At 40.0% G+C, this 288358-nt stretch overlaps 2 protein-coding genes and 4 pseudogenes across 6 annotated transcripts; 3 read left to right on the top strand and 3 right to left on the bottom strand.

The window, feature by feature from the left end:
• The first annotated feature begins 15584 nt into the window (after positions 1–15584).
• Positions 15585–21849, top strand: LOC130682915 (neuroepithelial cell-transforming gene 1 protein-like; annotated as a pseudogene).
• Positions 21850–32316: 10467 nt separating this feature from the next.
• On the bottom strand, positions 32317–39296 carry LOC118915908 (tubulin alpha chain-like 3; annotated as a pseudogene).
• A 9069-nt stretch (positions 39297–48365) lies between these two features.
• On the top strand, positions 48366–109053 carry LOC118915909 (neuroepithelial cell-transforming gene 1 protein-like; annotated as a pseudogene).
• Positions 109054–116318: 7265 nt separating this feature from the next.
• LOC118915910 (protein TASOR 2-like) lies at positions 116319–193339 on the bottom strand. Its single transcript, XM_057499349.1, is given in 30 exon segments — positions 116319–117142; positions 119594–120717; positions 120720–121239; positions 121242–121322; positions 121324–122252; positions 122255–122729; positions 122731–123152; positions 123155–123449; positions 126618–127038; positions 128829–129140; positions 129142–129415; positions 129418–129699; positions 149885–149904; positions 149906–150041; positions 150044–150362; positions 150364–150590; positions 162878–162940; positions 163038–163084; positions 163506–163531; positions 166577–166680; positions 167339–167439; positions 168657–168753; positions 168844–168863; positions 168944–169068; positions 171679–171770; positions 175194–175266; positions 176094–176189; positions 176481–176508; positions 176510–176624; positions 193327–193339. Coding segments are annotated over 30 exon segments (6987 nt in total). The 3' UTR covers positions 116319–116992.
• Positions 193340–233307: 39968 nt separating this feature from the next.
• LOC118915907 (interleukin-2 receptor subunit alpha-like) lies at positions 233308–253945 on the top strand. Of its 5 annotated transcripts, none has more exons than XR_008996369.1 (7): positions 233308–235406; positions 239754–241789; positions 243973–244185; positions 245387–245485; positions 245839–245910; positions 247120–247455; positions 251755–251834. XR_008996369.1 is itself a non-coding variant. In XM_057498245.1 (7 exons), exons 2-7 carry the CDS (start codon positions 241747–241749, stop codon positions 251777–251779), a joined length of 519 nt encoding a protein of 172 aa, XP_057354228.1. In that variant the 5' UTR covers positions 233308–235406; positions 239754–241746; the 3' UTR covers positions 251780–253945. The 5 variants fall into 5 exon arrangements, 4 of the variants coding, with proteins under 4 accessions (XP_057354228.1, XP_057354226.1, XP_057354229.1 ...); XM_057498245.1 differs by having other exon boundaries at positions 247389–247455; positions 251755–253945; XM_057498243.1 differs by lacking the exon at positions 251755–251834 and having other exon boundaries at positions 241685–241789; positions 247120–247454.
• Positions 253946–274524: 20579 nt separating this feature from the next.
• LOC118915914 (tubulin alpha chain-like 3) lies at positions 274525–281422 on the bottom strand (annotated as a pseudogene).
• Positions 281423–288358: the final 6936 nt, after the last annotated feature.

Below are 288358 nucleotides of genomic sequence, written 5' to 3'. Positions count from 1 at the left end.
CATTGAGCATTGACTCCCCTATACAGAATTTTATTGTTGTTAACAACCATTTGATCAATAAATATGAGAGATGCCCTCACAAAAAAAAAACAAAAAAAAAACGTACTCGCTTCCAGTTGTAAAATAAGTAAGTAACCGGGATGTAATGTATAGCATTAGGAATATAGTCAAAATAATGTAACAACTTGGTATGGTGATAGCTGGTACCTAGAATTATCATGTATATAAATGATGAATCACTGTGTTGTACACCTGAAACTAATGTAATACTGTGTGTCAATTACCCTTCAATAAAAAATAATTATCTAAAAAAAAAAGAAAAATGCCATTAGAATTTTGATAGGGATTAGATTGAATATGTAAATTGCTTTGGGTGTTAAGGACATTTTAAGAATATTAAATCTTTCAGTCCATGAGCACAGAATATCTTTGCATTTATTTGTATCTTTAGATATTTTGTTCTTCTATGATACAAATGTAAATGTTTTCTTAACTTCTCTTTCTGATAGTTTGTTAGTAGTACATAGAATGTAGCAGATTTCTATATATTAATTTTGTATTCTGTAAGTTTACTGAGTTCATTCTTACAGTTTTTTTGTGGAGTCTTTAGGGTTGTCTGTATATAATATTATGTCATCTGCAAACAGTGACAGTTTTAATTTTTCCTTTTCAATTTGGATACCATTTATTTCTTTTTCTTGCTTAACTGCTCTGGCTAAGACTTCTAATACTTGTTGAATAAAAGTGGTGAGAATAGGCATCCTTGTCTTGTTCCTGATCTTAGATAAAAAGCTTTCATCTTTTTGCCATTGAGTATGATGTTAGCTATGGGTTTGTTGTATGTGGCTTTTGTTATGTTGAGGTATGTTCCCTCTATACCTACTTTATTGAAAGTGTTTATCATGAATGGATGTTGAATTTTTTCAAGTGCTTTTTCAGCATCTATTGAGATGGCCATATGGTTTTTATCCTTCCTTTTGTTAATGGAATTATCGTATTGCTTGATTTGTAGATACTGAACCATTCTTGCATCCCTGGAATAAATCCCACTTGGTCACATTGATCATTTTAATGTTTTTTTAAATTCAGTTTGCTAATATTTTGTTGAGGATTTTTGCATCTATGTTCATTAGGGATATTGATCTGTAATTATTTGTTGTTGTTAGAGTGTCTGGTTTTGGCATCAGACACATAATGCTAGCCTCATAAAATGGATTTGGAAGCATTCCTTCCTTTTCTATATTTTGAAAGTTTGAGAAGGATAGATATTATTTCTTCTTTAACTGTTTGGTAGAATTCACCTATGAATACATCTGGTCCTGAACTTTCATTTGTTGGGAGGTTTTTGATTACTGGCTCAATTTCATTACTATAAGTGGTCTGTTCAGATTTTCCATGTCTTCCTGGTTAGTTAGACTTGGGAAGAATCAAACTTCAAAACAACTCATTCCTTCAAGAAGGTGCTGCTGTGCCCTTCTGCCACTTCCTATCCCTCATTCCCAACTAATATGGCTGCCAAGTCAGGAAGATGATTCAAAATTGTGTAGATTTCAGAAGTGAAGGCAGGTACAAAACTCAGTTAGGCAGAAATTCCATATGCATATCATCTAATAACATCCTTTCTCATTTTACTTGAAGAAACTCTGAGGGTCCACCAATTTAGAAACATGTTTAGGAAAAACAGAGGTATTTCTGGGATGTTGAAGGGCTGTTACTGCAAAGTTAGTTCATTGAATACATTTGCATGACTCCTACCGCCTTCTGCAAACCAAACACACTAAGGCAACGAACACTTTGATAAGGGCAGGTGTAGAAAATAATTTTGGAGTCTGAGTCCCTTCGGAAGAAAAGGTAGGAGCTACAATAAGCTGCTCAAGACACATGGCGAAGGGTTCAGAAAAGGAGATGGGAAAAATCAATGCCAAATGCCAATTATTTTTTTTATTTAGGCTGGTCCTGTATTCAAGAAAATATTAAACTCTCCTCTCTCTCTCTCTCTCTCTCTCTCTCTCTCCCTCTCTTTCTCATTCTCTCTCGTTTCATTTCAGCCTTTGTTCTCCAACATCCACTCAACCAATGCTGCTACAGATGAAATAAATGGTTGTTTCCTCACTTGGGACTATAAATAACAATACTTTTGTGGGGAAAAAAGTACTTGAATGCCAAGAAATCAATGCCTATGTGAATGTGGACACATATTTCATAGGCAAGCTGAGGGTTAGTTTGCCTGAAGATATCTGTCACAGGGAACTCCTTTAATTGTTTTTCCTGCTTTTATGTTGATTTCCTCTTAGTAAGTAATAGTGCCAACATAGATCAGCTTCTGTGCTTCAGAAGCCAAGTGAAGAAATTGATTCAAGAAAGAGAGAGAGCATTATGCCAAATGGGCCTGAAATGCCAGGGAAGCTCAGGGCGGGCAACTAAAGTTTGGCTGTGAAACTCTGCATATAGATAAGAGCAACTTCATGGCAAGATGAGGGTGAAAATGATTGGCATGTGTTCAAGAGAGCAGGGGAAGGGATGAAGTATTAAGAGCAGGCAAAGGCAAATCTTTTAGGGGATTTCTCTACACAAAGAGACAAGGAAATGTAACAGTAGCTTGAAGGGGAGGTGAAGAAGAAGGCAGCCTTTAAAAAATTTCTTTGTAGGGGCCTTATCCTTGAGGAGGCAAAAGGAGATGGGACTCAGAGCACAAGTGGAAGGGCTGGCCTCAGAAGGAAGGTGGCAGTTTACCCACAGTCATAGGTGGGAAGCCAGGATTATGGGCAGAGATGCAGATGGATTAATAAATTTCAAAATAGGAAGAAGTGAAAGTTCTTTTCTGATCGTTTCCATCATCTCAGGCAAAATCATAATCAGGAATCAGCTGAGAGTGAGAAAGATGAGTTTGGAAGAGAGAAGGGGTGATTGTTCTCTGGGAGTGCAGGAGAGTGAAGTGGCCAGGATCAGTGGGGTGGACGACGCTGTGGTCTGCTCAATTTGGACTCATAAATTCACAACTACACAGTCAGTGTGGTTGCATTTTTCTCTAACTGTATTCATCTCCTTGGATACAAGAGTGGAATAGGCAGAGGAATGGGTTGAATCCATGGAGATGTTTTGCCAGGTGAATTATGGTGAGGAGAAAGAGGGGCCAGAAATTGTGTAATACATGCTGCAGGGTTTTGATGATGGACGTGGAATCTAATCTGAGGAAGCACAGAAATGGGCACTGAAGGGAAAGAAGAAAACAGTGGAAGGGCAAAATGAACAGAAAATCTCCTAGTGGATTTCACAGATTACACAGAGAATTCTAAAGGCACTAGGGAGTGAACTTGCATTTCCTTTGGGATGAGTATAATGTCAGAGAACTTTCTTCAGGAATTTTATATAAGCTAAAAAATGCTCTTTGAGCAGACTTCTCACTGATGAAAAAGCATGAATCCTATGAATTGAGCATCTCTAATAAGGAGACATAAACATCTATTCTCTCAGCTAGAAGGTAATAAACTGTTAAGTGAGTTATTTTCAAAATAAAAAATGATTTTAAAAGGGGAAGTATAAATTGAGGCAAATCACACTGGCATGATATTGGGCCTATTGATTTCTGCAATTTTCAGCAAAAGGGAACTTTCAGGCAGAAAGAGCCCCATGAAGTTAAGAGCAGATGACCAAATGACTAGAATTCATTTCCATTTCCCCAGGCAGGTGAGCCGGACTCATAGCTTGCTGCTAAGTTCGGTACTTAGCAAAGCAAATTAACTATTTCAAGTCAGCAGGGATATTGAACAAATAGCAAGAGTAATTTTAAAGTGCTTAAATTGTATGGCACTGACAATATTCTTTCCAAAGGAGGGACCTTGCCACAATACAGAATGAGGCCCAGTGACATGTGACACCATGTCCATAGCATTTTAGTAAATATTGGAGCAGAGCAGGACAAAATATTGTTTCCCAAGATAGGACCTAATTTTGCATGTGGAAATGAATGGTTGAAAAGTGCTCATAAATATTAGCTATAAATGTGATCTAGAAAGATGCTAGTGGTTTTTCTTTTTATCTTTTATGGTTATCTGTGTTTTTATGGATACATTTGCAGGTGTGTAGGGGTTAGATCAGGAACCTTTATGGAAGGAAAATAACACATTCTAGGTTATTGTTTGAGAGTATACACTGCTTAACTTATACAATTAGGGCATCCTCAGTAGCCTGGACGGGTTATTAATTTCTCCTTACAGAGATTGCATGTTCTGAAATCACATCTTTGTCTGGCCTTGAAGCATTGGGTCCATGAGGAGGAAGGGAACTGACATGTGGGCTGCCTCACGAGGGCCAGACACTGTTCATACATGCCTGATACATAGTATCAATTGGTTGTTATTCTGTCCTTACTGGGCAGAAGAGGAAACTGGTTTAAAAAGTTTTCCCAAATCATAGATTAAGTGATTGAGCTGGGATTCAAATCTCGGCTCACAGGTCTGACTGATTAACCCCCTCGCGTCCTTGAGTGAACCCGACAGTCCCGCAGCCGCCGCGGCTTCACTGTGAGATTTGGTGCCTCCCAGACTCCTCACTTCACTTTTGCAAAGCTTACAATATTTCCTGTCCTTTTCTTTTTAAACTGAAGTATAGTTGATACACAATATATTAGTTTCAGGGGTACAATATAGTGGTTCAAATTATATACATTTCAAAATGCTCACCATGATTAAGTGTAGTTACCAACTGTCACCGCACGAAGGTATTACACTGACGATATTCCCTGTGATGTACATTTCATCCCTGTGGCTTATTTTACACTTGGAAGCTTGTACCTCTTTATGTCCTTCACTTATTTGGCCCATCCCCCTGCCCACCTTCCCAAGCTTTCTGAGTTTCCTGTGAGCCTAAAGAGCCACCGCGATCCCCACTGGAAAACCCTGTGGGGCCGCCTCTCCGTGCGGGAAGGCTCCCTTCCTGGTGTCCCGTGGCCCTAAGGCACCTCAGGTCTTTCCGTCAGCGACCGGAGAGGGTCCCAGCTCGGCCACATCACAGCTGGGTGACCTTGCTCTCTGCCAACAGCATCCGTTTTATTGAGGGAAAAAATGAAAAGATACACATTACCTTCTTCCCAGGGTTACTATACAGACTGAGTGAGATAACAAGTGTGGATTCAGCATAGTGCCTAAAAAAATCGTTTACTTTTAAAAATCAGGCTCACAGATTAGACTGTTCTGCTGTATTTGAACAATTCATCTAGTACATTCTGGTGACATCTATTAGTCATTTTTATGTAACATTCAACCCACTCTTGTCTAACTTGTTTAAAACCTTTTTCAGGCTTGAATCATGTTCTGCTCCTTTGTGCCCTCTACACATAGCAGAGGACTTTGCATAGAGAAGGCTCTCCAAAGATATTTGTTGAGCTGATTTCATTTCATAAGACATTCTTTTTAAATAGCAACAGGAAGAACAATTCAAGATGTACATACTGCGCATTTTGATAACGCCTTCCTTTTCTGATGTTGTGTGGCCCTTTGTTGTAGCTTTTTTCCTTCTGAGCCATGTTTCTGAAATGACACTTGGGGGCAGCATTGAGTCAACTTGCACTTGACTGTTATGAACTAGAATGAAATAAATCCAAAGCTATAGGGGATGAAAGGTAGGAAATGAACAATTCTCAAACTACGTCACTGGCTTTAAAATGACTGTGTGCTTTGCTACAGAAGTCTATTTAGAAGCAGTACACCCTTCTTCATGCCTCCTGGGAGCTTTTGAGAATAAATTGTTTTCTTCCTAATCCTGGGTGGCAAAGCAAACTTCAAGACATTTAACCATTTACTGACACAGCAAAATGGAGCAAATGTGCAAGCTACATCATAAAGGAAGATAAATTTAGCGTACAATTAGGATGTGAAAAGGCACATCTACTGCTCTGGTCAAACACCACCTTAGTAACTGGCATCAATTAAATCAGTTCAATGAAACAGTGAAATAAAATGCTCCATTAGCCAGATTTTTCCCCTGAAACATTAGAAGAGAAAAAAAAGTTGAGAGTAGGGCCACCACAAGTTAATAGCAGAGGTTTATTTCACCAAAAAAACTTTCTAGAATGCTCTATGCCCAGGACATATTCTATCCATTCTCCTACAGTGATATTTACATCACTGCAAATATATGCTTAGATGTTCTATTAATGCCCAGACTTTTTGCCTCTGGGTATTGCAGGATCCTTTCCTGTCCAAAGCAATGTACTAACTGAGAAAACAAAATAGACTCAGGTTTTTCACACATTTTTTTTTTTTAGATTTGAAAAAAGGTACAAAGAAAGCTCACAGAAAAACCTCTTTGCCTAGCAAGTTGGGTCTGTCTCTACTCCTCACCAGAATCTGAGGAAATCACACGTTTTTATGGGTTCCTATGGATACACAAGTCTCCATAGGTCCACAACCTAATTTCTGTGATACCTGTTCCCTGATTTATTATACAGGCATTTATTTTATTTATTCATTCAGCAAACATTCACAGACCATCCAATATGTATCCAGCCTTGGGATTACAAGGATGAAAAACACATAATCTATGTTTTAAAGTTCACAGTCTAGAGAGAAATGAACACACACACACACACACACACAAACACACACACACACACACACACAGAAACACACCTGTAAATAATTGCTGTCACACTGATTTCTTTTAATCTTGGAATCTATGATTTTTCCCACAGCTAAGCGAAATTACACTCCAGAGTGAAATCTCAGAAAGTACAGATAAAAATGTGTAGTATGTTGAAAGCTGATTCCCAGTGTGATGGTTTTAGGAGGTGGGGCCTTTGATTTGTGATTGATCATGAGGGTGAAACCCTCACAAATGGAATTAATGCCATTATAAGAAGATACAGAGAGCATATTTTCTCTCTCTGCCATCTGAGGATACAGCATTTGCAAACCAGGAAGTGGGTTCTTACCAGAACCAATTCTGCCAGCATTTGATCTTGGACTTCCAGCCTCCAAAACAGTAAGAAATAAATATATGTTTGTTGTTCAAACCACCTCATCTGTAGTAATTTGTTATTGCAGCCCAAACTGATTAAGACAAAGGGTGTTTATTGAGAATCCTTTTCTGTTTGTATGGATTTAGATATTCAGAAAAGAATCTCATAATGTAGAAAAGGGAAAGAATTTACTCCAAAACATTCATTCTGTAGAAAATTATGCAAATATTGACACCCCATTCCACTCCCCAGCTACAACTCTAAGGCTGTGTGGGAAGAGCACAGGAGAGATCAAAGCCTCAATCTGATTCTGTGGCTCCAGTCCAGAGCTGGGTTACTTGGAGGGCAGGAGAGGGAGCGGCCCTGCTGCCTTTTTCTAGGCCGACCCGCTTTATTCCAGTCACTAGCCTAATCAGAGTCAGTGGGGATCCCACAGTCCCCAGAAGTTCTTAAACATGAAGCTTGGATTTAGACATTTATTCAAGATAGAGAAAATCACCTTCATTTATTTCCTCTGAGGTTCCCACCTCCTTTGGGATAGCTTTTTTTTTTTTACAGTGCCATCTAACTGGGACCACATCAGGCCCATTTTCAAGTATTTTTTCCTGTAGTGTTGCTTCAAAATGGGGAGGTTTTCAGTGTCCCGGTATCATGTGGTAATAATCCTAAACAGGCTGGCTTTCTTCCAAGTATGAGCGAACCATAAATTCATGTGTTCAAAGCTATGTTAACAACTCATATGCTGAGTTTCCATTACAATTTTATAAAAATCTACCTTAAAGTTACATCTCCCAATAGATCTGCCTGGGTGTTTTCATTGTCCTTGTATTTCTTACTCTGCGTTTTGAATTTAGACTAAAAAGTCTGTGTATTGTCCAGAATGCATGTTAATGTTTTTTATTATAATGTGGGGCCTCATGCTTTTAATCCTGAATAGCACCTATCCTGAGCTACACATCCTGAGGTAGCATGAGAAGGTACATTTTTCCTGCCTGCCATGTGTGAACATTCCCCCCGATGGCAGCTAAACCAAAGAACACCCAGGATGCAGAGACTGCTCTGTACTCTCTAGTTTTGTAGAGACACTTTGGGCATGAGACTAGAAAACCAGAAACAAGGAAAGGAGATTTTATGGAGGATTTTTTTCTTCCACCCCATCCCTTCCTTGTTGTGGGGACAGGAGGCAGAAGGGAAAATTTGAGGGAATGAATGAGAGAACTTGTGTCTGCTCAGAACCTTCTCTGGTAGTGGGCATCTCACAGAGATGTTGGCAATGGGCTTATGGGGCAATGTTATGCCCTCTGATTAGCTTGGGTTTCCCACAGGTTCCCAAAAGAGGTCAGGACAGAGTCTCAGCCAAAATAATCACCATCCATCATGGAAGACCTGTGCCTACGGACTGTGTCTGCAGCGACACATAAATTTCCCCTGAACCCTGATGCTCCCTCTCTCTACACTCCAGGAAAAAGGGGAGAAATGGCAGAACTTTCATAAACTGTGTTTGAGAAATTGCATATTAGACCTTGGATTGGAATGTAGAACAGAGAACAAAACAAGATGTAGAGATGGGCAGACAGAAATTGCTGGATTGGATAGAAGGAACATCTCAAAAATGACTAGATTATATTTTCTGCCAAGAACAGAATTGGATTCTGTGAATCAAAAATCAGGTTGAGTCAGAGAGAAAAAAATAAGGCAGTATTTCTAGACACCCGAGTCTTGTCCATTATTATGACCATGAAAATGGACGTCTATCATGAAAATAATCCATTATAAATGTAAATTAGTTATCGAGTACCTTGTCACCCAAAATACTTATCCTGCCCCCACCAATCCTACTGTGGTAATATGAACCTGGCTGATTGAATCTTGAATTTGTTTTTATCACTTAAAAGTCCAGAGGTGTTGGCGCTAGACACAGACTTAATTGTTCCGTTTGTATCACCTCTGATTCTTTCGAGTAGATGAGGTTAGTCCTGAGTGTAAAATCAGAAAAGAAATGCTTATGGAAATATATTTATCTTCTAACCATTAGCTGTGAAAGAGGTCAAGGAGTCATTTTATATGATTATTAGCAAATAGGCATTCAAACAGGGACACTAGGGGTTCTGAGTGTCCATAGGGACTGACGGTTACCACAGCATGGGTTCAGAAAGGTCCATGTACCTGCCTATTGTAGACTTGATATGCACCAAGTGCTAAAGTGAAGGGAGGAGAGAGTGGGAGGGGAAAAGAGACAGAGAAGAAATGGAAGGAAAGGGGGAAATTCCATTTAATATGTCAAAAACAGATTTTAAAACGCTTCAACATGATACATCAAAGTGTAAGAACTGGCCTCTTCAATGTCAGTCCTTCTTTGGGCAAGGGTGGGTGGTACAGTCAGATGAGGCTACATTACCCCTGTATGGAGTCTGAGGGAACAAAATAATGAGACAAGAAAGGCACAGTATTCTTGCTTTGTAAGGCTTCAGTGTCCCCAAATATTGCCACATGGACCATTTACCTAAATCTGAAGTATTGCTAATTATAAATAATTTAAGAATCTTAAACATCTTTCTGATTTGAAAATCTTTGTCCTGCCTGTCCATAGCCTACAGAATATCTGTTCTACAGTTAGAGATTTAAATGCTGCCTATCAGGCCTTTCCGTTTAAGGTAGGTTCGCTTGTGCTCCGGTGTCCTTCATGGAACACTCTGCTGCTATTTCATGTTCCAGGAAGAATCCAAGGGTTCCACCAAACCTTTCCAGAGGCTCTGACGCCAGGCCAACTATTTATATACATCACAACTAAATTACAATTATTGTAAGTACCCCCTTTGCTGATCTTTCTTTTAGAAAGTGTGACGCCAAAGGATAGTGAGGAATTACAAAATCTCCGCCTAGGATTGTCACACACAATTCCCATCTCCCTGTCTAATCCTTGTTTTTCCAAAAGGAAAAATACCGAGGGACTTTGGAGGAGCCATCTTCACGGTGGGAACACCGCTCCCTCCCAAAGCCTCCCCGCTGCGCCCCTAAACATGCTGTTGGTAAATTGTTCCTGCTGAATAACAATGTGAGCTGCGGGGCTTTTTCCGCCTGCCTGCAAGTAAATTAGGCTGCTGGCTTTCCTGGGTGCGAGGACAGCCTCCGGAACCCCAGGAGGCCTTTATCAGCCGCCAACAGATGGAGCCTATCAGCGCGCTGTCAGCCATGCGCACCTGTGGATCGCGCCAAAAAATTAATTGCTTAGAAATATAAAACGGGTAGGCTCCGATCGGAGAGGATTAGGAACAAGAAGGTTAGGCACGGTAAGAGGAAGCTGCGCTCTGCTAGGGAACCTTATCAACGTCAGCGTATCTAAGTGTGCGTGGTGGTCAGCGTTTGATTTGATTTCCAAATAGAAAAGACACAGCAGGATTAGAATCGAAATGTTTGGGAAGGAAGCAAAGCAACTTGAAACAACGCATAATGCCCGTTGCTTCATTTGCATCGTTCACAGGCATTCTGAAGTAAACCGACAATTTTTTTCTTCTTGTATTGGGCTAGTGAAATTTCGTATGTAATCTCTTGGTTTATTCATTCTCCCCATTTTTCATTTGCTATAGTTTTCAGCTCTTCGTATTTTACTGCTTCTTATATCTCAGTACGGGCGGGAGAGGTTTTGGGTTTGGTTTGATTTTCCATAATGGTTCCAAGGGCCTATTTTTATAATTCATATTTTCTTGTTTCTCTTAAGGAGTTTTAATATAAAAAAAAAAGTTTTGAGTCCATTGCCAAAAACGATTCCTCATTGCGACCTTCAGTCTTTTATCTTTTTCGCTTTCAGTTACCTGCAAAATGAAGCAAGATTGCTAAGATTCCTGGTAGCTCTTAAATTGCATGACTCTGTAAAATCAGTTTCCTACATTATTTAGAACTGGCTTATGCAGAATATCTGGAAAATGAAAATAAATGGTATAGAGGGGAAAATCCCTGAGAGGAGTGCATGTTACATTGTCCAACACAGTACTCTTCCTTTGGGAATTTCTCCAATGAAACAGCAGATCATTATTACCAACGTCGTAGCGAGGAAGTATAAAAAATCTCAGCAATTATAATGCAGTATTTGGAGCTATCTTTACTTAATTGGAAAATTAAATACAATTTTTATTTGTCGATGGTTTGCTTTATTTTAGTTTTAAGGCAAATGTATCTTTTTTATCTTTAAAACAAATGATCCTGGCACAAAGCAGTGTATATTCTACATCTGAATGGAAATAATCAATTTTTTCTCTGCAAATAGAATTGTAGAAGAAGTTGAATTCAATTGAGAATAAATTAACCCAACAGACATTTTTTTATGTATCCCTTGTCAACTTCCAGAATATCCTGGAAATAAAATATAGTGCCTTTCCTCAAGGAACTGAAAATCTGGCGGTTTGAATACAAACAATTGCACACATAAAAAGTAATGATAAAAATAATACTAACCACCACTTATTGTGTACTTTAAAGTCTGTGGCCCACCTTTTAATCAGGTTTTTTTTTTCCCTTGATATATGTCTGATATGTCAAATCCTCAAAACAATGCTGCAACGTATCATTATCCTATTTTTTTTAACAACTTATTTTTTTAGGGCAATTTTGGATCCACAGTTTAAGAAAAGGTACAGAGGTTTCTCATTCACCTCCTTGTTTCCACATATCCACAGCCTCCCCGGCAAAAACATGCTCCACCAGACTGGGACATTTGTCACAGGTGATGGACCCGCAGTGACCCTTCACCGTCGCCCGAGGTCCACAGGGTACATCAGGGCTCAGCCGGTGGTGGTGCCATACATTCAGAGGTTTGGGCGAATGTATCATGACTCGTCCATTCTCACAGTATCACACAGACTAGTTTCACTACAGGAACTCTGTAGCCTCTTCATTCCACCTCCAACCCCATCTCTGCAACCACTGATCTTTTTTAACATCTTCATAGTCTTGCCTTTTCTAGAACGCCATGTAATCGGAATCATACAGTGTGTAGCCTTTTCAGATAGCTTCTTTCACTCGGTAATGTGTACTTAAGTTTCCTCCCTTCTCTTCATATCTTGATAGCACTTTTTTTAGCATCGAATAACATTTCATTGTCTGGATTCCATTGTTCACAGTTTTTTAATGGATTCACCTACTGGAGGACCTCTGGGTTATTTCCAAGTCTTAGCAGTAATGAATAAGGCTGCTATAAACATCCATGTGCAGGTTTTTGTGTGGATGTAAGTTTTAAACTGAGTAATACCAAGGAAAGCAATTGCTGAATCATATGGGAAGAGTATGTTCAGTTTTGTAAGAAATTGCCAAACTGTCTTCCAAAGTAGCTGAACCATTTTTGCAACCCCACCAACAATGAATGAGAGTTCCTGTGGCTCCCCTTCCTCACCAGCATGTGGTGGTGTCAGTGTTCTGGGTTTTGGTCACTCTACGCTTTGTGTAATGATATTTCCTTGTTTTAATTTGCATTTCCCTGAAGACATATAATATGGAGAGAATTTTCATATGTTTATTTGCCATTTGTTTATCTTCTTCACTGAGGTATCCATTAAAGTCTGTGGCCCACCTTTTAATCAGGTTGTTTTTTTTCTCATTGTCGAGTTTTAAGAGTTCTTTTTATTTATTGGCCAAAGTCCTCTGCCTCATTTTGCAAGTAGAATTTTGGTTCTTGAATCCAGAGTCTTGCGGCCTTATGCAAGTCCCAGATATAGCACAGTCATAACTTACAAAATAAAACAGTGTTCCCAAAGGAGAGCCCTGAGGATGGAGCAAGACTCTATCTGTATCCCCAAACATATTAAGCAGGATTATATACAGTGACCAAGTAAGGTTTATTGCTGGCATGCAAAGATGGCTCAACAAATGAAGACCAGTCAATGTAATAACACCACATTAACAGAATTAAGGAAGGGAGGGGGAAAATGGTTATTTCAATTGATGCAGAAAAAGCAATAAACAAAAATCAAAACATCCTTTCATGATTAAAAAAATCTAACAAACTAGGAATAGAGAGAAAATTCCTCATGGATAAACAAGAGGTGGTATATACATACATTAAAATATTATTCAGCCTTAAAAAAGAATAAGATTCTGATACAAGCAACAACATGATTGAACCTTGAAAACATTACACTAAGTGCAGTAAGCCAGACACAGAAGGAAAAACATAGGAGTCCTCTTATATGAAGTTCTTAGAATAGTCAAATCCATAGAGACAGAAAGTAGAATGGTGGTTACCAGGGATTGAGGGGTAGGGAAGATGGGGAGTAATGGGTACAGAGTTTCGGTTTTGAGAAGATGTCAGATATTTTGGAGAAGAGTAGTGGATATACTTGTATGACAATGTGCACATACTTAATACCTCTGATCCCTACAGTACTGTACCCTTTAAAATGGTCACTTATATCTTACATGTGTTTCCTCACAATTTTTATTTTATTTTTATTTTTATTTTTGTATCATTAATCTACAATTACATGAAGAACACTGTTTTCTAGGCTCCCCCCTTCACCAAGTCCCCAAAACATACCCCTTCACAGTCACTGTCCATCTGCATAGCAAGATGCTGTTAAATCACTACTTGTCTTCTCTGTGTTGTAGAGGCCGCCCCGTACCCACCCCACATTACACATGCTAATTGTAAGGCCCCCTTTCTTTTTCTCCACCCTTATCCCTCCCTTCCCACCCATCCTCCCCAGTCCCTTTCCCTTTTCTAACTGTTAGTCCATTCATGGGTTCTATGATTCTGCTGCTATTTAGTTCCTTCAGTTTTTCTTTGTTCTTATACTCCACATATGAGTGAAATCATTTGGTACTTGTCTTTCTCTGCCTGGCTTATTTCACTGAGCATAATACCCTCTACCTCCATCCATGCTGTTACGAATGGTAGGATTTGTTTTTTTCTTATGGCTGAGTAATATTCCATTGTGTATATGTACCACCTCTTCTTTATCCATTCATCTGATGGACATTTAAGTTGCTTCCATATCTTGGCTATTGTAAATAGTGCAGCGATAAACATAGGGGTGCATCTGTCTTTTTCAAACTGGACTGCTGCATTCTTAGGGTAAATTCCTAGAAGTGGAATTCCTGGGTCAAATGGTATTTCTATTTTGAGCATTTTGAGGAACCTCCATACTGCTTTCCACAATGGTTGAACTAATTTACCTTCCCACCAGCAGTGTAGGAGGGTTCCCCTTTCTCCACAACCTCGCTGACATGTGTTGTTTTTTATCTTTTGGATGGTGGTGATCCTTACTGGTGTGAGGTGATATCTTATTGTGGTTTTAATTTGCATTTCTCTGATGACTAGCTATGTGGAGCATCTTCTTATATCTGTTGGCCATCTGAATTTCTTCTTTGGAGAAGTGTCTGTTCTGCTCCTCTACCAATTTTTTTATTGGATTACTTGCTTTATGTTTGTTGAGGTGCATGAGCTCTTTGTATATTTTGGATGTCAACCCTTTATCGGATCTGTCATTTATGAATATATTCCCATAGTGTAGGGTACCTTTTTGTTCTATTGATGGTGTTCTTTGCTGTACAGAAGCTTTTCAGCTTGATATAATCCCACTTGTTCATTTTTGCTTTTGTTTCCCTTGCTTGGGGAGATATGTTCATGAAGAAGTCACTCATGTCCATGTGTAAGAGATTTTTGCCTATGTTTTTTTCTAATAGTATTATGGTTTCTTGACTTACATTCAGGTCTTTGATCCATATTGAATTGACTTTTGTGTATGGGGTTAGACAGTGATCCAGTTTCATTCTCTTACATGTAGCTGTCCAGTTTTGCCAGCACCATCTGTTGAAGAGACTGTTATTACCCCCATTGCATGTCCATGGCTCCTTTATTGTATATTAATTGACCATATATGTTTGGGTTAATGTCTGGAGTCTCTATTCTGTTCCACTGGTCTGTGGCTCTGCTCTTGTGCCAGTACCAAACTATCTTGATTACTGTGGCTTTGTAGTAGAGCTTGAAGTTGGGGAACGAAATCTCCCCCACTTTATTCTTCCTTCTCAGGATTGCTTTGGCTAGTCAGGGTCTTTGGAGTTCCCATATGAATTTTTGAACTATTTGTTCCAGTTCGTTAAAGAACGTTGTTGGTAATTTGATAGGGATTGCATCAAATCTATATGTTGCTTTGGGCAGGATGGCCATTTTGACGATACTAATTCTTCCTAGCCAAGAGTATGGGATGAATTTCCATTTGCTAGTGTCCTCTTTAATTTCTCTTAAGAATGTCTTATAGTTTTCAGGGTATAGGTCTTTCACTTCCTTGGTTAGGTTTATTCCTGTGTGTTAATTTTGTATCGTGCAACTTTGCTGTATTCCGATATCAGTTCTAGTAGTTTTGGAGTGGAGTCTTCAGGGTATTTTATGAACAATATAATGTCATCTGCAAATAGTTTAACTTCTTCTTTACCAATTTGGATTGGTTGTATTTCTTTGTTTTGTCTAATTGCCATGGCTAGGACCTCCAGTACTATGTTGAATAACTGTGGGGAGAGTGAGCATCCCTGTCTAGTTTCCGATCTCAGAGGAAAAGCTTTCAGCTTCTCACTCTTCAGTATGAATTTTGTTTTCTAATTTGTCTATTTTTTTAAGAAGAAAAAAGAATAATTACTGTGTCCTCCAAAGCTTTTCTCTTTTGTTCACCTCTTTTATTCTTCTGTTAAGCCATTTACTCATCATGGTGACAGCAGATCCCCAGCTTCTGCCCAAAAGTCATCATGCAGATCGACAGTCCCAACACCTGCCAAAAGGAGAAGTAGCGTCCTGTGGTCAGAGACGTTAGGTGTCAACATTAGAGAGTCTTTAACTGCCAAAGAAATCAAACGTCAGGAGGTAAGCTGCCATTCAGTAGCAAGACCATATATATTGGCTTATACAAAAAAAAGTACCTGTTTTTTAAATAGGTGTTTTGCCAGAAGATTAGCAAACTAATGTCTAAGGCAAAATCAACTTGCAATTTTGTATTTGACAGTAATTCTTAATACACGCTAAGCAACACTTTGTGATTGGTGGGGGTCATCGGATTGAACTCTTGATGGGGTAAAGTTATAATACATAGGGCACTATATAAAACATTGAGACTCCTGCTGAATTTTACTTTTCATACAGAGACACTTTAAAAAGAACTGTTTGAAACATCAGTTAAATAATGGTGAATATCAATTGTACATAATTTTCCTTTCTCAGAGGAAGGGATGGTGACTTATGATGTTTGCTTCATTTTTTTTTAGGCAATATATGAAATGTCCCGAGGTGAACAGGACTTAATTGAAGATCTCAAACTTGCAAGAAAGGTCAGTGTATAACTTTTTATCATACACTCTGGTTTTTAGAAATTATATTTAACAAATTCTAACGTAGTTTTCTTTTTAGAAGCAGAAAATATCTACTAGTGAATACTTTTTTTTTACATGAGCTTTATTAGACATCTTCAAATATGAATGTCAGTGAGAGAGTCTTTTAGGGGGATTAGCAAACATATACTTTATTTTCTTCTGTTTTACAGTAGATTCCACAGTAGCTTTTGTACAGTTACTCAAACTTGCGTTCAAGTACAGATCTCTCATAATGTCTTCTTTGCTTGATCTCTCTGTGTGATGCATTTCTCCCCCTCTGGTAGGCCTACCACGACCCCATGTTAAAGTTGTCTATCATGTCAGAAGAGGAACTCACACATATATTTGGTGACTTGGATGCTTATATACCTCTGCATGAAGGTGAGATATGCTACTTAATTTTCTTTAGAATCTTGAACAGCAGGAATACAAGGAAGTTTAAATCTAAACTTCTAATTTAGTGCTGCATTATATTTAAAATAAACCAATTCTTGGTATTTCTGCTTTTTTATCCTTCAGATTTGCTGGCAAGAATAGGAGAAGCAACCAAGCCTGATGGGACAGTGGAGCAGATCGGTCACATTCTTGTGAACTGGGTATGTCGTATTTTACTGCAGATAGTTTTTCACAAGTATATGCCACACTTGTCATTGTAATGAATATCAGAAGCACTTGATCCAGGAACTGGATTATAAAAACAGATCAATAATGCATTAAAATTGAACAAATTTTTGTAGCTATAAGAACATACAGTCTCTGTTTAAAAACCTATTTGATGAATGATAGTGTTTTGTTTTAAAAATATGTTCCTCCTTGCACAGAGTTCTCACATTATATACCATTAATTTTCTGTTTCATTCTTTCAGTTAATATTTGAGTGCCTGCCAGATGCTTGGCACTGTTGTGGGAGGGATCACTGGGAATTGAGAGATAAAAGGCAGTCTCTCCATGACTAATCTAGTAAGGGATAGTCAAGTAAAGAAACAGTCTGAAGGTTGGTGATGAAGGTGATAGAGGAAGCCTATGGTGTCCTGGGACTAGAGAAGACTAGCATCTAACTAGTTGGGGAAAGTAAAAGTCATGAGTGTTTGGTTGAATTTAGCTACATTAGGGAAATTAGAAAAGGCTGTTTGGTGTTGGCCCAGAAGACTCTACTCCCCCTAATATCACCTGCAGGACAATGCTCACAGCTTGTCAGAGCTTTCCAGAACAGCTGTGAGCTCTATGTTTCATGTTCAAAAGCTTACGAATGGACTGACCATAGCAGGAACTTACCGTACTTTGTTTTCTCGTGTCACTCTTCAGTTGCCAGGCTTGAATGCCTACAAAGGCTACTGTAGTAACCAGCTGGCAGCCAAAGCTCTTCTTGACCAAAAGAAACAGGATCCAGGAGTCCAGGACTTTCTCCAGCGATGTCTTGAGTCTCCCTTCAGCCGAAAACTAGATCTGTGGAGCTTCCTCGATAATCCCCGAAGTCGCCTAGTCAAATACCCTTTACTGGTAAAAGAAATTCTTAGACATACTCCAGAAGACCACCCTGGTGTTCAGCTTTTGCAGGAAGCTGTAAGTAGTCCAACTAATGATTCTTGTGTTTTCCAAATTTGTGCATTAGCTTGTCTTAGAAAGTTATGCAATGCTACTCCCCATTATGCATAGTGACTCAACATCGGGAGGTGTTTGGTGGATGTTTTAAGCACGCCATATGCTCATGCACCATACACTGAGTAATAAAGAGGCAGGACACAATCTGTATTTATATTCTAATCAAAAGACTGGATTCTGGTCTTGCCACTTCCACTACCTAGCTGGAGAACTTTGGGCAAATTACCTAATTAGGGTGAAACTGTTTCTTTATCTGTAAAATGAAGGGACTGACTGAATTAACTAATTTCAAGAGTCCCTTCAAGCTTTAAAATTCTATCATTTTGATGTGGTGTTTTAGCCATGTAGGGACACTGACTACATTACTCTGAAAAGACTACATCAGTTTTTTGATAATTTTTAGATATTGATAATACAAGTTCTCTCCGAAATCAACTTGAAGAAAGGAGAGTCAGAATGTCAGTATTACATCGACAAACTGGAGTATCTGAATGAAAGGCAGAAGGATCCTCGAATTGAAGCAAGCAAAGTATTGCTTTGCCACGGGGAGCTGAAGAATAAAAATGGACATGTAAGTGTATCTTAGAACTAATAGGAAATGAGCCATTGCTTCCCTTTCCCACCCAGTTTGTTTCCAAATAGATTATGAAGCAGGTTGTAAAATGGACTCATCAAATAGTGAAAGGTCACTGGTTTTTGTTCTTTGTTACCAGCTTTCATAACGGAAACATTTGATTTCTGTCTTTACAGAATAACTTAAATGTCTCTGGAGAATCAATAATATTTTATTTTTTAGTTTTGGAGCATAAATCAATTAGGCTAACAGTTTTTCTGAATAAATTATTAGTTCCATGTTTCATAAAAAAATAACATATCCGTCAGAAGATTTTTCTGAAGAGTTGATAGTGATGGAAGTAGTTTTAGCATTACTAACCAGGCTTCTGCAGCAGACTAACTGGAAGGAAACTTACTTTTAGAATTTTAATTCAAAAAGTACCTGCCAGAGCTGAGTATAAGCATGAGTGGTATTTTTTGTTTCATTATTTGCTTTTCAGAAGCAAAGAAGACTTGAGGTTCTTTTTGTAAAAAGATGAAATCTGACATCTCTGATTTATATTGTTGAGTCCCAGCTGTTCTGTAAAGACTTAAATTTGTGTGGGACAAAGTAGAACCATTAACATTTTTACCAGCTTGCATTATTTAAATCCTTTGTTAGAAAGCTTTGGTGTACAATCCTGGTCCTTCCAGGCATGTTCCTACTGATAGGTCTTTGTGGGGTGCAGTGATTACTCAGCTGCTACCTCATCTAATGTTATATGCCAATAAAAGGTTTTTATAGTCTGAGATTAGACAGGCTCTCCAAGCAGAACATGCATCGCCTTCGAATCCTCCTCTTTCTGAGGTCATCTATAAGGGGAATCTCAAAGAAATGTGATGAAATTAATCATGTCTAAATTCCAATCACTTAAAATCACAGGGTTCCATATGTAGGAAGTATTTATTTCTCATTTCTGCAGAAATTTTACGTTTTCCTGTTTCAGGACATCTTGGTTTTGACTCGTCCTGTTACTCTTATGAAGTTTACCGACGACCAATCCCCGTCCAAGAGCTCGTCTTGGAAGACCTGCAGGATGGAGATGTGAGAGTGGGAGGGTCCTTTCAAAGGGCTTTTGGCAGCTCACATAAAGGTAAAAATAAAAATTGTAAAATTGTTTCAATTAACAAACTCAGAACCTAAGTGAATTTAGTTTTAATCTTTAAGAATTCTGTCTCACATTAATATATGATACATTTAAATATTCACACAATTCAACCCCCCAAAAAAATATGATTTAAAAAATGAGAACCTGAATGGAAATTTTCTGAAGATGTACAGATGGCCAACAGACACACAAAAAAGATGTTCAGCATCACTAATCATCAGGGATGTGCAAATCAAAACCACAATGAGATATCACTTTACACTAGTCAGAATGGCTAGTATTAAAAAAACAAACAAATAACAAGTATGGGCAAGATTGTGGTGCACTGCTGGTGAGAATGTAAATTGGTGCAGCCTCTGTGGAAACAGCGTGGAGGCTCCTCAAACAGTTACAGAGAGGAGTACCATATTACCAGTAACTCCACCTCTGGATACTTACCTGAAGAAAACAGAAACACTAATTCAAATAGATATGTGTACCTCTATGTTAACTGCAGCACTATTTACAATAGCCAAGATATGTGTCCATCAATAGATGAATGAATGAGGAAGATGTGGATACCTGTGCAATAACTCAGCCATAGAAAATAATTAAATCTTGCCATTTGTGACAATATGGATGGACCCAGAGGATATTGTACTAAGTGAAAAAAGAGAAAAACAAATACCATATGATTTCACTTCCATCATACAGCGTCTGAAAAACAGACAAAACAGAAATAGGCTCATTCAGACAAAGAATAGGTGGTTGCCATGGTGGGGTGGGGTATTAGGCAAAATAGGTGAAGGGGATAAAGAGGTACAAACTTCCAGTTACAAATTAGTCACAAACTGAAGGTACAGCATAGGGAAAATAAAAAAGAATTCTGTCTCCATACAAAAAATTACAAATGAAAGGATTCCATTGTCCTATAGCTGCTGCTGTCATCAAGTTGTGCTCTGATACCAGTAGGTGCATCTAATAATGTCCCAAGGCTTTATTTAATGCATCCACCTAACAAGTGTACATGTACAGAAATTCCAGCACCCACACCAAGATTATATGACCACTTCATCTATACAAACTGTTTTTAAGTCTGATTTCCTTTCTTTTCTCCCATCTTTCTTTTCCTAGCTAAAAATATCTTTAGAGTTGGCTTTCAAGACCCCTCTCCAGGCCAGTCTCACACTCTGCAAGCCAATGATGTGTTCCACAAGCAGCAGTGGATCAACTGTATTCGAGCCGCCATAGCCCCTTTCCAGCAGGCCACCAGTCCAGCCGAGCTGCAGGGTTTGCCTGAGCTCCATGAGGAGTGCGTCGAGAAAAACCCCTCCGCTGGGAATGTTGAAACCCAGAGAAGGGCATCTACAGCATCCAGTGTGACTCAGGTCGAAGTTGATGGGGACACTTCAGCGTGTGTCTCCCCTGCGTGCACCACAGACGACATGAAGAGTGTCAAAGCGCACCGAGCACAGCCTGGCTTCCCAAAGCCAAGGGGCAAAACTGCATTGGGTGGTGAATGGAAAGAGACTTCAGTATAAAGGAAGTTCTGTGTATTACTGGTGCAGAGCCTGTTTATTTATAAATGTATACAGTTTTGGTTTTCTAGTAATGCAAGCATGAGAGCATTGCAGGGTTACTTAATATTAGTCTTAACATTTTCTGTTTTGGGTTCTTTTTGTTTTTTTTTTTAATGGCAGCTAAAGATATATATACAGATTACTGTTAAAACTGCAACCGTCTTTTTTAAGATATATTCTCATAATTTGGAACATGCAAGCCTGGTATTTTTAATCACATGAAATATTTATAGAATGGGTTACTTCTTCATTCTAAATTCATTAGGACTTTCCAATACCTACCTATTGTGATATTTACAATATCTACTAAGCCTTAAAATTTTGCAAATACTGGGATTTTACCAGTGTTTCTTTGATAAACTGTGTGTGCAGAATTTGAAATTTTAACATTCACTCCTAAAATCTTCACAGAATATAGGTGTGTAATACATTAGAATTTATACTGAAACATAAGTTCCTTTTGAAACAAAGTATAAAACTTTATACAGATTTTCCATTTTATGAACTGGAATGTTTTATATTAGTTTTTTTCACTACACCGTCCTCATTTTCATTCACTTAACCTACCAATTATTTAATTTTTTTCCTTATAAAGTAGTTTTTAGTATTTGCTTTATTTATTTATTTTTTACTTTGCCACCTTTACAGATTGGTAGCATTTATTTTTCCACCTTGATAAAAATGTGTACATTTGTGCATATATAGACATATATGTTTTTTAAAACATATTTCCTTTATCAATGAAAAGCAAGCCATACTATTTTTGAGCCAATTAAGAAAACTGCGATTTTTCACGTGAAGCATTGCAAGGTGGTGAACACATATGAACTGACCCAGTGTATTCTGGACTACTGAAAGAAAACCACCTTAAGGGTTTTGTTGAGAGCTTTAGTGCTGTCTGAAAAGCAAGAGGGGAGGCAGTTGGCTGCTAATTCATAAAACGGGGGAAAAAGAGAGTAGTTTGGTCTTAAGGTAAAAATATCTGGTTGTGCTAGATCATGCAAGAAGATAGTAAAAGCTAAACTTGAGAGTGTAGAGTAAGTTATAGAAAGCTTGGGGAAAGTGAATTTTATTTGTTGGTTTATAATACCTGCAAATAATGAGTTTGAAAAGAAGCAGGTGTGTTGAAAATCTGACCATATTTTATCAATTTTTGTGGATTTATTCATAAGAGGTAAAAAGTAATGAATCTTTTACTCTAAAACATTTCTGTTCAAATGAGATCATAGTCTTTAAGTGGAGGACTAAATGCTCTGTGTCACAGTAGACTTATAATGTTGATCATTCAAGGAAAAGTTCACTATTCTGTGAATTGAATTTGGCCAGTGCAAGTGAAAATGGAGAAAGATTGTAAAAAGATCAATCCAAATGACTTCTTTATTTTATTTATTTATTTATTTATATTTTTGCTATCATTAATCTACAGTTACATGAAGAACACTATGGTTACCAGGCTACCCCCCTCAGCAAGTCCCCCCGCCACACCCCACTACAGTCACTGTCCACCGGCGTAGCAAGATGCTGTATAAACAGCACCTGTCTTCTCTGTGTTGTACAGCCTTCCCTGTACCCCCCACAACACTATACATGCTAATCGTAATGCCCCCTTTCTTTTTCCCTGCCCTTATCCCTCCCTTACCACCAATCCTCCCCAGTCCCTTTCCTTTGGTAACTGTTAGTCCATTCTTGGGTTCTGTGAGTCTGCTGCTGTTTTGTTCCTTCAGTTTTTCTTTGTTCTTATACACCACATATGAGTGAAATCATTTGGTACTTGTCTTTCTCAGCCTGGCTTATTTCACTGAGCATAATACCCTCTAGCTCCATCCATGTTGTTGTACATGGTAGGATCTGTTTTCTTCTTATGGCTGAATAATACTTCATCGTGTAGATGTACCACCTCTTCTTTATACATTCACCTACTGATGGACACTTAGGTTGCTTCCATTCCTTGGTTATTGTAAATAGTGTTGTGATAAATATAGGGGTGCATCTATCTTTTTCAAACTGGGCTACTGCATTCTTAGGGTAAATTCCTAGAAGTCGAAAAATTCCCTTCTCTTTTTTAAGGCTGAGTAATAGTTTCTTTCTCTGTCTCTATGTCTGTGTGTGTGTGTGTTTGTATATAAAAAATTTCCTTCATCCATTTGTCTATCAGTGGACACACACAGAAGTTGCTTCCATGTCTTGGCTATTGTGAATAATGTTGCAATGCACATGGGATGCAAAGACCTCTTCGCATAACGATTTTACTTACTTTGGATATATATCCAGAGCAGAAATTGCTGGATCATATAGTAGTTCTATTTACAATTTTTAAGGAACTAATACACTTTTTCTTTTACTTTTTCTTTTTTTTTGCCATACTTTTTTTCTAATAGCTATACCATGCCAGTTAACTTTTTGTATCTTACTTTCTTTCCCTCCTTAGAATGTCTCGAACTTGTTCCACTTCATAGAATTCCACATTTTCCCTCTTAGTATCATGCACATAATAAACATCAGTTCCTATTTGTGGGAAGAATGGTATTTTACTCTATTAGACCTAGAGATTAACATCTACTGGTGAGCACTGGGTGGAAAAGTAGAAACCCTAAACTTCTCCACCAGAACTCTAGATGTATCTCCTGGTCCTTATGAGTGACTGCTGCTGATTCTTTTCTCCTATTGTCTGTGTGTTTGGTATGTAAGAAGTTTCTTTGTTAAATGCATACAAAAAGTGATAAAGACCAAGGTTCTGAAATTTTGCCTTTAAGCCAATTTCCACATATTTATCTTATATTAATCTAGCCCAATATTTGTACACACAGCCAGTACCATAGTTCTTTAGTGTGTGCAGTTACCATCTCCTAAATCTGGCCTTTGGGGTTCCCTGGCAGCTACATTTCCATCAATAACTATGAAAAAAAATTTGTGTGTGTGGATAAAGTGAAGATTCCTATGGCCAGGATTCTCACCTGGCTCTGGTTGGCTAACTCCCTACACATGTGTGGGAAATACATGGTTATTGAGTCTATATAAAAAGCCCTGCCCCGTGCTCTGCGCAACATGGTATGGCTGCAAGGCTGCAGGTGAGCAGAGATGAGGCTGGGGTGGGTGGTACCGCTGAGGACAGAGACTGAGACGGCCGCCTGGGTAGAGAGGCCCAGAGGCAGAGATTTGCTTGCTGCATGCAGACTCACTCTGAGTGGAAGGGATTCTAGTGATTGACCTGCCACTGTGAAAATAAAATTGGGTATAACCCTTTCACCCCAAGAACATTCTACTGTAATTTCTTTGGTCACATGGAATCCATAGTGACCTTGCCCAGCCAGAGCTGAAACTCATTGGCAAGACACTACTTTGAGACAGTTTTCAGGTCAGGGACAGGCAGGCAGCATCCAGGTAAGGCCAGCAGATTTCCTGAGATGGAGATGGAGCTGAGTGTCCAGGGAGACTGACAGTCAGAGTTGGCCCAGAAGACATAGAGTAAAGGCAACACTGAGAGAAACCCCAGAGGTCTGAAGGTTGTGGAAAGACCACTTAAGGGTCCCTCATTTCAGCAGAGTATTAATCATCAAATGGGTGTGAAGAAATAGCTGAAGGCTAAAAAAGAGTCACCTTAAAGGATGAGAGAGAATAACACTCAGCTCACAGGGACCAAGATTAATGCCTGTTCCCACCAGCCAGCCAGAAGCACCTTTAAGTCCGTGATTCATGGGGCATCAGGTAGGGTGCCCTGAAGAGCCATGCCTCACTGGTGGGAAATAATCATCCCTAGACTAAAAGCTGCTTGAATCCTGCCTAAGGCACCTTAAAAGCAAGACTCAAAAGCATCGAAGTATACTCCAGTGATTAACTGCATCCCAGAACAAAGCCCCAGAACGTTTACAGGAATAGGAAACTATTCAGCAACCAACCAGGTAAAATTACAATCTGTCAAGGTCATCAGTCATGCAAATAAGCAAGAAAATATGACTCAGAATGTGTACGAGTCAATCCATCAAAACTGAAGCAGAACTGACACAGATGTTAGAATTAGCAGGCAAGTACAGTAAAAGGGTAATGATGACTTTATTCCATTTGTTTAAAAAGCTAGAGGAAAGACTGTACATGTTAAGTAGAGATCCAAACCACACTTCTATACATGAAACTATGATATCTCAGATTAAAAATATACTAGATCGCATTAATTACAGCTTAGATTTTACAGAACAAAAGATTAAACTTGAAGGCATAGCAATAGAAACCACCCAAAATAAACAGAGAAAAACACTTAAAAAAACTAAGATTGGTGAGCTATAAGAGAACTTCAAAAGAAACCTTTCAAAATTAAATACAGAGGGAAAAGGACTGAAAAAAAAAGCACAGCACAAGGTAATGGGCTCAATAACACTAATCCTTAGGGAAATGTAATGCAATCAGCACTACAATAATGCATTACCATCAGCAAAAAAAAAAAAAAAAAAGAGAGAGAGAGAGAGAAAAGAAAATAACAAGTGTTGGCAAAGATGTGGAGAAACTGGAACCCTTGTGCCCTATCGGAGGGAATGTGAAATGCTGCAGCTGTTATGGAAAACAGTATGGCGGTTCCTAAAATATCTAAAATAGAATTACCCAATTATTCAGCAATTCTACTTCTGGGTATGTACCCAAAAGAGCTGAAAGCAGGGTCTTGAAGAGATGTTTCTAAAGCAGCATTATCCACAATAACTTAAACCTGGAAAAAAACCTAAGTGTCCACCAACAAATAAACAGATAAGCAAAGTGTGGTCCATATATACAATGGGATATTATTTATCCTTAAAAAGGAAGAAAATTCTGTAATATGTTACAACATAGATGAACCTTGACATTATGCTAATGAAATAAGCCAGTCACAGAAAAAGACAAATACCATGCGATTCCCTTACATGAGGTCCCTAAAGGATTAGCCTACATTGGAAATCCATTAGAAGAGAGAAACCTGCCCATCTGTAACTCATAAAACCCTTGCCATCAGAAACATGTACAAATCCTGAATCTCAAAACGAGTTGGGTCTCCTTCCCCAAATCATTGATATGATTTGAAAAAAGCCAGGGAACTTTCCTCCTTGTCAGGCTGTGGTGCAACGTTAGGAGAGGTGACCACAGCTACTACAGGGCACCTCCGGAAAACTATCAGGCAGAGACCTTCACTGGACAAGGGAAACTTCAGTGGAATATCCAAAAACTGGTAAAACAGCTCCTCTGATGTGGATCTCTGCAAAAGTTATAAAGTGTTTTTAAAAATTTTTTTTGGTAAATTGGGAAATACCAGCAGATTGACCACTTGCAGAACTCGTCTGGCAAACTGGCTTCCAGAGAAGTGGGTTTCCCCAGAGTGACCTCAAGCCGAGTTGGCTCCTGACGCTGCTCACACACTGTCCAGTTCTTAGAGTCCTAGGTTGAGGCCAGGCCACTTTGGGACCTGGGGGGAATGTAACCTCAGAGATCTGCAAAGGGTTGTGAGTCAACACGGAAGCCATCTCTCTATCTCCTGCAGAGAGTCAGGGGCAAGGAGGACTTCATGACAACTCAGGGCTGCTGGCTTCCAGAAGACATTCCACCCTGTGGGTCCCAACCAGCAGGCCACCCAGGAGAGGTGGCCCAGCAACCTCCACCTGAAACCAGCCCCACACATGACAGGAGGCACCACTGGAGGGGCAGCATTCTGAGGCCTCAAAGTCCATCCCAGGCCCTCTCTCCTCCCAGAGCCGAAGTGAGTCACTTTCTCTCCCAGACCCTCAGACTCACCTTTTGTCATCCTGGGCCAATAAGTAGAGAAGTTTCTGTGGCTTTCTTCTTGCCCTGTGGCCTTGAGAAGGACTCTTCAGTGATAGCCTCAAACGGCCCACCTCTAATTGCAGGCAGACCACCTGCCTCCCTGGGCTGTCCATGCCTACATTTCTCTCACCATCCGTGAGCTCTAATGGTCCATGCATTGCATGCATTATTTTTATTCTAACATATTTTAAACACACGAAGACATGGAGAATCAAATAGCTAGATCTGTGCAGCTCTTGACCAGCTTAAGAAACCCATTATGAAGGCGTCAGTTGAGAGCCTCTTGTCCCTCCCCAATCCCTTTATATTAGACATCAGTCCTGAAGTTGGTTTTTACTCTTCCCATTTACGAGCCATACATTTATACAAAGTCTCCCAAAAAAATAAAGTATTTTTTAAAGAAAAGAAAATTGATTTTACGCTCCACAGACAGGAGCAGTGGCTCTCAGACATTTGGGCCTAATGGGACAGTTAGCTGTCAAAATCAATTTGTGGTGCTGGTAGGACTGTCCATTTTTCAGAGTAAGAACATGAAAAAAGGAAACCCAGAAAACTATCATCTACCATCACATTAGCTTTATGAAAGAGAGGCCATTTGTCACAGAAAATATAGAAAGAACATATTCTCAGAATTTAAAAAAAGGAATACATTAAGACAAAATGCCTTAGTTTTTCTCATTTCCACACAAAGCTTAGAAAAACGTCATGTGGGATCAGCTTGGCATTTGGCAAGATTCATCAGATAAAGACCTTAAAAATAAAGAAAACATACTAAATTTGTCAATGCAGTCCAAGATATTTAAGAGCATTTATCTAAGATTGCTTTTAGGAACCAAAAATTCCCTAATTTTTGCCATTGCAAAGGGGAATACAGAGGGTCCCAAAAACTCATGTATATTCCCTTTAAAAGTGATTAAGTTTGGTAAACTTAGAAATAACATAAGTCACAAGCTGAATTTTAACAATTTAATCCATAATTAGGTTTTTATCTTAGTTTTAGTAGATTCTTAAAAACAAAACCTCTAAATGGTCTTTTCTGAGTGTATGAATATTCACACTCATAAATGCCCTCCAGAACGCCAAGACATATGAACTGAGCAGTGATTTAAGCATTTCACTAGTGCCCTCCAGTGTCTGAAGAGAGAAATAACACATGTACATAAAAGTGAAATAGTTCAAAGCGCTATGTGGGAATGCACATAAAACTAGCATATTTTTTCAGTGAGTATTTATTACAATATTTTCCATGGACAGAGACATTCAGAGTGTACCTTGAGTATCCCTAAATCCTGGGGTAAAAGTAAATGGATTCTAAGGGGCTCCATGGAAAAGGCAATGTTTGAACTGGGTTTGAAGTGGGCATTATGTCACATGGTCACAGAGGGAAAGCAGAGAGGAAAGCAGAGGAATGGGAGAGAGGAAACTGTGACTTAGGGAATGGTGAGCAGTGTGGATGCATGGAATGCAGGATCACACAGTAATGGATGGGATTGGAAATTATGCAGGAACTGGTTGGTACAGGCTCTGCATGCCATGGGCAGGAGTTCAGAATTTACGCTTAAAACAATGGGGACTTTTTAAAGCTTTGACTAAGTTAACAGAATGATCCAAGTTCTGCTTCCAAATGTTCAGTCACAGGTGGATCAGGAAGACAAAGTGAAAGGCAGAAAAGCATCTAGAGACTGGTGCGCTACTTACAGAGAGGATTTGATGACCTGAGCTAGGATGACTGCACTGGGAAGAAAGGGAAGGCAATGGATGCCTGAAACATAACAGAAGTAGAGTTGACAGCACCTATTCTATGTTGAGAGCAAGAAAGAGACAGCAGTGAAAAATGACATCACTTAGAATGTGCTTATGAGAGATGATGACACAAATAGGCAAGTAGAGAATGCTAAAGGAAGAGCAGATTTCTTCTGAGGAAATTGGTAAATTCTTAGAGGTTTAAGTGTAGGCAATACATCTGGGAGGAAAGGTGTAGCAAGTAAGTGGGAATTCTAGTATAAAACTCAAGAGAGAAGGAAAACAGAGTTCACAATGTCCCCCACACAGAGGTTGTGAATAAGATACATAAGGGCCAGAGAAGAGGGCCAAGGAGTCTCCACTAGGAAAAGACAGTGCCGAAGAGAAGTCCATGGAGATGTCAGATGGAGGAGAACCAGGTAGGGCCACAAGAGTCAAAGGACAAGTTTCAAGAAAAAAGAATAACCAAATGTTTACGGTCAAGAAATCTGAAGGTGAGAGTCATTGTTTTAATAAATAAAGTACAATCAGTGGTCTCTGAGATAACAGTTTCTATAGAATGGCGGGGAAGACACCAAGTTACAAAGGTTGAGGAGTAACCAGAGGATGAGGCAGCGGTATGGAATGCATATCCTTTTGAAATGTTTGGCAGAGTGGACAGATGTGACAGCACATTATGGGAGTAGTGAAATCCAGCAAAAAGGGTTGATTGTTTTGAATGAGGGGACCTTGACATACTGGTATGGAGAAGAAAACAAATCAGTGAAGAAAGGAGAGAGAATATACAATGGAGACTGAAGGAGCAATCTTCTAGAAGGTAAGTCAAAGGGCGAAGTTTCAAAAGCAACAAATGGCCCTAGAAAGGGGAGCATTTTTCCTCTGCGGTGGTAGAGGGTATGTGAAGATCCAACCCAATTTTAGGGAGAGACTGAAGAGGAACATAAAATGGTAAAGTCACATGGGTGGTATTCAATTAAGTAGCGCATAAGATCATCTCCTGGCACTTTTCAATTTAAAAGACATTTGAGTACCTACCCATGCCTGATCCTATAGGTACCCAGTGAATAAGAGGGTCCCTGCCCCAAGGTCGCATTTAACTAGCACATAAATCCTCATCTCAGGCAATCACACTCTTTGGATAGTCAAATGTCACGTCTTCTCAACCCCAGGTCCACAGTATGAATAGAAAAGGGAGTTATTTTGACAGAAAAAATGACCCCAGATGGCAGTATGGTAATACAGGAAGGAATGAAGAGTACCTTTGACATAGCAGGCGGGCAAATCTAAGCAAACGGTGCTGGTTAAAGCAATAGTAATCAACGTCTGTGGGGTTTAAAATACACAGAGCATCAAACCGTAAAGTAACAATACACAAAAGGCAGGGGTGTAGTAAACAAAGGTGTGGTGTTCAGTGGTCTTTTCATCATCCACAAAGTGGTAAAAATACGTGTGGCAGATGCTCATAAGTTCAATTTCTAGGATATACACTAAAAGAATTTTTTAATGAATGTTTAATAAGCTAATAGGAAATATGAATAAAGAAAAATATTTGGTAAATCTAATATTTATGTATGGCATGTAGAGGCAAGCAGCATCACAAGTTAATCAATAGTTAGCCTGACAAAATCTTGGAACTGGAAAGAACCTTAGAAATATCCTTATCTGAGATGAGGACTTTAAGGTATGGAGAGGTATATATTTTAAGATTACATCACTGTAACAGTGCCATGACTTGGATCCATCTTTCCTAATATCTAGTTACATATTCTTTCCATGTTAGTCATTACCATTTGACAGTGATAAACTTTATTAAAAGAAAGAGTCTAAAGAAAAGTATTTGAGTCTTGATGACTACTCTTTAAGAGACCTAATCCTAAAACTCACAAGTGTGTGAAATGTCCATATGTAGGGAAAATGGAAGTCCATGGCCAGGATCCTCACCTGGTCCTGATCTACTCACTGTGTACATGTAATGATGTAATACTTAGCCTACTGCATAGGTGAATGCTTGCACACCCATTGGCAATAGGCCTTTATTGCATGAGTTGCTATAAAAAGAGCTCCACCCAGTGCTAAGAGCAGAGGGAAGCAGCCAAGGAGAACAGAGGATGGAGGCGAGGGCAGAGCCTGGAGTGGAGGCAGCACTTGGGGCAGAGGCTAAGACAGAGGCAGGATTCTAGCACTTGATCTGCCAACAGGAGAATAAAGCTTGGAATAAGTCCCCTTTTACCCCCAAAGTTTCCATTGTCATTTGTCAGTCTCACCCAATCCAGAATGAACTTGCCTGGGGCTGAAACCCTCAGGTAAGACACCATAGTATTCAGGTCATCATATAGCTTTTCTTACTACTGAATAAGAGACATGATTTTATAATGCAAACATGAGAGACACGGGTGAATTGACAAATAGAGCCCCCATGAATTTGGATACTAGCAGAGGCTCCTTCAAGCACTGAAGCAGGTTTTCTTCTATCCTTATGTAGAGCCCAATAGTCCACTTTCAGATTTGGTGAAAGTGACAGTGGGGTTCACCAAGTCACTCCTTTTATTTGAAGAAAAAGTATTTTTTATTTTCCTCCAAATGTTTGATCACAGCAAGTCAGAGACATGAGAGTGAGAATCGTATTTCTTTCCCCACTGCTATACTGGAAGTCCAGGCAGACCTTAAGGTTAACAGGCCTCAGGTTCCAAAGCAAGCTCTGGCATGAAGCTGTTTTCGTGTCAGCAAAGATTGAGCCCTTGGCAGAGGGCCATGGAAGTAGAGTCCAAAGGGGATGCAGCCAAATGCTGAAAGTCTCAGGATCCAGCAAATATCCACTGACGGTTGGGTAGGCTGGACAGCCATACCTTTATGGGCATTGGAGAGTACCTGAATATTATTTCCACCAAACTGTGCTCATTGGGTTCCATGGTGACAATGGATGGGTCTAAAAATAGGCAGAATGGTACATCATGTGACCGGTGCTCTGGAGGCCACATGTCAGGGTGGTGGTTTTCATACAGAAGAGCAGCTAGCGGGAAACTGTTAAGGACAGAGCAGCAGTCCTGGGGTCCAGGTGACACCTCCAGCAGGCAGTAGTGTTGCAGCTTGGTACACTTCACACAAAGACACCCAACTGCATGCCCCCAGCCAAGATGGGAGAGGCTTTCCTCTGAGGGTCCACTGGGACCGAAGCACTGGCCGTGCTGAGGCTAGTGGTTTTAAGGCATTAATTGCTCTTTGTTTTATTTTAAATTCTCACTTGTTTAAAAAAATGGAAGAGTTTAATACCCAAAATTAATTCCATTAAGTGTTTTCTAAACTTGAAATTCTTGGGTTACGCATGCCCCCTCCAATCCCCAGGGCTTGATGTTTAGCAAGTCTGTGGTGAGGCTCAAGAATCTGCAGTTTATCTAAACCTCTTCCTCTGATGAGGGGTTCTGCTGGCCACACTTTGAGAACACCTCAAGGGCAGGGGAGCCAAAAGAGGTCATTTTCACCTTCTGAGCTGCAAGACACAGGTTCACATTTTTAAAAGACCCAAGAATATTCCTGTTGTTTCTTTGTTTGTATGAAAAGCAAACTGAGATGGTAAAAGCAAACTGAGATGGTAAGGCCACATTTGGAAGAAGGAGAAGAATCACACTGAAAATCTTCATTATTTGATCAGTGTACAAAACACAGATATGGGGGAAAAAACATTAATAATCAATATGTGCTGTGTTCCACCTCAGGTGCAGGAAAGGGAAATCATTAACTTTAGGGTTTCATAGTCCCATGGTTAACAAAGTGAAGAATAGTTAGGTTTCTGTCATGACAAAAAAAACAAAAACAAACACAGACATGATCCAGAGGTTCAAAGGACTCCAAACCTTGCAGGCTCCCAAGTAGCAGTGCTGGATCCCAGGGACAGAGAAGGAAAAATGTGCTCTTTGTTAACAATGCCCCTTTAATTTTTGGTGGAGTTGGGGATCCTGCTTGATTTGATTTCCTTTTTCTTGCAATCAAGGCAACTCTAGCCACTAATGTATAATGTCTTGGAAAGAAAGCATGACCCTTCAGCTTAATGTTCATTTCCATCAGTCACATTTGTCTCAGAGACTTTGCCCTGCTTCCTCATAGTCCATCTCCAGGGCTGCCAAATCTTCTCTGGCCTCTAAGAACTCACCTTCCTCCATGCCTCCTCTGATGTACCAATGTAGAAATGCCCTCTTGGCATACATGAGGTCAAACTTGTACTCTAGGTGGGCCCAGGCATCCACAATGGCTGTGGTGTTGCTCAGCAGGCAGACAGCCCACTGGACCTTGGCCAGTTCTCCCCCTGGCATCACCATGGGGGGCTGTGTCGATGCCTACCTTGAAACCAGTGGGGCACCAATCTACAAACTGCACAGAGTTCCTTGACTTGATGGCTGCAACTGCTGCATTCACATCCTTAGGGACCACATCTTCTCTGTAGAGTAAGCAGGAGGCCATATACTTCCCCAAGCGAGGATCACACTTGACCAACTGGTTGGAAGACTCAAAGCAAGCAGCAGTGATGTCTGACACAGAGAACTCCTCATGGTAGGCACTGTCAGCAGAGATGATGGGAGCAGAGGTTGTCATGGGGAAATGTATTCTTGGATAAGGTACTAGGTTAGTCTGGAATTCAATTAGGTCCACATTCAAGGTCCCTTCAAATCATAGGGAAGTCATGATGGAAGATACCACCTGACCTATAAGGCTATTAATGCTGGCATAAGAGGGGCGTTCAGCACCAAGTTTATGATGGCAAATGTCATAGATGGCCTCGTTGTCCACCATGAAGATGCAGTCCGAGTGCTCTGTGGTGAACGGGGTGGTGAGGATAGAGCTGTAAGGCTCTATGACAGCAGTGGAGATCCTGGGGGTGGGTAGACAGAGAACTCCAATTTCGTCTTCCTGCCATATTCTGCCCAGAGCTGCTCCAGTAAGAGGGATGTAAATACTGATCCACTGCCTCCTCCAAAGCTTCGGAAAATAAAAAATCCCTGCAGCCACTGCACTGTTCTGCCTAGGGAAAGTGGATGAGATTTGAAAACTCAGCCAAGTTAACCAGAAGCCAGGGTGGTGGCAATACAAGTTCCTAAAAAAACCAAAAACCTTCAGAAAGGACTGGTTTTACCATGCTCAAGACCAGACAAACATCCATGAGGGAACACATTCGAGGGCCTAGTTCTGTAGTGGGGGAAGCACTTTAGAGTGTTACTCCAAGTTAAGCAAAAACATTCAACTGTCGTTCACTGCCATTCATGGATTTATCTGTATGTGATCTATAGCAAGGTCTTTATCAATAACAAAGAAGAGAAAACGACTAGCAAATGTTGAACTATCACTTTCCCTCCCAGTAGATACATAACACTTCTACACCTAGCCTACTGGGCTTGTGTGAAGGCATGGCACTGCCTAAGTACTATGCCAAATGCCAAAATGTTTACTGGATAAGGAATTCTCCAGAGAGAGGACCTTGGAGAAGAATTAACTGTTAGTAAACAGAGTCGTCTTGTGGGGTGTTCCCCGAGCTAACTTTACAAACAGTGGTCACTATTGGAAATGACAAGTTTTAACATGCTTTGGAAGTCTTGGATAACAAGATAAACTATGAACAGCAGAAGAGTAGATGGGGCACTGTCCATATGAAGGAGGAAATCCTGCCGTTTGCAACAACTCGGATGGACCTTGTGGGCCTTGTGCTAAGTGAAATGGAGTAAGTCAGAGGAAGACAAATATTGCATCATTTCATTTATATGTGGAATCAAAAGCCAAACTTGTAGAAAGAGAGAGGAGAAAGTAGTTGCCAGGGGCACAGGGGTCAGGGAGACAGGGGATGTTGGTATAAGGGCACAAATTTTCAGTGAGAAGATGAATTGGGATTCTTGGTATCTGATGTACAGCATGGTGACCATAGTTGAAAACATTGTATTATATACTTGAAAGTTGCTAGATGGGCAGATCTTAAATATCGTCACTACAAATAAAAAAAAGAGAGAAAGGTAATCATGTGAGCAGATGGGTGGTTAAGTGTAGTGTGGTAACCATTTCACTGTGTGTGTGTGTGCATAAATATATGTATATATATATATATATATATTTATACACACGCACACACATACACGTGTCAAATCATCACTCTATACACCTTAAATTTACAGAGTGTTACACGTCACTTATATCTCAATAAAGCTGTGAGGGAGCGAGGAAATAACACGTTTCCTCATAAGTCTAATGAGAGAGAAAAAAGAAGATGGGGCTTGACACTAAATAAAGAGGGTACTTTTGCCCTTCGTAAGTAGCAAAGCGCACTCAAAGCCAACACCAGGACGCCTCCCCGCTGTGACAGCCTCAGGAGGCTCCAGGGTACAGGCTGGGTGATGTGACGTCGAGGCCAGAAACACAGGGGCTGCTGGGGAGGTCCCTGCAGAACCCCAGGCTCTTGGGTGTGGTCCTGCCTAAGGAGAAGGGAGCCACTGGCCAGCTTCTGGATCCTCTCCAGCACGAGGTCAGTGATCCCTGACCCCACAGAACCGCGACCTCGGGCATAGTTGTTTGCAGCGTCTTCCTTTCCGTTCGGGAGGTGCTCGGGGTGGAAGAGGGAGCGGTACTTGCCAGCAGGGATGCCATCTGCAGAGGGAGGGGAGGGTCAGTGTGCTTCACACCCTTCAGCTGCCAGCCCCCTGTTGATCCATGCACAGCCCTGTACCCTGATCCCAGGTCTTCCCCCACATGGTGGGAAAGGGATGGATTTAAACTGCTGACCCAGACTTCCTCAGGCTAGTGAAAGGAACCAGCATTTCCCTATAAACTGACGGTATGTTTTCCCATCATGCCCCTTTGTTACTCTCTTAGGGCTGCTGTAACAAATTACAACCCACTCAGTGGCCTCAAACGACAGACATTTTTTCTTCCACAGTTCAGGAGGCCAGAAGTCCAAAATCAAGGCATGGGCAGGGCTGGTTCTTTCTGGAGGTTCTGATGGAGAGACTATTCCATCCTCTGTCCAGCTTCTGGTTACTCTGACAATCCTTTGGGTTCCTTGACTTACAGCCACCTGCCCAGTCTCTGCCTGCACAGGTACCCCCTCTTTCCTATCTTCTTCTCATAAGGACACAGATCACTGGATTTAGGACTACCCCAATCCAGTATGACCCCATCTTAGCTAAGTACATCTACAGAGACCTGATTTCCAAATAAAGTCATATTCTGGGGTGCTAGGTGGACGTAGATTTTTGGGAGACACTATTTCACCCACTACACACCTGATGGTACCTTGGCATTCTAAGACAACTATTTATATCTACAAACAGCCAACTGTACAGTGGAAAGGCATGACAATCTGTATTATTCATATACTTTAATAGAAGCTTTAACAAAGAAGGCCCATATGGCAACTCAAACACCCAAGAGACTCAAATGCAGTTCACATAAATGTGTGATACAGGGAAATTGGTGTTAAGATGTTGGCAGTATTGAATGTAACCAGTGCAACTTGTGCTTAGTTCACTGACTTCAAACCCTGGGTAGCACGAGAAGACAGCAGAACACAGTGTGTCTGAGGCCTGGGTCCCAATCCCCCACTGTAGAATGCCCAAGAGCACAATACCTCAGGAGTCACACAGCAGTGTTAGAGGGCTAAGTAGGCTACAGCGGGAGTTCATGAATTAGTTTCCTGGGTTCACATCTTGCCTTCCTCATTTGACTACAGAGCAGTTACTTCGCAAATCTATGCCTCAATTATTTCATCTCACTAAGCAGGATATTAACAAGACCTGCCCTACTGAGTTATGAGGATTAAACAAGTTCACAGGGCATGGTACACGGCCCACATAGCAACAGTTACACAAAGCAATAATAACACAGGCCTCATGGCATGTATTTATGCAGATCTGCCTCCCAGGTCTTGGCACCAGATATCTATAGTTAGTAGGAGAAGCTCACTGCTTAAGAGCAAATGCTCTAATTTTCTAAGAGCAAGACAGTTTTCTCAATTCATCGTGCTCTCCTGCATATGACTGTGAATTCCTAAACCCAACTGTATACTCCGAAAGAAGCCTGCTTCATATGCACACCAAACTGCCACTCTAACTTCCCGCCATTTAGCACTTTATTTGGGGACTTCAGTGCCTGGCCCAGCATCCTCAACCAGCATCTGCAGGGGCTTTGATGGTTTTTAAACACAATTATTTGATGGCTTTTTGGCTGCCTCACCTCCAATGCCATTTAGGTCCTCTCCACTTTAGTCTCCATCCTTTACATCTGTGCCCTGCAAAGTCCTTTCTCTGTCCAAATTCCTGACCGCTACCAGGCCCATGGCCCAGACTCCTTTCTCATCACCCTCCTGCATACACCCTCCATTCCAGCCACACTGAACTATTAGGCTGCATGTTCCTCTACACCTCAGAATTTGAAAATGCTGTTTCCTCAGGAGTAGACACCTGATGACTCCCAAGTCAGTTTTCAAGCACCCTATTTGGCTTTTATAGGTCTGCACCTGACTCTGTGGGTTCCATGAACACTGAGACTATACGTGCCTACAATGTCAAGAACAGTGCCTGACACGTGTGCTGGACAGAACAAGGAAAACCAGGGCCTCCTTCCTAAACCCTGGACCTTAGGCCTTTTCGTTTGGACAGCTCAGGACCCTCAAAATCACCCTCCTACCAGGCTATATTCTAAAGGATTAGGGAATTTCTTCTGGGTCTTTGCCTGTCTCTTCTCTTACTTGCTTAGCTTCTGATCTTGGTCCTTAAGCCTCCCATATGCCTAGTGTCTGTTAATTGGCACAAATTAAAATGTCTGCTACAATATTCCTAATACTGGGATGTGGCCTCTCACATGGCTCCTTCAGCTACATTTACTGAAGTCCTCTGGGGACATATTCCACCCTGCTCAGGTTCCTGGGATAGCAGACTCCAGCTAACTCCCATGTGTCTGAAACAAAAACTCAGATATTCTCTGAGGATACTTATAACTCAAATCAGAACATACTGTAATTGCTCCTCCTCACCTCTGTACTAGTCTCCTCTGTTCTTGAAGATATCAATGTCTCCTTATTTTTAATTCTTTCACAGCATCTACCAGAGTAAACACTAAATCTTTATTGAAGCATCTTGGCCTCGACAATTTGTAACTTCCCCCTTTCAATAAAACCTTCTATCTTTTCCTTCATATTGACATCAATCCACTGTTCTGATGGATTAACTTTGTTCTGACAATGAAATGGACTCCAATCAGTCCAGTATGTACAGATTGCATTTTCCAAAGAAGGCCACAACAAGATTTTTCATCTCACATGTGCTTCTAGAACCTATTTCCACATTGAGAGGTGAGGCTTATACCCCTTCCAGGGTAGATCTTTGTAACTGCCTTCGCCAGGTAAAAATATCTGAAGTGACATCATGTGACTTCCAATGCTAGGTTACTACAGTACAATGAACCTCTGCCTTGTTCTCATGGGAATGCTTGCTCTTGGCATCCAGCGCCATGCTGTGAGGAAGGCCCAAGCAGCCCACAGAGAGGCCCATGTCCCCCACAGCCCTGGCTTGGCTCTCAGCCAACAGCCTGGAACAGCTGGCCACCAAGTAGATGAGCCCTTTTCAAAGCAGATCCTCCAGGTCCCACTTGAGCCTTCCTAGCTGATACCACATGGAGCAGAAAGAAGCTGTCCCCTCTGAGCCCTGTCCAAATTGCAGATTCATGGACAAAATAATGATCATTATTGTTTTAAACCACTCAGCTTGGAGCTAGTTTATTACACAGCGATAACTAATTAATACATAGTCCCAAATCCAAATCCACCCTCCTTTCGATACTGTGGCCACTTCTCAACCCAGGATTATTGCTCTAGCTCCACTTCAAGTGTTTTTTGCACAAGATACTACAAAGGCAGCCATTAATCATCATAGAATTGTATTGATTTTCCCCACAATTAGATTTATTTGGCTTCTTGCCTCTGTGGGATCATTTTCAAGTATTCTAACCTTTATAAGCAGCTGATGTCAAATTTCAGGTTCTTTGTCAGAAGCCTCTAGCAATTGGCTTTGAAATCCAGGAGAAAATTAAAAGTTTTGTTATGATAGATGTGTGTGGAGAAATTAAGAATTAATTTGCTTCGCCACACAAAAAGGCTCCACCAGTCTTCCCTCTGGGTGTGTTTGCCTGCTGCGCATAATAAGTGCCATCGAGTGATCCTCTAAATTTGGAAAAGGTCCACATGTCGCCATTTAGATAGATTTGTATGATCTGATAATTCCACAATTGGATACTTGGTGTGTTTGTTTTGATTGTGGGCCTGAAAACTGCAGTAGAATGTAAACTTAAATTACCTACAACAGTTGGCTCCAGGTCCACAAAAAGTGCTCTGAGCACATGCTTCCCAGTTCTTGTCTCACAAAAGAAGGTATTAAAAGATGCATCCATATTATCCATTCTAGCACTTTCCAACTGATCCTTTTTACTGTTGAGAACAATGCCATCCGGCTGAATTCCATGTTCCAGACAATAGAGTTCCCAGCAAGCATCCCCAATCTGGATGCCAGCTTGGCCAATATGAATGGAAAGGCACTCCCTCTGAAATAAGCCACAGTAAGTTAGCATTGAGTGGGCCTTCTCAGATAACATTAGCTTCATCATTCAGCATTCAGACACCAAGCTAGCCTTTGTGAAATGTATTATAAGGCTAATTAAAAGTGTCTCATGGAAACCAAAAGCCAGGGTAGAAGAACAGTTGAATTAAGGATAACAATTCCATTCAAAGTTTCAACAACATAAACTAAGCACCTATTGTGTAATGGGCTAAGAACAAGTTAAGACTATATATATATTATATACCATATATGTTTAAAATCAAGCTGTCTTGCCCCCTCAAAAATTAGCTAGTTATTGGAAAGGTATAAAACCAAAATCAATGTATAGCCTTGACACAGTTTAAAACCCACTACAGATAAATTAAAGATGTTATCTTTTCGTATCTTACGATTTTTATGTTTACTGTTCATATGTGCTCTAGATAAGGAAGGATGGCTTAAGCTTAAAAGTAGTGAAAAATTAATGGGGGGAATCTAGTAACCACAATGTTGCTCATGTGATTGTATATTAATGGTATCAAAATTTTTAAAAAAAGATTTTTAAAAGCTGTGAAAAATTTACCAAAGAAACATGCAATAGATTTGACAACTCCAAAATGTAAAAATTCTATACCATAATATATACTGATGTATACAAAAATTGATATATACAGCCCTTCATATATAAGGGCTATATATAAAGCAGTTTTATATTCATCAGTTACAAAAGAAACACTTGCGACATCTACTAGATAAACAGGCAAACGACATAAACAAATGAATTACAAAAGAAAGAAATAATCTAAAACACAAAGATTAGGCAGAATGGCATTCACAGTTTTATTAACTAAATGAGGGAAAACATCTTCTTAACCATTCACCTACTGCTGGGCATTTAAAGGAAGATCATCAATACAGTAGTATATTTTGCATTATTACCCTTAATATTATCTTAATTAATATTATCTTAAATATTTACCCCCAAAAAGGTATGAAGTGGGAAATGCTCATAACATATTAAGTACAGAGTATATAAGCTTTTTGTTGATTGCATATAAAGTATGTCAAATACATTTAAAACTAAGCATAGAAAATAGTCTTGAAAAATGCGAAGTATTGGCGGGTGGGGGGGGACTTGATAATAAGGGTGAATGTAGTAACCATCATGTTGCTCATGTGAAACCTTTATGAGATTGTGTATCAATGACACCTTAATGAAAAAATTGCAAAGTATTAACTCTAGTTATATCTGGGTAGAAAGTGGTCTTTTGGGTTTAAGCTTCACTGTTTTCCTTCACCCATATCAGCCCCCACATCTCCTATCCCACTTTTAAATCACTATCCACATTTTAAAAAATAGCAAAGAACTCTTTTTGTAATTTAAACAGACACAGTTTTAGTGGACATTTAAGAGAGGGAAAGGAAAAGTTAAATCCTAAAAATCTAAAGGGATTACAATCACTGACTTCAATATCATTGAGCTTTGATTGCCAGGGTCATGGAACAAGTCTACACAGGAGGTCTTAGAGAGTGAGAAGGCCATTTTCTGCATCACCAGGGCCCTTCAGGAGGTTTGCCTGTTGATGTGCTAGGTAACCCTACCCTCTTTTCCCAAGGTCTGAGCTTCAGCTACAAAAAGCCTACCAGTCGCAGGTGGGAGGGGGCTCTGGTTGGTCACACCCCTGCAATCTGACTTGGACTCTCTTTGTGCTCAGCCCCATCAAACCTTGTACTTCCTTGATTCCCAAGGCACAACACAGTTCTCTCTCCTCTTTGAAGAATTCATGTTCATTACCTGAGCAGAGCTTCCCTCTTGTGTTACTTCTCTGCAATTATCAGTCTCTCATGACAGTGGTTGTGAACTCAATTTGCAATGCACTTAGTACCAATCAATACTCCCACCTTTATCTGGCACATAAAAATCAAAACAGTACATTCCATCATAAACAGCTTTCTACCACCCCTATCTGCAAAGAAAAGTTTCATTCCTTTCAGCTGTGGGACTTAAAATGATGCCAGTACATTGTAAGCTACTGTAAACAGTTCAGACTCACCTAAATCCCTAGATGTAGGTAAAAATTTAAAGGTTAGGGGGCATTTTGTGTCTCTACATCATTGAAACCATGTACATGTAGATTTCTCTCACAGCAGTCTTCCTCAGCTGTTTACCACCCAGTCATGTGGGATGCACGCATGCCATGTGCTCACAGTGCCAACATAAAAAAACAACTGCTGCTTTGCATGTGATCTGCTACCCATGTAGTTCAGACAGAGGAGTGATACTGTCCTTTTTTAATTTGGCAGGAATACTTGGCCCAAGAAGAATCAACTTTGCCCTTCCTGGTTTGAGAAGCAACTGAGCTTACAACATCAATCTGTTCCAAGTTACCAAAGGCCATCTCACCTTACTCTTCCCTCCTTTCCAAACTATGTGTTAAAATAATAGTCACACTCTAAGACCGTAAAATGCCCACTGAATATCAACATTGGTAACTCACAGCACATTAATAAATGCTACTACAAAGCTTCTTTGAATTACTAGGAAGGCATAATCTTCTAGTTAACTTTTTTTTAGATAAATAGTAACTGCAAATTCATACACAGTTGTAAGAAATAATACAGAAAGATCTCATGTGCCCCTTAGCCATTTTCCCCAATGGAAATATCTTGCAAGACTATAATACAATATCACACCCATAATACTGACATTGATACACTTAAGACAGGATATTTCCGTCCCTCATGTGGGAAAGCATAATTTTAAGAGCAAAACAATTTAAACATCCTTAAATTGTCATAGAGAGGGTCCAATGGGGTGAGAAGATCAAAGATGAAAAAGAAGTTTGAAAGGTTTCCATTTAAGAATTAAAAATTCTAAGATGTTAAACATTTCTGTGACTGACACATAAGTGATTAAAGAGATGGTGGATCTTAAAAGGTGCCCCGAACAGAATCACTGTAAGTAACTATCGTCATTATTGTCCCCAAAGAACTCCAGAGAGGACAGAGAAGATGTTGCACTTTACCCTGCCAGGCATTTATGAGCTTAGAAATGGAAACCTGGGTCTGAAGTCCCCAGAAACTCTAAAAGCATAGTTAAAAGTGAAATGATTGATTCCTACAGGAATATCAGCACACCAGGTCTCAAGCACAGAAACTGAAGGAAGCAGAGGTGCTCGCTACAGCACTTCAATTAAGTGAACAACTTCAAATCAACTACTTTACCAAAAGCAGCAAAAGTGGAGATGAATAGAGGAGAGCCTATCCAGATCTGCACCCAACATTGATATTGCAAGAACCAAATGTCTTCTCACGTATTAAGTAAAGGTTTGGTGGGAAGAGGGCCAAATCCGGAGTCAAACCTGCTTCAACAGGAAAGCAACACCGCCGGCACCCTAGGAGTACAGTAGCCACTTACCATGCCCTCGGGAAGGCGCTCCACTGCCCGCAGGAGTGATGGAGAAGTGCACCCAGGTCAGCTTTATCACAGGGCAGGAAATGACCCCACCTGCGGACTGAGACACCTGCTCCACTTAAAGCAGTACAGACTCTTCGCCATTTTGTCAGTTCAGTCTCAGAGTAGTGGAGGTGGGCCTGAACACAGCCTGAACTAAGTTTGTTCACGACTGCAGATGAATTACTTTCAGCTTATCCCTGGATTGAAAATAACAAACGCATTTTTAAAAAATCCATCCTTATGGGGAAAGGAAAGTGAGCAGAATCCGCTGTGCCAGCAAGGAGCTCTTTCTATTGCTTAAGTACTGTATGAATATCTATTCCTTAAATAAGATTCAAACAATCCCTAATACATAAAGCAAACCAAAAAAGTGGTCTTTTTACCTCTACCTTTCACCCTTTCACCTGGAGCACCACCACTTCCAAGTATTTGCGGATAGTCTAGGTTTTTATTATTTATTTTATTTTTAATTCTATCATGTATTTTTATTGGTTCATTAATTTCAGAGAACATACTCTGAATAATTTCTCTCTTTACATACTTAAGACATCCTTTATATTCTGCTATATGGTCAATTTTTTTAAGTGTTCTGTGAATGCTTGAAAAGAATGTGTATTCTGGAGTTGTTGGATGCAATATAGATATATGCATCTCCATTACATCAAACTCATTTATTGTGTAGTCTGAATTTTGAGTACTGATTATTAAAATTTCCTGTTATGATTGTTGATTTATCTATTATTTCTTTATCTGACAATTTTTGCTTTATTTTCAGAATATGTTATCAAGAGCATGTGAATTTTAAGTTGTTACAGTTCCTACAGAATTGAACCTTTTTTTACCATTTTAAAATAACTATCTTAACTGGATTTTTGCCTTAAAGTTTGTATTATTGAATATTAACACTATTGAACTACAATTAAAATTATTGAATATTAATAATTACTGCTTTAATGTAGTTTTCTAGGTTAGTGTTTGAATATCTTTTTCCACTTTTGACATTCTTACATTCTTTACATTCTTCATTGTTCTCACATTTTTTATGTGTCCTTTGTAAACACACTAGGATTTTTTTTCTATTTTTGTCTTTAACTTGAAGAATTTAGTCCATTACATTCAATGCAATAACTCATATAGTTGGGTTTAAATATAGGGTTTCCTTCTGTGCTGTTTGACCTCATATCCTAGATTATCTTTTGCAAGAAAAGGGTAGAGATATTGATTAAATTTAGATATGTAGTAATACCTTGGATAATTGCTAAAAACAGAAATGGAGTGTTTAGCTTTCAAACAGAATAAGGGAAAAAGCAACAATAAAAATGCTTCATTACTCCAAAGAAATGAGAACATATGTCCACACAAAATTTGTAGACAAACATTCATAGCAGCATTATTTGTGAGGGCAAAAGTGGAAATAACTCAAATGTCCATCATCTGGTTAATAGATAAATAAAAGTGGTACATCCATACAAGGGAATACTATTTGGCAGTAAAAAGGAATGATAATGATATGTGGTACACCATGGATGAATTTTGAAAACATGCTAAGTGAAAAAAGCCAGACACAATGCCCACATATCATGTAATTCCAATTTTAGCAATTATCCAAGATATTACAACATATCTAAATTAAATCAATATCTTTACCCTCTTCTTGTACAATACCCTTTTCTGAGACCTTAGAATAATTGAATTCCATTTATGATTCTTCTGTTTTTTTTGTTGTTGTTGTTGTTATTGTTGTCATGTATTTGTCTGCTAGGTAATATGTTGGTTTAAATGATGTTTTAGATTTGCCCACATATTTACCACTTTCATTGCTTTGCATTTCTTGTCCCATTTCAGATTTTACTTTTCTTACTTGGGCCTGAGGTAAATCCTTTAGACTTTCTTTGAGAGCATCTTTCAGTTACAAACTTTTTTTTTTTGCTTTTGCCTGAAAATATCTTTATTTCACCCATATTCTTGAAAGGTATTTCACTGGGTAGATTTCAATGCTGATATTTATTCCTCAGTCTACTGTTGCATATGAGAAGCTGTCAGTATAAATCTTGTTCCTTTTAAGGTCTTTTCTCTCTGGCTAGTCTGGAATTTTTGTCTTTGTCCTTGGTTTCTTTGGTTTTACATAATGTGTCTTTATGTGGCTTTCTTTTTATTTGTTCTGCTTTGGATTCGCTGGGTTACATGATCTGTTGGGCTTAATGATCCATTAAAGTCTGGAAAGTCCTCAGTTGCTATTTTTTAAATATTGCTTCCTTTCCATATTCCCTTTCCTCTCTTTTTTGTTAGACCTTTTTGCTGTACCTTGTAGAGTCCTTCACATCTTATATTTCCAATCTGAATGTCTATGCTACATTCTGGTTAATTTCTCCAACTATCATCCTGTTCACTCACTGTCTTTCTTTGGCTTTATCTAATCTTTTAAAGTCATGCAGTGAGTTTTCTATTGGAATTACTGTATTTTTTTCATTTCTACAAATTCTTCTAAGTTCTTTTTCAAATCTGCTCCGTTATGCTTATTTTTTTGTAATTATATACTTCCTGAAGATATTTTCCATCTTGTCTTTTATTTCTTTTGACATAGTAATTGCAAATGTCTCTGTCTCATTATTCAGACAAAATCTTTGCAGGTCTGTTTTTTTCTGTCAATTATGTCTTCTGATTCTTACCAGCAGTGGCTTCTTTCCTTATCTGCTTGGTTTTTTTGTGTGTGAGCTAGTGATTTTCCTTGAAAAATTATTTGAGGGAAGTCTCTGTAGTCTGAGATAAAAGTGTAGTTCTGCAGAGAACATTTGTGTTTTCAACAAGACACCTAAGGGATGTTTATCTGTTTAAATATATTTGTTTAATTTTCAGACCATCCAAGTGATGTGATTCTGGATTGCCCACTAGTCTTAGTGACAGCTTGTGGTCATAGCTTCTGAGAGACAGTCCCTCCTAATGCCCAGCCCTGCTCAATACCAAGGAAAATGCCCTTGTTGTCTCATCGGTGTTGAGGAGGTGTGTGGGTTTACCCTTATTCTGAAAGTATTTTGGTGGTTGAACTGTATGGTGAAAAGTCTCCTATGAAATTACCTTGGATCGGGCTCTGGGCATTAATTCCTCTCCCTTGCACCAATTAAGTCCATGAACACTGAAATTTCCCTGTTTGGAAAGTACCTTTAACATAAAAGGGGTTTCTGGCCTCCACTTATCTTCTCATCTCCTCAAGATTTGGCCCAATAATTCTTTACTATCTTACTCATCAAAGCCTCAAGATGTTCTTTTGCACTTCACTCAGCACTTTTTATTTGGTAATCAAAATGGTCCCGATAACTTATTGCATCATATTACTGGAGCTGGAACTCCATTTGTTTATTTTTCAACTTGTTTTGGATGTGTCTCTTCTAAAAATAGTGAGAGTCTCTGTCTTTCAAAGGGGAAATGCAATGTAATCACTTTTATTGTGATTACCTACCTACATTTGGCTGGGTTTTCTATAATAAAAGTTTTCTATTTCTTAACGCTTTCTTTTAACTATGCTTTTTTCTTTTTTCCATATTTTCCTCCTATTGATAGATTGATTGACTTTTCGTTGTACCACAATTTTTCCTCTAGTGGTTTGAAAAGTTGTAAGACATTTTTTAGTACTTCTAGCTTTTACTGTTAAAGTTTTAATGTGTATACTTAATTATGTATGTTTATATACATATATTATCTCCATCATATGTATTTTAGTCCTTTAGAAATATTTTCCCGAAAACACACATATGCGTGCACACACACACACACACACACACACGTTTTCAATACTCCTTTTTTAATTCCTACCCTTGCCCCCATTGCTTCCACCGATAGTATTTTGAAACTTCAGTGTCAAAATGTTATTAAATTTTTTACCAACTCCCTAGAGGACATTTCTGTATTGTTTTACTTTAACTGCTACAAAGCAATATTTCCTTCTTAATTTGGTGGTAAGGGTATGATAAGGCAGAACAGAGGTAGTTCTTAACTATGTGTATCTTACTCCCTAACTTCTTTCCCTTTTTAAAACTAAACATTTTTTACCTTGTGCCATAAATGCAGTATAAGCTCAATACTTCACAATTAAGAAATTATAAAATATAAGTAAAAAAATTAATACCTAAAGTCTGACCATATGGAGACATTTTAATTCATTGATCTCATCTTTTTCCTATTAAATCTCTTATAATTCATAACTCTGAATATACTAGATATACCTCTACATTCCATGTTTTTATTTAAAAATTACAACATATTATAGTATTCCACACTTCATAGTTAATTTTTATTGGCTGAAAATATTCTTTCCAGTGAATCAACCATAATTAACCATTTCCCTATCATTGTTTTTTTAGATTGCCTTTATTTACTCTTTCTGATATCATAAACAACAACCATGCCATTAATATCTTCATGTTGTAGGGGAAACAAAACTTCACTTCTACCCTGTTTGGGTGTCCAGCTGGGCATGACAGTTAAAATGACAGAAGACAGATTAATAGAAGGAAAGTAAAGGGATTTTCACACAAACAAGGGAGCTCCATAGGAAAATGAAGACCCAAAGGAGTGGAAAATCTTAGTGCTTATTTATATACTAGAGTAGATGAAGAGAGGCAATTGTGGGAAAGTAACTAAAATATATACACATTTTCAATACTCCTTTTTTAATCCCTACCCTTATTTACATACTAGAGTAGATGAAGAAAATATATAAGGAGACCAAAGGAAGATGTTATTTTAATAAGGTCTATTTGTACATTATTCTCTCTCCCTTGACTTTCCCCCATCTCTGGGAATTAGAATGTTTCTTTCCTCCTGGTATAGAAAGGGCAGGTTTCACAACAGAACTTCATCTCCTGCTTTCAGTAAAAAAAGGGAGGTCAGAATGCCCTTCCTGCACCTGGTGTTCTTCAACTGCCTGTAGCGCAAAATAATCCTAATGCCACAGTACCATGTTTTAGGATGGCATATTCTGCCACCCTTCAGTGCCTATGTAATTTTATTTCTTAGGATAGATTCCTAAGTGTCAAAGGAAAAGTTATTTTTGAAAGACTTTGATACAAAAAAAGCAATATTTAAATTCAAGGAACGTGCTATTTAACAACTTCATTATTTGAGAAGGTCCATTATTTGACGTTGTGCCTTTTGCTGCCTTCTTATAATTAGGGATGAAGGCACTTTCACTCCTCCCCATTGGGAACCAGGGGGGTTCAAAATTAGGTTTTACTGGTTTCCTAGACAGCCCTGAGAACACATTTCCATTTCCTTTGATAACTGGGATTTCTCTCACATGAATAATTTAGTGTGTATGTGACCAATAACACCACCTCATATTCGGTCATTACTTTCTACCTCTCTTCTCCCCAAATGCTGAAAAGGAATTAAAACGCTTGCAATTTGTCTTGGCCTGTGATGAAAGTCCTAATAAACAGTGTAGTAGGTATTGGGCTTTGGGGATTTAGGAACGGAGTCATTATTAAATGAAGGCCATCCACTAATCTGCAGGACTGCCCAGGGCACCACCTCACTCTTTCAGCTTCGGTCAGGCGCCAGAGGGCCTGGGAGGGTAGAGGGCGGGACTCCACGCATCCTAGCAACAACCTGCTGTCCTCTGATCGACTGGCCCCTTCGTGGCCGCCACTTTCAAACCCCGGAAAATGGCAGAGGCGGGGCGCTCCTGACCGGAGCTGCTGCGGGGGTAGAAGCAGCCGCGCGCGGTGCCCGTCCCTGTGGGTCTCCTCGGCACGCGGCCACTGCCTCCCACCACCCACCTCCGCGCCATGGGGCCAGAGCCGGCGACCCAGAAACAGCCGCCGCCGCATAGGCGAAGCCGCCGGGCCTCCGGTCTCGGCGCTGGCGGCGCCGCGGGGTCTTCGGCCGACACCCCCGACCCCAGGCCGGAAGGCAGGTGAGAGCAGGGGCGGCAGCGACCGGGAACCCGGGCGTATGATCCGAGGCTCGGGGTGCGGGGAAGCGGGGACGGGGAGCCGCGGGCTGCTCACTCCCTGTCGCCTCCCGCTCCTCCTCGACCCCAGTCCTTCCCCCGCCGGGGGCTCCTGCTCCTTGGGCTGGGCGGGGACGGTGGAAGGGGTCAGCCCTGCCCACCCCGCGCCTCTGTGCTGGGATGTGGGCGGTCCCTGCATGCAAACCCAGGGCCCGAAACTGTCAGGGAGCCTGCTGGCGCGCAGAGAATTGTCACGGGAGTCGGAGGACTCCTAACATGCACCAAACTTTTAGCCTAAAAGCGAGCGTTAAATGTTTTGCCGAGGCCAGAATCCCATCTTTCCGAGAACCGGCCAAGTTGGAACGGAGCACACCGCACAGTTCCATCCTCCCGGGCAAAGAGATGGCTTTTTCGCTGTTTGTCACATTTCATATTCTGCCTTGCGTGTCTGGAAAAGGTCGACACTAGCGGAGGATTTCAGAAGGCTGTATCTGGAAGCGGAACGGTGTAAAAATAAAAGTACTGAGGACATTGCTTCCCATCAGTGTTGGAGGTGGTAGGTCCCAATAACTGGTTTTGGGACCTTTTGTCTTTAAAGCTATGTCCTCATCTGTAAAATGGGGTTATAATAGTATCCACTTCCTATGCGTAAGTCGTTGTGAAATTCATTGAGATAGTGCCTGTAAGGTGTATGCATATACCAAGTGCTGTGCACAAAGAGCTCTCAATAAATGTTAACTGTTGTCAATTTCTATCTGTTAGAATATTTCCGTGTCTGCCCCATCTTTTTAAAAGTCCCTTTGGCCCTTTTCACATTATTACTTTAGATAAACTACAGTCCCTTAGGTAATTTGCATTCCAGTCATGCCTGGATGTGTGATCCCTCTTTGAGAGAGAGGAAAACCGTCGTACTTTCATCAACAATAAGCCCATTGTTAGTTACTCTGCAGAGAGCTAGACTTTTCATCATATACTGAGTCTTATTTTGAAGTTTAGAGTTATCCTTGCCTGACTATACCTTTGTGAAACCTTTGTACTGATTATAGCCTATACTTTAGTAGTCAAAGAGCAGAGAAGAAGTTATCATCCCTGAGAATGAGGAATGGGAGAACCAGAAAAGGCTAGTGAAGAGAGAAGGAAAACATGTCAAAAACAATGAAGAGAGGCACTGTTAAATTCTACACTAATTCAGTAAGTAATATTCTTCAGCTCTTGCCTAATGTCAGATATTATAGATACTGGGAGTTCTGGTGAGCAGAACAGATCCTGCTCTGATGAAGCTTAAATTCTGGTTGGGGAGAAAGACAGTAATCAAATATCTGCTGTGAAAAAAGTTAAGGCATTGTAAGGGGGACAGAGATAAGGAGAGGATGGTGTTGCTGTTTTTAAAAGCTCACAAGGAAAAGCCTCTTTGATGATGATGACATTGGAGCAGAGATCCAAAGAAATTAAAACTAAACCACGGGACTGGAGAGAGGCACAGCAAGTGCAAAGGCTTTTCGGTAGAATCATCTTTGGTGCATTTAAGGAACTGCAAAGAGGCCATGGTGATTGGAGTGGAATGAAACAGAGGACGGTAGATGAGGTCATAGAGATGGCTGGACCAAGACCATCCAGAGGACTATAAATCTGAATTAGTGAGCTGGAAAGCAAAAGGAAATGATGTGATCTATATTTTAAAAGGGTCACTGACTGCTATGTGGCAAGGATAGAACAGGGACACCAATTATGTTATTTTAGTTGAGACATCATATGAGATGTGGAAAATATTCATTTTGGGGATATATTTTGAAAGAGCTAACAAGATTTGTAGATGGATTAAATGTAGGATTAAGAGAAAAGGAGGAAAGAAGGTTGAGTCTGAGGGTTTTGGCCTGAGCACTACTAGAAGAGTCAGTTTCCATGGTGTCAGAAATGAAAGACTACAGAAAAGGTTTGCTTTGGGATATATTAGAAGACTTCTGTTAAGAGCTCATCACAATAGTTGTTTTTCTTTTCTCTTTTTTTGACCATCGATTGAAGTATTACACTCAAATGAAAGAGTGTAAGGATCATAACTGTTTAGCTCAGTGAAATTTCATAAAGTGAATGCACCACATATAAATTTGGGAGTTATCAGCAAACACATTTGAAATCATGGTACTGGGAAGTCATCTAGCTAGTGAATATCAATAAAGAGTTTAAGGAATAAACCCAGAGGCACTCCCAACATTTAAAAGGTCAGGGTAATGAGAGTGTTCTGGAGAATCAAGTGAGAACAGTATCCAGGAGGCTAAATGAGGAAAGGATTTCAAGAAAGAGGACATGATAACTGTGTCAAATGTTACTTATAAGGAAGGACTGGAAAGTTTAAATTTGATACGGAATGAAGAGATCATTAAATCTGGTAATGGGAGGAGCATATTCATCTTAACTAGTTTCCATAGAGTAGTAAAAATATTGTATTTACAGTGTTTGCAGTGGGTTGACAAGGGAATAAGGTATGATTTATCTGGGAAATACATGAATGCCATATACTAGTAACATGGAGATGGAAAATACTGTCCTTAACTCTATAAGAACTTGTCATCTTACAGGGAAGAAAGGTAAGTTAATAATTATAATACTGTGTGATAAAAGTTACTATATAAGTATACACAGGATGCCATAAATGCAAATAAAAAGGATACTTAATCCTGATGGAGAACAGGAAATTATTCCCTTTATGTTGCCAGGCAGCTGTGTCTGGGGAGGCCTTTCCCTGTGCACTAGGTGAAACCTCACCCAGACTAGGGAAGTCTCCTGAGGATGAGTGTAGGTAAGGAAGGAGTTCAAAAAGCAAGAGGATTAGTGGGTGTTAGCAGCTGTGCAGACAGTAGAGCACAGGAAAGAGCAGAGGGAGAAAAGGGAAGTTCACTGAACTGCTAAAAACTCCCTTGGCAATTCCTAAAGCCAAGGTCACCTGGCATCGAGTGTCCACTTGATCTGCACAGTGTGGGAACTAAGTAAGCCCCTACCACTCCAGAATTTCAGGGAGCCACAGAGCACTGGATGGAGTGAGATTTTGTTCTGAGAACTTCCCAAATCAAAGAATGATTTTTCAGGCAGACTACAAAGAGCATGATCATGCTGCCACAGTTCTGTCAGGGTCACCCAGGTGACAGAAACTTGCAAGCCCAAATCAGAGATTTCAGTAGCCCTTTCCTACTTGTTTGCAGCAGAATAGAGAGAAGACTTGGGTTTAAGACTAGAAAATTGAATGAAAAAGCAAAGTGACAAATACATTTACCTCCAGAGGAGGTCAGCAAGTTCTTGTCTTTAAAATGAAAAGAGTTCAGAGAAGGGCAACAGGCTTCTGCACCAAGAAAGTTTGTTAAGACAGTGCACACTCAGGCGGCTGTGCAGGTAATCTCAGAGAGGAGGTGCACTTAAGTTTTAGGGTTTGGGTCTTTAAGGATTTCAAGAATAGGACCAGGGGAGCATAGGCTGATGTGTGGTGTCATGATGGTTGCCTCCAATGAGACATTACATCACAGTCCATCGTCATCCCTCTGAATATTCTGTAAGATAAACTTAACACAAGGGATTTATTAATCCTGTTCTTCTCCAAGATAATGGTTACCCTCAAGCAGTGAAAACACATCACTGAGAACTGCTTGCCTTGCCTTAGGATAGGGTCTCTTGTTGGCGAATCATGATAAAATATGTTAGGAATCTTACCTCCTAACTCCCTGGTTTTTAAAATAGAATTTTAGCCTTAAGATGGAGTCCCTCCTGTTCTTACTATACTAACCCTTATATCTTGGCATTTCTCATCATAGGCAGGAAAAATTAATCATGATGCATGTCCCATGTCCCTGCTCTACCGCACTTTTGTAATCCCAGTTTAGAGAATAGGTTGGAATGGGTGATTTCATGTAGAGGAGGAGAATCATGCTAAAAGGCCCTAAAGCAAATGAGAGTTATGAATTCTAGGTATCCTAATAATTCACTGTAACTAGATGCTGGTAGTGTAGGGGAGAGGACTGAAATAGGGATGTAGAGGAGGTAGGTAGTGATGAAGTACTGTGCTAAAGAGGTAAGATCCACATCATGGAGGGGTCTGGGTTTTATTTTCAAGGTGATGGAGATATACTGAAAGATAAGCCAATGACATGATCATTTTTGCATTCTTAAAGTCGCTCTGTTTTCCGTAAGAAAAATAGGTAACATTTTGGCATCCTAGCACTATTTAAATTTTATGAAAACGACTCCTGAAAAAAGTGCTCATATATGTAAACTTTCAGATTTGTGAACCCTTGCAGCCCATCTGTGCATACCAAATTAAAAATCTCAGGTGTAGATGATAAGTTCGTGGCAAGTCAATCTGCAGTAGCCTAGATAAAAAATGATGCGTGTTTAATCTGATAGCTCGTAGTGACATTGGAGAACAAGAAACTTTGGGGATTACACATTCTAGAGGTTTCACTGCAACAGGAAAGCAAGAAAGAATAGTACAGGGAGACCACACAGGTTTGTGGGCAGACTTTTCATAAGGGACAAAGTTGATATGCTGGGAGAAATAAGTAAGTAGAGGAGAGGTTGAAGAGAGAGGAAAGGGCAAGTGATTAAACAAGCAACCGAGAAGGTAGAGAAGGACCAAGATTCTCTCCAAATTACGGGTAGAGAACTTAACCGGGGTAAGAGCTATGGATGGTATAGTTTTAGGTAAGTTTGGGGAGTCGGGTAAGTTGTGAGCACTAATTGGAGGGTTTTCCCACCAGGTTTCTACTTTTTGTGTGAGGTTGGAAATTATGTCTGTCGGAAAAAGGGTGTTGACATAAGCAGCATGAGAGTAATGACTTGAATTACCAAGTCTTCTGTCTTTTTATCTTGGTCAGTGTGCCTAAGGATTTATCAATCATGTTGATCTTTACAAAGAACCAGCTTTGGGCTTTATTGATTTTTTTCCTACTGTTTATTCTATTCTCTATTTCACTTATTTCTATTTTAACCTTGATACTATCTGTTCTGCTTGAGGTTTAGCTTGCCCCCTTTTTCCCAGTGTCTTAAGGTGGAAGGTTATTACTTATTTTAAATGTTTTTCTTTCATAATGTAGACATTTATAGCTATTAATTTCCCCATAAGCACTGCTTTAGCTGCTATCTAGAAATGTTTATATTTTATATCTTCACTATCATTCATCTTAAATTATTTTCGATTTCCCTTTTATTTCTTTTTTGACCCATTGATTATTTAGGTGTATTGTTTAATGTCCACGTATTTGTGAGTTTCCCAATTTTTTTCCTTGTGTTGATTTACAATTTCTTTCCATTGTAGTTGGAGAAAATAGTTTGTATTATTTCTGTCCCTTTAAATATATTAAGGTTAATGCTCTAGAATGTGGTTTATCAAGGAGAATGTTCCATGCATTTGAAAAGAGCGTATCTTCTGTTGGATGTCATACTCTATAGATGTCTATTAGATCTAGTTGGTTTATAAGATTGTTAAAGTCTTGTTTGTATTACCTTGTTGATCTTCTGTCTAGTTATTCTACCATTATTGAAAGCAGATATTGAAGCTATTACTGTTGAAATGTCTATTTTTACCTTCCTTTATATCAGTTTTTGCCTCATGTATTTTATTATTAGGTACATACGTATTTGTAATTATTAAACTTTACTGATGAATCAATCCTTTTATCATTATGTCCCCCTTTATCTTTGATAAGTTTTATTGTTGTTGTTTTAAACTCTATTTTGTGTGATGTTAATGTAGCCAATCTAGCTTCATGTGTTTTGCTGTTTATGTGATACCTTTTCTCTATCCTTTTTTCAAGCTGTTCTTCTCTCTGAAACTAATGTCTCTATAGACAATATATAGTTAGATCATCTTTCTCCCTCCCATTCCTGTCCTCTCCTCTCCTCCTCACTCCTACCCTACCCTCTCCTCCCTTCCCCTCCCCTCTGCTCCCCTCCTCTTCTCTCCTGTCCTGTCCTGTCTTTCTTTCTTTTGATTGGGTTGCTTACACCATTTACATTTTGTTATTATTGATGTAGTTTGATTCATGCTTGCTATTTAACTTTTGTTTTATGTCTTTTGTTTCTCTAATTCTCCTTTATTGCTTTCTTTTGCCTTAAGTGAATGTTTTCTTATTTATAACATTTTATTTTCTTTGCTGACCTTTTCATTTAAATTGATTTTATTGGTGCTCTTTTTTGTGTGGATTCAGTTACATCTGGGCTGACTTGCTTTTAGCGTAAATACTGCCTTTCGTAATTCTCTTAAGACAGGCTTACTGGCAACAGATTTTCTCAATTTCTGTGTATCTGGAAATGTATTTATTACACCTTCATATTTGAAAGATAGTTTTCCTGGATATAGGGTTATTGGTTGATAGTTTTTCTCTCTGAACACTTTGGGTTATTCCACTGCTTTCTGGCTTCCATTGTTTCTTTTCTTTTTTTTTTTTGTTTTATATATATATTTTTTATTGAAGGGTAGTTGACAACAGCATTGCATTACATTAGTTTCAGGTGTACAACACAGCGACTCAACATTTATATACATGATATTTCTAGGTACCAGGTATCACCATACCAAGTTGTTACAATATTTTGACTATATTCCTTATGCTATACATTACATCCCGGTTACTTATTTATTTTACAATTGGAAGTGTGTTTATATATATATCTATATAGCTATATATATATATATATAGATATATATATAGTGAGGGCATCTCTCATATTTATTGATCAAATAGTTGTTAACCACAACAAATCTCTGTATAGGGGGGTCAATACTCAATGCACAATCATTAATCCACCCCAAGCCCAATTTTCGTCAGTCTCCAATCTTCTGATGCATAACGAACAAATTCTTACATGGAGTACAAATTCTTACATAGTGAATAAGTTACATGGTGAACAGTACAAGGGCAGTCATCACAGAAGCTTTTGGTTTTGTTAATGCATTATGAACTATACACAGTCAGTTCAAATATGAATATTCATTTGATTTTTAAACCTGATTTATATGTGGATACCACATTTCTCTATTATTATTATTTTTAATAAAATGCTGAAGTGGTAGGTAGATACGAGATAAAGGTAGAAAACAGAGTTTAGTGTTGTAAGAGAGCCAATGTAGATGATCAGGTGTGTGCCTGTAGACTATGTGTTAATCCGCGCTAGACGAGGGCAATAAACATCCATGTATGCAGAAGATTTCTCTCAGAACATGAGGGGGGAGGTTCTAAGCCTCACCTCTGCTGCTCCCCATTTTCTCACCACATGGCCCCCCTGCGACTGTGCCTGTCTTAGGTTGTTCCTCCCTTGAGGAATCTTACCCGTCTCTGGCTAACCAGTCATCTTCCGGGGCCATACAGGGAAATGTTAAGTTGGTAAGTGAGAGAGAAGCCTTATCGTTTGAAAAGGTTAGCTTTTTACTTCTTTGCATATTTATGCCCTGTGACTTCTATGCCCAGCATTTGTCTTGAGGTGTCTTTACCACTTGGAAGAATTATGATACTCGGTAAATTCGACATGTGGCACGAGTTCTATTTAAAGGTTGTGATTAGGTAGGAAGAAGAAAAGCTACAGAAGTAGCAGGCAGAAGAAAACCTGGGAAGATTGATTATTTCTTTGACATATCTTCTTGTAGAGTAACTTCAGCATGGATAGGTTTTAAACGACTAATTAAATTGTGCCCAAACATTAACATAATAGTAATATAGTTACCTAACCAAAGCATACCTGTAATTACCAGCCATCTCCAGTGAAACCAAGAAAACCAGTTAGGCACCTTAGGCATTTGTGAAAACTTATCTATGATATGGTGGATATTGTCCGACTGAACTTAAACAGTCTGAGAGAATTCAGATAAACTAGAACACCCCATTCCTGGGGACTGTTCATATCCCATATGTTCTTTTAACGATAAATAGTCTGTGGTTGTAAGATTTTGGAGTGCTACAATTTGCACTTCTCCTAATTCTTGGTTGAGCTCCAACAGTATAGATCCAGTCCAATTTTTGTTTTACTGTATGCACAGGCCAGCTTAGATATCTCCTTCATATTTCCCATGGCAAGTCCAGGAACTGGTGGGGTGAGTGCATCTACACCTGTGACAGTGCGTGGATCTTTGTTGAAGTTTTTCTTTTTTTTTTTCTGATCATCTTCTGTCATGAGTCTTCCCGAGAGTGCTGATGTTGGAAGTTCTATTTTTTTTTTTTTTTCCATATCGTATCTTAGTTCATTTTCAGGGTAGCCAAATTAGGCTTTGATCCTCTGTATAAACACAAACAGACCCTTTGCCTACACTTTTATATGTCCTTTATATCATTGTGTAGAACTCATTAGAGGTCACCATATAGGAACTGCATTTTTTTTTTTTTTAATCATTAATCTAAACTTACATGACGAATACTTTGTTTACTAGGCTCTCCCCTATACCAGGTCCCCCCTATATACTCCTTTAGAGTCACTGTCCATCAGCGTAGCAACCTGTTGTAGAATCCCTACTTGTCTTCTCTGTGTTGTACAGCCCTCCCCTTTCTCCCACCCCGCTATGGATGCTAATCTTAATACCCCCCTACTTCTCCCCCCCTTATCCCTCCCTACCCACCCATCCTCCCCAGTCCCTTTCCCTTTGGTACCTGTTAGTCCATTCTTGAGTTCTGTGGTTCTGCTGCTGTTTTGTTCCTTCAGTTTTTCCTTTGTTCTTATATTCCACAGATGAGTGAAATCATTTGGTATTTCTCTTTCTCTGCTTGGCTTGTTTCACTGAGCAAAATACCCTCCAGCTCCATCCATGTTGCTGCAAATGGTTGGATTTGCCCTTTTCTTATGGCTGAGTAGTATTCCATTGTGTATATGTACCACATCTTCTTTATCCATTCATCTATTGATGGACATTTAGGTTGCTTCCAATTCTTGGCTATTGTAAATACTGCTGCGATAAACATAGGGGTACATTGGTCTTTCTCAAACTTGATTGCTGCATTCTTAGGGTAAATTCCTAGGAGTGCAATTCCTGGGTCAAATGGTATGTCTGTTTTGAGCATTTTGATGTACCTCCATACTGCTTTCCACAATGGTTGAACAAGTTTACATTCCCACCAGCAGTGTAGGAGGGTTCCCCTTTCTCCACAGCCTCGCCAACATTTGTTGTTGTTTGTCTTTTGGATGGCAGCCATCCTTACTGGTGTGAGGTGATACCTCATTGTAGTTTTAATTTGCATTTCTCTGATAATTAGCGATGTGGAGCATCTTTTCATGTGTCTGTTGGCCATCTGTATTTCTTTTTTGGAGAACTGTCTGCTCAGTTCCTCTGCCCATTTTTTAATTGGGTTATTTGTTTTTTGTTTGTTGAGGCGTGTGAGCTCTTTATATATTCTGGACGTCAAGCCTTTATCGGATGTGTCATTTTCAAAGATATTCTCCCATACTGTAGGGTTCCTTTTTGTTCTATTGATGGTGTCTTTTGCTGCACAGAAGCTTTTCAGCTTAATATAGTCCCACTTGTTCATTTTTGCTGTTGTTTTCCTTGCCCGGGGAGATATGTTCAAGAAGAAGTTGCTCACGTTTTTGTCCAAGAGGTTTTTGCCTATGTTTTCTTCCAAGAGTTTAATGGTTTCATGACTTACATTCAGGTCTTTGATCCATTTTGAGTTTACTTTTGTATATGGGGTTAGACGATGGTCCAGTTTCATTCTCCTACATGTAGCTGTCCAGTTTTGCCAGCACCATCTGTTGAAGAGACTGTCATTTCGCCATTGTATGTCCATGGCTCCTTTATCAAATATTAATTGACCATATATGTCTGGGTTAATGTCTGGATCCTCTAGTCTGTTCCATTGGTCTGTGGCTCTGTTCTTGTGCCAGTACCAAATTGTCTTGATTACTATGGCTTTATAGTAGAGCTTGAAGTTGGGGAGTGAGATCCCCCCTACTTTATTCTTCTTTCTCAGGATTGCTTTGGCTATTCGGGGTCTTTGGTGCTTCCATATGAATTTTTGAATTATTTGTTCCAGTTCATTGAAGAATGTTGCTGGTAGTTTCATAGGGATTGCATCAAATCTGTATATTGCTTTGGGCAGGATGGCCATTTTGACAATATTAATTCTTCCTAGCCATGAGCATGGGATGCGTTTCCATCTGTTAGTGTCCCCTTTAATTTCTTTTAAGAGTGACTTGTAGTTTTCAGAATATAAGTCTTTCACTTCCTTTGGTTAGGTTTATTCCTAGGTATTTTATTTTTTTTGATGCAATTGTGAATGGAGTTGTTTTCCTGATTTCTCTTTCTGTTGGTTCATTGTTGGTATATAGGAAAGCCACAGATTTCTGTGTGTTGATTTTGTATCCTGCAACTTTGCTGTATTCCGATATCAGTTATAGTAGTTTTGGGGTGGAGTCTTTAGGGTTTTTTATGTACAGTATCATGTCATCTGCAAATAGTGACAGTTTGACTTCTTCTTTGCCAATCAGGATTCCTTGTATTTTTTTGTTTTGTCTGATTGCCGTGGCTAGGACCTCTAGTACAATGTTAAATAACAGTGGGGAGAGTGGGCCTCCCTGTCTAGTTCCCGATCTCAGCGGAAATGCTTTCAGCTTCTCGCTATTCAATATAATGTTGGCTGTGGGTTTTTCATAGATGGCCTTTATTATGTTGAGGTACTTGCCCTCTATTCCCATTTTGCTGAGAGTTTTTATCATGAATGGATGTTGAACTTTGTCAAATGCTTTTTCAGCATCTATGGAGATGATCATGTGGTTTTTGTCTTTCTTTTTGTTGATGTGGTGGATGATATTGATGGACTTTCGAATGTTGTACCATCCTTGCATCCCTGGGATGAATCCCACTTGGTCATGGTGTACGATGGTTTTGATGTATTTTTGAATTCGGTTTGCTAAAATTTTGTTGAGTATTTTTGCGTCTACGTTCATCAGGGATATTGGTCTGTAGTTTTCTTTTTTGGTGGGGTCTTTGCCTGGTTTTGGTATTAGGGTAATGTTAGCTTCATAGAATGAGTTTGGGAGTATCCCCTCCTCTTCTATTTCTTGGAAAACTTTAAGGAGAATGGGTATTATGTCTTCCCTGTATGTCTGATAAAATTCCGAGGTAAATCCATCTGGCCCGGGGGTTTTGTTCTTTGGTAGTTTTTTGATTACCGCTTCAATTTCGTTGCTGGTAATTGGTCTGTTTAGATTTTCTGTTTCTTTTTGGGTCAGTCTTGGAAGGTTGTATTTTTCTAGGAAGTTGTCCATTTCTCCTAGGTTTCCCAGCTTGTTAGCATATAGGTTTTCATAGTAGTCTCTAATAATTCTTTGTATTTCTGCGGGATCTGTTGTGATTTTTCCTTTCTCATTTCTGATACTGTTGATTTGTGTTGACTCTCTTTTCCTCTTAATAAGTCTGGCTAGAGGCTTATCTATTTTGTTTATTTTCTCGAAGAACCAGCTCTTGGTTTCATTGATTTTTGCTATTGTTTTATTCTTCTCAATTTTATTTATTTCTTCTCTGATCTTTATTATGTCCCTCCTTCTGCTGACCTTAGGCCTCATTTGTTCTTCTTTTTCCAATTTTGATAGTTGTGACATTAGACCGTTCATTTGGGATTGCTCTTCCTTTTTTAAATATGCTTGGAGTGCTATATACTTTCCTCTTAAGACTGCTTTTGCTGCGTCCGACAGAAGTTGGGGCTTAGTGTTGTTGTTGTCATTTGTTTCCATATATTGCTGGATCTCCATTTTGATTTGGTCATTGATCCATTGATTATTTAGGAGCGTGTTGTTTAGCGTCCATGTGTTTGTGAGCCTTTTTGCTTTCTTTGAACAGTTTATTTCTAGTTTAATGCCTTTGTGGTCTGAAAAGTTGGTTGGTAGGATTTCAATCTTTTGGAATTTACTGAGGCTCTTTTTGTGTCCTAGTATGTGGTCTATTCTGGAGAATGTTCCATGTGCACTTGAGAAGAACGTGTATCCTGTTGCTTTTGGATGTAGAGTTCTGTAGATGTCTATTAGGTCCATCTGTTCTAGTGTGTTGTTCAGTGCCTCTGTGTCCTTACTTATTTTCTGTCTGGTGGATCTGTCCTTTGGAGTGAGTGGTGTGTTGAAGTCTCCTAGAATGAATGCATTGCATTCTATTTCCTCCTTTAGTTCTGTTAATACTTGTTTCAGGTATGTTGGTGCTCCTGTATTGGGTGCATATATATTTATAATGGTTATGTCCTCTTGATGGACTGAGCCCTTTATCTTTATGTAATGTCCTTCTTTGTCTTTTGTTACTTTCTTTATTTTGAAGTCTGTTTTGTCTGATACCAGAATTGCAACACCTGCTTTCTTCTCTCTGTTGTTTGCTTGAAATATCTTTTTCCATCCCTTGACTTTTAAGTCTGTGCGCGTCTTTGGGTTTGAGGTGAGTCTCTTGTAAGCAGCATATGGATGGATCTTGCTTTTTTATCCATTCTATTACTCTGTGTCTTTTGATTGGTGCATTCAGTCCATTTACATTTAGGGTGATTATTGAAAGGTATGAATTTATTGCCATTGCAGGCTTTAAGTTTGTGGTTACCAAAGGTTTAGGGTTAGCTTCTTTACTGTCTTACTGTCTAACTTAACTCGCTTGTTGAGCTATTATAAACACAATCTGATGATTCTTTATTTCTCTCCCTTCTTATTCCTCCTCCTCCCTTCTTCATATGTTGGGTGTTTTGTTGTGTGCTCTTTTTAGGAGTGCTCCCATCTAGAGCAGTCCCTGTAGGATGCCCTGTAGAGGTGGTTTGTGGGAGGCAAATTCCCTCAACTTTTGCTTGTCTGGGAATTGTTTAATCCCTCCTTCATATTTAAATGATATTCGTGCTGGATACAGTAGTCTTGGTTCGAGGCCCTTCTGTTTCATTGCATTAAGTATATCATGCCATTCTCTTCTGGCCTGTAGGGTTTCTGTTGAGAAGTCTGATGATAGCCTGATGGGTTTTCCTTTGTAGGTAACCTTTTTTTTCTCTCTGGCTGCTTGTAATACTTTGTCCTTGTCTTTGATCTTTGCCATTTTAATTATTATGTGTCTTGGTGTTGCCCTCCTTGGATCCCTTGTCATGGGAGTTCTGTGTACCTCTGTGGTCTGAGAGGCCATTTCTTCCCCTAGTTTGGGGAAATTTTCAGCAATTATTTCTTCAAAGACATTTTCTATCCCCTTTTCTCTCTCTACTTCTTCTGGAATACCTATGATTCTTATATTATTCCTTTTAGATTGATCACTCAGCTCTCTTAAAATTCTTTCATTCCTGGAGATCCTTTTATCTCTCTCTGCATCAGCTTCTCTGCGTTCCTGTTCTCTGTTTTCTAGTCCATTAATGGTCTCTTGCATCTCGTCCATTCTGTTTTGAAGTCCTTCCAGAGCTTGTTTTATTTCTGAATTCTCCTTCCTTAGTTCTTGCATATTTCTCTGCAAGTCCATCAGCATGGTTATGACTTTTGTTTTGAATTCTTTTTCAGGTAGACTGGCTAAATCTATCTCCCCAGATTCCTTCTCAGGGGAAGATGTAGCAGATGCCGAAGCTGTCTGGGTTAGTCTTGTCTGGATCATATTTTTTTGCCTTTTCATGTTGACAGGTGCTATTGACTGTCAGGTGGGAGGGCCAAAATTTTCACTTGCTACTGGCCTTTCTTTACTGGGACAACTGCGACCCCTAGTGGCGTGTGTTGGGTAATTGCATGTAGAGTGGGTCTTTGTGTCTTGCCTGGCCGGAAGGGAGAAATTTCCCTTTCTGTGGGCGGAATTTGTCTCAGGCTGCTTCTCTGCTTTCGCAGCGCCCGGTGGGGTGATGGATGGGGGGGCTGCTTGACTGTTTGCCTCCGTGAGGGGTCTCAGAGCTGTTGCCCAGGGGGTTAGTGCACCCGGTTTTCCCTGTAATTTCCAGCTGCTGTACTGTGACCTGGGTTTTTTCCGTCAAGCTGTTAAGTCCCTGTCCCTTTAAGACTTTCAAAAAGCCCCCGCTTTTCTTTGTCACAGGGTCATCAGCTTCAGCACCCGCTCAGAGGTCTTACTCACTGTTCCCCCAGTATCCAGGGCCCCCTGGGCATGTACTGTGTCTGCGCTCTGGCCCGGATGGCTGGGGCTGGGTGTTCAGCAGTCCTGGGTTCCGTCTCCCTCCCGCTCTGCCTATTGTTCTCCCGCTGGGAGCTGGGGGGAGGGGCGCTCAGGTCCCGCCGGGCCGGGGCTTGTATCTTACCGCTTTCACCAGTCGGTGGGTTCTCGCTGGTGTAGCTGCAGTCTGGCCACTGTCCTGCATCTTCTGGTCTCTCTTTTAGGGCTAGTTGTGTTTGTTGTATTTTCAAAAGTATATATGTTTTTGGGAGGAGATTCCCACTGTCCTACTCACGCCGCCATGTTGGCTCCGCCCCCCCATTGTTTCTTGATGAGTCAGCTATTGATCTTTTTGGAATTCCATTTTAAGCAGCAGGCATTAAACGTTTTTCTCCTATTATTGACCATTTTTACTGTTTAAGTCTGTGCATCTCTTTTTTATGGTACTTGGAGTTCGTTGAGCTTTCTGTACTTGTAGGTTATTGTTTTTCCATAAATTTGAGAAGTTTCCAGGCATTATTTCTTCACATTATTTTTTCTGTTCCTTTCTCTCCTCTTCTTCTAGTACTTCTGTTACATACATGTTGCAGGGTAATCTGGTAAATAAAACACATTTTAAATTATGTACTTAAAACCAAGCAATTTCTCTTAAGGTAATTGCACCAGCATATATGGGTGTATGTACATGAAAGCTATCATGTTCTTTATTAAGGTATAATTGATCTATACTCTTATGAAGGTTTCACATGAAAATATTGTGCTTACTATATTCACCCGTATTAACAAGTCCCCCCCACAGCCCAAATGCAATCACTGTCCATCAGCCAAGTAAGATGCCACAGAGTCACTACTTGTCTTCTCTGTGCTGCAATGATTTCCCCATGACGCCACACACACCATATATGCCAATGATAATACTCCTCAATCCTCTTTCCCCTCGCTCCCCACCCAACCTCCCCTTTGGTAACCACTGGTCCCTTTTTTGGAGTCTGTGAGTCTGCTGCTGTTTTGTTCCTTCAGTTTTGCTTCATTGTTATACTCCACAAATGAGGGAAATCATTTAGTACTTGTCTTTCTCTGCCTGGCTTATTTCACTGAGCATAATACATAATACTCTCTAGCTCCATCCATGTTGTTGCAAATGGTAGGATTTCTTTCTTTCTTATGGCCGAATAGTAGTTCATTGTGTATATTTACCACATCTTTATCCATTCATCTACTGATGGACACTTAGGTTGGTTGCTTCCATGTCTTGGGTATTGCAAATAGTGCTTCAATAAACATAGAGGTGCATATGTCTTTTTGAATCTGAGATTTTCTTTCCTTTGGGTAAATTCCTATGAGTGGAATTCCTAGGTCCAATGGTATATCTATTTTTAGTTTTTGAGGCACCTCCATATTGCTTTCCGCAATGGTTAAACTAATTTACATTCCTACCAATTGTGTAGGACGGTTCCCCTTTCTCCACATCCTCACTGGCATTTCTTGTTCCTTGTCTTTTTGATGTTGGCCATCCCAACTGGTGTGAGGAGATATCTCATTGTGGTTTTAATTTGAATTTCCATGATGATTAGTGATGTGGAGCATCTTTTCATGTGCCTGTTGGCCATCTGAATTTCTTCTTTGGAGAACTGTCTCCTCATATCCTCTGCCCATTTTTTCATCAGGTTGTTTGCTTTTTGGGTGTTGAAGCGTGTGAGCTCTTTACATATTTTGGATGTCAACCCCTTATCGGATATGTCATTTATGAATATATTCTCCCTTACTGCAGGATGCCTTTTTGTTCTGCTGATGGTGTCTTTTGCTGTACAGAAGCTTTTTAGTTTGATGTACTCTCATTTGTTCATTTTTGCTTCTGTTTCCTTTGCCCAAAGAAATGTGTTCAGGAAAAAGTTGCTCATGTTTATATGCAAGAGATTTTTGCCTGTTTTCTTCTAAGAGTTTTATGGTTTCATGACTTACATTCATGTCTTTGATCCATTTTGAGTTTACTTTTGTGTATGGAGTTAGACAGTAATCCAGTTTCATTCCCTTACATGTAGCTGTCCAGTTTTGCCAACAGCAGTTCTTGAAGAGGCTGTCATTTCCCCATTGTATATTCATGCCTCCTCTATCATATATTAATTGACCGTATATGCTTGGGTTTATATGTGTCCTCTCTAATTCTGTTCCATTGATCTATGGATCTGTTGTAGTGCCAATACCAAATTGTCTGGATTACCGTGGGTTTGTCGTGGAGCTTGAAGTTTGGGAGCATAAACCCCCCAGATTAATTCTTTCTTCTCAGGATTGTTTTGGCTATTTGGGGTCTTTTGTGGTTACATATGAATTTTGGAACAGTTTGTTCTAGTTCATTGAAGAATGCTGTCAGTATTTTGATAGGGATTGCATTGAATCTGTAGATTGCTTTAGGCTGGATGGCCGTTTTGACAATATTCTTCCTATTCAGGAGCATGGGATGCATTTCCATTTATTAATGTCTTCTTTAATTTCTCTCATGAGTGGCTTGTAGTTTTCACGGTATAGATCTTTCACCTCCTTGGTTAGGTGTATTCCTAGGTGTTTTATTCTTTTTGATGCAATTGTGAATGGAATTGATTTCCTGATTTTTCTTTCTGCTAGTTCATTGTTAGTTATATAGGAATGCCACCAATTTCAGTGTATTAATTTTGTATCCTGCAATGTTGCTGAGTTCAGTTATTCCAGTAGTTTGTTGGTGCATTCTTTAGTGTTTCTTATGTTCAATACCATGCCGTCTGCAAACAGTGACAGTTTAACTTCTTCCTTACCAACCTGGATGGCTTTTATTTCTTTGTATTGTCTGATTGCTGTGACTAGGACATCCAGAACTATGTTGAATAAAAGTATGTAGAGTGTCTTGTTCCCGATCTTAGAGGAAAAGCTTTTAGCTTCTTGCTGTTAAGTATAATATTGGATGTGGGTTTGTCATATATGACCTTTGTTATGTTGAGGTACTTGCCCTCTGTACTCCGTTTGTTGAGAGTTATTATTGTGAATGAATATTGATTTAGTCGAATGCTTTTTCAGCATCTATGGAGATGATCATGTGACTTTTTCCCTTCTGTTTCTTGATTTGGTCTGATGTTGACGGGATTTTCAAATATTAAACATCCTGGCATCCCTGAAATACATGCCACTTGATCATGATGGATGATGTTTTTGATGTATTTTTTAATTTAGTTTGCTAATATTTTGTTGAGGATATTTGCATCTTTGTTCATCAGGGACATTGGTCTGTAATTTTCTTTTTTTATGGTGTCTTTGCCTGGTTTTGGCATTAGAGTGTTGCTGGCCTCATAGAATGAATTAGCAAGTATTCCCTACTTTCTACTTTTTGGAAAACTTTAAGGAAGATGGGTGTTACGTCTTCTCTAAATGATAAAATTCAGTGGTGAAGCCATCTGGACCAGGGCTTTTGTTTTTAGGTGGTTTTTTGATTATCAGTTCAATTTCATTGCTGGTAATTGGTCTCTTCAGATTTTCTGTTTCTTCCTGGGTCAGTCTTGGAAGGTTGTATTTTTCTAGAAAGTTGTCCATTTCTTCTAGGTCATCCAATTTGTTAGCATATAATTTTTCATAGTATTCTCTAATAATTCTTTATATTTCTGTGGTGTCTGTAGTGATTTTTCCTTTCACATTTCTGATTCTGTTTATGTGTATAGACTTTCTTTATTTTCTTGATAAGTCTGGCTAGGGGTTTATCTATTTTGTTTATTTTCTCAGAGAACCAGCTCCTGGTTTCATTAATTCTTTCTCTTGTTTTATTCTTCTCAATTTTATGTATTTCTGCTCTGATCTTTATTATGTCCCTCCTTCTACTCACTTTGGGCCTCATATGTTCTTCTTTTCCTAGTTTCATTAATTGTGAGTTTAGACTGATCATATGGGATTCTTCTTCTTTCTTGAAAGCCTGTATTGCAATATACTTCCCTCTTCGCATGGCCTTTGGTACAACCCGTAGATTTTGCAGTGTTGAGTTACTGTTGTTATTTGTCTCTATATTTTGCTTGACCTCTGTTTTTATTTTGTCATTGATCCATTAATTATTTAGGAGCATGTTGTTAAGCCTCTGTGTTTGTGGGCTTTTTTGTTTTCTTACGTAATTTATTTCTAGTTTTATATCTTGTTAAGGTGGTTGGTACAATTTCAATCTTTCTGAATTTACTGAGGCTCTTCTTGTGGCCTAATATATGATCTGTTCTTGAAAATGTTCCCTATGCACTTAAGAAGAATGTGTATCTGCTGCATTTGGGTGGAGTGTTCTGTAGATGTCTGTTAGGTCCATCTGCTCTAATTTTGTTCAGTGCCTCTGTCTCCTTACTTATTTTCTGTATAGTTGATTTCTCCTTTGGGATGAGTAGTGTGTTGAAGTCTCCTAAAATGAATGAATTGCATTCTATTTCCCCCTTTAATTCTGTTAGTATTTGTTTCACATATATAGGTGCTCCTGTGTTGGGTGCATAGGTATTTATAATGGTTACATCCTCTTGTTGGACTGACCCCTTTATCATTATGTAATGTCCTTCTTTGTCCCTTGTTCTTTTCTTTGCTTTTAAGTCTATTTTGTGTGATACAAGTACTGGAACTACTGCTTTTTTCTCCCTATTATTTGCATGAAGTATCTTTTTCCATCCCTTTATTTTTAGTCTGTGTATGTCTTTGGCTTTGAAGTGAGTCTCTTGTAGGCAGCATATAGATAGGTCTTGCTTTTTTATCCATTCTGTAACTTTGTGTCTTTTGATTGGTACATTCATCCCATTTACATTCGGAGTGATTATCGATAGATACTTATATTGCTATTGCAGGCTTTGGATTCGTGGTTACCAAAGGTTCAAGGGCAGCTTCTATACTCACTAACATTCTGACTTAACTCGCTTATTATGCTATTTCAAACACAATCTAAAGAGTTTTTTTTTTTCTCCCTTGTTTTTCTTCTTCTGCCACTCTTTATATATTAGGTGTCTTATTATGTACTCTTTGTATATCCCTTGACTGACTTTGGGAGTAGTTGATTTAATTTTGCATTTCCTTAGTTATTTATTGGTCTAGTTCCTTTACTGTGGTTTTATTTTCTCTGGTGAGAGCTATTTAGGCTTGGGAGCACTTCCATCTAGAGCAGTCCCTTTAAAATATACTATAGAACGGTTTGTGGGAGGTAAATTTCCTCAACTGTTGCTTATCTGGAAATTGTTTAATCCCTACTTCAAACGTAACTGATAATCTTGCTGGATAAAGTATTCTTGGTTCGAGGCCCTGCTGTTTCATTGCTTTAAATATATCATGCCACTCCCTTCTGGCCTGTGAGGTTTCTGTTGAGAAGTCTGATGATAGCCTGATGGATTTTCCTTTGTATGTGATCATTTTTCTCTGTCTGGCTGCTTTAAATATTCTGTCCTTGTCTTTGATCTTTGCCATTTTAATTATTGTATGTCTTGGTGTTATCTTCCTTGGATCCTTTGTGTACACAAGATCTGTGCACTTCCATGGCCTGAGAGACTACTTCGTTCCCCAGATTGGCGAAGTTTTTGTCAATTATTTCCTCAAAGAGACTTTCTACCCTTTTTTTTTCTTCTTCTTCTGATACCTCTATAATATGAATATTATTTCATTTGTATTTTCATTCTTAGAGATCCTTTTTTCTTTCTGTGCCTCACCTTCTTTGTATTCCTGTTCTCTAATTTCTACTTCATTTACCATCTCCTTCACCTCATCTAATCTTTTAAATCCCTCCATTGTATGTTTTATTTCAGATACTGCATTTTTCAAAGTTTCTATGTCTTTCTTGAAATCCTCCCTGAGAACTTGAATATTTTTCTCCAGTTCCATTAGCATGTTTATGATTTTTATTTTGAAATCTTTATCAAGAAGATTGGTGACTTCAGTTGCACTTAGCTCTCTTTCTAGTGTTTGAGGGATTTTGGTTTGTACAATATTCTTTTGCCATTTCATATTTCTAGTGATTACTATGGAATAATAACTTTGCGTAGGTCGCAGTGCCCTCTTTTACCCAGAAACTCTACTCTCTGGACCTGCCCAGCACCTGGAGCAATGGCAGGTGTGCAGGTGAGCATTGCTGGTGCCTGCTGGGAGGAAAGAGCTCTTTCCTGCTCACCAGCTGCATTGTGTGCCTTCATTGCCAGGGCCAGTGGGCTGAGCAAACATGGAGGACCCTCTGCGTTATGCCACTGTAGCTGCTGTAGGCGGGACTGCCCTCTGGCTGGCCTGGTGCGATGGTGGGGGCATCAGTTTTGCAAACTGGTACCAGCCGGGAGGAAGGAGCATCATGCTGCATGTCACATTAGGGGGACTCAGCACTTCGCCTACCAGGGGGAGAGAGCACCTGAAGCTCCTGAGAGTTCCCAGTCTGCTGGGCTGAGTGTGCCAGGACAATTTAGTCCACCTGTCCTTTCTCCTGAGCAGTAAGCTCTGGGTAATCCTTGCCCCTTTAGCTGTCCACTCACTACTGGGGTGTCTTTCAAAGTGCCCACCTTTCTTTTGCCCCAGAGCATCTAGTTGTGGGTACTGTTCTCCACAAGCGGCTGGAATCTCAGTCTCTCCATGTATTTTGCCTGTCTTTGCTTTCCAACCCCACTAATCTTCAGAACACTATGTAATGTGGGTTTGTGCTCCCAGAGCATATCTCCAGGGGTGATTGTTTAGCAGTCCTAGCCTTCTGTTCCCTGCCCGCTCTGTTTCTCTACCTTCTGCCGGTGAGTTTGCAAATGAGGAGGGCTTGCCTACCACCGGATTGCAGCTTTGCTACCTACCCTTTCCTGTAAGATCTTGTCTTTTCCCCAAATGTAGGCTGTCTGATGCAGTCTTCTTTCTAGTCGCTCTTTCAGGATTATTTGTATTTGCTGTATTTTCATGTTATTTGTGGTTTTGGGAGGAGGTTTCTGCCTCACGTCTTATGCTGCCATCTGCCCTGATAGATTTTTAAGTCAAAAAAGCATGAAATCTTTAATAGTCTTTTCAAGACAATTGTGGATAGTTTTCTTCGGTAATACACTAGAACTGACAAGTGGTAGTCTCTTAATAGTTGGCGGCAGTTTGGAATCTGAAACTGTATTAATGAAGTTTTCATTCTCTGTTACAGTAAAATCCATTGGTCTTTTAAATTTTAAATAGATTTTTTACCAATGCATATTTTTGTGACATTATGCATTGATCATTTGGAAAATATTGGTGCACTGAGTTATGCAGGTCTTCCAAAGGTAAATACATAGTGTTATGTGCCAGCAAAAAAATCACAATTATTGATATCACCACCAATCTCATGTGAAAAACTTTTTAGTGTTGAGAAAATGTCATGCTCACACAGATGGGTACAATTTTCAAAAATTCTGATTTTCATTTAAAAGCTCAAATTTTATCACTGGCAGCAATGTGCCATTGTACCATTATAGAGTAAATGTCTGCAAAATACAAGTCCAAATAATGATGACAGTTTATCTGTTGACCACCCTCTCACGTAAAAATATTTTACTATGGAAATGAACACCTAATATAGCTCACAATTCAATCACACAACTGCTTTTCCTCAAGATGACCTGATTACACTAACTTATTCAGAAAGGATTTCCCCCTTCCTGGCAATTTGTATCTTTAAATTGATACATATGATCCATTTACATTTAATGTTCAATTCTTGTTCCTTTGAAGTTAATGTGTTTTGTCTTTGGCTGCTTTTAAGAGTAGGGAAGAGAAGTTATGACCAACTGTAAAATAGAGTTTTTGGCTTTAGATAATACATTATTAAAGAGAAAAGGAAGTTTATGGTATGTTGGCAGATTGGACAGTACAAGCATGTGGGATATGATTCAGTAAGATTCATAAGCTGCAAATGAGGTGGAGATGAGGAAGGAATATTGAAAGAGTAAAGAGAGAAAGATTTGAAATAGTTACTTCAGAGGGTAGGTGAGGAAATGACAAGGGAAATATAATAGCTTTCTGGGCAGAACTCAAGACCCATCTGAAATTTGTGGTCAGGAGTATAAAGTGAAACATGTCAGCTTTTGGTGGGGTTGTGTATATGTACATGTGCATGCATAACTACTTTTTACAGAGCCGGCCCTTTAATCAACCTGGCCCAAGTGGTTGGAGCTCATTGCTAGCTACACCCATTGCTAATTGTCAATCCTCCCATCCTAGCAAGAAATTGGCTAGACTAGAGAAGGAGCTAGGGAATAGAAATGGCTAGGATGTGTAGCACCTAAAAGAAATGACTTAGTTTTAAATCTGTACCAAGTTAAATAAAGAATTGTGAAGCTGATTTGCCTCTGCTAAATGTTCATACTTGAACTACTTCATACTGAGGTAAAGAAAAAATTTTTGGACATAATGTGTGTGTGCTGACTGCTATAGAATAATAGCAAGGGAAAGATAATTAGGGGGAGAAAAGAGCAGAAACAACCAGAATCCAATGAGGTGTAAGTTTTCTATGTTAGGCTTTTTATGTCAGGCTTCTGAACTGCATTCCCCTCTTAACTTCCTCCTCTGTCTGTTCTGGGTAGTAGGAAATAGTTGTGTCCACTGACAGCCCTGAGCCACACCATGTGGTTCAGAGCTCAGGAGAAGGCCTGCTTTTCTGGCCTAGTTTTCCTGACAGTTTGTTATGGCCCCAGGTTTGAGTCAACTCTTTTCTCTGGGAATGTACATTCTTTTAGAGTGAGACCCACAGCCAAATAAAACATCAGTGTTTAAATAGTTTAGGCTTTACAATCACATTTCCTGGGTTCAAACTCTGCCTTTCAAGGACTTAATCTCTTTACATCTCACTTCATAGTTTCTGTCTCATAAGGTTGTGAAAATTATGTGAGATAATTGATGTAAAGCACTAGAATAGTACCTAAGCATGCAAATAAATACTAGATATCATTTTCATTTTCTACAGGAAAACACTTGAGGTATCACCTATGTACCCTTTATCAAAGAATATTTAGTAATTAGCTCTACAATAAACTTTTTGTAGAGTTGGTATATATAATAAGTAACAACACAATGCTAGAGCGAAATGAACTGGATATGAATCCTGATTCTCTACTTTGAGGCCTTGACCAGGTTAATTAATGCATGTCCCCCCAGCTTCTTCATTTATAAAGTGGAAATAGTAATAGTTCCTGCTTTATAGAGTTGCTATGAGGATTGTAAGTTAATGCATGTAACTATCAGCACCTAAAATGCTTAGAATAGTACGTGGTACATAATAAACATTCAGTACATTTTTTGCAGCTATTACACATAAAAAAACACTGGTTCATTCATTTAGTACTGAAAGAGAGGGCCTTACAAAATAGTACAACTTCTTTTATATATGAGGCATTTGAAGCTTAGTGAAATTCAGTGAGACGCTGGAAAAATTTTGTCCTGTGTTTTCTAACTCTTAATTTAATGTTCTGTTTGCCATGCTTCCTCCGCTGAATGTCTGTAAAGAGATGCATCAGTAAAATTAGTGGAACAATTACTATCACTCAACCACATTTAAGGAGCTCTTCACAAGTATTAAAATACTGCATATAAATAGCATTTAAATAATTCTGTTCCTGCCCTTTGGGATCTTAGGAGAATCCATTGACTATTAGGCATCACCTGTACGGCAGGAATCTAAAAACTGACCTTTATAAGGATTTTATATTTTCCTTTTTAATCGATTAGAAGTAATGCTATATATTGGTAGAAAAATAATATGTCTGTGTCCAATCACCAGTAGTGATTGGACTTACTCTTTCAATTTTGTTTTTCCAGTAAAATTGGTGAATTTGTAGAGTGGATATCCAGGGTTATGGCAGTCTTAAGCCAGGATAGCTGCTGTAGAAACTCAGATCGAGGATTCTCTTCCCTTTTGGGGAGTTTAACTTTTGGGATGGGCTATTTTTCACAGTATACTTCAACCTAAATCAGTGCATATAGGCACAAATAGTCAAGTCAGTTCTTGATAACCCAGGACTGTCATTATTATTACTATTTATACTAATACTTGCTAAAAGTAAAAGGATGCCCACATTAGTTCCTGCTGCTGTTTGTTCCCACATCAAATGACTGTACTTTTGATCAGTTTTATTAACATATAACTTGAATATCATAGCACCCATTATAAGTGTGCAATTCAATGATTATTAGTAAATGTTTTGAGATGTGCTTCCATCACCACAGTCCACTATTAAAAGATTTTATCACCCCCAATACTCCCTCACTAGTTGTCGTTCCTTATTCTCACTCCCATGCCTAGGCAGTCACTGATCTACTTTTTGTTTTTATAATTTTCTGTTTCTTGATATCTCATATAAATGGAATCATACAGCATACAGTCTTTTGCATCTGTTTTTGCAGTTCATCCATATTATGGCATGTGGGAATATTTCATTCCTTTTTTATTGCTAAATAGTATTCTGTTATATGAAATGAATATATCACATTTTGTTACTCTTTTAACCAGTTGTTAGAGATTTAAATTGTTTCCAGTTTTGGCTACTATGGATAATGTTGCTATGAACATTTACATTCAAGTCTTTGTGTGAATGGTATGTTTTCATTTCTCTCCAGTAGTTTCCTAGGAGTGGAATTGCTAGGTCTTAAGTTTAACTTTTTAAGGAGTGGCCAAAGTGTTTTCAAAGGCTACTAGACTTTTAATGATGTATGCTTTTAGATAATTTTCTCTTGCCTCACAGTTAACTTGCTGTATCCCCTCTCCTGAATTTGATGCTATGGCAAGGCATCCTGATGAATGTATTAAGTTTGCATAATACAAAGGCAGTGATAGTGTGGGTATGAGTATAAAGGACATTGTGATGTCTGGAATGTGTGTGAGTGTGTGTGTGGTTTCTAGATAGTCAGCTGTGTTCTAGACTAGAGATGTTCCAAGATGTATCTATTATTTGGTAATTTCCGATACAGAAAGCCCCCAGTGTGGCAGGGGATATAGTCTACATGATTATCCACTCCTCTAGAATTTTTATGAGGCAGGAGAAGAGACTTAATAGCAAAGATGAGGGGCAATCAAAACAGATGCTATCAGATATTTGACCCAAAGAAATGAGTTGTGTCTGCAATAATTGTCATCATTTGTTGCCTGAATTGCAAAGAAATCAAGAACCTGAGCAACCCAAATATCAACAAATGTTAACTATGTTATTTTATACCGTTTTCTCTATACTCATGGTGCCCTTGGCATTTATAGATTAACGTTTTTAATTTTAGCTATTTGTGAGTTATGCACAGTAGTTTGTAATTGGGCTGAGGCATTTATTTGTGTTGCACTGCTAATGTGTGGGGACAATTTACTTAGCCCAGCAGCTACATTTCTGTACTACTGTATTCTTTTCTTGTTTTCACATAGGAAGTAATTCTTAACAAACCTGGAGGCATCTGACACAATTTTCAATTACATTTTGTCATATTTTGAGTGTCCCTATGCTTCAAGTCATCTTTCTTGCCACGATCAGTGACCTACTCTGCTATATTCCTCTAGTCCTTCTATTTTGCTTGCTTTCTAAAAATATTACTTTGGTAGGTCATTTTGGTTCTCATTGTAAACCCCTAACTAACCTACCTAGTAATAAGCCAATATCTTTGTATTTTTGTGGATTGTTTTCCTTTTTCATTAGAAGACTTATCTCACATTGTCTGCTATATTTTATGAAAATGTTCATTGACCTACCTTTCTGCCATTTATATTCCAGTTCAGGTCTTAATTATCTGCCATGATAGAGAAGGGCAGAGACACAAATATAATCTCTGAAAATATAATTTGGTTTAAAAATGAATCAAATTCTTTTTGAACATCAGCTTTACCATTGTAATTATGCTCTGTTTAGACTAAAACTAGTTTAGTGTAAAAATAATTTACATTATTCAAAAACACATGAAATGATACAAAAGGAAGTATGTTAGAGCCCATGGAAAAGTTACAGTGGGGATAATAAGAAACACAGTTTAACACACCAAGCTGGTTACTTCATTTATTTTATGCCTTAAATGTTAAAATTATTTAGATATATGAAAAAAGGGAATTGGACAAAAGTTCTTGAATTCTTAAACCTCTGTTTAAATGGACTATACTGGGTATCTTCTAGAAAGGCTACTTAAAATCTTAATATTTTGGGAAATCAGTTTTTTTCCCACAAGGATTTAAAATAGCTATTATATTTTGAGTCAGACCTCTGAAAAATGACTGTATGTCTTTCCAAGATTTTTGAAAATTGGCACTGTCTTGCATGCTTTCTGGGCACAGTTTGTTTTTTGGGTTCGTTTTTTTCATGGGTGTTCAAAATAAATAGATACTTGTTATTGAAAGGGAAAAAACAGCATTACTGTGAAGCTGACTACAGCTAGTGCTGGAAAGAATCTTGCCCTCCGATTGGAAATATTTTTCCAGTTTGTTGACCTGCTTAAAATTCTTAAGAGCTATTTTTCTTTCCAACTTTCAGACATAACGCATTCTGAGGTCAGTATGGTCGATTCTAGAGAATAAAGAAATGAATAACTTTGGTTTTGTGTTCTCCTTAACATTTTTCTTATACCTGAAAGGAAGTATCTACTGAATATTTTAAGCACCACCATGATTACCATCTTGAAATGAATATTTGTAGTAGATTAAAAATAATCTTCTGAGAAATCATAATTGCTGCTTCACAACCCATTCCCCCACTGATGGCTCTTTCTAACCATGTAGGATATGATAGCACTTCACTTACCTCGAGCAGTGTTTTTTAAAAATGCTGTGAGAACTCATGTGATATGAAGGTCCTGTTGTCCCTATAATCTTTTAGCATTTGTTTATGATATATATATGTGTATTGTTTAGTCATATGAATTATGATTTATTTCAGATGCCTTCTTTGTTTAACTTAAATACCTTACTCCATGTTTTATCAAAAATCATGCTCTTTTCTTCATTTTTGCTTGATTTTCCTGCAGTGGCAAGAAAAGTCAGTTCCTGAAGTTACTCTGCTCCACTGAGAGGCCCTCAGAGAAAATCTGAACTCCAAGAGTAATGAAAAGCTTACTGTATTTTAATCTTTCTCAAATAACTCTTTAGGAAATGTTTACTTTAAATATATTAAAATCTTTCTGCCTCTATTTCAAATTACTATTAGTAGCATTATATTTCACTATGCCAAAAGCCTTGGTAGTAACTGATCAAGCATAGAGAGGAAAAAAAGAAAATCTCCTACCAATTTTGTTGTTGACCCCTCTTTCTAATCTACTTTTCTCTGACCTTGCTTGCTGTTGCCTCAGCCCCTTATCATCTATTGTAAGAAATACTGGATCTGTCTCCTAATCAGCCTTTCTCATCAGTTGTGCCTTCTTCCAATCTGTCCTTATTTTTCCTTAGAAATCAATTAGCTGTTAACTATCATACATATTCAGAATCAAGCCCCAGACTCTTTAAGGGTTCTATGTAAGGTCTTTGCTCATGATTTAGCCCTTCCTTATTTCTTTGGATGCTCAAACCAGAGAAACTACTTGCAGTTTCCTGAATACATTTCATTAATTAAAAAAATTTTTTTTTTTATACTGAGAAAAAAAACTTAAAAAAAAATTTTTTATCAAATGTATATCACTGTGGTTCAACAGTACCCCCCTAACCTCTGCCCACACCCCTCTGCCTTGGTAACTAGTAGTTACTTCTCAGTATCTATGAGTCTAATGCTGTTTTGTGTTTTTTCTGTTTTACGTTGTTTTTATATTCCACAAATAAGTGAAATCATATTTGTCTTTTTCCACCTGGCTTATTTCACTGAGCATAATACTCTCTAGATCCATCCATGTTGTTGCAAATGGCAAGATTTCTTTTCTTTTTATCGCTGAATAATAATCCACTGTGTATATGTACTACATCGTTATCCATGTATCTACTGATGGACACTTAGGTTAATTCCATACCTTAGCTATTAGAAACAGTGCAGCAGTAATCATAGGGGTGTGTCTATCTTTTTGAGTGAGAGATTGTTTTCTTCAGGTAAATTCCCAAGAGTGGAATTACTGAGTCAACTGGTATTTCTATTTTGAGTTTTTTGAGGAACCTCCATACTGCTTTCCACAACAGTTGCACCAATTTGCAGTCCAACCAAATGTGTAGAAGGGTTCCTATTTCTCTGCACCCTCAGCAGCACTTGTTATTTCTTGTCTTTTGAATAGTGGCCATCCTAACTGGTGTGAGGTGATACCTCACTGTGGTTTTAATTTGCATTTCCCTGATGATTAGCAATGTGGAGCATCTTTTCATGTGCCTGTTGGCCATTTGTATTTCTTCTTCAGAGAAGTATCTGTTCAGGTCCTCAGCCCATTTTTTGATCGGTTTATTTGTTTCCTGGGTGTTGAGGTATATGAGTTCTTTATATAGTTTGGATGTTAAAGCCTTATCAGATGAGTCATTTACAAATATATTCTTCCATACTGTAGGATGCCTTTTTGTTCTGCTGATGGTTCCCTTTACTGTACGGAAGCTTTTTAATTTCATGTAGTCCCACTTGTTCATTTTTTATTTTGTTTCCCTTACCTGAGGAGGTGTCTTCAGGAAAAGGTTGCTCATGTTTATATTCAAGAGGATTCTGCCTATGTTTTCTTCTAAGAGTTTTATGGCTTCATGACTTACATTCAGGTCTTTGATCCATTTCAAGTTTACTTTTGTGTACCGAGTTAGACAGTAATCCAGTTTCATTCTCTTACATGTAGCTGTCCAGTTTTGCCAACAGCAGTTGTTGAAGAGGCTGTCTTTTCCCCACTGTATGTCTGTGGCTCCTTTGTCATATATTAATTGACCATATATGCTTGGGTTTATATCTGAGCTCTCTATTCTGTTCCATTTATCTATGGGTCTGTTCTTGTGCCAGTACCAAACTGTTCTGATTACTGCAGCTTTGTAGTAGAACTTGAAGTTAGAAAGCATAATCCCCCCAGCTTTTTTCTTCTTTGTTAGGATTGCTTTGGCTATTCAGGGTCTTTTATGGTTCCATATGAATTTTAGAACTATTTGTTCTGGTTTATTGAAGAATTCTGTTGGTATTTTCATAGGGATTGCACTGAATCTGTAAATTGCTTTGAGGGCGGTATGGCCATTTTGACAATATTAATTCTTCCTATGTATGAGCACGGGATAGGTTCCCATTTTTGGTGTTTTCTTTAATTTCTTTCATGAGTGTCTTGTTGTTTTCAGAATATAGGTCTTTCACCTCTTTGGTTAGGTTTATTCCTAGGTATTTTATTCTTTTTGATGCACTTATAAATGGAGCCGTTTTCCTGATTTTCTGCCAGTTTATTGTTAGTATATAGGAATACAATGATTTTTGTGTATTAATTTTGTATCCTGCAACTTTGCTGAATTCAGTTATTAGTTTTAGTAGTTTTTTGGTGGATTCTTTAGGGTTTTCTGTGCACCATACCATGCCATCTGCAAACAGTTACAGTTTAACTTCTTCCTTCCCAATCTGGATGTCTTTTATTTCTTTGTGTTGTCTGATTGCCATGGCTAGGACCTCCGGTACTATGTTGAATAAAAGTGGTGAGAGTGGGCATTCTTGTCTTTTTCCCAATCTTAGAGGAAAAGCTTTCAGCTTTTTGCTATTAAGTACAATGTTGGCTGTCGGTTTGTCGTATTTGCCCTTTATTATGTTGAGGTACTTGCCTGTATACCCATTTTGTAAGAGTTTTTATTGTGAATGGATGTTGAATTTTGTCAAATGCTTTTTCAGCATCTATTGAGATGATTATTTGATTTTTATCCTTCTTTTTGTTAATGTGGTGTGTGATACTGATGGATATACTAATATTGTACCATCCTTGCATTCCTGGAATAAATCCCACTTGGTCATGATGGATGATCTTTTTTATGTATTTTCAAATTCAGTTTGCTAATATTTTGTTCAGTATATTAGCATCTGTTTTCATCAGGGATGTTGGTCTGTAATTTTCTTTATTTATGGTTTCTTTGTCTGCCTTTGGTATTAGAGTAATGGTGTCCTCATAGGAAGAGTTGTTAAGTATTCCCTTTACTTCTACTTTTGGAATGCTTTAAGAAGGATGGATACTAGGTCTTCTTTAAATGTTTTTTTTTTTTGTACATTTTTTGTAGGCATAACAGCCATCTGTGGTGTTTGTGTAACTTATGGAGAACACAGCCCGTGAGGATTAAGGATGAGAGGCAGAATATACCAATGGACAATATGCCTGGCAATCCAGGAAGCTAAACAATAACAATTGACCCAGAAGGATCAGGACTTGATTGATAATTGCCAGCTTCCTTAACTATTGTTCTTGCTTCCAACTTAGAACCCACCAGAGCAAGCCAAATAACACACGATGCCTGCTATTAGTTAGCCTGCCTACAGCTTCCCCACCCAGCAGGCTCCAATCGGGGCACACCTGAAGCCTTCTCTTTTTTCCACTATAAAGAGCAAAAATTTAGCATTTAACTCGAGATTAAAAAAAACAACAATGGAGTAAACCAAAGAAAACAGAAAAAGCAAGAGTAGAAAGTTATAAAATCAACACCATGATAAAATTCTTGACAAACCAAGAATGGAAAAGAACTTCCTTAGCCTGAGACCTGCCACAAACAGCATACATAATGGTAAAATGATGACTGCTGTCACCATATCTATTTAGAATTGTACTAGTGCTCCTAGCCAACACAGTAAGACAGGAAAACAAGTGGTAGCAAATTAAAAGAGATAGTATGATATCGTTACTTAGAGACAATATGATTGTCTACATAGAATATCCAAAGAATAGAAGTAACAGCTATTAGAACTAACAGGAATTCAAGCAAGGTTACTGGCTATAAAAGCTATAAAAAGAAAAAAATAGAATGTATATAGCCTAGCAGTAAACAGTTAAATTTTATTTAAAACAGTAATTTTAAAGATGCTTTTATTGAAATAAAAACAATTTTAAAAACTAGGAATAAACCTAATAAAAGATCTGTGAGACTTTTATGGGAAAAATTGGAAAGCATTAGTAAAGAACAAAGGACACCTAATCAAATGATTATACCATATTCATTCAGGAAAAGACTTAATAGCATAAAAATGTCAATTCTCCCCAAATTAATTAATAAATCCAGTGCAGTTCTGATAAATCACGTTAGAATATAATAGATCTCATTTTACACTTCATGTTGAAAAGTGGAAAACCCTGAACAGTGAAAGTAGGATACAAGTCAGGGAACATATGATGTACTGTATTAGGTATTAAGACAACACCAAGGGTAAAATAATTACACAGCATAATGTGGGTGCAGGTATAGACAAATAACTGATGGAACAAAGTAGAGAACCCAGACACTGATCTACATATATATGAGAACTTACTGTGTCATAAGCACTATGAAGGAATGGTGCTGTCAGTAAGTGGTATTGGGATGGGGGCAATTGGCTGTGTTACCCCATAGCACATACATACAAAAGTAAATTCTAGATGGATTGAATATATAAATATGAAAAGCAAAACCTTAAAAAATTTGAAAGAAAACATAGGATGTTTTAAAATCTGTTAAATTTCTTCATACATATGTCCATGCACATGTATGATTTTATGTAAATGTATAAATATTATCATGTATGTGCTTTTTCCCTCAGTGCACTCTTCTTTTTGTCTCGAGGTGTCCTACTTTCCTCTCGTCTCCTCTAAGTCTTTCCATCCCCCCAACCTCTACTTTAATCCATGTTAGCAACATTATATGTACCCTTCTCTGTTTTGCTTAGAGAATTATTTACATAGCCTTACAAATAAGAGATGTGGGGTTTTTGCTTAGTTTGCTTTCAAAATTAGGATCAAATTATTCACTTTTCTGCATCTTCTGAACATGACCTTAAGATCAGTAAAGATTTCCTCATTTTTTTAGTTTTTTCCAATCAGCTTGTATTGTTCTTTCCCATCTTAACATTTTCTTAATGTCTTTTAGTTAAATTTGAAATTGTATGTTATAGTTTTGCTTTGCAGCCTTGAGCATTTCCTTCTGAGGTGCTTTCCCTGTAGGGATATTATTCTGCCTTTATTCTCTTTTTTCTTCTCATTCTAATGTGAATTTAGTTTTCCTGACTTGGAGAATTTTCTGCTCATTCTAATGTGAATTTAGTTTTCCTGAACATTTACAAAGGAGCTTGGTTCAGATAGCTTCTCTAAATTCATAGATCTCTCTCTCTTCTTTTCATGGTGGCTTGTTTCTGAGATGCTATCTTCATGTATTTTCCCCACTTCCATCTGGACTTTATCTTCCCTTTCTCCTCCATTGTTCTGATCCTGCTCAATTTTGATTGCACTCCCACCAGTTTCTCCTCAGGGTGAGCCAGGACTTGGAAGGGAGCCCTGGCTCATCAGTTTTGAGAGTTCATTAAGAACTAGGCTGTACCACAAGTAATCTGAAGAGTTATTTTGAGATGTGAGAGAAAGAAGTGTTACTTAAGGACTCTTCTTCAATATTGGTTAAAGACCAGAAGTTAAAGCTATATATGCAGTTTTTGCTTCTACTAGCACCAGTATTGCTGAATGAAGGGATAAATGGTTCCTGGAAGGTATGCCAGGGATGTGTGTATTCATCTTCCAGCTGATAAATCCTGTTTCAAACAACAAATCTTACTTTGGGCCATGAGAAAAGTTTTATGGTAAAGATAACTGTCCCCATGGGAAAAATAAATATGTTCCTTTAAAAAAAAAACTTGTTTCCCATTATGTGTAAAACATATTTTACTTTTTTTCTAACAATCCTTGACTTAAGTTAGAGTTGTGTTCTTACAAACTTTACATAAGTAAATTATTTAATAGGGTGGAATCACTTCACAAACACATGATTTGGTCAGGGGGCTCTTCAGACAGTATGTATGCTAAAGATAATTTATGAGCATCCCAAATAATTTTCTTATGAATACAGGCAAAGGCTATTTTTTTAAAAGTAATTTTACTAGTTGTATGCAGTCTAATGGGTAACATGCATTCCCTTCTATGTAAAAATGAAACCATTTTTTTCTTATAGAAAAGAAAATGAAGAGAGAAAGCTGATGATGTTGTAAGCCTTAGCAGCCTTGATCTGAAGGTAAGCCTTATACTACTCTGTCAAAGAAAAGCAATTTTATTTCTGTGCTGTAAGAATATGAATGCTGATTTCTTTTGCATTTTTAAAGTGCAAAACTGAGTAATATTGGCTCTCATAGATAAATTGTTTTTTTCTGCTCTAGTACTTTGTTAAAAATTAAGAGAAAACCTCCCATAAATGATTTTAGGTCATATCTAGTAATCACAAACTCAAATGCCTAAGAAGACCAGACATGTATCTGCAAAGAAGGGAGGTATGGATATGAAATACTATGGAATACTATTCAGCCATAAGAAGAAAACAAATCCTACCATTTGCAGCATCATGGATGGAGCTAGAGGGTACTATGCTCAGTGAAATAAGTCACAGAGAAAGACAAATACCAAATGATTTCCCTCATTTCTGGAAAATTTTCTGCTCATTCTAATGTGAATTTAGTTTTCCTGAACTTCTACAAAGGAGCTTGGTTCAGATAGCTTCTCTAACTTCATAGATCTCTCTCTCTTCTTTTCATGGTGGCTTGTTTCTGAGATGCTATCTTCATGTGTATTTCAAGCAAAACTGAAGGAGCAAAATAGCAGCAGACTATCACAGACTCCAAAAAAGGGACTAGCAGTTACCGAAGGGGAGGGGAGGGATGGAGGGAGGGAGGGAGAAGGGGATTTTGGGGTATCATGATTGGTGCACATGGTGTGTATGGGGTTACGGGGAAGACAGTGTAGCTCAGAGAAAACAAATAGGGAGTCTGTGGCATCTTATCACACTGATGGACAGTGACTGCAACGGGGTATGTGGGGACTCGATGATAAGAGTGACTGTAATAACCACATTGTTTTTCTTGTGAAACCTTCACAAGTGTGTATCAATGATACCTTCATAAATAAATAAATAAACAAATAAATAAAAAGAAAGCAGGTATGGTGAAAGTAGAGTGCCATGTCCTCCCTAGAAGAGGTAGCTGCTGCTGTGCTCCAGCTATTGCTGTGTGTGGCACTGTCAAAATAAAGGTTATTTTTATGTGAAATCTCCTGATTTTTAACTGTTGAACCATGCAAGCCAGACAACTTGCCTGCAAGTCAGTTATAGCCCGTGGGTTGACAGTTTGTGACCTACGATAAACTAAAACTCAGTGCACACTTAAAAATGATTATGTATCCTTTTGTGTAAAATTGTAGTTAAGTCCAAACACCTGGTATCTTTGAAACTGCTTATTCTATTTTTGTGATTTGGCAAATTTTATAGAGCTATCTCTTGGTTTTAAGGAAACTTTTTTAAACATTGTTCTGAAGAAGTTACATATTTTTTAAGTAAGTTTTTAAAAATGTTTGACATATTTAAGAATGACAGCTGCTACTGCTTTGAAGCCAAGTTATTTTCAAAAAATTAAATTTTTATACGTGTGTCATCAACATTTTAGCAAATACAGGAGGCCAGATTGTGTGCACGCATGTGTGTGTGTGGTTACAACATCTTTATAGAAGAATTATGTATTTTAAGTGTTGGGCTTTTTTCAAAACAGTTTTAGTTGCATTCTTAAAATTTGTATTTAAAGGAAGAAAATAGTGTGAAAGGAAAACCCTGGGTATTAAGATATGATTCAAATCAAATACAAAAATAAGACAGTATTTGCAGTTTACCACAATAAAATCCATGGTCAAATATACTTAAAGATCATCCTCGTTTCTTCACCCCAGCTCCAGCAATTATCAGTGTACCATCAGATCCATCTCACATCATCTATCCACTCACCTACCCTACCCTAGATTAGTTTTAAGCAAATCATAGTCATTTAATCTGTATCATCAAATTCAGTATTCAGCATTTGGTTTTGTTCTTATTCATGTTGTAAGTTTGATTAGAATTCATATAGGGTCCATACACAGTGACTGATTATATCTCTTAAGTATCTTTTAATCTATAGGTTTTCTCTCTAGGTCTTTGTCTTCTTGCAATATTTTTGTTGTTAAAGATACCATGTCTTTTTTCGTATAGAGTGTTCAACAGCCTGGATATTCATGAATATATCCCCCTGGTATCATTTTCTATGTTCCTCTATCCCTATATTTCAACTGATTGGTGGCTAGGTCTGGAGATTCTTTATATTGACTGTGTGCTTCACACGGGGAGCTATATGTCTTTTTGTGCTATTTTCAAAATTAGTTATCGTTTCCTAGATGCGTTTTTTCATTGGAGGTGGCAAAGCGGTGGTACTGTACTTTGTCAGCCCTTCTGTTTACTAACTGAAACATTTCAGTAAAAAGAAAATTCCTCTCATAACCATTTGGTTACTACGAAGTACTAACTTATACTAAAGGCAGAACAAGTGCTTGATTCATTCCTTTACCAGTTTTTAAAATCATGAATTATATTTATTAACATTCTCTAATGAATTTCAGTAGGGCACAGGAAATCAACATGTGACATACCTTAAATTTATACCATGTGAATTATGCCTAATAAAGCAGGAGGGGAAAGGACATAGGAGCCACCCTGAAGTAGCACCCAGTGGCCAAAGATGTGATGATTTGATCATAGTAAGAATAATAATTGAAGTGGATCATGATACCACAAGTGTGTTGATACCCATGAGTTTATAAAATACTACAAATGAAAAAATCATAGCTACTTTCTGGGGGTTGAAATCCATTTCAAGACACAGTGTGACCAAATAAGATGACAGCAAACGTTCTTTTGGGGTGAAAAGGTTTATAACCCTGTGTCTTCCCGTAGTGGTAGGTCAAGCACTAGTGTCTCTGCCTACACCCAGAGCACTGGGCCGAGCTTTCTATATAGTGCAATAATAGCTTATTCCATAAAGGTAGCCTAGCAACAGGCCAGTTACATCATCAGGTGGTTTAAGTTCCATGAGAATCCTGGCCTTAAGAACCCAACTGGCCCACACACCGAACTTGCCAGGGGCTGAAAGCCTTTGACAAGACAAGTGGTGAAATCCATAGTGTTCATTGACTACTAAGGAGAAAGAAAGGCTGCCCTTATGGGAGGGGTGCTTCAGCGGGCTGCCCCTAGGAGGGGGCAGACAGTGGATTATCTGAGGGAAGCACAGGAGGAGGTGGCACGAGAACGCCAGATGTGGAGAACTAAGGTGGAGGTAAGAGCTACTGAAGACTGAGCTAGCATTGCTGTGAGGTGTGGTAGAAAAGGTAAAGGTTGTGGCAGAGGAGGCACTTGGGGCAGGGGAGAGAAAGGTGCCATCAGCCCCAGAAATTGAGGAGCTGGGAAAGGATGAAGGGGTGGTACCAGAGGCACTGACCCCTCCTGTATTGAAAGCACGCCCAGTAGTTGTAAAGAAAATCCCCAGTAGTTGAAAGTTCCCCTAGGAAAGGAGCAGTCCCCTCGTGGAGCACTCTGTGCTCCACCCCTATGGTCAGGCTGAGCTGGTGGATTTGGGCTCCCGGTTTAGGCAGAAGCCCTTGGAGTCAATATCAGCTTGGCTCCTGCATCTGTGGGACTTAGGGGTGGATGAAACTGTTCTGTTGGGATCAGAGATGGGAAAGCAGGCAGCGATTACAAAATGCACATCAGACCCCAGGGAATCACTCCCTCCTCGATAAGCTTATAGCTGCACTTCGTGCTGTGTGGCCCAATCAGGGTGATCTACCATCCTCTCCTGATAGATGGCAGATGTATGCTGAGCTCCAACAGGTGTTATGAGAGCTAGGCATAGGAAATGCCATGTACAGTCCAGAGAATTATGGCCCATATGAAGAGATTTTCACTACTGGGTTGAGAAATACTGTGCTTCAAACACCTCCCACATCTGTCTTTGGGTCTCTAGTGGCCATTCTTTCCCCTCACTATGGCCAGCCATTAGCAAGGTAACGTGTACAGTAGTCGACTGAGGAGAGGTTGAAGCAATGAAAAAACGGAGAGAAATAAGGTCTTCTACTCACAAGAAGAACTTAAAGGATCTCATGAAGGTTACGAGGACCCAGATGTGGGTTGATTTAATACCGGTAGGAGCAGATGAAAGGAAATTAAATGGAAAGTAAAATTACATCTTACTAGACCTATGGCAACATCTGAAAACAAGAGCAGCAGTTCCAGCTATTGAGACCAAAGAGGCAAAGGGCAAAGCCAGAGCTACAAGTCTGAACTGTGTGTTTGCAAGACTTCCTGCTGGAGAGTGAGACAACCTCACTCGAGCCCACACAGGAAGACGATTGGAGAACATGGTTTGACTGAGGGGAAGGTCGACATATCTACCTGAGGGACCAGGGGGAACAGGAGGCCACATGTTGAAATAGCTATCCATTGGTCCCCAGTGAAGTGAACAGACAATGTGTCCTGGCTCTGGCGGACACAGGGGTGAAAGTGCACTGATTCATGATAACCTTGAGCAGTTTTCCCGAGACCCCAGAATCATAGATGGATATAGGGATAAGGCTGAGTGAAACAAGCCCAAATCCCTTTGGGAATAGGGTGTCTACCCCAAAAAGAGTATACTGGGTATATATCTCCTATCCCTGAGTATATTTTGGGGATTGATATCCTGCAGGGTCTCTGGTTGCAGACCACTGCAGGTGAGTTCAGACTGAGAGTATGTGTGGAGAAGGCAGTTCTGAGGGGACATGGTAGGCACCTTCCCATAGCTCTGCCTGTGCCTTGGCAGGTGACTAATACCAAACAATACAAACTGCCTGGAGGACATAAAAAGATTGGAGAAACTATCCAGGAGCTGGAAAAGGTGGGTATTATAAAGCCCACCCATAGTCCTTTCAATTCCCCAGTGTGGCCAGTAAAAAAACCAGATGGCTCCTGGCATGTGATTGTGGATTACAGAGAATTGAATAAAGTCATACCCCCTATGCATGCTGCTGTCCCCTCTATTGCAGGCCTGATGGATACCCTCAGCCATGAACTAGGAACATACCATTAGATGGTAGATCTTGCTAATGCCTTCTTTTCCATTGACATTGAGCAGGAAAGTCAGGAACAGTTTGCCTTCACGTGGGAAGGATGGCAATGGACTTTCACCATGCTTCCATAGGGATACCTCCACAGCCCCATCATCTGTCATGGACTTGTAGCCCAGGACGTGAATACGTGGGAGAAACCGCCAGTGGTGTGGCTGTATCATTATATTGATGATGTCATGTTCACATCCAATTCTCTTTCAGATCTAGAAGGTGTAGCACGTAAACTGCTGCAACATCTACAAGAGAAAGGATGGGCTGTGAACAGTACCAAGTTTCAGGGACCTGGTTTGTCTGTCAAATTCTTGGTACTTATCTCGTTGGGTGAGACCAAAGTTATACCAGAAGCAGTTATAGATGAAGTACAGGCTTTTTCTACCCGTACAACTGTAGCATTGCTGCAGGAGTTTCTGGATGTTCTAGGCTACTGGAGAGTTTATTCTGCACTTGGCACAAACTCTGAAGCTCTTATACCAGTTGGTATGAAAGGACATCAGGTGGGACTAGTATGAGACTTGTGCATCTGCCTTTACTACAGCCGAATGGGCAGTCAAGGCCATTCAGGCCTTGAGTGTGATAGACCCATCAAGGCCCTGTGAGCTGGGTGCACATGTGACTGAAGACGGTTATAGCTGGGGTCTCTGGCAGCGGCTTGAAGGAACTCGCCAACCTATTGGATTCTGGTCACAACTCTGGAAAGGGGAAGAGGTACGATACACTTTGATACAAAAACAACTGGCTGCCATATATCATGCCTTGCTGGCTGCAGAACCCATCACTGGAATGGCCCCAATAAAGTTAATAACCAACTATCCCATGTTGGCGTGGGTGTGAGACTGGACCCAAAAGCCAAGGAGTGGTTTGGCACAAACGCCACACTGGCCAAGTGGGGTGCTTACCTACATCAATGTAGTGCCCTCTCTAATAGCCCCTTGAGTGAAGATCTCCCAATGGTTATTGAGGCCGGTTCCATATACTAGTGAAAAGCAGGAAGAACTTGCTTTTGAACCCTTAGTAGCCAAAAGTCCTTATCAGGAGGGAAGGGCCCCTATACCCCAAGATGCATGGTACACAGACAGCTCCAACCATGGGCAGCCCCCAAAATGGAGGGCCATAACTTTCCATCCTAAGACAGACAATATGGATGGAAGATGGTGAAGGGAAGAGCAGCCAGTAGGCAGAGCTGTGGGCCGCGTGGCTTGTGATCACCCAGGAGCCCTCCCTTATAGTTGTCTGCACTGACAGCTGGGCTGCCTATCAGGGCTTGACCCTGTGGCTACCAACATGATATCATGCCAACTGCCTGGCTGTTCACCGACCCCTTTGGGGATAAGAATTGTGGCAAGACTTAAGGGCCTGTGGTCAGACTAAAATATTTACAGTTTACCATGTGACAGGTCATTTGCCACTGGCATCCCCAGGAAATGATGAAGCAGATAAATTGGCCCAGATACATTGGTTAGAAGGAAAGCCTGCCTCTGATGTAGCCCAGTGGTTACATCAGTGTTTGTTGCATGTGAGGCAAAAAGCAATGTGGGCTGTAGCCCGTCAGTGGGGCTTGCCTTTTTCCTTTGAAGAAGTTAGTAGAGCCCAGCAGGAGTGTGTCATATGCTTCAAAAAGGACTTACAACAAGTTCAACAGCAACATGGGAAAATAACTGAGAGGGGTATACCCCTCGTCAGGTGGCAGATGGACTACATTGGGCCTCTACCTGTGTCAGAAGGATGTCAGTATGCCATGACTTGTGTGGACACGGCTACTGGACTTCTGGTTGCTTTTCCTACCCATTGTGCACACCAGCAGACAACCAAAAGAGGCCTGGAGTGACTCTCTGCCGCCTATGGCTGACCACAGGTAACTGAGCATAATCAGGACACCCATTTTACTGGACATACACTGCAAGAATGGGTGCCACAGCTGGGAATCAAATGCAAGTTTCATGTGCCATACAATGCTACCACAGGAGGTATGATAGAGAGGCACAGTGGCTTGTCAAAATCTGGACTAAAGTCAGATACCAATGGTCTGTGGGGATGGTCAGTCTGCTTATGTACTGTGCCATGGTGTTTGAACGAGAGACCCCTGAAAGGGAGACCTGAGTCCTGTAGACATGTTAACACATATGGCTGCCTCCCCTATACACCTGGAAGTACAAACCAAGGAAGAATCACTAAAGCCGAGGTTTGGCCACCAGAAAAATATCTTGCTGCCAGCACCAACTGCACTGAACCCCTAAGACTCCATTGAGTGGACCTGGCCTTGGACCTTTCGACACATGGACCAATGATGGCTGGCTCTCCTGGCACCTTGGGGACAAGGCCTGGAAGTTGGCCTCCTGTCTATTCCTGGAATAACTGCAGAGTGGCCCCAAAGGTCATAGTAGTATATCCTGAAAGGCCAGAAGGTAGGAGATTCTTACCGGGCAGTTTGTTTTACCATTATGGCCAGTGCATGAACCTCCAGTAGCAGTATATATAGACCCTTCAGTAACCCCCACGGGGAAAGGAGTAAAAGTATGGTACACTAGACCTGGATGGGACCCCCCTCCTGCTACAGTCCTATCACAGAATCACTCTCTTGCATGCATCCTACCTGATGGACAAGATTTGCCTATGTTGTCATTAAAACATGTGTCTTATTGCCCCTAAGGTCTTTGTGGATTGGGAACTTCCTCTGGCTTGATGATTATTATAATTTTTGTTATCTGTGTCAAAATCTTGTTGTCTCTTAATTTTTGTTAACCTCTAAGTTGTTTTTATCCTCTGTTGCTGTTGTGGAATCTGGTTACAGTGCCCCAGCTTTCTCGCACAGGGGCCATTGTGGAAGATCGAGAGCATGTGGACTGTAAGGCGAGAATCCTTGAGGGGTGGTATCTTGCCAATGGGTTTCAGCCCCGGGCAAGTTCGTTATGGATTCAGTGTGACCAAAGAAAATGACAGCAAAATGTTCTTTGGGGTGAAAGGGTTATACCCAACTTTATTTCCAGGTGGCTGGTCAATCACTAGAATCCCATTTACTCAGAGCAAGTCTGTATGCAGCAAGCCAGTCTTTGCCTCTGGGCCCCTCTGTCCTCACAGCCATCCCTCTCAGCCTCTCTGCACAGTCGTCCCGCACAGCCATCCTGTGGGCCTCTTGTTTTCTGCACTGCCACCACTCCAACCTCTGCTCTGTTCTCCTGCAGCCTTGCAGCCCTGCCACCGTGTTGCGTGCAGAGCACTGGGCAGAGCTCTTTATATAGAGTCAACAGCCATGTATTGCCCACAGGTGTGCAGTGAGCTAGTCAACCAGGGCCAGGTGAGAATCCTGACCACAGGAACTCTCATTTTATCCACAGGTGGAGTGTGGCGAAGTTGGGGTTCCTATGGCCAGGATCCTCACTGAACTTAAACCATCTGATGATGTAACTGGCCTGTTGTTAGGCTACCATGTCCACACTTTTAGGCAATGAGCTATTATTACACTATATATAGAGAGAGCTCCACCCAGTGCTCTGGGCAGAGGCAGAAATGCTAGTGGTCGACCTCTGTGATAACAAACGGGGTAATAAACACTTTCACCCCAAAGCATGTTACTACTGTCATTTCTTTGGTCACATTGAATCCGTAGTGAACTTGCCAGGGGCTGAAACCCATTGGCAAGACAGACCCTCACCTCATATCTTAGAGGTTTGATAGACCTTCTTTTCTTCCAGGACAACAAGTTGCTCCAGGCCCACTTACACTTTTTTTTTCTGCTCCACAACTGAAACCAGTCATTTCTAAAAGCCCTAGTTTCCTTAGGAAATAGTAGAGGCTAAAATCTGGGCATTTTTATGTACACTCCTTGGATTGATCATTGTTTCTCATCCTGTTTTATGAGCAGAGCTAGGAAATTATGTAATTTTTAAAGATATAATAAATCATGAATTTATACTCTTTCAAATTCAAGGATAAGGGTTTTCACATAAGTTTATCTAGATCTCTTTCAACTACACCAAAAACCTGGGTTCCTGGAGATACTGACTAAATTATATACTTGATTTCCCCATGGGTCAAAGACAGTAGTCTACATTTCTATAAATTACTACTGCATTACTATAAATGTTACACTTACTGAAAACATTCTGTGGGTTACTTGTCATTTTCTTTTGCTTTTTTTACATATAGGTCATAGTAAGGATGTACAAATTACCATGTTTTCAAATTACTGAACTAATTCTTTTCTGTGTGTAATTATGACAACTCGCTTATTTCTTTTATGCTATAGAGACATTATTCTACTCCACTTTTCTCTTTCTTATCATAGTTTTCAACGGGATGCATGATTTTCTCTATTATTTTTTAAGTGCAGTAAGGTTTCCTGTAATTTTAGGTAAGAGGAGTGGGTCAAATAGCCTGTTTTTCAGCTTTGTAACTCTGGAGTTCTCTCTTCTATTGTTTTCACAAAGTGATTTTTAAAAATACAACCCTCAGGCTATCTGAGAGCTTTCCTTTTTTTTACCCACCTCTCTTTTATCTGAACTTTTTCTTGTCTTTGTTTCTCTTATTCTGTTCTGCTCAATTTGGATTCTACTCCTTAAAGTTTTTCTCAGAGCAATGTTAGTTTTGAGAGCTTATAGGGCCCAGACTGCTTCAGCACCAGTAGACCTTACTGCGTGATGGTGTTCTTACTCTCAGCCTGAGAACTCAATCCTTGGAGTCCTTCCCAGGCTAGTCTCCTGTTTTCATGCCAATAACGAGCCCTATGCTCAGGGCCACCAGAAAAGTCCAGTTGTGTTCTCTCTGCATCTTTGGGCACAAATGCTGACATCATGTAGGTCTCAGATCTGTCTGGTTTGTCACTATTTGACAAACTTTAAAGGTTTTGGGGGAAACACTGTCTCTTCATTTTGTTGTAGCTTGGCTTTTCTGTTTTGCTATGCACTTTTTTTTTTTCTTTGAAGAGTGAAGACCTGTTAAATATTTAATTTATGTAGCAGTGAGTGAGCCAGCAGAATAATGAAGCTGGTCAGAGTGCTGTGGAAACACTGAAGTATTCTAGTCACTGAAGATTGATGGAATAAGATGGTTAAATTAGGTGCCAAGCAGAATAATGACCTCTGCATCTCTACCTGCAAAAGTATTTGCAGTGCTATCAGTTTTCTACAGAGTTAACATCTTACAGATGTAACCCTTATGGTTGTAAAAAAAAAAAACCTAATCAGTAACAAACAGTGAATCAAATAAAAGGTATATGGCCCTTGAAAATGAGGTAATCCATTGAAAAGCATTCCGGCATCCTTTTTGTCCGATTTCAGGTTCTGGATATTTCTATTTCTTTCCTTAACTTCATCACCTTTCTGACATATGCTCTTTCATAGCTAATTTTGAAACACACATTTTATTTTGTGAACATGTTTTTCTATTATGCTTTTTTTTTCTTTGTAGGTATGTTATTTTTTTCCCTATATCTTTCTTCTTCTGAAAACCTTGAAGATTTCACTGTTCTTCTTTTCTATTGCTCATTATTTTGTAAAATTAGTTTTAGAAAGGAGGACAGACTTGATATATACATCTTAGGACAGTTATTATATTGTTTTATATTATAAAGTAATACTCATGAAGAGACTCAAATTGCTAAAATCAGAAATGCAACTGGACATATTAATACCAATTTACAGAAATAAAAAGTATTATAAGAGAGTACTATGAACAGTTTTATACTAGCAGATTAGATAATTTAGCTGGAGTAACAAATTCCTAGAAATGCACAACCTGCCAAAACTGAATCATGGAGAAAATCTGAATGTACCTAGAACTAGTAAAGGGATTGGATACATAATCAAAACCATTCGCAAAACAACAAAAAGACCTTGAGGAGATGGTTTCACTGGTGAAGTCTACCAAATACTTAAAGAAGAATTAATACCAATCCTCAAATTCTCCCAAAAACTTCAAGAGGAAGAGCATCTCTTAACTCATTCTATGAGGCCAGCATTACCCAGACACCAAAGCCAGACAAAGATACTACAAGAAAAGAAAACTATAAACCAACATCTCTTCTGAGTATATATACAAGTTTTCAACAAAATACTGGTAAAATAGTTGCAGCAACATATTAAGCAGGATTATATACAGTGACCAAGTAAGGATTATTCCTGGCATGCAAAGATGGCTCAACAAATGAAAACCAGTCAATGTAATAACACCATATTAACAATTAAGGAAGAAAGGGGGGAAAATGGTTATCTCAATTGATGCAGAAAAAGCAATAAACAAAAATCAAAATATCCTTTCATAATTAAAAAAAATCTAACAAACTTGGAATAAAGAGGAAATTCCTCACGGATAAACAAGAGGTGGTATATATATACACTGGAATATTATTCAGCCTTTAAAAGGAATAAGATTCTGATACAAGGAACAACATGGATGAACCTCGAAAACATTACACTAAGTGCAGTAAGCCGGACACAAAAGGAAAAACATGATTCCTCTTATATGAAGTTCTTAGAATAGTCAAATCCATAGAGACAGTAAGTAGAATGGTGGTTACGAGGGACTGAAGGGTGGGGAAGATAGGGAGTAATGGGTACAGAGTTTCAGTTTTGAGAAGATGTCAAAAATTCTGCAGAAGAATAGTGGGTATACTTGTATGACAATGTGCACATACTTAATACCTCTGATCCCTACAGTACTGTACCCTTTAAAATGGTCAATTATATGTCACATGTTTCCTCACAATTTTTATTTTATTTGTATTTTTACTTTGGTATCATTAATCTACAATTACATGATGAACATTGTTTTCTAGTCTCCTCCCTTCACCAAGTCCCCCTGACATACCCCTTCACAGTCACTGTCCATCCACATAGCAAGATGCTATAGAATCACTACTTGTCTTCTCTGTGTTGTAGAGTCCGCCCTGTACCCCTCCCCACATTACACATGCTAATTTTAAGGCTCCCTTTCTTTTTCCCTGCCCTTATGCCTCCCTTTGCACCCATCCTCCCCACTCCCTTTCCCTTTTGTAACTGTTAGTGCATTCGTTGGTTGTGTGATTCTTCTGCTATTTAGTTCCTTCAGCTTTTCTTTGTTCTTATACTCCACATATGAGTGAAATCATTTGGTACTTGTCTTTCGCCACCTGGCTTATTTCACTGAGCATAATACCCTCTAGCTCCATCCATGTTGTTGCAAATGGTAGGATCTGTTTTCTTCTTATGGCTGAATAATATTCCATTGTGTATATGTACCACCTCTTATTTATCCATTCATCTACTGATGGACACTTAGGTTGCTTCCATTTCTTGGCTATTGTATATAGTGCTGCGATAAACATAGGGGTGCATCTTTTTCAAACTAGGGTGCTCCATTCTAAGGGTAAATTCCTGGAAGTGGAATTCCTGGGTATAATGGTATTTCTAGTTTGAGCTTTTTGAGAAACCTCCATACTGCTTTCCACAATGGTTGAACTAATTTACATATCCACCAGCAGTGTAGGAGGGTTCCCCTTTATCCAGAACCTTGCCAACATCTGTTGTTGTTTATCTTTTGGATGGTGGCGATCCTTCTGGTGTGAGGTGATAACTCATTGTGGTTATAATTTGCATTTCTCTGATGACTAGCGATGTGGAGCATCTTTTCATGTCTGTTGGCCATCTGAATTTCTTCTTTGGAGAACTTTCTGTTCCGCTCCTCTGCCTATTTTTTAATTGGATTATTTGCTTTTCTTTGTTGAGGTGCATGTGCTCTTTATATATTTTGGATGTCAACCCTTTATCGGATCTGTCATTTATGAATATATTCTCCCATACTGTAGGATATCTTTTTGTTCTATTGATGATGTCCTTTGCTGTACAGAAGCTTTTCAGCTTGATATACTCCCACCTGTTCATTTTTCTTTTATTTCCCAGCCCGGGAAGATATGTTCATGAAGAAGTCACTCATGTCTATGTCTAAGATATTTTTACCTATGTTTTTTTCTAAGAGTATTATGGTTTCATGACTTACATTCAGGTCTTTGATCCATTTCGAATTTACTTTTGTGTATGGGGTTAGACAGTGATCCAGTTTCATTCTCTTACATGTAGCTTTCCAGTTTTGTCAGCACCATCGGTTGATGAGACTGTCATTTTCCCATTGTATGTCCATGGCTCCTTTATCGTATATTAACTGACCATATATGTTTGGGTTAATGTCTGGAGTCTCTATTCTGTTCCACTGGACTGTGGCTCTGTTCTTGTGCGAGTACAAAACTGTCTTGATTACTGTGGCTTTGTAGTAGAGCTTGAAGTTGGGAAGCCAGATCTCCCCCACTTTATTCTTCCTTCTCAGAATTGGTTTGGCTATTCAGGGTCTTTGGTGTTTCCATATGAATTTTTGAACTACTTGTTCCAGTTCTTTGAAGAATGTTGTTGGTAATTTGATAGGGATTGCATCAAATCTGTATATTGCTTTGGGCAGGATGGCCATTTTGATGATACTAATTCTTCCTAGCCAGGAGCATGGGATGAGTTTCCATTTGTTAGTGACCTCTTTAATTTCTCTTAAGAGTGTCTTATTGTTTTCAGAGTACAGGTCTTTCACTTCCTTGGTTAGGTTTATTCCTAGGTATTTTATTCTTTTTGATGCTTTTGTGAATGGTATTGTTTTCCTGATTTCTCTTTCTATTAGTTCATTGTTAGTGTATAGGAAAGCTACAGATTTCTGTGTGTTAATTTTGTATCCTGCAACTTTGCTATATTCCGATATCAGTTCTATTAGTTTTGGAGTGGAGTCTTTAGGGTTTTTTATGGAAAGTGTGATGTCATCTGCAAATAGTTTAACTTCTTCTTTACCAATTTGGAGTGGTTGTATTTCTTTGTTTTGTCTAATTGCCATGGCTAGGACCTCCAGTACTTTGTTGAATAACTGTGGGGAGAGTGGACATCCCTGTCTTTTTCCCAATCTCAGAGGAAAAGCTTTCAACTTCTCACTCTTAAGTATGATGTTGGCTGTGAGCTTATCATATAAGGCCTTTTTTATGTTGAGGTACTTTCGCTGTATACTCATTTTGTGGATAATTTTTATCGTGAATGGATGTTGAGTTTTGTCGAATTCTTTTTCAGTGTCTATGGAGATAATCATTTAGTTTTTGTCTTTCTTTCTGTCTATGTGGTGGATGAGGTTGATGGATTTTCGAATGTTGTACCATCCTTGCATCCCTGGGATGAATCCCAGTTCGTCATGGTGTATGATCCTTTTGATGTATTTTTGAATTCGGTTTGCTAATATTTTATTGAGTATTTTTGCATCTACGTTCATCAGGGATATTGGTCTGTAATTTTCTTTTCTGGTGGGGTCTTTGCCTGATTTTGATATTAGGGTGATGTTGGCTTCATAGAGTGAGTTTGGGAGTATTCCCTCCTCTTCTATTTTTTGGAAAACTTTAAGGAGAATGGGTATTATGTCTTCTCTGTATGTGTGATAAAATTCCATCTGGCCTGGGTATTTTGTTCCTGGGTAGTTTTTTGATTACCGCTTCAATTTCTTTGCTGGTAATTGATCTTTTTAGATTTTCTGTTTCTTTCTGAGTCAGTCTTGGAAGGTTGTATTTTTCTAAAAATTTGTCCATTTCTTCTAGGTTTTCCAGCTTGTTAGCAGATAGGTTTTCATAGTATTCCCTAATAATTCTTTGTATTTCTATGGGGTCCGTATTGATTTTTCCTTTCTCATTTCTGATTCTGTTGATGTGTGTTGATTCTCTTTTTTTCTCTCAATAAGTCTCGCTGTAGGCTTATCTATATTGTTTATTTTCTGAAAGAACCAGCTTTTGGTTTCATCGATTTTTTTCTATTCCTTTATCCTTCTCAATTTTCTTTCTTTCTTCTCTGACCTTTATTATGTCCCTCCTTCTGCTGATTTAAGGCCTCATTTGTTCTTCTTTTTCCAATTTTGATAGTTGTGGCATTAGACTGTTCATTTCGAATTGTTCTTTCTTCTTTAAATATGCCTGGATTGCTATATACTTTCCTTTTAAGACTGCTTCGCTCCATCCCACAGAAGTTGCGACTGTGTGTTGTTATTGTCATTTGTTTCCTTATATTGCTTTAATCTCTATTTTAATTTGGTCGTTGATCCATTGATTATTTAGGAGCATGTTGTTAAGCCTCCATGTGTTTGGGAGCCTTTTTACTTTCTTTGTGCAATTTACTTCTAGTTTTATACCTTTGTGGTCTGCAAAGTTGATTCGTAGGATTTCAATCTTTTTAAATTTACTGAGGCTCTTTTTGTGGCCTAATATGTGGTCTATTCTGGAGAATGTTCCATGTGCACTTGAGAAGAATGTGTATCCTGTTGCTTTTGGATGTAGAGTTCTATAGATGTCTGTTACGTCTATCTGTTCTAGTGTGTTGTTCAGTGCCTCTGTGTCCTTACTTATTTTCTGTGTGGTGGATCTGTCCTTTGGAGTGAGTGGTGTGTTGAAGTCTCCTGAATTGGATGCATTGCATTCTATTTCCTCCTTTAATTCTGTTAGTACTTGTTTCACATATGCTAGTGCTCCTGTGTTAGGTTCATATATATTTATAATGGTTATTTCCTTTTGTTGGACTGAGCCCTTTATCATTATGTAATGTCCTTCTTTATCTCGTTACTTTCTTTGTATTGAAGTCTATTTTGTCTGATACTAGTACTGCAACACCTGCTTTTTTCTCCCTGTTGTTTGCATGGAATATCTTTTTCCATCCCTTGACTTTTAATCTGTGTATGTCTTAGGGTTTGAGATGGGTCTCTTGTAAGCAGCATATAGATGGGTCTTGCTTTTTTATCCATTCTATTACTCTGTGTCTTTTGATTGGTGCATTCAGTCCATTTACATTTAGGGTGATTATTGAAAGATATGTATTTATTGCCATTGTAGGCTTTAGATTTGTGGTTACCAAAGGTTCAAGGTTAGCTTCTTTAGTGTCTTACTGCCTAACTTAACTCGGTTATTGAGCTATTATAAACACTGTCCGTTGATTCTTTATTTCTCTCCCTTCTTATTCCTCCTCCTCCATTCTTTATATGTTGGGTTTTTTATTCTGTGCTCTTTTGTGTTTCCTTGAACTGCTTTTGTGGGTAGTTGATTTTATTTTTTGCCTTTAGTTAGTATTTGGTTGGTCTACTTTCTTTGCTGTGATTTTATTTTCTCTGGTGACATCTGTTTTGCCTTAGGAGTGCTCCCATCTGGAGCAGTCTCTCTGAAATACCCTGTAGAGGTGGTTTGTGGGAGGCAAACCTCCACTTTTGCTTGTCTGGGAATTGTTTAATCCCTCCTTCATATTTAAATGATAATTGTGCTGGATACAGTATTCTTGGTTCAAGGCCCTTCTGTTTCTTTGCATTTAACATATCATGCCATTCTCTTCTGACCTGTAAGGTGTCTGTTGAGAAATTTGATGATAATCTGATGGGTTTCCTTTATAGGTGACCTTTTAACTCTCTAGCTGCCTTTAAAATTCTGTCCTTGTCATTGATCTATGCCATTTTAATTATAATGTGTTTTGGTGTTGTCCTCCTTGGGTCCCTTCTGTTGGTAGTTCTGTGTACTTCCGTGGTCTGAACGATTATTTCCTCCCCCAGTTTGGGGAAGTTTTCAGCAATTATTTCTTCAAATACACTTTGTATCCCTTTTTCTCTCTCTTCTCCTTCTGGTATTCCTACAATGCAAATATTGTTCCATTTGGATTGGTCACACAGTTCTCTTAATATTGATTCATTCCTTGAGATCCTTTTATCTCTCTCTGCATCAGCTTTTTTGCAGTCCAGTTCTCTGGTTTCTATTCCATCAATGGCCTCTTGTATCTTATTCATTCTGCTTATAAATCCTTCCAGAGATTGTTTCATTTCTGTAATCTCCTTCCGGACCTCATCCCTTAGCTCTTGCATATTTCTCAGTAGCTCCATTAGCATGGTTATGACCTTTATTTTGAACTCTATTTCAGCGAGATTGGTTAAGTCTATCTCCCTAGATTCCATCTCAGGGGAGCATGTCTGGGTTAGTCTGGTCTGTATCAAATTCCTCTGCCTTTTCATGGTGATAGAGGTAGTTGTGGGAAGCTGGTGCATGTGTTGAGTGGGAGAACGTCCATTCTTGCTGGGTTGTGGCCTTCCTCTCTTGGGAGAACAGCAACCCCTATCAGTTTGTACTGGAAGCTGTGCACAGACAGGGTTTCTAATTCTTGCTCGGCTGCTGTGAAAGAAGCTCTGCCCTGCTGCCTCAGGCTGCTACTCCACTATGGCGGAGCGGCGTCAGAGAGGACATGGGCGGGAGGCTGCTTATCTCCGTGAGGGGTCTCCGAGCTGCGCTGCCACCCAGGGGGTTAGGGCGTCTGGATTTTCCTGGTCCCAGCTGCTGGGCTAAGTGTCCCAGGATGTTTCCGTCCAGCTGTGGGGTCCCTATCCCTTTAAGTCTTTCAAAAAGCATTTGCTCTGCTTTGTCCCAGGGGTGCCGGCTGCAGGGACCCACTTGCACGTTTTACTGTTCCGTTTCCCTAGTATCCAGCACATGCCGCACTGTGTGTCTGCACTTGGGTGTGGAAGGCTAGGGTTGTGTGTTTAGCATTCCCAGGCTCCCTCTCCCTTGCGGCTCCAACTCCTCTCCTCCCACCAGGAGCTGGAGTGAGGGGCGCTTGGGTCTGCCGGGCCATGGCTTGTATCTTACCCCCTTCATGAGACACTGGGTTCTTGCCCGTGTGAATGTATCCTGGCTTTTGTCTATATCTTCTGGTCTCTCTTTTAGGGACAGTTGTATTTGTTGAATTTTCAAAAATATATATGGTTTTGGGAGGAGATTTCCGCTGCTCTACTCCTGCTGCCATCTTGGCTCCGCCCCCATCATCTGTCATTTTTAAATGGTAGTTTTACTTTTAAATGGTAATTTTAATGTAATTTTTAATTATATGTCCTTCTGAAGCCTCATCAAAATCATTTTTTCAAGAATGCCACAGTTGTCCAAGGTATCAAATACAAGCAAATAACCTTACTGCACAAACATTATAAACATAGGACTATTTTTTGATCAGCCTTCTTGATTTCAATAGCTTTATGGGTCATGTAATGGTATACCACCATTTTCCTACCAGTAAGAGAAGAATAATGGAGTTTGTAAACTTTTGAGATCCTTGAAGAATAAGTGGTTTGCTATACTATTATTATTTTTGAGACAATATGTATAGAATTATAACTACTCTGAATTTGTGTTAAGTTAATGAGTTAAATGTATGAGTGAGGCTCTAATTATTTATAAATCCCAACCTTCACTGGGAAGTGGGGATAATTCTTAAGAAACTTTAACTTTTGCAATGGCTAACACATCCTGTGTTCTTCCAAGCACTGTTCTGAGCCCTTTCAGCGTAACTTATTTAATCTTCATAACCACTTCGTAAGAGAAGTTTCAGTACTCCCTCCTTCCTACAGAGGAGAAAATGGAGGCCCAGGGTGTTCCCTTGCAAGTGCTAGAACCAGGACTGGAGCCCAGCCGTCTGGAATCCTAAGCACTCCCTTGGCCACCGTCCTGCCCTGCGGAACACTTCCCACGACAAGGTCCTCCCTGCCTTCAGAATTGCCCATTCCATCGTCAGACGTGCGCAATTAAACGCTAATGTCTGACTGAAGTATTTAAGAATGAAATTATATTGTGTCTAGGATTTGCTTTAAAATTCTCCACCAGGGGCAGAGATTAAACAGATTATTTCACCAGAAACTAGTGAATCTGAATGATAAGTATATGGGATCTATTCTACTGTTCTCCACTTTTGTGTATGTTTGATATTGTTGATAATGGTGTGGTTTTTCTAAGTTACTCTCTATGTTAAACTTAAAAGGTCTATAGTGTTCTAGAAGGTCATTTCTTTAATTCTAGTTTTTCTTGTGTTTAATGTTAATTTTTGGTATGTTCTCAGTGATACTCAGTTATTTAACTGGAATTTCTTGCACCGTTTATTTTTTTATAAATTATTGCTACTCAATAGTGTTTTTAGTATTATAACAATGAGGAAAACATTCATTTTTCAGAATCCCATAATGTTCTATACTTTATAATATGTAAATACTAGCTTTTGAGAGGGCTCAATTTTGTCCAAATTTGTTTAACTTCATTATACCTAAACATATATTTAGTATAAACTGATTTTGTTTTTACAGGAACCAAGGAATAAAAGAGTTCGACCTTTAACTCAAACTACATCCTTGGCAAATTTAATCTCTCCTGTGAGAAATGGAGCAGCCAGATGCTTTGGTCATATAGTACAGGTAAGGGGCAATGGGACTGGGGGTGAATAATGTAGTGAGGAGGCTTTTTTCTCAAAGCCTAAAATTGGTATTTTTTCCTTGAGGTGTACAAATAGGTTTGCACTCTTACTAAACATAAATTTCCCTTTGGAATATGCTGGTAATAAATACCAGAACAATATTTATCTAATCTCACTATATTAGTTTACATCGTCTAACAAAGCATGATCTCGGATAGGTTGTAGACCTAAAAAGTAGTTTTGGCTGATAATATTTTACAATGATAGATGGAAGCTTGGATAAATGCCTGGAGAAATTCTCTGAATTTTGTTTTCTAATTTGTCTATTTTTTTTTTTTAAGAAAAAAAAGAATAATTACCGTGTCCTCCAAAGCTTTTCTCTTTTGTTCACCTCTTTTATTCTTCTGTTAAGCCATTTACTCGTCATGGTGACAGCAGATCCCCAGCTTCTGCCCAAAAGTCATCAGGCAGATCGACAGTCTCAACACCTGCCAAAAGGAGAAGTAGCGTCCTGTGGTCAGAGACGTTAGGTGTCAACATTAGAGAGTCTTTAACTGCCCAAGAAATCAAACGTCAGGAGGTAAGCTGGCATTGAGTAGCGAGACCACATATATTGGTTTATACTAAAAAAAATAGTACCTGTTTTTTAAATAGGTGTTTTGCCAGAAGATTAGCAAACTAATGCCTAAGGCAAAATCAACTTGCAATTTTATATTTGACAGTATTTCTTAATACACGCTAAGCAACACTTTGTGATTGGTGGGCGTCATCGGATTGAACTCTTGATGGGGTAAAGTTGTAATACATAGGGCACGATGTAAAACATTGAGACTCCATTCTGAATTTTAGTTTTCAGACTGAGACACTATAAAAAGGACTGTTTGAAACATCAGTTAAATAATGGTGAATATCATTTGTACATAATTTTCCTTTCTCAGAGGAAGGGATGGTGACTTATGATGTTTGCTTCATTTTTTTTTAGGCAATATATGAAATGTCCCGAGGTGAACAGGACTTAATTGAAGATCTCAAACTTGCAAGAAAGGTCAGTGTATAACTTTTTATCATACACTCTGGTTTTTAGAAATTATATTTAACAAATTCTAACGTAGTTTTCTTTTTAGAAGCAGAAAATATCTACTAGTGAATACTTTTTTTTTACATGAGCTTTATTAGACATCTTCAAATATGAATGTCAGTGAGAGAGTCTTTTAGGGGGATTAGCAAACATATACTTTATTTTCTTCTGTTTTACAGTAGATTCCACAGTAGCTTTTGTACAGTTACTCAAACTTGCGTTCAAGTACAGATCTCTCATAATGTCTTCTTTGCTTGATCTCTCTGTGTGATGCATTTCTCCCCCTCTGGTAGGCCTACCACGACCCCATGTTAAAGTTGTCTATCATGTCAGAAGAGGAACTCACACATATATTTGGTGACTTGGATGCTTATATACCTCTGCATGAAGGTGAGATATGCTACTTAATTTTCTTTAGAATCTTGAACAGCAGGAATACAAGGAAGTTTAAATCTAAACTTCTAATTTAGTGCTGCATTATATTTAAAATAAACCAATTCTTGGTATTTCTGCTTTTTTATCCTTCAGATTTGCTGGCAAGAATAGGAGAAGCAACCAAGCCTGATGGGACAGTGGAGCAGATCGGTCACATTCTTGTGAACTGGGTATGTCGTATTTTACTGCAGATAGTTTTTCACAAGTATATGCCACACTTGTCATTGTAATGAATATCAGAAGCACTTGATCCAGGAACTGGATTATAAAAACAGATCAATAATGCATTAAAATTGAACAAATTTTTGTAGCTATAAGAACATACAGTCTCTGTTTAAAAACCTATTTGATGAATGATAGCGTTTTGTTTTAAAAATATGTTCCTCCTTGCACAGAGTTCTCACATTATATACCATTAATTTTCTGTTTCATTCTTTCAGTTAATATTTGAGTGCCTGCCAGATGCTTGGCACTGTTGTGGGAGGGATCACTGGGAATTGAGAGATAAAAGGCAGTCTCTCCATGACTAATCTAGTAAGGGATAGTCAAGTAAAGAAACAGTCTGAAGGTTGGTGATGAAGGTGATAGAGGAAGCCTATGGTGTCCTGGGACTAGAGAAGACTAGCATCTAACTAGTTGGGGAAAGTAAAAGTCATGAGTGTTTGGTTGAATTTAGCTACATTAGGGAAATTAGAAAAGGCTGTTTGGTGTTGGCCCAGAAGACTCTACTCCCCCTAATATCACCTGCAGGACAATGCTCACAGCTTGTCAGAGCTTTCCAGAACAGGTGTGAGCTCTATGTTTCATGTTCAAAAGCTTACGAATGGACTGACCATAGCAGGAACTTACCGTACTTTGTTTTCTGGTGTCACTCTTCAGTTGCCAGGCTTGAATGCCTACAAAGGCTACTGTAGTAACCAGCTGGCAGCCAAAGCTCTTCTTGACCAAAAGAAACAGGACCCAGGAGTCCAGGACTTTCTCCAGCGATGTCTTGAGTCTCCCTTCAGCCGAAAACTAGATCTGTGGAGCTTCCTCGATAATCCCCGAAGTCGCCTAGTCAAATACCCTTTACTGTTGAAAGAAATTCTTAGACATACTCCAGAAGACCACCCTGATGTTCAGCTTTTGCAGGAAGCTGTAAGTAGTCCAACTAATGATTCTTGTGTTTTCCAAATTTGTACATTAGCTTGTCTTAGAAAGTTATGCAATGCTACTCCCCATTATGCATAGTGACTCAACATCGGGAGGTGTTTGGTGGATGTTTTAAGCACGCCATATGCTCGTGCACCACACACTGAGTAATAAAGAGGCAGGACACAATCTGTATTTATATTCTAATCAAAGACTGGATTCTGGTCTTACCACTTCCACTACCTAGCTGGAGAACTTTGGGCAAATTACCTATTTAGGCTGAAACTGTTTCTTCATCTGTAAAATGAAGGGACTGACTGAATTAACTAATTTCAAGAGTCCTTCAAGCTTTAAAATTCTATCATTTTGATGTGGTGTTTTAGCCCTGTAGGGACACTGACTACATTACTCTGAAAAGACTACATCAGTTTTTTGATAATTTTTAGATATTGATAATACAAGGAGTTCTCTCCGAAATCAACTTGAAGAAAGGTGAGTCAGAATGTCAGTATTACATCGACAAACTGGAGTATCTGAATGAAAGGCAGAAGGATCCTCGAATTGAAGCAAGCAAAGTATTGCTTTGCCACGGGGAGCTGAAGAATAAAAATGGACGTGTAAGTGTATCTTAGAACTAATAGGAAATGAGTCATTGCTTCCCTTTCCCATCCAGTTTGTTTCCACATAGATTATGAAGCAGGTTGTAAAATAAACTCATCAAATAGTGAAAGAAGGTTACTGGTTTTTGTTCTTTGTTACCAGCTTTCATAACGCAAACATTTGATTTCTGTCTTTACAGAATAACTTAAATGTCTCTGGAGAATCAATAATATTTTATTTTTTAGTTTTGGAGCATAAATTAATTTGGCCAGCAGTTTTTCTGAATAAATTATTAGTTCCATGTTTCATAAAAAAATAACATATCCGTCAGAAGATTTTTCTGAAGAGTTGATAGTGATGGAAGTAGTTTTAGCATTACTAACCAGGCTTCTGCAGCAGACTAACTGGAAGGAAACTTACTTTTAGAATTTTAATTCAAAAAGTACCTGCCAGAGCTGAGTATAAGCATGAGTGGTATTTTTTGTTTCATTATTTGCTTTTCAGAAGCACGACTAATAACTTGAGGTTCTTTTTGGGAAAAGATGAAATCTGACATCTCTGATTTATATTGTGAGTCCCAGCTGTTCTGTAAAGACTTAAATTTGTATGGGACAAAGTAGAACGATTAACATTTTTACCAGCTTGCATTATTTAAATCCTTTGTTAGAAAACTTCGGTGTATAATCCTGGTCCTTCCAGGCATGTTCCTACTGATAGGTCTTTGTGGGGGGCAGTGATTACTCACCTGCTACCTCATCTAATGTTATATGCCAATAAAAGGTTTTTATAGTCTGAGATTAGACAGGCTCTCCAAGCAGAACATGCATCGCCTTCGAATCCTCCTCTTTCTGAGGTCATGTATAAGGGGAATCTCAAATAAATGTGATGAAATCAATCATGTCTAAATTCCAATCACTTTAAATCACAGGGTTCCATATGTAGGAAGTATTTGTTTCTCATTTCTGCAGAAATTTTACGTTTTCCTGTTTCAAGACATCTTGGTTTTGACTCGTCCTGTTACACGAAACCAGCGTTACTCTTATGAAGTTTACCGACGACCAATCCCCGTCCAAGAGCTGGTCTTGGAAGACCTGCAGGATGGAGATGTGAGAGTGGGTGGGTCCTTTCGAGGGGCTTTTGGCAACTCACATAAAGGTAAAAATACAAATTGTAAAATTGTTTCAATTAAGAAACTCAGAACCTAAGTGAATTTAGTTTTAATCTTTAAAAATTCTGTCTCAGATTAATATATGATACATTTAAATATTCACACAATTCAACCCCCCCCCAAAAAATCTGATTTAAAAAATGAGAACCTGAAAGGAAATTTTCTGAAGATGTACAGATGGCCAACAGACACATGAAAAGATGTTCAGCATCACTAATCATCAGGAATGTGCAAGTCAAAACCTCAATGAGATATCACTTTACACTAGTCAAAATAGCTCGTATTAAAAAACAAACAAATAACAATTATGGGCAAGACTGTGGTACACTGCTGGTGAGAATGTAAATTGGTGCAGCCTCTGTGGAAACAGCGTGGAGGCTCCTCAAACAGTTACAGAGAGGAATACCATATTACCAGTAACTCCACCTCTGGATATTTACTTGAAGCAAACAAAAACACTAATTCAAAAAGATATGTGTACCCCTATGTTAACTGCAGCACTATTTACAATAGCCAAGATATGTGTCCATCAATAGATGAATGAATGAGGAAGATGTGGATACATGTGCAATAACTCAGCCATAGAAAAGAATTAAATCTTGCCATTTGTGACAGCATGGTTGGACCCAGAGGACATTGTACTAAGTGAAAAAAGAGAAAAACAAATACCATATGATTTCACTTCCATCATACAGCGTCTGAAAAACAGACAAAACAGAAATAGGCTCATTCAGACAAAGAATAGGTGGTTGCCATGGTGGGGTGGGTATTAGGCAAAATAAGTGAAGGGGATAAAGAGGTGCAAACTTCCAGTTACAAAATAGTCACAAACTGAAAGTACAGCATAAGGAAAATAAAAAGGAATTCTGTCTCCACACAAAAAATTACAAATGAAAGGATTCCATTTTCCTATAGCTGCTGCTGTCATCAAGTTGTGCTCTGACACCAGTAGGTGCATCTAATAATGTCCCAAGGCTTTATTTAATGCATCCACCTAACAAGTGTACATGTACAGAAATTCCAGCATCCTCACTAAGATTATATGACCATTTCATCTACACAAACTTTTTAAGTCTGATTTCCTTTCTTTTCTCCCATTTTTCTTTTCCTAGCTAAAAATATCTTTAGAGTTGGCTTTCAAGACCCCTCTCCAGGCCAGTCTCACACTCTGCAAGCCAATGATGTGTTCCACAAGCAGCAGTGGATCAACTGTATTCGAGCTGCCATTGCCCCTTTCCAGCAGGCCACCAGTCCAGCCGAGCTGCAGGGTTTGCCTGAGCTCCATGAGGAGTGCGTTGAGAACAACCCCTCCGCTGGGAATGCTGAAACCCAGAGAAGGGCATCTACAGCATCCAGTGTGACTCAGGTTGAAGTTGATGGGGACGCTTCAGCGTGTGTCTCCCCTGCGTGCACCACAGACGACATGAAGAGTGTCAGAACACACGGAGCACAGCCTGGCTTCTCAAAGCCAAGGGAGAAATCTGCATTGGGTGGTGAATGGAAAGAGACTTCAGTATAAAGGAAGTTCTGTGTATTACTGGTTCAGAGCCTGTTTATTTATAAATGTATACAGTTTGGGTTTTCTTGTAATGTGAGCATGGGAGTATTGCAGGGTTACTTAATACTAGTCTTAACATGTTCTGTTTTTGGTTATTTTTTTAATGGCAGCTAAAGATATATATACAGATTACTGTTAAAACTGCAACCATCTTTTTAAAGATATATTCTCATAATTTACAACATGCAAGCCTGGTAATTTTTTTTTTTGTCTTTTACTATTTTTTTTATCATCGCATTTTTTTTTTTCTTTGAGAGCGCATCTTTCATATTTATTGATCAAATGGTTGTTAACAACAATAAAATTATGTATAGGGGACTCAATGCACAATCATTAATCAACTCCAAGCCAAATTCTCAACAGTCTCCAATCTTCTGAAGCATAACAAACAAGTTCTTACATGGTGAACAAGTTCTTACATAGTGAGTAAGTTCTTACATGGTGAACAGTGCAAGGTCAGTCATATCACAGAAACTTTCAGTTTTGATCATGCTTCATGAACTATAAACAATCAAGTCAGATATGATTCTTCGTTTGATTTTTATACTTGATTTATATGTGAATCCCACATTTCTCCCTTATTATTATTATTATTATTTTTTTAATAAAATGCTGAAGTGGTAGGTAGATGCAAGATAAAGGTAGAAAACATAATTTAGTGCTGTAAGAGGGCAAATGTAGATGAGCAGGTCTTTGCCTATAGACTAAGTATTAATCCAAGCTAAACAAGGGCAACAAAACATCCATGGATGCAGAAGATTTCTCTCAAAACGGGGGTGAGGTTCTAAACCTCACCTCTGTTGATCCCCAATTTCTCACGTGATGGCCCCCCTGCGACTGTGCCTGTCTTAGGTTGTTCCTCCCTTGAGGAATCTTACCCGTCTCTGGCTAACCAGTCATCTTCCGGGTCCATACAAGGAAATGTAAAGTTGGTAAGTGAGAGAGAAGCAATATTGTTTGAAAAGGTTAGCTTTTTACTTCTTTGCAGATTTATGCCCTGTGGCTTCTATGCCCAGCATTTGTCTTGAGTTATCTTTACCACTTGGAAGAATTATGATACTCAGTAATTTTCGATATGAGGCACGAATTCTACTAAACGGTTGTAATTAGGAAGAAAGAAGAAAAGCTATAGAAATAGCAGACAGAAGAAAACATGGGAAGATTGATTATTTCTTTGACATATCTTCTTGTAGAGTAACATAAGCATGTATAGGTTTTAACAAACTCCTAATTAAACTGTGTACACACATTAACATAATAGGAATACAGCTACATAACAAAAGCAGACCTACAATTACCAGCAAGCCTGGTATTTTTAATCAAATGAAATATTTATGGAATGGGTTTCTTCTTCATTGTAAATTCATTAGGACTTTCCAATACCTACCTATTTGATATTTACAGTATCTACCAAACCTTAAAATTTTGCAAATACTGGGATTTTACCAGTGTTTCTTTGATTAACTGCATGTGCAGAATTTGAACTTTTAACACTGACTTCTAAAATCTACACAGAATACATGTGTGTAGTACATTAGAATTTATACTGAAACATAAGTTCCTTTTGAAAGAGTATAAAACGTTAACAGATTTTCCATTTTATGAACTGGAATACTTTATATTAGTTTTTCTCACTACACCTTCCTCATTTTCATTCACTTAACCTGCCAATTATTTAATTTTTTCTTATAAAGTAGTTTTTAGTATTTGCTTTATTTATTTTTTGACAACTTTACAGATTGGTAGCCTTTATTTTTCCACCTTGATAAAAATGTGTACATATGTGCATATATAGATATATATATGTTCTTTAAATCATATTACCTTTATCCATGGAAACCAAGCCATACAGTTTTTAAGCCAATTAAGAAAACTGCGATTTTTCAAGTGTACCATTGCAAGGTGGTGAACACACATGAAGTGACTCAGTGTATTCTGTACTACTGAAAGAAAACCACCTTAAGGGTTTTGTTGAGAGCTTTAGTGTTGTCTGAAAAGCAAGAGGGGAGGCAGTTGGCTGCTAATACATAAAAAAGAGGGAAAAAGAGAGTAGTTTGGTGTTAAGGTAAAAATATCTGGTTGTGCTAGAACATGCAAGAACATAGTAAAAGCTAAACTTGAGGGTGTATAGTAAGTTATAGAAGGCTTGGGGAAAGTGAATTTTATTTGTTGGTGTATAATACCTGCAAATAATGAGTTAGAAAAGAAGCAGGTGTGTTGAAATTCTGACCATATTATATCAATTTTTTTGGATTTATTCATAAGAGGTAAAAAGTAATGAATCTTTTACTCTAAAATATTTCTGTTCAAGTAAGATCATAGTCTTTAAGTGGAGGATTAAATGCTCTGTGTCACAGCAGACTTGTAATGTTGATCATTCAAGGAAAAGTTCACTATTCTGTGAATTGTATTTGGCCAGTGCAAGTGAAAATGGAGAAAGATTGTAAATAGATCAATCCAAATGACTTCTTTATTTTATTTATTTATTTATTTATATTTTTGCTATCATTAATCTACAGTTACATGAAGAACACTATGGTTACCAGGCTACCCCCCTCAGCAAGTCCCCCCGCCACACCCCACTACAGTCACTGTCCACCAGCGTAGCAAGATGCTGTATAAACAGCACCTGTCTTCTCTGTGTTGTACAGCCTTCCCTGTACCCCCCACAACACTATACATACTAATCATAATGCCCCCTTTCTTTTTCCCTGCCCTTATCCCTCCCTTACCACCAATCCTCCCCAGTCCCTTTCCTTTGGTAACTGTTAGTCCATTCTTGGGTTCTGTGAGTCTGCTGCTGTTTTGTTCCTTCAGTTTTTCTTTGTTCTTATACACCACATATGAGTGAAATCATTTGGTACTTGTCTTTCTCGGCCTGGCTTATTTCACTGAGCATAATACCCTCTAGCTCCATCCATGTTGTTGTACATGGTAGGATCTGTTTTCTTCTTATGGCTGAATAATACTTCATCGTGTAGATGTACCACCTCTTCTTTATACATTCACCTACTGATGGACACTTAGGTTGCTTCCATTCCTTGGTTATTGTAAATAGTGTTGTGATAAATATAGGGGTGCATCTATCTTTTTCAAACTGGGCTACTGCATTCTTAGGGTAAATTCCTAGAAGTCGAAAAATTCCCTTCTCTTTTTTAAGGCTGAGTAATAGTTTCTTTCTCTGTCTCTATGTCTGTGTGTGTGTGTGTTTGTATATAAAAAATTTCCTTCATCCATTTGTCTATCAGTGGACACACACAGAAGTTGCTTCCATGTCTTGGCTATTGTGAATAATGTTGCAATGCACATGGGATGCAAAGACCTCTTCGCATAACGATTTTACTTACTTTGGATATATATCCAGAGCAGAAATTGCTGGATCATATAGTAGTTCTATTTACAATTTTTAAGGAACTAATACACTTTTTCTTTTACTTTTTCTTTTTTTTTGCCATACTTTTTTTCTAATAGCTATACCATGCCAGTTAACTTTTTGTATCTTACTTTCTTTCCCTCCTTAGAATGTCTCGAACTTGTTCCACTTCATAGAATTCCACATTTTCCCTCTTAGTATCATGCACATAATAAACATCAGTTCCTATTTGTGGAAAGAATGGTATTTTACTCTATTAGACCTAGAGATTAACATCTACTGGTGAGCACTGGGTGGAAAAGTAGAAACCCTGAACTTCTCCCCCAGAGCTCTAGATGTATCTCCTGGTCCTTATGAGTGACTGCTGCTGATTCTTTTCTCCTATTGTCTGTGTGTTTGGTATGTAAGAAGTTTCTTTGTTAAATGCATACAAAAAGTGATAAAGACCAAGGCTCTGAAATTTTACCTTTAAACCAATTTCCAGATATTTATCTTATATTAATCTAGTCCAATATTTGTACACACAGCCAGTACCATAGTTCTTTAGTGTGTGCAGTTGCCATCTCCTAAATCTGGCCTTTGGGGTTCGCTGGCAGCTACATTTCCATCAATAACTATGAAAAAAAATTTGTGTGTATGGATAAAGTGAAGGATCTTATGGCCAGGATTCTTACCTGGCCCTGGTTGGCTAGCTCACTACACATGTGTGGGCAATACATGGTTATTGAGTCTATATAAATAGCCCTGCCCCTGCTCTGCGCAACATGGTATGGCAACAAGGCTGCACGTGAGCAGAGACGAGGCTGGGGTGGGTGGTACTGCTGAGGACAGAGACTGAGGCGGCTGCATGGGTAGAGAGGCCCAGAGGCAGAGACTTGCTTGCTGCATGCAGACTCACTCTGAGTGGAAGGGATTCTAGTGATTGACCTGCCACTGTGAAAATAAAGTTGGGTATAACCCTTTCACCCCAAGAACATTCTACTGTAATTTCTTTGGTCACATGGAATCCATAGTGACCTTGCCCAGCCAGAGCTGAAACTCATTGGCAAGACACTACTTTGAGACAGTTTTCAGGTCAGGGACAGGCAGGCAGCATCCAGGTAAGGCCAGCAGATTTCCTGAGATGGAGATGGAGCTGAGTGTCCAGGGAGACTGACAGTCAGAGTTGGCCCAGAAGACATAGAGTAAAGGCAACACTGAGAGAAACCCCAGAGGTCTGAAGGTTGTGGAAAGACCACTTAAGGGTCCCTCATTTCAGCAGAGTATTAATCATCAAATGGGTGTGAAGAAATAGCTGAAGGCTAAAAAAGAGTCACCTTAAAGGATGAGAGAGAATAACACTCAGCTCACAGGGACCAAGATTAATGCCTGTTCCCACCAGCCAGCCAGAAGCACCTTTAAGTCCGTGATTCATGGGGCATCAGGTAGGGTGCCCTGAAGAGCCATGCCTCACTGGTGGGAAATAATCATCCCTAGACTAAAAGCTGCTTGAATCCTGCCTAAGGCACCTTAAAAGCAAGACTCAAAAGCATCGAAGTATACTCCAGTGATTAACTGCATCCCAGAACAAAGCCCCAGAACGTTTACAGGAATAGGAAACTATTCAGCAACCAACCAGGTAAAATTACAATCTGTCAAGGTCATCAGTCATGCAAATAAGCAAGAAAATATGACTCAGAATGTGTACGAGTCAATCCATCAAAACTGAAGCAGAACTGACACAGATGTTAGAATTAGCAGGCAAGTACAGTAAAAGGGTAATGATGGCTTTATTCCATTTGTTTAAAAAGCTAGAGGAAAGACTGTACATATTAAGTAGAGATCCAAACCACACTTCTATACATGAAACTATGATATCTCAGATTAAAAATACACTGGATGGCATTAATTACAGCTTAGATATTACAGAAGAGAAGATTAAACTTGAAGACACAGCAATAGAAACCACCCAAAATAAACAGAGAAAAACACTTAAAAATACTAAGATTGGTGAGCTATAAGAGAACTTCAAAAGAAACCTTTCAAAATTAAATACAGAGGGAAAAAAGACTGGAAAAAAAAGCACAGCACGACGTAATGGGCTCAATAACACTAATCCTTAGGGAAATGTAGTGCAATCAGCACTACAATAATGCATTACCATCAGCAAAAAAGAAAAAAGAGAGAAAAAGGAAAATAACAAGTGTTGTAAAAGATGTGGAGAAACTGGAACCCTTGTGCCCTATCAGAGGGAATGTGAAATGCTGCAGCCGCTATGGAAAACAGTATGGCCGTTCCTAAAATATCTAAAATAGAATTACCCAATTATTCAGCAATTCTACTTCTGGGTATGTACCCAAAAGAGCTGAAAGCAGGGTCTTGAAGAGATATTTCTAAAGCAGCATTATCCACAATAACTTAAATGTGGAAAAAACCTAAGTGTCCACCAACAACTAAACAGATAAGCAAAGTGTGGTCCATATATACAACGGGATATTATTTATCCTTAAAAAGGAAGAAAATTCTGTAATATGTTACAACATAGATGAACCTTGACATTATGCTAATGAAATAAGCCCTCGACAAAAAAAGACAAATACCATGCGATTCCCTTACATGAGGTCCCTAAAGGATTAGCCTACATTGGAAATCTATTAGAAGAGAGAAACCTGCCCATCTGTAACGCATAAAACCCCTGCCATCAGAAACATGTACAAATCCTGAATCTCAAAACGAGTTGGGTCTCCTTCCCCAAATCATTGACATGATTTGAGAAAAGCCAGGGAACCTTCCTCCTTGTCAGGCTGTGGTGCAACGTTAGGAGAGGTGACTGCAGCTACTACAGGGCACCTCCGGAAAACTATCAGGCAGAGACCTTTGCTGGACAAGGGAAACTTCAGAGGAATATTGAAAAACTGGTAAAACAGCTCCTCTGATGTGGATCTCTGCAAAAGTTATAAAGTGTTTTTTAAAATAATTTTTTGGTAAATTGGGACATACCAGCAGATTGACCATTTGCAGAACTCGTCTTGGCAGACTGGCTTCCGAAGTGGCTTCCAGAGAGTGGGTTTCCCCTAAGTGACCTCAAGCCGAGTTGGCTCCTGATGCTGCTCACACACTGTCCAGTTCTCAGAGTCCTACGCTGAGGCCAGGCCACTTTGGGACCCTGGGGGAATGTAACCTGAAAGATCTGCAAGGGGTTGTGAGTCAACACAGAAGCCATTTCTCTATCTCCTGAAGAGGGCCAGGGGCAAGGAGGACTTCATGACAACTTACGGCTGCTGGCTTCCAGAAGACATTCCACCCTGTGGGTCCCAACCAGCAGGCCACCCAGGAGAGGTGGCCCAGCAACCTCCACCTGAAACCAGCCCCACACGTGACAGGAGGCACCACTGGAGGGGCAGCATCCTGAGCCCTCAAAGTCCATCCCAGGCCCTCTCTCCTCCCAGAGCCGAAGTGAGTCACTTTCTCTCCCAGACCCTCAGACTCGCTTTTTGTCATCCTGGGCCAATAAGTAGAGAAGTTTCTGTGGCTTTCTTCTTGCCCTGTGGCCTTGAGAAGGACTCTTCAGTGATAGCCTCAAACGGCCCACCTCTAATTGCAGGCAGACCACCTGCCTCCCTGGGCTGTCCATGCCTACATTTCTCTCACCATCCGTGAGCTCTAATGGTCCACACCTTACATGCGTAATTTTAAGTCTAACATATTTTAGACATACGAAGATATGGAAAATCAAATAGCTAGATCTGTGCAGCTCTTGACCAGATTAAGAAACCCATTATGAAGGCGTCGGTTGAGAGCCTCCTGTCCCTCCCCAATCCCTTCCTATACTCCAGAGGAGACAGCAGTCCTGAACTTGGAGTTCACTCTTCCATTTATGAGCCAAATATTTTTCCAGAGTCACCAAAAAAAAAAAAATTTTTTTTAAAGAAAAGAAAATTGATGTTACATTCTACAGACAGGAGCAGTGGCTCTCAGACATTTGGGCCTCATGGGACAGTCAGCTGTCAAAATCAATTTAGGGCACTGGAAGGACTGTCCATTTTTCAGAGTAAGAACATGAGAAAAGGAAACCCAGAAAACTATCATCTGCCATCACAGTAGCTTCATGAAAGAAAGGCCATTTGTCATAGAAAATATAGTAAGAACATTTTCTCAAAATTTAAAAAAGGGAGTACATTTAGACAAAAAGTCTTACTTTTTCTCATTTCCACACATAGCCTAGAAAAACTTCATGTTGCATCACCTTGGTATTTACAACTCACTAATTTAGAAACCCAGACTTTTGTGACCTGTGTCTCTAAGAGCTGGGGACCTTCCAGAGGGAAACACACCATCCTGGATGCAGAGGGAGCGTTTGTCACTCCATGCCCCTCAGATGTCCCACACAGGGTCTGGTAGCTGCCTGGGCCCATTTTCTTATCTGATTCCACACCTCACCAGCCCATCCCCGTCCCAGCTCAGACCTGTAGGACTCACATGATCCCTTCCCTTCTTCTCCAGTGTCCCCAGCACACTGGCCACCACCCAGGACCTCCCCTCACCGTGTCTGGCACTGGTTGTGCTCAGAGACACTTGGCCAGCCCCTGAGGCAGCAGTGTGCAAGGGTCATGGGGGACCAGAGTGACCTGCTGAAATGTCAAAGGAGAGAAAGGTAAGAAAATCCATCCATACAGCAGCCCCACCTCAGTGACCTAGCCCTGCTCCCCCCACTGGGCACAAACCGATGTGCTTTCTCACTCACCCACCACCCATGCCAGGATAAAGGGAAGGGAAGGAGCCAGTATTTTGCAATAACCCCCAGGTAAGCCAGCTCTGCCTCTCCACCCTGAGCTGAGAACCACTGACTTGGCACAAGCTAGGACAAGATACAAAAGCACCATCACCAAAAACAAAAATGTCCCTAAAAGCAAGAAAAACCCATTTCATGAAGGAGGAAGCAGAAGGTCACCATTAAGTGACACCCAGAACACGGGGCTAGTTACAGACCATGCTGAAAAATGATGTGTTTCTGAATCCTGAGTCCAGGTGACCCTTCAACTCCCCGGCTGTCCCCATGTCAGTCTGGCACCAGCGACGAGTCAGCTTCTTATTCCAAGCCCAACTGTTCCCTTACCCAGCCTGGGCCTCCGTTTCCAGGTAGCTGCGTGGGCCCATGGAGCAGATGATCTCTCAGAATCAGGACAAGGGAGCCTGGAAACTCAGAGCTGAGACAGGCTGCCTCAAATGGGTCTAATTTTTTACAGGCACACAGCAGTGTCCCAAACTCAATTCAAAGGACAGCTCTGCTTGACCTCAGAATGGGTGGAGCAACCACTGGCAGGTCATTTCCTAGCTCCTCCAAGGCCGGGCACCCCTGCCCTCAGCCTGGGGAACAACTTCAGAGCCTCCAGCTCACAGAGGGGCCATGAGGGGCTGCAGCCAAGAAGGTCTGGGCAGCAGTAGGGGGCTGGCTCCTGGGGGCAGCAGGGGAGGAAACCTCTCACAGGTCACCTGCTATGCCCCTCAGCCTGTCCCCCAGGGTCTGGCAGCAGCCCCCACCTCAAGCCAGCCCACCTGCCCCCTTACCCACCACGGCACTGCTGCTCATTCCGTTCCCCAACTGTCCAGTGAGGCGGCCCCATCTTCAGTGCTCCCACCTGTGTGTGTTTGTTTCAGTCTTTAAGATCCTGTATCTCAAAGGCGAGATGAGTGCGCATGCACTCACATACACACACACACACACGTTTTTTAATTAGAGCCTGAAGAACAGTTAGCTATATGCAAGGATGATAAACCTTATTGTTTGTGGCATAGGCAGTGTTCTCGTCCTGTGGTCCAGGATCTGGGCCCTGGTCCTGACTCAGCTCAGGCAGACCCTTGAGCCTCTTCCATCCCCCTTCCAATTCCAAAGATCCCACACACTCCTCTGTTACAAGTATCAGAGAAGCAAACTCACGTTGGTTCTCCAACCAGGGCTGAGGAAAAGAGACAGAGACTCAAAGGAACCCCAGACACCAGTGTTTGGGTGACCCGTGACCTAACACTCCCCAGTCAAACATTCAAACACCAGTGCACATGCCCCTGGAGTTCACATTCTTTTATTTTGACAACCACATGGCTTTGGGATTCCTCACAGCAACCCTGTGAGGTTGGGAGCACCCCATTTCCCTGCAGGGTATAGCAGCAGGAACTGGCCTAGGGTTACAGGGCAGAGGGGCTCCCTCCCAAGGAGCCCCAGGGTCTCACCTCCCAGGTTCAAGTGTTGCAAAGCTTTCCCACCAGGTAGGCAATTCCCACCACCCAGAACCTCCCTTCATACCCCACCACAAAAACAAGGGCTCCTAAAAAGCATGAGAACCAGCAACAGGTGGAAGGAGGTTAGTTTTGGAGGAAAAGACTGAAGGCCGTTTAATGCTCTCCCATCCAACAACACAGCTTACAGAGAGGGCATGGAAACTGGAACAAAGACAACTGGGGCTGGGGGTTGGGGAGACAAATCTGGCAACTATTTTGGAAGAACCCTGGAGAACCAAAAGGATCCTTGACAGGAAAAATAATCAGCTACACGAAAGATAAGATTGCTTAAGTTTGGAAAACTTTAAAATCATTTTTAAAAGATACAAAATAGGAGCCCTCAGCTATCATGGACAGATTTCTTGACAGTAAATGCTGTGCCCCAGGTACACTGCCCTGCTGGAAAACCTCCACAGACCCCTTCTGCTTCACCCGCAGCGCTGAGCTCCTGTCACAGCAGTCTCACAGCCAGCAGGGTGGCATCTGAGCAGTTTTCTGTTGGCTTCCCCAACTGAGAACTGCCTGCAAGTCAGCCTCCCAGCGGACCGGCATTCCGCAGAGCCCAGTGCTCCTTGAGGCACTCACAGCAGAGGCACAGGCATCTTCCGCAGCCTTTGGGGATTACGGACATGTCAGTGACAGGCACTCTGGCCCTAATACTGGCCTTACGCAAGCATCAACTAAGTGTGTGGAGAGCAGCCAGGTGACTCAAGAGCAAAGGCTTCTCGGGTAGCTGTCCACACCTCATGTATGAGACTGGTGTCACTTCATCAAAGAAAAGGTCCTTGGCCTCCCTTGAGGCCGTTTGGCCTATTGCCCTGAACCAGTGTGGAAGCCCTGCACAATGAAACTAACGACAGCATGAATCTCACATTTATTTGTGTACTTCTTTATCAGTGTTTTTCCTGTCCCATTAGAATGCAAGGACCAGGTCATAAAGGCCACATTTCCGCTCACCTGCGCATACTGGGGATGGAAAACAGGTACCAAAAAGAAGAGGAGGAAGAGGGCAGGTGTTGTGGGAGGGCTTCCCTCCCCTGTGAGAGAGCAGGGCTGTGGGCTGCATGCTGTACCTAGAGTGGAGTTACACATGGGGTGGGGGAGCAAGCCAAGCAGTGGGCACATTTGGGGTCATGGTAGCCACTTTCTGACTGCTGGAGAAGGCAAAGTAGGCTATGGCCTGATGGGGATGGGCTGGAATTGGGGATGTGTGCACCTGCTTGTTTTTTAAACATAAACACAGATACATATGCACGTGTGCACCCATACACACATACAAACATTTCCCGGCTCTGCTTGCTGGGAGGACCTAGACCAGTGACAGCCAGTGGCACTGAGTTCACCCACTGCCCAGATCTCTATTCCAAGTGCTAGTCTTCTCTGAAAGGACCACGGCTCCCCAGTGAAACACTGCCTTTAAGGCTGGGGCCAGGAGGGAGATGTACCTGTGGTACTGTGCTGCACCACAGAGGAAGGAGGCAGCCAAAGGACTTTGGGGACTTGCAGAAAGGACACAGAGCCAGCTAAAAGGGGCATCCCCTAGCTGGGTCTGGTACAATCTGAGCATTAAAATAGTGAAGGACCAGGTGGTAACTGAGTAAAATAATATGGAACATGAGTTGTCACCGATGTAAGTAAGTAAATGGGAGGGAAAGGAAAGCTCTACCCTATAGCAGAATGCCAGCTAATAAAATGCACAAGGAATGATGGAATTAGAATGTCATAGTTTGGCAATCATCACTGTCATAACTGACTCAGGCAAGAACAACCAATGGATGTTAAATCTGGTGGGTGAAAGTCTGATGAGGAACAGTATATTCACATATCCTGTTGTACCTTCTTCCCACTTGGGGGTAACTACAACATGCTTACTAATTAACTTTACATTGGAGGAACTTGGCAGAAACAATCTTAACCAAATGAAAAAGGCTAACAATACACCAGGAATGGGACAAATCAACATCGTGTGCCTCCCAATAGAATGCACCGAGCGAGATCATTCTATCTGGGTATTCTCACCTAAAATGCAGAAATCCCAAGGAAATCACAGATGAACACAAACTGAAGGAAATCCTATCAAATAATTAGCTTACAGTCTTCAAAACTGGCAAGGTCACAAATGATAAGAAATGACAGAAGAACCATCCCAAACTGATGGGAACTGAGAGACAATGGAAAGGACAAGCCAGGAGAATATGTGAAGCACAGAAAGACGGTGGTGCCTGGAACCTGATGAGCACCCTGCCTTCGTGCTCAGTCCTGGCTTCAGGAAAGCTAGCTCACAGGGCTGTGGCCATACAGAAGTGCCCCTTCCCTCAGGTAACACACACATCACCACCTTGGCACAGTAGCCGCAGTCTCATAGCCTGAAGGTGACATGTTGTAAGGGGTGGTAGGACGCCATGAATACCACCATTTTCAAATGGCTCAGGAAAGTGAACAGTGGGGGTATATGGGCAAAGGGTGCCATTTCTGCAGCCTTTATATAAACCTGAAATTCTATCTTAAAAGTGGAAAAAGAGAGAGAGAATGTTGTCTTTTCCCAAAATAGAGGATAAAATAAGGAAGCTAACGAAGAAATGAAGACAGATTCTGGTTCCCACCAAATCAGAATTTTACCATGGTTAAATCATTTATATATAACACTGTGTTCTCACCAGAACATCAGTTATCCTAATATTCAAATTAAAAAGTACATCCCAAACCAAAAGAGGCCCCTCTCAACTGTCCATACTAATGGGGGAACACAGGTAATAACTTTTTAAGAATCTGAATTTTACCTTTGGAAGGCTTTGTTCACATTTGAGTAAGAGTTTGTCTACACTGGTAACTTTATGAAAATTAGTCACCATACTAACTCTGGAACATCATACACATCTTCAGATATAGTACAAATATAGCAAAAATTGTGTATGCAGATAAAGACAGCTGTGAAATTCAAATGCCACTTCGTATCATGAATTCTTTCTGAGGCCCAAAATGCCACAGTTATTACTGCTAAAGTAAACTACAATTAGATGGCAATCAAAAGACTATGAAGTATAAGAAAATACGGCACTTTACCTTTGTTCTTACAAAGAATGACTTGTCTTCTGTCTCCACGAGGTAGAACAGGAAGGTCCATTTACAAGCCTCTCTGACCACACTCTTCAGCTTGGCATGCAGACTGGTGCACAAGTCTGTAATCATGTCTTCATAGGAGGCTGGCCTTCTTGGCAAGGATGAATACATCTCTTGAGGCGTGGCTTCTCCAGAAGCCACACTGGACTCTTTATCTTGGAAAATGACTTGGCTGCGATTCATTACCACCTTATTAAGTTCAGCATATTCGCTGAGAATAAGTGAAATATCACTCTGGGATTCTTTCCAAGGGCTGTTATATTTCAGCTTGGTGAGATGGAATGAAACAGCCTGATTTCTTTCAGAATTTGAAAGATGCTGTGTACTGTGACTACACCTCTCTTTCCAAAAGGAAGGACTGTCCAAATTGCTGGATGTGAGGTCTCTCATGTGCTGACCCTGCCGTCCAGCATCTGAGTGTGTGACTGTTGCTTTAAGGGGGCTCCAGCTCCGGGATGCAGGATGTAGAACAGGGGTCTCAGGTGGTTTTGTTAAAGGAAAAGCTCCAGCAGTGATGTGGAGGGGCAACTCTTCCAGTAAGACGTTACTGGAAAAGTCAGAATGCTGAGAATCTCCACTCTTCACCATTTGTTTTAGTTTATGTGCAAAACACAGATATTCCAGATCTAAAGTACTCTAGGTGAGGTTATCTGCCACCTGACAAGTATTTGTCCAGAAGCTGAGCAAGTCACACTTCGCAGTGAAAGTGGAGTGCCTCCTCGAGCTGTGCAATGTTCTCATGGTGTCTTTGAGCTCTTTAGTTACGGTGAAGTTAGCGTAAGTCCTGGGGATGCCATGGAGATCTCGGATTTTTATGTAACATGGCACACATTTATCTTCTTTCTTTAATCCAACTGACCGGTTTCTGGGAGGAATGCTTGTCTCTAACCCTGGAACTTGATTTGAGCAGCCCCAATCCTTGTTATCATTAGTGGTTAGGCTTGGGAAAGAGTCATAAGCATCTTCTGAAGCATCTTCTTCTTTCTTGGTGTGAATACATCGCGAAGTGCAGGGGTCATCCTCATCCACTTTGGGATTTCTGCAGTCACTGCAAGGGTCTTGATCAAGTCTCCAGAAAGTGGTTCATAATGAATGTCAGGATTCACACTGACATCCATGTCTCCACTCAGGACTTCTGAGTGCTCCTTGGTCCTGAGCCGCTCACCAGTGCTTTTATTTCCCATCTGCTCTTTAGAAATTCCACAAACAAGAGGGGAACAAGACCGGGGAACAAAAGGAGCAAGAGGCTCCATACTGGTATTGTCACTGGTGACTGCCGTATGTCGATAAGAATCAGCAGCTACACACATAAGAAAAAGCCCACCATTTAACAGATTTATTGTGCCACATGGTGACAGATCCTGCAGCATTGTTTCTTGTTCCCCTTTTAGAGATGCAGTGTTTGACTGAGAGCCAGCACCTCCCAGATCTCTGTGTTTTTCATGTAACTCAGCTTTAGTTTCACTGTTCTTAAGCAAACTGGCCAGTCTGCCTACTGGTATTTCCTGTGTTTGGAACCCTAGCTCTATGTTCATCGGTCTTGTAAAATGGGCTAACGGAGTGCTACCTGAGGACCAATCAAGTCTGGGGGGGTCTCTGAACACAAGTGTGCCTGTAGAACATCTGCTCCAACAACGGAGTCAAAGCTCAAGGACTGAGCTTGCGTGTAAACTGCCTTCATTTGTTTTCAAATCACTGCAAAGGAGGCTTTTCTTAATACTTTTAGGGCTAGTCTCCTGTTCGAAGGACACATTCTCTATACCACCTGGGACAGTTGTGGAACTAAATGTGTCAGCCAAAGACTTATTTTCAATAATCTTTCTAGGACTCGATGGAGGCTCACTGGTCTCCAAGACAAGATGATTTAAGTCCAAGTTTCTGTTTTCTACACTGACTGTCTGCAGTGGATTTCCTGATGTTACCCATTTCTCTAGAGAAGGCCTGAACTCATGTGTGGAATTGGCTGCCAAGGCAGGCTGGTCTAACTCTCTATCACAGTATGGAGCCTTGTCTGAGGGGAAGAAGCCTTCATCACACTCACTGGGGATAATGGCCTCAGTTACCTTACTAGGAAAGGTTGAGCATCTATCTTCCCTTCCATGATGATTCAGTATGAGAGGCATTTCAGCACAAAGTTGCATTTGCTGAATCCAAGGTAAGTGACCTTGGCCCCCTGGGTGGGGAGGACCCACAAAAAAATCATCTTCTTCTGTTATGGCCAAATCTCCTGCCTCTATCTGGGAGAATTTGTCCCAATTCTCACACTGTGTATCAGGAAGTTTTAAGCTATATGGAGACACAGCCTGAGATGGTACTTGGGGTACTTCAACTGGTACCTGGGGGTCAGGACTAGAAGCTGGTGAAACTTCTTCAATTAAGGAGCCAAAGGGAAAATCTGAGGTAACATTAACTTCCTCTGCAATCTGAAGGGCACAACAAGTGTCTTTAGAAAGTACTAGAGTAACAGTTTGTAAGTTACCACTTTTTCTCTCATTTTCTACTGCTTTCTCTGACACTGTAGGATGCACTGATATATAACTAGTAGAATTCCCTTTTCTGTTTGCTCTTAAAGTCACCTCTTCTGACTCAATTATTTCTTCAGTACTTCCTGAAGTTCTAAGTTTGATAGTGGGGCCTCCTGATGTTGCTCTATTTCACCTGCTGGCATTTCTTCTCTGGGACTTGTCGGTGGTGATATTGTGAGAGTTAGATTGATGTCCGAATCTTCCTCTGATAGCTCTAAGCTGACCTCCTCTCTGTTCAAAGACAGGCTGGTTTGTTTGCTAAATGAACTGCATGATTCAAAATTCCTCTTTTCACTGCTGAGGCCAACCTCATCCTCGAGTTCTGAAGCACCATGGGGTGTAGCACTTATTGGAGGAATGCGAGTAAGTGCGTAGTTTTTTTCCAAGGATGCAGAGGCTGATGAGACTACCTCTTCAATTGGTGATGGCTCTGTAACCTCTTCTGGAGATATGCTGAAGAGACTCTGAGTCTTAAGGGAAAATTCCTGAGAAAGTTTCACTTCTTCTCGGGGTGATGAATAATTAGAACTTTTGCCTAATGACAGTGCCTCAAGTCACCACTGAATTACCAGATGGCGATGATGAGTCTGGATCAGGAGTCTCCTTCTGTAAGGAATACAATTCCTCAGCAGGGGCCACTCTGCTCACTGAGGAGGAACAAAGGCACTTAGGGTCTTTCTGTCCTGACATTGTTACAGGCGGCATGTCCCTAAGGGTCTGTGCCTTTTCAAAAGTGGATCCAGGATGTCGAAGACTCATAGCAGGGGCTACTTGCTTCATCAACTCCATATTAAAGGTGGCAGGTTCACTGGCTCTATTTACACCTTCTGTCGGTATTGGGACATAGGTATTTTTTTCAAAAGTCAGGGTAACTGGATCCAGATTAATCATTACATACCCTGTATCATCCTCTCCTTCCAGGAAAGTCTGGGACTCTGTGTTTATGGGGCTGCTATGCTGGATTAGGCCTTGTGATGCCCTGGTTTTGTTTGCATTGTTGCTTGGAAAACACCAACTTTGCTTTCAAGGGTGCTGTATACAGACTTCTGACAAATTGCTGGCTGATTGTTGATCCCATCATGAGTCTTGGTGAATGTGACTTGTAGGACACCATCATTGTAAGAAGTCACTCTTGTGCTATCAAGTGGCTCTAAGGCTGTATCTTCACCAGGAAGAGATGGTTCATTAGTTTGGGTACTTCCAATACCAGAAGGCACAAGGCTAGGAGTCTCCAGTTTATCTGATGATTCTTGTTTGGCTTTCCCCCCAATTACCTAAAATAACGAATGTGGAAAAAAAAAATCAAGAGTCATGTAAACTAACATTTACGTATGTGAAGAACAGTTGTAGCCAAGGGTTGATTTTAGTTTGTTCTTTTGAATCTTCTAATCTGTAAGAATATCACAGGGTGGAGATCAAGCACATGCTTTTGGATAGTCTAAAAATACCTACCTAAATAATCTGTTTTCTTTAAATATACACATGATGAAAGCTCCAAAACTCTCTTACTTGCACAGCTTTTTTTTTTTTTAAATGGACCTTTGGGAAGAAAAGCGGCTAGACCACTGACAATTTAAAGACTTGAAAAAGGAGCCTGTTTGCTAAACAACACTGCCTAATTCAGAAATGCTACACTGGAGGAAAAGTACTCATTTTTTACTGTTTTTAGTAAGATTAAAAGATGATTTTAAAAGCAAAGAGTAACTTATTTTAAACACCAGCTTTCATTTAGACTATAAACACACTGTCATCTAGAACTTCCCCAATGAGGAAATAGTAAATTAATCACTATTTCTTGTACTCAGAAGATACAGATCAGCAGTTTCCCAAAGTGTCAATATCCACTCTGGTACGTAAAGGCTCCTCCCCGCTTAGCTATCTTCTTTGCTTGTAAGTAGAGATAATCACTTTCTCTCATTATAATGCCTCCTATTCAACAGGGCAATAGAAATATAGTGCAGTGGAGTCTTCATTAGAAACTAAACCAGAGGGGCTGATTTAACCACTAACAGGAAGGATTCAGTTTCAACGTTAACAAAAACACTCCTGACAATTTTGATAACTTCATAAACAGGATTTTGTTTTTTTAAAGGCTGTGGCATGGTCTCGTCCAGAGCATGGTGAAATGGACTGATCATACAACTAACCACACATCTGTAAGTTCTGGTTGGTTATTATGGTTAGTTATCATGCCATGTTTTGGAAGTTAGGACCTGTTTTTCAAATCTCATTAAAACATTTCTGTCTTAACCAAAGAAACACACAGACCCAAGTAACTGTCATGGCAGAACTAAGACTCAGAGTTTTAAGAGGATATGACTGGCCAGACATAAAGCATAGCAAAGTCTTGATGGTAAGAGTCTTTGTGAAAACTTTCCTGTCACTCTCCTTACCACACTGTGGCTCCAATGTTTGGTCACAGTACTAAATCTCACCATGCTTGTGGTCTTTGGGAAATACAAATTGGGATCACATTGGTATGTTTATATTGGTATGTTTTCATATAGGTGAAGTGAAATGTTTCTAAAATAAAGTCTGATCATTTAAAAGAATCGGTAAACTAAACATAAACGAAAGCAACCTGCCTTTGGTTTCTAGTGCCTATCATATGGCATTCTCTTCATCTCTGAGTCTGATCCTGGGAGGCAGGGGGTGGCACATGTGTGCGCTCACCTTCGAAGTGCAGGCACAATACCCAAGACAACATAAAGGTCTTTGTAAGTCTATGCTAAGATATCATTAGGGAGCATGGATTTTAATACTCTACTTTCTACTTCTTTTTTTTTTAACTTTATTTTTTATTTTTTTATTTTGATATCATTAATGTACAATTACTTGAACAACATTATGGTTACTAGACTCCCCCTATTATCAAGTCCCCCTCACATACTCCATTACAGTCACCGTCCATCAGTGTAGTAAGATGCTATAGAATCATTACTTGTCTTCTCTGTGTTATACTGTGTTCCCCGTGCCTTCTCCCCCACATTATGTGTGCTAATCGAAATGCCCCTTTTTCCCCCTTATCCCTCCCTTCCCACCCATCCTCCCCAGCCCCTTGCCCTTTGGTAACTGTTAGTCTATTCTTCGGTTCTGTGAGTCTACTGCTGTTTTGTTCCTTACTTTCTACTTCTTAATACTCAATTTCACATTTGTAAAAACTATTTCTGAAATTAGACTTGATAGTTAATTATATATTACCACAAAAAAATATAAGAAACTAGTATATATACAGATAGTAACTGAAGTCTGCCTAACTACTAAATATTTTCTTATTCTGAGGCAGTGATTCTTACCTAGATTTTATGTACCTTTTTTAAAATCAGAAATTTATGAACACATCCTCAGAAAAAAAACCACGCATATGTACACATAAACATTTACATGTGCATATACATACAGACATAGGATTTGATTCTAGATTTGAATCTTGGCTAGACAAGCTGACTGACTACACAACCTCAGGCAATTTTCACGCTTCTCTGTGCTGCAGTCACTCATCTAGGAGATGGGCAAGAATGGCCCTTGCCTCCTTGAGTTGTGGGAACTGATGGAGCTGAGGTAAATGGAGGGTTCCAGTCACCCTCAGCTTGCAGCACTCTATTGTCTGCTTCTGGAGGAGGTCACAGACCCTCCCCACCCACCGGGGCTCACCCAGACCTGCCAATCCCCATGTAACCCCAGGTATAGACACACTGTCTATTCAACATTAGAACAGGCACTGTAGATGTCCAAACCCGTGCAAAATTATCCTGGAACAAAGCTAGGCCAAATGCTTAACAAGGTGGCTATTCTGTCAATTCTTGTACTTAGAATTTTGATACAACTTTTTTACTTGCTCCAGCTAAAATCTGATTATCTGGCCTTGCTGAACATAAGTTGAGAACAATGGAAAGGAGCAAAGCGTATTTTCCATATTTACAAATATTTAACTACAGATCTATAAGAGACCTGGCATTTTATTTGCTGTTCCAGTATGTTTTCAAAAATAATTTTAACATATTTAATTTTAATATTCATCAAAGATTTCTAATATTTATTATTACCACAGTTGATTCTTAAAAACTACTCTAGGTAAGACATAACAGATATTATTCACTTCTTTTGAAAGATAAGAAAATAAGCTCAGAGGAAACAAGTAACTTGTCCCAAATTATACACTGAGTGACACTATGGTCGCCTCTCAGATTGCCTGTCCCCCACAATATTTTTCTACTTCTGCTTCTTCGATCAGGATGAAAGACAAGCTTCACTTGCAGATAATCCAGAGCAACACTTAAGGAAATTAAGTTTTTAGTATTATAATCCTTTAGGTTACTTAGGGAATCCACTTTCCTAAAAGAAACCAATGCCTCGTTTTGAATGTGATTTTTATACACAAAAATCAAATGAAAATTTCTTCACAAATAACATCAGCATTTATGGTATTCAGATTTACTTACCTCGTTACTACAGGAATAGATGAAATTCTGGCTTTCCGGGGTATCTGAGTGACCCTCTCCTGCAAAACCTTCTTTCGGCTCATTGTGCACCCACAGTTCCAAGCCTCTCGCAGGTGGTGGTTTAATGAAAGGAAGCAAGGAGTGAGTGTCAGGGAAGGACACTTTGGCAGTGTGACCTCTGGGAGTCTCGTCAGTCTCCAACAGTGGGTTACACCTCTCCACACAGGGGGGCTCCTCCAACTCACTGACTTCCAAAGTGTCTAATGTGCTATTTATAGACACAAACTTCATGGGGCTGCTGTGCTCCACCACTTTTCTAGATGACTATATGAGTTTGCTCTGACTGCTGTAAAACAGAGCCATCCACATATGAAGTATGAGCTTCACTTCTACATTATCAGGTAAAACCATGTTCCAGGGCCTGTGGTTTTAAAGAAAGAACATACAATGATAACTGACAATGATTGGTTAGTCAAATATCTTAAGCCACGTCCCTTTTTTGTTAACCGTGATTTTAAATGTTTTTATTTTAAAAATAATACAACTATGCAACAATAAGGTAAAAAGAAGTTGACTTAACAGTTACAATAAATCAAACCCACCCATTTTTCAGAGACAGAAAAGAGCACTGAGAATTGGAGTTTTGACTCCTTTTTCATCACAGGACTTGTAAGTGGTAGAACTGTGACTGGTACACAGGCCTCCTGACTCCTAGCCTAGGACCTTCTTTGATTTCATGCAGACTCTCTCTGGACACCGTATTTCTATTAGGGGAATGACGGTTCCAAAGCTACTCAAACCCTCCTCTCCCCTTGCTTTTGCTAAATCTGGCCAACTCATTTCTTTTCTATTTTTGTGTCTCTCTCCAGAGCCTTGGGAAAGTCTGAAGATTAAAATATCTTTGTGGGCAATTCAGCAGAACTACACTGTTTTCAGATTACAGTTCTGGAAAACCTCCTGAACTGTAAGGAGAGATACAAAACATTTCTGGCCATCTGCAGGCAAAGGACAGCAGAGAGCTGGAGTGGATGAGTCAGAAGGGCTCAGAGACAGGCTGCAGTTACAGAGGACTTAGGCTAGAGAAGTGATGGGAACATAAGGGAATAATGCTCTGAGGAGTGGGAGCTCCTAACTGGAGCAAACAAAGGTGTCTAATACAATTTAGTCACTCATGAAACAGACCACTAACAAGGAGATGAATGCCGTTTCATAAAGCTAATGCTTCCTGCTAATAGTAATAGTTACCATTTATTAGTCTGTTCCAGTCACTGAGCAAAATCCTAATGTACATAACCACCTCATGAAGTAGCTATTACTAAGCCCCTACTTAAAAGTTTTTTCCACAGGCTGCCACCCTCTGTCTGGGAATTTGTCAGAGATGTAAACACTCAGACCCATCCCGATAGACTGAGTCAGAATCTGCAAGGCAGAGAGTGACTGGTGCACACAATAAAGATTGAGAAGCACTGTCCCAAAGCATAGGGACGTCTAGGTCACAGAAACTACTGTGGGAAGGCCTTAATTAAAAACCCAGGTTAGTCCACACTCCGAAGCCCATGCTCTGAGCTGTTCTGCTCTTACTGACTTGACCCCTCCCTTGACGAAGATTTATGGAACAGCCCGTCAGACAGCTCACTCACTGCAACCTGACTGAGTTAACAAACTACAACTAATTTTTAAAACGTTTCTTTTGGAATTCAGTCTTTAAAGCCATTATTTCTGCATCTTACTATTTTAGATTGAGCGCTCACTTAAATATTACAATTCAAAGATTGCAAAGGTTTACAAAGGAGCATCTCAAAATGGAAAGCCACTCACAAGGCTAAAGTTACCTTGCAGAAGTACTCCATGCGATCACAGACGATGGCTGACGGTAAATCAAACCACTTGATATTAATACAAGTTACCGGACTTACACCCGCTTTCTGCTTCTCCAAAGCTCAGCACAAGTAACCCCCAACACAACATTTACTCAACACAGTTATATCCACTTGCACCACTATTTAATGCATGTAATGCTCTGAATACACCCTTGCGCACTATTTAATGCATGTAATGCTCTACCGCCTCACCTGCACCACTGTCCACCCACGTGACACTCTGCCACCTCATCCACATCACTACTCACCCACGTGATGACTACAGTCTTACCTGCACCACTGCCCACCCACATGATGCTCTGACCACCTCCTCACCCGCACCACCACTTACCCATGTAATGCTCTGACCACTGCCTTCTCCAGTGGGTTGTTGGTGTACTTGCTTTCTAAACTGAATACATATTCTGCTTCACATGTGAAAGTGACCTTAAAAGAGCCATCACAGCTGAACACAGTATGGGAGCAGTAAAAATCTCTCAGGCTGGAGGACAGCAATCTGCTCTTGCACTGGAGTAATGGGTCCTCGGAAAGCTTTTGCAGAGGGGAGGTGTTCTGCTGGTGCCGAAAGGGCATTACTTTTCCCACTGGGGTTCCTGCTTCGGGGCCTTTTGTGCCATTCTTAGCAAAGGGAGGGCCTGCAACTCTGCTGTAGATGCTTCTTTGAATGTTTTCCAAGGAGTAGGGCATAGGAATGTTCCACAGCAACAAAAGAGCTCTGGCTTGCGTCAGGCCTTTTCAGTGTTTCCTCAGGAAGAGCCACATGGGTGCCAACAGGGGCCTGAGTGCTAGGAACCAAGCTCCCTTCTTCCTGGTCGACAGTGGAGTCCGACGGTGGATTACTCTTATCAGCAGAGGGCTTAGGTAACGGCCCATCTTTTTGACTTTTAGCTCCTCTGTGATATTCATGGTCAGATGTACATGCGAAGAATATTCGTTAGAAGGCAAAACCTCACTTGGGGGCAGTCCAGAGGGGCAGGGAAGGTTTCTGGGCTCAGATGATGGTGTGGGGGAGGCAGCAGCACTCAATGCTAGATCAGCTAACATATTCAGGGCCTGGGAGTCACAGCTGGCAAGGGAGTTTTTAGGTGGATCTCTGTGAGCCACTGTGATGCTTTCTGGCTGAGCTGTATTTATGCTAATAGCATCTTCTTGACCATCTGATGAAATTTCTGACTGAAGATGTGAAGCAGTTTCTCCTTTGGCTTCAGTGTAAAAGAAAAAGACATATAACATTTGATTTCCATAGAATTAATTCTCTGCCATATCATATGGCTTAGTGAAAATCAATGGTTAAGTCAATATGTTCAAGAAAAACCCCTTGATATACTGCATAGATCGTACATTAAAATTTTACTATCAGACTGAGGTTTCTTTCAACTTTCAGATCTATTTATATTGTATTCAACAGAGGAATAATTCTTAAGGAATGTGCAACTAACTCAAAAAGAAATCACCTTTCAAAAATACAAGTACTAAACTGCATACAAGGCATACGGCTCAGCTAAATATACAGAGGAAAACAAGACAAAACCAGAGTCCTGCCCTCAGAGAGCTTAGAATCTAGTGGGAATTTAAGAATTTCTAAGTTTGAAGTGTATATTATAGTATATTAGTGTAGTTTCTTAAAAATTTCCCTTATAAAATGATTAGAGAACTCACCTAAGTTCAAAATAGATCATTTTAATCATATTGATGTTTAATTATATGTGATACGAGTAAAAAAAATTAGAAAAGTCCTTAAAAGTATTCACAATCACATTAATTTCATCACCTTGTTAAATTTCAATTTCTGTACTGAAAACATTATCTTGCTATCCTATCCATAAAATAGCAGATCTCCCTATCTACTGATAATTCTCTGTTCTGCAGATAACCAAATCGACCCATATGCCTTTTATCAGAAAACTGACATTCTGAAATGGCTTACTTGGATTCGCAGGACCTTAATTCAGCCTTCTTTAACTGAAGTTACCCTGAAGGACAAATTTTACAACAGTAAGTAACAATTTCCTATAGTGGATGGATATTCAGAAAAGCCAACTGCACTCTTTGTAATAGCAGGAGGCCTGAAAGTAATAAATAACCTGCATGAAAGCCAATGACTACCACATTTAAAGAGGAAAAGAAAACTCTGGCCTACAAGGTCATCAAATAGAATAAGAAGGGTGTGTGTGAATGGTGGGAGGGTAAAATTTATCAACCACTGTCCAGTCTTGATTAAAATAACAAAACCTAAGGGGCAAAGTAGAAGAAACTGACCAAAAGCAGAGAATTGTTGCATTAGCTCCATGGGTGTAATGGAAACATGAAACACATTTTATGATCTGATGTGTTTGACATTAATTTCACTCTATCTTCGTTAATATTTTGGCTCTTAAACAGAACATCACTTTTGAGTAAGGTCTAATATAAAGAATCCTCTATTGAAGTCAAGAAAAATAGTTCAGTATAGAGGCAGAGCCAAGATGGCGGCATGAGTAGGACAGTGGGAATCTCCTCCCAAAAACATATATATATTTTAAAAAACAACAAATACAACTAATCCTAAAAGAGAGAACAGAAGACACAGGACAACAGTCAGACTACATCCACACGTGTGAGAGCCCAGGGCCTGGTGAAAGGGGTAAGATACAAGCCCCGGCCGGGCGGGACCCGAGCGCCCCTCACCCCAGCTCCCGGCGGGAGGAGAGGAGTCGAAGCGAGGAGGGAGAGGGAGCCCAGGACTGCTGAACACCCAGCCCCAGCCATCTGCACCAGAGTGCAGACAAAGTGCATGCGTGGAGGGCTGGAAACTAGGGAAACAGGGCATCAAGACCTCTGAGCGGGTACCGAAGCTGATGCCCCTGTGACAAAGAAAAGCGAGTGCTTCTTGAAAGTCTTAAAGGGACAGGGACGCAACAGCTGGATGGAAACAACCCAGGTCACAGTCCAGAAGCTGGAAATTCCAGGGAAACCTGGGCGCACTAACCCCCTGGGCAACAGCTCTGAGACCCCTCACGGAGGTAAAAAGCCAAACAGCCCACCGTCTACTACCCCTCCGGGGCGCGGACAAAGCAGAGAAGCAGCCAGAGGCTGGCCACACCCTCAGCAAGGGAGCTTCCTCCATACCGGCCGGGAAAGACACAAAGACCCAGTCTACACGCAATTGCCCAACACAAGCCACTAGGGGTCGCAGTTGTCCCAGTAAAGAAAGGCCAGTAGCAAGTGGAAGTTTGGCTCTCCCAGCTGACAGCCAATAGCACCTATTAACATGAAAAGGTAAAAAAATTTGATCCAGACAAGACTAACCCAGACAGCTTCAGAATCTGCTACATCTTCCCCTGAGAAGGAACCTGGGGAGATATATTTAACCAGTCTTCCGGAAAAAGAATTCAAAACAAAAGTCATAACCATACTGATTGACTTGCAGAGAAATATGCAAGAACTAAGGAAGGAGAATACAGAAATAAAACAAGCTCTGGAAGGACTTCAAAACAGACTGGACGAGATGCAAGAGACCATTAATGGGCTAGAAAACAGAGAACAGGAATGCAGAGAAGCTGATGCAGAGAGAGATAAAAGGATCTATAGGAATGAAAGAATTCTAAGAGAGCTGAGTGACCACTCAAAACGGAACAATATCTGCATTATAGGGGTACCAGAAGAAGAAGAGAAAAAGGGATTGAAAGTGTCTTTGAAGACATAATTGCTGTAAACTTCCCCAAACTAGGGGAGGACATGGCCTCTCAGATCACAGAGGTACACAGAACTCCCATGACAAGGGATCCAAGGAGGGCAACACCAAGACACACAATAATTAAAATGGCAAAGATCAAAGACAAGGACAAAGTATTAAAGGCAGCCAGAGAGAAAAAAAAAGGTCACCTACAAAGGAAAACCCATCAGGCTATCATCAGACTTCTCAACAGAAACCCTACAGGCCAAAAGAGAATGGCATGATATACTTAATGCAATGAAACAGAAGGGCCTCGAACCAAGACTACTGGACCCAGCACGATTACCATTTAAATACGAAGGAGGAATTAAACAATTCCCAGACAAGTAAAAGTTCAGGGAATTTGCCTCCCACTAACCACCTCTACAGGGCATCTTACAGGGAGTGCTCTACATGGGAGCACTCCAATAAAGAGCACAGAACAAAACACCCAACACATGAAGAAGTGAGGAGGAAGAATAAGAAGGGAGAGAAGTAAAGAATCATCAGACCGTGTTTATAATAGCTCAACAAGCGAGTTAAGTTAGACAGTAAGATAGTAAAGGAGCTAACCCTGAACCTTTGGTAACCACAAACTTAAAGCCTGCAATGGCAATAAATTCATACCTTTCAATAATCACCCTAAATGTAAATGGACTGAATGTACCAATCAAAACACACAGAGTAATAGAATGGATAAAAAAGCAAGACCCATCCATATGCTGCTTACAAGAGACTCACCTCAAACCCAAAGACATGCACAGACTTAAAGTCAAGGGATGGAAAAAGATATTTCATGCAAACAACAGAGAGAAAAAAGCAGCTGTTGCAATACTAGTATCAGACAAAACAGACTTCAAAATAAAGAAAGTAACAAAAGACAAAGAAGAACATTACATGATAAAGGGCTCAGTCCAACAAGAGGATATAACCATTCTAAATATATATGCACCTAATACAGGAGCACCAACATACCTAAACAAATATTAACAGAACTAAAGGAGGAAATAGAATGCAATGCATTCATTCTAGGAGACTTCAACACACCACTCACTCCAAAGGACAGATCCACCAGACAGAAAATAAGTAAGGACACAGAGGCACTGAACAACACACTAGAACAGATGGACCTAATAGACATCTACAGAAGTCTACATCCAAAAGCAACAGGATACACATTCTTCTCAAGTGCACATGGAACATTCTCCAGAATAGACCACATACTAGGCCACAAAAAGAGCCTCAGTAAATTTCAATAGACTGAAATCCTACCAACCAACTTTTCAGACCACAAAGGCATAAAACTAGAAATAAACTGTACAAAGAAAGCAAAAAAGGCTCACAAACACATGAAGGCTTAACAACACGCTTCTAAATAATCATGGATCAATGATCAAATCAAAATGGAGACCCAGCAATAAATAGAAACAAACGACAACAATAACACAAAGCCCGAACTACTGTGGGATACAGCAAAAGCAGTCTTAAGAGGAAAGTATATAGCAATCTAGGCATATTTAAAGAAGGAAGAACAATCCCAAATGAATGGTCTAATGTCACAATTATCGAAATTGGAAAAAGAAGAAGAAATGAGGCCTAAGGTCAGCAGAAGGAGGGACATAATAAAGATCAGAGAAGAAATAAATAAAATTGAGAAGAATAAAACAATAGCAAAAATCAATGAAACAAAGAGCTGGTTCTTCGAGAAAATAAACAAAATAGATAAGCCTCTAGCCAGACTTATTAAGAGGAAAAGAGAGTCAACACAAATCAACAGAATCAGAAACAAGAAAGGAAAAATCACGACGGACTCCACAGAAATACAAAGAATTATTAGAGAGTACTATGAAAACCTATATGCTAACAAGCTGGGAAACCTAGCAGAAATGGACAACTTCCTAGAAAACTACAACCTTCCAAGACTGACCCAGAAAGAAACAGAAAATCTAAACAGACCAATTACCAGCAACGAAATTGAAGCAGTAATCAAAAAATTACCAAAGAACAAAACCCCTGGGCCAGATGGATTTACCTCGGAATTTTATCAGACATACAGAGAAGACATAATACCCATTCTCCTTAAAGTTTTCCAAAAAATAGAAGAGGAGGGAATACTCCCAAACTCATTCTATGAAGTCAACATCACCCTAATACCAAAACCAAGCAAAGACCCCACCAAAAAAGAAAACTACAGACCAATATCCCTGATGAACGTAGATGCAAAAATACTCAACAAAATACTAGCAAACCAATTTCAAAAATACATCAAAAGGATCGTGCACCATGACCAAGTGGGATTCATCCCAGGGATGCAAGGATGGTACAACATTTGAAAATCCATCAACATCATCCACCACATCAACAAAAAGAAAGACAAAAACCACATGATCATCTCCTTAGATGCTGAAAAGGCATTTCACAAAATTCAACATCCATTCATGATAAAAACTCTCAGCAAAATGGGAATAGAGGGCAAGTACCTCAACATAATAAAGGCCATTTATGATAAACCCACAGCCAACATTATACTGAACAGCGAGAAGCTGAAAGCTTTTCCTCTGAGATCGGGAACTAGACAGGGATGCCCACTCTCCCCACTGCTATTTAACATAGTACTGGAGGTCCTAGCCACGGCAATCAGACAAAACAAAGAAATACAAGGAATCCAGATTGGTAAAGAAGAAGTCAAACTGTCACTATTTGCAGATGACATGATAGTGTACATAAAAAAACCCTAAAGACTCCACCCCAAAACTACTAGAACTGATATCGGAATACAGCAAAGTTGCAGGATACAAAATTAACACACAGAAATCGGTAGCTTTCCTATTCACTAATAATGAACCAATAGAAAGAGAAATCAGGAAAACAATTCCATTCACAACTGCATCAAAAAAAATAAAATACCTAGGAATAAACCTAACCAAAGAAGTGAAAGACCTATACTCTGAAAACTACAAGTCACTCTTAAGAGAAATCAAAGGGGACACTAACAAATGGAAACTCATCCCATGCTGTTGGCTAGGAAGAATTAATATCATCAAAATGGTCATCCTGCCCAAAGTAATATACAGATTTGATGAAATCCCTATCAAATTACCAGCAACATTCTTCAATGAACTGGAACAAGTAGTTCAAAAATTCATATGGAAACACCAAAGACCCCGAATAGCCAAAGCAATCCTGAGAAAGAAGAATAAAGTAGGGGGGTCTCACTCCCCAACTTCATGCTCTACTATAAAGCCATAGTAATCAAGACAATTTGGTACTGGCACAAGAACAGAGCCACATACCAGTGGAACAGACTAGAGACTCCAGACATTAACCCAAACATATATGGTCATTTAATATTTGACAAAGGAGCCAAGAATATACAATGGCAAAATGACAGCTTCTTCAACAGATGGTGCTGGCAAAACTGGACAGCTACATGTAGGAGTATGAAACTGGACCACTGTCTAACGCCATATACAAAAGTAAATTCAAAATGGATCAAAGACCTGAATGTAAGTCATGAAACCATTAAACTCATGGAAAAAAACATAGGCAAAAACCTCTTAGACATAAGCATGAATGACCTTTTCTTGAACATATCTCCCTGGGCAAGGAAAACAACAGCAAAAATGAACAAGTGGGACTATATTAAGCTGAAAAGCTTCTGTACAGCAAAATACACCATCAGTAGAACAAAAAGGAACCCTACAATATGGGAGAATATATTTGAAAATGACACATCCGATAAAGGCTTGACGTCCAGAATATATAAAGAGCTCACATGCCTCAACAAACAAAAAACAAATAACCCAATTAAAAAATGGGCAGAGGAACTGAACAGACAGTTCTCCAAAAAAGAAATACAGATGGCCAACAGACACATGAAAAGATGCTCCACATCGCTAATTATCAGAGAAATGCAAATTAAAACTACAATGAGGTATCACCTCACACCAGTAAGGATGGCTACCATCCAAAAGACGAACAACAACAAATGTTGGCGAGGCTGTGGAGAAAGGGGAACCCTCCTACACTGCTGGTGGGAATGTAAATTAGTTCAACCATTGTGGAAAGCAGTATGGAGTTTCCTCAAAATGCTCAAAACAGACTTACCATTTGACCCAGGAATTGCACTCCTAGGAATTTACCCTAAGAACACAGCAATCAAGTTTGAAAAAGACAGATGCACCCCTATGTTTATTGCAGCACTATTTACAATAGCCAAGAATTGGATGCAACCTAAATGTCCATCGGTAGATGAATGGATAAAGAAGATGTGGTACATATACACAATGGAATATTACTCAGCCATAAGAACAGGGAAAATCCTACCATTTGCAACATGGATGGAGCTGGAGGGTATTATGCTCAGTGAAATAAGCGGAGAAAGAGAACTACCAAATGATCTCACTCATCTGTGGAGTATAAGAACAACGGAATAACTGAAGGAACAAAACAGCAGCGGAATCACAGAACCCAAGAATGGACTAACAGGTACCAAAGGGAAAGGGACTGGGGAGGATGGGTGGGTGGGGAGGATGGGTGGGTAGGGAGGGATAAGGGGGGCGGAGAAGAAGGGGGTATTGAGATCAGCATGCATGGGGGAGTGGGAGAAATGGGAGGGCTGTACAACACAGAGAAGACAAGTAGTGATTCTACAACATTTTGATATGCTGATGGACAGTGACTGTAAAGGGGTTTATAGGGGGGACCTGGTATAGGGTAGAGCCTAGTAAACATAATATTCTTCATGTAAGTGTAGATTAATGATAACAACAACAACAACAAAAAGCAGTTCCTGTGTGGTGACCTCCAATGAGTACTACACAATGGTATAAAGGGCATATCAAAGTGTGGGCAAAGGGTCTTTTTGTGTTTATACAGAGGATCAAAGCCTAATTGGGCTACCCAGAAAATGAACTAAGATACAATATGAAGAAGAACTTCCAACATGAGCACTGTCTGGAAGAGTCATACCAGAAGATGATCATCAAAAAACCTCCACAAAGACCCAGGCGCTGCTAGAGTTGTAGCTGCATTCATCCCACTGGTTCCTGTATTTGCCATGGGAATGAAGAAGGAGGTATCTAAGCTGGCCTGTGCATACAGTAAAACAACAAATTTGACTGGATCTATACTCTCGGAACTCAACCAAGAATTAGGAGAAGTGCAAGTTGTAGCGCTCCAAAACCTCACAACTACAGACTATCTACTGTTAAAAGAACATATGGGATGTGAACAGTTCCCAGGAATGAGTTGTTTTAACTTGTCTGATTTCTCTCAGACTGTTCAAGTTTAGTTGGACAATATCCATTATATCATAGATAAATTTTCACAAATGCCTAGGATGCCTAACTGGTTTTCTTGGTTTCACTGGAGATGGCTGGAATTATAGGTCTGCTTTGGTTATGTAACTGTATTCTAATTATGTTAATATGTGTGTGCAATTTAATTAGTAGTTTAAAACCTATACATGCTTAAGTTACTCTACAAGAAGATATGTCAAAGAAATAATCAATCTTCCCATGCTTTCTTCCGTCTGCTACTTCTATAGCTTTTCTTCTTTCTTCCTAATTACAACCGTTTAGTAGAATTCGTGCCTCATATCGAAAATTACTGAGTATCATAATTCTTCCAAGTGGTAAAGATACCTCAAGACAAATGCTGGGCATAGAAGCCACAGGGCATAAATATGCAAAGAAGTAAAAAGCTAACCTTTTCAAACAATATTGCTTCTCTCTCACTTACCAGCTTTACATTTCCCTGTATGGCCCCAGAAGATGACTGGTTAGCCAGAGACGGGTAAGATTCCTCAAGGAGGAACAACCTAAGACAGGCACAGTCGCAGGGGGGCCATCAGGTGAGAAATTGGGGATCAACAGAGGTGAGGCTTAAAACCTCACCCCCCGTTTTGCGAGAAATCTTCTGCATCCGTGGATGTTTTGTTGCCCTTGTCTAGCTTGGATTAACACTTAGTCTACAGGCACACACCTGATCATCTACATTTGCTCTCTTACAACACTAAAGTATGTTTTCTACCTTTATCTTGCATCTACCTACCACTTCAGCATTTTATTAAAAAAAATAATAATAATAATAATAAGGGAGAAATGTGGGATTCACATATAAATCAAGTATAAAAATCAAATGAATATTCATATTTAACCTGATTGTTTATAGTTCATAATGCGTGATCAAAACCAAAAGTTTCTGTGATGACTGCCCTTGTACTGTTCACCAAGTAAGAACTTATTCACTATGTAATAATTTGTTCACCGTGTAAGAACTTGTTCGTTATGCTTCAGAAGATTGGAGACTGACGAGAATTAGGCTTGGGGTGGATTAATGACTGTGCATTGAGCAATAAAACAGAATTTTATTGTTGTTAACAACCATTTGATCAATAAATATGAGAGATGCCCTCTCAAAAAAAAAATAGTTCAGTTTAATTAAGAATGTGCAGTCTCAAGTCCATCATTTAATGACTGTTATAAGCCCTCTGTCTAAAAAACACAGTATCGATAATTTAGCACTTTTTAAGTACAGATAAGACAATGCCTAGTGAAATATATATGAAAAAAAGAGTTCAGTACATAAAAGCCACATTAAAAACTTTCATGATAGAAAATCATTTATTTCAGTAACGAAATAACCAAACCTTTGTTTCTTTAACTCTGATATCTCAAGTACAGAAAATCGAACAGATTAGTATAATTGATTAAAAAAAGAAAAATTAAGAGATTATTTAAAAAGTGCTAATCTCAAAACTGTATGTGGCTGCACAATATATACAGACATTTGCAGTACAAATCAGCCAATTTCTGAATACACATTCTGAAAACTTTTCATTTTCTGGGATCACTTTTCTGCCAATACCCACCTCATACCTCCTCCCATTAATCAGTCTCTAAATATCTGCATGCCAATTCAGTACAAAGAATTCAGATGACACAGCAGAAATGCAAAGCATTGTATGTTTATCTATGCTCATTCATGTTTACAGACCAATTGAAAGACAGGACTGACACATCAAATGATTGCATGAATTTCATTCCATAATGTCCTCAATCACACAAAAAAATAATGAAAACTGACACCAGTGAAGGTGAGAGCATTAGGAAATGCCTCCATGTGGAGGCAGGACTTAGCCTAGCAGACTCTGGAGGGAGGAGGGAAGTGCCCCAGAGTAAAACAGGTGTGATGAATGAGGGGAGGGTGCAGGGCAGGAGACAGAGGGAGGGAAGTTTGGACACGTGGGCAACAACCACATCATGAACCACCTTGAGAGAAAGCAGAAGAGCCTGCATTTGGCATGGATGCCAAATGTGCAACACTATCAATTTTAGGGTGACATAATGTGCTTTAAAAAACTCTTATCATAAGAAATTAGAGAAACTTAAAAAAAAAAGGCTCATCCATAGCAACATCACCTCAACAATAGTTTCTTTCCCTGAATTTCCACTAAAAATTAGACTTTTTTCATAGCCCAGGGAGAAACAGAATCCAAGAGAGGAGATAGAAAATTGATAGAAATATAAAGGTATGAGACCATGAAGTCTTTGTTAAAACAAATGAAAAACAACAACACGCGTATAACACAATAGTACTCAACACTGACAAGAAAGTAAACTTTACAGACTGCAGACTGGAACAGCCGCTGTTGTCACAGGAGGGAGGTGTAAGTAAGGAGGGACATGGACCTAGAAGAGCTGGAGGTGAAGCCCATGGTGGTGAAAGAACTTTCAAGAGAGTATGTCTAGCAATTGGAAATACAAGAACTAGAGCAGTTAGCTGTTTGTTCGGATAACTAAAGTTAATTGCTCACTTAAGTAAAATTAGAAAATTAAAACTGTTTCTAAAATTAATTTAATGCCTTTTAAAATAAAATGCAGGATTCTGGATTACTGACCAGTTTGACAACCTCTTTACAGTTTCCTTTGGACAAATAAACCTAAAACTTCTACTTTTTGTAACTGTTTATGGTCCAGAAAAATATTGTCAGGTTATATTTGGTTGTGTACTCAGTCACAAAAAAAAGGCCATTTATAGCTTAACTCTTATAGACAGTTCCGGTTCAGGCCTTATGCAAACTAGAAAGTAGGGTTTATTTTGTGAAGGCATGAATCTTTGTACTTTCTTAATTTCTATGCAATAGCAAAACAAGTTTCTTAGTCTTGTTAGTATCCTAACTAAAGAATATAGCAAGATTTGTTGCTAGATTTCAACTGCTCTTATCCTATTTCAATACACTATCTTGTGATCCCAATTAGTCTGTATCATGGTGTTGAAATTTATAGGAAGAGTATTTCTTACCAGGTTGTGGTTGCTTTCTGATTCTGGGATTCTGATTGCCTTTTACTACATTTACCCTCTGTGTTTGTGGAGATTTCTTCACAGGTGGTTTAGCCCTTGGAACAGTTTTGATGGGAGATTTCTCATCTCTTTGCCATTTTAGCACTCGCTGCCACTGAAACATCTTTAGAAATAGGAGCTTCTTGGTTTTTCCTATCCAATTTGGTTGTCTGTACAAACTGTGCAGTCAGCACTTCAGTACCTTATGTAAAAAAGACACCGTTTTTTAGGGGTAGGGGGCTTGGACACTGATCAGCATAGCTCTTCCTTTTATTTATTTTGTTTTCTGGGGGGTAACCTTTAGTAATGGGGAATAAAATATAAAACGTTGGGTATTTCATTAAGTTTGTTTTAATAAAGCAGGAGTTAAAAGTTCTCACATAAATATAAAAATGTTAACTTATTAAGAGGCAGGTGAAGAAAAAAATTATCATTAGCTTTTATAAAACAAGGCATGACTTAATTTTTCAAAAATCTGCATAATCCTTCCAGACTGAAGTGGCAGGTAGGACTGAATATGCTAGTTCACAGCACTGGGAGATGGGTGACTCAATTCATGCCAGAGCAACGCAGCTTCCAAAGCATGTGATGGTCAGAACGACAATCACAGGACAGAAAAGAGGTTGTATAGTCATAGTCATGTTACTACTCCTAAATACTGAAGACCTCCTGAGAAATCACCTTCTAAGAGAAGAGAGAGGAAGGTACACTGAAGAAAGTCTTCAACTAATTTAATTTCTACAAATCTATTATAAGTGCCCATATCTCTTACAAAATGCTCAGCTTTGCTTCTCACATGGAAGGAAGGAAACAGCTAAGGGAGGAGGCACATGAGAAGACAGTTGACAACTTGCTCATACAACCAAATAGGAAGTGTTTCAGTCTTAAGAAAATGATCAGAGTTTAAAGAAATGTTAATAAATGTTCCCGTTGAAAACTTTTCCCCCATTGACTTCCGTATTTTCAGTTTTTCCCAACAAAAAATTACCCCTAAAGATATCATATAAAACAATCACACACGAGTATTGGCAAATATTTTAAGCTACATTATAAAGAAAACACTATTTCTAATTGAGCATGAGAAACAAGACACTACACAGTTTTAAGAAATTGTGGTGACTTATTGAAAGGTAGAAAAGAGGTCAACTCCATTTCATCCTTTTGTGGGTTAAGAGAAAGGAGTGGGCTTTTTTAATAAAAAGCTTTTAGAATCTCTTAATGTACATTTCCCTGGGTCTAATCATTTTCCTAGTAAACAATTACTGGAATAAAGCAGCATTTTGTTTAAGAACATGACTTCTCATTCTAGCCCAGTCACATTTTCTAAAGTTTCTAGCATAAAGAAAGGCTAAATACAAATAAAACAGGAAAAGAATTAAGACTAAATCAACAAAAGTGAGAAAATGAGATGCCCAATACCTAGGGGAAGTTCCTAACATCTGCACAGGCACAGGAAGGGAAGACTGCTCCCACCCAAGTTCCTGGGAAGAAAAACGGGAACATAAAACAAGGGGATCCCACAGGGTTCTTCTGTGTGTCACTCAGTGCCATGGTCCTTGAGCTGCATGCAATAATCCACTGGTGGACTGTAAAATATAGTTAACAGACTGTAACCAGAATTCCTTCTTTTTTTTCAAGCTTTTATTTAGAAATAAAGTGAGAGAATAGAGCTCCTGGCTCATGCCAGGAGGGGACAAGAGAGCCCCCAGAATTCCTTCTTAAATGAAACAGAATAGAATAGAAAATATCAGATTGTATTGCACATTTAGGATAAACGTTCTTTTACATTTTTGTTTCAGTCATGTGTGATTTTCTATGTACTATTACTACAAAATAAGCTTTTTCTTTAAAGTGGATGAGGTAAAAAAAAATTTGAGAAACTGGCAAAATCTATGTTGAATTACACGTAAGTTATTTAATATTTTGAAGTATACTGGTTCATACAGAGCAGAAATTCAGTATGGCTGGCCTGGAATATTTGCCCTCCTTAACACCACACTCCCAAATGAACACACACACGCCATGTCTCAACTATATTACACTGGAAATAAATATTTGTTAAACCAAAGGATAAAACCTTCATTATCTGGAATCCAAGTGATCTGTATATCCCTAATGTCTCTTCTTAAGGCATCAAGAATTTCCTAATTAAAATGATAGGGTGGAAGATTAAAGATGGTGGTGTGAGAGGTGAGATAGAGGCTTCCTCCCAAAACCACATGTACTATATTATATGAAAATATGATTAATACAACTAATACTGAAAGAGCAACAGGAAAGAAGACTGTGCCAAACTGCATACACCTGGAGAAGAGAACAGACCTCATGGAACAGGGTAACGTACCAAAGCCGTGATCTGGCAGGAACCGAGCACTTCTTCCCCCACCCCAGCTCACCAGCAGGAGGAAGAGAAACAGAGCGGGGAGAGAGTGGAGGCCTCAGACTGCTGAAAACCCAGCCCTGGAGATCTGCCCTGGGAGCACAAACCTACCTTACATGGTGCTCTGGATGGGGTTGGACAGCTATGATATGGGCAGAATACTGGAGAGACTGACATTCCAGCTGCTGGTAGAAAACAGGGATCTACATCGGCTGCTCTGGGACAAAAGAAAGGTTGGCAGTCTAAGAGACTTCCTAAAAGCAAAAGGGCTTCTAAAAGGGCAAGAATTGCAGAGAGCCTACTATTCAGGAGAAAGGAAAAGTGGACAAAATTGTCTGGGCACACTCTGCCCAGCAGGTTGAGAACTTTCACGAGTTTCAGGCACTCCATCCCTCTGGCTGGCTACGCAGCTCCAAGGCACCCCACTGTGACATGCAGCCTGCTGTGTCTTCCTCCCGGCCAGCCCACACAGACTTGCAAACTGGCAGCCCTGCCCTGGCATCAGACCAGCCAGAGGGAAGCCCCTCCTATGGCAGCTACAAATGCAAAGCATAGAGGCTTACACCTGTGTGCTCGGCCTACTGGTTCTGGCAGTGGAGGCAGGCACAGAAGCCAGGAAGCAGGAACAGTTCTTTCATCCCCACCAGGCACCAGCGCCACTCCCCCATGACCCCCCAACATTACTCCAGGGGCTGAGCAGCTCCAGAGTAGAGCTTCTGGGCACTAGAGGGCGCCACATATAAAAATGAAATGTCAAAGGAACCTGGTTCAAAACCAAAATCCCACAAACACCAGAAAAACGATCAAGTGAAACTGAACTTGTCAATTTTCCTGAAAGAGATTTCAAAATAACAATCATAAACACGCTCATGGCGGTACAGAAAAATGTTCAAGAAATCAGGGAAGAATTCCAGACAGAGATCCAATCTTTATGGAATGCACTATTCAGAAATGAAACATACAATGGAGGGATTTAAAAACAGACTAGATATAGTGGAGGAGATGGTAAATGGAATAGAAATTAAAGAGGAATATAAAGAAAGAAGCTGAGGTGCAGAGAGAAAAAAGGATCTATAGGAATGAAAGAATATTGAGAGAACTGTGCAACCAATACAAACGGAACAGTATTCAAATTGTAAGAGTACCAGAAGAAGACAGAGAAAAAGGGATAGAAAGTGTCTTTGAAGAGGTAAGTGCTGAAAACTCCCTCAATCTGTGGATGGAGATAGTCTCTCAGGCCACGGAGGTGCACAGATCTCCCAACACAAGGGACCCAAGGAAGACAACACCAAGACATATAATAATTAAAAAGACAAAGATCAAGGATAAAGACTATTAAAAGCAGCTAGAGAGACAAAAGATCATATACAAAGGAAAACCCATCAGGCTATCATCAGACTTCTCAACAGAAACCTTATATGCCAGAAGGGAGTGGCATGACATATTTAATGCAATGAAGCAGAAGGGCCTTGAACCAAGAATACTCTATCCAGAAAGATTATCATTTAAATCTGAAGGAGGGATTAAACGATTCCCAGAAAAACAAAGCTGAGAGAAGTTACCTCCCACAAACTGATTCTAAAGTGTATTTTGTTGGGACTGCTACAGATGGAAGTGATTCTGAGGCTAAATAGCTGTCACCAGACAACATAAAAGCACAGTAAAGAAAGTAGAACAATTAATTACTATGCAAATACAAAATTCAATCAATTACCCCCAAAGACAGTGAAGAGACAAAGAGTACAGAATATGATATCTAATATATAAAGAATGGAGGAGGAAGAAAAGAAAAAAAAAGAACCTTTAGATTGTATTTGTAATAGCATGCTGAATTAAATTAGACTGTTAGATACTAAGTAACTTACCCTTGAAACTTTGGTAACCACGAATCTAAAGCCTGCAATGGTGATAAGTAAATGCCTATTGATATCACCCTAAATGTAAATGGTCTGAATATACCAATTAAAAGACACAGAGTCACTGAATGGATAAAAAAACAAGACCCATTTGATGCTGCCTACAAGAGACTCACTTCAAATCCAAAGACATACACAGACTAAAAGTGAAGGTATGGAAAAAGATATTTCATACAACTAATAGGGAGAAAAAAGCAGGTGTTGCAGTACTTGTATCAGACAAAACAGACTTCAAAACAAAGACAGTTACAAGAGAAAAAGAAGGAGATTACAAATGATAAAGGGGTTAGTTCAACAAGAGGATATAATAACCATTATAAATATCTATGTACCCAACACAGGAACACCTACATATGTGAAACAAATACTAACAGAATTAAAGGGGGAAATAGAATGCAATGTACTCATTTTAGGATACTTCAACATACCACTCACGTCCAGGACAGATCAACCTGACAGAAAATAACTAAGGAGACAGAGACACTGAACAACACATTAGAACAGATGGACCTAACAGATATCTACAGAACACTCCAGCCAAAAGTAGCAGGATACACATTTTTCTCAAATGCACATAGAACATTTTCAAGAATAGATCATATACTAGGCCACAAAAAGAGCCTCAGTAAATTCAAAAGGGTTGAAACTGTACCAACTACCTTCTCAGACCACAAGGGTATGAAACTAGAAATAAATTACTCAGAAAACGAAATAGTTCACAAACACATGGAGGCTTAACAACATGCTCATAAACAACCAATGGTTCAGTGAACAAATAAAAACAGAGATAAACAATATATATAGACAAATGACAACAATAATTCAACACCAGAAAATCTGTGTGACACATCGATGGCTGTGCTAAGAGGAAAGTATATTACAAAACAAGCCTACCTCAGGAAAGAAAAACAATCCCATATGAACAGTCTAAACTCAAAGTAACGAAACTAGAAAAAGAAGAACAAATGAGGCCCAAAGTCAGTAGAAGGAGGGACATAATAAAGATTAGAGCATAAATAAATAAAATCGAGAATAAAACAACAGAAAGAATCAATGAAAGTAAGAGATGATTCTTCAAGAAAATAAACAAAATAGATAAACCCCTAGCCACTTATCAAAAAAGGGGAAGGGAGAGTCTACACACATAAACAGAATCAGAAATGAGAATGGAAAAATCACTAAGGACACCACAGAAATATAAAGAATTATTAGAGAATATTATGAAAAGTCATATGATAACAAATTGGATAACCTAGAAGAAATGGATAACTTTCTAGAAAAATACAACCTTCCAAGACTGACCTAGGAAGAAACAGAAACCTGAACAGACCAATTACCAGCAACAAAATTGAATTGGTAATCAAAAAACTACATAAGAACAAAATACCTGGACCAGAAGACTTCACTGCTGAATTTTATCAAACATTTAGTAAAGACCTAATACCCATCCTCCATAAAGTTTTCCAAAAAGTAGAAGACGAAGGATTGCTTACAAACTTATTCTATAAGGCCATCATTACTCTAATACCAAAACCAGGCAAAGATATCACAAAAAAAGAAATTTACAGACCAATATCCCTCATGAACATAGATGCAAAAACACTCAACAAAATATTAGCAAACTGAATGCAAAAATACATCAAGAAGATCATCCATCATGACCAAGTAGGATTTATTCCAGGGATGCAAGGATGGTACAATGTTCAAAAATCCATCAACATTATTCACCACATCAATAAAAAGGAGGACAAAAACCACACAATCATCTCCATAGATGCTGAAAAAGCATTCAACAAAATTGAACATCCATTCATGATAAAAATTCCAACAAAAAGGGTACAGAGGGCAAGTACCTCAACATAATAAAAGCCATATATAACAAACCCACAGCCAACATCATACTTAACAGCGAGAAGCTGAAAGCTTTTATTTTAACATTGGGAACAAGACAAGGATGCCCACTCTCCCTACTTTTATTCAACATAGTTCTGGAGGTCCTAGCCATGGCATTCAAAAAACACAAATAAATAAAAGGCATCCAGATTGGTAAAGAAGACATTAAACTGTCACTGTTTGCAGATGACATGATATTGTACATAAAAAACCCTAAAGAATCTACTCCAAAACTACTAGATCTATTATCTGAATTCAGAAAAGTTGCAGGACACAAAATTAATACACAGAAATCTGTTGCATTCCTATACACTAACAATGAACTAGCAGAAAATCAGGAAAACAATTCCATTCACAATTGCATCAAAAAGAATAACTAGGAATAAACCTAACCAAGGAGGTGAAAGACCTATACCCTGAAAACTACAAGACACTCATTAGTAAAATTAAAGACGATACCAATAAATGGAAATACATCCTGTGCTTATGGATAGGAAGAATTAATATTGCCAAAATGGCCATCTTGCCTAAAACCATCTACAGGTTCAATCCAATTCCTATCAAAATACCAACATCATTCTTCAACAAACTAGAGAAAATTGTTCTAAAATTCATATGGAACCACAAAAGACCCTGAAGAGCCAAAGCAATCCTGAGAAGGAAGAATAAAGCAGGGGGGTTATGCTCCCTGACTTCAAGCTCTACTACAAAGCCACAGTAATCAAGACAATTTGGTGCTGGCACACAAGAACAGACCCATAGACCAATGGAACAGACTAGAGAGCCCAGATATAAACCCAAGCATATATGGTCAATTAATATATGATAAAGGAGCCATGGATATACAATGGGGAAATTACAGCCTCTTCAACAACTCTTGTTGGCAAAACTGGACAGCTACATGCAAGAGAATGAAACTGGATTACTGTTTTAACCCCATACACAAAAATAAACTCAAAATGGATCAAAGACCTGAATGTAAGTCATGAAATCATAAATCTGTTAGAAGAAAACATAAGCATAAATTTCTTGAATATAAACACGGGCAAGGGAAACAAAATCAGTAATGAACAAATGGGACTACATCATGCTAAAAAGCTTCTGTACAGCAAAGAACACCATCAGCAGAACAAAAAGGCAGCCTACAGTATGGGAGAATATATTTGTAAATAACATTTCTGGCAAGGGGTTAACATCCAAATATATAAAGAACTCACCTCAACACCCAAAAAGCAAATAACCCTATTAAAAAATGGGCAGAGGATATGAACAGACACTTCTCCAAAGAAGAAATTCAGATGGCCAACAGGCACATGAAAAGATGCTCCACATCGCTAATCATCAGAGAAATGAAAATTAAACCATGAGATACCACCTCACACCAGTTAGGATGGCCAGCATGAAAAAGACTAAGAACAGCAAATGCTGGCAAGGATGTGGAGAAAGGGTAACCCTCCTATACTGCTCGTGGAATGCTAACTAGTTTTAACCACTGTGGAAAGCAATATGGAGGTTCCTCAAGAAACTAAAAATAGAAATACCATTTGACCCGGGAGTTCCACTGCTAGGAATTTACCCAAAGAATACAAGTTCTCAGATTCAAAGAGAAATATGCACCCCTATGTTTATTGCAGCACTATTTACAATAGCCAAGAAATGGAAGCAACCTAAGTGTCCATCAGTAGGTGAATGGATAAAGAAGATGTGGTACATATACACATGGAATACTATTAAGCCATAAGAAAGAAATCCAACCATTTCCAACAACATGGATGGAGCTCGAGGGTATTATGCTTAGTGAAATATGTTAGGCAGAGAAAGACAAATACCAAATGATTTCCCTCATTTGTGGTGTATAACAATGAAGTAAAACTGAAGGAACAAAACAGCAGTAGACTCACAAACTCTAAGAAGGGACTAGTGGTTACCAAAGGGGAGGGGTGGGGGAGGGTGGGTGGGGGAGGGAGTTTGAGGGAGATTTTGATTAGTACACATGGTGTGGGGGGATCATGAAGACACTGTAGCACAGAGAATAGAAATAGTGATTCTGTGGCATCCTACTACACTGAAGGACACTGACTGCAATGGGATATGGGAGGGGACTCGATAATATGGGTGAATGTAGTAACCACATTGTTTTTCATGTGAAACCTTCATAATAGTGTATATAAAGAATACCTTAATAAAAAAATTGTAAAAAAGACAGGGTCAGAAACCTTTTCCTGTATAGGGACAGTCAGGACATATTTTCAGTTTTGAAGGCTATATGGACTCAGTCACGGCAGTTCACCTTTGCCAGCATAGTGTTAAGTAGCCAGGGACAGCAGGTGACAGGTCTGTGGGGACCTTTTAGCCACCCTTTGCTGACCCCTTCTCTTAAGAGGTCATACATGAGGTAGTTCCCTACCTTTAAACAAAATGTACTACACAGAATCTGAGAGGACTATAAGCCAAAATCATGTTGTTTGTTGGGCTGTATTCACTGAAGTTTATTTGATTATACACTCAATGGCTCTAGACTCTGAGTCTCACTCAATTTTTAGGGAGCAACAGTGCCACTGTGGAACTATTTCAACATACATGTCTCCAGGCTACTAGACACCTGTTTCAATAGTAGCTCTGTGGTCAGATTCATGTGACTATTTTTTAGACTCTGAGACATACAGAGGATTGGAAATTATCTCCCCTGCTGTAGTTTTGGAGTTGCAGGCATTCTTCCCCTTTTCATGCATGCTCAGGGTATCAGTTACCACTTTTTACTGTTACTGGTAAGCCTGATTTTAGAAGACCCTCTTCTTCCACTCTTAATTTGTCTGCAGATAGCTTGGAAACTGGATAACCAAATTTTTTTAATGATGCATAAATAACTGAGTGACAGTTTCAGCAGTTTTACAAGAGAAATATAAGCTTTTGGTGTGTGGCTTCTTTTTGCAATATCTCACAGGTTTTCCTATTTCTTGATTTTTAGCTGCTATCTAGATCAGCGCTTCTCAAACTTTAAACACACAGACAAATCAACTGGAGGGGAATGTTGGCATACCTAAGGAATTTCTGATACTGCCAAGCTGTTCAGTTCACTACAATCAGACAGCAACAGCGTTAGAAAACAACAGTTTTTACTAACTGCTCATTTACTAAGCTACATAAATTGCGCTTACCTCTTTTTCTTTTCTGAGGAGTGTCCTTTGGCTAAACTGAGAGTGGCTGGGGAGTCCACACACTTACTTGCTCCAGCAGTTTTCTTGGGGAAGTTCACCCTTTAGCTCTGCACCACGGGTAGCATGCTTGCCTTTCTCTTAGGCTGAACTCTCAGACTGAGGCAGGACTTACTTGAACCAATGTTCCCTGCCTTGCTTTCAACATTTTCCCAGAATTCTTTTCTCTTTCAGTTTCTTTTCTTACTTCTGCCTCTGAGTCAAGAAATTCAGAATCAGGAATCATAACTAAAGAGAATCCAGCATCACAAATTTCATCTGAAATATAAGGAGACTGAGGACACTCTGCCAATAAACATAACGCAGTTGATACTTCCAAAATGTACCCACTAGGATCTGACAAATAAGATTTCAACTGAGTTAAAGCATGTAAGGGGCACTTTTCAGCTGGAGAAGCCAAGTCAAAACCACTGGACAGTTAGTTGGCCAGAGGAAGCAGTCTCTTCTAGTCCATCCTGAGAAGCAGCAGTCAATGAAGGACTTTGGTCTACTTTATACAATTCTTGGAAATTATGCTTTACTAATGTGTTTGGACAGATTCCTTCTTCAGTAAATGATTTCTTTGCTTCTAGCAGGGCACAGTTAAGGGCAGATAAAACACGCATCACCTTCAATGAGATGTCATCTTCAACTTTCAAGTCTTTCAACTCTAAAACATATATATATACATATATGTTAAAATCCTGAAATGTTTTTGTCTTTGTGTTTTTACAAACACATGCAAGAAAAAAATGCTTTAGATCACAGCATTACAGGATGATTAAATATTATACACTGTTCCAAATGGTAATCTAAACGTCAATTAAAAGACTTATGGGTAAGTTTAATGAATATGTATGCCATATGCATGAAATCACTTAAACACACGCACACACACACACACACACACACACACACACAGACAGAACTGAGACTCATTCAAATGTTATCACTAGGTTGGAATGAAGAGGGCAGACCTGCTTCCAGCTCCATCCCATATGACAAGGAGCCCAGCGTGAGCACAGGGTGCCACCAGAGCAGTAGCACCAGCTTTTAGAGTTGGCATACTTGCTTTTCTTTTTAATTCTTATTTTCTGTTTTTAAAATCTTTCTTTTATCTGTACTTATACAACATAATTGAAATTATTTTAAGTCATTATACAAACTACCTGAAATGGAAAAAAGTAAAACACTTAAGTAGCCCCCAAATCTCATGGTAATTATTGTTGTAAATTTCGTCACCTTCTTTATTAATTAAACATATACAATTTAAAAAAATTAAGTAACAGACAGGAAGGGCGGAAGATGGCGGCGTGAGTAGAGCAGCGGAAATCTCCTCCCAAAACAACATATATCTATGAAAATATAACAAAGACAACCCTTCCTAGAATAAAGACCAGAGGACACAGGACAATATCCAGACCACATCCGCACCTGAGAGAACCCAGCGCCTCGCGAAGGGGGTAAGATACAAGCCCCGGCCCCGCGGGAGCCGAGCGCCCCTCCCCCCAGCTCCCGGCGGGAGAAGAGCAGGCAGAGCGGGAGGGAGACGGAGCACAGGACTGCCGAACACCCAGCCCCAGCCATCCGGGCCAGAGTGCAGGGCGCTCGATACTAGGAAAACAGGGCAGCAAGAACAGTGAGCAGGCACTGGAGGCTGGGCGACAGAGGGCATAAGAAAAGCGCGCGACCATTTTTTTTTTTTTTGCTCTTTTGCTGTTTTGTTTTCGCGAGCGCTTTTTGGAAGCCTTAAACGGATAGGGACCCCAATACTAGGGAAACAGGGCAGCAAGACCGGTCAGCAGAGGCCTGAGGCTGGCTCCGGAGAATAAAGAAAAATGAGCGACAACCTTTTTTTTTTAATTAAAAAAAATTTTTTTTCTTTCTTTTTTCTTTTTTTTGGTGGTCGTTTTGTTTTGGCGGGTGCTTTTTGGAAATCTTAAAGGGGAAGGGCGGGACACTTAATCCAGAGGTAGGGAATCCGGGGATCTCTGGGCACCCTAACCCCTGGGCTGCAGGGAGCAGGGAGGTCCCTCACGGAGATAAATAGCCTCCCGGCCGCTCCCGCTCCAACGCGACTCCACCACTTTGGAGCAGCTGCCCGAGCCAGGCCACGCCCACAGCAACAGTGGAGATTAACTCCATAGCAGCCGGGCAGGAAGCAGAAACGCTGTCTGCGCGCAGCTGTGCAGCACAAGCCACTAGAGGTCGCTGTTCTCCCAGGAGAGGAGGGTCACAAACCAACAAGAAAGGAAGTTCTTCCAGCCGTCACTCGTCCCAGCTCTGCATACTATTCCTATCAACATGAAAAGGCAAAGCTACAGGCAGACAAAGATCACAGAGACAAAACCAGAGAAGGAGACAGACCTAACCAGTCTTCCTGAAAAAGAACTCAAAATAAGAATCATAAACATGCTAACAGAGATGCAGAGAAATACGCAAGAGAAATGCGATGAAGTCCGGAGGGAGATCACAGATGCCAGAAAGGAGATCGCAGAAATGAAACAAACTCTGGAAGGGTTTATAAGCAGAATGGATAGAATGCAAGAGGCCATTGATGGAATTGAAATCAGAGAACAGGAAAGCATAGAAGCTGACATAGAGAGACAAAAGGATCTCCAGGAATGAAACAATATTAAGAGAAATGTGTGACCAATCCAAAAGGAACAATATCCGTATTATAGGGGTCCCAGTAGAAGAAGAGAGAGGAAAAGAGATGGAAAGTATCTTAGAAGAAATAATTGCTGAAAACTTCCCCAAATGGGGGGAGGAAATAATCGAACAGACCACGGAAATACACAGAACCCCCAGCAGAAAGGATCCAAGGAGGACAACAACAAGACACATAATAATTAAAATGGCAAAGATCAAGGACAAGGAAAGAGTTTTAAAGGCAGATAGAGAGAAAAAGGTCACCTATAAAGGAAAACCCATCAGGCTAACATCAGACTTCTCGACAGAAACCCTACAGGCCAGAAGAGAATGGCATGATATATTTAATACAATGAAACAGAAGGGCCTTGAACCAAGGATACTGTATCCAGCACGACTATCATTCAAACATGGCGGTGGGATTAAACAATTCCCAGACAAACAAAAGCTGAGGGAATTTGCTTTCCACAAACCACCTCTACAGAATATCTTACAGGAACTGCTCTAGATGGGAGCACTCCTAGAAAGAACACAGCACAAAACACCCAACATATGAAGAATCGAGGAGGAGGAACAAGAAGGGAGAGAAGAAAAGAATCTCCAGACAGTGTATATAACAGCTCAATAAGCGAGCTAAGTTAGGCAGTAAGATACTAAAGAGGCTAACCTTGAACCTTTGGTAACCACGAATTAAAAGCCTGCAATGGCAATAAGTACATATCTTTCAATAGTCACCCTAAATGTTAATGGGTTGAATGAACCAATCAAAAGACACAGAGTAACAGAATGGATAAAAAAGCAAGACCCATCTATGTGCTGCTTACAAGAAACTAACCTCAAACCCAAAGACATGTACAGACTAAAAGTCAAGGGATGGAAAAACATATTTCAAGCAAACAACAGCGAGAAGAAAGCAGGGGTTGCAGTACTAATATCAGACAAAATAGACTTCAAAACAAATAAAAGTAACAAGAGATAAGGAAGGACACTACATAATGATAAAGGGCTCAGTCAAACAAGAGGATATAACCATTCTAAATATATATGCACCCAACACAGGAGCACCAGCATATGTGAAACAAATACTAACAGAACTAAAGGGGGATATAGACTGCAATGCATTCATTCTAGGAGACTTCAACACACCACTCACCCCAAAGGATAGATCCACTGGGCAGAAAATAAGTAAGGACACAGAAGCACTGAACAACACAGTAGAGCAGATGGACCCAATAGACATCTATAGAACTCTACATCCAAAAGCAACAGGATATACATTTTTCTTAAGTGCACATGAAACATTCTCCAGAATAGACCACATACTAGGCCACAAAAAGAGCCTCAGAAAATTCCAAAAGATTGAAATCCTACCAACCAACCACCTTTTCAGACCACAAAGGCATAAAACTAGAAATAAACTGTACAAAGAAAGCAAAGAGGCTCACAAACACATGGAGGCTTAACAACATGCTCCTAAATAATCAATGGATCAATGACCAAATCAAAATGGAGATCCAGCAATATATGGAAACAAATGACAACAACAACACTAAGCCCCAACTTCTGTGGGACACAGCAAAAGCAGTCTTAAGAGGAAAGTATATAGCAATCCAAGCATATTTAAAAAAGGAAGAGCAATCCCAAATGAAAGGTCTAATGTTACAATTATTGAAATTGGAAAAAGAAGAACAGATAAGGCCTAAGGTCAGCAGAAGGAGGGACATAATAAAGATCAGAGAAGAAATAAATAAAATTGAGAAGAATAAAACAATGGCAAAAATCAATGAAACCAAGAGCTGGTTCTTCGAGAAAATAAACAAAATAGATAAGCCTCTAGCCAGACTTACTAAGAAGAAAAGAGAGTCATCACAAATCAACAGTATCAGAAACGAGAAAGGAAAAATCTCGACGGACCCCACAGAAATACAAAGAATTAATAGAGAATACTATGGAAACCTATATGCTAACAAGCTGGGAAACCTAGCAGAAATGGACAACTTCCTAGAAAATTACAACCTTCCAAGACTGACCCAGAAAGAAACAGAAAATCTAAACAGACCAATTACCAGCAATGAAATTGAAGCGGTAATCAAAAAACTACCAAAGAACAAAACCCCCGGACCAGATGGATTTACCTCGGAATTTTATCAGACATACAGGGAAGACATAATACCCATTCTCCTTAAAGTTTTCCAAAAAATAGAGGAGGAGGGTATACTCCCAAACTCATTCTATGAAGCTAACATCACCCTAATACCAAAACCAGGCAAAGACCCCACCAAAAAAGAAAACTACAGACCAATATCCCTGATGTACGTAGATGCAAAAATATTCAACAAAATATTAGCAAACCGAATTCAAAAATACATCAAAAGGATCATACACCATGACCAAGTGGGAATCATCCCAGGGATGCAAGGATGGTACAACATTCGAAAGTCCATCAACATCATCCACCACATCAACAAAAAGAAAGACAAAAACCACATGATTATCTCCATAGATGCTGAAAAAGCATTTGACAAAGTTCAACATCCATTCATGATAAAAACTCTCAGCAAAATGGGAATAGAGGGCAAGTACCTCAACATAATAAAGGCCATCTATGATAAACCCACAGCCAACATTATACTGAACAGCAAGAAGCTGAAAGCATTTCCTCTGAGATCGGGAACTAGACAGGGATGCCCACTCTCTCCACTGTTATTTAACATAGTACTGGAGGTCCTAGCCATGGCAATCAGACAAAACAAAGAAATACAAGGAATCCATATTGGTAAAGAAGAAGTTAAACTGTCACTATTTGCAGATGACAAGATACTGTACATAAAAAACCCTAAAGACTCCACCCCAAAACTACTAGAACTGATATCGGAATACAGCAAAGTTGCAGGATACAAAATCAACACACAGAAATCTGTGGCTTTCCAATATACTAAAAATGAACCAACAGAAAGAGAAATCAGGAAAACAACTCCATTCACAATTGCATCAAAAAAAATAAAATACCTAGGAATAAACCTAACCAAAGAAGTGAAAGACTTATACTCTGAAAACTACAAGTCACTCTTAAGAGAAATTAAAGGGGACACTAACAGATGGAAACTCATCCCATGCTCGTGGCTAGGAAGAATTAATATCGTCAAAATGGCCATCCTGCCCAAATCAATATACAGATTTGATGAAATCCCTATGAAACTACCAGCAACATTCTTCAATGAACTGGAACAAATAATTCAAATATTCATATGGAAACACCAAAGACCCCGAATAGCCAAAGCAATCCTGAGAAAGAAGAATAAAGTAGGGGGCAACTCACTCCCCAACTTCAAGCTCTACTATAAAGCCATAGTAATCAAGACAATTTGGTACTGGCACAAGAGCAGAGCCACAGACCAATGGAACAGACTAGAGAATTCAGACATTAACCCAGACATATATGGTCAATTAATATTTGATAAAGGAGCCATGGACATACAATGGCGAAATGACAGTCTCTTCAACAGATGCTGCTGGCAAAACTGCACAGCTACATGTAGGAGAATGAAACTCGACCATTGTCAACCCAAATATAAAAGTAAAATCAAAACGGATCAAAGACCTGAATGTAAGTCATGAAACCATTGAACTCTTGGGAGAAAACATAGGCAAAAACCCCTTAGACATAAACATGAGTGACCTCTTCTTGAACATATCTCCCCAGGCAAGGAAAACAACAGCAAAAATGAGTAAGTGGGACTATATTAAGCTGAAAAGCTTCTGTACAGTGAAAGACACCATCAATAGAACAAAAAGGATCCCTACAGTATGGGAGAATATATTTGAAAATGACACATCCGATAAAGGCTTGACGTCCAGAATATATAAGGAGCTCACACGCCTCAACAAACAAAAAACAAAGAACCCAATTAAAAAATGGGCAGAGGAACTGAACACACAGTTCTCCAAAAAAGAAATACAGATGGCCAACAGACACATGAAAAGATGCTCCACATCACTAATTATCAGAGAAATGCAAATTAAAACTACAATGAGGTATCACCTCACACCAGTAAGGATGGCTGCCATCCAAAAGACAAACAACAACAAATGTTGGCGAGGCTGTGGAGTAAGGGGAACCCTCCTACACTGCTGGTGGGAATGTAAGTTAGTTCAACCATTGTGGAAAGCAGTATGGAGGTACATCAAAATGCTCAAAACAGACTTACCATTTGACCCAGGAATTCCACTCCTAGGAATTTACCCTAAGAACGCAGCAATCAAGTTTGAGAAAGACAGATGCACCCCTATGTTTATTGCAGCACTATTTACAATAGCCAAGAATTGGAAGCAACCTAAATGTCCATCAATAGATGAATGGATAAAGAAGATGTGGTACATATACACAATGGAATACTACTCAGCCATAAGAAAAGGGCAAATCCAACCATTTGCAGCAACATGGATGGAGCTGGAGGGTATTATGCTCAGTGAAACAAGCCAAGCGGAGAAAGAGAAATACCAAATGATTTCACTTATCTGTGGAATATAAGAACAAAGGAAAAACTGAAGGAACAAAACAGCAGCAGAATCACAGAACTCAAGAATGGACTAACAGGTACCAAAGGGAAAGGGACTGGGGAGGATGGGTGGGTAGGCAGGGATAAGGGGGGGAGAAGTAGGGGGGTATTAAGATTAACATGCATGGGGGGGTAGGAGAAAAGGGAGGGCTGTACAACACAGAGAAGGCAAGTAGTGATTCTACAACATTTTGCTATGCTGATGGACAGTGACTGTAAAGGGGTTTATAGGGGAGACCTGGTATAGGGGAGAGCCTAGTAAACATAATATTCGTCATGTAAGTGTAGATTAGTGATACCAAAAACAAAGGAAAAAAAGAAAAAGGGCAGTTCCTGTGTGGTAACCTCCAACGAGTTCTACACAGGGTATAAAGGTCATATAAAAGTGTAGGCAAAGGGTCTGTTTGTGTTTATACAGAGGATCAAAGCCTAATTGGGCTACCCCGAAAATGAACTAAGATACGATATGAAAAAGAACTTCCAACATCTGCACTCTCTGGCAGACTCATGCCAGAAGATGATCATCAAAAAACCCCAACAAAGATCCACGCACTGCTACAGCTGTAGATGCACTCATCCCACCAGTTCCTGGACTTGCCATGGGAATGAGGAAGGAGATATCTAAGCTGGCCTGTGCATACAGTAAAACAACAAATTTGACTGGATCTATACTGTTGGAACTCAACCAAGAATTAGGAGAAGTGCAAATTGTAGCGCTCCAAATTCTTACAACTATAGACTATTTACTGTTAAAAGAACATATGGCATGTGAACAGTCCCCAGGAATGGGTTGTTTTAATTGGTCTGATTTCTCTCATACTGTTCAAGTTCAGTTGGACAATATTCACCATATCATAGATAAGTTTTCACAAATGCCTAAAGTGCCTAACTGGTTTTCTTGGTTTCACTGGAGATGGCTGGTAATTACAGATATGCTTTGGTTATGTAACTATACTCCTATTATGTTAATGTGTGTGCGCAATTTAAGTAGTAGCTTAAAACCTATATATGCTGAAGTTACTCTACAAGAAGATATGTCAAAGAAATAATCAATCTTCCCATGTTTTCTTCCGCCTGCTACTTCTATAGCTTTTCTTCTTTCTTCCTAATTACAACCCTTAAATAGAATTCGTGCCTCATATCAAATTTACCGAGTATCATAATTCTTCCAAGTGGTAAAGATACCTCAAGACAAATGCTGGGCATAGAAGCCACAGGGCATAAATATGCAAAGAAGTAAAAAGCAACCCTTTTCAAACAATAAGGCTTCCCTCTCACTTACCAACTTCACATGTCCCTGTATGGCCCCGGAAGATGACTGGTTAGCCAGAGACGGGTAAGATTCCTCAAGGGAGGAACAACCTAAGACAGGCACAGTCGCAGGGGGGCCATCAGGTGAGAAATTGGGGATCAACAGAGGTGAGGCTTAGAACCTCACCCCCCGTTCTGAGAGAAATCTTCTGCATACGTGGATGTTTTATTGCCCTTGTCTAGCTTGGATTAACACATAGTCTACAGGCACACACCTGATCATCTACATTTGCTCTCTTACAACACTGAACTATGTTTTCTACCTTTATCTTGTATCTACCTACCACTTCAGCATTTTATTAAAAATAATAATAATAAAGAGAGAAATGTGGTATCCACATATAAATCAAGTATAAAAACCAAATAAGTATTCATATTTGAACTGACTGTTTAGAGTTCATAATGCATGTGCAAAACCGAAAGTTTCTGTGATGCCTGCCCTTGTACTGTTCACCATGTAAAAACTTATTCACTATGTAAGAATTTGTTCTCCATGTAAGAACTTGTTTGTTATGCCTCAGAAGATTGGAGACTGACGAAAATTAGGCTTGGGGTGGATTAATGATTGTGCATTGAGCATTGACTCCCCTATACAGAATTTTATTGTGATTAACAACCATTTGATCAATAAATATGAGAGATGCCCTCACAAAAAAAAAAAAAAAAAAGGACAGACTTCCAATGGTAAAATAAATAAGTAACTGGGATGTAATGTATAGCATAAGGAATATAGTCAAGATATTGTAACAGCTTGGTAGGGTGATAGCTGGAACCTAGAATTATGTATATAAATGTTCTACCACTGTGTTGTACACTTGAAACTCATGTAATGTAATACAGTGCATCAACTACCCTTCAATAAAAAATAATTATTTAAAAAAAAAAAAAAAAACAAGTGTGCCAGGAGCTCCCTCCTCTGGCAGGAATACACACTGCACAGGAAATGGCTGACATCTTTTATTAAAGTTCATTCACCAATCTCTTAAAAAAAAAAAAAAAAAAAAAAAAAGAACATAAGGGATGTGAACATTCCCCAGGAATGGGTTGTTTTAATTGGTCTGATTTCTCTCAGACTGTTCAAGTTCAGCTGGACAATATCCACCATATCATAGATAAGTTTTCACAAATGCCTAAGGTGCCTAACTGGTTTTCTTGGTTTCACTGGAGATGGCTGGTAATTACAGATATGCTTTGGTTATGTAACTATACTCCTATTATGTTGATGTGTGTGCGCAATTTAAGTAGTAGCTTAAAACCTATACATGCTGAAGTTACTCTACAAGAAGATATGTCAAAGAAATAATCAATCTTCCCATGTTTTCTTCCGCCTGCTGCTTCTATAGCTTTTCTTCTTCCTTCCTAATTACAACCCTTAAATAGAATTCGTGCCTCATATCAAATTTACCGAGTATCATAATTCTTCCAAGTGGTAAAGATACCTCAAGACAAATGCTGGGCATAGAAGCCACTGGGCATAAATATGCAAAGAAGTAAAAAGCTAACCATTTCAAACAATAAGGCTTCTCTCTCACTTACCAACTTTACATCTCCCTGTATGGCCCCGGAAGATGACTGGTTAGCCAGAGACGGGTAAGATTCCTCAAGGGAGGAACAACCTAAGACAGTCACAGTCGCAGGGGGGTCATCAGGTGAGAAATTGGGGATCAACAGAGGTGAGGCTTAGAACCTCACCCCCCCGTTCTGAGAGAAATCTTCTGCAAACGTGGATGTTTTATTGCCCTTGTCTAGCTTGGATTAACACATAGTCTACAGGCACACACCTGATCATCTACATTTGCTCTCTTACAACACTAAACTATGTTTTCTACCTTTATCTTGTATCTACCTACCACTTCAGCATTTTATTAAAAATAATAATAATAAAGCTAGAAATGTGGTATCCACATATTAATCAAGTATAGAAACCAAATGAGTATTCATATTTGAACTGACTGTTTATAGTTCATAATGCATGAGCAAAACCGAAAGTTTCTGTGATGACTGCCCTTGTATTGTTCACTATGTAACTTATTCATTATGTAAGAATTGGTTCTCTATGCAAGAACTTGTTTGTTATACCTCAGAAGATTGGAGACTGACGAAAATTAGGCTTGGGGTGGATTAATGATTGTGCATTGAGCATTGACTCCCCTATACAGAATTTTATTGTCCTTAACAACCATTTGATCAATAAATATGAGAGATGCCCTCAGGAAAAAAAAAAAAAAAAAAAAAAAAAAAGGACAGACTTCCAATGGTAAAATAAATAAGTAACCGGGATGTAATGTATAGCATAAGGAATATAGTCAAGATATTGTAACAGCTTGGTAGGGTGATAGCTGGAACCTAGAATTATGTATATAAATGTTTTATCACTGTGTTGTACACTTGAAACTAATGTAATGTAACACTGTGCGTCAACCACCCTTCAATAAAAAATAATTATCTAAAAAAAAAAAAAAATTAAGTAACAAAACCAACTCGAGTCTGTTTCACTTCCTTTCCCTGGCTCACTCTTTGACTGACATGCTAATTTTTCAGCAAATCAATCAAGTGAGAGGGGGGAAAAAGAGAAAAGGTCAGGTCACTAAGTGGGTAATAAAATCCTAAAAAGTTTAAGAGTTATCGGTAATAAAAACCCACAAATAACAAAGGCCTCTGGTTAAGCTCACGTATGAATTGTATCATTCCTCTTAAAGAAAAAATAAATGAAAATTAAGAAACACTGTATTAGTCCTAGCTGAATTCCTCTGCACTCCAGCAGGTATCATTAGGAAAAGAATGGCAAATATGAATAAACAGGAAAATGGAGTTGGACATTAAAAATTCCTTTACTTGAAGTTCATCATTTCAAAAGGAACAAGTGAAGAAAAAAAATATTGAAAAACTTTTATGTACTACTAATAGTTCGCAATAACATAGTCTTTTTTTAGGCAACTGCATTATTTCAAGAATTTGGAAAGGCAGAACCCAGAAAGATTTGTTATGAAGTCTATGAAAAAGAACTTTTTAAGTCTGCTAAGCAAGGTATCACTCAGTTTAAAACAAATAACCACAGCTCTGGGCAACCATAAATAGAAATGTGTTAATGAACCAGAGAAGGAATGAATACTATAACATAGCACTCCACTGTTCGTTCAAACAGAAAGGCTGTGTTGTTCAGCACCCAATGGTACAGGCACTAACGTTCCTTTCTCAAGAAGTAGTTTACATTTAAAAATAAAAATGAAGTCAGAGCTCTTAAAAAGGAAGGAGGCAGTATGAAACAGGAGTTGAAAGCCAGCATAAAAGTCAGTTGTATACATTTCAGTTTCATCATCTTTGATATGGTTACCCTAAGAATACCTATTTTAATTGCTGCTAAATCAATTATACCTACCATAATCAAATATACCTACCTGACATAGCAAATGTTTGAAAAATGCAAACAGGAATGGCCATTATGATTGGTAATGTTTTGCTTAGTCTAAAGAAGTGATGTCCAAGAAAGTACAGTTCTCTGCTTTGAGTGACTGACTTCAAGTTTTAAAAATCAACTTTAGAAACATTTTTGTATTGGTTCCAGGTTTATAAACACTGTATACAGTTTTATGTTTAAACACACACAACAGAATAATAAAGAAACTTTCCTCATGACAAAAAGAAATGACTTGTTTACTTTCATTTATTTATTTGTTCAGCAAACTATTATTTTTAAGGCATCTGGCATTGAGAGGCAGTAGGGGTACAGAAGAAAACAAGATAGGCCGGAATGAAATAATTACAATAAATATTTCAATTATATTGATGATCAGCCTAGGGGTCCTCATGGACGGAAGAGTGGTGAAGGAAATCAATGAGTGATATCTGAACTGACTCCTGACACAGAAGAGGCCAGATCAGTGCTTCTCCTCTGATTTTATTCATTACTCAAACCCTGACCCCACCAAGAATCTTTTTAGACTTTGTTTCCTAACTGCCCTCTGAAATGTTAATACCACAGATATGCTGTATATCTATTTCCATACTATATAATACTTTTTTGCCCTCAAGAAAAAATTCTTGGTCCTATAGGTGCCAACATCACTCAGTGGAGGGCAGGAGACAAGCAGTCCCCCAGATGGAGGGACTGTGTATATGAAACCTTGAGTCCGATTATTTGAGAGGCTATGACCCCACTATCTCCTAGCCATTGTTGTTGAAGAACGAATGAATTCAGTTTTGGATATGCTAAATTTGAGGAATATCTGAGACATCCAAGTGGAAGTGTCAAAAGACAGGTGGATACCTGCCTGTGAAGGTTAGAGGGAAGGATAAGCCTAAAAAGATGATAATGGATGAGAGGTATTGAAGAGAAGACACAGTTACCAGGGTCAGGTTCTGCTGAGAGGTTAAGGAAGATGAGAACTGAGGGATACCTGAAAGATTCAGTGAATTGGAAGTCACTGTGTCTCACCTGTTGAGGGGGATGAGTGGAATAAATGTAGTCCATGCAGACCCATCTGGTTGTCTCCAAAATCTACACAGAATGAAAATCAGAGGTGAGTTAGGTTGCTGATCTTATAAAACCAAAGTAAACACACTGAAAAATATTTTTTCAAAAAAGTTGTCCTTACTTGTTTCTGATATTAAGGTTGATGATGTAAGTAAAATGAAAAAGCCTCTAAGTGTAGGGGCCGGCCTACGGCCGAGGCTGAGTCCCACTATGGCTGAACACCGCCCTTCCACTCTAGTTGACCAATGCCCTAAGATGGCGCACGCTTCCTGGGCGCCACCCTGCCTGGTTTGGTGGCATTAGCATAAGGAAGTTGCTCCTATAGGCTTGCATGATCTTGATCACCATAGGCCAGCTTCCTTTATATAAGGCATAAGCAGGAAAGAGAAGCACTCACTCACTCTCTCACTCTCTCACTCATTCTCTCTCAATCTCTGTCTCTCTCTCCTCTCATTCTTCCTCTCACTCGCTCCCCCCGGCTGTTGCTTCTTCTCACTCACCTTCTCCCGGCCTTCCGAGCAACAATAAACAACTGAAGTGAACCAGGTCTGTGTACGTATCGCTGTCGTCACCGCCACAAGGGGCGAACGCGGTATCTAAGCATTTGATGATTGCCTTAAACATAAAAAAAAGTGAAAGAAGATTCAATTTCTCTTCTCCCTCTACCACAGTAAAATAAATGAACCGTGAAATGTTAGTGTGTATGGGAATAAGGAGAATTTTGTCTCCAGTATCAGAAACTGCTCAAATAATCATGGCCTTGTTAGGGGTTCATATATTAACTAGATATCTCAAGGGTTAGTTTTAGGGTAGCGTTCAAATACATAACCAATCAAAAAAGTCTTAGCATCATTTGTTCACTGAGATGCTGAGCATTTCATACTGCTAAGTAGTTGATCTGCTACCATTTACCACTACAAACTCCAGATGAACCAGACCTATGATAAGTATTTTTAAGTTCATGTTTACATAAAACATGCCAGAATCCTGGAAGTAGAAAGACTGGAAGATATTATCCAATAAAAGAATCCTTTCTATATATCATAGAGATGGAAAAACAGAAAATAACATAATTAGGTCCCTTGGCAATAAGAAACGTTGATGAAAATAAATTCTTCCTCTCTTTTTTTCCCTCTACCACAGTCTTCAGTGGAATCTTGAGCTCAAGAAAAAAAAAAATCTTTAAATTTTGATGCTTACAGTGACTTGGGGAATTTTATCCCCAAGGAGCAGGAGATACTATCTTAAAGTTGTCATTCTAGTAAGTCATTATTTCAAAAGCATAATACCCATATGTACCCATAACTATGAGATCCAATATTCTTGCAGTTTTTTCAGTTCAAAAAAACTAAAAATAGAGAATTTCATAGAATAAAGTGGTAAAACAGTCTACATCAAAAACTGATAGATTATAAGGCTACAAATACAGTAAATCTGCAAATTATTCAGTAACAATCAAGTATGAAAAAAAGCCTTCTGTTCTAGGTCTTGTCTGAGAACTAAGTTACGACACTGAAGCTGCCTACACAGGAACAGTCACTGTGTAAGCCTCCATCTGCTGCACTCACAGCTCCAAGGCATTTGACAGTTCCTGTCTTTGTCTCCTCCACAGTTTCATAAGCTCCTCAACAGCACGAGACTATGTTGTATTTTTGCTTCTAGCACATAGTAAGCACTCAAGACAGAATGACTGAATATATATAATGATAGTTTCATATACCCTAGTTTTTATATCTATGAAACTGCAAACAGGTCTAATCGTTTCATTTTCTATTGGCATAAAAAGTGAAAGTGACAATAGTTAGTCTCTACATTGTTCTGCATTTTAGTTTTGTGATATAGTTGAAAGCAAAACCTGTCTACTTAAAACCATACATTTTTATCTTGCAAAAAAATGTACAAATAAAACAGAAATATGTAGTACATGCTATTAGTCTCCCAATTATGTACTCAAAAGGTTAAAGTTCCTATTTTAACCTTTATGGGGAGAAATCATAGAATGCTTTAAATACTTACTTCTAGCCTCTTCCATTTACACACAGAAAAATATAGCCATGCATGTCCTCAACACCCTTTTAAAAAGAGACTTTGCTCTGTACTGTTCTTAAAGTTCAGTTTTCTAGGTACAAACTCACATACGTTTTGTTCAAGGGATATTTACTGCTTGTCCACATACACCAGGCACTGAGTTGTCAAAGATGCTTAAGGCATGGTATCTGCCTCCAAAAACCTCAATATCTCTTTGTGGGGACTGATATGTAAAATTTATTCAATATATAATGAGGCAAGAAAAGCAGCATGAAGCACGGAGGAGGAAGGACCTTGGGCAACATGTCATTTCCTAAGTAATTATTAGTAGTAAACAGGTTTCAGAGCAAAGTTCTGCACCATGTCTACTGCTTTCCATAGCATTCACAAGTAGTCCATTAATGCATTTTCTGAAAGTATCTTTGGACTTCCTTCTTTTTGTTTTCCAAATATAAAAGGGACTATGCTTCTTCAAGAAAACAGACTACAATCCTACAGCAGATATTTAATGGTAATTCACCCAACCTCTAAAGTTGCTGACTCCACCTCTTAGTAGAAAGGTCTTCTTCTCTGTTGGGGAGCACTACTGCAGACTGGTGGGACTGACCTTGTATGCAGATCTGGAAGGTGGGCTCTGACTGGCTGGAGCTAACAAGCGCAGTCCATTTCCTTTCAGTTACTGGGTGAGGGATATGCAGGTGACATAAACTGTGATAATGAAACTGACAGATGGTTTGGAGGAGGGGTTCTCTCTATCTAGATACAAAAAGGAAACATGGAGTTCTGACTGGCAGCCTTGGGACAAAACGATCATGCAGAAGGGGTGAACTGAAAGAGTCCTAGCAAATAGTGTTTGGACTGGCTTTATCACCTAGAATTGAAAAGTAAGCCTTTAAATCCCTTTACTGTTCAAACTAGTTTGGGTTTTCTGTTAAACACAACTCAAAGTATTGTGATACCATCTCTAAGACAGCTTACCCTCACAAATTATATACATGTTACATTTTAATTTATCAGACTCTTCTCTCTACTATGGGGGCAGTCTATCATGCCTTGGTCACTGCCCCACACTTACACCATTTCCTTTGGGATGCTTATTAAGTAATCACTCACTAGAAAGTCAGTGTCTGCTCCTGTCCTCACACTGAGGAGCCCTGGTTAACATAATGGGGAGAAATCTTTGGACTGTTACATATTTCTCAGTAGAGATTTACTTTTTAGATTGTGGAAACAGTAGAAGCACCAACTTTTTTATTTCCTTATAAACCTATGGATTGACACAGGTCACTTTTAAAGAAGTATTCACAAGTGGTCCTTTAATTAACACAGAAACACTAGTGATCTACTAAATTCTTCTATCATAAAAGAAAAACAGCAACAACAGATTTGAGAAAACTACACTCTTATTCTTAAAACCAGGAGTATAAAGTGACTAGTGAGACAAAAACTAAGGTACAAAAGGGATGAAAATGTTAGCTAATAAAATATTAGGCCAAAAATATGTCAATAAATATTAAATGATGAAACTCCTTTCAACAAGCTAAAGTAATTCAATCCAGGCACAGCCAACTAATAATTAGATACCAATTTAAGGAAAAAATAATAATTGTATTTTAAATTGATGATCCTTACCAACTGCTTATTTTGAATGTATTCCCTTAGTTTATCTATTTTATCCCCTTGTTTGTTTGATAGTTCCACTTCATACATGTTGAAGTATAAATCCTGGGAACAGACTGGAGAAAAGCAGAAAAACAGAATATTTCTTACTTTAAATCCAAATTTTTTATAGCCATTTTACTCATTTTATGTTAAAAAGATGAAAGAAAAAATTGGACTACTATTCAGAAGACAGTTATCATTCATTGTTCTTGGCTCTAAAATTTAAGAAAGTTACTGCATAGAGCATTTAAAAACAATGCTTTCATTTATACTGACACTATAATAGGATTAACAAGGCAAATACATACTATATAAATAATATACTATATAAATAATATAGTTCCATGAATTAGTCATTTAAATGACAAAAAAATTTCTTTCTCATGTTTTCTGGTTTCTTCTTCCTTCCACCATGAAAACTGTTCTCCTTGAAAGGCAAGGTTATGAGTTTCCAACTATTTGTAAGCATATGCTGCTTGCTCACTTCCCTCAGTACTCTACATTAAAGCTAGTCTTTGTCCTCTTAGATGAATCTACCTTTCAGTTTCTAGTTAGCCTCTGAAGAACTGAATCACGTAACAGCTCTGCAACTTTCCAAAATGCCCTTTTAAGAGTCACTTAAGGCAAAGCAGAAGAGTATGTGTGTGTATATGTGTGCATGTATGCAAGAGAGAGTGGAAAATAATTGGAACAAAATCCAGGACATGCAGTGTATCATTACATTTAACAGACCTTTCCCCTCCAAGTAATTCTGTTTTCTAAAGGCAGCTCCTGGTAATCTTTTTCCCAAAGACGACACTTTCATTATATACTTAAAATCTAGTTCATACGGTCTAAAAAACAAAACAATACCATGCATTGTAATAAACACTGAATCTATCTATAGCTTCATAATTGTTGGTTTTCTAATATAAATACAAACAAAAGTATCATAACCACAAGTCCTTAAATTAATACTCCATATCAAATAATGTTCATATTTAAAAATATTAACAGATTTTTTAATATATCGCCCCATAGACCATGGTCTGCAAATACGTTCACATTTTCTGAATGTATTTTTGGTGTAAGCAAAATATCCAGATGTATGGAAGAACTATGCACACTGGAATGAAAATTTTCTGAAAATTAAGCTATATAAGAGTTGGAAACTTCTGAAAATACTGGGTTGCAGTGCCAGAGAAGGAACTGCATCCAGACTTTTGCATCATTTCTCCTGACTACTTTTTCCCTCTTCAAAACTTATTTTGAAATACTTGTAGACTTTATAGATGCCCTTTCTTCCCTTAAACACTTCTGTGTGTATCCTTAAAATAGGGCATTTTCCTTATACAACCACAAAACAATTAGCAATTAAGTTAACAAAGATAAAGTACAATTGTTTACTGTACAGACCTTATTCAATTTTGTCAACTGTCTCATGAAGGTCCTTTATGAAGAAAGAAAACAATTTTGGGGGAGAGGGTCCAGGATTCAATCCAGGATGACACACTGTGTTTAGTTATGTCTCCTTAATCTCCTCTAATCTGGTATAGTCTCTGAAGTCTTTATCTTTAATGACCTTGACATTTTTGAAGAACATGGACCATTTACTTTCCAGAATATCCCTCAATTTAGGTATGTCTAATGTTTCCTCCTAATTAGTTTGGCAGGAATGCCACTGATATGTCATTCTCTGTGCTTTGTATCAGAGCAAATGATATTTTTTCCATTCCTGGCCATGTTAACTTAGCCATTTATTTAAGATGGTAGCTACAGTTTTGTTTTTTTCATTGTAAAGTCTGCACTTTCCCCTTTATGATTACTAAGTCACGAGTAAATATTGTGAGATGTGTATAAAACTTATTTCAAGACCAAGATCTGAATTTAGACCTGAGTTTAGGCCGCCTGTGTCACAGCCCTGTGCTGGACATATCTACCCCAAAGTATTTTAATCCAAAACCAAGTACAAGTGCTCTGCCTCACACCAGAGCTGATTAAGCAAGACCCCAAAATGAGAATTAGAAACAATTATAGAAGCATTAGTAGAGAACACAAACTCAACACTTACAGTTGTGCTGGAACCACTGAACCGTAAGAGGACCAAAGAGTGGTATCACACAGCAGACAGCCTTGAATAATTAACTTCCCTTTCCATGGAGAGAGAACTTTAAGAAATGAGGGAAGAAAAAACTGATTATTTTATTTATGAACAAAATATTGGCTTAAAAAAAAACCTAAAATAATTCATTTCTTACCATTTTCACTGAGTTCAAATCTAGAGACAAAAATAAAAAGTATTTTTATAAGAGCAAAGGAAACAAATTCACTGAAACGAAGACACACATAATTACTTACACGCTTTTATGAGCTGCCACAGCCATCCTTTTCGGTTCTCTGTACTGAAAAGCTACAATTGCGTATGGACAGAGCTGCCTGGGTCGCTCAGTAACAGTGCTGCCTGAGAGTTCATAGAGATAATACTGGAAGAGGAAAGTAAGAGTTATAAAGGTAGTGCTATGGAATTCCACACACACCAAGTTTATCTCAATCCCACCCAGTTCTGAAATTTAACACATTAGATTCAGAAACGCACATTAGGAATGATTTATTCCCAGGTGATAATACCTGACTCAGTTCAAATGCACGAAAATGACTCGTCTTATGAGACACTTTATTAGTATTTGCAGCCACATGGCAATCATAGCCAGGAGATGGGCTAGTATAGTTAGCTGTATAATTCTCAGACACAAACTTGACTTTTCCCTAGAATGAAAATATTGAGACTAATCAGATGCCTTCAAAAAGCAGTAATCTAACTTGACGTAAAAATAGCTTAGTAAGGATGGGGATGTGATTCAACGAACAGTTAACTACAATTCTTAGAAAACTATCTTAGGACCAACAACACTTTTATTTTCCATGAATCCCTTAAAACTGTATTTAAAAATCTAGTGTGGGCATCTTTCTGGGGCAAAAACCCACAACTTTTATCACAACATCAAAGGAATACACGGGTGTCCCCCCTCCTCCTTCTTTTGCCCCCTCCCATCCCAGTTCACAAAGTCTCAAATCAAATCACATTTCATCTAAAGAAAAGAAAATTAAGATTTGAAAAGAATCATTTCTTTAAAAGAAAATGTATATAGCCAATCAAATTGGCTATTCAATGACTATAACATAAACAATGACAAATCAAATTTAAAGTTTCAAAAGGTAAGAATCCAAACTGAAGTATTAAGCTATCAATTATAAGTGACAGACCAAGATACTTCTACTATGCCATGTCCCAGTAAATCAGCAAAGAATAAGTAACACAGTAAAGAGCCAAAGGCCACTGGCCCTGATTTCTGAAGAGTCAATAGTATTTCCAATTACAAATTTCTCTGCATCAAGGGTTATATGTCTCCAAAGAAAAGAAAAAGGTGGCCAAGTTTTCATACAATGAAAGTCATACAATGATTTAAAAGCTGTTTTGAATAATATAATGACATACAAAACATGTACCAAAATAAGGTGTGGGATTAGAGGCAACTTTCATTTTTATCTTACAAGAATTTATTTATTTATTTCCTGTTAGGGTCCTGCTTCTTCATTTACAGGACCACCAAAGGAAACTATAAGAAGCTGAAGACTGTAAATAGTACTTCTCAGTGAGCAATCACAACCTGTATCTTCTCCACAAATATTCTTATGACACAGGATATGCTGGCTCTTCACAGTAAAGTAACGAGGGCTGGAAGCACATGGGCAGACATGAAAAGAGCCATATCCACCAAACAGGGTGGGATCCAGGGGCAGGAGACCACAGTGAAGTACAATGTGACATGAATAATAACCAAGCGTTTGGTATCTGAGCTAACAGGTGCTCTGTAGTAGAGCCACCACACTTGTCATGGGGTAGCAGAGGAACACTAAGGCAAGAATAGCCCTGACTGTGCAACAGGGCAATGCTACTTTCCCTTCAGATCCTGGGGACAAATTTTGGAATATAAAGACTTCACAGTCTTAAAAAAGAACACTGGTATTGTTGGGTTTATAGCCAAAGAACTTTAGATAGCATAAAAGCTAAAACAGAAGCAAAAACAAGACTACAGAATAGGTCCTTAAAAAGTCCACAAACCATTAAAATCAGTTTTCCTACTATTTGAGTGAAAATTCTAATTGCATGATTCACTTATCTTGGACTATTTAAGAGTATTTAAGAATTTCTAAGGTCGCCAGTTACAGGAGCCACACTACAACTATGAACAAGGTTTGGATATTTAGGGATAAGAAAGAAAGGTTTTCTTATTTTGACAGTTTAAAACAGACAGTGAATGTTGCTTCCTCAATTCATTTCTCATAACTGTAATCTCATTGTTTTATAAGCAGCTACTTGTTTCCTGTTATCTAATGTTTGAAAAGTGGCACTGTGGGACAGGAGAGAGGGGAAGACTTTTCACTGATATTACCTTCACATTATTTTGAAGTTTTAAAAAAAACATACTCATAGGTAAGCTATTAAATGAACAAAAAAGCTCTGTCTTAAAAGGAAAGCAAAATTTGCAATTACTTTTCCTCAATTTTGACAGCTGTTTCTAATGAGGACTATGTTTTTTTTGTGTTTTTTTTTTTTACTTTGAAATGAACATTTATTTCACAGAAAAGGCAAATAAAGTGGTGGATAAATGATGGCAAGGGAGATACTAGATACAAGTAGCAACAATGCAAACCAAATGGTGCTCTGCTAGAGGTGTAAACAAACTCCTCCCTCAGCCCAGGGAGGGGCAATTTAAACCAGATGGGAGGCCAGGCTTCACAGAGGAAGGGAAGTGACTCCTGAGTTCTGGGAAGATGAGAACTGTTTTGATTAAAAGATGAGGGGGAAGGCATTCCAATTAGAGGGACAGCAAAGGCAGATAGAAGTGAAAAGCACTACCTGAGAGAGTCTGGGTGAGGAAATGTGACCGGGTTGGTGGAAGGAGGGGCTGGAGTTGGGCTAGGGATAATGAGGACTATGTTTAGTAATGGATCTGCAGAAAACTTTATCACAGATTGATAACCCTTAGTTTTTAAAGGGAAAATTACATAGAAGCATATTTGGACTTTACCGTAATTAGATTAAAAATCACAACATAACCGGGCTTCCCAGGATGCCATGTTCTTACCTGAAGATAGTCCAAGTATTTGGAAATGTACACACCTGCAAAACACAAACTGCATGTCACTGTTACATATACAAGGACCCTACCTGGAGTGATCTGAACTGAACGAGACAAAAGTCAATATGAAGCTTTGGGAACTGCTTACCTTTTAATATTATTGGAGATATTCTAAAAGTATGGAAAGAGCTAAGACACAGAATATAGCTGCTTGACAACTGAATGTCTAGTTGGACACATAACTAAAAAGGGATAAAAGTATCACATTCTTGGAAAACTCTAAGTTAGTCTGTTTTGTCTCCAGGCAATCATTCCATGAAAAGGCCGGTGGTACAGGTCTTGATTCTCAAGTTATTTTTTGCAGAAAATCTAAGAATTCTGACTTAATAATATGTGAGGTTTACTACATGGCAAGTCTGCGCTAGGCAGCAGTGATGCAAAGGAAGTAAAACAAGGCCCCTGCCTTCAAGCAGGTTATTCTCCAGATCGGAAGGTCTTGGAAGGCAGAGGTTTATGTCTTTGTTCACTCTGTAGCCACATCACAGCCCAACATAAAGCACGTATGTGAGCATTTGTCAGGTGTATGTTGTATTTACGGCAAGGAGAAATGGAAATAAGTAAGTAAATTTGTCTGGGAAAGGAGTGCTCTAGAGAGAGAAACAAGCTTCTCAGTTGAGAACAGAGTGAAAAAAAGTATGGCAGCGTAAAACAGCACAAATTACTTAGGATGGTGGGCCACAGTGTGAGACTGGAATACAAAGTGGGGTAAGCTGAGGTTGAAAAGGAAGCTTGGAACTGAACAGTAAGATTCTTGTAGGACTTGTCATCAGCTTGGACTTCGTTCTGTGCAGCAGACAACAGCAGGGTTAGCAGTGGCAGTGGGCTGCTGCTTACAAGAGAGGTAAGTCCAAGGGGGCCACTCTAGAAACAAGACCGACTAGACAGCTGCTGTGAGAGCTGAGGCCAGAGACAAGCATCCCCAGACAGCGGCAGCAGGGAGCGCAAGCTGGAAAGGGCAGATTTCAGAGACTGCTGGGGCATGTCTTTGGCAATACAGAAGACAATGGTGAGAACACCACACCGTAGGAAGAGCAGTGAGCTTCTGCTCGGAAACTTGAGTCCCACTTGCAAGTGTTCACTGATGACTAATAATAACCACATGACTGAGGGATATGTCACTTCATCAGGGATGGTGGGCTTGGATCACAGGCACACAAACCACAGGGTTCTCAGGAAGCTCTAAAAAGATCAATAAGCTTTTAAAATTATAGAACACTACATGAACATAAAGCATCACTATTAGACACACAGAACTATCTGTTTCTATTTAAGCCAAATTATAAAATACACACAGGCAGTAGTGCTACCTTGTTAACAGTCCCAGGCTAGTGCTTAAGAAGCATGTGTGTTCATCAGGAACAGTCCAGCTTCTACTCCACCACCCTACTGAAGTCAGCCTCTCAAACATCAACAATAAAATCACAGGACTGTAGTACTGTAGAAAAATGGTCTTGTTTTTTTAGAGATGTAAGCTGAGGTGTCTCCTTGTAATTTACTTACAAATTTGTCAGTGAAAACAAAGTAATAATGATCTAAACAAATGAAGAGAATAATGCAAACAATTACCTGGTAGACCCAGGTGATAAGTGATTATACCCTGCTCTCTGCTTTTTCTATGTTAGCACTTATCATAATGAAATGGGGGGGAGGAAAAGAAAAGGGGAGAAGAAAAAAAGATTTTATGTGAAAGTGTTATTGGGGTTATGAATTTATCCCCTTGCCATGTCCTTTAAAAGAGCTGAAAGTAAGTTTTAAAAAACTTTTGTTTTAACAGAGAGCTACTGTAAGACCCAGCAATTCTACTCCTAGGTACGCATCCAAAAGAAATAAAAACACTAGTCTACACAAAAACTTGTACATGAATGTACATTGCAGCATTTTCATAATTCAAAAGTAGAAACAACCAAATGCCCACCAGCTGCTGAATGGATAAAGAAAATGCAGTATAAACATACAATGAAATATCATTCAGCCCAAAAGGGAATGAAGCACTGGTACATACTTCAACATGGATGAACCCCCAAAACACTAAGTATAAGACATTAGTCACAAAAAATTAGATGATTTCAACTACATGGAATGTCTGCAACAGGCAAATCCATACAGGCAAAAAGTAGATTAGCGGCTGCCTAGGCTGGTGGTTGTGGGGCATGAGGAGTCACTGCTGACGTACGGTGTTTCTTTGGGTGATGAAAAGAGTTTAAAATTGACAGTGGTGATGCTTGCACAACCTTGTGAATACACTAAAAAACACTGAAATTGTACACTGTAAATGGGTGAATTGTATGGTATGTGAATTTTGTCTCTACAAAGCTGTAGTTAAAAAAAAAGTCAGCAGGAATCTAGCAATAAAGCCCAGTCTCTCAGTCCTCCTCTCCAAATTCTGCACCTGCCACTAATACCCTTCCTTTGGTCCTTCTGCTTTCTGTAAAATCACTTCCTGATTCTTCATCAGCGGGACTGTTCTCAACTCTTTCTCCCTCTATCCATCTCCCCACCTCCCCACCCTTTACTCCCGTAATGATCCCAAAGTTCTATTCTTTGCCATCTTTTCCTTTTACACTGCTCCAAGTAACAGTATTTTTGGCTTAACTAACACACACCCCACTGCCACCACCTTGAGCCTCAAATCTCCAGTCCTAATCCCTTTTCCTACTATTTTTACCACCACCAGGTTATCTTCCAGAAACACTTAAGAAAAACTCATAATTTTTCAAATTTAACTCATGAAGGTAGTAGTGCCCATTTACTGAGGGTTTAATAGGTTTACATTCTGGGCTAATGTAATATAGTATTACATGTTAGTGTTAGTGTATTACTGAGGCTAATACATAGTCTCATGTAATCCACACAACAAACCTAGATAATAGTTTATTTTACAGAGAAGGAAACTGAAGCTTAAAGACATGCAGTGCTAATCCACATTCTTAACCACAAGATCACCTTTCTCTTTTAGCTTATCAGCCCTCCTACCATTCTCCTCTGGTTGTCTCTACTCTACTAATAATATCATTGTAGTATAAGTTTAAAACCTTTTGATTACTTCCTTTTCTTCCTCCTCACATTCCATAGTTGCCAAGTTTGGTCGGTTTTATTCTCTATTCCTCCTGCCATTAGGTAGTCTGGAAGAGATCCCTTGCTAGCCCCAATGACTATACTAATCTCCTGGCACTTGAAAGGCATCTTCTGTATCTTTTCTAGTCCAAACAACCTTGAAAAAAAGTTCTGATCATGTAAGTCCTACTAGGAAACCTGAAGTCTTAGACTCAAAGCTCATTTATATATTTAAATTGTGATTCTAATGACTAGTTATCATTACTATATTGCTTTTAATATACTTATCTTATGAAATTAACTAAAACCGACCTCATCTTGTAAAGAAGAGATGCTTATTTCAGACTTACCTTTTGCTGGGTCACCCAATGTGGTAACAGCACTGCTGCCAACACGGAGTCCACGCTGACATACCAACTTCGCCTTTAAACAGAAGAGAGCACTTTGCTTATCAGTTTTGGGAGAGGCAATAAAATAACACTTTCAAACAAATACAGGTTCTGAACGCTGTATGTATTCATGGCACAAAACCAAGCTTAAGTCAGGTATTGTGTTTTGGTTAATAGTTAAAAGTTTTTCATCAAGTTTCACCATTTCTGTTAGCAAAAATGTCACCATGAAAACCAAATTAAGCAAGCCTATAGGTAAGTCTTCTCTTGAAGATTTCTTTTCAATTACAGTTTAAGAAGTACTAAATTTGAAAATGTCTTATCCTCAAATGCCTTTTTTAGTATAAATCCATAGCATATCTTATTTGGAAGTAGCTGATTAAGTAAATAAAGTCTTCCGGTCTTATTATATAATTGTTAATTACTACATAAATGTTAATTATTCTTTAAATTAATCTACCCTTGTTCCTTAAAAGTCATGGACTCAACCAAAATACACTCTCTGAATTTGAGTCAGATTATAGATCACTATATTGTTAAAACTGTACCTAGGAAACCATATACACCTTTGGAAATATGCCCTATACACAGCAGTCTCCTCTCACATTTTAGGTACAAGCAACAGTATGGATGCTCAATCTTCAAAGACAGGCATGAACAACTCCAAGGAAATAAAATGCTGGGAGAGTTCTCCTAATTCACAAAACCATGTAACTTAAACCTGAAAAACCTCCATAAGAAACACAAAGTATCTATGTAAACCATGATCCAGAATGGAGAAATATCCATTCACCCCATTAATGACATCAGTTTTGTTCATTAATACCACAAAATTAATTTCCTACAATCTAATTCCCTCACCTGGTTTTCTGTTTCAGACAGAAGAAATCTGTAAGTTTCTTTAAGTTCTTCCTCAGTATAGTTATTTGGTTTTTTTTCTTGGTAAAAAGTTTTATACTGTGTAAAAGAGAAAATAACCAAATGCTATAAACATGTTATTCTGCTTTGCAAATAAATTTTTAAAAACACATCATCTGAATCCCTCCTGCTAAAAGACTAATGAAATAAGACTCTCTTTCTATTCCCTGAATATATTGCCTTTCAACTGACTATTTCCAAGGATCTTTTATCTCATCTGAAAAGTGATAGCTAAAAAGAACTAGGCTTACATACCAAAAACAATGGGTCTACTTCTTTAAAACTAAAATAAAACTAACACACAGACAGAGTGTGTACCAAGCATCTCACCTCATTTAAGAAAATGTCATTTTTCACCAGTCACTTGACTGTACTGAAAACCATGCTCAGATGCAGAGTCCAAGTACAAAGTATGGAGAATTGAAACTGCCCTCCGGAAGAGAAAGTCTGAACTCAAGGATACTGTCTCAAAAACTGTAAAACACCAACAAAAATAATACAACTGTTTAAGATAACCAAAGGATGAGGTTCAAAGTGGCACACTAAAAATCACTGAATACTTCATCTGTAGTGCTCTTTCCTGTATACCTTAGACTTCTACAATGCGTTTGGGCTACCATATCTGTATATCCTAACAGACGTCTCATGTGAAGAAAATAATCTGAATGGATTGCAAGAGGGTAAATTACTTTAAATATTAAGAGCAAAATAAACCCTGCCAGACCCCACAGGCCTTTTGGTTTAAGCTGCGTGCGTGGCTGATAAAAACAGATGCAACCATAGTATCAAGTTGGTGGTCAGTAATCACTGAGACCAGTGTTTTTCACCCAAGTCTTTTGCTGTTGTTGTTGTTAAAGTATCACTGATGCACAATCTTACGATGGTTTCAAATAAACAACACAGTGGTTTCAACATTCACCCATACTATGAAGTCCTCACACTCTCCATTGCAGTCACTGTCTATCAAGGCAGTGAGATGTTACAGTCATTAATTGTCTTCTCTAATGCTGTACTGCCTTCCCCGTGACCTACCTATACCTATATTGTGATTGAAAATTATAGTGCCCTTTAATCCCCTTCTCCCTTCCCACCCATCCCTTTGGTAACCACTAGTCCCTTTCTCAGTGTCTGTGAGTCTACTGCGATTTTGCTTTTTCTGTTTTCCTTTTCTTTATACTCCACAAATGAGTGAGATCATTTGTTATTTGTTTTTCTATGCCTGGCTTATTTCACTGAGCATACTACCCTCTAGATCCATCCATGTTACTACAAATGGAAGTATTTTTCTTTTCTTTTTGTGGCTGAATAATATTCCATTGCATATATGTACCATATCTTCTTTATCCATTCACTTTTGATGGACACTTAGGTTGCTTTCATATCTTGGCTATTGTAAATAGTGCTGCAATAAACACTGGGGTGCATACATCTTTTCAAATCAAGGATCTTGTTTTCTTCAGAAAAATTCCTAGGAGAGGAATCACTGGGTCAAATGGTATTTCTATTTTTAGTTTTTTGAGGAACCTCCATATTGCTTTCCACAATGGCTGAACCAATTTACATTCCCACCAACAGTGTAGGAGGGTTTCCCCTTCTGTGCATCCTCACCAGCATTTGTTGCTTATCTTTTGGATGTTGGCCATCCTAACTGGGGTGAGGTGATATTTTATTGTGGTTTTAACTTGCATTTCCCTGATGATCAGTGATGTGGGACATATTTTCATGTGCCTGTTGGTCTTCTGTATTTCTTCTGTGGAGAAGCATCTGTTCAGATCCTCTACCCATTTTTTAATTGGGTATTTGCCTTTTGGGTGTTGAGGTGTGTGAGTTCTTTATATATTTTGGATGTTAACCCTTTATTGGATAAATTGTTGATGAATATATTCTCCCACACAATGGGATGCCTTTTTGTTCTGCTGATGGTGTCCTTTGTTATACAGAAGCTTTTTAATTTGATGTAGTCCCACTTGTTCTTTTTTGTTTGTTTGTTTCCCTTGCCCAAGGAGATGTGTTCAGGAGAAGTTGCTCATGTTTATATGCAAGAGATTTTTGCCTATGTTTTCTTCTAAGAATTTTATGGTTTCACAACTCACATTCAGGTTTTTGATCCATTTCGAGTGTATGGAGTTAGACAGTAATCCAGTCCCATTCTGTTAGATGTAGCTGTCCAGTTTTCCCAGCACCAGCTGTTGAAGAAGTTGTCTTTTCTCCGTTATATATTCATGGCTCCTTTATCATATATTAATTGACCATACATGTGTGAGTTTATATCTGGGTTTTCTATTCTGTTACATTCATCAATCTATGGGCCTGTTCTTATGCCAGTACCAAATTGTTTTGATTACTGTGGCTTTGTAGTAGAGCTTGAAGTTAGGGAGCATAATCCCCCCAGCTTTGTTCTTCTTTCTCAGGATTGCTTTGGCCATATGGGATCTTTTGTGGTTCCATATGAATTTTAGAACTATTTGTTCTAATTTGTTTAAGAATGCTGTTGGTATTTTGATAGGAATTGCATTGAATCTGTAGATTGCTTTAGGCAGGATGGCCATTTTGACAATATTAATTCTTCCTATTCATGAGCATGGGATGTGTTTCCATTTATTGGTGTCTTCTTTAATTTCTTATGAGTATCTTTAGTTTTCAGAGTACAGATCTTTCACCTCCTTTGTTAGGTTTGTTCCTAGGTATTTTATTCTTTTGGATGCAATTATAAATGGAGTTGTTTTCCTGATTTCTCTTTCTGCTAATTCACTGTTAGTATATAGGAATGTAATAGATTTGTGTATATTACTTTGTATCCTGCAACTTTGCTGAATTCAGGTATTAGTTCTAATCATTTTTTGGTGGAGTCTTTAGGGTTCTCTCTGTATAATATCATATCATCTGCAAACAGTGACAGTTCAACTTCTTCCTTACCAATCTGGATGCCCCTTTTATTTCTTTGTGTTGTCTGATTGCCATGGCTAGGACCTCCAGTATTATGTTGAATAAAAGTGGGGAGAGTGGGCACCCTTGTCTTGTTCCTGATCTTAAGAGGAAAAGCTTTCAGTTTTTCACTGTTAAGTATGACACTGGCTGTGGGTTTGTAGTATTATGGCCTTTATTATGTTGAGGTACTTGCCCTCTATACCCATTTTGTTGAGAGTTTTTATCATGAATGGATGTTGAATTTTGTCAAATGCTTTTTCAGCATCTATTGAAATGATGTGATTTTGTCCTTTTTGTTGATGTGGTTTATGTTGATTGGTTTTTGAATATTGTACCATCCTTGCATCCATGGAATAAATCCCACTTGGTCATGCTGGATGATCTTTTTGATGTATTTTTTAATTCAGTTTGCTAATATTTTGTTGAGGATTTTTGCAACTATGTTCATCAGGGATATTGGTCTGCAAATTTTTTTTGTGGTATCTTTGGTTTGGTATTAGAGTGATGCTGGCCTCACAGAATGAGTTGGAAGTATTCCCTCCTCTTCTACTTTTTGGAATACTTTAAGAAGGATGGGTATTAGCTCTTCTTTAAATGCTTGATAAAATTCAGTCATGAAGCCATCTCATCCAGAAATTTTTTTAATCTATGCCACATTTTGATAAAGTACCCTTCCCATCTTCTCACCAAATCCCCGAGTCTGTTAGGTCCTTAGAGGCCTACTATTGCACACTCAGCAAACACATTAGAAGTTTTTGTATCTTTGGGGTTTCCTCACCAGCCCAAGCACACCTATTAAACTTTACGTTTAGGGGTTGTATTATAAAATCATTTTTTTTTCATTTTACAAAAATAAAACTTCCCTTTTTTTTTTAAAGTGCTTTTTTCAAACCATACCCATGTGCTATCCCAGAGATTCTGCCATGGCCCTCCCACAAGGGGCATGTTTCCTAATTGAGAATTACCAACTCTATCCAATCTTCTCTTGATTGAGACTTTGTACCTTTTGATTTCACAAGTCTTCACTTTGGCAAGAACTGAGCTTAATGAATTCTCATAACATTTAACCATTTGATTTGTTCATTCCATTCAATTTGTATCCTCTCTATTCTATTTAACAAGGTTGAGGCAGGAAGGTACAAACTATAAATAATAAAAAGAATGAATAACTTATATAGCACCGGAAGTTTTGGTCATATAGTATAAATAAGTATATTAACATGGATTCCTGCTTTTCCCAGAACTCTGCCAATTACACTAAGGTTAAAGAAAAAAAGAACATTTTATTTAAAATGAGAGGGGAAAAAAACTAGATTGTTATGAGAGAAATGAAAATAAACATTTCAGTGAAATCAATCTGAACTGTCCTAACACATCATTTATCAAGGTAATTAAAAAATACTGTAATACATAGTGTCAGAAATGAAAGATTATAAATAGCAAGGAAGGAAAGATAAGAGGATGAAACATTTAAGAATATTTTGAAGTTGGTATGTCTGAACTAAATCAATTGTTTTAGTTTTTCTCAGTTTCACTTCCTCTTTCTGTAAAAGTATACCAGTGGTGTAAAAAATATGGATATTCTAAAGAGATTCAAAGAGCAAAAGACCAGTGATAATAATCATGGTTTTCTTTAGCAGCACTTCTCAAACTGGGAAGCCTATGCTTTCGCAAATTCATCTCATAAATAACCTATACAGCTAGCTGAAATGCAAAGCTGGATTCCTTTAAAAATTATAATTTTGGAAATCTTGTATTTATTTTTTAAAAGGTGATATAATATTTAAAAATCTAAGTATATATACTCTTAGGCTAAATATTTAAGAAATACATTGCTTACAGTGAAAAAAATAAAAGTTGTTGCAGCTTTGGAAATGAATATCCTATATTATCAACTTCTCTAAATTCTACAAGATGTTAATAGATAGGCTCCGATTTTAAGTTTTGCAAATAGTGAATACTATATATACACCCATTTTTTAGTGTTAGTGCACAGTGAACAAAACTGAGAAATTGTGTAATTAAAAGAACCCCAATCAATGAAGCTACCTACCTAACACAGAGGTTCCCAAATAACATATAGGTGATCAGAGAAGACTTTATTTACACCAATGTGGGCTGTACTTACTGTTCCCAATAAAGGAATGAATAAAGGTAAAGATTTACAATAAACAAAGAGGAACAAGTAGGAAATGAAATCTTCTGTGCTTATTATTATTTATTTTTCCCTAAAACTAGTCATGGTTAAAAGGCTTCCACCTTTAGGTCAGCATTCTCCAGATAGCAATATATTTATAAAAGCAATAATAATTTTATGGTTCGCAGAAGGAAAAGCATTTTAAAAGCAAAGCTGTTGTAAAACCACAATATATCTTGATTCTTTCATGACTTCATAATAAATAACCCGAATTATACTTTCAAGAAAGCACAAGTTGCCTGGTTTATCAATAAGGAGATGAAAATCTTATTGAGAATTATTTGGCATTCTCTTTTCTTACACCATGCACTTTCTTTTTCTTTTTCCTTATCAGCAGTAAGCATTTATTGAGCAGTTACTACGCACTGCTATTTTTTTTCTGCACCATGCACTTCAATTTAAGAGTCTAACTCTTGTACAAAACAGTAAGAGCACTAAATGAATGGTCTCATTTTTGATGAGGAAAACACATGCTTTATTTAAACATTAAAGGTTATCAGAGTATTATGAAAATCGAGAGGGGGCTATTCCACAAAGAAACCTAGAACAATATTGAAGAAGGTAACTGGAAAAGTACCTGTCTGTGAAGTGTGGAGAGCATCTCTTAGGGCTCAAGTGGCCAATAGAGAGTATGTGGAGGAATGTTAATGGCTCTGGAGAATGAGTTAAAACTATTTCCTGTAGCATCTGTCTTTGGCCACATTTCTCTGCTATTTGTGGATGCAGTGTTAAAAGTTAAGACAAGCTTGACGCTAGCTGGACTCTGCTCAAATCTGCCTTTTTCTCAAATTCCATCAGACACTGAGTGTCTGAGTTTGGACATTTTTTTCTCTCTTTAATTACTAGTAAAAGGAATTAGAAAATTATAAACCAATTTCTGATGTTACACCACAGGTACCTATTTCCCATTCTAGAAGCATGTGGTCTAAAAGCAAATAATGAGATGAACTAATGCCACCATCCTTCCTAGGTATCAGAATAATTCTTACAAAGATCAGCCACTTCTCCATCTTTCTAGGACTTTCACGACCACATCTCCTGTTTGTTCAGTAAGCAAGAGCACTCATCAGAGACAGAAACACTCAGAACCCAACAATATCTGCCATTAAAGGCTCTTTTTAGTATTTCCTATAGATGGGCTACAATCTACATATGTTCAAGTATAGAGGCATTGCTATTATAGTATTATCTATGCATTACCATAGTATTATTTATGTCTAAGTAGGCCATCTGACAGTAGTTGATGGAAGAGCCCATTCCCTTAGCTAACCCTAAAATTTATTACCCTTTACTTTTAAGATATTAAAGGATTGCCAGTTTAAGAGAGATACAAATTTTTTAGAACATGATTTGTCAGGACCTAACAAAAAATTCAAGTGCATACCAAATAACCATTCCATTTCTGGAATACTAGCATGAGTACATGGGATGTATCTACAAGGGTGTCCTATACACCAGCATCTGTAATAGTAAAAATACTCGAGATCATCTAAATTGCCATAAACAGAGAAACACCTTGCAACCACTAAATAAAAACCAAATAAATCTGTACATATTGACATATAAAGATATCTACCATATACCCTTGAGTAACATGCATTATTACATAATGCTATTTTGGTTCAAAAAAAGACACAGAAAAATTATGTGTTTGAAAATATACAGAAAAAGATCTAGAAAGATAGGGAACCAAACTGTTGACAGTTCAAACCAACGATTATTGAGATTGGGAAGTGGATAAAAGGGGAACTTACAATTTCACCTTACATACACTGCTACAATTCAGGTTTTTCTTACATAAGCATGTATTATTTCTACTATTTAAAATATCTCAGTTCAAAAATTAAGTGAAATAAGTCATAATTTCAGTGAAATACAAATAGAGAAATGTGACAATTTCCTTTGAACATTTACCTTTTCTGAAGCAATCTGATAAGTTAATCACCTATCAATTTTGAACTAATGATTTTAAGAAAATTGTTTCCACTGGAAATTATAAGTTAAGAAGTCCTTTCATTTTACATGATCTAAGTTAAAATTTTCAAAATTGTACTGCTCTACTTTGATTAATTAGTAATAACTTATGGCATTAAGTTTAATACCCACTCTTTTCTGATATGAACCCTGTCTCGGTCTTCTCTCTAAAAAAGAATGTAGCTGGGAGGGTGGTCTTAATTCATTTTCATCAAGTATACCCCCAGAATTCTTGACAATAGTTCTGTTCTCTGTTAATGTCATAAATGGTAAAATGAAAGAAGAAAAAAATTAAGCCATAAAGTGAAAAGTTCTACTTATGGCATATTTACTATGTAAACAAATGTTACTGAGCATCTAATTTGCATTATGTACAATTCTGTTATGTTTACCCCCTTTTTAAGTCTTCAGAGCTATATGCTAAATTTTCTCTGCATAAAATGAAACGCTTCTCATCCAACATAATTTAAGTTTTAAAGAAAAATTTGTTCACAGAAATGAATTATGTTATATAGGAATCATTTCTGCCTCACTGAAAATCTTTCAAAAGCAACAGTAGACTGTAAAACTACATCCATATTCTACTGGTTGGTGGTAATAAAATCAAATAGAAAACAATTAGGTAAATCTCTCCCCACCCCCAAATTAGTAGTATATGATCATCCAGGCATTAAATAAAACTATTAGTGGTACCTATTACATATCCAGTACTATGCTATACCCTGAATTTAAAAAGACAAGAGAAACAGTCTCAACAAAGAAAGTTCTTAGACTAGAAGACAAAACTTATAAAGAAACCAGCACTATAAATGTATAGAAGAATCTAGAACATGATATAGTGGGTGGACTATGGTACAAACAACCAGTTTCACTGAGATATGCATATGTCAAGGTTGCAAAGGCACAGATACTTGAAGAGTAGGTATTCAAATGATAAGGAAGCAAAACAGGCACTAACGTGTGAGTTTTCTAGGCAGTAGAAATAGGAGCAGATGCAGAAGTACAAACCACCACACATAAAGAACTGTAGGTAGTTCATTATTTGACGAATTAAATATGCTTAAAAAAATGGCAGGTATAGTTCTGTAATAGTACATCCTTTGTCAGAAAGGATTTGCGACAGAATTGTGTGGATATATTCAAGACCCCTCAGAAAAAGTAGCAATATTGATATTTATTCATTATGCAAATAAGTTATTTATGTCAAAAGGTGAGAATTAAATGGAGAATCAGGAGACAGGACTTTGGTGCAGGCCTACTTAGAACTTGTTCTGAGACCTTAGTGTGATGATGATGTTGACTGCCTCCCCATCACACCCCTTTTTCTTCCCCTCCCCAAACCACAACTTTTTTTTTCCTGGTATTAGGTGATCCCAAGCTTCAGGAGAGCTTTGGGAGCAGGTGTGTAGTATGTGAATCTTAATTACTCTAAGCTCATTATGGTAATTTCACTCTTTGGCTTGTGATTATTTCAGGAATAAACATGTGACTGGCCAATGAGATCTGGATGGATGTCTACAGAGAGAATTCTGAGAAAGCTTTCTTACAAAAGGACAGGACAAAAAGATGCACTCTTCCTGCCTCCCACCTTTTTCTAGCTTAGGGCCTTGTCTGACAAAGCGTGTGTTGCCTGGAACTCCCTGCAACCAAGATGGGACTGTTCGGCCAACACACCGAAGATGGAACAAAATCTAGATCCAACATACAGAATCTAGACGAACCTCAATGAACTAGCCTGGAGTGACTCCACCTCTGAATCTTTTGATACGTGAAATAAGTGTTCCTTATTGTTTAAACTGCTTTCATTGGCAGCTGAAAATATACTATTTATTCTCTCTAAAGCCTCATTTAATTGTAATTATCTTTTGAAGGTTCCTTTCAGTTCTAACACTGACTCTACAAACTGCCTTACTGAAGACCTGTTAGGTTATGAAACACTGCACCACACTAGGTAAATTATCAAATCCCTTTTCTATTTGTTGCCATGCACAGAGACATTTATCCTACCAAGTATTTATTGGCAAGGAATCACAAAAGTTAACATCCATGAAAACTTGAAACTTAAAATATAAGGTATTTAAAGCCTCTGACTGCTTGATTCCCACCTACTCAATATATCTTATCTCCCTCCCCTGCACAAGGGCAAAATACTCTTGACTCAGATCCCTCTTCATGGGAATTTTCCTCATTAGTTATACACAGTCTAATTTTCACATCCCTCACCTGCTTCATGTCTAAGTTTTCCTCATATTTGAAGCCTAGCCCAAGAAGTAGCTTCTCTGATGTATTAAGACTTTCTGGCTTGCATGAATTACTCTTCACAAGTGTTCCACAGATACTTGCCATCATCTTTCTATATGCATAGCTCTGCACTGGAGAACACTGAACACCACACACCCACTTAAAAGAGAGCCTTAGAACATTTAGGTCATAATTTTCCAATTATGTATGAAATACAGTGTCTTGCCAATGGGTTTCAGCCCCAGGCAAGTTCACTATGGATTCAATGTGACCAAAGAAAATGACAGTAAAAGGTTCTTGGGGTGAAAGGGTTATACCCAACTTTATTTCCATGCTGGCAGGTCAATCACTAAAATCCTGTTCACTTAGAGTGAGTCTGCATGCAGCAAGCCAGTGTCTGCCTCTGGGCCCCACTGCCCACACAGCCGTCCTCTGGGCCTCCCTGTCTGCACAGTCGTCCTGCACAGCTGTCCTCTGGGCCTCTGTCCTCGGCGCTGCCACCACTCCAGCCTTTGCTCTGCTCTCTTGCAGCCATGCCACTGTGTTGCCCCAGAGCACCGGGTGGAGCTCTTTATATAGAGTCAATAGTAATGTATTGCCCACACGTGTGCAGTGAGCTAGCCAGCCAGGGCCAGGTAAGAATCCTGGCCACAGGAACTCTCATTTTATTCACACTCCACCCCTCCAGGATTCTCTCCGCTCAATCTTTGTGCCCTCAGTCCTCTGCAATGGTCCCTGTGCAAGGAAGCTCGAACATTGTTCTCCAGCCTCTCCAACAAAAAGTCTAGCAGACATACAGGCTGATCTTGTTGCTCTGTCTCTGACCTCTGCCTCTTTGGTCTTAATGGCTGGAACTGCTGCTCTGGTTTCAGTTGCTGCCATAGCTCTAGTAAGATCCTATTTGACTTCTCATCTAATTTCCTTCCATCTGCTCCTGCCAGTATTATATCAGCCCACATCTGGGTCCTTGTAACCTTCATGGGGCCCTTTAAATTCTTCTTGTGAGTAGAAGACCTTATTTCTCTCCATGTTCTCATTGCTTCAGCCTCTCCTATGTCTGCTACTGTACGTGTTACCTCACTTATAGGATGCCCTAAGTGAGGGGAAAGAATGGCCACTAGAGACCCAAAGAGGGATGTGAGGGCCGTTTGAAGCTCAGTATTTTTCATCCCAGTAGTGAAAGTCTCTTCATCTGGGCCATAATTCTCTGGACTACAGATGGCATTTCTTATGCCTAGCTCTCGTAACACCTGTTGGAGCTCAGCATATGTCTGCCATCTAACAGGAGAGCATGGTAGATCACCCTGACTGGGCCACACAGCATGAAGTGCAGCCATACGCCAACTGAGGAGGGAGTGTTTCCCTGGGGTCTAATGTGCATTTTGTAATTGCTGCCTCAAGGTGTGCCGCACTGTCAGGGAAGCCAGCATTCCCATCTCTGATCCCAAGAGAACAATTCCATCCACCCCTAAGTCCCAAAGACATAGGAGCCCAGCTGATATTGACTCTGAGGGCTTCTGCCTAAACGGGGAGTCCAAATCCAACAGCGCAGCCTGAGTATGAGGGTGCAACATAAGAGTGCTCCACAACCTGGGAGGGGGCTACTCTTCTCATTGGGGAACTTTCAGCTGCTGGGTCTTTATTTTCTTTACAACCACTGGGCGTGCTTTCAATACAGGAGGGGTCAGTGACTCTGGCACCACCCTTTCATCCTTCCCCAGCTCCTCCATTTCAGGGACTGATGGCACCTTTCTCTCCCCTCCCCCAAGCACCTCTTCTGCTACAACCTTTACCTTTTCTACTGTGCCTCGCAGCAATGCCAGCTCAGTCTTCAGCAGCTCTCTTACCTTCACCTCAATGCTTCGCAGTGGGCATTCTCATGCCACCTCCGCCTGTGCTTCCCTCAGGAGTCAGTCTTTTTCCTTGATGGCCTTTTCCTCCTTCAGAGCATCTGGCAGTGCTGCGGTCTCATTCTGTAAGGAATCTTTTACCTCTTTAATGGCACCTCACTGCCAGTGTTCTCGTGCTGCTTCCTCTCACATCAATGCCATTTCCTTCTTCAGGGATTCCACAGAAGTTCGCATCTCATGTTCTCATGCAGCCATTTCTTGGGTCTTTTTCAGGAGCATGTCCTTCTGTTCTGTACTTTTTTAATACTGTGAGAAGCAGCCAACCCACAGTCCCCACTGCCTCACAGACACTCTCTCTCTCAAATGCCCTACTTACTATAACAAGGGCTATCGCTACTGCCTCAGGTATCACCTCTACTTGCCTCCAGTCATGGGGTGGGGCCCCGTCTTCTAGGAGGCAAGCTACCTCTGACCACATATCCATTGGGGGACAATCTGCTGTCTCCCCATTCACAGGGGCAGCCCGCAGAAGCACCCCTCCCATAAGGGCAGCCTGTCTTTTTCCTTGGTCAACAGTGAACCCTGCTGACTTTGCCAATTGTCTTGCCAATGGGTTTCGGCCCCCAGCAAAGTCACTATGGATTCAGTGTGACCAAACAATATAACAGTAAAACGTTCTTGGGGTGAAAGGGTTATGCCGAAGTTTATTTCCACGGTGACAGGTCAATCACTAAAATCCCGATCACTCAGACCCAGTCTGCATGCAGCAAGCCAGTCTCTGCTTCTGGGCCCCTCTGCCCAAACAGCCGTCCTCTGGGCCTCTGTCCTCGGTGCTGCCACCACTCCATCCTCTGCTCTGCTCTCCTGCAGCCTTGCAGCCATGCCACTGTGTTGCCCCAGAGCACTGGGTGGAGCTCTTTATATAGAGTCAATAGCAATATATTGGCCACACGTGTGCAGTGAGCTATTCAACCAGGGCCAGGTGAGAATCCTGGCCACAGCAACTCTCATTTTATCTACATACAGTAATTGTGTTTAGGACAATCTCTTCAGCCTGAAGAGAGGCGGAGGGAGTAGAAGAAGTGATTAAGCGCACGAGCTTTGGAATCAAAAGGACTTGGCAAGACAAAATTTTGAATCCCAGTCTTTCTAGCTTTGTGACTTTGAGCAAACTATTTAAGCTTTCCTCCCCTTCTTTCTAAAAATAAATCTCAACAAAGCATATACAGTAAATACAAAGTCAAATACCTCCAGGCTTATCAGTCACTGGCCCCACCCTCCCTGGGAGCCTTTATTTCCATTTCTCTTAGGTGACCACTTTCAATGTTAACTGTATCTTCTGATATAACCTCATGTTTCTAAATAAAAGACCTATATAAATGTTAGACATTCCTTTAATGAAAACACCTCCCTCCTCCCCACACACATTAAAAAACACACTTTCCCTTCCTATCTTCTCATAGTTTTATCATGACTTTTTATATCAGTATTTAATGTTTCACTAAATTGTATGCATTAACATGGTTGGGACACCCTAGGTAGTTAATTTGTTTCTATAAATTTCAAATTGTCTCTGTTTGATTTTCACTTACAAATCGTCATTTCAGCCTAAAATTCTTGTAAAGAACTAAAACACTGAATAGATAGATACATCAAATGTTTTTGGAGACATCCTTCACAGTACGATGTTGGCCATCTTCAGTCTGGACTCGTGCCTCCTAATACTACTGCCTAGTTTTCTGAGCTTGCTACTAATGGTGAGATTCAGCATTGACCTATCGCTGTTCAATATAATCACAGACTGCAGAAACTGACAACCTGATCCTAAAACTTACATGGCAATTCAAGGATTTGGAACAGTCAAAACAATTTGGGAAAAGAACAAAGTTGAAGGACTCACCACTTGATTTCAAGAATCACTACAAAGCTAAAGCTGTCGAGGCGGTAATGATAATGTACAGATCATACAGATCAATGGAACAGAACAGTGAGCTGGATACTGACTTTAATAACACTACCAATATAATTTAATAGGTTCTACAATAAGCAAAATGGGGAAAAAACATGAACCTCATCCCTACCTCAAATCATAAAATTCAAATGGAACTGAATCATAGACCTAAACATAAAAGCTAAAACTATAAAGTTTCTAGGAAAAAAATCATAGGAGAAAATCTTAAGCATGGGACATGTAAAGATTTCTTAGGGCACAAAAATCAGTTCCCATAAAAGAAAAACTGATACACTGGACTTCATTAGAATTAAAACCATTTATCTTCAAAAGACATCATTAAGAAATTAAAAAGATTCATGAAAGACTTGTATCCAGAATATATACAGAATTCTTAGACACACCTTGTAAAAGATTTATTAGTGGAAAGTAAGTACATGGGGAAATGGTCAACATTATTAGTTATCATGGAAGTGGTAATTAAAACCACAATGAAATACTACTCACCCACTAGAATGACTAAAATTAAAAAGAAAATACTAAGTGTGTTAGCAAAGATGAGGAACAACTGGAACTTTTATACATTCCTGGTAGGAATATAAATCTATGTAGCCAATTGGGAAAATAGTTTTGTCAATTTCTGATAAAGTTAAACATATACCTACTATATAACCGAGCAATTTTATTCCTATTTACCCAAGAGAAATAAAACCTATGTCTATAAAAAGATTTGTACATGAATGTTCAGGGCAGCATTATTCATAGTAGGCTAAAACTAAAGTAGATAAATCTAAAGTTCAGCAACAGGTAAATGTATAAACAAACTATGGCACATTCATATACCATATGATATATACATGAATCTCAAAAAAACTGGGCAGAAGAAGTCACACATAAAAGTACACACTGTGTACAGCAAAGGACACCACCAATAGAACAAAAAGGCATCCTACAGTATGGGAGAATATATTCATAAATGACAGATCTGATAATGGGTTGACATCCAAAATACATAAAGGGCTCATGCACCTCAACAAACAAAAAGCAAATAATCCAATTAAAAAATGGGCAGAGGAGCTGAACAGTTCTCCAAAGAAGAAATTCAGATGGCCAACAGACACATGAAAACATGCTCCACATCGCTAGTTATCAGAGAAATGCAAATTAAAACCACAGTGAGATATCACCTCACACCAGTAAGGATCGCCACCATCCAGAAGACAAACAACAACAAATGTTGGCAAGGTGGTGGAGAAAGGGGAACTCTCCTACACTGCTGGTGGGAATGTGAACTAGTTCAACCATTGTGGAAAGCAGTATGGAGGTTCCTCAAAAAGCTCAAAATAGAAATACCATTTGGCCCAGGAATTCCACTCCTAGAAATTTACCCTAAGAATGCAGCAGCCTAGTTTGAAAAAGACAGATGCACCCCTATGTTTATCACAACACTATTTACAATAGCCAAGAAATGGAAGCAACCTAAGTGTCCATCAGTAGATGAATGGATAAAGAAGATGCGGTACATATACACAATGGAACATTATTCAGCCATAAGAAGAAAACAAATCCTACCATTTGCAACAACACGGATGGAGCTAGATAGAGGCTATTATGCTCAGTGAAATAAGCCAGGCAGAGAAAGACAAGTATCAAATGATTTCACTCATCTGTGGAGTATAAGAACAATGAAAAAAACTGAAGGAGCTTAACAGCAGCAGACTGACAGAACCCAAGAATGGACTAACAGTTACCAAAGAGAAAGGGACTGGGGAGGATGGGTGGGAGGGGAGGGATAAGGGAGAGGAAAAAAGAAAGGGGGCAGTATGATTAGCATGTATAATGAGGGGGGGCACAGGGAGGGCTGTACAACACAGAGGAGACAAGTGGTGACTCTATAGCATCTTACTATGCTGATGGACAGAGACTGTATTGGGGTTTGTTGGGGGAACTTGGGGATGGGGGGGTGTCTAGTAAACTTAATGTTCCTCATGTAATTGTAGATTAATGATACCAAAAAAAAAAAAGTATACACTGTAGGATTCCATATATACAAAGTTTTACAACTGGCAAAACAAATCTACAGCAATAATCATTATCAATAGTTGCCTGGGGTAGAGGGTAGAAAAAGGGAAATTGGTTGCAAAAAAGGGAAACTTTTCCAAGTGAGGTAGGCACAAACATACTTTATGGGTGTGGTGGTTATGGGGTGCATAAATTTATCAAAATTCATTTAACTATATACTTAAAATGTGTTCAGTAGTAAATATTGACACTGACATAATACAGAACAGTCTCTGACCAAAATCCAGGAAAATCACAATGTGATCACAGAAGTTAATCCCAAGAGTCCTATGTATGGAAATTACAACAAATGAACTCTAGTTATAAATGGTTCATAAGTTAAAGAACATAAATAAATATAAAAGGGTTTGAACTGAATGACAATGAAAATAACACCTACCTAAATTTAGATGCATCTAAAACACTTAGAAGGAAATTAGTTTTAAATGCACATATTAAAGAAAAACTTCTGAAAATCAATGACCCACAGAGTCAATTTAAGAAATCAGAAAGCAGAGAAACAGTAAATTTTAAGAAAATAAAGGAAGCGAAAAAGTAACAGAGATCAGAAATTAATTAAACAGAAGTAGAAGGAAGCAAAGAGCAGGAAAAATAAAGATTAGTTCTTTGGGGAAAAAGATGTTATCTCCTGTCAAATTATTTTTTTAAAAAGGGCACATGAAACAACCTTGGGAATAAAAAGGGGTGTGATTTATAGATACATAAAAGATGAAAGATTGAAACCATTTTATGACAGAAACAGAAATAATAGGTAACATGGGAAAATTTCCTATAAATAATGTAATTTTATCGAAACCTACTTAAGAAAACTAAAACACCATAATATACCTGTAACTATTAGATAATTAATACAGTGGTTTAATTGTTATAGGTATATAAAAGTCAGGCCCAGAAATCTTCCACATAAAAATTGTTCTCAAGAACAGAAAACAGTACATCTTAAATTACAAGGCTAGCACACAACCATGAGAGACAAGAACAGTTACAAAAGAAAAGTTTAAAGTAGTACCATCAATGAAAATATATGCAAAAATGTGAAATGAAAATATTAAAAAAAGCTAAAATACATCAATATATGCACCACACAAAACCTGACCATGCAGGCCTTGTGCCAGAAACTCAAAGAAAGCTTAACATTACAAAATCTGCTCTTGTTAATTCACCACAGTAATGGATTAAAGAAAAACTTAGGCCTTGGTAGACAGAAACAGCACTACATAAAATTCAACAGCAACTGGTGATTAAAAACATTAGCAGTAATAGACTACTTTGGGTGATAAAGGGATATACAGGAAATACCCTAATACATAATGGTGACATTAAAAATAGTACTCCCTTTAAAAGTAGGAAGACAAAGATCTCTAATTATACCTTCTAATGAACTCCAGGATTTTAGTGGTCAATTTCTTGGCTCAAGTTTCTCTTCTCATTTACTGATCCCCTGGAGTTTGTCTTCTAGTTGTTTCCACAAGAAAGGTTCATGTAAAAAAGATCTGAAGCCCTGAAAAAAGGACTATCTGAAGTTTTACATAAGCATAGATATAATCTGTGGGAAGTAAATCTATTTTCATTCTGAACAAAATGATCTGCCATAATTCTAAGTAGCAACAAGTTATTATTTTTTTAAATGAAGAGCAAACAAATGCAAATAGTATTTCCCATAAACCAACAATAGAGAGATCCATAAAACTCAGCATCCCTATTAAAAATCAGAAAATGCTATAGAATGAGAAACGCACAATTTTCATAAAAAATTTAAAATACATTTAAAAATCTACCATATACACAAGTTTAAATGTTTTCTAAAGAAACACCCGAGGTACCCCCCACTGACCCCACACACACACGCTGGACAACTGTGCCAAGTGATGCCCTGTCCAGCAGTTCTGCAGGCTTCCCTCTACCTCAACGGCAGAACCTGAGAGGACCTAGGGGTCTGGGCGCTTCGCGAACCTATCCGAACCATTCTCGGGAGCCACCCCTGCCTGCGGGACCCCAAGCCTACCTCCCGCAGCCCGCGGAAGTAGGCGCCCAGCCTGGGCCCGCTCGGCCTAGCTAGGCCTCACCTCATGGTGCGCGGGGTAGGGACGGTGCCTCCGCTGCCCTGGCCTGAGGCTTCAGGCCCAGCGTTAGCGGGTGCGGCAGCGCTCACGGGCTGCGCCTTTTTAAAGTCCATGAGGGTGGCAGATCTTGAGCCAGCGCCCGGACACACCCGTGGGTACCGGGAGCCACGGGAGCTGCAGTCTGGTTCGATGGCGGGAGGAGCCCGGGCCGCTGGTTCTGGAGTCTCGCAATACCCCCAAGTGGACGGTATTGTTATAAACAGCGATTGCTCCAAGCTTCAGTTCCCTCAAGGGTCTTCCCCGCAGGCGCCCAGTAACAAGACCTGACTGCAAATCCCAGTCCTAATCCAAAATCCAAGTCTTCACTACAGTTACTCCAAGTTATTCTAACTCATTGCCCCTATAAAGCTTTTCCCATTGTCTATTTCAACTCACCGCTATGGTTTCATGGGGCTTTTAGTTTACAAAAATAAGGCCTACTGAGTATGGTTTTTAACACTCCATGTATCCCCGAAATGGCTCATCCCTGCTAATGTCTCACAGGTGTAACCAAAACCACCAAAACCAAAACTGAACGGGTTGGAGGGATGGCCGAAGTACTTAGCCAGACCTAAGGACATCATTACTTTTCACTCATGTTTTAACAGAGCAACCTACATTTGCTAGAGGAAAATCTAATCAGGACATCTAGAGAATCATTACTATTGTTTTACACATAGAAAAAATAGGAAAACCTGAACTCACATAGCAAATTACTTAAATTCATAAAGAATCATGTAGATTAACTATGTACTATTTAAAAGGACAAATCACTTTGGTATTTAGTATATTCAATGGGGAAGAAATTACTTTTTAAAAAAACATTTATCAGGGATTACATCCATTGTGTAAAATGACTTATACCTATGTATTATGACTTTTTCATTTAATTGTGGCTTACTTTTAGATTAAGTGTTCAATTTTTGAAGACTGTTTCAACATTCTCAAAATCCAGTCTGACTGTAAAAACTGCTTTTGTATATCAAACAGATGCTTATAATTTTATACCTATCAAATTTTGATTTCTTTCTTGCAGTGCTGTATAATCAGTCAAGAGATTTTTTGGAGACCAAACTTTCCATAGTCAAGATTAGCCACCTTTTATTAGAATGATTTCAAAGTTTATATGGTGTTATTTTTTTAGACAACTGTATGAAGTAAGTGACCTCTGTTCTGGCTCCTCAAAATAGATTTACTAATTTGTGCTTTAGCATTAAATTATCAGCCTGCAAAGAAATGGCTGTATTAAACTCATTATTGTATTTATTACAAGGACATTGTTAAGTAGTTTTGCCCTTCTTATGAGAAATTCCTAAGACTAAATTTCTCTCAGGGACAATTATATTTTGAGACCTGCTTTGGATTCTTTTGATTATTACATATGACAAAAGAGAAAACGACACCCACTCCAAGCCACCTCAAAGATGATTTTATCACCATCCTTATGTATATCCCATCCCACATTCCTGGACAAAGAACAGACTTGTTCAGAGAGGGGAGACCCCAGGGTGAAACAAGTGCTCCGACTGCTCAAACTAGGCCTCAGGAGTTGGGGTCTTGAATATTTTTTCTCCTAATGAGGGAGCAGGTGTACCCAAAGGTTCTAAACAGAATCTATTACGCCATGCCAAGGACGGTAGTAAACCTTGACAAAGAATATTAGCAAGGGATTTACTTCTCCAATTATGTATTATTAAAATCTCATTAAGGGAAAACAGAAAGCAGACACATTTCTTATGGTAAAAGTACTAATTTTAGAAAGAGAAGCCAAAATTTTTTAACAAATAAAATCAAGAAAAAAATTAAGTATCAGGAACAAAAAGGAGGATACAATGACAAATATAGGGAAAAGACACAAAATTATAAATCATAACACTCAGTTTATACCAATAAATTTGAAAACTATATAAATATATTACCAACACTGGTCTATAAGTGGAAGAAACATCTGAGTAAATGAATTAAATGAGAAAAATAAAAGAGTAGCCACAGTTTTGATAATCTGATAAGTGAAAAATGAAACTTGACAGTAAAACTCTGGAACTGGTCTTTTGGGAGAAGGGTCTTCTCAGATTATCAAAACTCCCAAGTTTGGCAATGCATTCAGTTGGGGACGCTGTGGGAAACAAAAAGAAAAACAAAAGACCAGGAGAAAATATTAACTATGTAGGTCACAAAATATTTACACATTTAGATAAATAGGATATAAAAATAGAAATTTACAATTCAGGAATTATGAACAGTCAATAAACACATTTTAAAACACCTCCTAATTATAGATTTAAGAAGCCAAGCAATCCCAAGTAAGATTAATAAAGATACATTACAGTGAAAGAGCAAGAAACTAAAGACAAAGAGAAATAATCAAAGCAGCCAGAAAAAAAGGACCGGAGACACGGACAGATGACTTCTCAAAGGCAAGAGGAATGAGATCTTCAATGTGCTAAATGAAAATAAATGCTAACCTCAACTGCTATATTCAGCTAAAATATCTTCCATAAATGGCAGTGAAACAAAGACATTTTCAGGTGTACAGAAACAGAGTTCATCATCAAAAGAAAGGATGTATTTCAAGCACAAGGAAATCACCCTAGGTGGATGGTCTAAAGAATGTAAGAAGCAATGAATAGAGAAGATCCCCTAAGCCTTTCTCTAAACAGGCCCCCTTCTGTCTGATAAGAATATTTTTTAAAAACTCAAAATACATAACAACATATAAGTCATGAAGGAGCTAAATGAAATTAAACATCTAAGGTTCTTGTATTATAAGGGGAAAGTAAACATACTGGTCTTTTTAGGTTTTGAAAGGTCAAGGATGCATGTTACTTCAAGAATAATTACAAGAGAGGCAAAAAGTATATAGTTTCCAAACTAGTATATGGGAAAAATGGAATGATGAAAGATATTAAATCAGTATTTAAAAAATAACAAAAGGGAAAAAGAAATAAAGAACAACCAGGACAAACAGAAAGCACAAAATAAGAGCAATTGTAGTAAATGTAAATAGGCTATGTCCCAGCTAAAAATATTTTAAAACTGCATTAAAAATTCCAACAGATGCTCTTTTAAAAAGACTTATCTAAAATATAGGAGTCCATACAAATCTACAGCTATCTCAAAGCAGCTTAATAAATGAAAAGAAAAATGCAAATACAAAAAGAAATACATGCTAGAAATAATCTCACAAAGCCATAAATGTGAAAAGACTAATACAACTGATAAACTCCAGCAAAATGATTAATAGAAAGGGATACGAAATGAGAATAGAAATATTAATATATCAGAAATGAAAGGAGACATAACTACACATGCTTCAGACATTAAAGATCGTATGAGGGCACTTCTAACAACTCTGTGCCAATAAATATTAAAAATTTAGACACAATGGACAAAAATCCTAGAAATCTAACTTGCCAAAACCGATATAGTTTTATTAAAAATCTGAGCAATCCTGTAACAACTAAAAAAATTAAATCATTAGTTTAAAAAATCTGCCACTAAAAAAACGTTAAAGCCAAGTGGATTCAATGATAAATTCTACTCCAACTGGTTATCCACATGAAAATAAAGTTACATTATATTTATACTCTAAACTACATATAAAGAATAATTCCAAATATAGAGACATGAACATCTTTAAGATGAAAAACTTCTCATCAAAAAACACCTTAAAGAGAAAAGGTACTTACAACCCACTTAACTATCAAAAGATTAATACCCAGAGTATGTAAATAAGTCCCAGTCCAACAACTTAGTAAAAGATAGAAAAATAGACAAAGGATATGAACAGTTAATACAAAGAAAAATTGAAAGGTTTTTAAATGTATGAAATAGGTCATAATGAAATATAAATTTAAATAAATGGACACCACTTTTCTTTTAGCAAACTATCAAAATGTACAAGTTTCACAATGCATTTGGTGAGGGGTGGCTTTAGGAAAGCAGTTATTTCAGTACACTGCAGGTAAGAGTGAAAAATCCCAAAGAAAAACAGTCTGACAATATTTATCAAAAGCATTTATCCTCTCACCCAGTAATCACAATTTCGGAAACTAATCATGTAGAAAAAATACCTGCTTACATACAAAATGACAACTCTACAAAATTACTACATGCACCATTGTTTTTAATAGTAAAAAGCTAGAATCAAACTATCTACTGTACACTAAAACTGGGACAGCCACACATGTAAAACTTTTCCTTGTCTTCCTATATACTGATTTGTTAAGATTTCCAGGATACACTGACAAAGTGGAGGAAAAAAAAATACAACATAGCAGAATATTAGGAGTAAGAAGGCCTATGAAAAAATACATTGGGGAATGAGTTAGACAGATACAGGGAAGACTTTTTTCAATGTGTATGTTTACATATTTTTTAATTGCTTAAATAAGTTATTCTACTAACATTTTTAGCAATAGGAAGAGTTCATCAACTTGTATGTGTAACATATTTTTTAAATCGTACGTATTGAGAAAACTAGTACTCAATAGGAAAAGTGGGGAAAACATGACTAAACATTACACAGAAGAAAAAAGACACTCAATTTTTTTCAAGTAATCAGAGAAATACTTAAACTGACGATAATAAAGTATCATCTCACTTACACTAAATTGGCAAAACGTTAGCAAGCTGAATAGTGCCATACGTGGTGAGGATGGGCAAAAAAGAGATTTCATTCACAACTTGTAGAGCATAAATCAGAAACACCTTTTGGAAAAAGATCATGCACACATCCTCCCAACAGATCCACTTCCACTAATATACCCAAGCAAAAGTATATAACTTGGAGATTAACTAGAACATTTACGGCAGCGCTAACTACAACGGCCCAATGTTGAAAATAACCAAGATGTTCATAAACAATAAAACGGGTATGTATATAATATACTCTTAACAGTAGACTATTATATTTCAGTGAAAATGAATGAATCAGCAGTGGTTCCCAAAATGGTAATGATGCTAATGTATGTGATTTTTTGATACTGTATATTGAAATATGTCACCATTTGAGAGGTCTAGATAATTCAGTGAACTAATACCGCCTACATGACCAATGTAAGGGTAAAACATCCCTTCAAAATGCAAGACAGACCAATGGATTTTATTGTTGCAGTTTGAGAAGTTCAATAATATGATTTCAAATTCTGCATTGCAACTAACCTTTAAGAAACTGTTATATACATTTTTGATACTCATAAAAACCTATCTTAATAAACAATGTATGGACACAGACACCGCAAATACATGGAACTGTATTTGTATGATTCATAAAAACATGCTCCCCAAAGGAATCACACGCTGAAAGTACATAGTGACTGAATCCCTTTCTGTGAAATCCAGTAACAGGAAAACGAATCTACAGTGGGAGAGGTCAGAACATGATCGACCCAGACCGGGGTGTTAGATTTGGAAAGGGGCCCAAGGGAAAATTTTGGTCATTGAAATGATCTTTATCTTTTTTGGGTGCAAGTTACCTGAGTTTATGCAACTGTCAAGATTCACCAAACTGAACACTTAGGATCTGCACATTTTATTGTACAGTAATTATTATGCTGAAACACAGGAAGGATTGTGAATGAGTGTGAGCCCAGGAAAGGGGTCCTAACATTTGCTTCATCATTCATTCACTTATTCAAAATATAGTAAATATTAATTGAGGGCCAACTACAGAGGAGGCACTCTTCTGGGTGCTGGGGTCTGGTAAACAAGCTCTGTATTCTTGCCTTCACGGAGCTCACATTCTGGTGGGGGTGACAATTAACAAAATAAATGCAATAATATCAGGTGCAGAAAAAAAGGATAAAGATATTTAGAATAAATGGTTCTACTAAAAAAAAAAAAAACCTATCTTAAAAAAGTTATTAAAATATTCCTCCCTTTACAGGTTTTTCAAAAAACTAAAAACAGAAATATGACCCAGCAATTCTACTGGGAATTTATCTCAAGAAAGCAAAATCACTAATTCAGAAAGACATATGCACTCTTATCTGTATCACAGAATTATATACAATAGCCAAAATATGGAGGCAACCTAAGCCTCTATCAACAGATGAATGGATAAAAGAAAATGTGATAAAAAAAATATATATATATATACACACACACACACATATATATATATAAATGGAATTATTTCCCAGACACAAAAAAAGAATGAAATCTTGCTATTTTCAACAACCTGGATGGACCTAGATAGTATTACACTAAGTGAAATAAGTCAGACAGAGCATACAAATACTATATGATTTCACTTATATGTGGAATCTGAAAAACAAAACAAATTAATAAAACAGAAACAGAACATTCTCCAGAATAGACCACATACTAGGCCACAAAAAGAGCCTCAGAAAATTCCAAAAGATTGAAATCCTACCAACCAACCACCTTTTCAGACCACAAAGGCATAAAACTAGAAATAAACTGTACAAAGAAAGCAAAGAGGCTCACAAACACATGGAGGCTTAACAACACGCTCCTAAATAATCAATGGATCAATGACCAAATCAAAATAGAGATCCAGCAATATATGGAAACAAATGACAACAACAACACTAAGCCCCAACTTCTGTGGGACACAGCAAAAGCAGTCTTAAGAGGAAAGTATATAGCAATCCAAGCATATTTAAAAAGGGAAGAGCAATCCCAAATGAATGGTCTAATGTCACAATTATCAAAATTGGAAAAAGAATAACAGATGAGGCCTAAGGTCAGCAGAAGGAGGGACATAATAAAGATCAGAGAAGAAATAAATAAAATTGAGAAGAATAAAACAATAGCAAAAATCAATGAAACCAAGAGCTGGTTCTTCGAGAAAATAAACAAAATAGATAAGCCTCTAGCCAGACTTATTAAGAAGAAAAGAGAGTCAACACAAATCAACAGTATCAGAAACAAGAAAGGAAAAATTACGACGGACCCCACGGAAATGCAAAGAATTATTGGAGAATACTATGAAAACCTATATGCTAACAAGCTGGGAAACCTAGGAGAAATAGACAACTTCCTAGAAAAATATAACCTTCCAAGATTGACCCAGGAAGAAACAGAAAATCTAAACAGACCAATTACCAGCAACGAAATTGAAGCGGTAATCAAAAAACTACCAAAGAACAAAACCCCCGGGCCAGATGGATTTACCTCAGAATTTTATCAGACATACAGGGAAGACATAATACCCATTCTCCTTAAAGTTTTCCAAAAAATAGAGGAGGAGGGGATACTCCCAAACTCATTCTATGAAGCTAACATAACCCTAATACCAAAACCAGGCAAAGACCCCACCAAAAAAGAAAACTACAGACCAATATCCCTGATGAACGTAGATGCAAAAATACTCAACAAAATATTAGCAAACCGAATTCAAAAATACATCAAAAGGATCATACACCATGACCAAGTGGGATTCATCCCAGGGATGCAAGGATGGTACAACATTCGAAAGTCCATCAACATCATCCACCACATCAACAAAAAGAAAGACAAAAACCACATGATCATCTCCATAGATGCTGAAAAAGCATTTGACAAAGTTCAACATCCATTCATGTTAAAAACTCTCAGCAAAATGGGAATAGAGGGCAAGTACCTCAACATAATAAAGGCCATCTATGATAAACCCACAGCCAACATTATACTGAACAGCAAGAAGCTGAAAGCATTTCCTCTGAGATCGGGAACTAGACAGGGATGCCCACTCTCTCCACTGTTATTTAACATAGTACTGGAGGTCCTAGCCACGGCAATCAGACAAAATAAAGAAATACAAGGAATCCAGATTGGTAAAGAAGAAGTTAAACTGTCACTATTTGCAGATGACATGATACTGTACATAAAAAACCCTAAAGACTCCACCCCAAAACTACTAGAACTGATATCGGAATACAGCAAAGTTGCAGGATACAAAATCAACACACAGAAATCTGTGGCTTTCCTATATACTAACAATGAACCAACAGAAAGAGAAATCAGGAAAACAACTCCATTCACAATTGCATCAAAAACAATAAAATACCTAGGAATAAACCTAACCAAAGAAGTGAAAGACTTATACTCTGAAAACTACAAGTCACTCTTAAGAGAAATTAAAGGGGACACTAACAGATGGAAACTCATCCCATGCTCGTGGCTAGGAAGAATTAATATCGTCAAAATGGCCATCCTGCCCAAAGCAATATACAGATTTGATGCAATCCCTATGAAACTACCAGCAACATTCTTCAATGAACTAGAACAAATAATTCAAAAATTCATATGGAAACACCAAAGACCCCGAATAGCCAAAGCAATCCTGAGAAAGAAGAATAAAGTAGGGGGGATCTCACTCCCCAACTTCAAGCTCTACTATAAAGCCATAGTAATCAAGACAATTTGGTACTGGCACAAGAGCAGAGCCACAGACCAATGGAACAGACTAGAGAATCCAGACATTAACCCAGACATATATGGTCAATTAATATTTGATAAAGGAGCCATGGACACACAATGGCGAAATGACAGTCTCTTCAACAGGTGGTGCTGGCAAAACTGGACAGCTACATGTAGGAGAATGAAACTGGACCATTGTCTAACCCCATATACAAAAGTAAACTCAAAATGGATCAAAGACCTGAATGTAAGCCATGAAACCATTAAACTCTTGGAAGAAAACATAGGCGAAAACCTCTTAGACATAAGCATGAGTGACCTCTTCTTGAACATATCTCCCCGGGCAAGGAAAACAACAGCAAAAATGAGTAAGTGGGACTATATTAAGCTGAAAAGCTTCTGTACAGCAAAAGACACCATCAATAGAACAAGAAGGATCCCTACAGTATGGGAGAATATATTTGAAAATGACACATCCGATAAAGGCTTGACGTCCAGAATATATAAGGAGCTCACACGCCTCAACAAACAAAAAACAAAGAACCCAATTAAAAAATGGGCAGAGGAACTGAACAGACAGTTCTCCAAAAAAGAAATACAGATGGCCAACAGACACATGAAAAGATGCTCCACATCGCTAATTATCAGAGAAATGCGAATTAAAACTACAATGAGGTATCACCTCACACCAGTAAGGATGGCTGCCATCCAAAAGACAAACAACAACAAATGTTGGCGAGGCTGTGGAGAAAGGGGAACCCTCCTACACTGCTGGTGGGAATGTAAACTAGTTCAACCATTGTGGAAAGAAGTATGGAGGTATATCAAAATGCTCAAAACAGACTTACCATTTGACCCAGGAATTGCACTCCTAGGAATTTACCCTAAGAACGCAGCAATCAAGTTTGAGAAAGACAGATGCACCCCTATGTTTATTGCAGCACTATTTACAATAGCCAAGAATTGGAAGCAACCTAAATGTCCATCAATAGATGAATGGATACAGAAGATGTGGTACATATACACAATGGAATACTACTCAGCCATAAGAAAAGGGCAAATCCAATCATTTGCAGCAACATGGATGGAGCTGGAGGGTATTATGCTCAGTGAAACAAGCCAAGCAGAGAAAGAGAAATACCAAATGATTTCACTTATCTGTGGAATATAAGAACAAAGGATAAACTGAAGGAACAAAACAGCAGCAGAATCACAGAACTCAACAATGGACTAACAGGTACCAAAGGGAAAGGGACTGGGGAGGATGGGTGGGTAGGGAGGGAGAAGGGGGGGAGAAGTAGGGGGGTATTAAGATTAACATGCATGGGGGGGTAGGAGAAAAGGGAGGGCTGTACAACACAGAGAAGGCAAGTAGTGATTCTACAACATTTTGCTATGCTGATGGACAGTGACTGTAAAGGGGTTTATAGGGGAGACCTGGTATAGGGGAGAGCCTAGTAAACATAATATTCGTCATGTAAGTGTAGATTAGTGATACCAAAAACAAAGCAAAAAAAAAAAAAAAAAAAGGGCAGTTCCTGTGTGGTAACCTCCAACGAGTTCTACACAAGGGTATAAAGGGCATATAAAAGTGTAGGCAAAGGGTCTGTTTGTGTTTATACAGAGGATCAAAGCCTAATTGGGCTACCCCGAAAATGAACTAAGATACGATATGAAAGAGAACTTCCAACATCAGCACTCTCTGGAAGACTCATGCCAGAAGATGATCATCAAAAAACCCCAACAAAGATCCACGCACTGCTACAGCTGTAGATGCACTCATCCCACCAGTTCCTGGACTTGCCATGGGAATGAGGAAGGAGATATCTAAGCTGGCCTGTGCATACAGTAAAACAACAAATTTGACTGGATCTATACTGTTGGAACTCAACCAAGAATTTGGAGAAGTGCAAATTGTAGCGCTCCAAAGTCTTACAACTACAGACTATTTACTGTTAAAAGAACATATGGCATGTGAACAGTCCCCAGGAATGGGTTGTTTTAATTTTTCTGATTTCTCTCAGACTGTTCAAGTTCAGTTGGACAATATCCACCATATCATAGATAAGTTTTCACAAATGCCTAAGGTGCCTTAATGGTTTTCTTGGTTTCACTGGAGATGGCTGGTAATTACAGATATGCTTTGGTTATGTAACTATACTCCTATTATGTTAATGTGTGTGCACAATTTAAGTAGTAGCTTAAAACCTATATATGCTGAAGTTACTCTACAAGAAGATATGTCAAAGAAATAATCAATCTTCCCATGTTTTCTTCTGCCTGCTAGTTCTATAGCTTTTCTTCTTCCTTCCTAATTACAGCCCTTAAATAGAATTCGTGCCTCATATCAAATTTACCGAGTATCATAACTCCTCCAAGTGGTAAAGATACCTCAAGACAAATGCTGGGCATAGAAGCCACAGGGCATAAATATGCAAAGAAGTAAAAAGCTAACCTTTTCAAACAATAAGGCTTCCCTCTCACTTACCAACTTCACATGTCCCTGTATGGCCCCGGAAGATGACTGGTTAGCCAGAGACGGGTAAGATTCCTCAAGGGAGGAACAACCTAAGACAGGCACAGTCGCAGGGGGGCCATCAGGTGAGAAATTGGGGATCAACAGAGGTGAGGCTTAGAACCTCACCCCCCCTGTTCTGAGAGAAATCTTCTGCATACATGGATGTTTTATTGCCCTGGTCTAGCTTGGATTAACACATAGGCACATACCTGATCATCTACATGTGCTCTCTTACAACACTAAACTATGTTTTCTACCTTTATCTTGTATCTACCTACCACTTCAGCATTTTATTAAAAATAATAATAATAAAGAGAGAAATGTGGTATCCACATATAAATCAAGTATAAAAACCAAATGAGTATTCATATTTGAACTGTTTAGAGTTCATAATGCATGAGCAAAACCGAAAGTTTCTGTGATGAATCCCCTTGTACTGTTCACTATGTAACTTATTCATTATGTAAGAATTTGTTCTACATGTAAGAACTTGTTTGTTATGCCTCAGAAGATTGGAGACTGACGAAAATTAGGCTTGGGGTGGATTAATGATTGTGCATTGAGCATTGACTCCCCTATACAGAATTTTATTGTCGTTAACAACCATTTGATCAATAAATATGAGAGATGCCCTCACAAAAAAAAAAAGAAAAAAAAAAGGACAGACTTCCAATGGTAAAATAAATAAGTAACCGGGATGTAATGTATAGCATAAGGAATATAGTCAAGATATTGTAACAGCTTGGTAGGGTGATAGCTGGAACCTAGAAATATGTATATAAATGTTCTACCACTGTGTTGTACACCTGAAACTAATGTAATGTAATACTGTGCGTCAACTACCCTTCAATAAAAAATAATTATTAAAAAAAAAAAAATAAATAAATAAAAAATAAAATAAAACAGAAACAGACTCATAGAAACAGAGAACATATTGCTGGTGGTCATAGGGGATGGGAGTGAGAGAATGGGTGAAATAGGTGAAGAAGAAAAGGAATTAGAATGTTTGATATCTTGATATGGGTGATGGTTACATGAGTGTATACATGTGTTCAAGATTCATCAAGCTTGTGCATTTTATTGTACATACTTCAGTATAAAACAATCATTTACAAATAAGTAAAATATTCCTTTTTCTGAATACACAAATGAGGCCAGATTTTCTTCTAACATATATGTAATATATAAATGAAACACAGATACCATATCTATTGTATTTTAGTCAGTTTTAATATCTAATATGATATAATCCACATGTACAAAATATCTCTAGGGACGTCAATAGTTTTAAAAGTGTAGAGTCCTGAGTCCAAAATGTTTCTGAATTGTTGAACTAAGGCACATGCTTCAACATGGATGATATCTCAAAAACATGTTTAACAAAAGTAATTCAAAGGTTACAGTATGACTCTATTTAAAGTTCAAAAACAGGTGAAGTAAACAATATGTTGGTTAAGGACACATATATAGGTGATAACTATAAAGTAAGGTAAGGGAATAACACAAAATTCAGGATGACAGTGGTGATGGGGACAGGGACTATGAATACTTTGCTTCTGGGGAGAGGCACTTACGATGTTCTATTAAGCTAGGAACACAGATATGTACATATGTATGCATTTTTAAGTAGTATACGTAAACAACATATTTCACAACAAAAATTTTAGTAGATGAAACAAGGAGACATACCTATTCTCCTAGAAGGAAAACCTCAAAAGAATGTCTCTTCTCAATCTATAAATTCAATGTAATCACAAATAATATCTCAACAAGATTTTCTACAGAATTTGAAAGGATGGTTCTAAATTTCATCTGGAAGAAAAATGCAGAAGAGCCCAAAGCTTTTTTCAAAAGAAAGTACCAAAATACATTAGAAAGCTACAATAATTAAAACAGTGTGCTATTCATTAGATAGGTCAAAGAAGGACATTCAGTACCCAATTAGAAAACAAAAAACAAAAACACACAAAAGATACGACCCAGCTTAAAATGTTTAACTTTGTTAATAGTGAGGAAGGTAAAAATTAAGGTGAGATATTATTTTTTATTATTAGAAAATTAGTAAAACATTAAATAATGTTACCATCCAGTGCTGGCTAGCAGGGAAATAGAAACACTTTTTGAGAGAGTGAATATAAAAAGGATACAATCGTTTAAAGGCACTTTAATAGCATTATTATTTGGCATTCTCATAAGGAATGGATTCTACAAAAATACTACCATGAGCACATGACACTTGTATAAAAAAAAAAAAAAGATAATCACTGAAGCACTGTTAATTACAGGGGAAAAACTGAACATAAATGTCCATCAATAGAGGAATGAAAGACTGATTTGATAAACAGATGCCATATCTACTTAGACATCTTACTACATTTATTTAACAAACAATGTCTCAGGCAAGTTCTTAGAAACTCTGCAGATATTAATTTATTTAGGCAACTCTGGATTACAGAAGATGCTCCTGATACAGTTCCTTTTAAAAGAGAACTAGTGACATTTGAGCAAAATGTCCTGAAAACACAAATTTTCAAACACTGTACACAATTATTTTAAGAAAAACAACACTGTTTTTTCCTCTACTGTTTTACTTAATGATGTGCTGAACATACTGTATACGGCTATCCAATTCGAGAAGGCAATTTTTCAACAGAATGTATTCTTATATTATTAAGGACTATTTTGTCATAAACCTCCTGAGTAGGCTTCCCACTAACCTCAGATCCCATAATATTAAATATCATACACACACCCCTTTCACTTCCACAGCTTTCAGGGGACACCGTGGGCCCTTAAATCACTGTTACTACAACACCACACACTTGGTACAATACTTAAGTTAGAATACATTTTCATAAACCTTATTCTAATTTTACCTTAGGGAGAACAAAGAGAGATATGTTTAAATTTTTGGATTTCAAATAGACAAGTGGTGACTAAATGAAGATTTTCGAAGTATCTTCCTCAAATTTTGAGGTTTATCTGTCACGTTTTCCCACAAAATGCTGCTTGGTGTCACCTTCACACGACCTACTGGGTTGCATGGACCAACCTACTATGACATTGCTTATGCACTACTTCACTTTTTCTGCCAAGTGGCCCTCCCTGCGGATAGAACTCTCCCTTTTATACCTATTTAAAAAAAAGAAAGGCCACGCAATGCCATGAAATTTCTACAGAAAGAAACTTGAAGTGCAGACTTCATACAGAACCCTTAGGAAATGATTTAATAGCCAAGCAAAACCAAATGAGCAAAGTTTCAACTAAGTATATAATGTCCTGAGGATGAAGCTGTCCTCTTGACTAGCGACTCAAAAGAAATGCTAGACACTCTGCCTCAAAAAGAGGAAGAGATGAATTGTAAAGCTCTGTATGAACTGAAATACTGACTTCCTAGGAACAAGACAGGCATGTTAGCAATACTGAGAATGCATACAGGCTGTAACTCTAGTAATCTAAAAGCAGCAAAGCAAAATCGATTCTGAAAACCACCAACCCCTCCCACCCCGCACTCAAGGCAAAACAGGAAAGACGAATGGGTTAGTCACTCATCATTCAAGAGAAGCAAGCAGTCACTCGTTATTTTTAAGTTACAACAGCGAAGCCCCCAACAGCAACCACAAATGCCCAAGCGCTACGCAGTAGACTTGAACCTTGGAGGACTTGGGCTCCTTCTCCCAGGCGTCTACAAAGGTCCACACACCGGGGCGCCCACACCGGGGAAGTTTTACCTGTTCTCTGCGCTGCCGCCGCCCCAGAGACCTGGCGATTATTGCTCAGTTTTTTGCCCATGCTTGTGGATGTAGCCCGGTCCTCCACACATGCGCTGCCTTTTTCTCGGTCCCCTGCCGCCAAATGAGACAAGATATTTGCGTACCTTGCTAACTAGCCGCAGTCTGTGCCGCCTTCCCGGAAAGGAAGCCCCCGAGTCGCCTCTTGTCGGCACTTCCCTCCTCAGCGGTCTCAGGTGGGCGCCCTCGACCCGGGGCAGAGGCTCGTCAGAAGTGCGCGGGACCCTCCACGTCGCAGCCCGTCGTTTCTCCCGGCCTTAGCGCCAGCGGCCCGAGGAGCGCAGCCTGGGCCGGACCGGGCCGCTAGGCGCTGGCGGGATGGTCTCGGGGCTGGTGTCCAGGCTCTGAAACCGCAGGCCCCGCCGCGCTCGTTAGCCAGGCGACGTCCGGGCTGAGGAAGGAGCGGTCCTGGAGACGCCCCGCAGCCTGAGGTAACGTGACTACTTTCTCAGGGACGGGCGCTGGAAACCGGAAGTAAAACCCGTAGCCTCAGGAAGAGAAACTGAAAACTGACACTGGCGGTCCCCGAGAAGGCAGTAACCAATCACTAAGGAGAAACGAATGCGCAAGCGCGGGCTGAGTAGCTGCCCAGCGGCGCTCGTCTCTCCTGTCTGCGCAGACCCGAGGCCACAGCGCGCCCTGGGATTGGAGGACGAAGACTGGGTTGGAGGCGTGGGCGGGACAGGGACAGGAGTCTCCAAGAGTTGGCCGGCGCCGGATGTGGAAGCCGTGCAGGGGAAGATGGGCGGGGCAGCCACTACGGTCCCTCACGTGCTTTATGGGCTCTTAAAGCTGGGATGGCCTCTTCCGGCTTTGCGTCTCCTCCCGCAGCTGGCACGGTGACATGTTTTGTTTTGCCCCAAAGCGACCTTTACAAAATCTTGTAATTTAGTAAATATTAATAGCCAGTTATTTAACCAGAAAAATTAATTTATCTGGGAATAGCGAAGGAATTCCAATTCAACAATGTAAATTATGGTGAACCATGGGCAAATCCAAGAACAAAGGAGGAAACTGGGAGCGGTCGTTTAGAGCAAAAGTCCAGTCCATTGGAGGAGTTACGGTTTGCGGTTGTGGCTGGGCCGTGAGAAAATTTCCCTTCTCCTTTCTGGGATAGGTAAAAGAAGCTTTGTGTGATGAAGGAGAACCCTCCCTTAACTACTTCCAGACTCCATTTTGAATTGTTTCCTTTATCCATTTTTACACGTCAACATTTGTTTATGTGCTCGTTTCCTAGGAAACACCTTTAGGAAGTTTTAATCCATGTAGAGTTAGGGTACCACAAATAACATTAATGATACCAAGAAGAGATAGTAAGTACCTCCAGACAGTGAGCCAGGCACTGTGCTACATGATGGGAATAGATTTATTCATTCAATAGCACCTTTTCCTGTTTACTGTAGACAGACGCTGAAGTAGGCACTAGGATTATAGTCGTGAATAAACTAGAATAGGACCCTGCATATAATGCAATTTATTCTAAATGTGATGACAAGAAGTAACAAGGAAACCACCACCACACAACAAAAATAGAATTTCATTTTTAACAATACCACTGTGAAAAGCTGGAAATGTTGGGAGAGTGGGATTAGAGACTGTAGGTCAGGCAGAAGGTGCAGAGCTAACAAGCTCTCACTGAATAAGGGACATTTTAAGTAAAACGTCAGTAATAAGAACAAAACAAACCAGTCCTTAGGAGATGCGGAGGAAGAGCTTTCCAAGCAGAAGGCAAAATGAGTACAAAGTTCCTGTAGATACGATATTGTCATTCAAGAATTGAAGGTTTGTTGTAAAAGCAGAAAATACCGTAAGAGATATGTTTAACGTACATAAAACCAGAATGTGTAACTCCCTACTTTACCTCAAAATAAATATTCATGAAACCACCACCCTGGTCAAGAAACAGAACATTGCCAAAATTCCAGAAGCTCCCTCTTGAGTCATCTCCAATCAATACCCTCCTCTCTTCCTTAACCACCAAACCTAACCATTAACCTAACTTCCATGGTGAAATTTTCCATACTTTTCTTCATAGCTTTTCTGCCTAAATATGGATCCCTAAGCTTTGTTATCGTGTTTTCCCTGTGGTTTGAACTTTATATAAATTGAACAGTTTTGTGCCCAGTTCTTTGGAGTTACACTGTTTGTGATACTCATGTTTATATGTGTACTTACTCTTCCATTTTCTTTAGATATATGTAGATGTAGCACATTTTCTTTACCCATTGAATTGTTGATAGATATTTGGATTATTTTCAGTTCTTGGCTACCAAGAATATTGCTGCTTGAACAGTCTTATTTACATCTTTTGGTACACATGTGCATCATTTCTGGTGAGTGTATCCCATATTGGACATGATAATTTAGATTTTTGTTTCAGATAATATTAATTCCCCTTCCATGATTGGCCAAGTTTGCTTCTCTGCTTCATTGATACTGATCTTGGTCATGTGAATTCTTTTGGCTGATAGCATATTAGCAGACATGACATGAGTCTTAAATGTGCTCGTGTACTTTGATGTGGCTCATGAGCTCAGATGATGCACATGAGGAAACTTTATCTCATGTAGCCTTTGTCTCTTCAGAGTGGACCCTCAGAATGAACATGTGCGGGGTAGATTTGAATCCAATCTGCAGAATCTTAGACATCCCAAAGATCAATAAACATAAAAATCAATGCTGTTGTCATAAACTTCTGGGTTTGTGGCTTGATTATTATGCAGCATTGTGGCAGTAAAGAAGACATATGTTCAACTTTAATAGTTAATGAAAACTTTTTGCAAATTGGTTCTACTGAATTACATTTTCAAAAGCAATGAATGAGAATTCTAGTTGTTCTACATCTCTGCTAACTTTTTAATTTTAGTTATTCTGGACGGTATATTATGGTTTGATTGTGACTTGCCTCCAACTTTGTTCTTTTTCAAATACGTTTTGGCTATTCTAATTCTTGAATTTCTGTATAAATTTTAGAATCAGCTTATTTTTTACCTCAAAAAAAGGCTGCTAGGATTTTGTTTGGGATTGTGTTCAAAAGTAGACCAATTTGAGGAGAATTAATATACTAATATACCATCCTCAAATCCATGAACATGTTATCTCCATTTAGGTCTCATAGAATTTCTCTGAGCAGTATTTATAGTTTTCAGTATACAGATCTTGTATAGATTTTGTTAAGTTTATCTCATTTTTTTACAGTACTTAGAATTTTAAATGTACAATGGTTTGTTATTGGTATATAGAAATAAAATAGTAATACAGAAATAAAACAATTTTTCTATATTAACCTTATATTCTGCAACTTGCTAGACCCACCAATAAGATCTAATAGCTAGTTGTTTGTGTGTGTATTCTTTTTTTTCTTTTCCTTTTTTATTAAGGTATTATTGATATACAATCTTATGAAGGTTTCACATGAGCAACATTATGGTTACTACATTCACCCATATTATCAAGTCCCTCCCACATACCCCATTGCAGTCACTGTCCCATCAGCATAGTAAAATGCTATGGAGTCATTATTTGTCTTCTCTGTGCTATACTGCTTTCCTTGTGCCCCCACTACATTATGTGTGCTGATCATAATACCCCTTAATCTCCTTCTCCCTCCCTCCCCACCCACCCTTGCCCACCCCTTCCCTTTCGTAACCACTAGTCCCTTCTTGGAGTCTTTGCATCTACTGCTCTTTTGTTCATATAGATTTTCTTTGTTCTTATACTCCACAAATGAGTGAGATCATTTGGTACTTGTCTTTCTCTGCCGGGCTTATTTCACTGAGCATAATACCCTCTAGCTTCATCCATGTTGTTGCAAATGGTAGGATTTGTTTTCTTCTTATGGCTGAATAATATTCCATTGTGTATATGTACCACACCTCATTTATCCATTCATCTACTGATGGACACTTGGGTTACTTCCATGTCTTGCCTATTGTAAATAGTGCTGCCATAAACATTGGGGTGCATATATCTTTTTGAATCTGGGATCTTATATTCTTTGGGTAAATTCCTAGGAGTGGAATTCCAGGGTCAAATGGTATTTCTGTTTTGAGCTTTTTGAGGAAGCTCCATATTGCTTACCACAATGGTTGAACTAATTTACATTCCTACCAACAGTATAGGAGGGTTCCCCTTTCTCCACACCCTTGCCAGCATTTGTTGCTCCTTGTCTTTTGGATGTTGGCCATCCTAACTGGTGTAAGGTGATATCTCATTGTGGCTTTAATTTGCATTTTCCTAATAATTAGCAATGTGGAGCATCTTTTCATGTGCCTGTTGGCCATCTGAATTTCTTCTTTGTAGAAATGTCTATTCAGATACCCCACCCATCTTTTAATCAGGTTATTTGCTTTTTGGGTGTGGAGGCATGTGAGTTCTTTATAGATATTGGATGTTAACCCTTTATCAGATATGTCATTTACAAATATATTCTCCCATACTGTAGGATGCCTTTTCCACTTGCGTCCCTCTCTGCCTCTGCTCCGTCTCCCAATCTGCAGACTGCAGCTCTCTCACATGAGGGGAGCAGGCTTGGCTCAGCACAGGAAGGCTGGGAGTCACAACAGTGGGGACCATCCAGTCCAACAGGGGAGCCAAACCATAAGAGGCCCATACATGGCCCTTTCCTAAACCTCTCCAGGTCTTTAACCGTGCAGCCAGCTCAGAGAGTCACAGCATTACAGTAAATGGCAGGCACCACATAGAAAGGCAGTGGCGAGATGGAAATCACGTGCTAGTGCCCTGGGGTGAGGACCACCTGCAGTGAGAAAGAGCAGCTGAGATCGTAAATAACTGCAGAAGAGCAAGAAGGAGCTTGCAGAACGAGGTGTTTGGTCCTTCCCAGGTTATAGCGAAGCCAGAGAGAAGTATAGGGAGGAGCAGGTGAGGTCATTGGTGGGCTGGGCAGCAGCCAAGAGATGAGACAGGCCCTGTTCTCAGGTGCAAGGCTGGGAAAGGCCACCTCTGATCCCTCCACAGGGGCACCGAGCATAGTCCCAGTGCATAAGGGGTAGGGTGCCCTCATGTTATGACCCCAAATTCAGAACTTGGACAATTTTGCAGAGGAAATGGGACAGGGTGACTTACATAGACTATTCCTAAAAATCTGTATCTGTTGAGACTCGGCTCTTCATGACTTTCAGGGAGGGTATGTGCACTGTGAAGGGACGCACACCGATCTGAAATCCTAAACCTTTGTCCTGTGAGTTCTATGTAGAAAATCTCCCTATTTCCACACCAAGATGGAATGAACTTGTGATGGTTAATTTTATGCGTCAACTTGGCTGTGAGACCCAGAGAAGCAGGTGAAGCATTACTTCTGGGTGTGTCTGTGAGGGTGTTTTCAGCAGACACAGCACTTGACCTGGTGGACAGAGGAGCTGATGGCTCTCCACAGTGCGGTGGGCACCGTTCAATCCATCCAACGTCCGGATGAACACAAGGGGAGGAAGGCCGATTTGCTGTCTGGTTGAGCTGACTTGTCATCTTTCCCTGCCCTCAGATGTGGCGCTCCTGGTTCCTGGGCCTTCATCCTCCCATCAGCCCCCAGTTGTCAGGCCTTCACATTCAGACTGATTCCATGTGCCCTCCAGGGTCTCCAGACTGCAGAGGGGAGACTGTGGGGCCTCTCAGTCTCCATGATCACATGAGCTCACTTCTATCATTAATCTCCTCTTGTAGAGTTATATACATCATATGTATCCTACTGGTTCTGTTCCTTTGGAGAACACTAACTGCTGGGATTTGGGGATCCTGCCTGGACTGTGTCCATGGTTCTCAGAAGCTAGGCCATAAAGAGGCACCGCCTCCCTCCAGTCCCCATTGGTCTTCCCCTCCCTGTTGAGTCTGACATTGCATAATCCCTGGAACCCCGTTGTCACTGGAGAACCCACTGTAGGGGCAGAGGTAATTCCTCATGGGCAAGGGAGCCCAGCCAGTCTCCTGCATCTCATATAGATCATGGGAGGTCATGTCCTAAACCCACCATTCTCCAGGGGTCTAGATACCCCATGTGCGACAGGTTACAATCTAGTGTGAATGTTGATGAGGTTTTATTATTTGTTCTGAAGAAGGAGACTAGGCCTTGTTCACAGGCATTATATTATAAGATGCACCTTGATGAGAGAACTGTACAGAGAGAGAGATTTTGTCATTCACTGGGAGAGCATGTCTACTGTGTGCCAGGTCCGTGCTGGAAAACTTCCTGGAAGAGGAGGCATTTGGTACAGGCCTGAAAACAGACCTTCAAAGGCCCATCAGACATAGACATAAATGAAGACTTAAAAGGTCCAAGGGCAGTTCAGAGATGAAAATGTATTATTTAGTATATGACATTGAAACTTCTGTTTTGACCAAAAATAGAATAATTCATCTAAAATCAATATGCTAATTAATGCCGTGAAGGATTTAAGAGAAATTTTGCTTGAGTTCAGGTTAGTTTTGTTTTGTTTTCACCAAAGCTCTTTCTCCCCAACCAGTTCCAGTGGACTCACCAGTTCAGTTCTGCTCAGCAGAATGTCAGTTTTGTATGTGATTCATGTTTCAGAGACCAAGCACTTACCAAATACTTAAAACATACACAACATATATGGTGCCTCCTGTCACCTGCAGGGCTGGTTTCAGGGGGAGGTTGCTGGGCCACGTTTACAGAGACAGAAAGTTGAATGGGGTTTTAGTTAGATGAATGGAAGGAATTTTAGTCTTGCAGGATGAGAAGAGTTCTGAAGGTGGATGGTGGTGATGGTGGCCCAACAGTGTGAATGTGTTTAATGCCACTTAAAAATGGCTAAAATGGTAAATTTCATTATATTTTTTTACTGCATGAAAAAAAGTATTTATTGTTTGATTCCATTTATTTTACATAAATTTTTAGAAAATGCAAAAAGCTACCTTTACAGAAAGCAGAAAGCAGAGGGTCAGGGGAGGGGGCAGGAGTGAGGATTACACAGAGGTATTGTCTTGATTATAATTTTAGGTGTGTAGCTGTATGTATCAAATTGTATGCTTTTTAGGTGTGCAGACATATCTATCAAATTGTATACTTCAAATATGTGTGGTTTTTGTATGCCAATTAACCCCCAATAAAACTCTAAACAAATCACCTCTGTTTGAAATTCCTGGCCAGGTCCTATTTTGTATTTGTTTTTGTTTTTGTTTTTGTTTCTTCTGGACTGGTCTCTGACTGTAATGCCCTGGCCTCACCAGCTGGTAGGCTCAGATGAGGACACACTATTGGTAATAACCAACAATTCCTTGGATCTTGCTGCACCTGCTAATGTGGAATGTCAGTTCCCCCCCCACACACACACACACTCACACATCCATACTCACACACAAGCACATGCCCACTCTCACTCACTCACACACATACCCATACAGTCTTACCCAGACAGTTTTGGGAGTCCCCAGGACCTGGTTGGCAGGACTGCCTTTGCACTAAAACCAGTGACTCCTGTCCTAGAGTCTCAGGAAGTCTTCCATAAAACCTGCATCCTTTACTTGTCCTTATAGCTTGTCTTTCCATCTGGTTCTGACAGAGGCCAAGAGGCCAGACCAATTGGACAATCTTGGACAGACAACAGATATCCTCCCTACTCCTGCCTATTCCTCTCCCCCGCTCAAGCCTCCAAAACTGCAAATGGGCTCTGACATCCTGACCCACAGGTTCATCAGGTGTGCCCAGAGAAGTCTGAATTCCAGCAGGGAACTCAAGTGAGCCGGACTCCCAATCCATACACATGAGGATGACAGTGTTGAAACACCATTTGTTAGGGCCTCTGGATTCTAAGCTCTCATTTTATGAATTTGCATCACCTAGGAAAGTGCAAACAGAAGGGAAGCCTGCAAACAGAAGGCTCTATAGCTGGTGTGATAGGGTGAAATGAGGAGGATTACACTGGGGTAAAGCCAGAAATAAGGCATCAAACTGTGGCCTGTGCCCCTGCAGCTACCTCTGCTTGGATTCATGAGAACAGTTACCAGATGCTAATCTGCTGGCTTCAAAGAAACTCCGCTCAGGGTGGGGGCGTATGGGAACACCAGAGTGTCTCCTTCCCTAGGGCCACCATCACTGTTCTAGTTGTGGAGTTAGAGAAATGGTGAAGTGAATAGTGACATCTCCACTCAATGCCTCCACCTTCCCCTGCTTGCTGATGTGTGGAGGAAGGGTGGGTGCTGATGCACAGTACCCCATCAAATTGAGACAACCAAGAGCCTAGTGGCAACTGTGTACAGAAATGGAGATGTTAACCAGCTTGACTGTGGTGATCTCTTTCCAACATATATATGTATCAAAAACATCAAATTGTACACCTTAAGTATATACAATTTTTACATGTCAGAGATGTCTCACTAAAGTTATGTAGAAAGAAAGAGCCTAGGGGACTCTGGCTGTCCTGAGAGCAGCAGGCAGGAATGCAAAGCCTATACCCCTGTAAGTGGGAGAAGCAAGAAAGAGGCCCCAGCAGGCTCTCTGTGCTTCCCTCAAGGCAAATGTGGTTTCAGAGGTTAACTGAAGGCCTGGACAGGCACACTTTCCAGAGGGTCATTGAGGGGGGAGCCTGGGTACCTGCTGCAGACCCAAAGGGTGTTGAGACCAAGAACTTGAACGGATCTCCTAACTGGGAACTGAATGGTGCCCACAGCTCTACAGGTTGCCGTGTGCCCAGGCCACTCAAGAGATGGGGGGCGGAAATGGAGGAGAGACCTTCCCCCTCTAGTTTGGCCAGTTGCAACCACCACTATTCCCTCCCTCCAGGAGGGCCAGCTACCAAGACTCACCAGCAGTACCTGATGAAGAAGACAATGGAATCCTGAGGTAGACTTTTAAACTAAACTCTGTCTGAATAAGTAACCTGATAAATTACTGGAGATGGCAGAGGAAAAACATGGAGTGGGTAAGATTTGATTGAAGGTCCCTGGCAAATCAGAGATTTAGAATTAGAAATTGAATGTCATAACTCTAAAATGTTTCTGTCTCCAAGGGTAACTGTCTACTCACTCGATCTGGAAGAATCAGATGGCATCTTTGCTCAGTGAAGTGCACCTTAGGGATTCACGATCTTTTCCTTTCCTCTTCTTCAATACTTCCCCTCTCTGAGATGCCTCAGTCATTTTAAACTGACAGGCCATTTGCTGAAGCTCAAAGGGATCCTATGAGACAATTATATTATAAAATAAATAAGCTGCAAGTATCATTGGTCACATTTTACCTCTAGTGGGTACAACTGTTGACAAATATTCAGTGCCCCGCCATGCAGGAGAATTCTACTAACCACCCTCTTAAACCCAGGCATGGCTGTTTGACTTGCTTTGGCCAATAAATGTGAGAAGAGTTGTGTGCCACCTCTGGGCTGAAGCTTTAAGAGACAGTACATGCATGTCCATAGCAAGTTTCCAGATAGAAGTTTCTCTGTCAGCCTGGACTGTATTATTAAAGTAACCTGGAGCAGCAGCTGAGCCATACTGCAACAAACTGTAGCTTGAATAAGAAATAAACCTGTGTTCTCACAAGCACTAAGATTTGGGGGCTGTTTGTCACTGAAGCTAACCTGCCTGATTCTGATTGAGACACTACTATTCAGGGATGTGCAGAAATTGTAGCCTCTGTGTTGATCCATAATGAATCAGCCCATCAGTACCTGAAATTATCTTTGTAGGAAGGTTTTTTTATTACTTTTGTTTAATAAATGTAGGTATATTCCAGTTATCTATTTCTTTTTGGGGTGAGTTTTGGTGCTTTCTGTCTTTCATTTAATGTATCCATTTCATCCAAATTACCAAATTATTGCTCATAATATTTCCAAATTATCCTTTTAATGTCTATAGCATCTGTAGTGACATGTATTCTTTAATTTATATTATCTTTGATTTGTGTCTTTACTCACTTAAGAAAATTAGTCTGGCTATAGGTTTGTCAAATTTGTTACTTATTTCAAAAGACTACCTATCACTGTCCTTGATTTACTCTATTGATTTTCTGCTTCAATTTCAATGGCCTTCTAATTACTTTATTAGTTCCTTCATTCTGATTATTTTTTGTTTTATTTGTTCAATTTTTTTAATTCCTTGAGTGAAAGTTGAAATCATTGACTTGAGATCTCTTTCTTTAATATATGCATTCAATAAGATAAATTTCCCTCTAAGCTCTGCATTAGCTGCATCCCACAGATTTTGAAATGTTGGATTTTCATATCATTAAGTTACAAATTTTTATCTCATCTTATGATTTCTTATTTGACCTATGGATTATTTAGAAATGTTTTGTCAAATTTCCAAATACTTGAGAATTTCCAGACATCTTTCTGTTGATGAGTTCCCTTTTAATTATGTTTTGGTCAGATAACATAGTTTGTATGGTATGAATCCTTTTACAAAACACTCACCTGAAGTGTAATAATATTTCAGTAGTAGATTGCTTTTCCCTTTCTTCCATTCTTTTGAGGTATCATTGAAAAATATTATTTCTACATATGTTATAACTCCTGTAATACATTGTTACTATTTTACTTTAGAGAGTCAATTATTCTTTAAAAAAATTAAAAATAAGAAAACCATTTTCCATATTTGCCCACATTTTTTACCTTTTCTAACATTTTTCATTTCTTTGTAAAGAACTAAATTTCTTTCTACTCTCATATACTCTCTGCCTAAAGAATTTAACATTTCTTGCAGTGCAGGTATACAGGTGATAAACTCTAGAGCATCTAATTGTGTTTTTTTTTAATCTTCATTTTTCTTTAATTTGTGAGAAAGATTTCCACTGAATATAGAATTCTAGGTTGACTTTTTCTTTCAGTATTTTAAAGAAGTCACTCCATTGTCTTCTGACTTTCATAACATCTGATGTGAAGTCTGCTGTATTTAATGTCTTCCTTGTGGATTATTTCATTATTCTCTGGCCATCCTCATGATCACTGATCATTGACTTTAAACAGTTTGACTATGATGTGCTAGCTGTGTTTTCATTTGTATTTATGATTCTCAGGAATTCTGAGCTTCCTGGATCTGGAGCTTGTTGTTTTCATTAATTCCAAGAAGATCTCAGCTGTTATCTCTTCTGTATTACTGTCTCTCTTATATTTCTAGGACTAGATCACATGTGTGTTAGACTATTTCATATTATCCTGCAATTCTTGGATGCTGGGTTTTTTGTTTTTTAGTTTGTTTTTGTTTTGTCCTTCCTTTTTACTCCTTATGTTTCAGTTTGGATAATTAATAATGGTCAGTTCTTCAAGTTCATTGATTCTTTTCTCTGCTGTGTCCATTCTGCCAATAAGCCTGTTGAAGGAATTCTCCATATCTGATATGATGGCCCTATCACCAAATACAGTCACATGAGGACTTTAACATACATATTTGTGGGGGAAGGAGGAGACGTCACAATTTAGGTCATAAAATGGTGTTCATTTCTCTCATTTTAACTTAACTCTTAGAGTTTCCAACTATTTGATCAAATTCTACTTTATGCATGTTGTATACCTTTTCCAATATATCCTTTTAACATACTAATCATTGTTTGTTTTTTTTAAGTTGAGCAGTGAGAGGTTTATTTAAAGCAATAATGTGCACACTCAGAGAGGGGAGTGTGGGCTACCTCAGAGAAGAGGCACCCCTAAGGGTTTAGGGTCTGGAGTTTTATAGACAGTTGAGGATTTCCAAAGGGCTAGGGGTGTGGAATTATTAAGTGGTCCGAGAAAGTTCATCTTTGATGAGTCATTAAGTTTCTTTTCTTATTAGGCCTGCACGTAATTCTGCAAAATTAACATAAATTTACTGCTCATTCCTTCCCAGAATAGCAGCTTCCTGGTCTGGGGGCATATCAGTTAAGACCACCTGCACTGCCCCCAGGCTGGGCAAGTTATTGTTTCTTTGCTAAACAGTATGTGAAGAATCTTACTTCTTAACTTCCTTGACTTTTAAAATGCAATTTTGGCTTTAGGTGAAATCTTCCTGTCTTTATTATAGCTGGGCCTTTAAGCAGGCTAAATTTTTTTTTTTTGTATCATTAATGTACAATTACATGAGCAACATTATGGTTACTAGACTTCCCCCATTATCAAGTCCCCACCATATACCCCATTACAGTCACTGTCCATCAGCATAGAAAGATGCTATAGAGTCATGACTTATCTTCTCTTTGTTGTACAGACCTCCCTGTGCTCCCCACCCCCTACATTATGTCTGTTAATAGTAATGCCCCTTTTCTCCCCATGACCCTCCCATCCCACCCATCCTCCCCAGTTCCTTTCCCTTTGGTAACTGTTAGTCCATTCTTGGGTTCTGTGAGTCTGCTGCTCTTTCGTTCCTTCAGTTTTTTTTTGTTCTTATACTCCACATATGAGTGAAATCATTTGGTGGTTGTCTTTCTCCACCTGGCTTATTTCACTGAGCATAATACCCTCTAGCTCCATCCAAGTTGTTGCAAATGGTAGGACTTGTTTTCTTCTTATGGCTGAACAATATTGCATTTTGTATGTATAACAAATCTTCTTTATTCATTCATCTATGGATGGACACTTAGGTTGCTTCCATTTCTTGGCTATTGTAAATAGTGCTGTGATAAACATAGGGGTGCATCTGTCTTTTTCAAACTGGGCTGCTGCATTCTTAGGGTAAATTCCTAGAAGTGGAATTCCTGAGTCATATGGTATTTCTATTTTGAGCTTTTTGAGGAACCTCCATACTGCTTTTTACAATGGTTGGACTAATTTACATTCCCACCAGCAGTGTAGGAGGGTTCCCTTTTCACCACAACCTCACCAACATTTGTTGTTGTTTGTCTTTTTTTTTTTTTTGTAGATAATTATTTTTTATTGAAGGGTAGTTGACACACAGTATTACATTACATTAGTTTCAGGTGTACAACATAGTGATTCAACATTTATATACATGACAATTCTAGGTAGCAGCTATCACCCTACCAAGGTGTTACAATATCTTGACTATATTCCTTATGCTATACATTACATCCCGGTTCCTTATTTATTTTACCATTGGAAGTGAGTACTTTTTTTTTTTTTTGTGAGGGCATCTCTCATATTTACTGATCAAATGGTTGTTAACAACAATAAAATTCTGTATAGGGGAGTCAATCCTCAATCCACAATCATTAATCCACCCCAAGCCTAATTTTCGTCAGTCTCCAATCTTCTGAGGCATAACAAATAAGTTCTTACATGGAGAACAAATTCTTACATAGTGAATAAGTTACATAGTGAACAGCACAAGGGCAGTCATCACAGAAACTTTCGGTTTTGCTCATGCATTATGAACTATAAACAGTTCAAACATGAATACTCATTCGATTTTGATACTTGATTTATATGTGGATACCACATTTCTCTCTTTATTATTATTATTTTTAATAAAATGCTGAAGTGGTAGGTAGATACAAGATAAAGGTAGAAAACATAGTTTAGTGTTGTAAGGGAGCAAATGTAGATGATCAGGTGTGTGCCAGTAGACTGTGTGTTAATCCAAGCTAGACAAGGGCAATAAAACATCCACGTATGCAGAAGATTTCTCTCAGAACAGGGGGGGTGAGGTTCTAAGCCTCACCTCTGTTGATCCCAAATTTCTCACCTGATGACCCCCCTGTGACTGTGCCTGTCTTAGGTTGTTCCTCCCTTGAGGAATCTTACCCGTCTCTGGCTAACCAGTCATCTTCCGGGGCCATACAGGGAAATGTAAAGTTGGTAAGTGAGAGAGAAGCCTTATTGTTTGAAAAGGTTAGCTTTTTACTTCTTTGCATATTTATGCCCTGTGGCTTCTATGACTAGCACTTGTCTTGAGATATCTTTAACACTTGGAAGAATTATGATACTCGGTAAATTTGATATGAGGCACGAATTCTATTTAAGGGTTGTAATTAGGAAGGAAGAAGAAAAGCTATAGAAGTAGCAGGTGGAAGAAAACATGGGAAGATTGATTATTTCTTTGACATATCTTCTTGTAGAGTAACTTCAGCATATATAGGTTTTAAGCTACTACTTAAATTGTGCACACACATTAACATAATAGGAGTATAGTTACATAACCAAAGCATATCTGTAATTACCAGCCATCTCCAGTGAAACCAAGAAAACCAGTTAGGCACCTTAGGCATTTGTGAAAACTTATCTATGATATGGTGGATATTGTCCAACTGAACTTGAACAGTCTGAGAGAAATCAGACAAATTAAAACAACCCACTTCTGGGGAATGTTCACATCCCTTATGTTCTTTTAACAGTAAATAGTCTGCAGTTGTGAGATTTTGGAGCGCTACAATTTGCACTTCTCCTAATTCTTGGTTGAGTTCCAACAGTATAGATCCAGTCAAATTTGTTGTTTTACTGTATGCACAGGCCAGCTTAGATATCTCCTTCATTCCCATGGCAAGTCCAGGAACTGGTGGGATGAGTGCATCTACAGCTGTAGCAGTGCGTGGATCTTTGTTGGGGTTTTTTGTTGATCATCTTCTGACATGAGTCTTCCAGAGAGTGCTGATGTTGGAAGTTCTCTTTCATATCGTATCATAGTTCATTTTGGGGGTAGCCCACTTAGGCTTTGATCTTCTGTATAAATGCAAACAGACCCTTTGCCTACACTTTTATATGCCCTTTATACAATTGTGTAGAACTCATTGGAGGTTACCACACAGGAACTGCCTTTTTTTCTTTTTTCTTTTTTTTGGTATCACTAATCTACACTTACATGACGAATATTATGTTTACTAGGCTCTCCCCTATACCAGGTCTCCCTATAAACCCCTTTACAGTCACTGTCCATCAGCATAGCAAAATGTTGTAGAATCACTACTTGCCTACTCTGTGTTGTACAGCCCTCCCTTTTCTCCTACGCCCTCATGCATGCTAATCTTAATACCCCCCTACTTCTCACCACTCTTCTCACTCCCTACCCACACATCCTCCCCAGTCCCTTTCCCTTTGGTACCTGTTAGTCCATTCTTGAGTTCTGTGATTCTGCTGCTGTTTTGTTCCTTCAGTTTTTCCTTTGTTCTTATATTCCACAGATAAGTGAAATCATTTGGTATTTCTCTTTCTCCGCTGGGCTTGTTTCACTGAGCATAATACCCTCCAGCTCCATCCATGATGCTGCAAATGGTTGGATTTGCCCTTTTCTTATGGCTGAGTAGTATTCCATTGTGTATATGTACCACATCTTCTGTATCCATTCATCTATCGATGGACATTTAGGTTGCTTCCAATTCTTGGCTATTGTAAATAGTGCTGCGATAAACATAGGGGTGCATCTGTCTTTCTCAAACTTGATTGCTGCGTTCTTAGGGTAAATTCCTAGGAGTGGAATTCCTGGGTCAAATGGTAAGTCTGTTTTGAGCATTTTGATGTACCACCATACTGCTTTCCACAATGGTTGAACTAACTTACATTCCCACCAGCAGTGTAGGAGGGTTCCCTTTTCTCCGCAGCCTTGCCAACATTTGTTGTTGTTTGTCTTTTGGATGACAGCCATCCTTACTGGTGTGAGGTGATACCTCATTGTAGTTTTAATTTGCATTTCTCTGATAATTAGCTATGTGGAGCATATTTTCATGTGTCTGTTGGCCATCTGTATTTCTTTTTTGGAGAACTGTCTGTTCAGTTCCTCTGCCCATTTTTTAATTGGGTTATTTGTTTTTTGTTTGTTGAGGCATGTGATCTCTTTATATATTCTGGATGTTAAGCCTTTATCGGATGTGTCATTTTCAAATATATTCTCCCATACTGTAGGGTTCCTTTTTGTTCTATTGATGGTGTCTTTTGCTGTACAGAAGCTTTTCAGCTTAATATAGTCCCACTTACTCATTTTTGCTGTTGTTTTCCTTGCCCAGGGAGATATGTTCAAGAAGAGGTCACTCATATTTATGTCTCAGAGGTTTTTGCCTATGTTTTCTTCCAAGAGTTTAATGGTTTCATGACTTACATTCAGGTCTTTGATCCATTTTGAGTTTACTTTTGTATATGGGGTTAGACAATGGTCCAGTTTCATTCTCCTACATGTAGCTGTCCAGTTTTGCCAGCACCATCTGTTGAAGAGAGTGTCATTTCGCCATTGTATGTCCATGGCTCCTTTATCAAATATTAATTGACCATATATGTCTGGGTTAATGTCTGAATTCTCTAGTCTGTTCCATTGGTCTGTGGCTCTGCTCTTGTGCCAGTACCAAATTGTCTTGATTACTATGGCTTTATAGTAGAGCTTGAAGTTGGGGAGTGAGTTGCCCCCTACTTTATTCTTCTTTCTCAGGATTGCTTTGGCTATTCGGGGTCTTTGGTGTTTCCATATGAATTTTTGAATTATTTGTTCTAGTTCATTGAAGAATGTTGCTGGTAGTTTCATAGGGATTGCATCAAATCTGTATATTGCTTTGGGCAGGATGGCCATTTTGACGATATTAATTCTTCCTAGCCACGAGCATGGGATGAGTTTCCATCTGTTAGTGTCCCCTTTAATTTCTCTTAAGAGTGACTTGTAGTTTTCAGAGTATAAGTCTTTCACTTCTTTGGTTAGGTTTATTCCTAGGTATTTTATTGTTTTTGATGCAATTGTGAATGGAGTTGTTTTCCTGATTTCTCTTTCTGTTGGTTCATTGTTAGTATACAGGAAAGCCACAGATTTCTGTGTGTTGATTTTGTATCCTGCAACTTTGCTGTATTCCGATATCAGTTCTAGTAGTTTTGGGGTGGAGTCTTTAGGGTTTTTTTATGTACAATATCATGTCATCTGCAAATAGTGACAGTTTAACTTCTTCTTTACCAATCTGGATTCCTTGTATTTCTTTATTTTGTCTGATTGCCGTGGCTAGGACCTCCAGTACTATGTTAAATAACAGTGGAGAGAGTGGGCATCCCTGTCTAGTTCCCGATCTCAGAGGAAATGCTTTCAGCTTCTCGCTGTTCAATATAATGTTGGCTGTGAGTTTATCATAGATGGCCTTTACTATGTTGAGGTACTTGCCCTCTATTCTCATTTTGCTGAGGGTTTATATCATGAGTGGATGTTGAACTTTGTCAAATGCTTTTTCAGCATCTGTGGAGATGATCATGTGGTTTTTGTCTTTCTTTTTGTTGATGTGGTGGATGATATTGATGGACTTTCGAATGTTGTACCATCCTTGCATCCCTGGGATGAATCCCACTTGGTCATGGTGTATGATACTTTTGATGTATTTTTGAATTCGGTTTGCTAATATTTTGTTGAGTATTTTTGCATCTACGTTCATCAGGGATATTGGTCTACAGTTTTCTTTTTTGGTGGGTTCTTTGCCTGGTATTGGTGTTAGGGTGATGTTAGCTTCATAGAATGAGTTTGGGAGTATCCCCTCCTCTATTTTTTGGAAAACTTTAAGGAGAATGGGTATTATGTCTTCCCTGTATGTCTGATAAAATTCTGAGGTAAATCCATCTGGCCCGGGGGATTTGTTCTTTGGTAATTTTTTGATTACTGCTTCAATTTCGTTGCTGGTAATTGGTCTGTTTAGATTTTCTGTTTCTTTCTGGGTCAGTCTTGGAAGGTTGTATTTTTCTAGGAATTTGCCCATTTCTCCTAGGTTTCCCAGCTTGTTAGCATATAGGTTTTCATAGTATTCTCTAATAATTCTTTATATTTCTGTGGGTCCATCATGATTTTTCCTTTCTTGTTTCTGATACTGTTGATTTGTGTTGACTCTCTTTTCCTCTTAATAAGTCTGGCTAGAGGCTTATCTATTTTGTTTATTTTCTCGAAGAACCAGCTCTTGGTTTCATTGATTTTTGCTATTGTTTTATTCTTCTCAATTTTATTTATTTCTTCTCTGATCTTTATTATGTCCCTACTTCTGCTGACCTTAGGCCTCATCTATTATTCTTTTTCCAATTTCGATAATTGTGAAATTAGACCATTCATTTGGGATTGCTCTTCCTTTTTTAAATATGCTTGGATTGCTATACACTTTCCTCTTACGACTGCTTTTGCTGTGTCCCACAGAAGTTGGGGCTTAGTGTTGTTGTTGTCATTTGTTTCCATATATTGCTGGATCTCCATTTTGATTTGGTCATTGATCCATTGATTATTTAGGAGCGTGTTGTTAAGCCTCCATGTGTTTTTGAGCCACTTTGCTTTCTTTGTACAGTTTATTACTAGCTTTATGCCTTTGTGGTCTGAAAAGGTCGTTTTTTGGTAGGATTTCAATCTTTTGGAATTTTCTGAGGCTCTTTTTGTGGCCTAGTATGTGGTCTATTCTGGAGAATGTTCCATGTGCACTTGAGAAGAATGTATATCCTGCTGCTTTTGGATGTAGAGTTCTATAGATGTCTATTAGGTCCATCTGCTCTACTGTGTTGTTCAGTGCTTCCATGTCCTTACTTATTTTCTGCCCGGTGGATCTATCCTTTGGTGTGAGTGGTGTGTTGATGTCTCCTAGAATGAATGCATTGCAGTCTATTTCCCCCTTTAGTTGTGATAGTATTTGTTTCACATATGCTGGTGCTCCTGTGTTGGGTGCATATATATTTAGAATGGTTATATCGTCTTGTTTGACTGAGCCCTTTGTCATTGTGTAGTGTCCTTCTTTATCTCTTGTTACTTTCTTTGTTTTGAAGTCTATTTTGTCTGATATTAGTACTGCAACCCCTGCTTTCTTCTCACTGTTGTTTGCTTGAAATATGTTTTTCCATCCCTTGACTTTTAGTCTGTACATGTCTTTGGGTTTGAGGTGAGTTTCTTATAAGCAGCATATAGATGGGTCTTGCTTTTTTATCCATTCTATTACTCTGTGTCTTTTGATTGGTGCATTCAGCCCATTAACATTTAGGGTGACTATTGAAAGATATGTACTTATTGCCATTGCAGGCTTTAAATTCGTGGTTACCAAAGGTTCAAGGTTAGCCTCTTTAGTATCTTACTGCCTATCTTAGCTCACTTATTGACCTGTTATATACACTGTCTGGAGATTCTTTTCTTCTCTCCCTTCTTATTCCTCCTCCTCGATTCTTCATATGTTGGGTGTTTTGTGCTGTGCTCTTTCTAGGAGTGCTCCCATCTAGAGCAGTCCCTGTAGGATATTCTGTAGAGGTGGTTTGTGGAAAGCAAATTCCCTCAGCTTTTGTTTGTCTGGGAATTGTTTAATCCCACCGTCATATTTGAGTGATAGTCGTGCTGGATACAGTGTCCTTGGTTCAAGGCCCGTCTGTTTCATTGTATTAAATATATCATGCCATTCTCTTCTGGCCTGTAGGGTTTCTGTCGAGAAATCTGATGTTAGCCTGATGGGTTTTCCTTTATAGGTGACCTTTTTCTCTCTAGCTGCCTTTAAAACTCTTTCCTTGTCCTTGATCTTTGCCATTTTAATTATTATGTGTCTTGGTGTTGTCCTTCTTGGATCCTTTCTGTTGGGGGTTCTGTGTATTTCCGTGGTCTGTTCAATTATTTCCTCCCCCAGTTTGGGGAAGTTTTCAGCAATTATTTCTTCTAAGATACTTTCCATCTCTTTCCCTCTCTTTTCTTCTTCTGGGACCCCTATAATACGGATATTGTTCCTTTTGGATTGGTCACACAGTTCTCTTAATATTGTTTCATTCCTGGAGATCCTTTTATCTCTGTCTTTGTCAGCTTCTATGCGTTCCTGTTCTCTGGTTTCAATTCCATCAATGGCCTCTTGCATTCTATCCATTCTGGTTATAAACCCTTCTAGAGTTTGTTTCATTTCTGTGATCTCCTTTCTGGCATCTGTTATCTCCCTCCGGACTTCATCCCATTTCTCTTGCGTATTTCTCTGCATCTCTGTCAGCATGTTTTATGATTCTTATTTTGAGTTCTTTTTCAGGAAGACTGGTTAGGTCTGTCTCCTTCTCTGGTGTTGTCTCTGTGATCTTTGTCGGCCTGTAGCTTTGCTTTTTCATGGTGATAGGAATAGTTTGCAGAGCTGGGATGAGTGACGGCTGGAAGAACTTCCTTTCTTGTTGGTTTGTGGCCCTCCTCTCCTGGGAGAACAGCGACCTCTAGTGGCTAGTGCTGCGCAGCTGCTCGCAGACAGGGTTTCTGCTTCCTGCTCGGCTACTATGGAGTTTATCTTCCCTGCTGCTGTGGGCGTGGCCTGGCTCGGGCAGCTCCTCCAAAGTGGTGGAGTCGCGTTGGAGCGGGAGCGGCCGGGAGGCTATTTATCTCCGTGAGGGACCTCCCTGCTCCCTGCAGCCCAGGGGTTAGGGTGCCCAGAGATCCCCGGATTCCCTACCTCTGGATTAAGTGTCCCCCCCTGCCCCTTTAAGACTTCCAAAAAGTACCCACCAAAACAAAACAGCGACCACCAAAAAAAAAAAAAAAACGTTTTTTAATTGAAAAAAAAATGTTTTTTATTAAAAAAAAACAAAAAACGTGGCCTGTCGTTTTTCTTTATTCTCCGGCACCAGCCTCTGGCATCTGCTCACCGGTCTTGCTACCCTGTTTCCCTAGTATTGGGGTCCCTATCCCTTTAAGACTTCCAAAAAGCGCTCGCCAAAACAAAACAGAAAAAAGAAAGAAAGAAAGAAAGAAGTAAAAAAAAAAAAAAGAAAAAAAATTGGTCACGCACTTTTCTTATGTCCTCTGGCACCCGTCCTCCGGTGTCCACTCACTGTTCTTGCTGCCCTGTTTTCCTAGTATCCAGGGCCCTGCACTCTGGCCTGGATGGCCGGGGCTGGGTGTTCGGCAGCCCTGTGCTCCGTCTCCCTCCCGCTCAGCCTATTCTTCTCCCACGGGAGCTGGGGGGAGGGGCGCTCAGCTCCCGCCGGGCCGGGGCTTGTATCTTACCCCCTTCGCGATGCGCTGTGTTCTCTCAGGTGCGGATGTGGTCTGGATATTGTCCTGTGTCCTCTGGTCTTTATTCTAGGAAGGGTTGTCTTTGTTATATTTTCATAGATATATGTTGTTTTGGGAGGAGATTTCCACTGCTCTACTCACGCCGCCATCTTCCGCCCCTCCTCTCTGTTGTTTGTCTTTTGGATGTTAGGCATCCTTACTGGTGTGAAATGATATCTCATTGTGGTTTTAATTTGCATTTCTCTGATGACAAGCGATGTGGAGCTTCTTTTCATGTGTCTGTTGGCCATCTGAATTTCTTCTTTGGAGAACTGTCTGTTCAGCTCCTCTGCCCATTTTTAATTGGATTATTTGCTTTTTCTTTGTTGAGGTGCATGAGCTCTTTATATATTTTGCATGTCAACCCTTTATCGGATCTGTCATTTATGAATATATTCTCCCATACTGTAGGGTACTTTTTTTTCTATTGATGGTGTCCTTTGCTGTACAGAAGCTTTTCAGCTTGATATAGTCCCACTTGTTCATTTTTGCTTTTGTTTCCCTTGCCAGGGGAGATACGTTCATGAAGAAGTTGCTCATATTTATATTCAAGAGAATTTTGCCCATGTTTTCTTCTAAGAGTTTTATGATTTCATTACTTGCATTCAGGTCTTCGATCCATTTCAAGTTTACTTTTGTGTATGGAGTTAGACAGTAATCTATCTTTGTTCTCTTACATGTTGCTCTCCAGTTTTGCACACAATACTATATTACTCAGCCATAATAAAGAATGAAATCTTGCCATCTATAGCAACATGGATGGATCTTGAAGGTATTATCCTAAGTGAAACAACTCAGAAAGGGAAAGAAAAATATTGTATGATTTCACTTACATGTGGATTAAAAACAAAACAAATAAACCAAACAAAACAGAAACAGATTCAGAGAACAGACTATTGGTTATAAGATTGGAAGGGAGGGGTGGAGGAGGGTGAACAAAATATACAGAGGAGATTTAGAGCTGCAAACTTCTAGTTATAAAATAAATGAGTTACAGGGATGTAATGTACATCACAGGGAATGTTGTCAGTAATACTGTAGTAACTTTGTGAGGTGAAATGGAAACCAGACTTATCAGGGCATCATTTCACAATGCATAAAAATATACAAACACTATGACATATGCCTGAAACTAACAGGATACTGCATATTAATTATGCTTCAATAAAAAGATAAAAGGTAAAAATAAAGGTATACACTGAAGTATTCCCCCTCATCCACATCTCCCTTCTATTCAGTTACCACCTCTGTGGGGAAGCACATTTATTGCTTTCTTGTGCTCTTTTCAGGAGTATTACTGAATGTGTGTGCAAATACAAGCAAATGTAAATGTATTCTTATTTTTTCCTTTCTATCATAAGAAGCAGTCTACTATATACAGCTTTCATTGTTTGTCTGTTTTGCTAACAATGTATCTTCCAGATCTTTGCACATTAGTACAAAGAAAGCTAGTATTTTTTATAACTACATTGTATTCACTTTTATGCATATTACATAATATATCTATCTAATCAATTCCCTATTGGTGGACATTTGGGTTATTTCCAGTATTTGCAATTATTAAGATGCTTTTTAACACATTGCTTATGACATAACTGGAGAAATCACGTGGGGGAAAAAAGAGAAAGAAATGACTCACTACAATCTAACCCACAGAAATAAATTAAACTGTTTTAAGTTCATAAATAGCTTATGTTTCAACTTAGAATCTGTAAATTCTTACATCTAAAAAATTACAGTGTCTATAAAATATTACACCTTGTAGATATTTTATTCTTAGAATGTTAGGTCAAGGATCCTTTTGAAGAACCTGATGCTAGTTATGCATCCTTTCTGCAGAGAAGTGCCCTCACAAAAGCTTTTTGCAATGTTCCAAGAGGTCATGGCCACCCGCTGGTATTGGTCACAGACCTAAGATTTTAAAGTTCATGAACCAAACTCATTCCAGTACATGAATACTTTTGATTTCTAGCATTGTGGAGGAATAGAAGCACTTTTAATAGTTGTGTGAAAAAAAGATTTAGTATATATTAGATATTGCAAAGCCTATAGATGGGCTTTGTTGGGCTGAGTGGTGTTTTATTTTTTTCTAAAGCAATTATAATTATTTGTAAACTTGGAGATTTCACACAAGGACCTATATTTTCAAAATTTCTCCAAATTTTGAAAATCTAGAGGCAATGGGCACACACTGCTCTCTTCCTGTCTGCAAGCGCTTTCAGCCCACTGCCTCCTGACTCATGCTCACTAGCCCTGTTGTCTGGCCCTTATAAGCATTCGGGTCTAGGATTCCCAGATGAATCCTGGGTTTTCCATTTTTAAAACCCTAAGATTCTGTGACTTGCTCCTTTGGTTTAATTCTGAGTTATTTAGGGAGGAACCAAAGAACAAAGGAGAAAGCAAGGGATTCTTTTCAGCTTTTCATCTTCTTCCAAGGTCTCCTCCCAGTAGATGAGAAAAGGAAGGAGAGAAGTGTTCAGGGCTAGAAGAGAAGGAGCAGACAACCTTTTGTGAAGATGAAGGAAGTGTCCTGTGGGTGACAGGCCAAGTTGGGGTTCTAAGGTAGATGAGGGTCAGGAGGGGACACTAACGGTGTAGTCAGTAGTGAAAGTGAAGCTGCTTTATCTTGGGGCGGTTCGCTTTACAACTTTATCATCTCAGTCGGGGGCAGTCCTCTGCAGGACATGACAGCAAGACCGGGAACACTGGTCCCAACTGTTGAGACATCCACCCAGGGTGGAGTTTCTATCTTCACCATCTGTTCATGGGCCTCCCCATCCATCTTCTTGGGGCTCTGGCATCTTGCCTTAACAGATGGTACTGGCTTTGCATTGTAGATAATATTTCTCTGAACACTTTCTCAACGCCTAACTTGTACTTACCATTTTTACCTGACAACTTTCTCCACAACCCTCTTAGATACTATACAAAGAATGTATATAAATATATGTACATTTATGTAATGTAAGTATGTATAGATACACTTTAATATGCTATAATGTGTAGATATACACAGACATACATTTATTTATTTATTTCAGTGTGTCCTGGGGTTGTGTTTTTTTTAATGGCATTTTTTACTATATGGGTTTGGATCAATATGGTTTGAAAGCCACCAGTGGAAACACAAGCCAAGCAGAAACTACAATACAGAGTGGTAAATATTATGCCCAGAGAGGGCATACCCCATGGGGAAAGGGGATAAGGATGTTTTCTGCAGGAGGAGATTCTTGAGCTGTATCTTAAAAGGTAGGCAAATTGGAGTCCATATGGAGTAAAATACTTCCAGCAAAGGAAGTAACACAGAGGCTCTAAAGCCTTGTGACTAAAGGAACACATATAGCAGCAGTAGATCTATCATATGAGTAGAGGAGGGGGCAGACCAGGGAGCTTCCCTCTTCAGCACACTGAGGAGTATGGATCTGATGCTGAGTCAGGAGAGCCATGGCGGACAGGGAGGTGACATTTAATTTGCTTTGCTTGCTTGTTCATTTATCAGGTAGATGACTGGCAGCCTGCTAACTGGTCTCCTTGCTGCCACCTGCCCCCACCCTCACCCCAGTCTACTCTCAACACAACAACCAGAGTGATCCTTTAAAAAAAAAAGTCCAATTGTGTCCCTCCTCTTCTCAAAACACCACATTGGCTCCCCATTCACTCAGAGAAAAAGCCAAGGTCCTTACAATGGCCCTATGTAACCTTGTCCCCTTACCCCTCCGGCCTCACCTCCTAGGGCTCTCCCTGCTCACTGCACTCCAGCTAGTCTCTGAAAGTCACCAAGCACCCACCTGTACCTTAGGACCACTGCACTGGCTGTCCACATCATCTGGGATGCTCTTTCCCCAGGTATCCACATGGCTAAATGTCCTTGGCTCCTTCACATTTTGGCTCAAATGTCATCCTCTTGGGACATATTTAAAGTTGCACCTTCCCCATAAACCATTCCTAATCTCCGTCACCCTCTTCTACTTCAGAAAAAGCAAATCCATAGAGACATAAAGTAGACATTACCAGCAGCTGGGAGAGGGGAAATTGGGAGTGACTAATGTGTACTGGATTTCTTTTTGGGGTGATGGAAATATTCTGTAATAGGTAGTGGTTGGTTGCACAACACTGCAAATATACTAAAAACCACTGACTTATACACTATAAATGGTGAATTTCATTTTATACAAACTTTAAAATTTAAGATTCTAAAGCCAAAACAAAGAGAATCCATTAGTCTTGAGCCACCACTCTTCCCTTCTTAGTGGCCCATTCTGGCATTTTACCCCCAGATCCAAGGGTCCACTGCCTAGCCCCCTCCAGAGAGCAGCCTACGACTGCTACCCGGTGTTGTCTTTCCTGACCCCAAGGCCTTGTCACCAACTCCAGCTCTTCTCTGAGTGATGGCTGCTGACCAAGTTCCCCATCCCTGGATGCCTTCTCTGATTTGGAGCTCCCAAACCAACTCCTCCCTGAATCCCCCATGCAATGTGGACACTGTAACTCAGGGACCCAGCCATTCTGCAGCCAGGTCATTTCCCATCATTCTCAGAAGTAAAGATACCATATTGCAATGGGTAGAAGTGTGTCACCCCAAAAAGATATGTTGAAGTCCTAACTTCCAGTACCCCCAGAATGTGACCTCATTGTAAATAGAGTCTTTACAGAGGTCATCAAGTTAAAATGAAGTCTTTAGGATTAGGGTGGGTCGTAATCCAATATGACTAGTTCCTTTATAAAAAGGAGAAATTTGGACACAGACACATACAGAGGGAAGGCGACATGCAGACAGTTTCCTAACTAGAGTGATGCATCTATGAACCTAGGAACACCAGGACTTGCTGGCACACACCATAAGCTAGAAGAGGCCAGAAAGGATCTTCCCCTAGAGGCTTCGGAGAGAGCATGACGCTGCTGACATCTTGATCCCAACTCAGCCTACAGAACTGGGAGAGAATCAATTCCTACTGTTTTAGGCTTCCTAGTCTCTGGTACTTTGTTACAGTGGCCCTAGGAAGTGGATGCTTGGATAAGAATACAGGGTGGCAGAAGACTTAACATTTGAATAGGAAAACATCAGCACTACTTACAAAAAGGGACAAACTGCTGATACCTACAGCAGCTTGCGTGGATTGCACTGGGCTATAAAGGGGGGGTCCTTGTGAAGGAAACCCCGCAGCATCTGGACAGTGGTGGTCACAGATGTCTAGGTCTACCAACGTGACCACACTGCACAGAACTCAGTACACACATGCAAATGAATGCATGAAGGAGATTTGAGTAAGGCCTGCGGTTGCATCAGTGTCAATTTACTGGTTGTGTTATCTGTGGTATAGCTATTCAAGCTGTTACCATGGGGGGAACAGACTAGAAACCCTGAGATGTCACCTTTGCCTAATCTCCCTCCTAGAATTGGGATTTTCTGCCTGTGCATCAGGAGCTTTCCCATAACAGACCCTGTTCTCAACAACATCAGTCAGGCCTGAGACCCGCAGAAAGAAACAAGTGCAACTGCAGAAGAAGAGGATGGTAGACTAGAGCACTCCTCTAATGAAAGGAAGTAGGGAACAGATGAGTTAGGTGCCCCGGCCCTCAATTTTCTCCGTCCCACACCTCCTTCAAATATCTGAAATCTTGCTGGAGAAGAGAGAAGCAGCTGGAATAAGAAGGATGGCCCGGATTCAGAGCAGGTGGCCTGGGTGACGGTCCGGGGTGGCTTGAGCGCCGCGCGCAGGTGACCCGAACGGCCGCACCGCGACGACACCTCTGCCACCCACTGTCAGCGACACTTCCTCTGTCACCCTGCGCGGCGTAGGGCCGCTCGCCGCCAGCCCATCGTCCAGGTCTAGTGCGGGAATCTCGGGAAGCTGAAGTCGGAGCCGCAGGCTGAGACAAGCGACCGGAGGTGACCGAGTGGAGAAGTCAGGCGTGAATGTCCACCAGCCCTGTGTACCGAAAAGCGTCCGCTTCCCGCCGGCTCTGCTCACTCCCTCTGCGTGACGACAAGGGACCGAATGGGCTTCTAGGGTCCTCAGGGTCAGGGAGACAAGGGAAGGTGCTGGAGGACCCCGGGCTTCCGCAGGGTCCACGTCCCCGCTAGGCACTCTCCGGGGACTGGTCGGCGACGGGGGCCACGAAGGCTGCCTGCCGGGGCTTTCTGGAGAGGGTAAGGATGCTGAGTCACTGATCTGTCACTGCTCCTCACCTCTCCCAGCCCTCTGGGGGCTAAAGCAAAAGCGAAAGCGAATGCGGCTCGTGGGGCGGCCAGTCCCGGGACCTGAGCTCGCCACCTTCCCCCGGGAGCGGATGACCGCTGGCCGGTGAGCGTCCGGGCCGACGCGAGCCCGCAGGTGGAGGGCGGAGGCACGGCCAAGGCGGGGCAGCGGCACGGTGGCTGCGCGGGGCGCGCCCTGCCCGCCCTGCTGTTACTGCTGCTCCGGCCGTCGGCGACGCCGGGTAGGGAGAGCGCGCCCCCCGCGGGCGACGGGAAGGACGCAGAGGGGCGGTGGGGCGGTGGGGCGGGGTGCGCCGACGCACACGAAGGGACCGGGAGCTGCCGCCCGGGGCGCCAGCCCGGCGGGTGAAGTGTACGGGCGGCTGGGCGCGCGTTCCGCCTTCCCAGCTGCCGAGGCAGAGGGAAGAGGCCGACTTTGCCCGGGGGCTCCGACGCGGAGCTTCACAGCCATTTCGAGAAGCGCGTGGACTCGGTCTCCGAACCCGCGAGGAGAGCTGTGCGGACGCTGCCGGGCAGGCGTTCCCTGCAGGGTCCAAGGACAACCACCCCGCCTCTCCCCGCAGACGAAGCCAAGTAATTAGTACGGGTCAGCAGTGAAAGTGAAGGGGGCGAACGGGTAGGGACTGAGGCCCTGGGGAGAGGACACATGTAGGCAGGTTGCACACCTGGGGGACCTGGAAACGGTCCATTCTTACGCAGCAGGAAGCTGTGAGAGGTCGCGAGGCGGCAGGGCAGCCTGGACATGCGCGCTGGGCCACCAGCCACCGGGAGGAAATGATGGGGGCGGCGTGGTGTTTGCGATGGGACATAGACCTCCTAGATGTATTCCCGGCTGGGAGAACGCAACGAGTGGCTGGTAGGCTTTCATCCCGGGAGCTAAGAGGAGAGAGGAGAAGGGATAGACTGGTCTGGCTGTATCCTTCTTAATCTTCCAATGTCAGGGATCCCTGTGAGGGTCTGATGAAAGCTAGCAACCCTCTCCCCAGAAAAACGCACGAATGCACATACTTAGAAAACTTGCATATAATTTGGGAGTCAGCGACCCACTGAAGGCCATCCATGGACTCTCTCCGGGAGTTAGTACCCCCATGATGTGCGTGTGCACGGCGAGACTCTCAGTAATTTACATCCAGTTGGCCCAGTCCACCCAGTTCTTGATTGGAGCCATCCATCCACAGCTGCTGCTGGCTGGCTTGGTGTAGATACCATAGGTCTGGGGGATTTATGATGTTTCGTTTTCTTCGGTCCGTGTTTGGGTATTTCCCCACCCCTGAGAGTCTGAGCTATGTTGGTGACCTGGTCAGTTCCCCTCAGCTGGCTCGCCAGTATCCTTCTCCACCCTGTAGGAGATGCCAGAGATAGCCAGCACCCTGGGGTAGCCTTGTTGCACAATGTGAAAGTGAAATGCGGCTTTAGTCAGAAGCCAGCACAGATGAATTGTCCTCCTGGAAATGCGGAGAACAATGCAGGCAAGGTCTCTAAAGCTCATCAACTACAGCATAGCTCTGACCCCACAAACACATTGCTGCCATCCAGTAGCTCCTTTTATTTCTTAGTGTTTTCTTAAGCATCTTTACTGAGGTATAAGTGACAGATAATAAAGTGCATATATTTAAATTGCGCGATTTGTTTAGAGGTCAGTGTATACATTCTTGAAGCCATCACTATGATCAAGAAAGTAAACATAATCATCACTACCAAATTTTCCTCATATCCTGCAAAATCCTTACCTCCTACCCAGCCCTGTCCCTCAATCTGCTTTGTGTCACTAGCTTTAGTTGCATTTTCTAAAATTTTATACAAATGGAATCATACAGTATGTAACCTTTGTTGTCTGGCTTCTTTCACTCATAGAAACTGTGCCAATTCTCTATCCATCTTGTAACTTATATCAGTAGCTCCCTCCTCATTATTGCTGAGTAGCATTCCACAGAATGGATATCACACAGTTTGTTTATCCATTCACTTGTTAATGGAGTTTTGGGTTGTTTCTGGTTTTTGGCTATTACATATAAAGCTGTTACAAACATTCATATATAGGTTTTTGTGTAGACATAGGCTTTCATTTCTCCTGGATAGAGAAAATGGGAGTGGAATGGCTAGATCATATGATATGTGCGTTAAGTTTTAAATAAATTGCCAAACCATTTTTCAGAGTAATTGTACTATTTTACATTTCCAACAATAGCATGTGAGAGTTTCAATCCCTCCATATCCTGTAAGCACTTGGTGTGGTCAGTCTTTTTTTTTTTAACCTTTAAATTGTTTTCCCCCACCTTTACTTAGATATAACTGACTTATAACATTGTGTAAGTTTTAGGTATACACTGTGATGATTTGATAAATGCATATATTGTGAAGTAATTAATAAAATTAGGTTAACATACTCATCACCTCATGTAGTTAACAAATTTTTTGTTGGTGGCTGACTGGTCTTCTAAATTGTACCTGTTCTAATAGGTGTGTAGTGGTCTTTCACAGTTTTAATTGCATTTTCCTAATAACTAATGATGCTGAGCATCTTTTCATGAGCTTATTTGCCATTGGTATATCTTCTTTATATATAAGAATATATCTTATATATCTTCTTTAGTACAGTGTCTGGTTAAGCCTTTTGCCCTTTTAAAAACCTTGAGTTGTTGAAGTGTTATTGAGTTGTTTATATGTTATGGATGCAAATTTTTTATCAGACATACAATTTGTAAGTATTTTCTCAGAGTCTGTGGCTTGTCTTTTCATTCTCTTAACAGTATCTAATGAAGAGCAGAAAACTTTTATTTTGATAAAGCTCAACTTAATTTTTTTATGTATTATGCTTTCAGTGTCATAGCTAAGAAATCTTTCATAGCTAGCTAAAAGTTACAAAGGTTTTCTTCTAGAAATTTTATAGCTTAATGTTTTACATTGATGTCTGTGATTCATTTTGAGTTAATTTTGTGTATAATGTGAAGTATGGATGGAAGGTTTTGTATTGGTTTGGTTTTTGAGTTTTTAAGGATATGGCTATCCAATAGTTCCAGCACCATTTGTTGAAAAGGTTCTCTGTGCTGAATTGCTCTTACATCTACTTTGAACATCAGCTGTCCATATATGTGTTAGTTACTGTAGACAAAACATCAATACATGAAAGACAATTGTATTTCTACACATTAGAATGAGCAATTGGAAACTGAAATAAATAAAACAAACCAATATAATTTGCAGTAGCACTGAAAAGTACGAACTACTTAGGGGTAACTCTGACAAAAGATGAGAAAGATATGACACTGAAAACCAGAAACCATTGCTGAGAGAAATTAAAGAAGACCTATAAAATGGAGAGATATAACAAGTTTGTGGATTGGACAAACCAATATTGTTATGGTGTCATTCTTCCCAAATCAAAATTCTAGCAGGCTTTCTTACAGAAATTGGCAAACTGTCTCCAAAATTCACATGGAAATGCAAAAGATCTATCATAGCCAAAGCAACTTTGAAAAAGAACTGAGTTGGAATAACAACACTTCTGATTTTGAGACTTATTATAAAGCTACAGTAATCAAGACAATGTGGTACTGGAGTAAAGAGCTCGGAAGAGAAGTGTATACAAATTATTAAATCTTCTAGTTGGTCATATGAATCTTCGCCAGAAAGTATACAGAGCAGTCCATTCTTAATCACTCGCTGAGTAAATAATACAGTCTCAGATCTGTTCCTGCTAGGTTATAGTGCTAATAGACACAGCAGGTTGTTATCTGTTCTAATTCAAAAGGCTTGATTTTGGGGGAAGTCCATCACCTTGGGCCAGTGGTAATTTACTTCTTAATGATCTTCACAACCTGAAAGGCTGCAGATGATTTGCCAAAAGAGCTGGAGAAGATGGTGATTTGCCTGAAAATGAACACCCTACTCACCAGTTTGGGTTTGGTTGTACTGGGTGTCAGTGCACATGGGGTGTCTTTAACTTATGTATCTTTAAATATGTTTTAAATCATTTTTCAGAATTCTGGGATGTTTTGTCCAAACGTTTTACTTTTTATTTCAAACCAACTTTCTGGGAAAACAATTGTCAGTGCATAAGGACTTGTAAGTGTCTCCTTTTGTAATTATCTAGGGAAAGAGAAGAGCTGTAGTCAAGTGTGCACTTTTGTTCACTCAGCCCTATAGATAAAAGTTGGCCAGCCCAAACTATATGAAAATGAATTTGAGTGGTTCCTGGAATATTCATTCACTGCAAACATTGAAGGAGCATCTCCTGGTCCTGAGGGCTGGTCTAGGCACTGAGATACCCAGCTCTCAAGGAACTTGTATTTCAGAGGCACGGAGAGAACAGACATGAATTATTAGTGAACAATTAAAAAATAATTACAGTTCACAACAATGAAAATGTACTTAATGCCACTGAATTGTACACTTAAAAATAGTTAATATGGTAAAATTCAGGTTATGTTCATTTTATTAAAAATAAAAAATAAAAAAAGAACAGTCAGAATGAGCCCATGTAAAGAATATGAAAAATCATAACAATTCTAGAGGGCAATATCTACCTGTAAGGCTGAATTAACTCTCTTTTGTTTTGGTTTCCAAAGCACCTATGTCATACCATCCACATCCTGGCTGATGAAACCTCATCCTAACTCCACCTCCAGTAACAGAGCAATGTGAGCCCCTAACAGCTGCCCAGGACCCCCCACCTGCCCCTTTTCAGTGACCATCTCTGCAGCGCTAAGGAAGTTCTGGGTAGAAAAATGGAGGCAGTGGGAGAGGCATGTCTTGCCTGCCAGGGTAAAAAGGGAAGAGAAGCTCATGCTACTGAATTCTGGAGTCTAATCGAGGACCAACATCTTCCACTCAGGGTACCATGGGGCCTTTGGGGGAGTTCTTTGGGGGAAAACTGCACGGTTGACTCTTGAACAATGAAGGGGTCAGGGGTGCTGACCCCTGCACAGTCAAAAATCTGTGGATAATCTTAGACTCCCCAAAACTTAACTATTAACCCTACTGTTGACTAGAAGCCTTCCTGATAAGATAAATAGTTGATTTAACATGTATATGTGTTATATACTGTAGTCTTACAATAAACTAAGCTAAAGGAAAATAAAATGTTTTTCAAATTGTTGCAAATCTCCAAAAAATTTTCCAATGTATTTATTGAAAAAACTCACATGTAAGTAGACCCATGTAGGTCACACCTGTGTTGTTCAAGGGCCAACTTATTATCAAGCAGAAGGTATGGTCAGTCCAGAGCTTTCCCCAGCCTCCTGTCTGGAGCTGGCATTCCAGAGCATAAGGGATATTCCCCAAAGGCACCACATCCTCAGAAGCTTGCTGACTCTTATTCTTGCCCTGTGAAGCCCTTGTGGGCTTGGGGAGTGAGGAGAATAACAAACCCACAGGCTGGTCACACTGGTGTGCAGGTAAGGCCCCAAATCAGCATAAGGGAAGCTGAGAGGCAGAGGAAGTTGTTAATTTAGAATTTCTTTATTTCTGGGTATCAAAACACAGCTTGAGAGCCTCCTGGTCTTCAACATCAGCTGTGATCAGAATCGCCAGTGGAATAAGGGTCCCAAACCTCCCTGTGGCTGGTGGGGGCAAGCTGAGATGGCAGAGCCAACTGCTTGGATATTGGACGTGGATCACCTCCCTGGAGTGGAATTTGAGAGGAATGACACCCAAGACTTTCTAAACCTAAGTGGATCTGATACCATGATTTGCCATTGAACTTTCTCTTTTGAATCCTGAAGGCTCTCCCAGGAGCCCCATTTCCCTAGTAGGTCTTTAGTTCAGTTTGCGATATTAGGATGTGGTGAATAGTGGCAGGTTCACTTGTCTTTTTATTTCTTAACCTGGAGATGCTGTTGGTGAGCCATAGGGACCTTTGTCCCCCTTAACCATGTATGACCTGCAGTCTGGAGATTGGGGCTCTGCTGACGCACCTAGCAGATCCCTTCTGTGATCCTAAGCTGGAATCCTGATGGCCCCTCATTACTATGCCCATACTCAGCTCCTTTGCCAAACTCTCCACAATAGAGAGGAGTGTTGTAGGAGAGGTTTTCTTTCTTTGCTTTGGATTACATCTCTCTAACTTTTAAATGAACTGCTTCAGGGAAACAAAGGAGTCAGTGGGTTGTTGAGTAGGAGCACTCCTCATTGCCTTCATAAATACCCATGCACAATGTTGGCAGGGCTGGTGGCCAGAATGGAATCCCTTTTGGGGAGACATACAAACACAAAAAATTCCACCAGAAAAGCTTTCAGTTATTTAAGAAATATGTTGTAGGCCATTGTCATTACACACATGGGTACCAACAGGCCAGTGTTGGGCTGGGTGTGAGCAGGCCCCACTGAGGGCACCCAAGGGCAGGGCTTGCATGTGGCTCATCTGTAAACCCAGCACCCCAATACCACCTGGCACATCAAGGGCCTTAGAAAGATACTCTGAGTAAATGAATACATGCAGAGTGTTTTCTATTTTAAGCATCTGTGAATTTATTTGCTTCATTCCATCCATACTCTCTAGCCCTTGGGAACAGAGAAAAACAAGTTACTCCTGAAGAAAAGAAGGAAAATAAAACCACAGAAATGCAAAGCCAAATGCAGTCCATGGACCAAGTCAACCTTCCAGGTAAGAGGTGAATCTGAACTCTGTCATCTGGCTGATTCCTAGGAGCCAACCGCTCTCTGGCAGGTATATGATGTGTCCCGCAAAGGAGGAAAGTCTATCCCACTAGCCACTCCTCTGAGGACATAATGTGGACAAGAACTACTGCATAGCATCTACAGACTATTTCCAGGCTCAGCATTTCAAGCCACTCTCACAGCAGCCAGAGCCTGTGTGATTGGGCTCTGGGCTTCCTCCTGGTTTGAGAGCTGGCCAAACAGAATTCAGTTCAATTCCAAAAGTCGGAACTAACTGTGCCAGGCACTACTGACAAAATAGAAACATGAGTAGACAACAGTCCCTGCCCTTAATTAAATGCTCTGTGTTTTTCTCTTAACCACAAGATAATGAACTGCCAGCAAAGCAATTTATTTCGAGATGTTTCTTATGGACATTATGAGTGTTAAGCTATGCCATGCCATACAGGGTGAGTCTTGACACTGCACACAAACCCCTCTTAGATAGTGGGCTGTGGATGAGTGAGCACTGTGAGTACCAAGTTGCTGCCACAACTTTTCAGAATGAATCATCTTTAAGTCAAGTCATAATTTCAGGAAGAAATAGAGCTCGACAGGAAAACCAGAGCTTTTGGGGGAGCAGCTGATCTTATAAGACCTTAGACCTATGATAATTGTATAAAATTACAAAGAACTTTATCATATTATATATAATCTCATTTTAACCTTACAACCTAGCAAGTGGGGGACAGAAGAACTACTTCAATTGAGACCTGGAGAAGTTAAAGGGCCTGGCGAAACTCACATAATTTGGAAATTAGACTAGGAATCTCTCTACTGATTACTTACTTTAAATTAGTTTGAATTTATTTGCAGCTTCCATTATGTAAAAAAAAAAAGACTAATCCAGGGGCATTGTTGCAAAATGATGTTTTTACCCATTTATCACTCCAACTTTGTACTAGAATGGTGTTTCAGAAGTCATTTATTTTTCTGTTCTTCTCTACTTCTCCCATACTACCTCCACGGTTATTGAAAGGTTTTTTCCAAAGGTCAATGTTTACTGCCCTTACTCAAGAGATAACCAGCTGGTCTGGCTAAGAGACAGTTCACAGATTGCGTCAATTTGGATATTTTCATTTGAAAGGAGCAAACCTAACTCAGACAAGCTCAGACCATTATGAATGTTTTTGGCTGTAAAATAAATTTTATTCTGCAACTAAAACACAAGTTCTGTTGTGATTTGCAAGATAGACTAGAACATACCATTTAGGGTGGGACCACTCAGCTTCCTGCTGGGACAGAGGACTTATTTAGGGAAGCTGAAGAGGTTATAGTGGGTGCTCAAGCGGTGGAAGGCCAGAGCACTGGTACGGTTTCACACGTTTGGGGGTAGACAGTACATGTGGTCCCATACATCTGGACTGGCATGGGGTGGGGAATCCTGACATTAAGTGTGAGCAGGTCATGATCCTTGAGATTAACGGGCAGTCAGGCTTGGGTTTTCGTTGGGTGAGTGGAAAGTTAGTGAGCATGGGGAATTTTCACAGGCCTTGACAGGAGCCTCTGTGGGGCAAGCTTCAGGCGTGGCTTGACCAGAGGCTGGGCTCCCTTCCCCAGGATTCTCTTCACCCTTCTCTCTTCCTGGTTTTGGCTTTGTCACATCCTTCTGCCATGGTCCCAAGATGATCATGAGCTTCAGCCCAAGGACGTGCTTCCTCACTAGCTGTGGAGAGCCATGGAGATCTTCACATTTCACTGGTCCCCACTTGGCTCAAATGCCTCCTTGTCCCTGGGTTTAGTCTGCCCTTCCCACTCTTGCCTACTTATCAAAATCCTCACCATCATCAGAAGCAATTACTCATTCCTCTGGGTTCCCATAGCAAGCATTTATTCCTCAACTATGGCCCTTGGCAGATTCTGCCTCCATGTGTCTTTCTTACCCAACAGACCGTCTTTTCCTGCGTGACTGGGTCTTTGTGCTTTCCCACTAAGTGCCTAGCAAAGTTCCTGACATATAGACATTCTCAATACATATTGGTTAAATGAAAGAATTAATGAATAAATGAATGAACAGATGCATGAAACAATAGAATGAGAACCAAGGTCCACTCTCTAGGAAGAAGCAACTTGGATTTACTGACAATGCTTTCCTCAAGCTGCCTTCAGAATTTCCTTTCCCTCTTCCAGGCCACTGTGGGGAGCCCCCACCATGGGAACATGAAGCTTCGGAAAGAATTTACCATTTCAGGGTGGGGCAGGCAGTTCACTACCAGTGCGCCCAGGGATTCAGGGCCCAGCAGAGAGGTCCTGCTGAGAGCATCTACAAACTGCTCTGTGGGGAGACGAGGTGGACGTGGCCACAGCTCAAGTGCATAAATGAAAGTGGGAGTCAGTTCCCAGGTATGGTGGTGCTTCTCAGGCCCATTGCCTTGCTTTTTCCACCATGTCGACCAGGGTGGAATTCCTCACCCACCAGCTCTGTGACCTTGGGCAAGCCACTCAGGCTCCTTGGACCTCTGATTTTTCTCAGTCCAGGAAACAGCCTAGATAAACTCTAAGGTCTCCATTATCTCAGGTCCCCTGTACCCAGAATGGGGATAGATAGCAGGAGATGAAGAGCAGAAAAGGCCTTTTGAGTATCCCCAAGCTCCCCTCACTGATGAAAATGCTGCACCTTTTCTTTTCTTTTCAGCTGATTCTGAAATTCCACTTTGTCCTCTAAGCCAAGACTTCCTCTCATTCAAAAAAGGCCAGCCTGCCTTCCCCATGATTCTAGCTTACTGATATATAAAGCAAGTCCATTATCTGTACAGTGTTATACTGTGAGCATGCTCCTTCCTCTTGGGCAATTCCCACCTGCACTTTGTTAAAAGTGCAAATGTGCAGGGATGGAGTTTATTTCAGCACATGTGCATGTGTGTGCGTGCGCATACACCCACACTCATTCATTTACACACACCTACAACCCACCTCTGTTGGGCTCTTCTGTTATTTTCATTCTGAAATCATATTACCATTTCTATAATGAAAAGCTACTTACATTTAACCATAGTGTTACTGGTTCCTTTGTTCACACATTCTCCAAATCCCATGTCTTCCTCTTGGATTCTTTGGGGCTGCTGTGTTTCTTTCCCACAGCCTGTCTCCAGGAAGCCACTGCCAGCCAGGGTGTGTGGGTCACCTCCTTTTGAAAGGAGGATGAGCTGGAGCAGTGTCCTGAGTAACAAAGAACACCCCTGAGGAATGGGGAGCCTGTCACACAGAAAGGCTATCCTTTGTGCATGTCTACTGCATGCGATGGTCCCACGGTATTTATGTTGTTATGACCTGTTTCCAAGCCTCAGATGGAAAGCAGGGCTAAGGAGGAAGCCTGGGGAGAGAGAGTCACTCAAAGTTCCATGGAAAGCCAGGATTGGGGTTAGAGTTGCCTCTCACCTGGTGGTCCTAGGGCCACTTGCCCACTTGCCAGTGACTGGGATGCGGAGCTGTGTGTGGCACTCCCAGATGCTGTGCCCAGACCGAGACACCCTTCAGCTGATGTGTCCGGGTCAACTGTGACAGGCTTGTGCTGTGGGACCCCCACTCTTCTTCTCTCCTCCAGGTGAGGGTGAGCCTCAAGCAAGTACTGATGCTCCTCCTGGGTGTGACACTTCCTGTCCCTTAAAAACGACAGGCCCCACAGGCGCTACAGGTACTACAGGTATGGCTGGGGTTTCTGTGTAGGTGAGCTTGGCCATAAAGCCAGGTGCAAGAAAGGGAAGGCTGGTGGCCCAGAGAAGCCCTCCGGCAGCTGGGTAGAGTTGCCCTGTAGGTGTAAAAGATCACCAAGTGCCCGCATCTGACCCACAGTCCTCAAACATGCAGAAAGCAAGTGTCAGGAAGAGGAGAAACAGGTCCGAGGGCGGCATCTCGAGGCAGAAGAACAAGAAGCCCACCCATGGCCTCTCTAAGCTTCATACCCCTTCCATCAGCTGAGCAACCCTAACTCTCTCCAGCCTGTGCAGCCCAATAATTAGCATAAACTGAGCATCCTCCCCTCTCTCCTCTGCACAGATTTTCAAAAACATGCAGAAGTGGCTACCACCATAGAGACGTTCATATTTGCAGTCAAGTACCAGTTAGCAGGTGGGTAGGACTGCTTTGACTGACAATGTACAGCAGACAGACACTGTGGGCCATGCAACTTGGTGGGTTGGTGGTTGGTGATTAGTTAGTTGGTTAGTTTAATGACTCGCTCCTTACACTGTATAATGCTTATAAGAGCAAAAGAGTAATCCAGATATTAACCTAAGCAATCACAGGAATGGGTTACAGTAACCAGGCACTTCCTCCCAACTAGTCCTACATCTGTGGGGGCGTGTGGGGCCGAGGCGAAGTGGGAGGGATGCAGTATAACCAGGGAAGACAGAAAATATGTCCCGTAAACATTAGAGTTGTTTCTTGGTAGGAGGGAAAAAGGGGCTTTGAGGGGTTAAAAAACAAGCTTATAGCAACAGAGAGTAGAATGGTGGTTACCAAGGGTGGGAAAGATGGAGACACATTCAAACTTGCAGTTAGAAGATGAGTCAGTTCTGGGATCTAGTGTGGGGCATGGTGACTATAGCTGATAATACTGCATTATATATTTGAAAGTTGCTAAGGAAGTAGAGCTTAAATGGTCTCACCACAAAAAGGATAGAAGTAATTATGTGATGATTATGCTAAAGCTACAGTCATTACCACTTTGCAATATACAGTCAATCCTTGAACAACATGAGTTTGAACTGCATGGACCCACTTACACACAGAGTTTTTCAATAATATGTTGGAAAATTTTTTTGGATATTTGAGACAATTTGAAAAAATATTTTCTTTTCTCTAGTTTACTTTATTGTAAGAATACAATATATAACACATGCAAAATATGTGTTAATTGACTGTTTTATGTTATCAGTAAGGCTTCCTGCCAACAGTAGGCTATTAGTCATTAAGTTTTGGGGGAGTCTAAAGTTATATGTGGATTTTTGACTATGCTGGGGATTCTGAGCGGTTGGCACCCCTCACCCCTATGCTGTTCAAAGGTCAGCTGCTCAAGTGTATCATATCATCACGGTGTATACCTTACCCTTACACAATGTTATATATCAGTTATAGCTGGGAAAAAGAAAAAGAGAACAGGCTTTGAGGTATATCTAAGGTTGATAAATGGATGGACAGATGGATGGATGGATGATAGAAAGCTTGCTTACTGTAGGACACAGGAAAGCAGCATTTGGGAACTACAAACACATTCCAGAGATGCTAATGTGTTTATCATTTATCTTTATATTGCAACGTTTCTTTTACGCGCCGCAGGCCTCACTCATGGCTCCTTAACTGAGGCCTGGCCTCTGAGCTTTCTGAAGAGCATGCCTGTCAGTTCATCCCCCAGAGACAGCCAGTCCCTTGAGGAACCCTCCATACCTCGCCAGGCCCTTCCAGGGAGAGAGCTACATTCTGAGATGGGAAAGCAGAAACTGCAGTGCCCACCTCTTCCCAGAAATCCTTGCTCCTGGAGGGACTTTCTCAGCCTGCTCTGGAACCTCACCAGGACAGGCCTTGCTGAGCTGCTTCTCTGTTGACAGTGGCTGGCTGCGTCCTCCTGCTGATCAGTGTCCTCCTTCTAAGTGGACTCACCCGGCAGCAGAGATGGTGAGTCCTGTCTTCTCCAGGAAGCCCTTGCCCAAGCTGGCGGTGAAGCCCAGCATGGGGAAAGCCCCTGGCAGAGACCCCTGCCCCCAGCCCACCTCATTCTCCTACTAACCTCATGCAGCTCAGGGAGTGGTAGACAGAGAACTGGCCAATGCACGCATTTCTAAGGAGTCAATCAGTAGGTATTGAAGCCACAGGGAAATGGGAAAGCAAAGGAGATTAACATTTGTTGAGCCACTACTGTATGCCAGGCTCGATGCTTATCTGCTGAACATGATCACGATCTATCTTCTCAGAAACCTTTGGAATAGCTACAGCTTAGGCAGATTAAGCAACGTGGGCAAGATTGCACAAACAGCAGAGGTCAAACACACCATGAATGTAGAGCCCCAGACCTGTTTGCCTGATCCCCTGGCTAGAGAGGAGCCAAAGACAGCATCCCCTGCACTTCTCCCTTCCTGCACCCCTTACCCACCACTGCAGCCACTCACACCACAGCTCCCTTGACTTAGACATGGCCCGTGGGTGGCCTTATTGTACTAACTTAGATTATCAATCCTGACTGCAGATTAGAACAACTGGGTGAGATTTTTTAAAATACCAATGCTTGTGCTCCAACTAGAGTCTCTGGGGATGTGCCCCAGACAGCAGTGCTATTTTTTTTTTCAGTTGAGATAAAATCAATCATTTCTGGCTGGTAGTCAGACCAGCCAGAGAGAAATCATCATTTTAACCATTTTTAAGTGTACAATTCAAGGATTTTCAGCACTGCTTTGTATATACCCAAACTATCTAATCACACATGAGAACATTTCTGTCACTCCAAAAAGAAACAGCATGTTTCCCAACTCCTCATTCCCCCCATTCCCTGCAACCATTGATCTGCTTTCCATCTCTATGGGGTTGCCTGTTTCAGACATTTCATATAAATGGAATCATACCGTATCTGACCTTTTGTGGCTGGGACATCAGTACCTTTATAAATTCCTAGGCTGCATCTAATACATACGCATCTAGTTTTGACAACTCTGCACCAGGCCAACAGGTCTCAGACTTGAGTGGGCATCAGAATTTCCTGGTGGGCTTGTTAAAACACACACTGCAGGTCTGATTCAGCAGGTCTGGGGTGAGCCTGAAAATGTGCATTTCTAAAAAATCCCCATGTGGAACTGATGCTGCTGCTCCAGGGACTAAACTTTGAGAACAATTGCACTAGACCAATAGTATTATGGATCAAGAGAGTGGAACAATCACACACACACACACACACACACACACACACACACACACACACACACACACACACACACACACACACACACACTGGCCAGTCTCTTCTCCCTTTACACAGTGGATGAGGGAGACCTACTATGTCACATCTCGACCGTCCAGGGTGTCCCGAACACACCCTAGAGGGCACTCTGGCCAACCCTGATATAAACTCCCTAGTAAGACTCTAAGAAGACATAGATACCCTTCAAAAACCAAAGGTCTTAGATCCTGTAGTTAGACCAGCCAGAGAGAAATCATCAGGTTTCTTCCATTCTCATATTGGTCATCAGACCCACAATATACTCCTGATTTTCCTCATGTGAATTAAAAAGTACAAACTATTTGGCAATGCCAAGGATAAGCCTGTAGGATTATTATATTAGTAATTATTCATATGCCTGGCAGTCTACCAATTCCAATACTGGGCTAGGTGATCACGGAGGCATTCTTTTAGGATTACATAAGATGACGTTTGTCAGGGGCCCGACACAGTGTAAACGCTCGTTCCTTGTCCTCTTCTTCCCTCACTGACAAGACTTAATGCCTATCGAGGAACTTTTCATTTGGTAACTTAAAGCCCCAATGCCTTCGGACACAAAGGGATGAAGCTATTTGGGTGTGGTAAAGGTTTGAAGTTTATGTTGTGAAATAAAGAATGGCCTGCAACTATATGAGTTCCCACAATAACCAAAAACCTCCCGGAATTAAAATCTTCCAGGAGACTTAAGAGATCTCAGACTGACCCGGTCAAGAAAGCCAGTCCAAAAGCCTTCCTCCAATCTAATTTCGCCTGATAATGCCCTCTTGTGGCCAAACAGAAATCATACATGTTATTATTTTATTTTATTTTACTTTATTCTACTTATTTATTGTTTGAGCAATTACTAGCCAGTAATAAGTTAGAGTTGGCCCACACTGGCTCCTAAGGGCCAAAAGTTAAATTTTCAGGAATTTTGCTGAATGTTTTTAAGCTGAGCCATTATAAAAAATTTAAGTATATGAACTTATAATTAAATAAATTATATTAAAAACAAAGTTAATACTCAAAATTAATCACTTTATAATTATTTTATATCATACAACTTTCTTTTTTCTCAGAGTTATTTGCACCTATTGTGTCTGTATCAAGAAAATACTATGTAATTGTTTGCTATTGCACATCTCTTTCCAATCCAGTTTTCTGTATACTGATGTCACATTGGTAGCTTGGAACTGGGCATGGTGGGAGTAATTATACCATGGAAGTAGGCAAACTTTTTCAGAGAACTGGTTGTTAAACTCACCAGCACACCACTTCATCGAGCCTTGCTCCATGGGAGCTCAGAGCAAGGTAGGAAGTAACCAGGTAGTCCTTGGGCTAAGTAAGGCAGAAGTCCAGGACTGTGCTGCTCAATATAGTAGCCACTGGTCACATGTGGGTATTTAACTTTAAACTTAAATAAGTTTAACACAATTAAAAATTCAGTTCATTGATTGCACTAGTCCTATTTTCAAGTGTCCAACAGCCACATGTGGCTACGTTACTGGACAACATAGATACAAAATATTTCCACCACCAGAGAAAGTTCTTAAAGTGCATCAGTGGCTAGAAACTAGGAGTTTTCAACTCAAGAAAATCATTTAGCACAATTAGTTGCTTTTATTATACCTTTTCTGGAGCTATTATTCTCTAAATGGTTCAAAAAAACTTTTTATAGAGTATCTCCTCCTTAGATGTTGGTCAAAGGGTGCAAACTTGCAGTTAGAAGATGAATAAATTCTGGGGATCTAATGCACAGCACCATGATTATAGTAAAAAATACTATATTATAAACTTCAAAGTTTCTAAGAGACTAAACCTTAAATGTTCTCACCACAGAAAAGAAATGACAGTTATGTGATGGTGATGGAGGTGTTCGCTCACCCTACGGTGATAAATATATTGCAGTATATAAACATATCAAATCAGCACATTGTACACCTTAAACTTGCACAATGTTATGTGTCAACTGTATCTCAATAAAAGAAAAAAACTATTACAAAAATATTTGCTATGTACCAGGCTCTTGATAAGGGTCAAAGATAAATACAAATGGTCCCCATTCTCAAGAGCTCATAGATGAGCAGAGGAGAAGAGAAAAAAATAGATACTTTAAATATAATTTGTTAGAGCCTAAAATTGATGTGTTATAGGAGCAAAGAGAAAAGACACTTAGCCCTACATGGGTGGTGCCAGCAAGGCTTTTAGAGCTGATGGTACCTGAGATGCGTGAAGTCAAAGAAAGGCAGGAGTCACTGCTCAGCACAGAGAAAATGGGCAGAAGAAAGCAGAGTGGTGCAGCTACAGATGTCTGGGACACACCAAGCAGCTCTAAGCACTGAGTGTCAAGTACATGGGGCAGTGGGAACATGAGATTGTGGGGATGGACAGTGACACAGTGACCAAGACATGGAAGACCACGCCTGACTGAAGGGCTTGGACTCTGTCCTGAGGGCTACAGAGAGCCCCAGAAGCTTTACTTATAGGACAGGCGGTAGCACTGGCCCTCTGAGTGGTCTGGCTTTGAGGCAGGTAATAGTGGGGGCAGTTTGGTTATGTTTATGATGGAATAAATCTGCACAAGAGATGATGCAGGCATGAACTAGGTCAGTGGGTGTAAGTTAAAAAGGAGGAGAAGAATCAAGAAATATGCAAAGGAGGTCAAGGTAGCAGTATTGGTGGCTGATTGGAAGTGAAGGTTAAGGAAGAAGTTTTAGAGAATCAATAGTGGGACCATGTGGTCACAAACACAAGGATGAAATGGAAGGTGAGGGGCTGAGTAGTACACAAGAACCCAGGGGCAGCCAGTCTCAGCCTCTGGAGGGCGGAAGAGGCCTTGAGGTCAGATTTCAGCATGTGGGAAGGTAATGGTACCCTGGGGTGGAACCTAAAGTTAGCAGGTCAGTGGGAGCTTACGTTGAATGCTCTACCACATCAGTTTGGGGGGGAACCCATTTTTCTTGGTGCAATATTACACCTATGACTATTACTTAGTTATATCACTACAGGAGGAAGAGTAGAAGAACAATCTAGAAAACCAAGAGTGCTAAGAAGCCAAGAACAGCCCACAGAAGTCATGGAGCACAAGTGAAATCAAAGAAGTCGAACAGTCACCCAAGAGGCACCTCCTGTGATCCCTTGGATCTGGAAAGCTCTGAAGTCCCTTACAGAACACCAGACATCTGCACACCCACCATGAAGCTCTGTAGTATCAACCAGTGAGCTTGATCTGCTTCTAGGCAGCATTTCCAAGGTCACTGGAAGAACAGGAAGGAACAACTAGAACTCTCAGTCTTATTTTCATGTATATGTATTAATTAAAGCTTGAATGGCATGGAACTCTCTCTATATCACATAGAGCATAAAGAAAAGAAGCCTCATGTTAATGTCATCCCAACTTCCCAGTCAAGAAATCCAAGGAAAACCCTAGCACTAATGTAAATTCACACACACATACTCCGTATGTAAGGTCCTATGAAATTGCACCTTGTCACATGATCCACGCAGTTCCCTTCCCAGCCTCTGTTGGACTAGCCCATTCTCCCAGTCATATTCCTGAATGAACACTCTCTAAGAACTCCAGACTGCTAACTATGAATCTTTTTGTCCTTAACTCAGTCCTCTAAACTAGCCCTCTTCCCCTGAACCCTCAATTTTGAAGTTCAAAGAACAGAGGCCATGGAAGAATTACCAAGGCACGGTAACAACAAAGAGGGCAACCAAGCTCTTAGAACTGTAGAGCTTCAATATTTGAAAGGATTTTACTGGAGTTAAAGTTGGGAAAAGTAGGATAAACTGGTCCCAGGTGGCAAAGTATATGAAGAAATCTTCACCTGTACATTACTAACAGGCTCTTCAAGAGTTCTTTTCCTTGGGATTGCTAGAAAAGACTCTGAATTTGGCCTGCACGAATTTGATGTTTACAGATAGACACGCAATCTGCAAATGTGTGTATTTCCAAATTACTATCATAAAAACACACATAAGGGATCAATACATTCAATGATTATGGGAGGAAAGAAAGAAGGAGGCAGTGGGGAATGAGGACAAAGACCATGGTAAGAAAGTGACTCTGGAGAAGCTACACCGAGGGTCCTCAGACTGTTAGCAAAATGCTTAGCAAAGCAGAATCATCTGGAGACCCAGATGGCTGGGCCGACGTCCAGTTTCTAAGTCAGGACATCTGGGGTGAGGCCCAAGAATTTACATTTCTAACAAGCTGCAGTTGGTACTGATGGTGCTGGCTGGGGACCACACTTTGAGGACCACTGGTTGTACCTCTCCATGCTCACCCCACTCCCCACCCCCAATTCCTACTGAGAAGGTAATCTTTAGGTGCTGAGATTTCAGTCTGATCAGTTTGTGATCAGTGCTTGAATAAGATACCAGTTCTCAAACTGGTTGACTCAGATGTCCTGGTTGAATAAAATCATATGATTAAAGGGATTAATGAAAAGTTTAAACCAGCAGCCAGTTTTCATTTCTGAAAGGGCAGGAAAGCATTATTTTAAAAAAAAGGAGGTGGGGTGGGCAGGTGTCATCAGGTCCTTATCAGACCAAAGAACCATTTTCTGTCCTGTAACCAACCAAGCACAGACCAGCCTCTGCTGTCAACATCTATCTGCTCCATATGTTGTCTCAGTAAAGTTGAGAGGGATCTCAGGGCAAAACAAAAAAAATTTTTTTTTAATTTACTTATTGTCTTGCCAATGGGTTTTAGCCTAGGGCAAGTTCACTATGGATTCAGTGAGACCATGGAATGACAATGGAATGTTCTTGGGATGAAAGAGTTTATTACCCAGTTTGTTCTCCCAGTGATAAGTCAAGCACTAGAATTACATCTGCAACCAGCAGTCTGCAGGTCTGTAATCCTCCCTCATCTCTGCTTCTGCCTAGAGCGCTTTATATAGTGACTCAGTCAATAATAGCTTATTGCTTATGGGTTTGGGAACAGTAGCCTAGCAACAGGCCAGTTACATCATCAAGTAGTTTAGGTTCAGGTGAGGATCCTGACCATAGGAATCTTCACTTTATCAACACTCCTCCCCGCCAGGATTCTCGCCTCACAATCTACATGCTCTCAATCTTTCTCAGTGGTCCCTATGAGAGAAAGCTGGGCATTGTAACCAGATTCCACAACAGTAATAGAGGATAACAACAACATAGAGACTGTAACAAAAATTAAGATACAATAAAGTTTTGATATTTAGCAAAATTTACAATAATTCTCAAGACTGAGGAGGTTATTTCAGCTATATTCAAAACCAGTTCTACTCAGATGAGTTCATGACTCACACTTAGTAGTGGTATGGACAGGGAGCTCACCCCAGCGAGTAGCAGTTTTTTTTTTTTTTTTGTTTGTTTGTTTTTGCTAGGGTATGTGCAAAATCCACAAAGACCTTAAGGGCAAAAAGATACACATTTTAATGACACCAACATAGGCAAATCCTGTCCATTAGGTAGGATGCATACAAGAGAGTGGTCCTGATAGGACTGTAGCAGGAAGGGGGTCCCTATCCAGGTTTAGTATAACATACCTTTACCCCTCTCTTTGTGGGGGTTACTAAGGGGTCTATATATAGTGCTACTGGAGGTGCACACACTGGCCATAATGATAAAACAAAACTCCCTGGTAAGATGCTCCCACCATCTGGCTATTCAGGATATACCACTTTGATTTGGGGGGGGGCACTCTTCTGTTACTCCAGGCATACACAGGAAACCAGCTTCCAGGCTTTGTCCCCAAGGTTCCAGGAAGGCCAGTCATTACTGGTTCATGTGTCAAAATGTCCAAGGCCATGTCCACTCAATGGAGTGTCCGGGGTTCAGTGCAGTTGGTGCTGGCAGCAAGATACTATTCTGGTGGCCAAACCTCAGCTTCAGTGATTCTTCCTTGGTTTGTCCTTGCAGTTGTATAGGGGAGGCAGCTATATGTGTTAACATGTTTATAGGGCTCAGGTCTCCCTTTCGGGGTCTCTCGTTCAAATGCCATAGCACTGTCCGTAAGTGGACTGACCATCTCCGCAGACTACTGGTGTCTGACTTCAGTCCATATTTTAACAAACCATTGTACCTCTCTATCATGCCTGTCATGGTAGGATTGTATGGCACATGAAACTTCCATTCGATTCCCAACTGTTGCACCCTTTCTTGTAGTGCATGTCCACTAAAGTGGGTGCCTTGATCACTCAATTACCTGTGGTCAGACATAGGCTGAAAAGAGATACTCCAGGCCTCTTTTGGATGTCTGTTGGTCTGCACAATATGTAGAAAAGCAACCAGAAGTCCAGTAGCTGTGTCCACACAAGTCATGGCATATTGGTACCTTTCTGACATGGGCAGAGGCCCAATATAGTCTATCTGCCACCTGACGAGGGGTATCGGCCCCTTAGCTATTGCCCCATGTTGCTGTGAAACTCGTTGTAAGTCCCTTTTAGAGCATACAATGCACTCCTGCCAGGCTCTGCTGACTTCTTCAAAGGTCAAAGGCAAGCTCCACTGATGGGCTACAGCCCACATTGTCTTTTGTCTCACTTGCAACAAACACTGATGTAACCATTGGTCTACATCAGTGGCAGGCTTTCCTTCTAGCCAACGTACCTGGGCCAATTCATTTGCATCATCATTTCCTGGGGATGCCAGTGGTAAATGACCTGTCACATGATACTCTATAACTGTTTTAGTCTGACCACAGGTCCATAAGTCTTGCCACAATTCTTGCCCCCAAAGGGGTCAGTGACCAACCAGCCAGTTGGTATGGTACCATGTCGGTAGCCACAGGGTCAAGCCCTGACAGCCAGCCCAGCTTTCAGTGCAGACAACTATAGCAGATGGTTCCTGGCTGATCACAAGCCACACGACCTGTAACTCTGCCCACAGACTGCTCTTCCCCTCATCATCTTCCATCCATATTGTCTCAGTCTTAGGATGGAAAGATACGGCCCTCCATTTTAGGGGCTGCCCGTGGCTGGAGCTGTCTGTATACCATGCATCTTTGGGTTTAGGGGCTCTTCCCTCCTAATAAGGACTCTGTCTGCTATTAATGGTTCTAAAGTAAATTCTTCCTGCTTTTCACTAGTATATGTCACTGGACCCAATAAGCATTGGGGTTCTTCAGTCAAGGGCCTACTAGAGAGGGCGCTATGCTGCTGTAGGTATGTACCCCACTTGGCTAGTGTAGGCGTTTGTGCCACACCACTCCTTGGCTTTTGGGTCCAGTCTCGTATCCACCCCATGATGGGATAGGTGGTTATTACCTTTACCAGGGCCATTTCAGTGATGGGTTCTGTAGCCAGCAAGGGAGTGATTTCCTGGGATCTGATGTGCATTTTGTAATCACTGCCTCAAGCAGGATGAACCATCAGGGAAGCCAGCTTTCCCATCTGTGATCCAGACAGAACAATTACATTCACCCCTAAATCCCACAGATGCAGGAGCCAAGCTGATATAGACTCTGAGGGCTTCTGCCTAAACTGGGAGCTTAAATCCACCAGCTCAGCCTGAGTATAAGGGGCCGAGCACAGAGTGCTCCACGAGGGGACTGCTCCTCTCCTGGAAGAACCCTCAGGTGCTGTGTCTTTATTTTCTTTACAACCACTGGATGTGCTTTCAGTAGAGGAGGGGTTGGTGCCTCTGGCACCACCCCTTCATCCTTCCCCAGCTCCTCCATTTCTGGGGCTGATGGCACCTTTCTCTCCCCTCCCCTGAGTGCCTTCTCTTCTATGACCTTTAGCTTTTCTACCATGCCTCACAGCAATGCTAGCTCAGTCCACCTCAATATCTCATAGCTGGCAGTCTCATGCCACCTCTTCCTGTGCTTCCCTCAGGAATATGTCCTTCTCCTCCATGGCCTTTGCCTCCTTCAGAGCACCAGGCAGCACTGCTGTCTCATTCTGTTAGGAATCTTTTTACCGCCTCCACTGGACCTCTCAGCTCACTTTCTCGCACTGCCTCTTCTTGTGGTTTCTGCAGGGGTGCGTCCTTTTCCTTCATGGCCTTTACCTCTTTCACATTACCTCATAGTGATGCCATTTCAGTCACCAACACATTTTTTACCTTCTGAATGACACCTTGCAGCCAGTGTTCTCGTGCTGCCTCCTCTCATATCAATGTCATTTCATTCTTCGATGAATCCACAACAGTTCTCAGCTCACCTTCTCATGCTGCCGTTTCTGTGTGGCATGTTCTTCTCATCTGTAGACTTTTTTAATACGGTGAGAAGCAGTCAACCCACAGTCCCCACTACCTCACGGGCATTCTGTTTCCCAAAGGACCTACTTACTATACCCCTACTGCCTCAGGTATCACCTTCACCTGCCTCCAGTCCTGGGGTGGGGCCCAACCCTCTAGGAGGCAAGCCACCTCAGACCACATACCCATTGGGGGACAGTCAACTGTCTCCCCATTCATAGGGGCAGCCCACTGAAGCACCCCTCCCATAAGGGCAGCCTGTTCTTTTCCTTGGTAAACAATGAATCCTGCCAACATCGCAAATTGTCTTGCCAATGGGTTCAGCCCTGGGCAAGTTCACTATGGATTCAGTGAGACTGACGAATGACAAAGAAACATTCTTGGGATGAAAGGGTTTATTACCTAGCTTGTTCTCTCAGCAATAGATCGAGCACTAGAATTATGTCTGCATCCAACAGTCTGCAGGTCTGTAATCCTCTGTCATCTCTGCCTCTGCCCAGAGCACTGGGCAGAGCTCTTTATATAGTGACAGTCAATAATAGCTTATTGCCTATGGGTGTGGAAGTAGTAGCCTACCAGCAGGGCAGTTACATCATCAGGTCGTTTAGGTTCAGGTGAGGCTCCTGGCCATAGCAACCTTCACTTTATCCACACTTACCTTACTTGAGTAAAATTGAATTCTCATTATGCATTTTGGAGAAGGGAAGTCTATGAGATCAAAATGTTTTTTTCATGATTATTAAGATGTTATTTTCCTCTTTCGCTCTCTTCCTAAGTGTATCGTAGAGTTTTCCAGATGCACACAATATGTGATGATGTCTTCATTCTGATGTTAACATATAAGTTTATTACTGTTGTTTACAAAAGAATTAATAAATAATATTTTTTAAATTTCTTGGTTTTAGTGTCTAAATATGCTTTCACTAGATGAAACTGCATATACAAAAGCTCTTTGGGATCCCAGCACCTTTTAATAATGGACACAGGTCCTGACAAATTGTTAATAAGCATATCATTATTGGTCATTTCAGAAATAAATTACAATCACAACAAGAGTCACTTCTTACCTACTGACTCTAAGCAAAAAGAAAAGAAAAACAAAAACAAAACTGATAAGGATGAGAAACAGGAACCCTCATACACTGCTGGTAGGGATGTATGCAGCAATGGTGCTACAGTCACTGTGGAAAACAGATTGGTGGTAGACATAAATTACCACATAACCCAGCAGCTCCACTCCTAGCGACATACCCAGGAGAGGTGGAAGCCTGTGTCCATGCAGAAACTTGTACACAACTCCTACAGCACACAAGTTTTATAGCCAAATAGCCAAGAGGCAGAAACAACCTAAATGCCCATCGACAATGAACAAACTGTGGTCTGTCCATACACTGCAATATTATTCAGCCACAAAAAGGAATGAAGTACTGATAGATGTGACGATGTGGGTGAGTCTCCAAAATATTTAGTGAAATAAGCCAGACACAAAATGTCACGTGTTGTATGATTTCTTTAATATGATATCTCCAGAAAAGGCAGCTCCATAGAGACAGAAAATAAATTAGTGGTTAACAGGGGCTAGGAGAGTGACTTCTTAGTGGGTTCAGGGTGTTTCTCTGGGGTGCTAAAAACAATAACATTATGAATACACTAAATGCCACTGTACTGTACTGTACATTTTTTTATGATTAATTATATGTTATGTGAATTTCACCTCAATTAAAAAAAAAAAAAAGAGGTCCTGACACTGAAATTTTTGAGCCTTGCTGGTTCCATTCATGGCTTTTGAAGAAGGGTCCTCAGCTCATGGTAGAGGGCCTTCCTGAAGTTTGTGTGGTGACCTGCTTTCTGGTATTCTACCGAGTTATTATGAGACACTGAATTTTTTTTCCAAAATGAAAATGAACATATTACTACAGTTGGCTGAAGACCTGGAGTCAGTATTCTGTGGAGAACAGGGAGTTTGCAAAGCTTCCAGGAGGAATGCTGTCACAGGAGCCCTGGCACTCTCATGAGTTTTCCTCTCTAGGAGGTGCCCCAGATTCTCACAGTGAGATCACAGCAAAACTCCCCCATGCTGTCAGCAGGGGGATGGGACAGGAACCATTGTGAAATATACCAGGGCACCCTGTTCTCCTTAACTAGCCCTGTCCTCAAGAAAAACTATTTTCTAGCTATCTTGGGTTTTACCAGAACCTAAGCAAGCGGAAGGAAGGGAAATACCAGCTCTGAGTTGCTCTAGCATCCCAGTGTGGGAGGGAAATATGCAAGCCCATCCCCTGTAGCCTTTCTGTCCAACTTGAGCGCTGCCACAGGCTTCTCCGGTCTCCCAGCCATGTCTCCTCTGGCAGTGTGGCCAGAGGATGTAAGACAAGACTGATTTCCTTAGGCCTGAGCTACATACTTGACCTTTAGAGCCAAAAGTGGACTCATCTATCTGCACTGGGTCCTTGGAGAGGGGAGAATGATGAAACCCAAGGGAAAGGTAAGTGTCACCAAGAGAAGGGAGGTAGGGGCAGCACCCATCTTTTCTTTGAGTGTGGCCTAAAAATAAGAATTATTTTAATTTTAATTAATCCTTAATAAGAATATCCTAAATTTTCACAAGTACTATTTTAATTTTAATTAAACTTTAATAGGAATATCCTGAATTTTCACATCAATCTACCACTATGAGGCTTAGGAAGTGCTAGGCCAAAGCTCAGTCATGGGAATAGGAGAGAAAACATGAACAACAGATTTGCTAGGACTGGCATATGAGAATCTTTAAGGATGTAGAAAGACTTCTTTGATGTTCTTCCATCAACAATGTGCTATGCTGTTTAGGAAAAACTAGGACATTTTTAGATTCCACATATAAGTGCAATCATGCAGTATTTGTCTTTCTCTGTCTGGCCTATTTCACTTCGTCTAATGCCCTCCAGGCTCATCTATCTTGTCTCAAATGACAGAATTCCCTTCTTTTTTTATTTTTTATTTTCTTGTTATCATTAATCTACAATTACATGCAGAACATTATGTTTACTAGGCTCCCCCCTACACCAAGTCCCCCCCCGATTACAGTCACTGTCCATCAGCATAGTAAGATGCTGTAAAATCACTATTTGTCTTCTTTGTGTTATACAGCCCTCCCCATGCCCCCTCCTACTTTATACCTGTTAATCATAATGCCCCCTTTCTTTTTCCCCACCCTTATCCTTCCCTTCCTACCCATTCTCCCCAGTCCCTTTCCCTTTGGTAACTGTTAGTCCATTCTTGGGTTCTGTGAGTCTGCTGCTGTTTTGTTCCTTCAGTTTTTCTTTGTTCTTATACTCCACATATGAGTGAAATCATTTGGTACTTGTCTTTCTCCACCTGGCTTATTTCACTGAGCATAATACCCTCTAGCTCCATCCATGTTGTTGCAAATGGTAGGATTTGTTTTCTTCTTATGGCTGAATAATATTCCACTGTGTATATGTACCACCTCTTCTTTATCCATTCATCTACTGATGGACACTTAGGTTGCTTCCATTTCTTGGCTATTGTAAATAGTGCTGTGATAAACATAGGGGTGCATCTGTCTTTTTCAAACTGGGCTGCTACATTCTTAGGGTAAATTCCTAGAAGTGAAAGAATTCTCTTCTTTTTTAAGGCTGAGTAATAGTTTCTTTCTCTGTCTCTATGTCTGTGTGTGTGTGTGTGTGTGTGTGTGTGTATAAAACATTTTCTTTATCCATTTGTCTATCAGTGGACACACACAGAAGTTGCTCCCATGTTTTGGCTATTGTGAATAATGTTGCAATGCACATGGGATGCAAAGACCTCTTTGCATACTGATTTTACTTTTTTTTTTTTGCCACACTGTTGTTCTAATAGCTATATCATGCCAGTTAACTTTTTGTATCTTACTTTTTTTCCCTCCTAAGAATATCTCAAGCTTGTTGCACTTAGAAGAATTCCACATTTTCCCTCTTAGTATCATGCACATAATAAACATCAGTTCCTATTTGTGGAAAGAATGGTATTTAACTCTTACCGCGTTCACCCCTTGTGGCGGTGACGACAGCGATACGTACACAGACCTGGTTCACTTCAGTTGTTTATTGTTGCTCGGAAGGCCGGGAGAAGGTGAGTGAGAAGAAGCAATAGCCGGGGGGAGCGAATGAGAGGAAGAATGAGAGGAGACAGAGATTGAGAGAGAATGAGTGAGAGACTGAGAGAGTGAGTGAGTGCTTCTCTTTCCTGCTTATGCCTTATATAAAGGAAGCTGGCCTATGGTGATCAAGATCATGCAAGCCTATAGGAGCAACTTCCTTATGCTAATGCCACCAAACCAGGCAGGGTGGCGCCCAGGAAGCGTGCGCCACCTTAGGGCATTGGTCAACTAGAGTGGAAGGGCGGTGTTCAGCCATAGTGGGACTCAGCCTCGGCCGTAGGCCGGCCCCTACATCTCCCCCTTTTTTGTTTTTTAACACAATGAGGCTCGGGGACCATGCCTGTCTTAGGTTGTCAGGGAGGTGCAGCATCCTTACCCGTCATAAGGCAACAGACAGCTAAGGTCTGTGCCCTGTCTTAGGTTGGTATGCGTACCTCCTGATCTTACCCGTCTTTGACTACTGGTCCAACATATTGTGCTACACCCTAGGGGAGATGCCTTCTTCTATAGCTGCCATGGCCTGCACCAGAGCCATCCGCACTTTCTGATGTTGCCATTGCATGGAACAGAACACCCATGCCTGACCAGGCTTTTGTGGCATTTAGCATGGCTTCAGCAAGCTGAGCTACAGACAGCGCCTCTAACTTTTGGGGACTAACATTCAATTTTTCTTGCCATAGCTGAGTGGTGAGCACATCAAACTCACTGGACCAATTGGTGGATAACATCTTGCCTAATTCCCTGGACAGATTGGCAGCTTTAGAGAGGTTATGAAAGGAATGCCAGTAACACATAGAGCTGTCAAAAGGCAGATATGGGAGATTAAGTGTACTATAGGTAGAGAAAAAGGCAGGAAAGGTATGTGCAGTTTCAGTCACTGGGAGTGGAATAGGCCAAGCCTTCACCAGACCCCATAGTTCTCTGGGTTCCGCTATCGCCTGCTGAAGGATCAGTAGCAGGATGAGCATCAGTGGCATCGGCATCTCGCACTTCCGGTTCTGGTCTTGCCACTCTCCGTGTCAGGCGTTCAGGCACCCAGATGGGATTGTTTCGGTCCTGTGGGAAAACACAAACAGAGCCTCGGTTCCAGATTAACACTGGATCCAGGCCTTTCCATGATCCTTCCAATACATCCTTCCACATAACTGCGGGCATGTCTTTAGGCCTGGAACGGCGATTATGCCGCTCTGCTGCACTGTGGCCATCTTTGTCCAATGTCAAAAAATTTAAAATGAACAATATGATGTTAAGTTTGTCTCTGGGGGATCTGAAGTCTGCCCCTATTCCCCCTTTTTGTTTATAGAGAGCATTTTTAAGGGTCAGGTTGGCGCGCTCTATCACGCCTTGCCCTTGAGGGTTATAGGGAATGCCCGTGGTGTGGGTGATATCCATTGTTTTTAAAAAGCTGAGGAGCGATTGGGATGTATATGCTGGCCCATTGTCAGTTTTTAAATGTTTGGGCTTTCCCCAGGCCGAAAATGCCTGGAGGCAGTGAGATATGACATCTCTAGATTTTTCTCCTGTATGGCAAGAGGCAAAAATGATGCCTGAGCAGGTGTCTACAGACACATGGACATATTTCATCTTACCGAATTCTGGAATATGGGTAACATCCATTTGCCAAATGTGATTGGGGAGTAGCCCCTTTGGATTAACTCCTTCTGAGATGGAGGGTAGGAGTGTGACACACCATTTGCAACTGACTACTATGGCTCTTGCTTGGTCTCTAGTAATATTATATTTTAGGCGAAGGGTATGTGCATTGACATGGAATTGTTTGTGAAATTGAGCAGCTTGTTCTACAGGGTCAAATAGAGCTAAGATGTTAAACTCACGGGTCAGGGCATCGGCACGTCTGTTTCCCTCAGCAATGGGTCCTGGGAGGGAAGTGTGGGCTCTTACATGTCCAATAAAGAAAGGTTCTGATCGAGTCCATATTAGTTGTTGTAGCTTTCTAAAAATGTTGGCAACGGGGGAAGACTGGCTAATATAACTTACACTCTCTAAGATGGACACAGCAGTCACTACATACTGACTATCTGCTAAAAGGTTAAAAGGTTCCTGTGAGAAAAGCGTAAAGGCTTGTGCTACAGCCAACAGCTCTGTTTGTTGGGCTGAAGTGGTTGGAAAACTGCATGTCCAAGATTGGTCACCAGTGACCACAGTCCCAATGCCATTCTTTGATCCATCAGTGAACACCACCTTAGCTTTGGGTATGGGATTACATCTTGTGTTTTTAGGAAAGATGACGGGATTAGAGAGGCAGAACTGTAGCCAAGGATGTTTTGGGTAGTGGTTGTCAAAGGAAGCATTGGTGATGGTGTAAGCAACAGCCCATGCATCACAGCATGCAGTAAGACATTCAATCTGCTCAGCAGTATAAGGCGTTATTATTATGTTTGGGGGAATCCCAAATGTTTTTATAGCTGTCCTGATTCCCTTGATGATCAAATCAGCTATACTCTGAGGATACCATCTTAATGTTTTTCCTGGAGAGTGGGCCAGATATACCCAGAGAATTGGCCCTTCCTGCCAAAGTACCCCTGTTGGGCTATTATTACTGGGTATCACTATAAGGAATAGCAATTTGCCATAGTCTATTCTATCTACCTGGGCAAGCTGCAAGCGGGATTGGACTAGGCTCAAGGCATCCTTGGCTCGCTTACTGAGACAGCGCGGAGATGATTAATCAGAATCGCCCTTCAGTGTCTCATATAATGGACTGAGCTCTTCATCTGTAAGCTTTAGGAATGGCCTTACCCAATTTATATCTCCAAGTAGTTTTTGAAAATCATTAAGGGTTTTTAATTGATCTGTTCTTATGGTTATTTTTAATGGCCTAGCAATAGTATCTTCCAATTTAATTCCTAAATACTGTTTGGTGCAAGTTGCCTGTATTTTCTCTGGTGCTAGTTCCAGACCCCATATCTTAAAGTGTGCTTGCAAGAAGCAGAGGGCTTCTTCTACTTTACTATTCTTTTCATGACATAAGAGAATATCATCCATATAATGATAGATAATTACATCAGGGAACTTTTTTCTAACTTCTGCCAGGGCCTCATGCACATACAACTGGCACATAGTAGGGCTATTTGCCATGCCTTGTGGCAACACTTTCCACTCATACCGCTCATCTGGGCAATCATGGTTGATGGCTGGTACAGTGAAGGCAAACTTTTTACAGTCCTCAGAATGAAGAGGGATGGAAAAGAAACAATCTTTGATATCTATTACAATTGATTTCCAACCTTTTGGCAGGGCCATAGGCAATGGTAAACCTAATTGCACTGATCCCATGAGAATCATCTGATTATTTACAGCTCTTAAATCATGCAGCAATCTCCATTTCCCTGATTTCTTTCTTATGACAAATATGGGTGTATTCCATGGGGAAGTAGAACTTTGAAGATGCCCTGCGGCAATTTGCTCTTGCACTAATGTGTGGGCTGCTTCTCTTTTCTCTCTGGTGAGGGGCCACTGAGGAACCCACACGGGCTCCTCCGATCGCCATTGTATTTTTAATTGCTGTCTTCCCTCAATGGCCCCGAGGAAAAACCCAGTCCTGGGCCTCCAATCCTACCGGGTACCACTCCTGAGAGTAGGATAGGTGTCTCTCTGCCAGTCAGGTTTTTTCCTATGCCTCCGGCTCCTGTATAGCCCTGCTTCCTCATAATGGACTTTGCCTGATTACTATAGAAGGTTTCTGTTGTTAGTTTAAGATTCATCTGGGTCAGTATGTCTCTTCCCCAGAGAGACACCGGTATGTTCAGCACATAAGGTTGAATTACTCCCTCATGTCCCTCCGGGTCCTTCCAGGGGAGTGTGGCAGCACTACATAATGGGGCTTGGGCTATGCCTAGCCCTCTTAAAGTCTGAGCAGCTCGGTTTAAAGGCCAATCTTTTGGCTACTCATCTTCCCTTATAATGCTGCGATCTGCTCCTGTGTCTAATAGTCCTAAGAAGCTCCTATCTCTAATCTTTAGGACAAGCATAGGCCTGTCTCCCAGCTCTAATGTGAGACAGGTCAGAGGGGCCCCAGATGATCCAAATCCTGATTGACCTCTTTTCATGTTTTTATGCCCATATTGTCTATGCTTACTAGGAAGCATAAGAATTTGAGCAATGCGGTCTCCAGAATTAATGGCTGTAACACCTCTTGGGGAGGAGACCATAATCTTTACTACTCCCTCATAATCTGGGTCAATAACTCCTGGGTGTACTATTAATCCTGCTTTAGTTGTGGAACTCCGGCCCAATAGAAGTCCCACTGTCTCTTTAGGCAATGGTCCTTTAAAGTCTGACTCTACTAACTGGACTCCCATCTCGGGAGTCAGTACGAGTCTGGTGGTGGCACGGATGTCCACTCCTGCGCTCCCTGAGGTGGCTCTCCTTGGTTCTTCAACTCCAAGCTGGATCCTTGATCTGTCAGATGAAAATGTGTCCTGGGAATTTGTTGGATCACCCCATACATTTGAGGGCCCTGAGGTGGGGGGCCCGGCCTCCCGTTTTTTGCCTGCTGCGGGGGTAGTGGGCGTCCCTCCACATCTACTACTGATCTGCACTCTCTTGCCCAATGGTTTCCTTTTCTACATCTGGGACATAATCTCGGTTGTGGTTGGATGTTGGTTATACTGGCTCCTCCTCCGCCTAATTTCGGGCAATCTCGCTTTAAATGACCCATCTGCTTGCAATAGAAGCATGCCCTGGGAGGGGTAGCCCTGCTGCGTGCATTTTGCAGTCCCTGAGTTATGGCTGCAGCCATTACCTGTCCTTGCACTACAGTGTCATTGATGTCCCTGCAAACTTTGAGGTACACATTTAAATCTTTATTTTTCCAAGGCCTGATAGCCTCCTTACACCATCTATTTGCTTGCCCATAGGCCAACTGTTTTACTAGGGGAATTGCTGTGTCAACATCTCCAAATATACGGCCTGCAGTTTGCATCAACCTTGCCAAGAAGTCTGCATAAGGCTCATTTGGTCCTTGGAGTACTTTAGATAATTGACCCTGTAAATCATCAATGCCCTGGAGTGTTTTCCAGGCCTTGACAGCTGCTGTAGCTATTTGCATATACACAGCAGGAGGGTAATTTATCTGATTATGCTGTCCTAGGTAAGGTCCTGTGCCCATTAGCATCTCTAGGTTCCACTGATTGTTCCATGCGGCAGCATTGCACCGGGCAGTGTCTTGAGAAAGCTCTGCCCACGCAGTTTTGAATAGCAGGTACTGACCTCCAGTAAGGCATGCTCTGGCTACATTAGCCCAATCATCTGGTGTTAGATTCTGAGTGGCTAATGACTCCACTATGGCCACAGTGAACGCTGCTTGCACTCCATAGGTGGTGGCAGCTTCCTTTAGGCTTTTAACAAGCTTAAAATCTAGGGCTTGATGGTATCTTTGCTGGGTGTTTGGATCTTCTATTACTGGGAAGGCTGCATTCCCCTCCATGGTTAGCCATTCCCTCCATCTATTCTTGCCCAATTGTTCTTGGCACCCCTGGCCACCACAATATGAGTAACTCTGGTAAAGGGGTGGCTCTGCTCTATAGGTTGGAGAGCAAAATGGATAATTTGGGGCTGTTGGCACAATCTCTTCTACCTTACTGCTCTTATTGGGGAGAGGGGCTGAGCTAGTCTCTCCTTCCTCTCTGCTTATTCTCAGTCGGCTCAGTGAGGAGCACAATGTGGGCCGATGTCCTCTCTGAGCAGCCCTAGCCTCTAACTCTTCTCCTGATAATTCTTGGTCCTCTTCCTCATCAGAGGACCCCCCCAGTGTAGATCCTCTTTCAGATGCTCTCGCAGAGTCTCTTTCCTCTTTCACTTCCTCAAGAATCTCCTCTCCCTCCCTTATGGCTTCTCTACAACTAGGTTTATTCTCCTTTAGGCAGCTCTTAACCAGCCCCCATATGGGGATCGTCCCAGCCGGGAGCGGCTCCCTGCCATCTGCGTTGCGCAGATCCTTGCCTAACTTTTCCCACACGGGGGTAGTGATTCTTCCTGCATCTAGGAACCACGGAGCATGCTTTTCCACCGTGTGGAGGAAAGCCCTTGCGGTTTTTGTTTTTAATGAGGTTCCGTTGGCCCTCAGGAGTGCTCTCAAAGGCTCTTCTACTCTAATTCTAGACTCTTCAGATCCCATGTTAGAGATTAAAGGATAAAAGACTACTTCTAAGTTTATGGGTAAAGGGTACTCTTATCGCTAACCTGCATTCATCGCTATACCGCGAACTTTCCTTGCTTCGTCGCTATCCCTCGAACTTTCCTGGCTTCGTCGCTATCCCGCGAACTTTCCTGGCTTCGTCGCTATCCCGCGAACTTTCCTGGCTTCGTCGCTATCCCGCGAACTTTCACTGGCGCCCTAACTTTTCATAACATTTTTGACAAAACAAAACAGTACAACAAAGAACACTATGACGGACAGACAAAACAGAAATCCCCACCACAGCCGCTTGCTATCTCCTTTCCTACTCCTACATTTGCTTTGCTCGTTGGTCCACTCACCCTTCTCATCTGAGGCGCCTTCCCGAGCAGTCCTTCCGAACGGGGTCCACAGGTACTGCTTCAGGGTAAGAAGCTCTATGGCGTCCGTGTCCGGCAGATTCTCCTCTGGGTGGTTGGAGAAAAAAACTCCCGGGTTTCTGCACCAGATACCGCGTTCACCCCTTGTGGCGGTGACGACAGCGATACGTACACAGACCTGGTTCACTTCAGTTGTTTATTGTTGCTCGGAAGGCTGGGAGAAGGTGAGTGAGAAGAAGCAACAGCCGGGGGGAGCGAATGAGAGGAAGAATGAGAGGAGAGAGAGACAGAGATTGAGAGAGAATGAGTGAGAGAGTGAGAGAGTGAGTGAGTGCTTCTCTTTCCTGCTTATGCCTTATATAAAGGAAGCTGGCCTATGGTGATCAAGATCATGCAAGCCTATAGGAGCAACTTCCTTATGCTAATGCCACCAAACCAGGCAGGGTGGCGCCCAGGAAGCGTGCGCCACCTTAGGGCATTGGTCAACTAGAGTGGAAGGGCGGTGTTCAGCCATAGTGGGACTCAGCCTCGGCCGTAGGCAGGCCCCTACAAACTCTATTAGACCTAGAGATTAACATCTACTGGTGAGCACTGGGTGGAAAAGTAGAAACCCTGAGCTTCTCCCCCAGAGCTCTAGATGTATCTCCTGGTCCTTATGAGTGACTGCTGCTGATTCTTTTCTCCTATTGTCTGTGTGTTTGGTATGTAAGAAGTTTCTTTGTTAAATGCATACAAAAAGTGATAAAGACCAAGGTTCTGAAATTTTGCCTTTAAGCCAATTTCCAGATATTTATCTTATATTAATCTAGCCCAACATTTGTACACACAGCCAGTACCATAGTTCTTTAGTGTGTGCAGTTGCCATCTCCTAAATCTGGGCTTTGGGGTTCCCTGGCAGCTACATTTCCATCAATAACTATGAAAAAAAATTTGTGTGTGTGGATAAAGTGAAGGTTCCTATGGCCAGGATTCTCACCTGGCTCTGGTTGGCTAACTCCCTACACATGTGTGGGAAATACATGGTTATTGAGTCTGTATAAAAAGCGCTGCCCCATGCTCTGCGCAACATGGTATGGCTGCAAGGTGAAGGTGAGCAAAGACGAGGCTGGGGTGGTGGTAGCACCCAGGACAGCGACTAAGACGGCTGCATGGGTAGAGAAGCCCAGAGGCAGAGACCAGCTTGCTGCATGCAGACTCACTCTGAGTGGATTGGATTCTAGTGATTGACCTGCCACTGTGAAAATAAAGTTGGGTATAACCCTTTCACCCCAAGAACATTCTACTGTAATTTCTTTCGTCACGTGGAATCCATAGTGACCTTGCCCAGAGCTGAAACTCATTAGCAAGACACTACTTTGAGACAGTTTTCAGGCCAGGGACAGGCAGGCAGCATCCAGGTAAGGTCAGCAAATTTCCTGAGATGGAGATGGAGCTGAGTGCCCAGGGAGACCGACAGTCAGAGTTGGCCCAGAAGACATAGAGTAAAGGCAACACTGAGAGAAACCCCAGAGGTCTGAAGGTTGTGGAAAGACCACTTAATGGTCCTTCATTTCAGCAGAGTATTAATCATCAAATGGCTGTGAAGAAACGGCTGAAGGCCAAGAAAAGAGCCACCTTAAAGGATGAGAGAGAATAACACTCAGCTCACAGGGACCAAGATTAATGCCTGTTCCCACCAGCCAGCCAGAAGCACCTTTAAGTCCGTGATTCATGGGGCATCAGGTAGGGTGCCCTGAAGAGCCATGCCTCATTGGTGGGAAATAATCATCCCTAGACTAAAAGCTGCTTGAATCCTGCCTAAGACACCTTAAAAGCAAGACTCAAAAGAACTGAAGTGTACCCCAGTGTTTAACTGCATCCCAGAACAAAGCCCCAGAACGTTTACAGGAATAGGAAACTATCCAGCAACGAACCAGGTAAAATTACAATCCGTGAAGGTCATCAGTCATGCAAATAAGCAAGAAAATATGACTCAGAATGTGTACGAGTCAATCCATCAAAACTGAAGCAGAACTGACACAGATGTTAGAATTAGCAGGCAAGTACAGTAAAAGGGTAATGATGACTTTATTCCATTTGTTTAAAAAGCTAGAGGAAAGACTGTACATGTTAAGTAGAGATCCAAACCACACTTCTATACATGAAACTACGATGTCTCAGATTAAAAATATGCTGGATCGCATTAATTACAGCTTAGATTTTACAGAAGAAAAGATTAAACTTGAAGGCATAGCAATAGAAACCACCCAAAATAAACAGAGAAAAACACTTAAAAATACTAAGATTAGTGAGCTATAAGAGAACTTCAAAAGAAACCTTTCAAAATTAAATACAGAGGGAAAAGGACTGAAAAAAAAAGCACAGCACAAGGTAATGGGCTCAATAACACTAATCCTTAGGGAAATGTAATGCAATCACCACTACAATAATGCATTACCATCAGCAAAAAAAAAAAAAATAGAGAGAGAGAAAAGAAAATAACAAGTGTTGGCAAAGATGTGGAGAAACTGGAACCCTTGTGCCCTATCGGAGGGAATGTGAAATGCTGCAGCTGCTATGGAAAACAGTATGGCAGTTCCTAAAATATCTAAAATAGAATTACCCAATTATTCAGCAATTCTACTTCTGGGTATGTACCCAAAAGAGCTGAAAGCAGGGTCTTGAAGAGATATTTCTAAAGCAGCATTATCCACAATAACTTAAATGTGGAAAAAAATCTAAGTGTCCACCAACAAATAAACAGATAAGTAAAGTGTGGTCCATATATACAATAGGATATTATTTATCCTTAAAAAGGAAGAAAATTCTGTAATATGTTACAACATAGATGAACCTTGACATTATGCTAATGAAATAAGCCAGCCACAGAAAAAGACAAATACCATGCGATTCCCTTACATGAGGTCCCTAAAGGATTAGCCTACATTGGAAATCCATTAGAAGAGAGAAACCTGCCCATCTGTAATTCATAAAACCTTTGCCATCAGAAACATGTACAAATCCTGAATCTCAAAACGAGTTGGGTCTCCTTCCCCAAATCATTGATATGATTTGAAAAAAGTCAGGGAACCTTCCTCCTTGTCAGGCTGCGGTGCAAAGTTAGGAGAGGTGACTGCAGCTACTACAGGGCACCTCTGGAAAACTATCAGGCAGAGACCTTCACTGGACAAGGGAAACTTCAGTGGAATATTGAAAGACTGGTAAAACAGCTCCTCTTATGTGGATCTCTGCAAAAGTTATAAAGTGTTTTTAAAAATTTTTTTTTGGTAAACTGGGAAATACCAGCAGATTGACCACTTGCAGAACTCGTCTGGCAAACTGGCTTCCAGAGAAGTGGGTTTCCCCGGAGTGACCTCAAGCCGAGTTGGCTCCTGACGCTGCTCACACACTGTCCAGTTCTTAGAGTCCTAGGTTGAGGCCAGGCCACTTTGGGACCTGGGGGGAATGTAACCTCAGAGATCTGCAAAGGGTTGTGAGTCAACACGGAAGCCATCTCTCTATCTCCTGCTGAGAGTCAGGGGCAAGGAGGGCTTCTTGACAACTCAGGGCTGCTGGCTTTCAGAAGACATTCCACCCTGTGGGTCCCAACCAGCAGGCCACCCAGGAGAGGTGGCCCAGCAACCTCCACCTGAAACCAGCCCCACACATGACAGGAGGCACCACTGGAGGGGCAGCATTCTGAGCCCTCAAAGTCCATCCCAGGCCCTCTCTCCTCCCAGAGCCAAAGTGAGTCACTTTCTCTCCCAGACCCTCAGACTCGCTTTTTGTTCTCCTGGGCCAATAAGGAGAGAAGTTTCTGTGGCTTTCTTCTTGCCCTGTGGCCTTGGGAAGGACTCTTCAGTGATAGCCTCAAACGGTCTACCTCTAATAGCAGCCAGACCACCTGCCTCCCTGGGCTGTCCATGCCTACATTTCTCTCACCATCCGTGAGCTCTAATGGTCCATGCATTGCATGCATTATTTTTATTCTAACATATTTTAAACACACGAAGACATGGAGAATCAAATAGCTAGATCTGTGCAGCTCTTGACCAGCTTAAGAAACCCATTATGAAGGCGTCGGTTGAGAGCCTCTTGTCCCTCCCCAATCCCTTTATATTAGACATCAGTCCTGAAGATGGTTTTTACTCTTCCCATTTACGAGCCATACATTTATACAAAGTCTCCCAAAAAAATAAAGTATTTTTTAAAGAAAAGAAAATTGATTTTACACTCCACAGACAGGAGCAGTGGCTCTCAGACATTTGGGCCTAATGGGACAGTTAACTGTCAAAATCAATTTGGGGTACTGGTAGGACTGTCCATTTTTCAGAGTAAGAACATGAAAAAAGGAAACCCAGAAAACTATCATCTACCATCAAATTAGCTTCATGAAAGAGAGGCCATTTGTCACAGAAAATATAGAAAGAACATATTCTCAGAATTTAAAAAAAGGAATACATTAAGACAAAATGCCTTAGTTTTTCTCATTTCCACACAAAGCTTAGAAAAACGTCATGTGGGATCAGCTTGGCATTTGGCAAGATTCATCAGACAAAGACCTTAAAAATAAAGAAAACATATTAAATTTGTCAATGCAGTCCAAGATATTTAAGAGCATTTATCTAAGAATGCTCTTAGGAACCAAAAATTCCCTAATTTTTGCCATTGCAAAGGGGAATACAGAGGGTCCCAAAAACTCATGTATATTCCCTTTAAAAGTGATTAAGTTTGGTAAACTTAGAAATAACATAAGTCACAAGCTGAATTTTAACAATTTAATCCATAATTAGGTTTTTATCTTAATTTTAGTAGATTCTTAAAAACAAAACCTCTAAATGGTTTTTTCTGAGTGTATGAATATTCACACTCATAAATGCCCTCCAGAACGCCAAGACATATGAACTGAGCAGTGATTTAAGCATTTCACTAGTGCCCTCCAGTGTCTGAAGAGAGAAATAACACATGTACATAAAAGTGAAATAGTTGAAAGCGCTATGTGGGAATGCACATGAAACAAGCATATTTTATCAGTGAGTATTTATTACAATATTTTCCATGGACAGAGACATTCAGATTGTATCTTGACTATCCCTAAATCCTGGGGTAAAAGTGAATGGACACCAAGGGGCTCCATGGAAAAGGCAATGTTCGAACTGGGTTTGAAGTGGGCATTATGTCACATGGTCACAGAGAGAAAGCAGAGAGGAGAGCAGAGGAATGGGAGAGAGGAAACTGTGACTTAGGGAATGGCGAGCAGTCTGGATGCATGGAATGCAGGATCACACAGTAATGGATGGGATAGGAAATTATGCAGGAACTGGTTGGTACAGGCTCTGCATGCCATGTGCAGGAGTTCAGAACTTACGCTTAAAACAATGGGGGACTTTTTAAAGCTTTGACTAAGTTAACAGAATGATCCAAGTTCTGCTTCCGAATGTTCAGTCACAGGTGGATCAGGAAGACAAAGTGAAAGGCAGAAAAGCATTTAGAGACTGGTGCACTACTTACAGAGAGGATTTGATGACCTGAGCTAGGATGACTGCACTGGGAAGAAAGGGAAGGCAATGGATGCCTGAAACATAACAGAAGTAGAGTTGACAGCACCTATTCTATGTTGAGAGCAAGAAAGAGACAGCAGTGAAAAATGACATCACTTAGAATGTGCTTATGAGAGATGATGACACAAATAGGCAAGTAGAGAATGCTAAAGGAAGAGCAGATTTCTTCTGAGGAAATTGGTAAATTCTTAGAGGTTTAAGTGTAGGCAATACATCTGGGAGGAAAGGTGTAGCAAGTAAGTGGGAATTCTAGTATAAAACTCAAGAGAGAAGGAAAACAGAGTTCACAATGTCCCCCACACAGAGGTTGTGAATAAGATACATAAGGGCCAGAGAAGAGGGCCAAGGTGTCTCCACTAGGAAAAGACAGTGCCGAAGAGAAGTCCATGGAGATGTCAGATGGAGGAGAACCAGGTAGGGCCACAAGAGTCAAAGGACAAGTTTCAAGAAAAAAGAATAACCAAATGCTTATGGTCAAGAAATCTGAAGGCTGAGAGTCATTGTTTTAATAAATAAAGTACAATCAGTGGTCTCTGAGATAACAGTTTCTGTAGAATGGCGGGGAAGACACCAAGTTACAAAGGTTGAGGAGTAACCAGAGGATGAGGCAGCAGTATGGAATGCATATCCTTTTGAAATGTTTGGCAGAGTGGACAGATGTGACAGCACATTATGGGAGTAGTGAAATCCAGCAAAAAGGGTTGATTGTTTTGAATGAGGGGACCTTGACATACTGGTATGGAGAAGAAAACAAATCAGTGAAGAAAAGGAGAGAGAATATACAATGGAGACTGAAGGAGCAATCTTCTAGAAGGTAAGTCAAAGGGTGAAGTTTCAAAAGCAACAAATGGCCCTAGAAAGGGGAGCATTTTTCCTCTGCGGTGGTAGAGGGTATATGAAGATCCAACCTAATTTACCGAGAGACTGAAGAGGAACATAAAATGGTAAAGTCACATGGGTGGTATTCAATAAAGTAGTGGATAAGATCATCTCCTGGCACTTTTCAATTTAAAAGACATTTGAGTACCTACCCATGCCTGATCCTATAGGTACCCAGTGAATAAGAGGGTCCCTGCCCCAAGGTTGCATTTAACTAGCACATAAATCCTCATCTCAGGTGATCTCACTCTTTGGATAGTCAAATGTCATGTCTTCTCAACCCCAGGTCCACAGTAAGAATAGAAAAAGAAGTTATTTTGACAGAAAGAAAATGAACCCAGTTGGAAGTATGGTAATACAGGAAGGAATGAAGAGTACCTTTCACATAGCAGGCGGGCAAATCTAAGCAAATGGTGCTGGTTAAAGCAATAGTAATCAATGTCTGTAGGGTTTAAAATACACAGAGCATCAAACTATAATGTAACAATACACAAAAAGCAGAAAGGTAGTAAACGAAGGTGAAGTGTTCTATGGTCTTTTCATCATCCAGGAAGTGGTAAAAACACTTATGTGTGGCAGATGCTCATAAGTTCAATTTCTAGGATATACACTAAAGGAATTTTTTAATGAATGTTTAATGAATGTTAATAAGCAAATACGTAAATGAATAAAGAAAAACCTTGCAGCCTCCCAAGTAGCAGTGGTGGATCCAGGGACAGAGAAGGAAAAATGTGCTCTTTATTAACACTGCCCCTTTAATTTTTGGTGGAGCTGGGGATCTTGCTTGATTTGATTTCCTTTTTCTTGCAATCAAGGCAACTCTACCCACTAATGTATAATGTCTTGGAAGGAAAGCATGACCCTTCAGCTTAATGTTCATTTCCGTCAGTCACATTTGCCTCAGAGACTTTTCCCTGCTTCCTCATAGTCCTTCTCCAGGGCTGCCAAATCTTCTCTGGCCTCTAAGAACTCACCTTCCTCCATGTCTCCTCTGATGTACCAATGTAGAAATGCCCCCTTGGCATACATGAGGTCAAACTTGTAGTCTAGGGGGGCCCAGGTATCCACAATGGCTGCGGTGTTGCTGAGCAAGCAGACAGCCCACTGGACCTTAGCCAGATCTCCCCCTGGCATCACCATGGGGGGCTGAGTGTCGATGCCTACCTTGAAACCAGTGGGGCACCAATCTACAAACTGCACAGAGTTCCTTGACTTGATGGCTGCAACTGCTGCATTCACATCCTTAGGACCATATCTCCTCTGTAGAGTAGGCAGCAGGCCATATACTTCCCCAAGCAAGGATCACACTTGACCAGCTGGTTGGAAGACTCAAAGCAAGCAGCAGTGATGTCTGACACAGAGAACTCCTCATGGTAGGCACTGTCAGCAGAGATGATGGGAGCAGAGGTTGTTATGGGGAAATGTATTCTCAGATAAGGTACTAGGTTAGTCTGGAATTCAATTAGGTCCACATTCAAGGGCCCTTCAAATCATAGGGAAGTCGTGATGGAAGATACCACCTGACCTATAAGCCTATTAATGCTGGCATAAGAGGGGCGTTCAGCACCAAGTTTATGATGGCAAATGTCATAGATGGCCTCGTTGTCCACCATGAAGATGCAATCCGAGTGCTCTGTGGTGAACAGGGTGGTGAGATTAGAGTTGTAAGGCTCTACGACAGCAGTGGAGATCCTAGGGGTGGGTAGACAGAGAACTCCAATTTCGTCTTCCCGCCATATTCTGCCCAGAGCTGCTCCAGTAGGAGGGATGTAAATCCTGATCCGCTGCCTCCTCCAAAGCTTTGGAAAATCAAAAATCCCTGCAGCCACTGCACTGTTCTGCCTAGGGAAAGTGGATGAGATGTGAGAACTCAGCCAAGTTAACCAGAAGCCAGGGTGGTGGCGATACAAGTTCCTAAAAAAACCAAAAACCTTCAGAAAGGACTGGTTTTACCATGCTCAAGACCAGACAAACATCCATGAGGGAACACATTCGAGGGCCTAGTTCTGTAGTGGGGGAAGCACTTTAGAGTGTTATTCCAAGTTAAACATAAACATTCAACTGTCGTTCACTACCATTCATGGATTTATCTGTATGTGATCTAAAGCAAGGTCTTTATCAATAACAAAGAAGAGAAAATGACTAGCAAATGTTAAACTATCACTTTCTCTCCCAGTAGATACATACCACTTCTACACCTAGCCTACTGGGCTTGTGTGGAGGCATGGCATCGCCTAAGGACTATGCCAAATGCCAAAATGTTTACTGGATAAGGAATTCTCCAGACAGAGGTCCTTGGAGAAGAATTAACTGTTAGTAAACAGAGTCGTCTTGTGGGGTGTTCCCCGAGCTAACTTTACAAACAGTGGTCACTATTGGAAATGACAAGTTTTAACATGCTTTGGAAGTCTTGGATAACAGATAAACTATGAGCAGCAGAAGAGTAGATGGGGCACTCTCAACACGAAGGAGGAAATCCTGCCGTTTGCAACAACTCGGATGGACCTTGTGGGCCTTGTGCTAAGTGAAATGGAGTAAGTCAGAGGAAGACAAATATTGCATCATTTCATTTATATGTGGAATCAAAAGCCAAACTTGTAGAAAGAGAGAGGAGAAAGTAGTTGCCAGGGGCACAGGGGTCAGGGAGACAGGGGATGTTGGTATAAGGGCACAAATTTTCAGTGAGAAGATGAATTGGGATTCTTGGTATCTGATGTACAGCATGGTGACTGTAGTTGAAAACATTGTATTATATACTTGAAAGTTGCTAGATGGGCAGATCTTAAATATCGTCACTACAAATAAAAAAAAGAGAGAAAGGTAATCATGTGAACAGATGGGTGGTTAAGTGTAGTGTGGTAACCATTTCACTGTGTGTGTGTGTGTGTGTGTATACACGTGTCAAATCACTCTGTACACCTTAAATTTACAGAGTGTTACACATCACTTATATCTCAATAAAGCTGTGAGGGAGCGAGGACATAACACGTTTCCTCATAAGTCTAACGAGAGAGAAAAAGAAGATGGGGCTTTACAGAAAGTAAAGAGGGTACTTTTGCCCTTCGTAAGTAGCAAAGCCACTCAATTCCAACACCAGGACGCCTCCCCATTGTGACAGCCTCAGGAGGCTCCAGGGTGCAGGCTGGGTGGTGTGACGTCGAGGCCAGAAACACAGGGGCTGCTGGGGAAGTGCCTGCAGACCCCCAGGCTCTTGGGTGTGGTCCTGCCTAAGGAGAAGGGAGCCACTTGCCAGCTCCCGGATCCTCTCCAGCACGAGGTCAGTGATCCCTGACCCCACAGAACCGTGACCTCGGGCATAACTGTTTGTAGCGTCTTCCTTTCTGTTCAGGAGCTGCTCGGGGTGGAAGAGGGAGCGGTACTTGCCAGCAGGGATGCCATCTGCTGAGGGAGGGGAGGGTCAGTGTGCTTCACACCCTTCAGCTGCCAGCCCCCTGTTGATCCATGCACAGCCCTGTACCCTGATCCCCGGTCTTCCCCCACATGGTGGGAAAGGGATGGATTTAAACTGCTGACCCAGACTTCCTCTGGCTAGTGAAAGGAACCAGCATTTCCCTATAAACTGATGGTATGTTTTCCCATCATGCCCCTTTGTTACTCTCTTAGGGCTGGCGTAACAAATTACAACCCACTCAGTGGCCTCAAACGAGAGACATTTTTTCTTCCACAGTTCAGGAGGCCAGAAGTCCAAAATCAAGGCATGGGCAGGGCTGGTTCTTTCTGGAGGTTCTGATGGAGAGACTATTCCATCCTCTGTCCAGCTCCTGGTGACTCTGACAATCCTTTGGGTTCCTTGACTTACAGCCACATGCCCAGTCTCTGCCTGCACAGGTACCCCCTCTTTCCTGTGTTCTTCTCATAAGGACACAGGTCACTGGATTTAGGACTACCCCAATCCAGTATGACCCCATCTTAGCTAAGTACATCTACAGAGACCTGATTTCCAAATAAAGTCATATTCTGGGGTGCTAGGTGGACGTAGATTTTTGGGAGACACTATTTCACCCACTACACACCTGATGGTACCTTGGCATTCTAAGACAACTATTTCTATCTACAAACAGCCAACTGTACACTGGAAAGGCATGACAATCTGTATTATCCATATACTTTAATAGAGGCTTTAACAAAGAAGGCCCATATGGCAACTCAAACACCCAAGAGACTCAAATGCAGTTCACATAAATGTGTGATACAGGGAAATTGGTGTTAAGATGTTGGCAGTATTGAATGTAACCAGTGCAACTTGTGCTTAGTTCACTGACTTCAAAGCCTGGGTAGCATGAGAAGACAGCAGAACACAGTGTGTCTGAGGCCTGGGTCCCAATCCCCCACTGTAGAATGCCCAAGAGCACAATACCTCAGGAGTCACTCAGCAGTTTTAGTGGACTAAGTAGGCTACAGAGGGAGTTCATGAATTAGTTTCCTGGGTTCACATCTTGCCTTCCTCATTTGACTACAGAGCAGTTACTTCGCAAATCTATGCCTCAATTATTTCATCTCACTAAGCAGGATATTAACAAGACCTGCCCTACTGAGTTATGAGGATTAAACAAGTTCACAGGGCATGGTACAGGGCCCACATAGCAACAATTACACAAAGCAATAATAACACTGGCCTCATGGCATGTATTTATGCAGATCTGCCTCCCAGGCATTGGCACCAGATATCTATAGTTAGTAGGAGAAGCTCACTGCTTAAGAGCAAATGCTCTAATTTTCTAAGAGCAAGACAGTTTTCTCAGTGCACCATGCTCTCCTGCATATGACCGTGAATTCCTAAACCCAACTGTATACTCCGAAAGAAGCCTGCTTCATATGCACACCAAACTGCCACTCTAACTTCCTTCCATTTAGCACTTTGTTTGGAGACTTCAGTGCCTGGCCCAGCATCCTCAACCAGCATCTGCAGGGGCTTTGATGGTTTTTAAACACAATTATTTGATGACTTTTTGGCTGCCTCACCTCCAATGCCATTTAGCTCCTCTCCACTTGAGTCTCCATCCCTTACAGCTGTGCCCTGCAAGGTCCTTTCTCTGTCCAAATTCCTGACTTCCCGCTACCAGGCCCATGGCCCAGACTCCTTTCTCATCGCCCTCCTGCCCACACCCTCCATTCCAGCCGCACTGAACTATTAGGCTGCATGTTCCTCTACACCTCTGTGAATTTGCAAATGCTGTTCCCTCAGGAGTAGACATCTGATGACTACCCAGTCAGCTTTCAAGTACCCTATTTGGCTTTTATAGGTCTGCACCTGACTCTGTGGGTTCCATGAACACTGAGACTATACGTGCCTACAATGTCAAGAACAGTGCCTGACACGTGTGCTGGACAGAACAAGGAAAACCAGGGCCTCCTCCCTAAACCCTGGACCTTAGGCCTTTTCGTTTGGACAGCTCAGGACCCTCAAAATCACCCTCCTACCAGGCTATATTCTAAAGGATTAGGGAATTTCTTCTGGGTCTTTGCCTGTCTCTTCTCTTACTTGCTTAGCTTCTGATCTTGGTCCTTAAGCCTCCCATATGCCTAGTGTCTGTTAATTGGCACAAATTAAAATGTCTGCTACAATATTCCTAATACTGGGATGTGGCCTCTCACATGGCTCCTTCAGCTACATTTACTGAAGTCTTCTGGGGACATATTCCACCCTGCTCAGGTTCCTGGGACAGCAGACTCCAGCTAACTCCCATGTGTCTGAAACAAAAACTCAGATATTCTCTGAGGATACTTATAACTCAAATCAGAACATACTGTAATTGCTCCTCCTCACCTCTGTACTAGTCTCCTCTGTTCTTGAAGTTATCAATGTCTCCTTATTTTTAATTCTTTCACAGCATCTACCAGAGTAAACACTAAATCTTTATTGAAGTATCTTGGCCTCGACAATTTATAACTTCCCTTTTCAATAAAACCTTCTAACTTTTCCTTCATGTGGACATCAATCCACTGTTCTGGTGGACTCTTTGTTCTGACAGGGAAATGGACTCCAATCAGTCCAGTATGTACAGATCGCATTTTCCAAAGGAGGCCACAGCAAGATTTTTCGTCTCTCATGTGCTTCTAGAACCCATCTATTTCCACATCGAGAGGTGAGGCTTATAACCCTTCCAGGGTAGATCTTTGTAACCGCCTTGACTATGTAAAAATATCTGAAGTGACATTGTGTGACTTCCAATGCTAGGTTATTACAGTACAATGAACCTCTGCCTTGTTCTCATGGGATGCTTGCTCTTGGCATCCAGTGCCATGCTGTGAGGAAGCCCAAGCAGGCCACAGAGAGGCCCATGTCCCCCACAGCCCTGGCCTGGCTCTCAGCCAACAGCCTGAAACAGCTGGCCACCAAGTAGATGACCCATTTTCAAAGCAGATCCTCCAGGTCCCACTTGAGCCTTCCTAGCTGATACCACATGGAACAGAGAGAAGCTGCCCCCTCTGAGCGCTGTCCAAATTGCAGATTCATGGACAAAATAATGTTCATTATTGTTTTAAACCACTCAGCTTGGAGCTAGTTTATTACACAGCGATAACTAATTAATACATAGTCCCAAATCCAAATCCACCCTCCTCTCCATACTGTGGCCACTTCTCAACCCAGGATTATTGCTCTAGCTCCACTTCAAGTGTTTTTTGCACAAGATACTACAAATGCAGCCATTAATCATAATAGAATTGTATTGATTTTTCCCACAATTAGATTTGTTTGGCCCCTTGCCTCTGTGGGATCATTTAAAAATATTCTACCCTTTATAAGCAGCTAATGTAAAATTTCAGGTTCTTTGTCAGAAGCTTCTGGCAATTGGCTTTGAAATCCAGGAGAAAATTAAAAGTTTTGTTATGATAGATGTGTGTGGAGAAATTAAGAATTAATTTGCTTTTCCACACAAGAAGGCTACACCAGTCTTCCCTCTGGGTGTGTTTGCCATGCTGCTCATCATAAGTGCCATCGAGTGATCCTCTAAATTTGGAAAAGGTCCACATGACGCCTTTTAGATAGATTTGTATAATCTGATAATCCCACAATTGGATACTTGGTGTGTTTGTTTTGATTGTGGGCCTGAAAAGTGCACTGGAACTTAAACTTATATTACCTATAACAGTTGGCTCCAGGTCCATGAAGAGTGCTCTGGGCACATGCTTCCCAGCTCTTGTCTCACAAAAGAAGGTATCAAAAGATGCATCCATATTATCCATTCTAGCACTTTCCAACTGATCCTTTTTAGTGTTGAGAACAATGCCATCCAGCTGAATTTCATGTTCCAGACAATAGAGTTCCCAGCAAGCATCCCCAATCTGGATGCCAGCTTGGCCAATATGAATGGAAAGGCACTCCCTCTGAAATAAGCCACAGTAAGTTAGCACTGAGTGGGCCTTCTCAGATAACATGAGCTTCATCACTCAGCATTCAGACACCAAGCTAGCCTTGGTGAAATGTATTATAAGGCTAATTAAAGGTGTCTCATGGAAACCAAAAGCCAGGGTACAAGAACAGTTGAATTAAGGACAAAAATTCCATTCAAAGTTTCAACAACATAAACTAAGCACCTATTGTGTAATGGGCTAAGAACAAGTTAAGACTATATATATATTATACACCATACATGTATAAAATCAAGCTGTCTTACCCCCCCCAAAATTAGCTAGTTATTGGAAAGGTATAAAACCAAAATCAATGTATAGCCTTGACACAGTTTAAAACCCACTACAGATAAATTAAAGATGTTACCTTTTCATATCTTAAGATTTTTACATTTACTGTTCATATATGCTCTAGATAAGGAAGGATGGCTTAAGCTTAAAAGTAGTGAAAAATTAATGGGGGCAATCTAGTAACTACAATGTTGCTCATGTGATTGTATATTAATGATATCAAAAGTAAAAAAAAGATTTTTTAAAGTAGTGAAAAATTCACCAAGGAAACATGCAACAGATTTAACAACTCCAAAATGTAAAAATTCTATACCATAATAAATACTGATGCATACAAAAATTGATTTATATACAGCCCTTCATATATAAGGGTTATATATAAAGCAGCTTTATATTCATCAGTTACAAAAGAAACACTTGCGACATCTACTAGATAAACAGGCAAACGACATAAACAAATGAATTACAAAAGAAAGAAATAATCTAAAACAGAAAGATTAGGCACAATGGCATTCACAGTTTTATTAACTAAATGAGTGAAAACATCAACTTAATCATTCACCTACTGCTGGGCATTTAAAGGAAGGAAGATCATCAATACAGTAGTATGTTATGCATTATTACCCTTAATATTACCTTAATGAATATTATCTTAAATATTTATCCCCAAAAATGCATGTTGGGAAATGCTCATAACATATTAAGTGCAGAGTATATAAGCTTTTTGTTGATTGTATATAAAGTATGTGAAATACATTTAAAACTAAGCATAGAAAACTGTATTGAAAAATGTGAAGTATTGGCGGAGGGGACTTGGTGATATGGGTGAATGTAGTAACCACAATGTTGCTCATGTGAAATCTTTATAAGATTGTGTATCAATGATACCTTAATGAAAAAATTGCAAAGTATTAACTCTATTTATATCTGGGTAGAAAGTGGTCTTTTGGGTTTAAACTTCATTGTTTTCCTTCACCCATATCAGCCCCCACATCTCCTAACCCACTTTTAAATCACTATCCACATTTTTTAAAATAGCAAACAACTCTTTTTGTAATTTAAACAGACACAGTTTTAGTGGACATCTAAGAGATGGAAAGGAAAAGTTAAATCCTAAAAATCTGAAGGGATTACAATCACTGACTTTAATATCATTGAGCTTTGATTGCCAGGGTCATGGAACAAGTCTACACAGGAGGTCTTAGAGAGTGAGAAGGCCATTTTCTGCATCACCAGGGCCCTTCAGGAGGTTTGCCTGTTGATGTGCTAGGTAACCCTACCCTCTTTTCCCAAGGTCTGAGCTTCAGCTACAAAAAGCCTACCAGTCGCAGGTGGGAGGGAGCTCTGGCTGGTCACACCCCTGCAATCTGACTTGGACTCTCTTCGTGCTCAGCCCCATCAAACCTTGTACTTCCTTGATTCTCAAGGCACAACACAGCTCTCTCTCCTCTTTGAAGAATTCATGTTCATTACCTGAGCAGAGCTTCCCTCTTGTGTTACTTCTCTGCAATTATCAGTCTCTCATGACAGTGGTTGTGAACTCAATTTGCAATGCACTTAGTACCAATCAATACTCCCACCTTTATCTGGCACATAAAAATCAAAACAATACATTCCATCATAAACAGCTTTCTACCACCCCTATCTGCAAAGAACAGTTTCATTCCTTTCAGCTGTGGGACTTAAAATGATCCCGGTACATTGTAAGCTACTGTAAACAGATCAGACTCACCTAAATCCCTAGATGTAGGTAAAAATTTAAAGGTTAGGGGGCATTTTGTGTCTCTACATCATTGAAACCATGTACATGTAGATTTCTCTTACAGCAGTCTTCCTCAGCTGTTTACCACCCAGTCATGTGGGATGCACGCATGCCATGTGCTCACAGTGCCAACATAAAAAAACAACTGCTGCTTTGCATGTGATCTGCTACCCACATAGTTCAGACAGAGGAGTGATACTGTCTTTTTTTAATTTGGCAGGAATACTTGGCCCAAGGAGAATCAACTTTGCCCTTCCTGGTTTGAAAAGCAACTGAGCTTACAACATCACTCTGTTCCAAGATATCCGAAGGCCGTCTTCACCTTATTCTTCCCTCCTTTCCAAACTATGTGTTAAAATAATAGTCACACTCTAAGACTGTAAAATGCCCACTGAATATCAGCATTGGTAACTCACAGCACATTAATAAATGCTACTACAAAGCTTCTTTGAATTACTAGGAAGGCATAATCTTCCAATTAACTTTTTTTTTAGATAAATAGGAACTGCAGATTCATACACAGTTGTAAGAAATAATACAGAAAGATCTCATGTGCCCCTTAGCCATTTTCCCCAATGGAAATATCTTGCAAGACTATAATACAGTATCACACCCATAATACTGACATTGATAACTTAAGACAGGATATTTCCATCCCTCATGTGGGAAAGCATAATTTTAAGAGCAAAACAATTTAAACATCCTTACAATGTCATAGAGAGAGTCCAATGGGGTGAGAAGATCAAAGATGAAAAAGCAGTTTGAAAGATTTCCATTTAAGAATTAAAATTCTAAGATGTTAAACATTTCTGTTACTGACACATAAGTGATTAAAGAGACGGTAGATCTTAAAAGGTGCCCCGAACGGAATCACTGTAAGTAACTATCGTCATTATTGTCCCCAAAGAACTCCAGAGAGGACAGAGAAGATGTTGCACTTTACCCTGCCTGGCATTTATGAGCTTAGAAATGGAAACTTGGGTCAGAAGTCCCCAGAAACTCTAAAAGCATAGTAAAAAGAAACGATTGATTCCTACAGGAATATCAGCACACCAGGTCTCAAACAAGCACAGAAAGTGAAGGAAGTAGAAGTGCTCGCTTCAGCACTTCAATTAAGTGAACAACTTCAGATCAACAACTTTTCCAAAAGCAGCAAAAGTGGAGATGAATAGAGGAGAGCCTATCCAGATCTGCACCCAACATTGATATTGCAAGAACCAAATGTCTTCTCACGTATTAAGAATTAAGTAAAGAATTGTTTGGTGGGAAGAGGGCCAAATCCGGAGTCAAACCTGCTTCTACAGGAAAGTAACACCGCCGGCACCCTAGGAGTACAGTAGCCACTTACCATGCCCTCGGGAAGCTGCTCCACTGCCCGCAGGAGTGACGGAGAAGTGCACCCAGGTCAGCTTTATCACAGGGCAGGAAATGACCCCACCTGCGGACTGAGACACCTGCTCCACTTAAAGCAGTACAGACTCTTCGCCGTTTTGTCAGTTCAGTCTCAGAGTAGTGGAGGTGGGCCTGAACACAGCCTGAACTAAGTTTGTGCACGACTGTAGATGAATTACTTCCAGCTTATCCCTGGATTGAAAATAACAAATGCATTAAAAAAATATCCACCTCACATAATTAAGAATGTACGAAGCATTTATGGGGAAAGGAAAGTGTCTGAGCAGAATCTGCTGTGCCAGCAAGGAGCTCTTTCTATTGCTTAAGTACTGTACGAATATCTATTCCTTAAATAAGATTCAAACAATCCCTAATACATAAAGCAAACCAAAAAAGTGGTCTTTTTAACTCTACCTTTCACCCTTTCACCTGGACCACCACCACTTCCAAGTATATGGGGATCGTCTAGGTTTTTATTATTTATTTTATTTTTAATTATATCATACATTTTTTTTGGTTCATTAAGTTCAGTGAACATACTCTAAATAATTTCTCTCTTTATATACTTAAGGCATCCTTTATATTCTGCTATATGGTCAATTTTTAAAAATGTTCTGTGAATGCTTGAAAAGAATATGTATTCTGGAGTTGTTGGATGTAATGGAGATGTATACATCTCCATTACATCAAACTCATTTATTGTGTAGTTAGAATTTTGAGTACTGATTATTTTTAAAGATGTATTAAAATTTCCCATTATGATTGTTGATTTGTCTATTATTTCTTTATCTGACAATTTTTGCTTTATCTATTTTCAGAATATGGTATTGAGAGCATGTGAATTTTAAATTGTTACAGTTCCTACAGAATTGAACCTTTTTTACCATTTTAAAATAACTATCTTAACTGGACTTTTGCCTTAAAGTTTGTATTATTGAATGTTAACACTATTGAACTACAATTAATATTACTGAATATTAATAAAGAATTACTACTTTAATGTAGTTTTCTTGGTTAGTGTTTGAATATCTTTTTCCACTTTTTCCATTTTTCCATTCTTTCCATTCTTCATTGTCCTCACATTTTTTATGTGTCCTTTGTAAACACAGTATGATTTTTTTCTATTTTTGTCTTTAACTTGAAGAATTTAGTCCATTACATTCAATGCAATAACTCATATAGTTGCGTTTAGATATAGTGTTTACTTCTGTGCTGTTTGTCCTCATATCCTAAGTTATCTTTTGCAGGAAAAGGGTAGAGATATTGGTTGAATTTAGATATGTAGTAATATCTTGGATAATTGCTAAAAATAGAAATGGAGTGTTTAGCTTTCAAATAGAATAAGGGAAAAAGGAACAATAAAAATGCTTCATTACCCCAAAGAAATGAGAACATATGTCCACACAAAATTTGTAAACAAACATTCATAGCAGCATTATTTGTAAGGGCAAAAGTGGAAATAACTCAAATGTTCATCATCTGGTGAATAGATAAATAAAAGTGGTATATCCATACAAGGAAATACTATATGGCAGTAAAAAGGAATGGTAATGATATGTGGTACACCATGGATGAATTTTGAAAACATGCTAAGTGAAAAAAGCCAGACACAATGACCACAATTTATGTAATTCCAATTTTAGCAATTATCCAAGATATTACAACATATCTAAATTTAATCGATATCTTTACCCTCTTCTTGCACAATACCCTTTTCTGAGACCTTAGAATAATTGAATTCCATTTATGATTCTTCTGTTTTTTTTTTTGTTGCTGTTGTTATTGTTGTCCTATATTTGTCTGCTAGGTAATATTGTTGGTTTAAACGATATTTTAGATTCGACCACATATTTACCACTTTCTTTGCTTTTTATTCTTTCTCCCATTTCAGATTTTACTTTTCTTACTTGGGCCTGAGGTAAATCCTTTAGACTTTCTTTGAGAGCATCTTTCAGTTACAAAGTGTTTTTTTTTTTTTTTTTGCTTTTGCCTGAAAATATCTTTATTTCACCCATATTCTTGAAAGGTATTTCACTGGGTAGATTTCAATGCTGGTATTTATTCCTCAGACTACTGTTGCAAATGAGAAGCTGTCAGTATAAATCTTGTTCCTTTTAAGGTCTTTTCTCTCTGGCTACTCTGGAATTTTTGTCTTTGTTCTTGGTTTCTTTAGTTTTACATAATGTGTCTTTATGTGTGTTGCTTTTTATTTGCTCTGCTTTGGATTCGCTGGGTTTCATGATCTGTTTGGCTTGATGATTCATGTCTTTCTTGAGTTCTGGAAAGTCCTCAGTTGCTATTTTTTAAATATTGCTTCCTTCCCATATTCCCTTTCCTCTCCTTTTTCTTAGACCTTTTTGCTGTACCTTGTAGAGTCCTTCACATCTTATATTTCCAATCTGAATGTCTATGCTACATTCTAGTTAATTTCTCCAACTATCATCCTGTTCACTCACTGTCTTTCTTTGGATTTATCTAATCTTTTAAAGTCATGCAGTGAGTTTTCTATTTGAATTACTGTATTTTTTTCATTTCTACAAATTCTTCTAAGTTCTTTTTCAAATCTGCTCCATTATACTTATTTTTTGTAATTGTGTACTTCCTGAAGATATTTTCCATCTTGTCTTTTATTTCTTTTGATACAGTAATTGTAAACGTTTCTGTCTCATTATTCATACAAAATCTTTGCAGGTCTGTTTTTTTCTGTCAATTATGTCTTCTGATTCTTACCAGCAGTGGCTTCTTTCCTTATCTGCTTGGTTTTTTTGTGTGTGAGCTAGTGATTTTCCTTGAAAAATTATTTGAGGGAAGTCTCTGTAGTCTGGGATAAAAGTGTAGTTCTCCAGAGAGCATTTGCATTTTCAACAAGACACCTAAGGGATGTTTATCCGTTTAAATATATTTGTTTAATTTTCAGACCATCCAAGTGATGTGATTCTGGATTGCCCACTGGTCTTAGTGCCAGCTTGTGGTCATAGCTTCTGAGAGACAGTCCCTCCTAATGCCCAGCCCTGCTCACTACCAAGGAAAACCCCCTTGTGTTGTCATGGGTGTTGAGAAAGTGGGTGGGTTTACCCTTATTCTGAAAGTATTTTGGTGGTTGAACTGTATGGTGAAAAGTCTCCTATGAGACTTTTGGATCGGGCTCTGGGCGTTGATTCCTCTCCCTTGCACCAATTAAGTCCATGAACACTGAAATTTCCCTGTTTGGAAAGTACCTTTTACATAAACGGAGTTTCTGGCCTTCACTTATCTTCTCATTTCCTCAAGATTTGGCCCAATAATTCTTTACTATCTTATTCATCAAAGCCTCAAGATGTTCTTTTGCACTTTAGTCAGCATTTTTTGTTTTACTTAATCAAATTGGTCTCGATAACTTATTGCATCATATTACTGGAGCTGTAACTCCATTTGTTTATTTTTAAACTTGTTTTGGATGTGCCTCTTTTAAAAATAGTGAGAGTCTCTGTCTTTCAATGAGAAAATGCAATGTAATCACTTTTATTGTGATTACCTACATTTGGCTG

The sequence above is a fragment of the Manis pentadactyla genome, chromosome 3, assembly GCF_030020395.1.
Source record: "Manis pentadactyla isolate mManPen7 chromosome 3, mManPen7.hap1, whole genome shotgun sequence".
Classification (NCBI taxonomy): Eukaryota; Metazoa; Chordata; class Mammalia; order Pholidota; family Manidae; genus Manis; species Manis pentadactyla.
This window is presented reverse-complemented; position numbering and strand designations above follow the sequence as displayed.

Coding starts and splice junctions, on each gene's coding strand:
- LOC118915907 (XM_057498243.1), top strand. CDS start 241,747: ATGCAAAGCCAAATGCAGTCCATGGACCAAGTCAACCTTCCAG. Junction 241,790..243,972: donor GGACCAAGTCAACCTTCCAG/GTAAGAGGTGAA, acceptor TCCCTCTTCCAG/GCCACTGTGGGGAGCCCCCA. Junction 245,486..245,838: donor AGGCGCTACAGGTACTACAG/GTATGGCTGGGG, acceptor TCCTCTGCACAG/ATTTTCAAAAACATGCAGAA.